This window comes from Marmota flaviventris, chromosome 17 (genome assembly GCF_047511675.1).
Source record: "Marmota flaviventris isolate mMarFla1 chromosome 17, mMarFla1.hap1, whole genome shotgun sequence".
In the NCBI taxonomy this organism is placed as follows: domain Eukaryota; kingdom Metazoa; phylum Chordata; class Mammalia; order Rodentia; family Sciuridae; genus Marmota; species Marmota flaviventris.
The window spans coordinates 56,746,364-57,034,721 of NC_092514.1; the positions used below are offsets into that span (position 1 = coordinate 56,746,364).

Consider the following 288,358-nt stretch of genomic DNA (forward strand, 5'->3'; position numbering starts at 1 on the left):
ACTCAAATGACACTCGGCTCTGTCCCCCGGCGCCGCCCGCAGCCAGACCTTCGAGCTTCCGCGGACTCTCCCGCGTGCCTCTCAGACACCCGGGAAGCGACCTCCTGCGGCCGGGTGGCGGGGCCGGCTGGCTGGCCCGCGGGCTGGGAAGGCTGGAGACTGGGAGGGGTTGCATTTCCCAATCTCCGGTCCTGACGGCCCGAGCTGGGGTTCTGGAAACATCCCTGTGCTTTCTACTGTCGATTCCTCGCGGGCCTAAGTCCCAAGGGATCAGGGTCTCCCCACTGAAAATGTGCCACTCAGTAATGCCCACACCAACCCGTCACCACGTGAACGCGGGGTCAAAACTCGAGCTCCCTAAACCTGACTTGCGGGGGATTGCGGCCGTCCTAGGCCAAGAGAAAGTCCGGTGTGCTGTGTCCCCTCAAGGCCCCACTGTGTCCGGGGCGCGGGCTTTGCCCAAGTTTGCTGGGCGATGCCCTTCCCGGAGCCGGAGTTGTGGGCCGGGCGGGAGGGGCGCGTGATTGACAGACTGAACTACAGACTCATCTCTTACCTTAGGCCGCGGGCGCTGATTGGCTGCTCGCTGACATCCTCAAACCCGGCTGCTCCGCGCTGGGCTCGGGAGGGGGGCGGCTGCGGGTGGAGGTGCGCTTCTGACAAGCCCGAAAGTCATTTCCAACCTCAAGTGGACTTTGTTCCAACTATTGGGGGCGTCGCTCCCCCTCTTCATGGTCGCGGGCAAACTTCCTCCTCGGCGCCGCTTCTAATGGAGCCCCACCTGCTCGGGCTGCTCCTCGGCCTCCTGCTCGGTGGCACCAGGGTCCTCGCCGGCTACCCAATTTGGTGGTAAGACTCGCCTCTTGTCTGCCCGCGGCCCGATCTCTCCGCCGCGCCCGGGGGAGGTGGGGGGCGCTGGTTCGGGGGTGGGCGGCGGCAGGGCTGGGGCTCCTTTCTCCTTGCCTCTCTCCAGTCCCCCAGCTGCCCACCCCTCCTGGATTTCTGCTGGTGTCGCCTTCAGAATCCAACTCCTGGTTTCTCCGATAATCACCATTTTCCCTGCTACCCGCCGCAGAGGCTGGAGGACTTTCCCCGTCTCTGAAGGTCTCTCATTTATGATTCCGACCCTCCACCCATCCCAATCTGAGGGTGGCTGAAGACCCTCCATTTGCTTGCAGTTGGGTTTCTGGAAATCCAGCGCTGTCCCTGGGGCCCAGCCACTCCTCTTCTCCATTTTGGGGTCTTCATGGGCAAAATCATCCTGTTTCTTCATTGCCACCCTACCTCCGCAGCTCCTTGGTCAAGAGATTTCCCCACAATAACCCCGTTTGCTTTCCTATTTCAGACCCCAAAAGCTGCCCAAAGGGGTCCCTGGGGCAGAGGAGTGGGGGGATTTCATCAGATCCTCCCCACTCTGCACCAGATTAATTTTGAGCTTCTGAAGTGAATATGGTATTTGCTGATCCGAGATGCCATTGAATTCGGTTGTATTCATTTCTTGCCTGACCATCCTAGCAAAAGGGGGGCTCCTTGAAAATGTAGTTGTCTGGGAGGGGTAGGCTTGTTGTTCTTTGACCAAAAACCAAATTCTCCATGTCACATTTGTTCCTTTTGGAAAACCGAGGACCGAGGAGAAAGGGAGAGGGAAAGGAGAAATCTGTCCCTGAGAAATGCGGATACAAAAGGCATTTTAGTAAATAAGACTAGGGAACCAGGCGCAGGCAGGGCTTGGGGGCTGTGTGTGTGTGCAAAGGGACTGACTAGGGAATAAACAGCCTTTTGGGAGCCCCAGCTCTAGGGAGTCCCCTTGTTTTCCAAGCCGCCCCATCTCCACTCCCCCCTTCCGCAGGTCCCAGGGGCCAGCGGGGAAGACACTGAAACCAGTTCTCTAAATTACACCCCGCCTCTCCCCAGTCTCCAGCCCCCTGCATTCCGGAAAACTTTAATTAAAGAATCTTCCCCTCCTGGACTAGGAGAGACTCGGCCTGGGGGTGGGAGGTGAGGAGGAGGAATTTGGGATCTGTGAGGAAGAAGGGGGCTGTGGCCCCTGAGGTGAAAGTCAGAGGGACGTGCCGCCAGGGTGCAGTGCTGCCCGCATGCCCCACTCTCCCTACCTGCCACCCTGAGCCAGGAGCAGAGCCAGGGAGATTTGGGGGCCACACCCTGAGTCTTTTCCCAGTTGTTTGGGGGTGGCAGCATTTGTGTCTGGGTGTTTGGGGCCCCCAGGAAGAAAGGAGGGACAGAAGCAGGAAAAGGGTATAGCCAAGGGACTCTATTTAGAGGGTCCCAGAAGTTGCCCAGCCTGTCCTTCCCTGTGGCCTTGGGCTGGCCTGAGGCCTCTTGTACAAAAAGAAGCCCACAGGGTGGCCAGGGCAGCCAGGGATTCCAGGGCGGGGGAGGCTGCTTCACTGGCCATTCCTGACCCTCTTTCCATGCCTGGGCCAAGGCCATGCTGTTCTTGGCCTTCTCAGAAGACCCTGGCAGGGGAAGGGAGGGAAGAGGCTTGGCGCCCCAGAGGTGGCAGGGACTGCAGGAGAGAGAGCAGGCTCCCTGCCCTGTGCACTGGAGGAAGGCACTTTCCGGGGCAGTGCTGAGGGGAGGTGGTGGTGGTGGGTGTCCTTGTGTGATGGTGTCTAGGGGACATCTGGATAGGGCCCACCCAACAGACAGAAGCTGTGGGAAAACATGGAAGGCCAAGACATGGGCCATAAGGTAATGCTAGACACAGGGGCAGACACGCTGCTTTGTCTGAGCCAAGGAGAGATTTTGTGTGTGTGTGTGTGTGTGAGAGAGAGAGAGAGAGAGGGTGGGCAAGTTCAAGTGGACCCATGTGCTTGTCAGTGCCTGCGGCACCTGTGTGTGTGTGTGCACGCACGTGTGTGTGCATGTGTTATGGATCTAGGACCCTATGAAGTGTGTGGTCACTAGTGTGTTTGTGTGTGTAGGAGTTTTTGTGCCAGAGACTGGAAGACTGTGCATGTGGAATCGCGCGGGGTGTGCCTGGGGGATCCGTGGCCCGGGACAGGTTATGCTTGTGTCTCTGCATACAAGTGTCAGCAAGGGGCCGATTCTGGGATCCATGTGTATATGTGTGTGACACACAGAGAGAAAAGTCTAGAAGTATCTTTGCCCATGTAAAGGTCAGTGCCTGTTTGTGCTTGTGACGCTGTGCATGACTGTGTTGGTGACTGGGTATGTGAGTATGGTTCTCGTGTGTGCACGCGCACATGCTTTCACAGCAGTGTAAAGGGGAAGCCCCACAAATGTCTTTGTGTGTGATATCAGTGCTCATGGCCATGACCTGATTGTGTTTGTAAGTAGGAGAGTGAGACCTGTGTCCGTAGCTGTGTGAGTGCTGTGGCTAGGTCAGCTTGTGATCCTGTCCCCAAGTGACAGTGATGTGGCTGGACTCGTGGACTGTGTGTCCGTGGATGAGTTTGCAGATGTCTGGCCTGTGGGTATGAGCGACACCTGAGCTGGTGTGCATGTTGGAGATCAGTTCTTCTAGAGGGAAGGTCCAGCAGGAAGCCAAGGTCTCAGAAGGTGGCTGTAGGGCACAGCTGACCTGGGATCCCATGCTGGGGTGGGGGGACAATGTTCTTTGACATCAGCTTCTCCTATCTGCTTGTGGACTGCTGTCACTGGCCCTGTTCTCTGAGGTAGTTTGATCTTGGGGTTGGGGTAAAGGATGAGTCCCCTTCTTAGGGCTGGGACTGGAGAGTGGATGAGCCTCAGATTCCTGATCCCACTCTGCCCCCAGGCAGTCAGATTCCAGACCTTTGAGGATGGAGGCTCCTTGTGGCCTGCCCTCTTTGGCTCACCTAGCACAACATTCCCCAAGAGGGATTTACAGGGAAGTCACTTAGCTGGGATTTCTGTCCTTGCAATCCTGGGGAGAGAACCCCATTCTCAGGAGCCTGCCTTATTCAGGCCCCAGCCTTGAGAGAGGGTAGACAGAAGGGCCCCGACAAATGCTTCTGAAAGGAAGTGGTATGCTCCAGGCCCTCCCAGCCAGGTAGTTGGGGGCACTGGGACAGGAAGCAGTGACAGCAGCTCTGATTTCTAGAATTCTCCTTGTCAGTTCCAGTTAGTGCCTAGTGGAGAAACTTGTCTTTCTTCTCCTTATTGGGGGAAAAGGAACCTACCTTCCCAGGGCCCAGCCCAGTCCCTGCTGCGTTCCAGAGCAGACACCCTGATGGAAGAGGCCTGGGCTGGGTGGGGTCAGCGGCTCACGGAGCTGTCACCGTCACTCAGGGCCATGACCCCTCACCCCACCTGGCTTGGAACTGTCTTCTCTTCTTTCACCCAGGACCACCAGCACACCCTGCCTGGAAGCTTGAGGGAGGGTGTTTTGCTCAGGACACGGAGTGAGCTGGATAATAGGCCACCCGGGTTTCATTCCACCACCCTGACACATGCCCCCACTCAAGCGCCTGCCCCATGCCCTGCCTCAGTTTCCCCATGTTTCAGATGTCCTGCTGCCTTCCCCATCCATTCCCACCCCCACCTGTCTCTCAGAGGCTTGTGAACATGTTCAGTCAAACCCCGTGGGGGTCAGTGGGCTGGGCCCAGGGAGGCACCTGGAGACTGCGGGGGAGGAAGGCCCCAGGCCAGGTGTTAACACTTGTAACAGGCAGGAATTACAGCTGGCTGGGGCTGGGGCTGGTGAGGAGGAGTGAGGCTGGCTGGAGGCTGTTGATCCCACAGACAGACAGACAGACAGATGGGCAGATACGAGATCGGATGACCAGGGTTGAGCAGGGTGGTCTCTCTTCCAGGACAGACTTTGCCCTGGAGGGATGTGACAGGTGGGTAGAAATGAATGAAGGTCTCCTGGAAGTGAATTCATGGCCCTCCTGCCCACCCTACCCCCTGTGGTGGGAGGGGCTTTGGGGTCCAAAGGGAACAAAACTGTGGTTAATCTGTTGGTATTCTTCCCATGGGATCACATTTTGCTTAGGAAAGAAAAAAAGGAGGGGGGAAGGAAGGAAAGAAGGAAGGAAGGAAACAGGTCAAACAGTAAGAATTCTGGGAATAACAGCCTTGGGAAAACTTCTTCAATATATGGGGGCAAGGATGGATGAAGGGGCAGTTGTCAGGGCAGATTCTCTTTAGAGGCCAGAGGTGAGCACTGGGTAGAGCCTGAGCCCTCTGTTCTTAGCATTACCCCATTTGCAAGTCGGGGATCCTGAGGGTCTGGGTCTGAAACTTCTGCCCTGCAATTAATCCTGCCTGTGGGAAGAACTTGGGGGGCCAGAAGAGGCAGGAGCTGGACCTGGGTGCCAATCCTTCAGCAGGTACTTGCCACAGCAGCAAACCCAGGCAGACCTTCCTATACCCACACTCTCTGGCATCTAGGTATCTGCTCAGCCACTGAGAAGTTGGAGACTCTGAGGCAGACAGCACCAGGTGGAAATCCCCAGAGAATAGACTCCGCCAGGCTCACGTGGCCCAGTCCACTTGCTGCAAGCTTCACACTAATAGATACTCATGGAACTTTGGGCAGATGTAGAACTAAGAAGGTGGCATGGCAATGGGGCGGCAGGGGGAGGAGCTGTGACACTGGGGTTTTCTCTAGACCTAGAAGATCACTCTTTGGTCTGGGTAGAGGACAAGGAGCCTGGGGACGGGGCAGGAAAGGTGGTTTTTCTTAGAGGTTGCAGCTAGCAAGCCCTTCCAGGGAAAGGGTGAATTTTTTCGCCTTGGAATGGAATGAGGTGAGCCAGGCACTGAGAAGGACCTTTTCCCACCACCCTACAGGAGCCTGGCTCCTTCCAAAGCCACGGAGGAGAGAAAGACACTGTCACCTCTCACTGGGTAGAAAGAGGAGGTTGCCTAACACCCTTCTCAGACTGGGCCATCCGGACGTCACATCACTCATGGCATCTGAATGACAGAAATGGTTGTTGCTAGGAGTAGAGAGACCCCTGAGTTTACCACCCACTGACTGTGTGACGTAGGATGAGTCCCTGTCCTTCATCCACTTTAAGCCCTGTCTCCCTTTGGGCTTCTTTTCCTTTGACCACAAGGAAAGAAAGAGGGGTCCCTGCAGCTTCTTAGCATTACAGGGCTATGATATGGACTAGACTCATTGCCGGGAAGCATGGGCTTCCACCACAGATGCCACGCACCTTCTATCTCTGCAGCTCCCTCTGATCTACACCCCAAAGCTGCCTGCTCCCCTGCTGCTATGCTAACTTGCCTGCACTACCAGACCTGCCCCAGACATGATTCTCTGCAGCCAGGCTGTTCCGTTCCCATCCAGCTTCTTCTTGTACTACCTGGATAACCTAGGGCGAGATAACCTCTCTGTACCTCGGTTTCCCAGTCTGTCAAATGATTCTAGTGATTGTCGCTACCTCACAGGGTTGTGAAAATCAAATGCAGGAAACCCATGTGAAGCTCTTAGAATGATGTCCACTGTACAGGAAGTACTATGTACGTGATAGCTATTTTCACCCCTGGGGTCCGCAAAATATCGGCTAATTTAATTCCTGGATCTAAACTTGCCTCTCCCAATCAGCCCTCCCAGACTGGCCCTACTTTGGTTATTTTCTGCTTAACTTCAGAGCCAGCTTGGCCACAATGCTTGGTACAGGTGACCACAAGCCTGTAGCTTTATTCTTAAGTTGAAGAAGCGTGGTCAGGCTGACTTAATCTCAGCTCTTTGACTGCCTAGGAAGGGTAGGGCAGGGTGGAGAGGGCACTGGATCCTCCCTGATCCTCCCCTGACCCCACAGTCTGCCAGATTCTTGTGGCCGCTGCTACTCCAGCTGAGACCTGGAGCCTCCTCGGGCTGGTCCTGGACCGGTGGGAGGCAGGCTCCCTGGGGAGTGGCACCCAGCTGCTGGAGCAGCCTGAATTGAAGTTGCTGCTCCAGGAGCTGAGGATGATTCAGAATGTGATTTATAGACGGAAGGCAGAAAGCTTGGCTCCTGGCAGAGGTCTGCTGCTTAATTACATTCTTGGGGGGGCAGGGGTGGAGGTATGCGTGGGGCTGTAGTAGGGGAAAGACTTCCACCTCCTCCCTGCCACCTCGTCCCTGTGCTGTCCCAGCTCCAAGCAGGGTCCTTTTTTATCCTGCTGCCAGAGAGGGAATTCCCCGTTCTCAATGAGAGGCCAGACAGAGCACAGGGAAGGTGGGAAAGAGGGGGGCACAGAGGCTCCTCTGGGACTCCCCTTAGCAGTCTGCATGGAGCTGGGCTGGAGAACAGGATGCTGGAAGAATCACTGGGTCTTCACCATGCTTCCGGGCAGGTGAATAGTTGACCACCTGGGCAAAGGGTTTCTAGAATCTTCCAAGTATGGCAACTCTCCATTTTCTGTTGCTACCTCTGAGGGCCTTCCTTCAAGTTTATACCTTTTCTGCTTCTTAATTCTCAGTGGACCAAGGGGGCTGGACATTAAATCCCCTGTGCGGGGGCTGAATCCCGAGTGTTGGTGGTAGGTGACTTGTCATATGTGAGCATAGTGGCTGACTTAGATTCACAGAGGTCCTCCAGGAAGGCTCAGCCTTGTACCAGAGAGGAGGAACTTTCCTGACCCATGTTAAACTATTATCTCAGGGAGCCATGACAATTCAACTGGCTCAGTCTACATCACCAGTGGGCACTGCTGACAGGCAGGCCCCACTCTGTGGAGTTACTTGCTGTTACCACTGACCCGGGTGGGGACACTCTAGTGGTTCTTCAATCCCATGCTCCTGTGCTACGCTTTGGAACCCAAATGCTTCACTTCTAGTTCCTGAGGCTGGAAGGTGTGGGGTGGGCAGGAAAGGGGTTGCTGAGGCCCATAGCATCTATTTATCTGTTTGCAGTTGGGTTAGTACAGCTGGGAGGGGTTGGCAGGGGTCAGGATGGGGACACTAGACAGCTCTCCGGTTCCCCCTGAGGCAGACCTGCTCAAAATGGCCTCATTATGTGTGTGGAGTAAATTCCAGAAATGTCAGGCACACCCATACGTCTAAGGGAAGGATGGAGACCCAGAAGTGTGCTCAAGACAAGGGCAGCCAGCCTTGAGGGGTGGAGGTTTCCCGGAAGGGAGTCAGGGGACCTGAAACCCGGCTCTGCCACCAGAGCAGATATGATGTCAGGTAACTCCCAGCTTCCCTGGGCCTCAGTATATAGGGGAGCTAGACAAACTGCTGGCCACGAACTTGTACCTCAGAGCTATGTTTTGTTGTCCAGTCATTTAGATTATCTCCTGGTGTGGGGGGGAGGCAGTCATTGAGGGCCCATGTCAGGGCAAGGTGGAGGGTGCGTGGATGAGTGAGTGCAAACCACTAAAGCTTCCCTGGGCCTTAGTTTTCTCATCTGTGAAGTAGACCGTAGCAACACATCCTCCCTGTCTGCAGGGTTGGTAAGAGTGTCAGATGGAATCATCTTCATACTTTGAGAAGGGTCAGTTCTTTCCAGAGAAGTCATCTGTCATTGATACTCCTAAAAACAGGAGTAAGATCGAGCCCCTACCTGGTGAGGGTGCTAAGAATAGACACAGCAGGACCCTTTGAGCTTCTGGGCTTGAGGAGCTGGTTTTTCCAGAAGAGGAGCAAGAAATGGGTCAAACTGGGGAGTTCTCTGCTCCTTCTTGTAGGGTTGTAGGGCTAAATGGGGAGCGCCCAGGAGAGGGAGCAGAGGCCTCAGGTTGGAGGCCAAGAGGTCTTGGGGCATGACTGGGTGTCCATCGGGGCATGGGGCTTGGTGAACCTCCTGGCCTGATGCAGAACCCACAGGCCTGTCCCCAGCTGAGCCAGATATGGAGTGGGAATTTCAACCAGGGATGAGAGTGAAGGGCTGGTAGCTGAAAGGGCTCTTCTGAGACCCGTGGTCATGGGGAAATCCAAAGGAGAGGATAAGGCCAGCCAACCCAGAGAGGGACCCAGGTCATTGCCTCAAGTTGGGCTGGAGAAATTGGGAGGTCTGAATGCACGTCTGTGTGGGGGGAGGGGGATGGGAGCAACAGGACCCAGTGCCCAGGTCTGAAGGAGGGCCTTTCTGCAAAACCTGCCCCTGGGCACAGAGTCCCACTTATCTGCCAGAGCCAGCTGGGCCAGCGAGGAAAACCAATCTCACGGGGCCTGTTAGGAATGCAAATAGGGGCTTGTGTCAGTGCAAGTGAACAAGCATCCCGCCTCCCGTCCAGCTCCTCATCACTTATCTTCATCACGGATTTCTGAGGGTGTCACTCCCCTGCTCTAAAATCTCCCATGGCTCCCCACTTCCTGTCTGGCACGGAGGCTCCCTGTGCTTTGGCCTATACCTACCTATGCAGTTGTGCTCTGTATTACCCCTCTGAAGTCTCCCAACATCTCACTTCAGTAGGAAATAACTGTCCTCGTGCTTATTCACTGAACTTCTTCCTCCTCTTGTCTCTGACTTTGAAAGGCTGTTGAACTTGGTCCCCAGGTTGACCAGGGATCCGGCTGCCCTGCTGAGCTCAGGCCCAGTTTGGCTCAGGTCATGTAGCTGCCAGCCCTGAACTATGGAGGGCACCTAGTAGAGTCACCCATGTCAAGGGGACCGTTGACCTGGGCAAGTTGCTGTCCCGGAAGCTGAGATATCTCTAAGATCTCAATTCCCCTGGGTTTCTTTCTTCCATTTGCAGATATTTTCTATTGGTGTATTATTATTATTTTACTGGCTCACACTATGCTTAAATGTCCAAGCCCTTAGTTTGAAGATTCCAGTTGGCAGGACTTGTTTCTCCTCCCAGGAATAGTCTGTTTTTCGACCATGTGCTATGTGCGGTTCCATCAAGCTCTGGAACCTAAGTCCCTCCACTTAGAGACGAGGAGTCACATCCCGTAGCCTGTACATGGTAAAGGAAAGTTCTGAGTCCTTGTCCTTTTGGCCCAGATCTTTTTCCTTCCACCACCATTCAGGTTGAGATGGACTTCTTACTTGGGGTAGGAATTTGCTTATTCATCTAGTACCCTGTTCCCCAAGGGATAGTTTTGAGGCAAGATTCTACTTGACCTTCAACTTCAAGGCTTCTACTTCAGGTTTATGGATACTGTTTATGAACCTCTGGCAGCTATCTTATTTGGGGCTATGCACTAGCCACAGGCAAACTTTCTGCATGTCATACGCTGTCCTCTAAGTGGGATTGTGAACTATGGCAGTAGCAGCCATGTGAGTATTTCATTGCCCTTGGAATGAAGATGGGGTGCCCTTGGTTAAATCACTGCTTCCTGGGCCTCTGTCTTCTTATCTGTGAAACAGGAGGGAGATAGAGCAAGGGACCTCCATGGGTAGCTCCAGCTAGAAGCTTCATTATTCTTCTTGGTTCTTTTGGCTTCTTGGCATCTGGTCTCTATCAAGATGAGATGCACATGCCAAGATGCACCTCGACAGAATCATCTTTCTCTCCCAAGTCCTATTCTCATCTTAGCATCTCTGATAAAGCTGATCTTCTCTTGACTTTTGCAATTTGAAATCTAGCTTGCTTTCTTCCCGAGGAACTCCTAGAAAGGAGATGAAGCATGTTTACATCCTGGCTGTTGGAAAGCCGCAGCCAAGTACACTGTTGGCTTCTCTGTGCCTGGTGTGTACATGGACATGGTGGATACTCCAAAAATATTTGCTGTCTATGAACTGAATGTTTCCTGCCAGTTGTGTCCAGTCTTTTCTGGAAAGAGGCAAGACACATGAGAATTTAAAAACAAAATAATGTTTTTTTTCCCTCTATCAAGGAATTGGCTCTGAAGGGATGGTTGGGGTTGGAGAATTCCAGCCAGTTATTTTATTGTCCATCATCTTTCCCCCAAATCACAGAAACCTCAACCTCAGGGGAATCACCATCTTTTCTTTCCTCCATGATCTGCTTCATTCTAACCCTAATCTTCCTCCCAGGGATCTCGTTTCTGGCCATGCTATGGTCTTCCTGTCCCCTGACTTCCACCACACCTGGCTCTTTCTACCTTCCTTTGCCTTGAAAGCTCTTGCTGGCATTTTGCAGGTGAGCCAGGAGTGCCCAGGTAGCATTCATGTCTCTCCAGGGGGACTGCTCTTGCTCCCAGCAGCCGTGGTGACAGTTGCTATCCTGTAAGGCTGAGGAGTGGGGAAGGAGGAGGAGGAGAGCAGAGGAGCTGAGCCCAAGATCACTGCCCCTGGTTACCTGGGCCTCTCTACCAGCCCAGACTCTTCCCATTAGCAAAGCCCTAGGTGGGGCCCGGGTTAGGTCTGGGAGTTCCATCGGCGGTTGGAGCCTCAACAAGGAGCAGAGGAGAGCATCCATAACCAGGGGACCAGGCCAGCTTCTGCCATCCACCCAGGAGAACATCTCACCTCCTCCGTTTCTCTCCTTGGGTAGCTCCCTGAAGACCACCCCACCAGGCCCCTTGACTTCAGCAAAGAGAATGTCTAATCTCAAAATGGGTGGTTCTCTATCTTAACTGAAGCTTCTGCAAGAGAGAGATTCTGGAGTTTTCCAAGGATGGAATCCATGACATCAACACCATCTTTGAAATAACTTTTTTTAAAAAAAAATATGTATATACTGGGGATTGAACCCAGGGCCTCCCATGCACTAGGCAAGTGCTCTCCCACTGGACTACACCTCCAGTCCTTTTCTTGTAATTTTATTTTGAGGCACAGTCTCATTAAGTGGCCCAGCCTGGCCTCAAACTTGCAATCCTCCTGCTTCTGCCTTCTGAGTAGCTGGGATTCCAGGCGTGAGCCATCACGCCTGGCTGAAATCAGCATTTTCCCTTCCAATTTACTTATGAGAGCATTGAGCTTGGAGGCTTGTCCAGGGTGGGATCGAGCAGGGGATGAACAAGCTGTAGGATCTCCCATGTTACCATTTTCTAACATGCACTCCACAGAGAACCTTCTAGGTGACAAGGTATTTCACCAAGACAGGAGGACAGAATGTTTTTTTAACTTTTTCTCCAAATATACATACATATAGGAAAGCACACAACTCATAAGGGTCCAGGTCAGTGAGTTTGACAGAATTTATTACCTTTGTTAACCTGATATGAAACTTAAATATTGGAGACTTGGTGAATAAGTCTTGGTTTAATAGCCCCACCCCAGGTCCTACACATGTTCCCAGGCCAGTCAGATGGGAAAGCAGGTTTGGCCAGCATCCGCCTAGCCCAGAATCCTAAAGGAGTCCTGCTCCCCCCATTGCTGTGGTGTGATCTGACGTCCCTGCCTTGGCAGGTGCCTCTCCTGCCCATCAGCAACACGGCCAGCTCCCTCTCAGCTTGTGGTCACTCTTACCTTCAGATCCCCTTCTTGTTAAACTTGAATCTTGTCTTATTCATTCTTAGCTGTAAAGGATCTTCCTCTTGTTTGGTCAGTTTTGTCATTTTTAAATAATCTAATCAGAAATGCATTCAGGTAGCAGATATGACCACGTCGTCCCTTGCTCCTCAGGCTGGACTCCAGGCCCTGCACCATCCTGCCCCTGCGTGACTCTCCGTCAAACTCTCCCCAGCCCCCAAGCCTGCCCTCCAATTCACTTTCATTTGCATGGGTAACAGGGTGGGCTCTGGGGACCGCAATCTTGAGTTCTGCTTCTGTTTTTATAGCTGGGTGACCTTAGCCTGTGTGAGGCTCAGTTTTTCTGTCTATAAATTGGGGATCACGAGGGCTACTGTGAGGATTAAAGGATACAACACACATGAGACAGACAGGGTCTGGCGTCTACATCGTGAGTAATCCGCCCATGTGCCATCATTAATCTGGTTGTACGGTTGGTACGACTCTTGTTCTAGAGCTCAGCTCCAGGCCTTTGCCCCTTCCCCTCTCTGGAAAGCCTCTCTGGACTCATGTCCATTCTTCAGAGCACAGTTAGGTACCACTTCCTCTCTGCAGCCTTCCTTCAGCACCCAGCCCCAGCTCAGCCTCTCTCAGAAGTCTCTGCTCCAATGACTGGACTTGAGTCACGTGCAGGCAGGACCAAGTTCTCAATCATCTCTGTATCCACACCATGAAGCAGAGCATGTGGCTCATGGCAGATGCTCAAGGACAGGTCCCAGGATGAAAGAACACTGCTGAGAGTCACCTGATGGGCCGAGGCGCTGTCTTTCTGCCTTGGCTGGATTTCCATTGCCTCTTTGAGGACTTGCTCCCCTGCAAGAGGGACTGGCCCTGGGCATGTTTTTTTTCTTGTGTCCCTAGTTACCTCCTCAAGGGCATCTCTCTTGACTTCGCAAGGAGAGGGTCAGCCCCTGGGGGCAGGGATTCCGCTTGTGTCTGTGTATTCCTCGGGAGCCTTGCAACTTCAACCCAAGTGTTGCAGGAACAGAGTCACCCAGTCTGTAGGTAGGTTGGCCCATGAGTCAGGCTCCTTCCCAGGAAAGTTCTGGGGCAGGCTCAGCTGGTTCTCACTGCCTGAACAGCATCTTCTCCCTCCACCATCTCCCAGTGGGTCCAGCCCTGAGCGCCCCAGCCTGTGTGCTTGGGAGATGGCATGGCCTTTCAGAGAGAGGGGTGCTCTGGGCCCCAGAGACTGGAACTTTGGGTGGTTACTTAAAAATATCTGAGGGAACAATTCTTCCTCTGCAAAATGGGGGTGAAAATTACACTCTCGGGGCAGTTGTGAGGATGACCGGAAGTCACTCACAGGGACTGAGTGGAACATGAGTAGTCAAGGGTAATCTGAAGATCATTCCAGTGTAGCGAGGATTGTGCCAAGTCTCTCCCGGGCCAGGTTTCTGTAGAGCAGGAAGATCTGAATTCCTTCAAAGCCATATGATTGATGTTGGTTTGTCTCAATAATTAACCTATCTGAAGACCAAAGTAGGGGAGGGGTGTGGGGCAGGAGTCTGGTGATTCAGTGGGAGCCACTGGCCTGACCTTGTGTCCTGTTGTCCTGTTTAGCCAAAATCCTCACAGGGGCCTCTGGTTCTTGGGAAGGGAAGGGTAAATCAGATGTGGTGGCTTCAGGGATTTTACTGGGGTTCTGAGGACTGGTCTGTGCAGGTTTAATATGGCTCTAGTTAATGGCTGAGACACTGGCCATTTCAGCCCTGCCGAGCAGAGTGAGTAAGACTGGCAGGGGTTTCTGGGAGGCCCAGGTCACTGTGTGCATCCATCTTTCAGGTGAGAAAGGCCTGCTGACCTTCAAGGAGGAATTTCATGGGAAGGGCCAAGGGCATGCAGGTGGATGGCTGATATGCACCTTCTGCAGACACCAGCTGCTCTCCTCCAAGATGGCTAAAAATATTTTTTTATTATATAATACTTGACACTCACAAGCGAGTAAACACACCATATATAGGATATAAAAACAAGATGAAAACTTGGACCTTCCCAGTCCTGAAGAACCAGAATACCTGTATGTGTCCATGGGCTCCTCCCTATCCCAGCCTCCACCTCCTCCCAGATGTGAGCACATCCTGAATTTTGCACATTTGCTCCTTTGCTTAATAGTCTGGAATAAATGTCCAAAAACTAATAATAGTTTTCCCAGATAAAAGAATGCCTAACTGTATTTTTTTATTTTGCTTACTTTTAGCATTGAAGAAATGGCGTTTTCCTGTATGTGGTGTTCTGTGATTAGCTTTTCTCTCTCTGCGTTAGAGTTCTAAAGTTTCGCACTGTTATTGCATCTTTCTATAGTTCCTTCGTTTTCTACGAATATATAATAGTCCATTACCAGAATATTCCACCGTCTGTCTGGTCCATGTCCTGTTCATGGACATGTGTCTCTCAGGGCACTTGAGGGAGAGCTGTTCCTGCCTAGAGCAGACCCGTGGGTCATGGGGTGTGTAAATGGTGGGTACCCCTCTTCACAAGTGGATGCCACACTGTTTTCTAAGTAGTGATTCCATCATTCCTCCACCTGACCATGACCTTCCCAGGATTTTTCCAAAATCCAGCTCAGAGCTGCCATCATCCTGGGTCTGTTCCCAGTCTTTCTTCTGCTCTCCTGGCTCTTTTGCATACCTTTTGGGTCAGAGTGTGACCTCACAAAGTGTGTGACTTGCAACATCGGTCTCATGTAATCCTGCTGAGAAAAAAAAAAGATCTGGGGTCAAATAAATTTAGAAATTGCCACCTGCTCTTGGGAGCTTCTTGCTGCTTACTGCGCTCATTGGAATCTTAGTGGCACAGAGGGGATTGTTGGGGTGACTGACCCCTGTTTTCATTTGGTTAACCTATTTTCCAAAAGTAGTGAACCCCAGAGCCTTTTCTTCCCCTTAGGTATGAATTCTCACCCATTTGGAAAATGTGGTCTAGAAGACGCTTCTGTGTCTTTCATGTTCTACTCTGTCCTTGGGGTCTTATTTTTCTCAGCAGCCAGGCTGTGATCATTTCAACTTTTTTTTTCTTAATTCCTCCTATGTGAACTAGCTCAGTCCAGAGCCCCCATCCTAGAGGGACTTGAGCTGAATTAACGAACTTAGGCCTGATGCTGTTGGCCAGTCTATCAGTTCTCTAGCTGAACCCCCTCTACCAGGAGGCAGTCAGAAACTGGGGACTGTTCAGGCCCCACTGAGTTTTGCACCCTGGTGACACCTGAGGCTGCCTGATCAGCATCAGACCCTCTGCACAGCATTTCTGCTCAGGAGGTGAGGTCAGTAGGCAAGATTCCCCACCAGGTAAAGATGCTCATGAGCCGAAAGAGCCAGAGAATCTAGGGGAAGGAGGCTGGTAAAGGGAAGGAGTTCCCAGGAATCTGTAGCCTGATTGGTCTTTCAAAAGTCTGACTATGTGAGAACCTGTTAAGGTATTGATGTCTTTATTTGTATGGTCTCCACAGTGGTGTAGATTCTGCTCACAAAGGAAAGTCTGAATTCCACAGAGATTTGGAAGAACTCTATATCACAGTTGGCGCCTCAGCCCCATAGGATGGCCTTAGTTTTGTGCCTTGAACAATACGTAAGCTGGGCCAGATGACCCTGAGGATGCCTTCCAGTCTGACAATCTCCTGTCTTGGGGACTTCCTTCAGGCCCACAGATGGTCCCCACTTCACTGCCTTGTCAGGGGACTCCTTCCTTCCGTGTCCCTTGTGTTTTGCATTGTGTCAATTCTCCAAAGTGCTTTTTTTTTTTTTTTTTTCTCTGAGGGCATGAAAATCTAGAACACATCTTTTGAAGGCTACCCATTCTCCATCCTGCTCTGTGTCCTCCTTCTCTTGGTCTCCCCTGCTCAACCAGCATGGTTGTAAGCTGTCTGGCCCCTTGCTAACCTCCTGCTGCCTAGTAGAGTACACCCTCCTCTAGGTTGAGGTCCATGAAAATGTCTTCGTTATCCCCATCATGCCCAGTTCAGTGCGGAGCACACAGTGGGTGCTAAATAAATGCATTCTGCTGGAATGAACTGGCTATTACCAGAGCATGGGATCTAGACCAAAAAGCAAAAGAGCAATGGTACAAAATATGAGCTCAAACTCTGCCTCCACTTCCTGACTTGAGTTCTCTTCTGAGCCTCAGTTTCCTCATTTATGAAGGGGAAACAGTATTTACCGTCTGGGCTTTTGAGAAGACAAAACAAGGTGCTGTGTGGGGAAAATCTGCAAAATGGAAGGTACCAGAACAGGACGTCAATCCCACTGACCTCTCTTAGGAGCTCAATGTGCACACTGATCAACATCTGCTGGGTTTGGCATCTTGGGAGAGGTCTTAAGAATCCCTGTCCCCTGGAATTCTCTGTGGTCACCTGAATTTACATACCCTAACTCAAACACAAATTCCTCCACCTATAGGAGAGGAGTCTCTTCTTCCTCTGAGGATGCTTTGGGTGTAGGTCTGGCTCTGTCTGAGACACAGAGAAATAAACACAAAGTGGGAAGAACTGTGCCCACATTGGAAAGTAGAAAGATCAATGGGCAGGGGTCCTGGGGTTGGGATTTACAGGGCTGTTAGCCCAGTGGGCAACTTGAGCATCTCAGCCCTCACCAACAGGCCCCAGGCAGATCTCTTCCCCACAGAAATCACCTCAGCACCACCATCTCCCAGCCGCATGGCCCCAGACACATTTCCTGTTCTCTCTAACCCATGTCATCTGTCAAATAGGGATAATAACATCACTGGGTTCTTTGGCTAATTAAAGGATATATTCTATGTAGAGGGCTTTACGTGGTACCTGGCACGTAGTCAGGCCTCAATAAATGTTAGTCATTATCAGGAATAATAACAGCCGTCCTGAATGCCCTGGAAAATAGGTTCCCTCACTCCTTATTTACAGCAGAGCTCAATAAATAATTTCTTCATGACCTTATTAACTACTGTGTACCCAAACAAACACACCCCATATTTTCTTATTCACCATTGAGTGTGTACCTGTAAAAGTATTCCCCTGGATTTCTGAGTGTCTCCATAAAGGTGCCCCCATTACCTCATCTCCCTCGGTTTTGTGGGCACCTCCTTCTGCCTGTGGTGACTCTGGCCTTCCCTGAAGCCAGAGAGAGTAATTGGCTAGTCTGTGCTGATATTCTGACCCTCATGTTGAAAGTAAGCCCATTTGTACAAAAATGGGAAATCAAAAACTTTGATTTTAAGTGTGTGTGTGTGTTTGTGTATGTGTGTGTGAGAGAGAGAGAAAGAGAGAGGTGTTGATTTGTCTTTCCTACCCAAAGTGTGTTTACCCCAGAAGAAAGGCCCCCCTACTTTTGTAATGAATATGAATAAAGATGAGACTGAAAACAGAAACTCTCTGGGGCACCAGCCCTCTGCTGGGATATGCTGGCTGTTTGGGATGACAGTGGGCAGAGGTGAGGGAGTAGGAGGTGAGAGAACCCACTGGGAGGAGGTGAGTGGACAGGAAGGGCTCAGCAAGAACAAGGGACCATTTTATGGTCAGCCAGAGGGAAGGAAAGGTCTTGTGGGGTTGGGGGAGTGGCTATGGGCAAGAGACTGAGAGAGATGTGGAACCTCAGTGGGAGGAAGCCCTGAGACCTTGAACCCTGAGAGCATCTGGTCATCTTGCAGATCTGCTCAGAGTTTCTTAGACTCACAAGCATATAGGTCCCATTGCAAGGCTAAGAAAAGGGGGTTGGAAAAATCAGGGAGAAGGGAAAAGAAGCCCAGAGAACCAGGAGGAAGGGAAGATTAAAGGCCTGAGCAGGGGGTCACCAGACAATGCCTTGGACTGGTGGAGGAAAGGATTTCTTTTGAAATGTATTTCTTATCTTGTCTTTCCAATGGATGGTAGTGTGCATTTTGTAATGCACATAAAATATGAGTACAGAGGCCTGTGTGTGATTTATACCTACGTGTATGTAAATGAGGGGCATGCCCAAACACTTTTTGCTCATGTGCTGCTGATCAAAAACATTTTGCTGCTGTGGCTGTAAAGATGGAGATGGAGAAGCCAGGAGAAAGAGAACTAGAAAACACCAGGGGTTGGAAAAGGAGGGAAGGGCTGACCTGGCTATTTAGAAAGGATGCAGTGGTGCTAGGAGCAGAGGAGGCAGCCAGGAGAGGCCAGGCTGAGGACCCAGGTGTGGGTGGGCAGGGCTCCAGCCTTGTCTGTGACCACGGGTGCTGCTTCTCAACCTCGCCTGATCCTTAAAATGGAGGGGCTACATATACCACCGGGCGCCTAGACCATTTAAATCCGTTTTCAGGGTGGGCATTACTTTTGAGCTCAGCCAAGACAGTTCCCATGCAGCCTGGGCTGAGAACCGGTGACTGGTCCCTCCGAGGGCTGGAATAATGAAGTCTTGCTTGGGTCTGCAGAGGCCGAATACGGGTCCTAAGAGCCTCTGAGTGGCTGCTTTCACAACCCAAGCACCGGTGACAGGGAGTCCCCTTGAGAAGAAAGGACAGAGGGTGTGAATGTAGGGACATTGCAGAGGAAACACTGCAGAGGAACTGGTGACAGGGCCTGGGGACTAATGAATTGGGGGTGAGGGTGGGGCGGGGGTGCGAAGGAAGATGTTGAGGCTCGCTCGGGAACGGGCTGGGAGGGAGGGCAGCCAGCGCTTTGAACTTGCGTGGAGCCTCCCTAAGGAGGGCGGGGGAAGTCCAGGTGCCGAGCAGGGCTGCCTTCACCTGCGTCCCAGCGCCGTGGGGGGACGAGGCGCAAGGAAGACCTCCTGGGAATGTGGTGGAAATACCCACCTTGAAAGGCAGGGAGCCGAATGTTGCCCTGAGCGCCGGGTGTGGCTCGGACCCCCACCGCTGCCGCCGCCAACTCCTGTCGTTCGCACCTGCCGCTGTGGGTGCTGGGGCCTCCCCGGGTCCCAGTGGTGGCCAGCAAGTCGGCCACCGCCCGAGGCCATGGGTTCGAGCCTGTGCGGGTGCCATTAGAAGTCCCTACAAGTTAGAGGTTTTGTGGATGTCCTCCAAAGTTTTATTCTGAAAAGCGTTAATCAAGGCTGGGATGTGGCTCAGTGGTAGAGCCTTTGCCCCACATGCCTGGAGGTCACATGTTCAGAGCCACAGCACTGTAATATTAACGACAACTAGAAAAAAATGGTACAGGAGGTATCAGACATTTCCTGGTGCAGTTTTGCAAACATTTTGGCAGAGATTTTTTTTTTTTTTTTTAATATTGCTGTAATCTCTTTCCTCTGAATACTTACATGTATTCAGTTTGTTTTGCCGAACAATTTGAAAGTAAATGATAGTGGTGATCCCCGAATTTCCAAAATGTAAGGATGATCCCTGACCACCTGTGATCACCAGGAAATTATTAACGATTCTTAATAATTCAGCTTTCCAGGCTGGGGTTGTGGCTCAGAGGTAGAGCGCTCACCCAGCATGCACCAGGCACTGGGTTCGATCCTCAGAACCACAAAAATGTAAAATAAAGATATCGCGTCCACCTAAAACTAAGAAATAAAATAAATATTAAAGAAGAAATTCAGATTTCCCCAGTTATCCCCCATATTTGGGGGATAACTGGTTCCAATTATTTGATTATTTGATTGTTATGTCTCAATTTCATTTTACTCCAAAACAGTTCTCCCTGTATCCCTACGCTTTAAAAATGATGCTGGTGGGGGCTGGGGATGTGGCTCAAGCGGTAGCGCGCTCACCTGGCATGCGTGCGGCCTGGGTTCGATCCTCAGCACCACATACAAACAAAGATGTTGTATCTGCCGAAAACTAAGAAATAAATATTTAAAAAAAAATGCTGGTGGTTTGAAGAGTTCCCGCCTGTAGTCTTTCAGAACGTCCGCCTTTCTGAAATGAGCCAACTGCTTCCCCACAGTGTATTTGATTTGTCCCTCTATTCTGTTACTTGTCCTGATAACTGAAGGTGACCTCTCCAAGTGGGTTGGAGTCAGACTAAACATCTTTGGCTAGTGAGCTTTATAGGGGCGTTGGGTACCTCATATTGCGTCACCTCCTATCCCCTTGTCACTCCTGGGGGAGGTTTTTAATGAGCCAGTTTCCTGGACTCCTCCCCAGATGGTCTGGTCCAGCAGGTCTGGCGTTGGAGCCCAGGTGTCTGGATTTTTCAAAACCACCCTGAGTGGTCTGGCTGCTGAAGCTCACCACCTGCCTCCCTGACCCTGGTCAATGAGAGTCCTTTATCCCTCAGAAGGCATAGTGTAAGGGAATGGGTGGGACAGTAGGGGTAGGTGAGGTCCTAGGGGCTCCAGCCCTGGTGGTCACTGCTATCTGAGTGTGAGGTAGGGCAAGCAGCATCTAGGTCTCCCTAGGGGAGGAGGATGGGCCACCTCAGAGAAGCTCGTAGGCTTCTCTTGAATCTGGGAGCTCCTGTGAGACCAGGAGTGTCCCCATACGCAATTCTGGCTCCCAGCATCCAGCGCAGGGCCTGGCCCAGTGTGAAGGAAGATACGCAGCAGTCTGGTGGCCTTCTGGGGAGTCTTGGGGAGCCAAGCAGCAGGGTTCTCTGTGCGCCCTACTGGGCTTCTCAGAAACAAAGGATTTCCAGATGGAAGAGCAGCTGTGTAAAAAGACCCAAAGAACCAGCAGGGACATTGCCTGCCCTCAGCTTGTTAGGGTGGCAGCCCACAGGTCTGGAAGATGAAGACAGGCCAGGGTGATTAGGTGGAGCCAGTTGGAGGCAGGGAGGCCCTCACAGGGTCCTGCACCCATTGGTGAACCAGGCACCCAGCTCAGTGTCTACACATGACTGAAGGAATTTCTCCTCTCAAAAGATTCATCCTTAGTGGAGAAAGAGTCAATGGACAATTCAATTGAGCATGTAAGTTTATCCTAGAGGTAGGCATAAAAGCTGGAGATGGGGCTTGGGGCTATAGCTCAGTGGTAAAGTGCTTGCCTCGCCTGTGTGAGGTACTGGGTTTGACCTGGGAACCTGTAGACTTGGGAACCATTAGACTTGGCTTCTTAGAACAAGCAACCTGACTCTGTAAGGCTCTCGTTTCCTCGTCTGTAAAATGGGAGACTAACTCCTGCCATATATAACTCAAGAACTGGAGGGCCAGGAAGTGGTATAAAGTTAAAATGAGCTAAATATGATGCAAATATGGGTTTAGGAAAATTTTAAATTAGACTTCAGTTGGTAGAGTGGGAAGCAAAGGAACAAAGATGTCTAAGGAGAAAAAAAAAGTCTAAGCTGAACTTGACTTCAAAGCCCAGATCAAATGTCAGTTCTCTGAAATCCCTTCTCCCAGCTCTTCTCCCCTCAGCACATAACATGCAAGTACTAAATGAAGCCCCAGTCCTCAGATGGCAGGTCTGGGAGGGCTCCAGAAGGATCTGTCCATGTGAAGGAGATAGAGCTCTGGCTGGGAGTCAGACACCTGAGCTGTTCCCATGCATTACCTCTAACCTGATGAAAAACACCTGGGTCTCAGTTCCCCACAAGAAACTGGACTAGATGGTGCCCAAGGTCCATCCATCTTTGCCATTTCAAAGCTGTGATGGAATAACTGGCATGTGTGGCCTTTACAAAAGCCTTCTGGTTCCTTTCCAGGCCACTTCTATGTCCTACCTAACCTCCTTCAGCTAGCCAGAGGCCAGCAAGAAAACCTGCTCAGGCAGAGACTTCTATTTAACAGGTCTTTTTTTGCCTACTTACTTGTACCCAATGAGACATGTAGTCCTACCAGGGTTTCTGGAATGCTCAGAATCTCTCTTAGAAAGACTGGACTCGATTGGAGGAAACTAGGAGAGAGTCATCAAAACTGATGGGCAGGAATGTTGTGACCCTGAACATGTCCTTGGTCCTCAGTGCCTCCTCTGTAAAGAGGCCTGACTGCTCACCTGTGGACTGCTTGGCAAAGTGGAGAAACCCACCAGCTCTTGGCCTGCACCCTTGGGAGCTGTGTCCCCAGTACATACTTGAACAGCTGTGGTCTTGGCATCTCCCAGGGAGACCCTCTGCCCGTCCAGGGTATGAGGCGTCTCCTGGCCCTGCCATTTCAATCCTCCAGACAGCCTGGGCTGGCCCTTTTCTCTGCTCCCAGTTGAGTCTGGGTGAATCCTCTGGAAGCTCTCTCTAGCTTGTGGTATAGGGGATCTTCAGGGGGTCCCTGTGGGGGACCAGGCAGAGCCCCTTCCTCCTCCTTTCCCTAGTCTTTCTCCTTCACTACTACTGCTCTGGGCCCCTTCCCCATTCTTCCCCCCAGGTCCCACCCTCCTTCCCTCCTCCCCAGAGCCCACCATCCTGCTCTTACCCCCACCCTCCAATTTGGCCAAAGGGGATAGTCCCTCTCTCCTCTCTCCCTCCCTGCTCCACTCTGATTAACTCCACTTTCCTGTGAGATGGGAGGGGGGCTTCATGCTCACAACACCACAAAAAAACAGGTTTAAACATTTCACAGGTTTCAACATTTTTCAGACCGCCTTGTCTCATCTTATCAGTTCAGGAGCCGCAGGCCAGGCCGGGAGCTGTTATGGAGATGTGGAGAGCAGAAGCCCAAGCATTCCAGCCTGGCTGCCGCCCCCCCAATCCACCCTCCCTTCCTTTTGCTTCCCAAAGAAAGGCCTACAGGACTCCCCGGGATAGAGGCAGGGCTGCGACCAGCGCCTCCTGCTGTGGGCGGGGGGTGGGAGGTTTCTGCCCATGCCCTTCTCTTCCTGCCAGGGGTTGAGACTCTTCTGGAACTGAGGGGTACATGGCTTCCTCTAAGGGCCCCATTGGCCCTGAAAAGGACTCTCTACAAGTTGAGGGACACAGGGAGTTAGCAAAGTCACTCATAGGACGTAGAAGTGTCCCTGGGCCAGCAGGGCCAGTGAGGTCCATGGGAAAGCCCAGGGAGGGCGGGAGGGCAAGCTGTCCCCTAACAGGCTCCCGTGGCCTGTCCTCACAGGCTGCTCCCCTACAGGAAGGAGTGGCTTTTTGTTTTGATTTTCTTCATGCTTGTGACCGCTGGTCTGGAATATTCTTCTTTCCCTCCATTTTTCCCTGAAGCCCCTGCCTTCCTGTTCCTGTCATGTTTATGGTGATCTTGGTGACACAGTGCAGGGTGAAACACCCGGGAATGGCTGGACAAAGCCCAAAGGCCCAGAGTTCAACCAAGTCAACCTAAGAGTCAGACCACAGCCTGGTCCCCAGGCCAGAGGGCACTGGGGCAGCTCATGGTCGGGGAGAAGTCAGGGCTGTAGTCAGAGAGGTGTCCCCACAGGAGGACTGGCTGAGGACTAACAGTTTAGGACATGCCCGAGCTCTCGCCCAGTGAGGATATAAAGTGGCAGAGGGACACAGCAGAGGAAGGGAAGGGCAGGGTGACTGCACACTGACTGTGTGTCCCCGGGAACCTGTCAGGAATACCAGGAAACCAGGGCTGGGTTACACTAACTGCGCCTCCTGTGGAGTTTCAAGGGCGCTCTCTCCACCTCTTAGCCCCAGGTTCTGGTCCGTGGTGTGAGGTTCAGGCCCCTGAGGCTGGGCCAGCCTGCCAGGGCCTCCCTGCCTTGGCATGTGGTATCTGCTGCCCCACCGACTTCCAGTTGGCACAGCGTCCCCGGGGACCCAAAGGGAGATCAGGCCTAGTATCATTTGGCTCTAGCTCCTGGTCAAAAATCCCCCAGTCTGAATGTCCAGCCTCTGACTTCCTCTTGGCTGTAGCTCTGCCCCTCCCCACTGTCTGGACACAGGTGCCTGCAGGTGTCTCTGCAGGTGACTCTGCAAACTTCCTTTCATCTTTGTTCTCAAACTGCTTTGTGGGCTGGGCTATAACTCAGTTGGTAGAGCTCTTGCCTTGCATGCTCAAGGCCCTGGGTTCAATCCCCAGCTCCAAAATAACCAAAAAACAAACAAACAAACAAACAACAACAAAAAACAAAACTGCTTTGCTTCTTATGTTCCCAGCCTTGGTTGACACCCCGTCCTCCTGGCTCAATGCCTTCATTACAGTTTCTTTTCCCTCTTGTGTCCCTGATCCTAATTGATGGCTTTCTCTCTGTTCCCAAAGCCACTGTTCTGAGAACCTAGTCCGCCCAGCTGCACAATTGGCTTACCCCAGACCAGTGACATCTGGGCCCCTGTGTGCTTGCAATGTGCTGCCAGGACCAGGACTCCCAGCTTTGCCAGCCTTTGGTCTCCAGTGCCAACCCTTTGTCCTTTTTCACAGGTGACTATCAGATCAATAGTCCAAAGTCCACCTCGGGAAGCTTCAAGGGCTGCCAGAAGGCCTGGTGTACCCCGCCTTGTGTAGCCATTTGTTCCCCCTCCTCTGCTTCTCTGTATGGCTGGAGCCGGTAGCTGGGGCAGTGGGGTGGGGGGCGGGGACCAACTGCTGCTCCCTTTTCTGCTTCCTGGCCTGAGGTTGTTCCCCTGTTGGGGATGCCTGAGGGACCCCTGACCACCTTCACCAGCTCTACAGCTGCTCCTGATCAGGAGATGGTGCCCTCTTATTGTGGCGGTTACTCAGCTTGTGACAAGAGCCTTGAGATTCTTTCTCACTCACTGATGGCACCCACAGTGCCTGGACCTACTAGGTGCTCCCCCAAAGTTGGTTGGTCTGTTCCTGACAGATGCCTCCAGATCTGGGCCTCCTGGGGCATGGCTTCACTCATCCCCATGTTCCTGGTACCTGGAGCTCTGCCAGATTCAGGGTCATCACTCAATAAGTGCCAGTCAAGTGAACAGACGGTGAGTGAATGTGTTCATCAAGAAAGACTAACCTGCTCTGTAAGGCCAGGCCCTTCCATTTATGGCACATGTCTGTGTCCTTGCTGGGCCCCAGTCTGATGGCTAGGACTCAATCAAGCTGGGACCCCAGCAGGAGACCTGGGGCCCTGTGGCTCAGCAGGCCTTGATGTTGCTCCTGCCTTAGCTCATCTCTCTTTCCTTCTTCCCTCCTGCCTCCTGCCAGAGACAGGGACAACCCGAGGGCCCCTCCGTGACTGTGGAATGAATAAACCAACAACGCACATAAGAGAGGTCCTGAGCTACCTCTACTTCTCTGATGACACCCTCTGTGGGCCACCAGACCAGAGAACCACATGAGCCCCTTTGGCTCAGAAGCGACTCCCTCCCTTAAGATCATTTTCAGATCCCTCCATCCTACTGAGACATCAGGAAGGGTGTAGACCTGTGCTTGACACACACAGGGCCCACCTGTGCTCCAGACAGGACCAGTGGAAGGCAGCCTGGGAGACTTGAGTGAGTTCCCTCTTCTCACTTTCTCACAAGTTTCTTGCCAAGGCACCAGAGTGAGTTGCCCAAGTACCAGGCCCGGGGCCTCTGGTGTCAGGGGCAGCTAGCCATGCTGCATTTCAGCTCCTTGGACGTCCAGAAGCTGGAGGCTGCAGGGTCCACCAGGCCCATCACCCTCCCTGCTCCACTGACATGGGTGTACCTGAATTTGTTGAGCTCGTCCATCTCTAAATGGCCTCTTGACCAAAGTGGAAAGGTAGTGTGGCCTTAGTTCCAAGGCTAACCCTTGGCTCTTTAGTTCCTGCTGATTCCTCAAGACTTTTCTTCCGTTTTTGGAAGTATCCATCTTGTCCCAGGTCAGGATGGAGTCCCTTTGGACCCAGGAGCAGGTTGGGCCTCTTCTCAGGATTGTCTAGGATCCAGTGGGTGGAGCACAGCACACTGGGTGGGCCACCGTGAGCCTAGGGAAACAGCATGGTTACTGCAGGAGAGACAAGTGACCGCAAAGGAGTGGTTTCCAGTTCCCTCCCCTTTAGCACCTAAGAAGTGATTTTAAGAGATACTAGGTCTTTGGATCAGAATCTATGGTGCCCTCTCTTTGGCGCTGGCAGAGATGTTAGGTCTCCCTATGGGAAAAGGAGAGGGCATGGTGCCCATGATTCCATGAAAAGCATCATGGGTGGCTGCTTGGCCATGGAGCTCACCCCAAGACTGGGGAAAGGAGAAGGGGAGCCCTGGAACCTTTCTGGGCTGCAGCCCTGGGGTCCACTTTCTAAACCCCTATCCATACGGGGACCACAGGTGGTACCTCCGTCTACTCTGTGCCAATCCTAGAGAAGCTTCTGAGAAGCATTTATCATCCCTTATGTTAGGGGCCTGGTGGGTCATAGAAGGGTGTCATCTGCCCCAAGGGAAGGAGAATGTTGTAGGAAGAAGAGCCCGGATATCAATTGAGAATCCTGACTTCTATTGTTGCTCTCTGCATAGCCAGGAAAATGACATGCCCTCTCTGGGCCTCGGGTTTTCCAGAGGAAACTAGAAAGGGATTAGACTAGCTCCTTGGCTTTCAAATTGTATCCTGCAGAGGGGCCCTAGGTTGGGGCCAAGAGGGAAATTGAGGGATCCAGGTAGACACCCCTCCTCTTTTTTTTTCCTTTTTAACTGTTTTTTAGGTATACACATCAGTGACATCAAGTACTTCCCCAGGTTATGTAACCATCACTCTATTTCCAGAATTTTGTCATCCTCCCAAACTGAAACTCTATTCTCCCTGCCTTCCCCCAGTCCCTGGGACCCTCTAATCTCCTCCTGTCTTATGAATTTGCCTGTTCTAAACATTTCATACAAATGGAGTCATGCAATCTTTGTCCTTTTGTGACTGGCTTACTTCACTCAACATTTTCAAGGTTCATCTGTGCTGTAACGTATTTTGGAACGTCATTCCTTTTTATGACTGAATACAATTCTGTCACCTGTATATATGGCAGTTCCATTCATCTGTTGATGGACACGGGTTATCTTCACCTTTTGGCTACAGTGAATAGCTTGAGTACTAGTGTGCAAGTATTTGTCAGGGCCTCCATCTTCAGGTCTTTGAAAAAAAATATGTAGCTATAGATATAGATATAGATATGGGATTGCTGGACTCTATGTTTGTGTGGGTATGTGGGATTGGGGATTGATCCCAGGGGCATTCTATCACTGAGCTATATCCCCAGCCCCCCCCCCCTTTTTTTAAGTTTTTTTGTTTTATTGAGACAGGGTCTTGCTAAGTTGCCTAGGCTGGCCTCAAATTTGTGATCCTCCTGCCTCAGCCTCCTGTTACTGGGATTAACGAATGCACAGCACCACACCTGGTGCTATGATGATTTCTTCTTCTTCCTCTTTTTCCATGCAGGGCTGGGAGTTGAATCTGGGTCTTGGCTCTCTCCCACTGAGCCACACCCCCAGCCCTATGATAATTCTGTTCAACTTTTTGAGAAAAGGGCTCCTCTTCATATCTGTTTTCCATACAGGGGCGAGGAGGGTGGTTGGGTATGAGCCCATTTGGAAACAAATGGCCAACAAACAAGAGAGAACCTGAACTGGATGACCCCCGGGGTCCCTCCAATCTCTAAAATTCTATACTGGAAGGTTCTAAGGTAAAACAAGCAAATAAAAAGTATTTTTTAAAAAACCGCCAACTTTGGGTGCAGGGGAGGCTGCCCAGGTGGGCAAAGGACTCCAGACCTTAACGGGTCATGGAGCGGAGTGTGGTGACAGCAGCACAGTGCATGGCCCATGCAACGCATGGCCAGCGTGCCCTCACTGCTCGAGGAGGCAGAATCTGTGTCAGCAACGCCAGCATCAGGCCAGGCAGCGTGGACACCATGGGGTTCTGCTCAGTGTCTCACTCGATGTTGTAAGTGCAAGTCAATCCCACGCCTGCGCCCACCTGACTTGTTTGGTTAAACGTTTTGTCTCTGCCTTGTGCTCACTGGGCAGACCTACCCTCCACCCTCTGGTCACAGAAGGTGTCCTCCATGTAGTGACAAAGAACTGGGGTGACAGGAGTCTGATAAGGCCAGGGGACATATTTTAAGTCTGGCCTATTTGACGGGGGCCATTTCACCGTGGAGGTCAGCATCGAGGTCTCCAGCAGCAGCCGATGGCTTGCTGGCACCTGCTGCCCATCTGCCTGGCTGCCTGTGTCCATCCTGGGTCCAGCTGGGCGGTGGGTGGTTGGGGTGGAGGATGAGCTGCCCCAAGGGAAAGGCCACAGGGCCCTTGGGCAGGGCAGGGCAGGGGCTGGGTATAAATAGCTCGTGGCCCAGCTGGGAAGGCCTGGCAGGGCCCTCTGCCTCCCCCTCACCAGCTGCTAGTGCCAGGCAGGTCCTCAGCTCCCTTGGGAGCCTGGCCATCATCTTAGATCCTAGCTTGGGACTTCCTTAACAGCACTGGGGAGTCTCGTCCTGTGTGTAGGTGGCACCTCCGGATGCCTGGAGCCTGGGGAGTGGGGGGCACGTTCCTCTCCTTCTGGAGTATCAGCAAGTGGGTATCACGTGCACAGCCCCGTGGAAGGCCAAGTGTGCTGGTGTGTGTGTGTGTGTGTGTGTGTGTGTGTGGCTTGGCCGAGGAGACACACCCCTCCCTATCCTTAGGGCAGTTCCACTAGCCCAGGCAGATGAAATTGGAAAGAAATCAGTGGAGCACTTTGTGATAAGGTTTGAACATGGAACAGAAAACCTACAGAACAAGGACAGGTTACTTCTGGCTGGGAGCCTGGCAGAGTCTTTAGAATGGAGGTGACCCAGGAATCTGGTTTTGAAGAATGGGGAAGATGTTTGCCCAAAGGGTGCAAAGGTTGAGGTGGTGAAGCCCTGGAGGTGGGAAGCAGCAGGTGAATCTGATCATAGCCCCTCACGGATGGGTAGGAAGCTTTGAGGGAAAAGAGTCTCATTGTGTTTCCTCTCCCAGGGGCACATGTACTTCAGTAATGGCAACCAGAGGTGGCCGAGGTAGAATGTCACACACAGCAGTGTGTGGGCAGGAGCTCAGGTCAGGGGTGGCGTGTGATCCTGCAGAAATCAGTCCCATGGGCCACAGCTAAATCTTCATCCCCAGAGGCCCTTGCTAATTACCGGCAGGATGTCCAGATCCGAGTTAGAACTTTTGAGTGGAGCATCCTGGAAATGTCCTCATGCCCTTGCCCTTTGGTTACCTTTAACACCCAGCCAGATCATGAAGGTCTTTGTCCAGCCAGCCCTGTCAGGACGGCGCTGCTGGGGCTGGGCCTTTGCTTTGATCCAGGGCGTCCTTCCGAGGGTAGATGGGAAGGGGATTTGGAAATTGTGATGTCAGAGATTCATTGATGGGAAGAATGTGGTTGGTGACAAGGCAGGGACACACGGTAACTGACCACCATTTCTGGAGGGCTTCCTATGTGCCAGGCACTGGATTATACCATTCACTCCTCCCCCATTAGGTCTATTTTGTAGATGAAGAAACTGAGGCATGGAGAGGGAATTGCTTGAGATGAGCAGGCTGGAAGTGGCAGGCTGGATGTGACTTGTGGCAGACTGTTTCTGGGCGCACAGTTGGTTGGAGCTGGGCAGTAGGAAGGAAGCAGGGTTTGGAGGGAAGAAGGAAAACAACTCGGGATGGTGAGTTATGGAACCGTGCTGTGCCAAGCCCACTACCCCGAGCCCTCATTCGGTTTTCTTTTCTAGTGATGGCCAGTTGCCCCTGCAGGGCAGGCTGGACACTGGACACGCTGGTCAGGAGCACCAGGATGGATTTGATCTGAAGCACTGGAGGGAGGCTCAGTTCTGGTGCTTTACAGTCCTGCAGACCCAGGCAGATTACTTAGCTCCCTGGCTTCCGTTTCCTCATCTATGAAATGGGATGATGGTGATGATGCTGACATTCCCACCTCACCAACTTGTGAGGATTAAATAAGGCAACAAACACAAGCACCCAAAACTGTCTGGCCCAAAGTGGGCACCCGACAAACCACAGATATTTGATTGCTCTGGTTATTAATATAAATGGGGCGGGGGAGGATGATCTGCAGCACCCTGTCAAGCGGTGCATGGGCCACATGCCCATCAGGGACCTGGGCTCCCCTACTCAGGTGTGGGCTCAGGGCTGAGGCCCATGGTGCAGACAGGTAGGCCCAAGGCCATCCAGAGCCCTCAGGACCCAAGAGGCAGGGTGGTAAGCGGTTTGCCCTCAGGACTTTGGAATCAGGCAGCTGGGTTCCAATGGGTGACTCTTTCCCCCGCCCCACATTTTTTATTGGTGCTTTAGTAGTATGTAAAGGTGGACTTTGATGTTCTTATGTGCACACAGTGTAATATAATTTGGTCAATATCATTCCCCAAGATTTCCCCTTTCCCTCCTCTCCTCCCTCCCCCTGGTCCCTTTCCTCAATTCTACTGATCTCTCTTCAATTTTTTTTTAGTTGTATATGGAAACAATACCTTTATTTATTTGTTTGTTTGTTTGTTTATTTATTTATGTGGTGCTGAGGATTGAACCTAGTGCCCCACGCATGCGAGGCAAGCGCTTTATCACTGAGCCACAACCCCAGCCTTCCCTTCCCTTTTAATAAGATCCCCCCACCTGTCTTTTCTTTCCTCCTCTTTAGCTTTCACATATGAGAAAAAAAAAATCTGACCCTTGACTTTCTGAGTTTGGCTTATTTCACTTTACATAATGTTCTCAGGTTCCATGACTCTCTAGTTGTTCTGTGGTCTGGGCTAAGCCGTCGGTGAAAACAGGGCTGCTTGTAATGACCCTACTCTGTCTTAGGTTGTTATAAGGATTAAATGAGGTTTACCCAAGGAAAGGGCTCAGCCTGGCACAGAGGAAGTCGGTAATTAGCCATTATCAATGACAAGCCACAACTTCTGGCTCCTCCTTCCTTCTCTTTGAAAGGGCTCAGTGGTTGAGACCACATCAGTGCCACCATCTGAACTCCCAGACTTCATTCCCTGGTTTCCTCCTCCAAGTTAAATCAGTGGAATAATTGAGGGCCCGCTTCTCCCAGAGGCAGCCCAGGGCGGATAGGCGCACACCTCTGGGGTCCTGGAGAGCCCCTTCCCTTAGAATCTCTGTCAACTGACTGAAACCAGGAGCTAGCCCAAGGTTAAGGGAAGGATTGGGGAAGGCAGCAAACAGCATAATCTGAGCTGCCACAGACTTGGCACCAAAATGCCTTGGGGGAGCTCGTTCCTCTGCGAAGCCCTGTTTCCGCACCTGGGAGAGGAAATGCTCCTCTCACTCAAGAACTGACCGCGTCTGTTGCATCCCGAGTGCCAGGCACATAGCAAGAGTCCATAGATGGCAGATGTTGGGTTCTTCCTGGTGCCACGCCCAGAAAGCTTTTGTGTGCTTTATCCTGACCCACCCCTGGGGTCTTCTCCTGGACCCCCTTTCTCAAGGCTTGGTAGGTGATGGACTCAAAAGAAGAGATGACCCCTGGCTGCTCCTTCTTCCTACTCACTCTGCCCCCATCACAAATGACTGATCACAATTGACCTTGAAACACACTGAGACCTACTGATCATTTTCTTTGCTTCTCCCTCAAAATGTTGTTTCTACTGTTCCTGTGCTGAGGGAGGGAATGGTGGAGATTCCCACAGTTCCTTGGCTTTCTAATATATTCTATTTGCCTATCCACCCCTTCCCTACAAGACTCTGAAATTCGAGAGATTGACAGGATACTGATTGAAAAATGAGGGGCAAAGACTGAGGTGGCTTGATTCATGTCATATAGTATGGGGGGAGAGCTGAGGTCTAAATAGCCCAGGTGAGAGGAGAGGTGGCACACTAACTTCCAGGGAACTGGAAAGATGGTCATGTATTCCCTGGGGAGTCACAGGCAGGAGTAAGACTGAGCATGCAGCCTCTAGGGAAGAGGCTGACGAGCACTGCAGCGGTGTGTGTGTGTGTGTGTGTGTGTGTGTGTACATGTATACTGACTCCCTGCTGGGACTGATGCTTCTTTGATTTTTCAGAGATAAATTGGGGTCAAATGAGCCTCTGTGGTTTCCTCTCTTTAGTTTTGGCTTCTTTTCCAGGAATCTCTGGAAGTTTCCATGTGGCCCTCAAATTCTGAATTCCCAGAAGAGCGCAGAGTCAGACCCCTTCAACACCTGTCAGGGAAAATGGGTCCAGATCTGGGTCCCAAATTCCATCTTTCCACTCCAGGGTCCTTTTTGTGGCTATGATATGTCTATGCTAGGAGCTGACATTGCTTGGATCAGAGCTCTGCCCTTTGAGGGGCAGTTTTGCTCCCAGGAAGCCAAAGGTGGCACACGCAGATGCCAGGTTTCTTAGGGCCTTAAGTTGAGGCCCACAGGCCCTCCATTCCTCCACCTACCCCAGAGGGTCATGAAGTGAAGCCCATGCTGGGCCATGTGCTTTGTGTCTACTGTGCTACCTCCCTCTGTCTGCCCACAGGTCGCTGGCCCTGGGCCAGCAGTACACATCTCTGGGCTCACAGCCTCTGCTCTGCGGCTCCATCCCAGGCCTGGTCCCCAAGCAACTGCGTTTCTGCCGCAATTACATCGAGATCATGCCCAGTGTGGCCGAAGGTGTGAAGCTGGGCATCCAGGAGTGCCAGCATCAGTTCCGGGGCCGCCGCTGGAACTGCACCACCATAGATGACAGCCTGGCCATCTTCGGGCCCGTCCTGGACAAAGGTACTGTCTCCAGGCCAGGTGGGAGGTGGGTGAGGCTCCGGGGAGGGGTGTGGAAAGCATCAGGACCCTCCTACCTCAGGGTGCTTCAGGTTTGAGTGCAGTGGAAGGCAATAAAACTGGTGATGATCAGTGGCCTCCATGGAAAGTGGGAGTGGGTTGGGTCCTCCTCTGGGCTGTCTCCAAGTCCCGCCACAACTTTCTCTAGTGTTGCTGGGGGCTGGGCAGCCCTCGGATGCTGCAGGATCCAGGAGATTTGAGGGCAGGCACTAGGAAACCCTGCAGCCTTCCTTCCTGTCTTGCACAGCAGGTACTCCAGGCTTTGATGTGGACATTTGGGACATTTCCTTAAGGCTGTGCTAAGTGCTATGCAAATGCCCCTTTGGGGAGGGGGTGGGGCTTTGCCACCCCACAGGGAAGTCCTCAGGAGCTGAGGAAGCTGCCTGGTGCTGAGAACATTTTATTGCCCCCAGGTATCCCCTGAGAGTTTCTGTTAGTCCCATGCCCTGCAAACTAGATGCGCCCACAAACCACGATGGGCACACTGGCTTTTAGGTAACTTTCCAGCAGTCTTGTAACCTGGGGTTCTAATCGGCTGTGCTTCAGGTGGTTAAGAGTAAGGTGATTTGAGATTGAACTTGGGGGTCCCAATTCAATGGAGGGAGGGCTGCATGGGACAACTACTCCCAATAAGGGGCCTTTGGGTCTCTCAGGCTCTGGGCAAAAGATGGGCAATTCTTGGAGGAATTGCAGAGTCCAGGAAATTAGTAACTAGCTGAGCCTTGCCCTTCAACTGGAGTTTTTCCACCCAAACTGTTCCTCTCCTTTTAGAAGAAGGCATTGAAAGCTGCATTTACACCAGAAAGAAAAGGTATCCCAGTGCCAGTCCTCAGGGTGCCCAGTGGCTGGATGGGGGTGGGGAGACTGACTACTCCCATTTTTTGAGTGTAATACCCCTTTACCTGTGCCTCAGGTGCACAGGGTCTATCAGACCTACAGGCAAAATGTTGGCTAATATCACAGGATAGGAGGGCAATTAGCAAATCAATGGATGATGATTCTGTTTACGCTTCTATGACCAAAGCTAATTATTCCTTGTTTAGATAAAAGGTTTGGTCTCTAATTGGGGCCAAGTGGCTGCTGCTTGCATTTCAATCCCGATCTCGCTGGCGTGTGGGTCTCACCGGCTTCCGCTGCCCCACCTTGGGCCAGGTAGCGCTTAATCAAACAGCCTGGCGTCGCGACGCGCTCCCCAACCTTCTGATTGCTCTTCCCGCTGCGGACATTAGCCGGTGAGAAGCGGGTCTTTGAGCTTTTGGCCCGCTCACATTGTTTGACGTTCTAAATCACCTTTGTGGGTCTGGCACATGCCTTCGTCCCTAAACTGCAAGAGGGCGGGTTTGTGTTGCGGGGGCAAAGAGTGTAGGTCAGAGATGCTGGGACTTTGATGAAAGCGGTGGGGTGAGTCTCCGGGAAGCGCCCACGCGCCCCAGTGCCTGGCGCGCGGGCGGTGAACCCGGGCTCCAACCTGCCTCCACCCCACGTTTGAACACCGCCCCCCCACCACAAAAAAGTTTGCACCCGTTGGCAAGCCCGCGGCCTCCGGCTATGTGGGCAGCCAAGGTTTAATCTCTGCCCACCGCCTTGAAATCCAGACGACCTAGAGTCCGGCTGCTCAGGGCGCGCGTCGTAGGTGCCAGCCGAGTGCAACCCCAGGGTCTGGGCCGGCCCGGAGGGGAGCCCTGGGGCTCCGGCTGAAGGCAGAGAGGAGCGGCCTGGAGGGTCTGGAGGGGTCGGCGGCGGGAAGGGACGAGGCCGCCGTGGTCGGGTGCCGGTGGCAGCGCGGGAGCCCGAGGCCTCTATCCCTGCGCAGCTCCCAAAGGGCGTGAGCGCCGCCCCCCGCCGCGCCCCGGCCGGGCCCGCCGCGGCCGCCGCGCCATTCACACGCCCTCTGGCCACTCGGCGCGGAGCGGGGGCGGGGGCCACCAGCTCAATGGGGATCGCGCGGCCCGCGCCAGGGCCGGGGGCGCGGCCCGGCCGCGGGAGCCGCCCGTTGCTACGCGGTGGCGGCCGGCCCGGCGGCCCGGGCCCGGCGGCCGCATTATGCGGGTAATGCGGTGTGACACCGCGCGAACAAAGGCGGATTGAGCGGCCCAGCGGGCCCCGCCGGACGGGGACCGGCACAGCGGGGCTGTCAGAGCCGCTCCCAGGCTAATCCCCGCCCCGCCCCCGCCGCCCCCGCCGCCCCCGCGTTCCCGGGGCTGGGAACCGAGCGCAGCCCCCGGGCCGGGCGCCGCCGCCGCCGCGAGAGGCCGAGGGTCGCCGGAAGCCAGGGGCACCCGCCCGCGAGCTCGTCCTCGGCCCCCTCCCAGCGGGCGCCGAGGCCCGGAGGGTCTGGGATGGGGCGGCGGGGAGCCAGAGACCGGGATGGACGCCGGGGCCCACAGTCCCATGCCGCGGCCGTCGGGTTCGCGGTCGCTGCGCGGGTTCAATGTGTGGACTCGGGCTCGCACTCCCCGCTAGTTGTTGGTGCCAGTGGGACTGTTCTGCAGGTGGCCCTGGAGGGTGTCGGGCCCCAGGGAGGCAGCAATGGCTTCAAGGGCTACTTTCTCATCTGTGGAGCTCCATCACTCCCAGCACTCTGGACCGTAGCCGCGGCCTAGGAAAGGAGGCAGGAGTTCTGGCTCCGAGGCCGGCCTCCTGTCTTGCCTCCTGTGCAAGGTTGCCCGTCCCCTTTCCCCTCTAGGGTCCTTATTTACAAGGAGAGAGATGTTAGACTGCAAGTCTAGCAGCCCTTTGCCTCCCTAACCATCAGCGTCCGAATCTATAAAGTAGCGTTAAGAACATTAAAATGGAAAACAAACACGAAGCGCAGCATTTGTGCATACCCAACACTTGAAAGGGCTAGCCTTGTAATAAGGTTCACCCCTGAGAAATACCCGTGGGGCAGAGCCAGAGTAACTGACCTGTGCCTAGTTATGGGAGGATCTTGACCTTCTCAGTTTAAAACCTTGGTTTTGGGGTGGGGGTAGGGAAGGGAGAGGGGAAGACGGAGGCACCAGCCCCTGCTGTCCTGGTGAGAAGGCAGGGAGAAGCTGTACCTATTTTACAAAGAGTGTAACGGAGGCTCAGCCAAAGTTTAAAACGTCTGCCAAGCACATGCAGGTGGGAAATGGGTGGCTTGGGTATGTTTAGGCTCAAACTGTCCTGGAGTGGAGGGCTCAGGACTGTGCTGGCTTGTCTGGAGTTTGGGAGGGTGAAAGGCAGGTGGCCAGGGGCAAGATAGCATGGCTACCTTACCCCCTCAGCGCCGGCCAGGAGCTCGGTTTGTACAGTCTGCTCTGCCTGGTAGCAGCATTTGGGACCCTGGGATTCAGGTTGCTCATTGGAAAGTTGGGGCTACCCACAGGGTCTGGACCAGACAAAGAGGAGGTTAGGAAGGGCACCGCGGTTCCTCATTCTTCCTTAGCGGCTGGTGAGCTCTTAAACGCTCCACCGCTCCACCTCCCCAGCCTCTTCCTCCTCTTGGCTGGGGAGGTGGAGGCAGGGCTGGTGCATCCCAGGCTCGGACCTGAGCGGTGCTTCCCTACGTCCTCCCCGCAGCCACCCGCGAGTCGGCTTTCGTGCATGCCATCGCCTCAGCCGGCGTGGCCTTCGCTGTCACGCGCTCCTGCGCCGAGGGCACCTCCACCATCTGCGGCTGCGATTCTCATCATAAGGGGCCACCTGGCGAAGGCTGGAAGTGGGGCGGCTGCAGCGAAGACGCCGATTTCGGGGTGCTAGTGTCCCGGGAGTTCGCAGACGCTCGTGAGAACAGGCCAGATGCGCGCTCGGCAATGAATAAACACAACAACGAGGCAGGCCGCACGGTGAGCCGCGGCTGCCCTCGCCCCAACCCTGCTGGGATCGCACCTGGGACCCCAGTCTTGCCCTTGGCCTGGCTTTGACCCGTTTAGAGGCCCTGTGCATCTGGCTCCCCTTTCCCTTTGGCCAGGCTTGGCTCCCAGCCACACCCCACAGCCACCCATTCTGTCCACCCTCCTTCCTCCTTGGGCTGTTCTTGATCTCTAGGGGATGAGTCGGCTGGGAGGTGTGGTCACCCTATAGGAGCAAGAACCCCAGCTTGGGTGTGTAGTTGTGGAGCTGTCTTGGAATTCTGCCTCCATCCTTTCCTGTGGGTGTATGACCCCAGGCTAGTAACCAAAGCTCCCAGCCTCAGTGTCCCCCTCTGTTAAATGGGGATAACAATGTCTATTTCCTACCACTTTGAGAAATGAACTGTCATGTCTGCTTGGGGTGTGATGAGGAAAAGTAGAACCTTTGGATCCATACCTCAGTCCCCATCCAGTCTCTTCCTGGCACAGAGTAGTAAAGGAGGCTGGGAGAATGTGGGTGGGTGGGGCAGAGTGGGAAGGTGCTCCTGGATGGGGTCAGTTTGGGAGCCAACTGCTACTCCTCTTCCCCAGACCATCCTGGACCACATGCACCTCAAGTGCAAGTGCCATGGGCTGTCGGGCAGCTGCGAGGTGAAGACCTGCTGGTGGGCCCAGCCTGACTTCCGTGCCATCGGGGATTTCCTCAAGGACAAGTATGACAGCGCCTCAGAGATGGTGGTGGAGAAGCACCGGGAGTCCCGAGGCTGGGTGGAGACTCTCCGGGCCAAGTACTCGCTCTTCAAGCCACCTACCGAGAGGGACCTGGTCTACTATGAGAACTCCCCCAACTTTTGTGAACCCAACCCAGAGACGGGCTCCTTTGGCACCAGGGACCGGACTTGCAATGTCACCTCCCATGGCATTGATGGTTGTGATCTGCTTTGCTGTGGCCGAGGCCATAACACGAGGACGGAGAAGCGGAAGGAGAAGTGCCACTGCATTTTCCACTGGTGCTGCTACGTCAGCTGCCAGGAGTGCATCCGCATCTACGATGTGCACACCTGCAAGTAGAGAGCCAGGTAGGGCTCAGAGGCGGGAAGGGGACACTTGAGCTGCCCTGTCTTTTTTTTTTGCTCCATCCCTAACCCTTTTTATTTTTTTGAGACAGGGTCTCTCTAAGTTGCTGAGGCTGACCTAGAACTTGCCATCCTCTTGCCTCAGCCTCCCGAGTCACTGGGATTTCAGGCATAGGCCGCCTCGCCCAGCAGCCCATCCCGTTTATGAGCTACCCAAGTCACAAAAGTTTCCACAGCCAAAATTAGGAGCCAGGACTTCCCAAGTTTCAGTAGAAATGGTTCTTGGGCAGCAACTTGGTGGATTATATAAAGCACAGATAACCAAGTAGGCCACAAGCAATTGATTAAAACTCTTATACAAATTAGTAAATTATGAGCCAGATGAGATTTTTGCTTGGCCACTGGCCATCGTTACTGAGCCCCTGTGGAGCTAGAAGAGAGGCACTATGGGCTTGGGAGCTGGGAGACCTGATGTCTGGCCCAACTTTGTTTCTAACTTCTGTTCTTTTACTTCTTGGGCCTCATTTTTCTTGCTATCAAATGAGGAGGTTAAAATACCTGAAATAGTGGGCCGAAATCTCTTCTAACTGAGGTAGAATCATTTTGTACCTACCTTGAACTTAGAGGGCAAGTTTTTGCACAAACATAAACCCTTCCAATGTCAGGGAGGTGGGTGGGGAGTGTCGGATAAGCCCGTATCCTGACAGATCTGAAGCTTGGGTGGAGCGGGGAGCACGCTGCTCATGGAGTTTATGGATGATGATGATGGGGAGGAGGAGGGATTCAAGTTCAGAGAGACTACGATGAGTAATCTAGGGATCAAAGGCTGGTGGACTGTGTTCCCAAGCTTCCCAGAGGTGGTCTGCGTAGGAGGCCTCATGCCCTGGCCCTCGGACCCATAGGACACCAGGATAGGTCACCACGAATGCAGAGTGGTCCTGGAGCCTTGGCCTGGCAGGTTTCTTAGGCCCGCGAGGCCTTTCTTCCTCTTCTCTCCTGAGAAGGGCTCTGGTACATAGAAGCGTGAGCATAGGCTTTGGAATTAGGCCCAGCCCTGGACAAGTCAACCATGTGACCCAGACAAGATCTTCCTCATTGACCTGTTTCCTTATCTGTCATCCTCCCCAGAGGTGCCATGAGCAGCAGGTAGAAGAACACCAGGGACAGTGATGGGTCAATTGAGAAGCACTTGCCTGCTTGGTCATGGCTTCCAGGGCAGGTTTGGGGGAGAGTAGCCCACTCGGTGCCAGGTGCCTTGGAGCTGGTGTGCTTGTCTGTGCTGTGTGGGGCTTGGAGGGGGATGGGAGGTACCTGACAGCATGGGGAATAGCTCGGTTGAGGGGTGACCCTCTTCTCAGGAAGTCCCTCTGGGAAGGTCAAGTTATGCCCTGACAGGGACAGAGCCCAGGAAGGCAGCCAAAGGCATGACCTTACTTGGCATCAGGATAAAAGCAGTGTGGGGAGGGGAAGAGGACAAAGGTGAGCTCTGGTGCCACCACTTGCCAGCTGTCCAACCGCAGATCCCCAGCTTCCTCATTCGTACGGTGCTGGTGATACTGGGGCCTAACCCAATTTATTGGAGGCTCAAATTAGCTAACAGATGGGAATGCTTCTCTGAACACAACACTAATGAAGGGTGGTAAACACTCTCAGAGCCTTGACACAGGGCAGGCATTGTGCAAAGGAATGGCAGCATTACTTTGGCAGCCTCATTTACTGCTTTGCAAAACGATAGAAGAAGAGTCAACGAGGAGGAGGACTCACCAGCCAGCTGTAGCCTGTCGAGGTGGAAGGAATGTTTGAAAACCACAGTGACCAGCTTCTGGTGCTCACCAGGACCAGAGGCAGCATGTGTCCCATCTATTAAGTGAGACATAGCTCTGGTGATCCTGAGAAGAGGCTGTGGGGACAACAGGGTTTCAGAACACTAGTACTGGATGGGGCCCAAGAGGGCCCTTGGTCAGCCTGCCTGTTTCCCCAATGGACACAGCGAGTTATGGCTGCAGCGAGGCCACAGCAGCAGTGCCCAGTCCCATTGGTGGCTCCAGGGGGGCAGGGCGCAGCTCTCTTCCTGCCCTTTGTGGCAGCCAAGATCTGCCAGGCGAGGAAGGAGGTGTTGGGTTGGCCCTCAGTGTCCAGAACATCCCCCAATTCCACGCTCTCTACTAATACTGACCCTAAGAAGAATAGAGTGTGGCTTGGTGAGGACACTTTCCTGGCATTCAGAGGCCCTGAGTTCATCCTCTGCACCCCACCCCCCCCACACACACACAGAAAAAAACAACAAATAAAGTAAAATAAAATCTGTGCTCTTCATCAGGCCTCTTTTCTCCGCACATTCTTAGGCCCCCCTACATGGGGACAAGTACATAACATTTCCCACTGTGGTGGCTTTTTCATAAACACTCAGCTTGTCAGGTGATCCAGGCAAGCTCTTTTGCTCTCTCAGTCCTGCTCTCCTCATTTGTGAACTGAGCCACGTCTCGCTGGACCGTCCCTTGCACTCAACCATGTACATGAAGAGTTTGGCCCATGGTCCTGTGTTCCTGAAGAGGCAGCTGAGATTCCCAGGCCAAGCAGGGTGACCAAGAGTGGCTTTTTGCTGCTTGGTTTGGAGCCACAGGCCAAAGATGAGCTGAGTCCTGGTTACTTCTTCCCATCCTTTCATCCATGTGGACGCTGCTGTGTGCCCAGGAGATAAACTGACAGGGACTGCAGGGGACAGAGCCTCCAGATTTCTCTTGGCTACCCTGTGAGTGTCGGCAGTGCAGGTAGAAAAGGTAATCATAGAGCCACACACCCTCTTCACACTTGGGGGAGAGCCCCAGTCACATTGGCTTGGTCCAGGAAGGGAAAAGTCCTGCCTGGGTCCTTCCTGTGAGGTGAACACCTTTCCTATCACTCCTAGTTATGTCCAGTGCCTCCAGTTAATCACTGGTTGGTACCTTAACACTGGTACCACAAGTACCAGATTTATTCCTTATAATTCCCATGTTGGGACCACAGAGAACTAGAAAGACTCTGGACATGTCAAGTGCCCTGATTGACCCTAGGCCCTGCTGTGGGACCTTGGGCGTATCTTTGTAATCCTGCTGAGCCTGTTTGACCTCTGTAGAGTCTGGTCCTGGCCCTGTCAGCTCCCGGAGGAGCTGAGGGTTGGCTGGGAATGCCTGTGAAGTGGCATTGTGCCTCCATGCTTTGTGAGATAGAACTCCACAGGTGAGTGAAGTGCACGTACCCCTTGGTGCACGCACGGGAAGGAAGTATGCATAGTTAGACTTTCTGCCATTTGGACAGCTCATCATCAGGCTACCCAGTGCCACACAGCACTTTGTGTGTGGCACTTGCACAGCCTGGGAGTGGACTCGAGGTTGGGGACCAGCACTCAGATGGGCGAGGTTTCTCCATCTCTGCACAAGGCGAGTTCCTGCACTAGGGTGGTCACCTGGCCTCCTGGTGCCCAAGGCCCTCAGCTGGCAGTGGGGACATAGGATTTCTGTGACCTCCCTCCCTCTGGCAGGCTGGAGGTCCGAGCATGGGGAAGCCAGGGCCCCTCCTCTCTAAGCATAAAAGAAGTGTCGAGATCTCCTGTTATTGCCTCTGATCTTTGCACCCCTAGGGGTGGTCCCTCTGGGAGAGGAATGAGGTTTCTGACTCTTCCCATTTGTTTTCCCAAAGGACACTGGCAAGGGGTAAAGTGTGCGGCTGGGCGGATTCACCGAAGTCCCACGGGAAGCAGGACCTAGAGCCGGCCAACCCTTGGCATCAGCCAGCAAGGAGCGTGGACTGTTGCCAACTGCACGTGGGAAGTGACCTGGACCCCGCCAGTCTGCCGATGGGAGGCGCTCCCCCCTCTCCCATCTTCACATTTCTCACCCTGCTCTGGACGGTGTGTGGTTTTTACAGAGGGGCTTTCTTTTTAGTTCTCCAGGGTCTGGTAGGAACAGACCCGAGGCTTACCTTTGCACATGTTAAAGAAAATAAAAATGAAAAAAAAAAAAATCTACTCCAACAGAACAGGCTGGGCTAATGTGAGCTCTCGGCCTGGTGGGAAGGACATGAGCGTGGGCAAGAATCTGTCTCCAAGCTGCTTCTGATGGTGACATTCCAAGATGCCTGTGAGGTGGGAGTTACAAAGTAGGACAAACCCCTGCAGTCTCCTTTTCTGTCGACTCCCATTCAAATCTGATAACACTTTCACATTCTGATAAAAGCCATAGGTTTAGCTAGGATGGAGTGGTGGGGAGGTCCCGGCGATCATTAGAGGAGGATTTTGAGTTTTGAAGAACTAGTTCTGGTGCCCTGGTAAGCTGTTTGAAGAGCAGCCGAGTTCTTCTCAGTCTCACTTTCTCTATAACCCTGTTCTGCACGAGAGGCCGTCAGATCTCAAAATCTTTTTCTACCATTCTGCACTTTCCATCGTTAATGCAGTAGATTTTTTTTTTTTTTTTGGGTAGTGGGCATTGTAAATAGGTCATGTAGGGGGGCAAGTCTTCTCCAGCTCAAATGGCTTCCTACAGCAACAAGCAGTGTCTTTGGAGGGGACTTTTCAATCCTAGTCCTGCTTACCTGCAGATTCTCCATAAAAAACAATTCCAGGTAGAGCAGTAGGACTTCAGGTCATCAGAGAGAGATAGATATCAGGGTTTCCTCTCTAATCAGACCAGGTTCTCCTGCCACCTTCTCTCTATGGTCTCTGTGAGTAAACAGAAATGCAGAGAGAGTTCTTTAACACGCTCTTCCCTGTTGCCTGCATGTGAGATAGTATCAACCCTTATGGTTTCAAGGATCTAGATTAGGTGTTCAAAGTGGGCAAGCAGTCACTTGCTCCCGGGGGGAGATCCCCCAGCAGAGTGCTCCTTGATGCACACCAGTCCTGGTGAGTGTCCTGGAGGCGGCGAACCAAATGGAGGCAGATGGCTTTGACAGTCCTGATCAATCTGGCGACTCTCTTAAGGAGAATCACAACAGGGAAACAGCAAAATAAAGATTTGTCTTTCCTTTCTCCCTCTCTCTTGGGTCTATCTAACCCTCACCTAAGGTACCTGGTCAGTGATTCCCAGTTTGTGCAGGCAGGCTTGCCAAACTGTCATCTTAAAGCCTGCCTGGCCTTTTGCACCTGCCGGCCATGAGGCCTGCTAAAGAACCACATCCCACCCCTCTAGAGTCCCAGACGCTCCTCCCCATCTCATCTTAGACTGAAAAGTTTTAAATCACATCAACCGGTTAATGCTTGCTTTATGTGCGAATATTTCAGCAGAATGGATACAAATTTTTAAAACAGTCTTTTCATATCTATGTATTCTATATTAAAAGTGATAAAGTCATGTTTTGGGGACGTATTCAAGTAGCTGACAAGTAATTATTTAATAATAGTTCATGAGTGCATTGTAATTATTCTCGCTGTAGTCAGGTCATAGTATCCAACGGAAATTTCCTACCAACCTGCTGTATCCAAAGTTTTGTAAAAAGTTGTAGAAGTTGTTGATCTTTTTGATTTTATATTCAAAAAGTCTCTTTTTATAAATATTATTTATTATACAATGTATATACCTTTGAGTTAACTAAGATTATATATTATATAAATATATATATATTTGGAGAAAATATATTTCATCATGCAGTTTTTTTCTGTTAAGCCATTAAAGAGAAGGTAAACAAACTTAAAATGGATACATTGTACCATGTGTGGAGTTTCCAGATTCATGCTCAGGTCAAGAATATGACATTCTGAATGTGGTAGCCTAAGCTAATTAAGTGACCAAATTAAGATCTTTTCCTCTATTCTCTAAGCAAGATCTTCTGCGATGTCATGGATAGTAGGTCTGATGTACTTCAGGACTCTCTTAAGGGCTTATTTTGTTGTAAGTCAACTTCTATCAAGGAATTTGGGCTGAAATTCATTTCACTGATTCAAATATTTAAAAAAATTTTTTTTGGTTGTAGATAATACTTTATTTTGTTTACATATATATTTTTTTTATGTGATGCTGAGGATGGAACCCAGTGTCTCACTCATGCTAGGCAAGCAATGTACCACTGAGCCACAACCCCAGCCCAGATTCAAGCATTTTTGATGTACACATTAATGTCCCAGATACTCCTAAAAGAAGTGGCCCAAGGCCAGCAGATCAGGGGGCTGGATACTGCCTTAATTCTTTCCTCACCATATTTTCAACTCCATTTGTTGGAGTTTGAGCAATTGAAAATGTAACTTGACTGGAGATGGCCCCATCCTGCTAGTTCTCCTGCAGAAGCCAAGCTGTAGAAGTAGGTTGGCCAGCAAGAAGAAATGGTGTGCCCTGGGCTCTGGGTGGTCGGGAACAAGTGTCATTTGAAGTTGTAGGCTAGTTTGGGCAGAAGGACGAACAGGTGGGTATGCTCCAGGGAAATGGTTTTCTCTCCTTGGACTGGGGCTTCCAAAGGACTCACTCGAAGCTCCCAAGTTCTGAGTTTTCGATGGCAGAATGCTTTCACTCAGTTTTACAACAATACACAGTCCTTTAGTTTCAGACCTGCCCATAAAATGCCACCTCTTCAGTTTGTTAGGCACATTGTTTGAGAATAGCTGAATTGTTTTTTCTCTCTCTTCATCTACCTCTATTAGGAACAAATGTTACCTCACTTCATAAAAACATAATACCAGGAAACCACTGTCTACTTTGGGCAGTGGAAATGGGTTGTCTGTGCCCCCCGCCTCCACACCTATTATTGCTATTTGTTGTTGTTATTATTTTGGAAGCCTGAGGATTGAGTTCAATGTGCACTCTACCACTGAGCCACATCCCCAGCTCGTTTTTAAATATTTTTGAGACAAGGTCTCACTAAATTGCTGAGGCTGGCCTCAAACTTGAGATCCTCCTGCCTCAGCTTACTGAGTCACTAGGATTACCGGTGTGCATCACTGTGCCAGGCCAAATCTCTTAACTTTAGGAACGGCCACTCAAAGTTCATGAACTTCATACACACACACACAAGCACTTAGTTGTAGATGGACATAATTTTCATTTACCTATTTTTATGTGGTACTGCAGATCGAACCCAGTGCCTCATGTTTACTAGACAAGTGCTCTACCGCTGAGCTATATCCCCAGCCCTCAAGCAATATTATTTTATGAAGAAAGAAGGGAAGAGTGCATGAGTTTAAGGAGGAGGTAGAAACATAGGCAAAAGGAGAGAAGGTAAGGAAGTAGAAAAAGCCGAGAAAAGCAAGGGGAACCCTGATTGTGGGATTATTCTAGATGCATCTCCTTCAGTCTCCATGTGGCCCTGGGTATGTGGACTTGTGCTGATGTGGCAGCTGCTTTATACACAAGGGAGGTCAGTTCAGCTAAGTATGGCTGCTCTGCTGTCCTCACTTCCAGCTTAATGGAGAACTTTCTAAGACCACTAATCACTCTCACAAAAGAGTGAGGCAGAGTCAGTCATGTGGAGACTGTGTGCTGGGAAAATCTCAAACCTGAGTCCTCCTTGCAAATTCCATCCTCGCCTACTTGGGATTCGAGCCGATCACAGGTGCTATCTCTGCATCTCAACACCATGGTGTCCGTGTGGCACACGCCCTTTGTGGGCTCATCCCTGGGACCCAGTCTCGGCACAGCCTGCCAGCTGATGAGAAACTTTAGATCGTTTTGCAATAACTTCTGAAATTTACATGCTTTTTTGAACTCTCAAACACACCTAGCCTAGTCACTTCTTTGAAGAGGCTGCAGACCACGTTGCCAGGCAAGGAAAACGAAAGCCTGCTTCTGCCGCTGCCCCGTTCAGGCTGGGCGGGTGATCAGAATGGACTCAGTGCTTCGGCAAGGCTTCTGACCGGGATCTGATTATTATACACACTTGAATTTATTCCACGATTTTGTGATACGTGGCCAAAACTTAGAGGGCTGGCTATTGAATAATTTTTAAGCTATAGAAAGACAGCCTTAAAGCAAAACTTACATTGGATATTAACTACAATTAGTGTTCTTATTAAATTTTTTTAAAAAAGTATCACCGTGAAGATGTCAAAATCTAATAAGGATAAAATACCCCTTTCCCCCTTTTAGTGACATCTTTTGGCAGCCCAGTGGCTGCTTAAGCCACCCACAGGCAATGGCCTCCAAGGCAGTGGCCGGGTGGAGTCTGCCTGTGCTCACCAGCCACGCTGCATACCCATGCACTTCCAGAACCCACCTTCTGAAGGCAAGGTGGGGACCAGCCGGCCTCAGGGTCCTCCCCTCTGAGGTCCTGGGGAGCCAACCCTGCTGCTGAAGTTCCTGCTGATTTTCTGAGCTACCCCTTGCCCTAATCTGGGCCAGTGTCAAGCATCAGGGATCAGCCTGGAACATAATAGCTCAGAAAAAAAATGTAAAAACCAAGAAGGACACCAAAATGACCCATGGAAGAAATCTCACTGAGGGTGCTGGGGTGCACATCTCACAGGAAGGAGCGGTTCTAACAGAAACAGCCTTCTCTGCTCTGGTTTCTTGCTAAAATTTGTTTACGGCTCTGTTTTCCAAGATAAAATAAGCATAAAGCACAAGTATATAGGTTCTTGCTGTTTTTCAGCATTTTGGTATGCTAGTGATCTGTTTTTCTTTTCAAATAACTGTACTAAATAAGAGATTTTTAAAACAAAAATCCTCCACCTCCTTTGGCTAGCTGTAAGAAAACAGAGAGGTTTCTTTTTGGACCTCCTTCCTCTTCATAAGCGTCTGTCGGTGATTGTTTTACATGAAATACTGTCTACGAACATTTTCAAGTATATTTACTCTTTATTGCATTCCTTCATTTGCATTAAACAATATAATATTCATCTTTTTCAATATAGTTTTGGACAGAACACAAAGACATTATCCTCATTTAACAAGAGACATAAGTTAATACAATGTGTGCTGCTTCTCGGGAGGAGGGAAGAGGCAAGATGGCAAACAGGTTGGGGATTCAGGACATGGGCCACCAGGGATCACAAAATTCCACAATAAATTCACTGTCATAAAAGCCACAAAATGAGCCAGGGATGAAGACTCAAAACAAAAGTATACAGAGAACAAGATTTGGAGATGATTGGCCTTCTACTTGCCACACCCAAGTGCCACTGTGGCAACAAACTGGTCAGAAGTGGTGGCTTCTGACCACCTGTCCTCGTGTTTTAAGCAGCAGTGGGGAGAGTCGTGCTCCATATGTCTCATCACCATATGTGATAACCTAATTAAATTCCTTCCAACTCAGTGATAAGACAAGTCACCCTCAAAAGGACTCAATGAGTTCTCCTTCCCTTTGGAAGAAGCATGTAGAGGATGAGGGAAAGGATCAGACGGGTGTTCAAGGGCTGAAGGGAGAGGGTGAGGACATGGCTTATTTCTCTGGATAATAGTGTTTTATTTGCATGCTAGATAGTACAGATAATTTAAAATAAAGGAAGGACAAATTCTAAGTAAGTCATTAGGCTAAGGAAAAGAAAAAAGTGGTGATACTAATAAGCCTTTTATATTATCCTAAGGAATTGACCCACTTAGAGTTGGACACTAATTAGTGCTGAGAGGTTTGTAAATTACTTTATTTTAATAATTCCTTTCTGTTTAGGGGTGTACATTTTTCCATACATATCTTTCATAAGTTTTTAACAACATCTTCTGAGTGGTAATAATTAGCATATATCTTACCACAGAGCAAATTAATTATATCAAGGGGATGTCACAGCCACCACAGTGACAACTGGACTTTCTAATAAGAAAGATCTCCTGATTGCAACTTGAAAATATCTCTGAAAATGATTAAGAACAGCATCTTAGATATTCAAAGCCCTGTTTCTTCAGGCAGTAATAACCAGTTCCATGGGAATACCTTTAACCAAATACCAATTACCGTTAGTGTAAGCGTAGGGGAGTTGTACAGAGTCCCAGAGAACCCACGCCTCTGCTCACTGCTCTTGTTTTGCATGCAGAAAGTCGACCTTCTAACAAGGTCAAGTGTTGTCCTGCAACATTTGTTACCTTTACTAATAGTTTTCAGGTGGTGCGGAGCTTCAAATGTGTAGTGTGCACAAATACAGTACGGCTCCCACACAGACTCTGAGTAAGAAGGAACCACCTCAGCTCGGGGGAAGGTAAGCACAGCATCTTAAGCAGATTTACACTTTCCACAAAAACACCAGAATATCTCAATAAGCATGAAGAGGGGAGTGTTTTTGCACTAATCATGCAGTGAGCGCAGGTTGAAGGTAGAGAATGTTTCACTTAGTCCAGTATCTCCAGCAAGATGAGTGAAGATCCCAGGCCATCTTCACCTTGGTCATGTCCCTTGGTCACCGTGTGTTGCAAAGAGTCCATTTTCAATCAAAGTCAAGGGGGCTACTGCAAAAGAAACACCAAACACATACACATAAAAACAGATGAGCACCTGCAAAAAGCCATTCATAATGGAATCACTAACAGCTTCTTAATGTTTTTGCTACATTTTCCACTATGCATTTGCTATAGAAGGACAACTGACAAAAGAAAATGGTCACAACTCCATGCATTTAAAAACAGGTTCCAATAAATATGTACCATCAAGTTTTTCCCTGCATTGTGACAAGGTAGTTTTGCGAAGCAGGACAGGGAGAGCAAACCAACAGAACAACCAACCTCCTTGCTTGGTCTCTCATACCTACAACACAGTGAAGAATTCTAATAAATGAAAACAAAGTTATGTTGGAAAGAAACTGTCAAATTCATATGTACTGTATGCAACTCTTAAGTAGTTACTGGGATTTGACAGAGTGAAGTTTAGTCTGTAGTCTTAAGTGCTGTGTGTACTTACGCTCCTTCTTCTCTTAAGAGGGCCAAGAATTTTCTCACGCGGTATTCAGGATCCATCTAAATACATCAGAACAAATAAAGAAGACAAGTTAATGGTGCCTTCTAACAACTATGCACTTACTTCATGCCAAGGAAATGCTTGGTTTCATACTTCCAGTAGCACTCTGCTGACTCACAGGAATGTGTCAACTGCTCCTTGACCACTGTTCTGATGCACAACAAAGCAGATTATATCATTTAGGAGAGTGGGATTTCCCAACATGGAGAATGGCTGATTGCTGGGTTCAAATGACCTGACCCAGGGTCATTCATGGTCACCTCAGCCAAGTGCTCTCTCAGCTGGCGCAGCATGGGGAGGCACAGCACACTTGTGAGGCATCATTGTGAACCAGACGGTGGTCAGTCCAGGCAGTTCAAATGACATCCAATTCCCAGGACTTCTCTAAGGCATAAAAGTCTCATTAGATAACCCAAATATGGCTTATTACCTCTATGTCAATCAACCATTGAGCTTTTCTTAGCCTCAGTGCCCTTGCACAGTTTCTTCTTTGCAATTAATGGAACAGTTGCACTACAACTAAAACAAGAATACCGCTGACTCTGATGCGCTCTCTGGGTAAGCTGTCTCTCAGGGACCTGGAATATGTCATGGGTCTAAGGAAAGATGGCGGGATTCTGATTCAGGTTGTTGCTATTAATTATCTCTCCTGGTTTATTCATATGTATAGTAATTTGTTAAAATATATTTTATTCTTATTGGTCTATCAGAGATGTGAAGTTATCTAGATAACGATCATTAAAAACATCCTTTAATTCTTTAAGATGAATTTTTTATTGTAAGAAACACACCTCACTTTTAAAACATGTTCTAGGACAGAAGTCTATTCCCAGAAGGGAACTCCCTACCCTCCAGGAACGGTTTTCAAATGCTCAGTGCAGCTGTGGGCAAGTGTGCAATTGGATTCCCCCCTCCAAACACTTAAAAAAAATTCTCTTCTATCCCAGAAAAACATTGAACAGAAGTTTCAAATGTATCAAAGTTAAGAGGTCAGACTACAAAGGACTAAGAAAAAGTGTGAATAGCTAACAAAAGAAACATTTTTCCTCTTTGGGAATAGAATTACATATGAATCAATTGTCAAGTTCTTAAAAAAAATGGAACTAGCTGGAGCTCAGTTGTAGTCAGTACTTGCAGGTCTTTGCCCATTAAATATATTTAATATGTGTGAGCAACGACTTACTGACTTGCCTGTAGCTATGGAATTAAAAGTCAAGAGAAAGGGAGGAAAAAAGTAATCTAGATAAATGACTTTATTCCCTCAGGTGACATCCAGTCAGAGCAGATCCTCAGCACTGTGCAAGTTTTAACAGAATCATGCTCGGGGAACAGAGAGGGAACATGACTTACATTCTGCTAAACTACATGCCTCTTCACTGGGGCTCAGTCTCTCTAGGCAGATCTAAAGAGAAGTCACTCAGCTGCACAGAATCCATTTGACATGAAGGGGCTCAAACTTGGAGGCCTATGAAGTGTCAGTCGCTGAAGATTAGGCCTGAGCGCCCCACTCTCACTTTCTACCCCACGTACATAAGAAGCATTAACTTGATCACTGACCTCAGGCATCAAAGGAAGAGGAAGGGAAGGGGGCTGGGGCGAAAAACCCACAGAGTTTCTTCTGTGCAATTATTGAAAAAAAAAATTGAGTTGAAACTAGAAGAAGAAGAGGAGGAAGAAGAAGAGCAGAGCTGGCTTTCCGACAGGTTTGTCTTTTTTCAAGGAAAGCGCCAGTACACCTGTATGGGAACCTTTACCAGGAATAAGCCTCAGCAAAGTGCTTGGTCTGTGACTCTAATTTATTGCTCATAATGGAAAATAAATTAAAGTTTCAGTAGGCTGAACTTTAGGTTTCTAAAAACCACAAAAATATTATTTTAAACTAAGCTTATCACAAAAGATTAAAAAGTACTCACTTCATGTTTCTGATTTGTTATTGCTCCAACGGCCCCCTCTGGATATAACTGAGAAGCTGAACTCCCGCTCTGCCACCCACTCTCACACTGGTGGATGGGTAATGCGCCATGCCTACAGCATTCCACCCAGGACCAGAGATGGAATCATTCATTCATTAAAAGTTCACTGAGCACCATACTCTGTGTTTAGCTCTGTTCTAGGGCTTTAGATAGTGCATCTGAACTCACTGAGCTTGGTAGGGAGAAACTGATCTAGTATGTCAGATGAGGGCCAGGAGACAGGATGGGCATGAAGCATGGAGTTCCAGAAAGAGTAAAGGTAAGTTGCCAATAGTTGTGAGAAAGTTCCAAAGAAGTTTCATCTGTTTCTGCCCAGGAAGCAGAATAGGGCTCAGTTTTCCATGAGATCCTAGATGCTTTAACCCTATAGTAGTTTGCATAAAATTTCTAGGAGTCCAGTCAGGGAAAATTATACACAGCCCAAGTCCACTCTATGCAATGTAACCCACCTGTTCTTTACAGAAGTCTCCCAGGCCTCCTCTCATATACATGTAGTAACTTACTGATTTCTGATGACAATACATTCTTCCTCCATCACTAATTAGCTATGTGATTTTGACTAATTTGCTGACAACCTGAGTGATACACAGCTTTCTTAAAACAAGGGGGCAGCAGAGCAATTGCTATTTTTTTGGTGGTGCTGGGTCTTGAACACAGGGCTTCATGCATGCCATGAAAATACTCTACCACTGATCCATATCCCCTGCCTAAAAATCACTCTTTGAAGTCCTTTCTAGTTCCAAGATCTAGTAATTCCTTAAATTAACAGCTTGAGTTCAGAAATAATATAAGAGAATTAGAACAAATGAATTAAAACCTTAGTGAAGGAAATATTAAAACCTCTTGGATCTGGTGCATGGTAATGCACGCCTGTAATCCCAGTGACTTGGGAAGTTGAGGAAGGAGGATCACAAGTTCGAAGTCAGCCTTGACAACCTAATGGTGCCCTAAGCAACTTAAGAGACCCTGTCTCAAAATAATAAATAAAAAGGGCTAGGGATTTATTTTAAAAATAAAAAATAAAAAGTGGCTCAGAGGTAAAGCTGCCCCAGGTTCAATCACAATCTCAGAAACAACAAACAAAAAACTCTAGGTGTATGGTGAACTTGCTTCTCTGGATCATGTGGAGGAAGCTCCTTACCTGCAAGGACATCTCGATCAACATCAGTAGCTTCTTGATTCCTATCCAGACTTTCTTCCCTTTGACTTGTTGTGCAATTGTGGTGCGTTCCTTATCCTTAAAATTGCCCAAAAGCTACAAAACAATAAACAACAATGAAGTCCCTCTAACATCAACAACATTAATTAATTCTCACATTCATCCTGAAAAGAACAGTGGTAGGAAACATCTGACTGAGTTAAGCTGATAGGATTCCCTCCTATTTTAAATCCAGTCTGACCTTCCTGAACCCATTAGGTACAAGCACAAAAGCAAAAGCTGGTATCTTAAACCCTGTTTGTCTTTGGATCTCCATTGTTACTCAGAGATATGTTTGCTGGGAAAAAATAGCTCCAATCCATAATAAATACAAGTTAAAATTTTTAGCATTCCTTTCTGGGAATAATCTGTATGTTGTCAAAGCAGACTAGATTTAATTCTCTTGCCCAGCCCTGCCACAAAAACTGCTCAAACAGACAACCTGGAAACATTTGTCGTAAGGATGATTTTGTTGGGAGCACTCACGCACCATGGATGGGGAAGGCTGTGAGAGCTTATGGCCTCCACCACTGCTCAGCAACTTGCTAAATCACCTTTTCCAACAGATCTTGTCAAGTCATCTGTGCACATTAATATTAACCAAAGGTTTACTGCAGCATGTATTTTTTTTAAAAAACTAAAGACTTTATCATCCTCAAAAAATTTCAGAAGATTTCCATATTATAAACTCATGAGGAAACTTCTTTTTATTTCTGTAGCTTTTTTGAAGTTTTGAAGGCTTTAATTACTGTTCCAATCTACTAAATGCAAGGAAATGTGCTGATGGCCACTCTAAATAACCAGGTTTTATCTGCAATGATTACCTTACTCCCCACCTTACAGCTTCACCCATCCAAGTCCCTGGTCATGGACTCTGTATGCATTCTATGCCTGTGGGGCGCAGACTAACTCATTCCTGCAGTGAGTGCTCTGCCTACCCTGAGGAATGGGGAATTAATGCCCTGATACTTGTGTTCCTCTTCTTCCTCTAATTTCTGAGAACAACTGAAGGTATTATCTCAGGGTTCCATGTTCTAGGTTAAGTTAGAAACTAGACACCAGGTATTCTAGCTGTGCACCCCTCAGCATGATCTCCAGCCTCAACTCCTTTCTTATAAACAGAGTGCAACCCATTGACTCATTTTCACCTCCAAAGCTTCCAGCAGCTGCTCTCCAGTAGCAATGTTGGGCACGTGGATGGTGGTGCTGAAGGCATTAAGCATTTCCATTTCCTGAAGGACATCTTTGCGGCTAGTGGTCCCAATGATAAGAAGCTTTCGGCCCTGAACACAGGAAGAAAATGTGTTGGAATGCACAGGTTAAGACTATTTAGGAAACTAGAGTACTAAAGACTGAACAAAATGTGCAAAATCTATTTATTTAGTTGTGCAAGTGTGAGTGCTTTGGCCGGAAAAGAAAAGATCAGGAGTTCCCTCATGAAAATCTGAAAAAAAGATGTCTACAACATGATTCAAAAACAGCATCTAAACATCTTGTCATTCACAACAGTAAAACAATGGATCGTTAAATCAGAGAGACATGCAAACTGAACAGAAAGACACTGAAGTGGGTGTCTGAAATGCCTTCCTCAGAGACAAGATGGCACTATATGGTGGGAACTGGGGGAGAAAATGAATGAATAGAAAGTCGGTATCTGCAGTTTAACAAGGCTCTATTAGGTTTTCTAGAAGAAGCAGGATATGACAGTTTACATGTGAGCAACACTTAACTGTGAAACGCAGAGACTAAGAGTTCTACATAACTGTCTCATTTAACATTTTTAAATCTCATTTTTATTTTACCAAGATTATGTGAAAAAAGTTTAAAAACCATGCCAGGCTTGTGCCACATTTCTGACTCCCCTTTCCAAGTCAATCATTTCCAGCTCCCCTAGCCTTTTTCTTGCATTTGCTCTCTTCTCTTTTGATAGCAAGGTCACAGTACTATTTTTAGATTTTTGTGAAATACCATTTCTTGATGTCTTACTATGGGAGACGGGGCTTTTCCGGTTACTTGTGCACACTCCTCCCACTGCTTAAAAATATTGGGTAATTTGAAATTTGGGGTTTTTTTTCCCCTCCTGGTGTCCATTGTCTTCATGGTTCAATCTGAAATGCTCACTCTGTACATGTGCTGTACATATGTAGTTCTAGAACTTTCCTCCTTCCTCTGTGAGATCTCTTGTGTCCTAGACTTCCTTCTCTTCATTTATTTCCCTTTTTCTGAGGTGCAGATACCCAGAAAATTCCAGAGGAAAGTTGCATAAAAGGTAAAAGTGTAGACATTGCATTTCTGGAAGTTCTTTATTCTGCCCTTTTCTTTTCTTTTTCTGTTTCTACTTGAAAATCATATACCTTGAAATGGGTCTTTCTTCACTCATTTTGCTGGCAACTAGATGAGCCCTTTCTCAAGTGGAAATTCTAATCATTCGGTTCGAGGAAATATCTTGGATGGTTTATTTTCTCTGTGACTCACCCTTCCCACTCTCCATTGGGAACTCCATGAGTTGGATACTGACCCTCTAAGAAAATCTTCTAATTTTTTTTCTTTTTGTTTGTTTTTTACCTCTGGTTTTCATTTCTCTAATATTTTGGGGGTTAACATTATCTTCTAATCTTTAAAATTCTTTCTTGTTTCCTGAAAGCTTTCCTTTTTAACTATACCCTATTATATTTCCTTCTTCTCTTTATTATTATTATTGTTTTGCAGTGCTGGGGATCTAAGCCAGGCCATCCTGCATACCAGACATGCGCTCTACCGCTGAGACACACCCCCAGCTATTCATCCTATCCTATTTCCCAGGTACAGTATCTTATTTTAGGTCTCTATGAATATTGTAGTTTTTTTTTTTTTAAATCTTCTTCTGTTCCCTGCTTTGTCTGTTTCCTCTGAGTTCCTGCTCCCCTACGTGTTTCCTGGAGGCTTTCCTCAAGCATCTGGTGATATCAGGCAACTGTTCAGTTAGGCTAATAACTGGAAGCTCTGTGTTTGAGGGCCTCACTCCAGGAAGGTCAGGAAGACTTGGTTGATTATTGTGGTTCTCTCAATGATCAGTATGTATACATTTTTCCCAGAGAAGAGTATTCCAGTCTCCTTCCTGAGGGCCACCAAGCCTAGATACCAGCATGCTGGAAGTCGATGGGGCCAGAGGTTTGAGAACCTCGCCATTTAATATGGAGACTGCCACTTAATCCTATTTGCTGTATACTGTCTCTTCAGATCCATTCTCATTTAGTCTTCCTGTAATCACACAAATTAAGTACCAGGACAATTCCCGTTTCACTGATGAAGCTATTAGTCTTGAAGATATAAGTGATTTGTTCAAGGTCATATAATTAATAAATGAAGGAGCCATAAATAGATACCAGATCAAATTGTATGCTTCTGCTCTTTATGAAGAAAAACACATTTTAAAAGGTTTGCTTAGAAAATGGAAGATAAGTATTAAACTTATATGAATTATACTGTTCTTTCTTCTTCTTTTTCTTCTTCTTCTTCTTTGAGTGGGGACTTGAACCCAGGGCCCCCTTCATGTGCGGCAAATGTTCTGCCATGGAGCTGTACATCCTATTTATTTCATGAGTACAATATCTCATTTTAGATTTCTGTTATTATTTTTCTTAAAAAAATTATAATATATGTGGATTTATGGTACATACTCAGTCCATATATTAAACCTATTTGTGGATCTTAGAAACTCAGGACGTTAATATTAATGTGCTAGTAGGGAAAGACCTTAAGAAACCAAAGAGCAGATGCCAAATAACTTGTTTGGGTTTGTTAACATTACCTCATTAGCTGTCAATAAGGCATGCTACCCTTTCTCAATGTATTTGCTTATCTGTGCAAGGACAGAACAGGATACCACCACGAACAAACCTATAAGAAACCCAGTCAGGGTTCTCTGGTACAATCAGCCATTGGTATAATAGATGACTGCAAAGATTCTGAGATGGAAGTGGTCTGTGAAATATACAGATTAAAGGCTAAGCATTAACAATATTCAACCAGCAAAAAATCAAATGCTTAAAAACAAACATTTACCAAGTTCCTAGATGAGAATGGAATGACTATATAGAGGGAGATAGATACAAAAGGAAACCACAATGCAGTACAGAAAGGCACAGTGTCATGCGCAGTGATGTCAGGCAGAGGGAAGAAACGTGTGGCAGAGAAAGCGGCTTTCTCTGGAGGAGCTAGGACCTGGATTAAAATGATGAGTGGGCTGATTAGGAAGAGGAAGGGGAAGGACATTCCAAGCCCAAAGTAGCAGAAATATAGACACTGGGGTGATTACAAACATGTAAAGACATGTACATTTCTACTGTAGCAACATAAAAATGGTGGCTATTTTTTTACTCAAAAGTTTTTTTTATTTTTTGTTTTGTTTTGTTATCAGGAATTGAATTCAAGGGCATTTGATCACTGAGCCACATCCCCACTCCTTTTTTGTATTTTATTTAGAGACAGGGTCTCACTGAGTTGCTTAGTGCGTGGCTTTGAAATCGCAATCCTCTTGCCGTAGCCTTCTGAGCCACTGGGATTATAGGTGTGCACCACCCTATCGAGCAAAAGTTTTGTTTTGTTTTTTTTTTTTTTAAATACTAAACTGTAATGGCAAGCTTGGGAACACATCCCTGAAGGCTAACAGGTAATAAATGTACCATGTGCTGGTATATTCTTATTTCAAAAATAGTAATAATAATAATAATTATTATTATTTGAGGTAAAGGGGATTGAACCCAGGGCTTTGCACATGCTAGGCAAGTGCCCTACCCGAGTTACATTCCCAGCCCTTTTTATTTTATTTGGTATTGAAGACTGAACCCAGGATACTTACTACTAGCTACATCCCCAGTACTTTTTCTTTCTTTCTTTTCTTTTTTGTTTTTTTGAGACAGGGCCTCCCTAAATTGCTGAGGCTGGCCTCAAACTTGCAATTCTCCTGCCTCAGCCTCCAGATTGCAGGCATGTACCACTGTGCCTGGCTTATTATTATTTTTTGAGATGGGGTCTCTCTGTGTTGCTGGGCTGTTCTCAAACTTCAGGGCTCAAGTGATCTTCTCACCTCAGCCTTATTACAATTAAAAATAGATGATACTTCTCTTTTCCCTTAGGTTTTTAACACCCCACAGTTCTAATTCAAACTCCCTCATCTTGTTCTCTCTGGCAGAGGACAATGTATGGCCCTGAGGAAGAATCTTCTTGCTCATTACAAAAGCTGAAACTTTCTCTCACAGTAGTAACAGTGACTACACTCTTTATAGTGTTGAAAGATTGGGAAATGCACAGCAACTTATAATGGAGACGCTAATTTATGTTTTGCTTTTCTTCTTGTTTAACAAGACTGCAAACACTGCAAAGAGGTCACGACCCAGGCAAGTTCAGGCCTTGACTTACAAAGCATCATCTTTAAGAAAACACCGAAAAACATTACTGAATAATTAAGTTGTGCTGGGTCATTTTGTATATTAATTAGTGGTAACGCTCAGATGGAAGCTTTCTCATGAAGAAGCTGCTCTGAATGCACTCACGCTAACAAATGCCACTGGATAATGTGACGGGAAAAGCCAGCAGTAGCACGCAATGGGGGTGCAGCTCTAAACGGGGCTCGACCTAAGATGGGAGATTCATCTTGTTCATGTGTGGCTACTGGTCTTAAGTCCACAGTGCCCAAACATGCCCCTGATGGAAAGAAGAACAGCAGTGATAACCCATTTTGGGGGGAAAAAAAAAAAGTCTCACCCAACATACTCATTATTGAGATTAGCTAGTCCCGATGCTGTAAAGAAAGGACCTCAGTAAAATGACTATCTGCCAATCGGATTATGATAAACATTGTTCCAAGGTTAAATAAGTATTAGTTAACTAATTCTCAGTTCCATATGAATTAACTCAGGTGAAAACATTACCATGAAAAAGGCAGGGCTCAGTTAGGTGTTGATCCTTCAAAAAAAAAACCCACTTCTTTACAGGATGAAGAATGAGCAACATCTAAGCCTTTTGCCACACAAAGGACTAACCAGATAATCCACACCCTTTCAGAGGTCTTGCCCATTGATTGGCCCCAATAAACTGATTTGTAACAAAAGTTCATGTGGAAGAAAGCTCCCCCCTCCAAATAAAAATACCACCAATATAATACCGCAGTGAAATGGAAGGGCTGATTTCAACCTATGAACAAAAGTAAAGTCAGTTATGCAGAAAAGAAAGGCCATTCTTTCCATATCATTCAATGCTGAGCAAATGTAATACACCCTTGGTAAGAAGAATTAGCTGAACAATTGGAAACCCTGAAGTGGATTAAGAAGCGAGTTTAAAAGTGCAACTCAAAACTGCTGTATGCCGTGGGCCTTAAACTTTGTGTTCTGATTATTAGAATCTGATGCTTTTGAAAACGAGAGTGAAAAATGACAGACTGCTAAGAATTTGTAAATGAGAGTGAAAAATGACAGAATGCTAAGAATTTGTAAATGAGAGTGAAAAATGACAGAATGCTAAGAATTTGTAAACTTAGTAAAAGATAGAATTGACATTAGTTGATCGAACCATTAGCAAAAGTTTCCTCTTTTTTAGGTACTTATGGAATTAAAAGATTTGGTGGGTACCTTCAAAGTGTTTATCATTTAGCTGGGAAAATGTGTAAGTATTCAGTAGCCACTACCAAGGAACATATCAGCAAAATGCAAAACCATAATGGCTGCGGGGACACAGCCACTGGGAGTTTCTTGGAGTAGGGTTATCTAGGAAGAGTCCTGTAGTGGTGCAGAGCCGCTGGCAAGGGGAGGAGCTGGCAAGGCCCTCTAGGAGAAGGCCAAGTCCCTAAAGCTACTAAATCCCAGGTGGGTGGTGCAAACAGCTGAGCTAGAGCACCAGGGGCGGAAAGCCAAGTCTTTTTGGAAAAATAAGAAGGGGGCAGCCAACAAAAGGAAGACCCAGAACACTTAACTAAGGAAGGAGATTTAATATAAAAACCAACAGGAAATCAAAGAAAGTCCTTGAGGAGGAAGAACTGTGATGGAGAGAGAAGCCTGGCAGCTGCCTGCAGGAGGGCCCCCTTTCTCCTGGCCTGGGAGGAAGCTACTGCCTGATGCCGCACCAGTTCTGAGTGAGCATCCCCAGGAAGGATGCTGCACCTTTAAAGCAACATCTTACACAAATGAAGTCCTTTTAATGCAAGCCTAGGGAGGAGAGAAAGCAATGGGGGAAAGACAAGTCCCCTGATAAACAGGGGGCTTGGTGCAGTGGAAGAAGTGCAGGCCCCATCATTCACAGTGTGTGATTGGGGTTAAGTTAACTTCTTATCCTCTGTTCTCTCCTCAGCCCCAAAAATGGAGTTTAACAACTCCTACTCGTGAGCTACAGCACGAGGTGAAGGATGTTGGGGAGGGGGCTCTTTGCCATAACTGTCAGAATAGGCAAGAATGAAAAGAAAGTTGACAGGGATGGTCTTGAAAGAATCCTGAAAAATCACCTTCTGTCTAGGGTATTAAGATCCAAAATGTGAGGTCAGGTGAGTGAGCAACAGGAGCCCTGAGAATTCTCTTCCTGAGAATGGAGCAAGTGATATGCAAAGCACTTCTGCCAGAGGGCAAAGGTTTGCCCTGTGCTGGAAGACAGACCTCCAACCTTCAGCCCATTAAGGGCGATGGTGAGACTCAGGAGAGACCTGCAGCCTCCGGTTAAATGCTGGGTAGGAAGGAGTCATGGCAGTGGGGGTCTGGGGGGCCTACCTAAGAGGCAGCAACTTCTTGGGAGAAATGAGTTCAGAGCAACAGCCAGGAGGAAGATCTTCTGGCAAAAGGTACTTCCACCCCACCATTTATTCTGGCTTTAGCCTTGCAATGGGAATTTCTTATATGCATTTTTTTTAGTTTGTATCATTCACTATGGAGACTTTTAGAAATACTCTGGCTGACCATAGTGCTTCACTGCATTTATTTACATGCCTGAATCTAGTTTCTAGTCTGTCTCCTTCCTGAGGGTGGGAGTCTCACCTCATTCCGTGGTGTCCTTGCTGTACTCAGCTCAGTGCGCTTGATGCAGAAGGTACGGCATGGTTCGTGTGCCTGGAATGCTCTTCGCATCCGTGTCCACATGGGCACTTCCCCCAGTCAAGGACCTGCTTAAGGTCAGCTTTTCTGAAGACCTACTCAACATTGTCCCCATTCAAAGCTGCAGCCCCTACCCTTCCTCTCCCTTTGTCCTGTTCTTTCCCCCAAGTTAAGAATCACCTTTTTGTATATTATGTACTTGACTCACTCCCTGTATTATTGTAATTTCCTGCAGGTCTTCCTTCAGGAGGCCGGGGCTTAGGTATGGTTTTACTGATATGTTCAGGGCGTGCACTGGGCCTTGTACAAAGTGCAAAGTTAATAAGTATGTGTTGAGTGAGTGATGATCCCAGTGTAGGTTTCGAGGTAGGAGATCACTCCTTCATTGTTACATTCTTTCTTCTGGCCCTAGAAAAATGTATATTATACCAAGTGTTCAAAAGGAAAACACTTACCATTTCAGAGAGCCTATATCTCTGAACTCCAAGCATCGAATGTTATGATAGCAATAAGTTTTAAAGAAACTACTCTAGAATGAATGGCATGTGTGCTTCATTTACCATATAAATTGATGCCGAAGGCTGTTATATCCCTTTCTTTTGACTAGCTATTGATTGCATAATACAGTCTTCTCTAACAGAGGGAAGGGAAGATTCATGGGAAACTATTAATTTAAGCTAATGAAATAAGTATTATTAAGTGTCTTCTACAATTCTCGTTTTCCCTAAACCAAGGGAAAAGATTGACTAATGTTAAGAACAACACAGAGGGGAGTGAGGTATAGCTCAGTGGTAGAGCACTAGCCTAGTGTGCATGAGGCCTTGGGTTGTTATTCCCAGCATCACAAAAAACCAGCCATGGGAACTATGAGGGAGAAATGAGGCTTCTCTGCATGTCTTGCCTGCATTTTTCATTTCTTGCTCAAATGTCTGTAGCTGCTGCTGCTGTTTCTTCTTTTTATGGAGTTAAATGTTTCAGTTGAATACCAAAGGAAGGATGTTTCAAATAAATCATGCTACAACTAGGCAGACAACTACACTTAAACTCTCCATTAGATTTTACCCTGAAGCAAATTCTTAGTCTAACTCTTTGCAACCATCCTCCTGGTGCTGCAAGGAGAGCAGAGGAGAAAAAGAAGGGGAATTTGTGGTGCAGATGGGATATGAAATGAGAAACTTAACCTCAAATAATCTTAAACAATTACTATAGGCAGAGTGGATTACTCTGTGATATTAAAGAACATTGAGTACCAATTTATGAAAAAGACTGAACCATCAGACTTTACACTTGGGACAGTTCTTAATGATTGCCTTATTTTTCCCTTTGTCCCTTTCCTCTCTCCCTCATCCTCTCATTTTGTAGTTGAGGAACCAGGGGTGAGAAGTGAAGGGATCTGAGGCTCTTACATCAGGTGAGGAGATGAAACTAGAGTTCAGGCCTTGCTAGTATTTTCACTGTTTCTGTGTCCATTGTTTTCATCTGCATAGCATAAGTTAGTTAATTTTTGCACTGCTGGGAATCAAATCTAGGGCCTCAGGCAAGCTAGGCAAGTGCTCTATCATGTGTAATTTTAGACTCATATAAGCAATGGCTGGTCTGTCTGCCCCTCTCTCTCTCTCTTTTTTTTTTTTTTTTCTGGTTCCAGAGATTGAACCTAGGTGCACTTAACCACTGAGCCTCATCCCCAACCCTTTTTTTATATTTTATTTTGAGTAGGTCTTGCTGAGTTGCTTAGGGCCTTTCTAAATTGCTGAGGCTGGCTTTGAACTTGCCATCCACCTGTCTCAGCCTCTCGAGCCACTGGGATTAAGGGCGTGTGCCACTGTGCCTGGCCTGATCTCTTAATTATGAGTTTGGGAGATGTATCACTGAAAATGATGACTTTTGAGCTCTAAGGAGAAAAGGCTAAATAGGTTAAAAAATTAAAATTGTATGACCACACCATAGTCTTCTTAATGCGGAAAGGACCAGTTTTGTTAAGTGCTTTTTCTCACTAGAAACTTAATTAAGATGACCACAGATTAGTCAGCCAGCCCAAACTCTCTAATCCACAGACTGTTCCTACCTATCTCAGCTTTTAGCTTGGTATTCCCTGAATTAGCCCTGATGCTCTAATCAGGTCACTATTCTTTCTAATTTATTATTTCTATCTCTGTGATTTTTATCCACAGCATTTCTCTTTATTACAAAATCTTCCAAGAGTTTTCTACCAATGTGCAATTATTTCATCAAAACGTGCCTTCTTTCCACACTCTGTCCTCATTTAACCCTATACAACCCACCGTACTCCTTTGGTCCCAACCTTTCAGAACATGGATTCAATGTGCCAGTGATAATACTGTTATCAGGGGATCAGCTTACTAAACAGTTTCAACTATCCAGAACACAGACAAAAAAAAACAAGAAAAAGTAAAGCCCTCTTAAGGCTGAAAGATCTAATGTGAGGTTCAGGTAGCTTTACTCAGTGACTTGTCCATTAGGCACAGTGTCTAGGCCCATAAGACTTCACAGGGCCCACAAAACACTTTAATTTCTCTTAAAATCAGAAGCGCAGAAAAAATCCAAAATCTTTAGGTTGAAGATGTTTTACTATAGTAATACATTAATATTCATATCAATAGAAAATGTCATTTAAAATATTTTTCATGGGGGCTGGGGATGTGGCTCAAGCGGTAACGCGCTTGCCTGGCATGCGGCACTGGGTTCGATCCTCAGCACCACATAAAATAAAAATAAAGATGTTGGGTCCACAGAAAACTGAAAAATAAATATTAAAAAATTCTGTCTCTGGGGCTGGGAATGTGGCTCAAGCGGTAGCGCGCTCGCCTGGCATGCGTGCGGCCCGGGTTCGATCCTCAGCACCACATACAAACAAAGATGTTGTGTCCGCCGAAAACTAAAAAATAAGTATTAAAATTCTCTCTCAAAAAAAAATATATATATATAAAAAAAAATTCTGTCTCTCTCTCTCTCTTAAAAAAAATAAATATCCTTTTCTTTGGAAAAAAAATATTTTTCATGGACAAAGGGGCCCACGAAAATCACAATGTAGCCTGTTCATACAGCAGCCCTTGGTTCTCATCACTGTAGAAATGGCACATGTGTTCTGGTGGCTGCCCTTCTTAGTTCATGCACATGGAAGCAGCAAATTAGAAGAGGGAATTGTCATGGGCAGGCAGACTGACACACTCACATGGATTCTGTAGTAAGAGCTGATAGCAAGATCATTAAAAAAGAAAAACGGGGGCTTGTGACTCAGTGGTAGAGCACTTGCCTAGCACATGTGAGGCACTGGGTTCAATCCTCAGCACCACATAAAAATAAATAAATAAATAACATACAAAAAAACTGAAACACAGTGTCTCCCTAACAACTGCCATGGCACAGTCTATCCATTCCAAGTCCTTACTGGGTGCCACTGACTAAAGGGACCCAAGGTTGGTAATGATGATCTTCATTCATTAACAAACTGTTTATTATACTTTGTTTTTGGCACCAAAAATGTATGCAGCAATTCTTTCCTTTTTAAAAGGACTAAATTTTAACAACATTTGATATTTAAGGTTATACTTTAGTTATTAGGAAAAAAAATGAAGCCTCTAATATCTTATAAATTCCTGTTTTTCCCTCAAATAAAACTGAGCATGTCATATGAAGACTAAGGTAGTAACTGTACATAAAAAGCATCCTCCAGCTCCCAAGTATCACTCTGAATGAAAAGAACAGAAATGTGCTAATCTGAGTACTGCCACATGTCCAGTATCCAGGGCTGCAGAGCCAGTATCTCAGCAGGGCACAGCTGCCCTGACAACATTTCCCTTTTATTAGGCTTTCAAGATCTGGATCAAGAACTACTTTTTGTGAAACATTCTCAGGTAATGTTCCACTGGAACTGTTTAACGTATGAAGCCTAACTACATCCATCATATTTTTACATCTTTTCTCCACGCTGGTGGTCACAGGGACACCAGTTACCCTCTGCATGAATCAGAAAACAAAACTCAACAAACCCCTAGGTGGATAAATTAGAGAACAGAAATCTAGGTGAATTCAGCCACCCTTGCCTCTGGTCCCCCAAATCTCAGCACCTTTGTAGGAGCAAAAAGGTACTTCCTTACCTCTTTCTCGGGACTAGGGTTGCCAGATAAATCCCTATGTATTAATATCTTTCAAATATTGCATGGGATATGCTGACACTAAAAAAATTTTGACATTTTTCTGAAATTCAAATTCTACTGGGCATTCTCTATTCTCATCCTGTAAATCTTGGTAACCCTGCTGGTGGCAGATCCAGTCCTGCACCAGGATGAACTGTTGGTATGAGCGAGATGTGGGCTGGATGTTGATCTCTACCTGCCACTTGACCTGTGTACATCTCGTGTACAAACTGCACCAAGTGAACAGGTGGCCTGGATTGCGAGCCCTGGTCCATCTTTTCATCTTTGTATTTCTATAGTGTAGAGTAAAGGCTTACTAAACATATGTTCTAAAAAGGCAGATGTTCCTTAAAGTAATAATTTAAAAGAAATATTCTGGATAAAAAAACTCCCCATTCTCCCTTCCCGGAAACTTATAATTGTCACCATTTATCCGGGTCAACATTTGTCACACTGGCACTCAACCACAATAGGTTGAGACCGGAAACATGGTACCCAGCTGAATTCCAGGTGGGTTTCCAAGGGCAGGTGTGATAGTCATGAGGCACTCTTGCCACCTTTACTTTCCGGATCACAGAGTGTCTTACAGGCATTACATTAAATTAGTTTTAGAAGAAAAACCAACTGTTAGAAATATATGTTACACATGGACGAAGTTTAGATACAAAGTGGACTCTAACTCCAGGGGGCAAACTAAAATTTAGTAGCAAAGCAATGGGATTAAAGAATTTTGACATGGGCTGGGGATGTGGCTCAAGCGGTAGCGCGCTCGCCTGGCATGCGTGCGGCCCGGGTTCGATCCTCAGCACCACATACCAACAAAGATGTTGTGTCTGCCAATAACTAAAAAATAAATATAAAAAAAAAAAAAAAGAATTTTGACAGTTGTGCTGTTGAGTTAAAAATAAACATAACTGGATACATATTAAGTTTTCATATTATTAAGGTAACATATGCTTATAGTAGAAAATTTGTAAAACATGGAAACAACAAAGCAGAAAAAAAATCACCTATAATGCTACCATCTAAAATAGAGCAGTTGTCTTCAAGATGAAGAAACAGAACTTCCTTTTACTTTCAATACCATTCTTTATAGCATTTATTTTTTGTATAAGTTTAAAAATGAACATCACATGTACACAATGTATGTGCAAAAATATTGTGATTGGCTCTTTTTTTTTAACTTGTTGGGGGTATGTATTCAGGAAGTTTGGAGGCCAGTTGATAAAAAGGCAGTTACAGGGCTGGGGTTGTAGCTTAGTGGTAGAGCGCTTGCCTTGCACATGTGAGGCCTGGGTTCGATCCTCAGCACACATTAAATAAATAAATAAACAAACAAATAAATAAATAAAGCTATTGGGTTCATCTACAATTAAAAAAAATTTAAAAATAAAAAGGCAATTACAATAAACCATCCTGGCATATATCCTCTAGTCCTTTAACTGAAATCACACTGTCAGAATAACTGGAAACTGAAGTGATAGGCGATTGGATAGTATACGTGCAGTTTCTGACACAGGTTCAGTTTATACAGACACAGGACTGTGAGCTGGGTGGCCACAGAGCTTCCCATAGCACCCCTGTCACTTAGCACTGCTCCTTCTCTTGCCTTTCCGCCATTACTGTTCTCATTCCAGGGTCTGGCTCCCTGCTCCAGGGCTGGCTAAGGGAGGGTCTGCAGGAGCTGGGGCAAAGGAAGTGGCTGTGCTCTTCCCTGTGACTTCTGGGGGCTGGCTTCATCAGCAGCACATCTCTTTTGATGGGCTGCTTACTTTGTTGCCTTTTTTTTGTACAAGGAGTCAGTTTTCTAAAATTAATAATAAACTAATCACTGAGTTGTGCTTTGCAGTATATGTAAAGAACCACAAAGAACATTTACTTAATTCTCACAACTAAAATAAACAATTTGGAAGATTGTTCCTACTTTACAAATGAGAAAATTGAGACTCAGAAGTTCAATGATTGGATTCAAATTCAAGTCTTCTGATTTTAACTCTCTCCTCTTATTTACATGCCAATGACAGTTCTATGTGCATGCAGTAGAGATCTACCATCTTCAAAACAGACGTTAACTAATATCATCTACATTGCTTAAATAGGTTAAAAATAGGTGGGGGTGAACTAGGAAGATTTTTTTTTCTGCTTTATTGTTTCCAGTGTTTTACACTTGTTAGAGGGCACTCTTTCTACTCCTTAGTGTAAGAAGTAGGGCTGCCACAGTGATGTGGTTACAGACCAAGTTGTGACTTTAAAACATTAAGTTCTAGTTCCACCTACATGCCAATACACACAGAAATAGTGAAGGATTGTTCTGGGCCTTTTATAAGTTTTCTCTCTTACCCCACTGCTATTATGCACATATTACATAGCATAAATCCTAGGGAATCTCCAAAGATCTGTGTTCTTACTTCAGGTATAGGAAGATGGAAAAGAAACTATAAAGTGACCATTTAGTTGCACTTGGAGTCAGGAGAAAAGAGCTGTGGTTATACTCTATAAGTCGTTGCAAGGGAAAGGAAGGAGGTGGGCCAGTCTCAAGGCTGAGGACAAGTGTGACTAGGGAGCATCCTCAGGGATCTCACAATGACCATCTGTCTATGCTATTGAGCTCTGAAATTCCTGGGTCTCCCCTTTATTCTTCCCTGTATAACAGAAATCCCCAATCCCGGTATCAGAGTATTTGTCTTAGGAAGCTTGTAAGTCTCACTGAATGTAAGATGAGGAGGCAGGGAGTCCCATGTTTCTTTCCCTGGTATTACACATAAAGGAAGTGGTATCTGGGCACTGGAAATTGAAAGTCTGAGTTCACTTTCTATGGAAACTTGCTTTGAATAGCAGTTATATTCTTCAGTCATCATATTTTACAAACTGAAAAGGTCCTATAGACCATCTACAGGCATCTCTTTTCTTTAATACCTTATACATGTGAAGTCCACAAGTTTACAAAGGCCTTCACTATATCATAGTTGACTCTCAATGGTAGGTAAGGCAAAGAAATTATTGACACTTTGTAGATGAAGAAACAGATGCAAATAAATTAAGGGACTAGTTCAAGGCAATAAAGCCAGGAGATAGGTGAGCTAAGACTTAAACTCAGGTTTCTTGACCCCCAATATAAAGAGTGGGATCTGCCACTTCATGACACCATAGAGTACTAGGAGAGTGTAACCAAAGCTTTCTAAAGCTGATATCATATCATGGTAATTACCTAGGGCAACAGAGGCAGAATATGACATTCTGGCTGTGAGAAAATATTTTGTCTTGACACTATCAACACTTCTCTGAGATTCAGATATTTTGAATTATCTGAAAATAGCATTTATATGCCATGTATATGTATCTTATAACTTATTTTGATATGCATTAGTGCCTATTGTAAATGTGCTCTTTCAAAACCAAAACAAGCCAAACCAAATTCTTTTTTTGAAATATTTGCTGATTTTACTTAGCAGATGTGCAGATGTTTGTAGCAATGTTTTATAAAAGGATTCTTTTTTTTTTTTTTTTTTTTGATGTATTAAAATTGGTCTAGGGCTCGGGATGTGGCTCAAGTGGTAGCACGCTGGCCTGGCATGCATGAGGCACTGGGTTCGATCCTCAGCCCCACATAAAAATAATAAAAAAATAAGGATATTGTGTCCACCTAAAAAAAAAAAAAAAAACAACTAAAAAATAAACGTTTAAAAAAATTGGTCTACATAAGTGTATTATAAAAATATGCATATATCCATATATATAGAACTTTCCAAGAAAATATGCTATACTAACCAAAGTAAACCTAAAGAAATTTTATAAAATATAGTAGCCATCTAACTTCATTGACTTAATAAGTGGGAAAACTGGGCCACTGTCAATCATCACATATTTTTTTTTAAATAAAAAATGAAGTTCAATGCAGAAGTCACCACATCAGTGATTACAATTAATGTGTCTGGCAAAATGACTAACCCTCTTTCCTAAAGTGGTTATATATCTTATTGAGTCATATTGTAGTCATTAGCCAGAGTTAATTTTAAACAGATAGATGCAGAGATACTCATGTTTAGGCCTGCACAATTTGGAGTCTCTTCATTATCTGCTTATTTCACTAAAGCAACCCAAAGCCTGAAGAGTTGCTTAATATTACCAAGTCTTCCTAATAACATATATGAAGTAAGACTGTACAAAGATGTCACAGATGTACAAAGATGTATCACACAGAAAGCAGCCTGTCTATACAGTGGTGATGTTGAAATAAAACTCATGGAGAAACAAATATGTCTGCCTAGTTGAGCCCCCCCCCCCCCCCCCAGTACTCTACAGTTTCCTACTGGCTCACACATTATACCTTCCCCAGCTCTAAACCTGTTTCTTTCTTACTTATTAGGCAATATTATTAGTAGGTGCCAGAGCAGTGAGGAAGTTTTTTTCAACAACTTTATAATTAAAACAACAAACAACTGTAAGTTCTGAGCTCTTCTTCAGTAATACTGCCAGGGATTTCAAGTAATATTCTTCTTTTATAGAAGTGTAAGTGTGTAAGTTTCCAGAGTATTCCACTGGTATGCTGCCAATGAGGGATATGTGGATTAAAATAGCCACTCCTACCAGCTGAGGGGAAAGCAGGAGGTCCTGGGGTGGCTGGGCCAGTTTTGGGTGTTCTTGTCCACTTACCCAAGTATATCATCAGATGTTATCTTTTTCTATGTATAAAGAAGTTGGAAAAATAATACAAGGGGGACAAACGAATGTCAGTAGAGGGGGCAGAGAGAGAAGAGGGGAGGGGAGGGGGGATAGTAGAGGATAGGAAAGGCAGCAGAATACAACAGACACTAGTATGGCAATATGTAAATCAATGGATGTGTAACTGATGTGATTCTGCAATCTGTATATGGGGTAAAAATGGGAGCTCATAACCCACTTGAATCAAATTGTGAAATATGATATATCAGGAACTATGTAATGTTTTGAACAGCCAACAATAAAAAATTAAAAAAAAAAAAAAAAGAAGTTGGAAAGCACTGAAAAAGGGTTGGTTCTCCATAAATTACCAGATTATTCTGTTATATTCAGATGAGGTCTTCCAATTTGATTTCTACCACTGCCAAGAATACCCAGAATTAAATAGTCAGGTTAAAGGGTTTTGACTATTCTTACACTTGTAGAAGAAACTGGGAAGTCACATAATTTTAAGTCTGAGGTGCCCCTTTTTGGGCAATTTATTTTGCCTCAAAAAAAAAAAAAAAGTGGCAGAAGAGACCCATGAGGGAAATAATAAAGCCCTGGTGCTGCTGGCTGCAGGATCTACCTGGCCTTCCCTTCTTTACTGCTGCTTCTTCCTTGACATTAAGACCGGAGGAGGCTTTCATCCTCCTGATCTGGAAAAGCACATCCCCCTCAACTTCCATAAATCTGCAAAACTTGAAAAGAGCCCCAGTGTCATCAAGTAAAAGAGAAGGCTTTAGGAATCTCATGGAAGGAGGGGTGTCTTCAAGCCTCTCACTCTAAGCCGGACATTTCCTAACACTGGACAAATTGTACGTCCAGCTCAGGGAGGGTGAACTGCAGTGGTCTTTTACCCTCCAAGCCAATTGTTAGCTTTTCACAGGAATCAGCAGGGAAGCACATGTGAAACCTCTGTGTGCCGGTGAGCGCCCCCATGCCTTGTGTGACTCTGCATGTAGATGAAGCAGGCCGGGAGCTTTCTGAGCTGCTGCTGCTGAGTTCTCAGAGAAGCCTTTTCTCCGGCTGGGCTCCCTGCTGGGACAGCCCTTTTCAATTTTTCTATCCCCCCTCGGTCTCTTCTCCTGCAGAACACAGGGAAACTTGATTGAAATAAAGACCTAGGGAACATGTTTTATTTTCTCCTGTTCAATCCATTTTAGAAAAGCTTTTAATTGGTTTTAAAAAGATGCTAAACAAAATGTGATGATGTTTTTCAGTCTTCATGAACTACGGATACCACTTTTTATACTTTCAAAGGGCTAATAAATCAATCATGAAATTAACTCTCCAGCTAAATTTAAAGCAAATCCACTGAATACCAGGTTCATTAAAAATCTATGCATTTACTTAGAAAAATTTAAAATTCAAAGAAAATTATCCTAGTAACTGAAATCTGACTTGAATTTTTAGTTCTACACTGAAAATCCAAGAGCAAGGCAATCACAAAGGGAAAAAAGGAGGGCTTGTGAACCAGTTTTAATAAGCCAATTTACAAGAAGGGAGGGGTGGGGGAGGGGTGGAAGTGGAAAAAGAGAATATCTTGATACATAACAACATAGTGCCCCTGGAGGGATTCTTTTATTTGAGCATGTGCACACATGCACACACAATTTTTCTGTGTGAAAGCTGGATTTACAACAAATGCAACATTAAGGATTCTGTGACTGATATGATTGCTGTATTGTAATCCATGTACAGTTCTCTTTTTAAAGAAAAATGCCCACATCTTTTGTTTTCTTGCCAGTGGTAAATAATAGTTTTCTACCTTTATGCACCTTACAACATTCAGATGCATATATATATTTTTTAAACTGAAAACATCTGAAAAACCTACGTGATAATGGACTGGTGAAGTGAATCCGCCCACTTTAGAGTTACAAACATTCTTGATATTAGATCAGCCTGAACATTTTTCCTTTATATTCTTGAGATAATAGAAACTAATTTTACAAAACAACGTGGTACGGAAAAGGCATTCTTCATTTTCTTAAATATGTGCCAATTAAAAATATTACAAATATTAATTTCTCCTGCTGCTTATACCACAGGTCATCTTAGGCAGACCAGGTCAGAGTGAACGCATTCTGGATTAATTCCTTTAAAAGAGAATCCCTGCCATTTCCCATCACTAAGGCAACCAGATCTCTTACTCCTATGTTTCCTATATCCTTTCTCTTCAGTCCTTAGAGAAGTTTGTTCCACATCCCTTTTTAATGATCTAATTGCTGTTTCTAACCAAGCTGAGCCATGTACCTTGGATGCTCACCCTTCACTTCTAACTCTCCATATAATTCTCCTTTCATCATTGAAGTAGCATCTGAAACCACATTTTAAAAACTGTGACCAATTTATTGAGATGTAATTCACATAGCACACAACAAACAGTTTTTAGTATATTCACAGATAAGTGCAACTATCACCACAATCAATTTTAGGATATTTTCATCAGTCCAAAAAAGAAACTCCATACCCATTAGCAGTCACCTCCTAGTCTCCCCATCCACCCCTCTCAGCCCCAGGCAACCACTAATCTACTTTCTGTCTCTATACATTTGCCAATTCTGAGCATTTTGTATAAATGGAATTGTATAGTGTGGCCTTTGGGACTGGTTTCTTTATGTGTTTTCAAGGTTTGTCCATGTTATGTTGTAGCACATTCAGTACTGCATTTTTTATTGGTAGATAGTATTCCACTGTAGGGATACATTAGATTTTATTTTATTTGATGAACATTTGTATTGTTTCTACTTCTTTTATGAATAATATTACCATGAACATCCATATACAATAATTTATATAGGCAAATATTTTCTTTTTGGGTACCTACCTGGGAGTGAATTGATGAGCCATCTGCTAACTTGATGATTAACCTTTTAAGGAATTACCAGATTATTTTCCAAAGACTGCACAATTTTTACATTCTCACCAGTAGTGTTAGATGGGTCAATTTTTTCACCGTATTATTATCTGACCTTTAGACTAGATCCAACCTAGTAGGTATGAAATGGTCCCTCACTGAATTGGTTTTGATTTGCATTACCCTGATGATGAATAATGTTAACTCTTTTTGTGTACTTATTGACCATTTGAACTTTACTTATTTTTTAATATTTCTACTTTAATCATACCCTGTCTAAATATAAACTCAAACAATACTAAAACACTTAAGCCCACCAAAATGAGAAGATACAAAAATTTATATTTAATAAGATATATTTTTGTTGAATAACTTACTCATGAAGCATATATGTGTAAGCCTCTATGCCAGATGTAAGATTTAAAAGCATTAGATAATGTTCCTTAAGAATCTTACAATTATTCTAATAAATATAAAGTTCTTAAGTTTTTAATCAAAATTTAAACATTTTCTGTTTATTTCTATATTAGAATCTATTTTGGATTACAAAAAACTTTTGGCCAGAAGATGTATCTTATTTAAATCAATGTATGTAGTATTTAACCATGTAAAGAACAAGTTGTTCAAAATAGCAATGAAAATTATTCTTCCTTCTCCCAAGTGACTCTTAGCATATTTTTTAAATAAAAAACCTGAATATTACAAGAAATAAGTTTAAATGCCCAGAAGACATTTTTTATTCTAATAATTTTAAATATGCTAACTTCATTAAAAAAGGGATTTTTGTGGTTGTGATACCTACATAGGTATTGGGTAGAAATTATAAATAAAAAATTTTTAAATTTATTCTAATTAGTTATACATGACAGCAGAATACATTTTAGAGATTATTTTTGTTTCAACAACCTTAGACATATTTACATATTTATAAGAATATTGAAGGAACCAGAAAAGGGAAAAATAGAGTCACTTCTCCAACTTAAGCCTTAGTATAAGCTCAAATTCCAGTCCTGGGAAAAATGATTTATGGAACGAGGGTTTAAAAATCCTCCCACAGTGCATATATGTAGCAAATTTTCAAGGGTATTGTAGGTTAGATTTCTTTCACTACTCTAGAAATTTTTAAAAATTCCCTCAATCTAGAAAATCAGGATAGTCCTTTATCCTTAAATGTAAAATATACATACACATTATTTTAACTGTTAAATTAAAAATTAGATTCATCAACTTAACATTAAATATTTTCGCTATAGATATATATATTCATGTATAAAATTCCCATATAGACACTAAGATGTTTTCCAAATTAATGCTTAAGCCCTTTGAATATGACTTGATTGGCATTTTGTCAAGGTTATAACACAGAGAATCAATCAAGAGAATTTATCTTGAGACATAACCAAACATGCTCTGGCAGCCCCTATATAATTACAATATTTAACCAACCTATAAAGGTTGGTTTAGGGGCTGGGGATGTGGCTCAAGCGGTAGCGCGCTCGCCTGGCATGCGTGCAGCCCGGGTTCGATCCTCAGCACCACATACAAACAGGGATGTTGTGTCTGCCGAAAAACTAAGAAATAAATATTAAAATTCTCTCTCTCACTCTCTCTCTCTCTTTAAAAAAAAAAAAAAGGTTGGTTTAAATTTGTTAAGTTAAGAAAATCACCAGTCTCTAGTAGCCACATCAGTAGAAATGCAATCACAAGAATCAAGAGCCTATCACTGTGTACCCCATAAATGTGTAGAGTCATTTGGAAATAAATAATAAAGAGAAAAAAAAAAAAAAAAGAATCAAGAGCCTGACTATAATATCATTCCTTAAAAGTACCATGTGACTACAGAAGTCATCATCTTACAATGATGACTCAACATCTGTAAAAGTTAAAAAACAAAACAAAACAAACAAAAAGCCTTGCCTATAGTAAATAAACTTAAAAGCCCTCAAATAAAAACTCTTAAATGCAACAAACAGGAACACATTTTGAATCCCTTCTACATTAATATCATCATCTCTCTTGGGAGGTAGAGTGGGGAAAGATGTAGAATATGTTGGAGAATTTATAAAGCAAGATACAATACTAACTGAAATTGTCAGATTTTGATATTTTAAGAATTGGAAAAGAAAAAAAATCAGTTAATAATATAATTTACCTTTAGACAGAATGCCTCTGGTATTCAGAGTAGGTTTTTTTTTTTTGTCCCCTCCTTCAAGGGGAAAGGTATCCAGATGTTTTTAACAAACATTTCTAAGAAATTGCTGCAAACCATGACAATACAGATGACCTTTCAAAATCCTTTCAACAACAGAATTTTATGTTTACGACAACCTGGCTTATTCAGAAACAGTACACCACTAAATGGAATTTACTGAAAGAGTCTGTGAAAATATTCCTTATTATTATTATTATTATTATTATTATTATTATTATTATTTCTTTTACCTGAGGAGGTGCCTTTTTCAGTAACACAAGAAGAGCCTGTAATACCAGATTAGAAAATCGGGGGCCAATGGGGACATAATCTGGAAGAGAATCATGGTTATGATTAGGCTTCTTATATACATTTACACACTTCAAAATGTTCTGATTTTTCTACATCAAGAGTAAACATCATCCTAAGTAACAGGCAACTATTTATAATAAGAAAAAAAAATCTCTAGTAACCTAAATGCTTAAAATGTCACATAAGAACACTTTTCTGTACATTTTTTCAAAACAAACAAACCAAAAACTTCTAAATATCCATTCTGAGTTCATGTAGACATTTTAGCTGATTTTCAGAATTTTTTTTTTAAAGGGGAAAGCATCCAAGTGTATTTATTGAGCATTTCTAAGAAATTGATGCAAACCATGGCAACAGAATAACTGAAATGATGGTGATGAAGACTGGCCTCAGATGGTAAAGAGTGGATGACTAAAGAACTTTCAGTTAGAAAGTAGTACTTCAATGGGCTGGGGTTTTAGCTCAGTGGTAGAGTGCTTGCCTCACATGCATGAGGCCCTGGGTTCAATCCTCAGCACCACATTTAAAAAAATAAATAAATAAATAAAAATAAAGATATTGTGTCCATCTACAACTAATTAAAAAAATTTTTTTTTTTTTTTTTTAAAGAAAACTAGTACATCAAGATCTGCATAGTGGCTGAGGTAGGAGGATCCCTCAGCAACTTATTGAGACCATCTCAAAGGAAAATAACAGGGCTGGGGTTGTAGCTCAGTGGTAGAGCACTTGTCTAGCATGTATGAGGCACTGTCTTCGATCCTTGGCACCACATACAAAAAAATAAAATAAAATAAAGGTATTGTGTTCATCTACAACTAAAACAAATATTTTTTAAAAAGGTAAAATAACAAAAAGGGCTGGGGATGTGGCTCAGTGGTTAAGCCCTGCTGGGTGCTATCCCCAGCACCCCCCCCCGCCCCCCCAAAAAAAGACTCAGTATAAATGGTACTTCTTTAGCTGTCTCTGAGTATTATATATTCAACCTAGACCTGGGCTTAGAGCTCCCAGTAGGCATCAGCCTCCTGATGTCAAAAGGGATCCCTTTGTTTTTAAAATATCCAGAACACATGAGCATTCCCTTTTGCATTAGTTTTTACCAATATATGTTATAACAGACAGGCAGAATCTTATTTATTTTTCTGAGACCCTAGTAATTCTAGCACAGTAGTAAGGGCTCAGCAAATGCTTGTTGAATAAATGAACAAACATGAACAGAAAATAACTATTCATACAAGTGAAAATATACTCAGAGGGCACACATTCCTGACATAGTGGTGTTGCTATGACCACACATCTCAATTGTGTTTAGATAAAGGAATTTACACAGAGCTATGAGTATGTGCCTAAAAGCTTTTAAAGAAATAATCCTATAAACTGGGCTGAGATGTATCAAACATTGCACACCAAAACCCAGGTCATCAGACAAAACTATCAATTTAAGGAGATTTCACGAATACCTGTTTTTGCTTTATGACAAACACTGCCAAAACTTAAAAAAGAAAAAACAGAATTTAATGACAAGTCTGAAAATCGTGGAGAAAACACAGTAAGAACGTGAATCTGAAATCATGACTATAAAATTATGGAAAGCTCATAGAAGGTTAATCAGATGTTGGGTAGTATTTTCAGATGTTTATTAAGTCACCAGGTGGGTTTTTTTTCCAATGGATTTTATTATTCTATCCTGATCCACTGTTATGATTTATGCTAGATTGATTTAATTTTACAATGAATAAAATGTAACAGTACAAGAATTTTCTGGCAATTACTATGTTGAGTGCAGAGACTCAGTCTTACTCATCTTTGTGTCCCATAGGACTGCACTTCAACATAAAAGATGTTTAATAAATATTTTTAAAAATTACTATAGAGCACTTGAAACTTTCAGAACGTTTTCAACCTTCATTTTCCCATTTTTGTTTTCACAGTTACTCTGTGGTATTAGCATAGAAAGGATTATAAATTGTATTGTAAGAATAGAAACAAATGTACAGAGAGCTTACAACTTCTGCCCAAGTATTCCAGCAAATTTGTGGGTTTCACTACAATCCTAAACTCTTCTTTCTTTCATTGTGTCAAAGTTTACAAGTGGACTTCTGAGCTATAGGCAGCTCAGAGATACTGAATAGCAAATATATCACCCTCCAAAATACTAATAATTTATTATGAAGGACACACTGTACAAGATAGAAAATAACATGAAACGTGGGTCCTTAAAAGAAAGCAGTTTATAACAGAGTCAAGGTCACAGGCATTTTACCATGAATGAATATTACGATTGACAGTAGACACAAGAAGTAGAGTTATATTTCCTTGTATGATGAAGAACAATATTTCTCTTGCCCTAAAGTATATAAATATCCATTATTTGACTCTTAATTTTTTGAGACATCAGCTATAAAGTGGCAAAGAGAGTACATGGCCAAAGTTATGACTCACCTAGCAATCTCTCAATATCATCCACAACCACACAACTGAGTTGGGATTTGTATGCATCATCAAAGATCTGGAAGAAAACAGAACCATTTATTATCTCACTGCCTTCCATAATTATGTCAATTTCCAACAACATTAAATATAGTCAATTCCTGAGCAAACCTAAACAAAGCACAGTAAAACACCAATACTTCAGACCACAATAAATTAGAATTTAGTAGATTATAGGATTTTAGACCTGGAAAAAGACTGAGGTCCAAAGCAATTAAATGACTTGTCTGAGATAACACAATTGGATCATGGCTACATAGAGATCAGGTTAAGGCTGTTTTCAGCACTCAGAGCTGCAGGTGTCACACCTGGGCATGCCAAAGGACAGCTGATCATTAATCAACTAACAGATCCCATCATGTTTATCAGTTGGTCTCTCATATCTGCCAGGAGCATGGCTTCAGTGTTGTAACTCAAGTGCTATATGGAGCTACAATGTGGCCCTGTTAGGCAGAAGTAACGTTGAAAGACCAGAATCACATCAACTCATGTCAGATCATAATGGTAAAAAAGTTTACAAGAGAATTAAAACTTGGTTATGAGTCAGGCACAATGGGGCATGTCTGTGGTGCCAACTTAGGGAGGATGAGGTGGGAGGATCAACTGAGTCCAGGAGCTCAAGACCAGCCTGGGCAACAATGAGATCCACCCCCCATCAAAAAAAAGTTGGGTACGAAGGATTAGATAGATATACCTATAAAACTAGACAAAAGACAAGAAGAGTACATTAAGACAGCCAAAGAAATGCAAATTAAAACAATTGTGAAGGAATTATATTCTGGCAAAGACACAGCAATTTCAAAGCAGTAAGATAAATTAGTTTTTGTATCAGTTGAATATATAAGTGCCCATGGCCGCAAGAACAGCCCTTTTGGTGGCTCCTAGTTCAGAAACTGTAAGTGGGACTTAGTGCATCCCGCTAGAGTCACGAGTTAGAATCAACTTTTGCATCCAGTCCAATCGTCCGGGGAGTGTTCCGGACTCAAACTGCCACTGGGCATAGGGAGCAAGAGCCTGTGAGACTGTGCCTCTGGGTCAGGTTTGGATTTGGGCTTGTGGCAGATGGTGGCCTGTAACAGGAGCACTGGGACACTCGGGGGTAAGTGATGAAAAAAAGCTGCCCGTCCCTAGATAGGACGGGAGCAAATCTGCTCTTCCCTAGATAGGGCGAGAGGAAAAATGGCCATTTCGAGAAAATGGAAAGGATTGATACAGCATGTTTGTGTCTTGTTTTGTCTTGGTGTATTGTATTGTCTTTGTGACGAAAATATGGAAGGGGTGAGAAGTAAATTACTAAGGGAAGGAGGCACCCCAGTGGAACCAAGAATAGTTAGGGCATGTGTTGATAAGAGCCCAGGAACTCTAGTCAGAAAGAAAAAGAAAGTTCAGAAGAAGAAGGATTATCCGGAAAAAAGTTGCAGCAAAAGGCTATTACTAAATACTTTTCGTTACCGGAGGGTGCGTGAATTGAATCGGTGCGGCGGCTGCCACGTGCGTGAGCCGGTCATGGTGCAGCAAGGACTTTCCAAGCAGCGGCAGCTGGCTCTTCCCCGCCCCCTGCCCAGGGAGCAGGACACCACTGCCGCAAGCCCAAATCCAAACCTGACCCGGAGGCACAGTCTCGAAGGCTCTTGCTCCCTGTGCCCAGTAGTAGTTTGAGTCCAGAACACTCCCCAGACTCTCTCCGGGGCCATCTGAGGCTGCCCGGGATGCTGCAGGCGGAAGACGGTCCTGTGTCCCTGAAGTTTGGTCATTTCCAATGTCAATAACTACAATGGTTCTCCCACACCTGGAAGCTAATGAGTAATGAGCACTATTAAGGCTTATTTCAAATGTAAAAAACCTTGAGATAATGTACTAAATTGTTCAGAAGGTTGTTTTCTTAGTGGAATGCTACAGGATTTTCTTTACCCAGCATTGTCGGAGTTCCTGCCTTCGTCCCAGTGCCAGTGAGGACGAGGGTGGAAGAATTTCCAGTGTTGCTGAGAACCGGACGAGACTTCGGATCAAGCTAGCTGCCTGCAGAACTTACCTGGTCTGTGATTTAAGCTAGCTGCCTGCAGAACTTACCTGTGCTGTGATTTACCTGGACTGTGAGTTAATCTATTGAGACACTGCTTTACCTGGACTGAGACAACAAACTGTAATCTACAACAAATTGTAACTTGGTATCTTTGCAAACGGTGTCATTGCTGGTATAATTTTTCCAAGGGCTTCTTGCATGGAGCCATCAATTGGCTTGATATTGTGGCATTTTGTATCCTCCCCTTCTGCTTGTAGCAGATTATTTATGGTGTTTGTGTAAAAACCACTATGGTTGTTATTTAAATTAAACAAAAGGGGGAAATGTTAGGGTCTGTAAACAAGTCAAGATGGCGCTTGGCATTTTGCCAGAGGGAGTGGTTTGTGAAGTAATGCCAGCGAGCCATTAAGTGTGGAGATTCCTTATTGGTTGACTGCTGTATCTAGTTTATGTTAATTAAGATAAGCTTTGTGTAATGTATATATACCCCTCTGGTCCTACAATAATTGGCTCCCACTTCTGCTGTATCAATGTACACAAGTTGCTCGTCACCCCCCGGTTATTTCGCTGCAGCCAGACTGCGGCACTCTCTGGCTGAAAACCTTTGTGCACAAGATGGCAAAGCCTGCTCTGGTTCCCACCTGCATCTTGCTTGAGGTATCATAATATTCCTTTATCCTTAGAAGATTTAGGTAGAGAAATAAAGTAAATTAAACACATAATACTAATATTTTTTATATTAAGTTGAAAAACAACCTGTGTTTATTTGGTCTTTAAAGTATTTGTGACAATTAAGAAAAGTCATCATAGTTGAGTCTTATTGTTGCCATCTGAACAAGTGCCTCATTACATCTTTCCTGGCATAAATACCAACAATAATTTCTGCTTCCAGATATTTAATCAAGTGGAACCCTCTGGTGGAAATGTTTTCCTTTGCTCCCTCCCCATTACATCTCAATCACTGTCCTGCTCTTCATCAAAACCTCATCTATGCTGTTTCCTTAGCTACCTGTCTCCCTACTGGATTGTGAGGTAGATAAAAACTTCACTTTGCTCATGCTATCTCTACTACCCAGCCCAGAACGCTTTTCAGCAATGATGTTGGCTCAACAGATTGGATAGTTGAACCAACACAAGTTCTAATTCCATCCTGCCCAAAGTCATTTGTCTCTCTTCTCTTTAGAATCAGTGTTTCGTACACTGTGAATGTATTACAGACTCACTGTATTATTCCTTGTATAATACTGAATTGTTAGCACTCAGAAGGTTAAGTACTGTTAATTATTTCTGTATCCTCATATCACTTATCATGATCCTTACCAGAAAATAATCTACAAGTATTTACTAAATGAATAAATTCAAACTTATGCATTATAAATTCAAGTAGAAATATCAAGTAAATAGTTGGAGATGTCTGATTGAAGTCAGGGTATGGAGATCACTCTCTGGGAAGTGATTGCTGAAATCAAGGCAAGGAATAAGATCTTCAAGGAGAAATAGTAAAGAATACAGGACCAAGAACTTACAAAATAAGAAGTTCTGCCATATTCATTCATTCATTCAACAAATATATTTGAATTCCTATTATGTGTCAAATATTAACTAAGACACCAGAGAGAATAGTAATTAAGACATGTAATCCTACCTTCACAAAAATTAGAGTGGGGGAAGCTGGTCACTCATAATTGTATGAGTGGAAATATATCACTTTCTAAAAGAAATTAAGAGTCACTGAGTGATTCACCATCTTTCTTTTCCTGTCTTGGCTCTCATGGAATCACAGGTGAGAAAGAACCTCTATTAGCTTGAGTCTCTAAGAAACGACAATGAGAAAAGCTCACCTTCTAAGCCATGACAGACATGTAGCATGAGTAAGAAATAGTCACTTCATTGTGTTAAACCACTGAGTTTTAGGGCTTGATCATTATGGTAGCATAACTCAGCCATCCTGACTCATAAAGAAACTCAGGGAGTCAAGGATGGTATCTTCAATTTAGAAAGTGACACATAAACTGAGATCTGAAGGATGAATATGAGTTAACTTGTAGGAAAGGGGGGAGAAATTACTCTAAAACAGGTGAACTTGGCAAATGAATGAGCATAATGGGGAGGGAAAAACAGAGGTCAAGGATCCTTCCTGTTTTGGCAAATGAAGTGAAAAATAATATGGAGAAGTTGATTTGGGAATGGATCATGAGCACATATGAAGAACAAGAAGAGAAAAGCCTTTAATCTTCTCCCCCCAAAAGGGAAGAATGGATGAGAATAGGATATTTCAGTCTCTTGATACAAAATGATGGCTCCTTTTGACTTTGAGCTGGGGAATTCAAGATACTGGGAGAGTCTGGCAGTAGCTCCATTGTAGTTACTTGCTAATTTTTGAAGATTAGGCCAATATGGCATCCAATGTGGTAACTTACAAACTCAGGGGATTTCAGGGAATCCCTTAAAATGATGCTTTGCTTTTCAAAACATTTTTCATAATTCTAGTATAAGTTCTGAGGCAAGCATATAGTTCTGTCATCAGACTGTGAGATTATGGATTACAGCCACAGGGGCCTGAGAGACCAGGGTCTGGCTTGTTGCAGTAATCCTACGTTTTTTCTTGAATCAGCTTTTTTTTTTCTCAAAACAATGTATAGCTTATATGGCTACAGAGACCTTATTCAGGACATTTCTGGGATCTATATTGATGATAAATTGCTATGTGGTATATAGTCTTACCAACTTATCTCAGATATTATAATTCACAAAGCTTTACAAATCGCTTCATAGTTGATTGCCTGGGCTACCTAAAACATTTTAGAAGAAAAACTCCTATGGGTGTCATTTAATGTAAAGTAGTGGGGGTTCTGTTGTTGTTGTTTTATAGACAGCAGTCAGTGCACTAATTACTACCCCAGAGAGAGGAGCACTCACAGCTAAGTCTTTTAATGTGCTAAGCATGACAAAGGCAGTGCAATTCTAGTTGTAACTTGACCAATCTCAATGACTGGAACTCTTCTGGGAAGTGACTCTGCTCTAATTTAAATATACATACCCACACCCCTTCCACGTATATTCTCTTCCTTATCTAGTCCCTAGTGGAATATGAGGTCATCACTCTTCCCTTGGGTCCATGATTTCTGTCTAGTCTCCTCAGAAACTCATGGATTCCTGGCCTGAGGCCCCAGCAGAATGATCACTGAGACTCAGATTTGATGGGCAAGCACAAGAAATTAGATGCCAGACTAAAGTCTAGTGATAATATATGCATATTGAGCTGAGAGACTTTACCACCGCTTTAGGTAGTAAACCACCAAAGGAGGAGGTACTGGAAAAAAAATGCAGAAAAAATAATATTGTGGACTGGCCCAGTCAGAATACCATGACTTACCACTGGTAATAACACAGAACAGACAGACATGTGGTGCCTGCACCAGATCAAAAGATGCTACCTAGAGTGCCAAGGAGGGCTAAGCTGGAGCTGGGCGCTGTATGTTACAGACGCTTTGAAAAATTCATCTATGTATGATCATATAAAATTAATCTATGTATGTTCATATAAAATTAATCTGTGTATGATCATATGTATGACCATCTTAGTTTTATCAGGGAGTTTCCTATAGAGCTAGTAAATTTAACACTATATATATGGTCTTAGAGTCAAGTACGAAATCTGAAAGAAAAGATTAAAGAAAGAAAATGGGAAGAGTTGAAGAAGGAATAGCGGGAAAAAGTGGCATCTGTCGGCATGGAAATGATGAGGTCTACTCAAAAGGATGAAGACAATCTTGAGAAAACAGAATCTCACGGTCTATTTCTCGCTGTGCGTGTGAGGAGATTGCCACTGTTAAAAACCCTCTGGTACTACTTCTCTTGCTTGTAAAGGCAGATAACACAAAACAGACTCCAGGGTCATAAGAGACAACCCAGAACATGGGGAGCATGAGCTCAAGGCAGGAGTGTGTTGGATGTGCTCTGTAAGCACTGTAGCAGAAGTGGGCTCCTGCCATGGAGGAATTGGGGACAGGTCTATAAATGGTGCAGGACACTCTTAAGACAGAGTCCACTCCAGGAATCTTCAAATGCACTACAGCCAGCCACCTGTGAGTAGGGGAGAAACGGCAGCTGCAGGCTCTGGAGTCTACATGAATGCACACCTGCATTCGTTCCATGTTAATCCCAGACTTTCAGAATCACAAGCCACAGAGCAAAGTGTGTACCAAGTAGATTCCAAAATCCGTTTTCTCTAACTTCTTTGTGCTCTTAGGTAAGTGAGGCCGAGTTCTCTGGTTCTTTTGGGGGCTGAAAGAGTTCATCTCAACTTTGGAGCAGTTGGCACAAAGTTAGCCAAACCTAGTTAGTAGCAATCTGATGATAGTAGGAATCTAATGGCTTAGAAAATCCCTAATGTAGTAAATCTGTCAGCAATTAGTTGAAAGCATACTCTAATCATATTTGGTAGCATATAAAAACGTAAATGAGCAAATTTAAATGGGTGCCATCAGTGATAATCTCTAGTTTCTAAAAATAACTTGGGAGTAAACCAAGCAAACATCAGCTGTCTTCTAATGAAACTGCCTCAGGAAGTGGACCTAAACTTTTGGCAAAGCACTAAAGCTTCTTGGATGACCTTAAAATCCCTTATTTGTTCTCCCTGCTTTTCAGGAAAAAAAATCTTACATTTTCATATAACATGAACCTCAGAGTGAGTATGCTTAATAAAATAAAAAGTTACAACAAAGTCTGAAAGTTTGGCACCATCCTCCTTTATATGCTAAACAGATACAAGTAAAAGAAGACACAGTTCATTAAACAAAAGGAACACACCCCCCCCCCCAACCCAGCCATACAAGGATCTGTAGTCACTTCCGGAGTATCCACTTCTCTCGGCTAAGACATGCAAAAACTTCAACAAATCAGCTACATGATATATTAGGATGTTAACCAAAAACATCCAAATTCTGTTGCTTAGTAACTGCTGTCAAAAGATCCAATTTCCAGCTCTGCTCTTTGTATAGACTAAACCATGAAAAGAGGAGGATTAGGCACCATGATTCTGTTCTGTGCAGACTACAATTTGCAGTGGGATTTACAGAAGGATATTCAAAGAAGATTATTTCTTTCTTGCAAAGCTAGTGGAAAGGAAAATTTCTTCCATTAATTTTCAATCCTTTGAAAATAAGACTATACCATGTTATTAATGGATGTAGTTTTATAAATCACTAATATTTTAACTTAATTTTGTTCAATTTAGTTGTATACAATTATTCTATTTCATCTTTGTACTCATTGCTTACTTAGAAAGCATCAAGATTAGATAACTGTTAAAATCAAATTCTGTTGCTTTGTTATTTTTTTCATTTAATGTTACTACTAGAACTGGCAAAAAAGATGTTTTCAGATATTATGCAAAAGTGGATAAGAGAGTTAAAATTTAAAAGCAGAATGAAGTTTAGGAAGCAAACATAAAATGGGAGAGAAAAGCAGTATCTGTGAGTTCTTCAAATCTCTTAATGGAACATATGGTATTTCCCCTCCCCCCACAAATATAAGGCTAATATCTCATATGTACTTTGTCAGTGATGAGGAGTTTATCTGTGGAGAAAGGATTTATTAAGCAAATTGAGAGAAACACATGGTCAATTCTAAACTAATTGAGAATAAACTACTTTCATGTATTTTTACACCATTTGTGAAAAAGAAGCAGTAGCATAATTACAATAGAATCTCACATTCTCATTAAAGCAAGCCTACTGGCCTTCTCCACTATCCCACACTCACCTCTTGGTTTGAGTAATAAATGCTCATAAAGATACTCTATGTCTTAACTAATTCAGACCACCCCTCTTCAACAAAAATTAACATGTTACATTATTTTTGAGTTGCACAAACTATTGTCATTATAAAACATTTGAAAAATCTTTAAAATTGAACAGTTAATCATTAAAATGTAGCTGAAGAAATACTTCAGGGCCAACTTTTTGTCTAACAAACTAGCAAAAAAATTTTAATACTATCAAGTGGGGGTACAAATCCTAAGAACTCATTCTCAAATGACACAGCTGCAAGTGCAAATTAGTACAACTTTCTGAAGAAGTGGACTTTATAAATCATTAGTATATTTACATAAGAATTGTAATAACAATATGCATAAAAATCCTTTAAATATTAATATTTTTGCCTTAGCAGTCCCAATTCTGAGAATTTACACTAAGAAAATAATCAGAAAGTATGTATAATAAGTAAAAACAGTTGCTGTACTTTATTGAGTACATATTATATGTTACAGGTACTCAGTGTTACTTTACATAAATTACCATATAATTTAATTCTCATAATAACCCTAAGAAGCAGCTATGAATATTACCTTCACTCATAGCTGAGAAAAACAAGCTTATAAGGTAAGGAACTTGTCCAAGGTCATAGAGTAAAACTCAGATCTATGTGAATCCTAAGTCCAAATTCTCACTTATAACATGCTAATATACCGAAGAAAAATCTAATAAGAAATAGTGGTTTCTCTAGGTTGGAAATTCTATAGAATATTATTTATAATTGTAAAAAACCAACCTGGGTCAACCTGGATACAACTTAAATGTGCAACAAAGTGGGACTATTTAAAGGGGTACTATACAGCTATTAATTTAACATAACATCGAGATACATATTAGTGATATTTTTAAAAGTTCTTAATATCTTGAGTGAAAAAAAATCAGGTTTAAAGCAGTATGTTTCCCCAGGTGTGGAGGTAATCCTAGCTATTCAGGAGGCTGAGGCAGGAGGATTACAAGTTTGAGGCCAGCCTCAGCAACTTAGTAAGACCCTGTCTCAAAATAAAAAATAAATCAATAGTAAGTGCCCTTGGGTTCAATCCTCAGTATGTATGTATGTATGTATGAACGTAATATGTATGTGTGTGTGTGTGTGTATATATATATGAATGAACAAACGAACGAATAATAGTATGTCACTGGATGTGGTGGCACAAATCTGTTAAATCCCTGCTACTTGGGAGGCTGAGGCAGGAGGATCATAAGTTTGAGCCAGCCTGAGGCAACTCAGGGAGACTCTATCTCAAAAGAAAATAAAAAGGAATAGGGATATAGTTCAGAGATAGAGCACTTGCCTATCATGTGCAAGCCCACGGGTTCAATACTGCAAAAAAATTAAAACCAACAAAAAATACTATGTTCAATGTGATCCCCAATACAGTGTGTGTGTAGAAAAAAGAATTGAAGAAGATAGGTATTTATGCTTTTCTGTATTTTCTAAATTATTTTTGTAATTAGGAAAAGCTATATTTTGGGGGGTAGCACTTAGAAGGAAAGAAATGTTTTCTCCAGGATGATAAAACATTATAAATCATTTGTGCTCTGAAAAAAAGTTAAAAACATTTTCTTCCCACTGAAAATGTAGAGAGGAGAACAGTGGTGGGAGGTAGACTACAATAACTAAAGAATGGCATTTATATTTCATTTTCAAAAACAACTTGGAAGACTGAGCATCTTTAGACTGGTTTGAGCCCTCGGGCTTTTGTCAACCTATCATTAGGTAACAATGTGAAAGCTATTTGCAGGGAAAGATTTTGTAATATTTCTAATATATTTCTAAGACACCTATGCTTCATTCTTTTCTCTGTTCTGAACTTTAGTTACAGGGAATCATATTTTTCCCCCTGAGGAAAACCAAAAAGTCTAATGTGAATTTATTATACTGCTGAAGCAGAAATAATTTTTGTAACTTGAAGAGTACATGGATGATCCAGACAGTGAATCATGAATTGAAATGATTTTGAATAAGCTTGTATAGACACTTATTTTTATATTCTTTAGCCTTCTACTCATCTAAAACTCCACCTTGAAATGCTTCAACAATTTAAAGATTAAATCATAAGTTATTAAGCCATTAATTTAACCATTTAAGCCTCTAAAATCAGCATATATTACCTCCCCCCCTCAAGTCAATTTGCAAGAGATTAAATTAATAAAAATGATAATATCTCACACTCACAAAGAAGCTTTGATCTGCAGAAGCCTAAAGTACTTTTTAAAAACTTTATAGAAAAACTAGGCCTATCCACCCACATCCCACAGTACATCTGAGGTAGAAGCTGGCATCTGGTGAAAAGCAATGGAGCGTCTGCAGGGAAGACTACCACTTTTGAACAAGCACAGGAACAGACAGTGTAGGGAAATGCAACAGAATTAGCTTCTCAATTAAATAGGGAAATTCAAAAGGCTATTATTTAAATTTTCACCAGGAGTGGCTTAAGGGAAAATAAAAACCAGAAAATAAGGACTGGAAAATACCTCAGTGGTAGACAGCTTGCCCACCATGCTTCAAGTCCAGGGTTTGATCCCCATCACTGAAAAATAACAAAGACAGACAGACCCCACCTACTCTCGGGAGTTACTAGTCTTGTTTATTCTCTGCAGATATTCCTGAGAAGGATAGATACTACTCAGAAATAGAGTGAACTATGATAGTCTGAGGTCTTTCCATGGCTGGCAACTTTCCTCTCTCATTCACACCCAATTTGAAAGATCTTTAAATAGAATATTAACTATTTTGGGGGGGAGCATTCTGGGGATTGAACCAAGGACCTCACACATGCTAGGCAAGCACTCTACCACTCAGCTATACCACCAGCCCTAGAGTATAAATCTTGCCATTTCAGGGCTCGTGGCTCAGAATCTGCTTCTTCCATCTACTGCAAGCACCCATCACCAACAATTTTCTGCAACCTACAAAAACAAGAGACTAACTTCTTAAACTTTGATTTGGGGGAGTCTGGGATTTTGGAATGGGTTTTTCCTTTTTAGTCCCTTTCCTAACGAAAAACTAAAGCACTTCTACCATCTGGGGTGGGTTAGAAGTGAGGGCCTATGAGTAAGACCAAAGAACACCCAGAATCATGTTTAGTAGGCAGCACTCAATTTTCAGGATTTTCTTCCCCAGTTATGACTTTCCCACGTCTTTTACTTTTATCAATTCATACGAGTAAAAGATCAAGCATAAAAAAAGGTTTAAATCAAAGAAATACTTTAGTTGGATATAAAATATAATTTCCTCACTATCTGTCTGGTAGGATGTCAAATTAGCCTACCAATGACAACATTGACTACCAAGTGAGACAAATAGGTAGAGTCTTCATAGTGAGACTTTCGAAAAGGTTTTTTTTTTTTTTTTTGAGCAGTCATCTATCTTAGATAACCTACTTGTCACTTTCTTGAATATAAGAGAGATGGACCAGATGATCTTAATGTCCTTTCAGCTCTAGGATCCTATTCTATGTTGTTTTAGCTTCACTGATGGTTCAAAGTAGCCATATTAAGAAAGTGTTAAATGGGGAAAAGAAGATTGAGGACTGAGTTAAGTTGTCAAGCAGACTCTATTACCTAACATACAATCATCCTTTTGTAGGGATTCTTGGGAATATCTTCCCAATGATCACCTCTTTTCTTTCCCAAACTATCCAATCAACTTAATTGGCCTTCAACAGTTCAACTTTATACATAAATAAAAGAACTTAAAAGAAATCCTATATAAGTTTGCTCTACTCCACCTGAATACTCTTAACAATTCTTCTTTTAATCAAGTTGATATAAAGTTAAGAAATGAAAATTAATCTTAAAATGTACTAAACAAAAAAGATAATTTAAAAGGTAAAGATACCCTTAATAAAAATGTATTACAGGGGCTAGGGTTGTGGCTCAGTGGTAGAGCACATGTCTCACACGTATGAGGCACTGGGTTCAATCCTCAGCACCACATAAAAATAAATAAATAAAGATATCATGTCCATCTACAACTGAAAAAAAATTTTAAAAAATGCATTACAAAGTTAAAAAAACAAAAACAAAAACAGTTAATGCCCCTCCCTTACAAGGTATGCTGATAATTTAGTTTCATTTGAGAAGAACAGTTACTACAGGGTTTATGTACATGTGTACAAAGGCAGATATATGCATGTATATACATGTATGTACAAGCACGCACGTGTGTGTGCACACACACATCTAAGGGACAGGAAATTAAAATAAAATTACAAATCTTGATACCTTCTTCATGGCCTGACACTTGGCTGTCTCAGAAAAGCCAATCATCTTATCAGGAGAACAGATCTTGATGAAGGGGAAGTTGGATTCCTCTGCGATCTTTGCAGCTAATGCAGTCTTCCCACTATGAGGAGGGCCTGCATAAAGATATGAACAAGTCAGGGGAAAAAAGCCAACCTAAGCAAAGGAGAATCAAACAAGTTTAAACTTTGATCCACAATGTACTGAGGTCTCAACTAGTTGCTCATTAACATTTCCTGACACAGTTTCATGGCAGACATGTTTCCTTTTATTTATTAGCAACTAAACTTAATGATCTGATTAGCATTTTTTAAAAGTATGGTGAAATAACATGCCTTCTTGCTGTTTCACATTGCCTTAATCTTTCAAAATTCTCACTGTGTTTATAAAGTGCCAGGGTTTTGTTTCTTAAAAGAGAGAAAGGGGGGAGGGAGAGAATGTAATGCCTATCAGCACTTGTGATATTAGTTCTATCAAACTGTTTAACAAAAAATACTATCGTGTTAGGAGATGATATTGTGACTAGGGAAAAACTGCCTCATTAGAAGTAAATGTTCTATAAAAAGATAGAATTCTAAAGACACAGGCCTTATCTAAAGGCAACCAAATCTACAAATTTACCTGCATTTAGACAACCTTTCCCTCCCCTCATGTGTATTGGAAGATACGTCCCTCTTCCAACCATAAACCAATAAATTTTTCCCTACCATCTTCTCAGGAACCTGACATTAGCGACCCTTCCTCGTTCTAATATGTTCAGCTGCTTCCTCTTCCCTGAAGCTTTTTCAATAGTGTTAAACATGATCTGATCTGACAGTTAAAAAAAAAACAAAAAAACACCCTTTCTGGACTTCATTCCACTCAACAATACCCTTCAAAATGGAACTTCCCTAAACAATCATCTCCATTTGTAGCTTCACTCTTCATCTCCCCTTCATCTGTCCATCGCCACCAACCATACAGCTTCCACTGCATGACATGATTAGGCTACCATCAATGATCTCCGTGCTACCAATCAAGAGAGATACTTCATCTTTGTTGACCTCTTAGAAAATTTGATACAACTTGTAACTTCCCTCTTTCTTGAAACACCTTTCCATTTCTGGCTTCTGAGACAGCATGCTCTCCCTTGGCCCCTTACTCCTCAACAAGACTCTTGCTCAGTCTCCTTTGTCAGCACTTCCCACTTTTTTTAGTCCTAAATTGTTAATGCACCTCAGAGATAAGTTCTAGGTCCTCTCTTCATCTCAACCCTCACTTCTTCTGTAAGTGACTTCATCCATTCCCATGGTTTCAAAGTCAGTCTCCAAACTGACAAATCATGAATCTATTGCCAGCCGGGCTACTCTTCTGAGTGCCAGGCCTACCTATGCAATAGGCTATTTGCCATTTCTAATTTAATTCTCCTACAGGAGCCTAGAATTTATTCAAAACCGAACTCATGATCTGTCTTCCTCAAACTGCTTCTTCACTAGTATTCCTAATCTTAGTAAACAGCACCATTTACCAGGCTCTATAATGCCAGAAATCTGGGAGTCATGTGTGATAACTGATATATGTATGATAACTAAACAATCAAACCAATATTTCCAAGCTTCAGCCCCCACAATTACAAGACAGGGATAACAAAAGCATCTATTCCCACAGAACTGACATTAGGCTTAAATGAGATAACTCATATAAAATACTAACAGAGTGATTGGCAAATGGGAAGGTCTTGAAGAATATTAACCCAATTATAGTTGAGAATTAATAATAATGATTTTTGTCACACTTTGTTCTACCTCCTAGATATTTCTCAGATTAGCCTACTGGGCTCCAGCTCCACTCAACCAGCACTCATTAAGACAAGATGCAACTGCTTCTTTTTGATTTTCCATCCATTCTCCATGATGAGGCAATTATGATGATGTTCTGAAAACACACATCTGCTCACATGACTTATTGCTTAAAACCCTACAAATGGCTTCCCATTGCCCCTAAGATGCAGTCTTTTTATTTTTTTAGCTGTAGATGGACACAATACCTTTATTTTGTTTATTTAGGTTTTTTTATTTTATTTTTTTAAATGTGGTGCTGGGGATCAAACCCAGGGCCTCATGCATGCTATGCAAGTACTCTACCAACTGAACCACAACTCCAGTCCCAAGATGCAGTCTTTAACATCGCCAGTGAGGCTTTGTAAGAAATGGCTCCTATCTACACTTCTTCAGTTTATGTGTAGTGAATTTTTCTGTTTTCAGATCTTCTCTGCTCAGGGCTTTTTCACATGCTAGTCACTCTGCCTAGAACACCAATTACATAGCCCAGCCAGCTTCTCTGCATCCTTTGGGTCTGGGCTTAACATGCTTCTCTCAAGGAGCCCTTGCCCCATGACTTTTGAGGGAGTTAGGTTCCTGTCATCTGGCCTCACTGAATTTTTCTGTCCTCATACTAATCATAATTGTACATTAATTATTTGTGAATGGAATGTCCTTCCCCTGTTGTCTACTTGATAAAATCCTAACTAATCCTTCAAGGCCTAAATGAACCATCACTTCTGGTTTACTCTGACAACCCTTGGGCAAAATTTCTTGCATTAGCACACATCCTTACACACAAATGCTGTAGTTAGGAATTTCTTTACAAGTCTTTTTCATGACTAGACTGAACGCTTGAGTGGAGATGCTTGAATGTCTCTATCTCCAGCAACTAAGTAGCCTAAAACACAGCAAGTATTCAGTAAATATTCTTGTAACTGAATGAGGTCTATTTAATATCAGAGAAATTTAGATACAATCCTACAAGAAAACTAATTGCTATCAGTAACACTCAATCCCAAGGAAATTTTAATTTGTGTATAATATTGGTACACAGACTGGGTAACTATTTTCAGATTATGAATAAGGTTTAGAACTGAAAATCAATTCTGGAATGTGCTAAATGGCTTTTTAAAAGTGCTGCTGTTCTTAAACGTTTAAGGCCATCTCATCATTCTTTCTCACCTTCTAAAAGGACGCTAACCAGTGGTGTGCGGTCACTGTTTTTAGTCTGCTGGACCAGCAGCTCCCCATCATCCAGAACGCGAGTAACTGGGTCACCCCATTTGATGATTCCATTCATAATGTAACTTGCATAATCCTCTTGATTTGTGCCAAATGCCTAATGAGGGAAAGGATAATTTAAAGCATTTTGAACATTAGTATTAAAAAGTAAAATATTTAATTTCTCCACCATTGTGTTATTTGTGCTTGGTTCTATTCCTCACCATATCTTCTCACAAGACTTTCAAGACAAGCAATACCTGACCAAGAAACAAAAGCAAAATTGTTCCATTCCCCAGGGGCTTGAATGAAAACTGGTAATTAAATGATGTGTAACTCTTTTTTGGGGGGAGAGGATACTGGGGAATTGAACTCAGGGTCACTCGACCATTGAGCCACATCCCCAGCCCTATATTGTATTTTATTTAGAGACAGGGTCTCATTTGAATTCACAATCCTCCTGCCTCAGCCTCTCAAACTGCTGGGATTACAGGCGTGTGCTACCACACCCAGAAAATCTTGTATAATTCTTAAGAGAACATATTAGAGAAGAACCAAACTGGGTCTACATAAAGAATTGTACGTGAGGGGCTGGGGTTGTGGTTCAGCGGTAAAGCACTCGCCTAGCATGTGCAAGACCCTGGGTTCAATCCTCAGCACTATAATAAAGGTATTGTGTCCAACTACAACTAAAAAAATATCAAAAAAAGAATTGCACATGAAATGATATACATATTTATACTGTGTCAAGGTCACTATCATCTTGCTGTAGTAAGCTGAAAATGTCACCATTGTCTGGACAGTTGGACATGTTTTATTTTATTTTATTTTACTTTTAAAGAGAGAGAGAGAGAGAGAGAGAGAGAGAGAGAGAGAGAGAGAGAATTTTTTAATATTTATTTTTTAGTTTTCAGCGGACACAACATCTTTGTTTGTATGTGGTGCTAAGGATTGAACCCGGGCCGCAGGCATGCCAGGCGAGCGCGCCACCACTTGAGCCACATCCCCAGCTCAGTTGGACATGTTTTATGGGTCCGATTTTTCTTTTTGTTTCTGTTTTGCACTAGGAGGTTGATTCAGTAATAAACGTAAAACCTTCTGAAAAAAATAAAGTAAAATACTGAAAGGCATAAAAGATGAGTAAAAATTCCTACACACCAAGACTATTAAACACTATCTTGTATTAACATTAAGTCTGAAAAGCCAAAACAATTAGGGGCATGAGTTGTAGCTCAATGGTAGAGCACTTGCCTGGCATGCGTGAGGCCCTGGGTTCAATCCTCAGCACTGCATATAAATAAATAAAGTGAAAGATCCATTTACAACTAAAACTAAAAATATTTAAAAAAAAAAAACAAAGAATAAAGCCATCTTATAATTTCTCATTTAATGTTTTTACCCAATCAAAACAACAGCAAAAAAGCTACTTTAGATAACTTAATGGAATAAAAACAATAGATTCTAGGCTCAGATTCTACCAGAACCCAAATCCTCATAATCCCTGAGCAAATGAGTACATTCCAACATGCTTGTATCTATAGAGTATATAGGTTGTGGTCATTCTGTCAAAAAAAAAAAATAAAGAGAGAAAGTAATTAAGGTCTTAGAAATTAGAAACAGCTCAGCAGATAGGAATATTATCTTAACACTGATTATGTTAGGTGCTGTTGATTAAAATGGGAATATGAAATAGAAATTATGTGTCCACATCAACTTTGTGATAGGGGAGATAAGTAAAATGGCACCAAGGTAAGGATATATATGTAAATATAAGGTTTAGAATGAGATAGAAATGAGAAGCTGTGGCTGGGGATATAGCTCAGTGGTAGAGTGCTTGCCTAGCACAAACAAGGCTCTGGGTTTAATCTCTAGCATCACACACACACATACACACACACACACACACACACACACAAAGGAAAAAATAAAAGACATGAGAAAGTATAGTGAAAAATTTAAAGGTTAGAAAAAGGAAATAACAGCAATAATTCTTTTTTTTTTAAGTTCATCACATATTGAAGCTTAAATCACATCCCTCTTCATTTTCAACTCCTAATTACAAAGATTATAATTCCCATCAAAATAGCTGCCCAAAGTTGTCAATAACTTTAGTACAAATAATTGAATTGGATTTTCATGATTAACAGGAGAATAAATGTGTTGAAAAAAACAAGCCCATGTTCATGTATAGGTCATATATTTTGAGAATTTCAACATTTCCTGCCCCTCCCCCCAACAGTACTAGGGATAGAATCCAGAGCCTTGCACACTGAGCTGTATCTCTCACCCTTTTTAAGAAAAATTTTTTGGAGAAAGGGTCTTGCTAAGTTGCCCAGACTGGCCTTGAACTTTGGATCCTCCTGCCTCAACCTCATGAGTAGCTGGAATTACAGGTGTGCTCTACCATGCCTGGCGGAGAATTTCAACTTTTTAAAGATTATCATATCCCTGAAAAAGTCATTTTTGATTACCTGATGTATGTGTTAATTTTAACAGTTCTTATAACTTCCATCTCGCAGAAAGTCATTTTGTAATATTGTCTCAAAAACAGTGCCACTTCTCCTGTTTCCATTACTTTACTACAAAATAATTTTTCAGATCACTCTCAGTACTGCCATTACCTACTCTGTACTTTCATTCCTGAGTACAGAGGAAAGTTCTCATTTTTTAGTCTGGATATGGAAATTCAGTGGTCCTGTAAGAAGTTATAAAGAAGAGCCTAATAAAGACCAGTTAAATGGCTTTTTGAGGATATATGTAGTAGGTTGGATAGCTTTTGTCTTTAATTGTTCGAAGTATATTTTCCAAGACTTTTAGAAGCTGCTTTAAAATGCCTAAATCATAAAAGAGTGTAGCCTCTAATCCCAGAGGCTCAGGAGGCTGAGGCAGGAGGATCAAAACCAGTCTCAGTGAGAAGATGCTAAGCAACTCAGTGAGACCCTGTCTCTAAATAAAATACAAAATACGGCTGGGGATGCAGCTCAGTGTTCGAGTGACTCTGAGTTCAATCCCTGGTACCTCCCCGGCCCTCCCAAAAAATTAAAAAGTGATTGTCTGAGGCTACATAGTAGTTATATCTTCATTATGCAGTCTATCATTTCATTTTTTTCTTTTATCCTCCAGACCCTTGGAATAAATAAAAGTAAATGTTTTGGTCTTATTTCCTCATAGCCAATTTATTCATTATTAAACAAATCTTGCAATAGATCAGTTGGCCAGGCTCTAACATTTTTGGTAACTATTACAAATGATAATGACAAAAGATTAAACCATTTCCCTTGTTCATTAACTTCTGAAAATAATTGTTTTGTTTTAAAAGTCATAAAAAGTACACAGGGCTAAAACAAATTGACTTACCTTTAAAGAAGGTACTTATAACAAATAATTATTTTTAAAGACTATATAACAAATGGCCAATAAACATATAAAAAGATGTTCAATATCACTAATCATTAAGGAAATGCAAATCAAAACTATAATAAGACCTCACACATATCCACTGAAATGGATACTACTACCAAAAAAAAAAAGGAAAGAAAGAAAATAATAAGTGTTAGCAAAGATATAGAGAAAATGGAAACTTTGTACATTATTAGTGGGAATGTAAAATGGTATAAATGGAAAACAGTATGGTGATACCCCCCCCAAAAAAAAAAAACCCAGAATTACCATATGATCTAGCAATTCTGCTTGTGGGCAAATATCCCAAAGGACCAAAAAGTGGGTCTTGAAGAGATATTTATATGTTCACAGCAGCATTATTCTTAATAGCTAAGATGTACAAGCAGCCCAAGTGTCCACTGGTGAATGAATGGATACGCAAAATGTGGTAAACACATACAATGGAATACTCCTCAGCCTTAAAAAAGAAAACTCTGATATATGTTGCAACATGGATGAACCTTGGGAATCTCAATCACCAAAAGACAAATACTGTATGCTTTCACCTATGTGAGGTACTGAGAGCAGTCAAAATTATGGAGACAGTAGAAAGATGTTTGCCAGGCTCTGGGAAGAGAGGGAAAAGGAAGTTATTGTTTAACAGATGTAGCGTTTCAGTTTCAGATATGAAATAGTTCTGAGATGGATGGTAATGATGGCCGCACAACATTATGAATTTAATACTATCAAATTGATGACCTCAAAAAATAATTAAGACAGTAAATTTTATGTTATGTGTATTTAGCACAATCAAAAAAGTGATGGGCTGAAGTTGTGGCTCAGAGGAGGAGCGCTCTTCTAGCAAGTGTGGGGCACTGGGTTCGATCCTCAGCACCACATAAAGTAAAATAAAGACATTGTGTCCACCTATAACTAAAAAATAAATATTTTTTTTTAAAGTGAGAAAAGAATACTATGGAAAGAACTGGTGCAGATCAAACAAAAATAAACAATACAACAGAAAGATAGGCAAAAGACATGAAAGGCATTTCACAGAAGACAGGCATGAAGTCAATAAGCATGAGAAATGCTTAACTTTGTAAGTAATGCGTGAAATGGAAAACAAGACCAAAATGAGCCCCCTTAGAATTTACGTTTAACTGGATGGCAAGACTCAAGTTTGAGAATACCAAGTGTTGGAGAGGATGTAGAGGAAGCGTCTTTCCTACATTATTGGAGACAGTGCTAATTGGTTCAACCTCTTGGAAAATGATTTGAAATTATATTTTAAAGTTGGAAATTCATATAACCAAAACCCCAGAAACTTTATTTATTGACAGGAAATGGATACATTGTGGTATTCAATACTACAGAATGCTATTTAGTAATGAAAATGAATGGTGTATAGTTATAGGAAATCATATGAATGATCTTGGTAATTGAAATATTTAATAAAATAGCAAGTCCCAGAAAGTAACAAACAAATAACACATTTTATTTTACATACACTATGTATATGGACAAATGACAAAAGTGTGTCATGAATTAAAAGAATAAGATTAATCTACTTCTGTGTAGATTTTCCATTTAAGAAAGAAAACAAATCTTTAAGAACTGGGCCTTTCTACAGTTTGTTTTTGTACTAACACACGGGCTCTAAACAATGGCTACTTGAAGTCGTTAGTGGTTGTTTTGTAGAAAAATGAGCTAATGACCTTATCCTATATTCTAAAGCTCCAACTCTGTTTTGAGTACATTTTCAGAAAACTCTATAGAGTACTTAGGATTGTTAAGAGTCTTAGAAGCTACAGTGGTCAGAGAACTAGAGGAATTGAAAAAAAAAAAGAAGAAACCCTTAGAGGAGGTGAGGAAAAGTAGAAAGGAAGAGGGGGGAGGGTATAAGAGCTAATAACTCACATATGAAGGATGAACTGAATTCAGGTTTCTATATCTTGAGATTATATGAAAACCAATAAGAAAACTAATTCTAGTTCAATATAAAATAAGAACTAATAAAGTCTCAAAATTGAATGGGCTGCCATATAAGGTGGTAAGCTTCTTATCATGAAAATATTTAGATAATGGTTAATCATCCAGCCACCAAGAGACATTGTACAGATGTTTACTTTTTTTTATGGTGCTGGTGATGGAACTCAGAGTGTCCAGTGAACTGGGTCAGCAGCCTCAGATATTTCATATATTGGACACTTCTAGTACTAAGATTTTTTTCATTTTATAAAACTATATATGATATCATCTTCTGTAATACTGGGAAAATGGCACTTATTTTTCCTGAATTATCATCACTATTATTATGGCTTATATATAACTCAATTATCTATACTCACTGGTTTGATATCATTCTCCAAAGAAGCAAGGAAGTCTCCTCTTGTCACCTGCAGGCTCTCTGCTTTCTCCATGTCCACTTCCACTTTAGTACTTGCCTAAGTCAAAATGGGAAAAAAAATACAGGAACTTTCAAGATTTAGAAATATTTTCAGCCTAAGAAAATAATATCTGAAGATTAAAAAGCATATTTTTACAGATAAAAGCTCAAATTTTTGCAAATCATATGTATTTAACAGGATTAATATGCAGAATTTATAAGAAAAACTATTAAAATTCAACCACAAAAAAATCTAGAATTTAAATAGACATTTTTCCAAAGAAGATGTACAAATGATTGAAAACACATGAAAAGGTGTTCGACATTATTAACCATTTAGGGAAATACAAATGAAAACTACAATGACATTTCACCTGATATACATTAGGATGGTTACTAACAAAACAAACAAACAAACAAAACAGAAAATAATATGTGCTGGCAAGGATGTTGAGAAAATAAACTCTTGTGCACTACTGGGGGAACATGAAATGGTGCAGACATTGTAGAAAACAATACAGTGGTTCCTCAAAAAATGAAAAATAGAATTAATGTATAATCTAGCAATTCCACTTCTGGGTGTCTACCCCAAAGGGTGGAAACGGGGTCTTGAAGAGATATTTGCCTACCCATGTTCATAGTAGCATTATTCATGATAGCTAAGATGTGGAAACAATCCAAGCATCTACTAATGAATGAATGGATAAGCAAAATGTGGTAACTACATACACTGGAATACTACTCAGTCTTAAAAAGGAAGGGGAGCTGGGGTTGTGGCTCAGTGGTACAGTGCTTGCTTAGCATATGTAAGGCACTGGGTTTGATTCTCAGCACCACACATAAATAAATAAAATAAAAGGTTCATTAAAATCTAAAAAAAATTTTTTTAAAAAGGAGGGAATTCTGACACGTACTATAACACAAATGAATCTTGAGACTATTATGTTAAATGAAATATATCCATTACAAAAATACAAATATTCTCTGATTCTTCCTATGTAAGCTATTTAGAGTAGTCAAAATCAGTCAGTCAGATGTTAAAACAGTGGTTGTCAGGCTAGGGAGAGGGTAGAATTAAGAGTTAGTGTTTAATGGATATAGAATTTCAGTTTTACAAGATGAAGAGTTCTAGAGATGGACAGTGGTGACAGTTCCACAAATGAACTATACATTTAAACTTACACTCACCTGTACACTTAAAAGTGGTTAAGTTGGTAAGTTTTATGTTACTCATGTTTTAATACAACCAAAAACTTAGAACAACAAATTTTTAAAAATCTCTTCAATTTATAAATATGTACATCCTTCGAACAATTCCACATCTAGGAATTTATTCCATAAATACATTCACAAATGTGTACAAAACTAAATGTACAAGGATATCTACTAGAGTGATTTGTAATAATAAAAGACTGGAAGCATACTGAATGTCCACCAACAGGGGTCAATGAAGAAAATGACAACATATCTATACCAAAGAACACTTTATAGTCCTTAAACAAAACAAAAACAACAGTAACAACAACAACAACAACAACAAAATGAGGCATAGCTGGGTGTGGTGGTACATGCTTGTAGGCCCAGGTACTTGGGAGGCTAAGGTAGAAAGATCGCTTGGGCCCAGCAGTTTGAGGCCAGCATGGCCAACACAATGAGACTTCAAAGACATAGATGCCCAGCCCACCCACCTCAGGATTTTGGTTTAACAGGTCCCATGGGGGGTCTACACCTTTATACGTTTATGAAGTGCCATGGAATGATTCTGATACTGAACCAGGTTTAAGAATCATTTGTTTGGAGACCAAGGACTTGAAACTGATTTATAATCATAGTGTGTGCTTGAGAACCTAAGTGCCAGCTCCAAATATTCTGCTTACTGCACCTGGAGCTAACACTTAGACATCTGGAGAAGCATCAAGGTCTTTATCAGCACTTGGAGCTGCCTGGACCTGATGAGTGATTAAGATACCAACACATTTTTTAATGTGACTGGGCTCACTACCAATAGCACAAAGCAAGAGTCAGTCTAATTTTTAAATTGGTATCATGTTTTTTTTTTTTAAAGGCATCTTCAAAAAAAGCTGACTATAAAACAAAAGTATGTTAAGCAAATATCAACCTTCCATCAATATATAAAATATGAGTCATATTCCTTTAGGAACCGACTCCTGAGACAAATAAAACGACAGACATTAAAAAAGGGGGGAGCAGCCTTAAGGGATAAAAAGAACTATGTCAAGAAACTGGATCAAGATGGCAAAGAGAACACATGTATTTGTTTCTTTTTCTGCCCCAAATTTTAAGAAATGAGAAAGATTAAAAAGCATGGAAGATATATGCAGAAATCTTAACACTGACCTAACAGGAGTCTGAGCAGCAGAGAACAGAAAGACTAATAAAGAAGAAACAAAAGACAGAAGAGAAAAAAATTCCACAGCTACAGAAAGGCGTGTCTTTGTAGTTTAAAGGGTTCAATGAGTGCTGATCAGTGTAAGTGAAAAGCAACCACAACTGTCTAGACACACTGTTGTAAACTTTCTGAGCACCAAAGATGGAAAAGTCTAAGAACCTTTCTATGAGACAAAAATGGGTGGCCTGTAAAAAATTGGAATAAGATTGGGATGACACCTTCGCTGGCACTCCTAGAAACTAGCAGACAATGAACATATGTCTTCAAAAATATGTCTGGATATCTGACCTGGAAATGACTCCCGTACGAACACAAGGAGGCACAAGAGAGCATTATCATATCAGTATTGTTTTTAATAGACACAACCAGAAATATCCTAGATGTTAAACCATTCATTCATTCTTTCATTCATATTTACTGAGTGTCCTAGGAACTAGAGACAACACTAAATAAAATAGACAAGTCTCGCCCTCACAGATCTTATATTTAAAATCATGTGGTAATATTCTAGAATACTGTGCCTTTGTCCAAAATAATAAAGGGAACTTATATGTACCAACATGGTAGGTTATCCAAGACATACTAGCAAGTAAAAAATGTAAACTATAGTCAAATTCCATTAATGTTCATTTTTTTGAAAGCACATATGTATGTATATGAATGTAAATATGAAGAAAGCAAATTACAAAGGTATATCCCAAATGTTGGCTACCTCTGAAGAGGAGAAGGAAGGGATGTTGGACATGGTCTTTCTCATTTCTCCCTATATACTTTGGCATCCTTGAATCTTCTAAAAATAGAGTGTATTCATTTATGACTTCTATGATAGTCTATTTCGTGTTAACTATAACTTAACACCTGAGGCAGGTTAACATTAAAAAAAAAAAAAAAGAGGTTTATTTAGCTTACAGCTTTGGATGCTGAAAACCTAAACACCATGGTGCACACTCTGGCAAAGGCCCCATGGCAGATGAGAAGAGTGTGTGCAGGATAAAGAATTCATCTCTCTAAATGGGAAGCCAGAGGGAGACTGGGTAGAGGGGGGCTTAGACTTATGGGAATACTCTCTCTAGAACTAATCAGGGTCTGAGAAGAAAGAAATACTTCAACTCCTTGGGAGGGTAGGGCTCAGTGTCCTAAGGACCTCCCACTAGGCTCCACCTCTTAAAGGTTTCATAGCCCCTCTCAATACTGTCACTGGGGCAACAAACTCACAACACCTGAACCTTTGGGGAGACAACATCACTGAAACTATATCAGGTTCCATATTTTTAAAAAGAAAGAAAGTGATAAGTAACATTTAAATAGATGAATATTCCACTTAAATAGAATAGTTGGCATTTAGATTATTAATAAGGATTTCATTGGTACATATTAGGCATTCAATAAGTATTAATCATATTTATTTAGCATTTCTAAGTTTAAAAATAGGGAAATGTATTATAGGAAATGGGCATCTCCATGAAAAAAGTATGTTAGCTCAGGCTAGGGATGTAGCTCAGTGGCAGAGTGCTAGGCCCTGCATTCAATACCCAATACCACCATCATCAAAAAAGAAAAAAAAAGAATTCTGATAACTCATAAAATATAAATCTCTACAGCCAACTTTGTGTGTGTGTGTGCGTGTGTGTGTGTGTGTGTGTGTGTGTGTGTACGTGCATGCGCGCATGTGCTGGGGACTAAACCCAGGGTCTTGCATGTGCTAAACACACACCCTTAACACTGAGTTACACCTCCAGCTCTAGAGTTCTTCATCAAGTATGTTCATATACATTATCTCATTTCATCAAATCACATTATCTCATTTGATATAAACCTGGAGGCTTTCATAAGTCAATAAGGGCAGACATAGGATTTCCTTCCTGAGCAGCTTTACACAAAAGCTTTAACTGATTAAAACTTTTGACACATCTAAAAGGATTCTACAAAATGCAAACTATCACATGAAGGTGAAGAAGCAAGCTCCGACAGAATCATATTAAAATCCCAGTGAAGCTACCAGCCTCTTTTAAATGGCCCCTCCTTGTGTAGTCTTAAATTTTTACTATGATATTTGATATTTTGATTTGCTCTTATAGTAAAACTGAATTCAAATGACAGAAACACACAGTAATGTGAAAGAAAAATCTTGTCCATCTTTCAGTGCTTGCAAAAAAAAAAAAATCAAAATTCCAGGAATGAAGGTGGTTCAAAACATCTTTTGACTAATTATTATTATTACTGTGAATATTATTTGGTACTGGAGATTGAACCCAGGAGTGCATTACTATTGAGCAACATCCCCAGCCCTTTTTGTTTTTATTTTAAGACAGGGTCTTGCTGAGTTGCCCAGGCTGGTCTTGAACTTGCAATCCTCCTGTTTCAGTCTCCTGAGTTGCTGGGATTATAGGTGAGCATCACTGTGCAGAGCTTTTTACTTATTATTAAGAAAGAATTCACTTCAATGAATTAAAAGTGAAATAAAACAGATACAGAAAAACAAATACCACATGTTTTCATTTATATGTGGAAGCTAAAAAAAGTTATCTCATAGAAGTAAAGATTAGATATAGCAGTTATGGGAGGCCAGGAAGGGCAGGGAGGGAACAGAGAGAAGATGGTTAATGGCACAAGGGTGCAGTTAGAAGAAATAACCTCAAATGTTACAAATCATGGAAGGGAACTATGGTTGACAACAATAATTGCATATTTCAAAACAGCCAGTAGAGAGGATTTTGAATGTTTCAAATATGAAGAAATGATAAATGTTTGAGGTAACAGATACGCCAATCATTCTGATCATCACATACTATACACATGTATCAAAATATCATATCTTACCTCATAAATATGTACAATTATTATGTGTCAATTAAAAATTAAATTTTAAGTGGATTAAGATGGTGGGAAGAAGAGTTATTTTAGAACAAGCTGTTTTCAATCATACCAGAAATTTTAAAAGTTACCTAATTGTAAATAATAAATATTCCAATTGTAAATTATTTCTATTTGTTTATTAAGTAAAATTTTTAAGGATTTCTCTTTTTTAAAGAGTTTCTTTTTTTGAAATATGTTTATTTTTATTTATTTATATGTGGTGCTGAGGATCGAACCCTGGGCCACACATGTGCTAGGTGAATGCTCTACCGCTGAGCCACAACCCCAGCCCTTAAGGATTTCTCTTAATCAACTTTTACTATTTTATAAAAATAGCAAAGTCTTATTTTAAAAGTCAATAATTCTGAATTTTTACTCATTCAGAAAATCTTTTCTCATTTGCTTGAGTTAGTAAGATATTTTCTGCAGTTTATTTATAACACCTAATCAATATAGAAGAGGCAGCATCTTTCAACTTATACCTGCAGAAACTCATTAGCTTGTATTTCAACACTAGCAAATATCAAGTGGTCACCATTAAATTTCATAACCTTTTAAATCTGACCTTTCAAAGTTCTTATCATTCTTCTCTTAAATTAAGGGTAGAATAACCATAATCAATCAAAAAGTCTACATAAAAGAATTAATTTTATTGAAATTCAGTAAATATAATTCAGAGCTTTGATTTAATTATAAAGTGTTTGTGTCCTCGATTTATTCCTTACAGCATATTAGAGAAGAAATTTGGATTATGAATCTTTTCTACCTGAAGCAGAAATTCCTTTCAAGACAAAAACAACCAAATGTCACATGAATTTTAGTTGACCGAAAACATGGGTTCAAGTATAAATGACATGAACCTCTGTGTTTATGGCTGGATTTTCCACTTGTTTCAGAAAACCTGAAAAAATAGTTTAACAGCAAAGACTTGTTTACTTAGTTGGCTAAATCTTTCTTTAGGTCTAATCTTTTGAAAGGGAAGCAAAATATCACTTAAAGTGCATTTTTTAAAATTATTTTTTATTTTATTAAAGTGCATTTTTTTATACTATGAAGAAAGAATGTCATAATAGTTGAATGTTGTGGATGTTTTAAAGTTCTACCCAACTTTAAATCCTAAGCTTCAAATTAAAAACTTATTTATCAAACATTACAAATAAAGCTATGAACATCTACAGCAGTGGAAAAACTGAAACTATGTCTTTTGTTCTGCTGAGGAGTCATTCAGTTGGGAAAACAGTGTTTAGAGACTCTTTAACAATGCAGACTGTTAGAAATAGAAATAAAGAAACACATGTTAGTAGTATGCCTTTTGGGGGGTGAGATTAGTGATGTAATCTTTCTCTTTCCTAAGAGCCCACATAGTGCTGCGCATTAGCTATTTTATTGATATTGGGAAAAATTGAAACCTATTTGATACAAAAAGCATTGATCACAAATTAATATGTATCCATGAAGCTTTTAAGAATATTCAACCACATGAAAAAAGTGAGGGAAATAACAGTCAACTGTTCACACTACTGACTTGCAAATCTGAAGAATAACATATTCTATACAGTGTAACAAACATTTTAGCTCTATAATTAGAAAAATTATAAATGCAATATTGAATAAGTATTGAGTGAAAATAATGAGTAAAAATCAGAGGGCTGAGGTTGTAGCTCAGTGGTAGAACACTTGCCTAGCTGTGTGAGGTACTAGACTATATTTTCAGTACCACATTAAATAAATAAAATAATGGTCCACTGACAACAATACATACACACACACACACACACACACACACACACACGAAACTCAGATATTGAAAAGGATGTATATGACATCCTCTAAAATCAGCCAATAATACAAAAAATGTATGTAACTAGCATTTATATAGTTTATAGTACTTCCCCTTGACAGGTCAGAAACAAACAGCAAAAGAACTGTGTAATATATGACCACACTTCTTGACTAAGAAATCTGTGACCTTCCTACCAATATTCTTGCCTCCAATATAGATAAACCCAACATGATTTGAAGAACACTTCTTTGTGAGACAATGGTTTAGAGTAACATTTTGGGAAAAGATTATTGTGGTAAAAATGACAAATGACTAAATAAGGGGAAAAAAATCTGTGGCCAATGCACATGAAAGTCCAATAACTAGCACATTAACTATGGTGGACTATACTAAGACACCCTCCTGTGGCCCAAGATGAAGGATCATTAAGGAGCAGTTTTCATATCACTTACATAATTTTTTTTAACTCACCACCACTTTTTACTAAGGCTTATCTACGGCCAGGAAGAAGAATGGATTTATTTCTGCAGGTATAAGCTGCATTAATGAACCTAATACTGTATTCCCACAATGATCAAACTTTTGGAAAAAATGAGCTAAAACAAAGTCACTTCTATTATTTACAGAAACTATGACTCATGTATAGAGTTTCAGACTACATGTTTAGTTTACTCATTGAAAAAATATTTTCTGAATATTATCATATGCTCAGTATTTAGATCTATATGGGATACTGCAGAAGATTCAGAGATGAATTAAAAAGTGGACTTGGGGCTAGAGTTGTGGCTCAGCAGTAGAGCGCTCACTTAGCACACGTGAGGCCCTGGGTTTGATCCTTAGCACACGTGAGGCCCTGGGTTTGATCCTTAGCACCACATAAAAATAAATAAATAAAGATATTTAATTAAAAAAAAAAAGAAATGGACTTAACATCTAAAGGGGTCAGCAAACTTTTTTTCTATAAAAAAAACAGATAGTAAATATTTTAGGCTTTGTAGGCCACGCAGTCTCTGTTGCAAACACTTAACTCTGCCATTATAGCATAAGAGCAACCATGGACATGAATAAGTGTGTGTAGTTGTGTTTCAAAAAAAGTTTAATCATAAACTCTGGTGGCTGACCAGATTGGGCCCACAGACCACGGTTTGCTGACTTCTGGTCTAGAATCATTGACAGGATGTACCCCAGTAGTTTCAACAGACTTGACCTCTCTCTTCAGGCTTTTATTATTTCCTGCCTGTTATAAAAGTTCCCTTCTCTTGTCTTATGTCATTGACTCTACTCCCCTAAATACTCCACTTGACACAGCTGCCAGACTGATACGGTTTTAACAATATTTCACTGCTATTCTTAAAACTCTTCAATGGCTTAGCACTACTGGCAGAAAAATAAAGTCCATATTTTTAGTAGAGTATATAAAAGACTCTTTGTGCTCCATCCCTTGCTTTAGTCATCTGACTTATACAACAATGTTTCTCTCCTAGTACCCCTTCCCTGACTTCTGTGCTGAAGCAGTACCAAATTACTCAACACATCATGCTGTTTTATGTCCCTGATCCTTGGCATATGATTTTCCTTCTACCCACTAAGAGACGTTCATATCCACATAGATAATTGCTCTGTGGTTTCTCTCACCCTATGTTGACCACACCTGATACTTTTTAACTTCCTTACCTTGCATATACTTTCAATGACTGGATAGGGAGGATCAGACTGGGAGCTACTCAATGGCAGGCAATTTACTTCTCTGCAATTATAGCATTAACTCCTAGCACAGTGCACAGTATACTGTAGACACTGAATAAATCTATTTGGACCAAAGTCAACTGGAGGCATTCTAATAATACATTACTATTTCAGGAAGAAAGAGAGCACATCATTCTTGAAAGGGAGAATCAGAAAAAGTTAGAGGACAGGGTAGCATATGAGACAGGTAAATATAAAGGGTAAAGATCCTCAAATAAGGGGAAAAAAAAGAGCAGAGAAGTTGAAAAATAAATTAATGTCTGATAACTAGTAACCATCAAGTATTTTGGTTGGCTGAAGTATATGGAGAATAATCAGGAAAACATCTGGAAGGGCTAATTATAGGCAGACCTAGAGAACTTTAAAGACCAGGCTAAGAAATATTTATTTTGCTCTGAAAATAACAAAGTCATGAAGGGTAGAATGATCATGATCTGAGATGGGAAAGTTAGTCAAAGAGAAGATGGGTGGTGGCAGTTGTTGAGAGCCATAGCCGAGTCGGGATGGTGCAGTGAAAACTGAAGGATACTGAATAATACCTGCAAATGACATGATATGGGACACAGAAGTAGCAGCAATTAAAGATAATCCTGAATTTTTAAGTCTGAGAATAAACAGTGAAATAGAAGCAGGAAGAAAAGTAGTAAAAAATGGTATTTGGTTTTGGAAAATTAAATATGAGACATGAGAAAACATGGGTGGGAGCATTTAAAATGAATCTGAAAGAAGGAAATAGATATATTCAAGAAATGAGATATAAATCTGGGAGTCATCTGTCTATAGTTGATAACTAAAAACTGAAGAAAGGAGCTAGGATCAAGAACACTTTATTTATCAAACCTATCAAAAGAAAAGCATAGAGGTATGTATTTCTGCCATAGTGTCTATAACATTATTGTAATAATTTGCAAACATGTTTGCTTCCCTGACTTTGAACCCTTTGAGAGAAGAGGTCATGATTTATTATCTTGCATCTCCAGCCTATTATTTCAAAATTGCAAGTATTTGGCATATTTGCTAAATGTAGCAATCTCTATAGTTCTAATATCCAACTTATGATATATTAAGGTACAAATGAATATGGTGCAAAGATTTTTTTATTTTTTATTTTATTTTTTTGGTACTGGGGATTGAATCCAGGGGCTCTTAACCACTGAGCCACATTCCCTGCACTGCCCCACCACCTTTTATTAAATTAGAGACAGGGTCTCAATGAGTTGCTTAGTGCCTTGCTAACTTGCTGAGGCTGGCTTTGAACTTGAGATCCTCCTGCTCAGCCTCCCGAGCCACGGAATTATAGGCATGTGACACTGCACCCAGTCCAGTGCAAAGATTTCTAAAAACTTCAAAATCTTTAATTCAAGGGCTAGGAGTGTGGCTTAGTGGCAGAATGCTTTCCTAGTGCACATGAGGCCCCTGGGTTTAATCCCCAATAACACATACACAAAAAAATAAGTAAATGAAACCTTTGCTGTATGCATCTGTGTAAGATGAAGGCAAAATAAGGTAGTGGTTACTACTGGTAGCATTGTCTTTCTTTCTGGTATTCTAAAGATTGAGCAGTGGACACTTAATTCTTACTTCTTTATCATCTCTTTTCTCTATCAGAAGTCAGTCTACCTGCCTTGGCATGCTTGATAGGAAAAAGAATGTGAGCATGGTACTAAGAGAACTGCAAACACCTAGTTGAGTTGGTTTTCCTGACCTTTATGTGTCTGTTCATAGCAGTGGATTGTGCTGCTCGCACCAGACCCTCCAATTCAGCACCACTGAAATTCTTGGTCTCCACAGCTAATTCTTTAATGTCTACATCAGCAGAGAGTAACTGATGTCCTCTCATTCTTGCTGTGTGGATGTGAAGGATCTGTAGTCGACCTTTCTCATCTGGCAAGCCTGAAAAAAATGAAAGAGACATACATTTGCTTACTCTCAAGAGCCCATAAGACATAATTATATGGGCTGGGGATGTGGCTCAAGCGGTAGCGCGCTCGCCTGGCACGCGTGCAGCCCGGGTTTGATCCTCAGCACCACATACAAACAAAGATGTTGTGTCCGCCAATAACTAAAAAATAAATATTAAAATTCTCTCTCTCTCTCTCTCTCTCTGAAAAAAAAAAAAGAAAGAAATTGTCTTTAAAAAAAAAAAGACATAATTATAATCCTAATGCTTTTCTTCTAGGTACTCAAGCATGCAAACACCTTCTTCTCGTGATATAGAATTTTTTTTCTCTTCTATAGAAATAAAATTTTCTAACAAAATTTAAATTAGGTGATATTGCTCCTCTTAATGAACTCTGAATGCTATAAGCATTTACATGTGCACACAGAACACATGTGTGCATGCACACAGCACAGCCATCAGTGACAGATCTACTTACCTATCTCCATTTTAACTTCCAGTCTTCCAGGTCGAAGGAGAGCCTCATCTATCAGATCTGGTCTATTGGTCATTCCTGAAAGCAGATGTGAAAACAAAGTGACAAACAAATGATCAGAGTTTGAAAATAATATAAAATGTCCCTTCAGTATATGTAATAGTAATTTCTCTAACAAGCTAAGAAGACATTTTATAAAAGTCAAATAGTAAACCAATTTATTCTCAAATAAAAACCAACATTCAGTCTTGATCTATTCTAATGAAAATATCAGGAGATTTTGCTTTAGTATTTCACCACTTTACAAGCAAACAGAATACAAAAGTAATGAAAACTTTCAATAATTAAAAAGAAAATTTCAGGTTCAGAGAAGGTAAATGACCTGTTAAGGTGATGGGGGCAATGTGAACATAAACTCTCTGATTTCAAAGTCCTTCCCATTTTTTAGGCCAGTCCTAAACCTTCATAAAACAGCTCTGCACACCCCATCCAAAATCATCAGGAAGTAGCCCAGGACATAAAACAGTTAAAAAAAATAGTGACAATAGTGATGTAGAATCTGAGGGCCTTGGGGGCCTGCTGTAATGCAGGTTGAAAACCACTGCATCACACAGCACTGCCTTTTTCATTAAACCTACAATTCACTAAAACCCAACTTTTATTTATCCTATTAAAACTCAACATGCAAATAGTCTTCAACATCACTTGATTCTAAGTTGGAGACAATGACACAATTACAACCTACACAGATCTCATGTTTTTGGAAGACTAGAACTTTTCTAAATGAAAATATACATACCAATGACAAGGATATTGTTCAGCTGTTCTACCCCGTCAATTTTGGACAGCAACTGGTTGACGACAGTGTCATGAACTCCAGTGCTACCAGCCATGCTCCCTCTCTGCTTGCAGATGGCATCAATTTCATCAAAGATGATGATGTGCAAACCACTGTTAGCACCAAGCTATTAAGGGAAGAAATTATGTTAAAGGTCACAATTTAAATGTATTATTAAACAAATTAATCAAAAAAGCAAAACAAAGCTTTCAACAGTTTGATTTCACTCTAGTATGACTAATAAATGTAGCAAATATAATTTAATCACAGTTGATACCCTCTCAAAGGTATTAGAACTCTATTTTCAGAATTCTACAAACTGAAAAGACATCCCTGAACCTCACATTTAACAGTCATAAAACAAAAATATACTGTTATATAGTATTTATATACATATATATAAAGTAAACAGTCCATCAAATAACTAAATGTGAATTTATATGTATGTCTTATCTTACTACTTGAAAGAAGAATTCTTACACCTCTCAGATGCATTTGTTAAGTCAGTGAGGAGCAACTTCCTCCCATTTTCCCTGGGTTTGGGTGAGAGGACTGTCCCAAAAGCAGTAAGTTTAATGTTTATTTTGCCATATTATATAGCTAACGATTAACTCCACCCAGGAGGTGGCTGGGAATTGGGCAAATGATGAAGAAACTGAACATGATTCAAATTTACTTACATCACATGAAAACAGATTATTTTTCTCTAAGAGTAAAGTAGGAACAGAGAAATGGTTTATAAGAACATGGTAAAGGGGTCCTATTTCTTCTGCATAGTGATTTCTGCTTTGGTACTATAAACAGCCATCATTAAAAGACATTAATTTATGTTTATCAATTTCTGACCTTTAATAGATACAAATACTTTTTTGGGGTGTGGTGCTGGGGATTGAACGCAGGTCCTTGTGCATTCAAGGCAAGCACTCTACCAACTGAGCTGTATTCCTAGCATGAAACAAATACTTTTGAATGTTAATTTATTAGACTAAATTAACACACACCTTCTAACAATTTATATTCAATTAAGCCACCTATTAGGGACCAAAGGAAGAAGAACATGCTAGAAATGTTTTCTTTTTCTTAAAAATTTTAATTGACACGTAATAACTGCACATGTTTATGGGGTACAGTGTGATACTGCAATATATACATATTGCACTCTAATGTAGAGTGATCATACCAGGGTAACTGGCAAATCTAACACTTCAAACACTTATCATTTCTTTGTGTTGGAAATATTCAAAATCCTCTCTACCAGCTATTTTGAAATATACAGCTAATTCTTGTCAGCCATAGTTCTTTTTCTTTCTTTTTTATTTTTAACACAAAAAAGAACCTTAGGAGCTGGGCACAGTGGCACATACCTGTAATCCAGCCACTCTGGGAGGCTGAGACAGAGAATTGCAAGTTTGAGGTTGGTCTTACCAACTTAGTGAGATCCTGTCTCAAAATAAAATAAAAAGGGGTGGGGATACAGCTCAATGGTACAGTGGTAGAGCACCCCTGGGTTCAATATCCCAACCCCCCCCACATATTGGGGATTAAAATAAAGCAAAACAGAAAAAAATAAACATAACCTAAATATAACAGTACATGAATAATATAAATTAAACGATGAGCATAGTGAGATTGAGGATTATGAGGCTAAAATTGTTTTATTATAAAAGTAATAAGTGTATTAACTGAGAAAAAGTTGTAAAATACAAATAAAGTTTAAAAATAACTACATTGGATCACCTAAAGATAACTGCTATTAACATTCTACAGATTTAATTCTACATTTTAAATTTAATTTAAAAATTGAAAATTCACTGTACCTTGTATTCTCTTGAATGTTAACTATTCTTTAAGAACAATTCCAAATAGCTATTTTTATTTCTAATTGCAAAATATATGACTATAGAAAATTTAGAAAAATATAAAAAAAATCGAGATCACAATCACCTCAAAGTCAATCAGCCAAGATGCTGCTATATAATATTTTATATTCTGCTCTATTAAGTCCAGTCTTTATCTTAAATCCTTTTCCATAACTACCCAATGATTTTTAATAGCTTTATACTAGTTCATTATGACTATTTCCACGGTTTAACTCCCGTACTCTGCATTAATTCCTTATTATATATATATAATGATTCACAATATATATATGATTATTTTCTAAAGGCAATTGTTAGGTCAAAGGTTTGTTGAGTATTTTAAGGAACCTGAGAAGGGTGTCAAACACTTTTCCAGAAAGGTTTTCTCAATTTATAATCCCACCACGGACTATGACAGTGCCTGTTTTGGCAGAGATTCACAAATAATGAATATTAGAAACATTTAAAAAGTAATTCTCCAGCTGGTGTTGTGGCTCAGTGGTAGAGTATTTGTCTTGCATGTGTGAGGAACTGGGTTTGATCCTCAGCATCAAATAAAAATAAATAAGTAAAATAAATATATTGTGTCAATCTATAACTAAAAATATTTTTTTAAAAGTAATTCTCAATCTGACAGATAAACAGTGGCATCCTTTTGTGAGTTTTTTTTTTTTTAATTTTTATTTTTCAGTGCTAGGGATTGATCTTTCTATAAACCTTTAAATCACATTTGTCTAAATACAGGCTGAAGAGGCTAGAAGTTTTGCATCCCCCACCACCACCAAGCCAGGGCCTCACACCTGCTGGGCAAGTGCTCTACCACTCAGCTATACCCAGCCCTGTAAATTACATTTTTCATCATTGTGAGTTCTCTTATTTGATGTCTTCTGTACATTTTTCTACTAGAATTTAAAGTTTTTATTATTGCTTTATAAAAAGTGTTTTATGAAGGAAATTATTATATTTGTTGCAAATATTTTATCCCAGTTTGCCATTTGACTTGATAAGTGAAGGTTTGTTTGTTTGGTACCAGGGATTTAACCTAGGAGCACTTAACCTCTGAGCCATAACCCCAGCCCTTTTTTATATTTTATTAGAGACAGGGTCTTGCTGAGTTGCTTATTCCTCACTATTTGCTGAGGCTGACCTTGAATTTGTGATCCTCTAGCCTCAGCCTCCTGAGCCACTGAGATCACAGGTGTGCACCATTGTGCCTGGCAAGTGAAGATTTTCATACTATTTAAACAGTCAACATTATTAGTTTTTATTTTTTCTATGTTTTCTATTACATTAAGCCTTAAAATTCTTCCCCATTACAAACACTAATGGTCACCTACCTTTACTGCTCTTTAAATTAATTATACTACATACAATCATACAATTCTTTTTTTTTTTTTTTTTTTTTTTGGCACCAGAGATTGAACCCAGGGATGTTTAACCACTGAGCCACATCCCCAGCCCTTTTTTGTATTTTATTTAGAGACAGGGTCTTGCTGAGCTGCTAAGTCCCTCACTAAGTTTCTGAGGTCAGCTTTGAACTCGTGATTCTCCTGCTTCAGCCTCCCGAGTTGCTGGGATTTCAGGCATGCACCACTGCACCCGGCCATTACATTACAATTCTTTATCTGGGATATTTTATTTTTGAGCCACATCTCCAGCTTACCCCAAGTGAGGTAAGAATTCAAATAATTCTTCAAATAGTTAACTAACTGACCCAATACTATTGACTAAGTAACCTTTTCTTTCTCCACTGGTTGAGATGCCATCTTTACCAGGCTTTGGATTTTATGCATTCTAGATATTACCAGTTCATCTGTTCTGTCCTGGGATTCACAGATGTTAATATCTCTGTAACTATAGTAGTAGGTTAGGCAGGTTTTTCAAGACTTTTTCAAGACTATCTTGGCTCTTTCCAACCATATTACTCTATCAGATAAAAAACAGCCTCCACCAATTATAAACAAGAGAGTAAGAAAAAAAAAAGAGGAATTCAAGCTTTGATTAGAATTAGACTAAATCCTGAAAATAGTTTAGGAAACACTAATATTATATTCTTATTTGGGTGGTAGGTCTATTAATCTATACACATGTTAAAATTCATAAAACCATACACCAGAAGAGAAAAAAAACAATTTTACTGTATTACAATAATACCAAAACAGGTAAATATCTTATTGTAACATTCATATTTGGAGTACTATTCATTTTTTAATGCACTTCTATGTGAGATGATAGTCATACAATAATAAACATTTCCAAAATTTAACTAGGTTTTATTATTTTTTTCCCTGAACATTACTTATAAATTGTTCACCTTTCATAAATATTTTAAAAATTAAGTTCAAATCTGAAAAAAAATACAACTTAGTTTCTCAATATCATTATATTTATAGTGTAGATGTCTAGTGATAAATGAGAGCTTGCTTCCTTAAAAATTCAACACCAAAAATATTCATCTTTCCATCTGTAGAAAAGATTGGGAATGAAAAATCAGAACTATAAGCTTAGACTTGCCAAAGAAATTCTATGTAGAAGGGTATTAACTCTTGCCATCTTTAGTGTAAAAGAAGGATGTTCTTGTTTGTGACTGAAAATTGTGAGATTTTACTTAATTTTTTAAAAATATTTTTAGGTGCAGATGGACACAATACCTTTATTTTATTTATTTGTACGTGATGTTGAGGATTGAACCCAGTGCCTCACATGTGCTACTACTGAGCTACCAAACCCAGCCCTTCACGTGATTTTTAAAAGATATTTTTATTCATGTTTATCTGCTCAATATAGCAAGAAACAAAAAAGTGGTATAATGTATGAATTTTACTGTCAGTGTGCCTTGTGTTGCAGCTGGAATCACAACTTCCTTTTCAGTCCAACCCCCAAAATCACCTATGTGGACAGGGAAGCTAAAGACAATAAGAACACTGTGTGTGATTAAATGATCACAGGAGTAATCTGTCCTAAACATAATTCAGTACAATTCTGACCTTTTCAAAACCTTACTAATCTTTTGACCTGTCATCAGGTCCCTTCCCCAACCAGACTGCACAATAACATCAATTTTTACAGGTGTGTTACTTAAATAAAGGCAAATTCTTATTACAATAAATTAAAAATCAGGTAAGGAAGGATATCAAGATTAATGTTCACAGATTAATATAGCTGAATCATCAATAAAGCCTTTACCAAAGGATCTGAATTTCCACAATGCAATCTACTTTAGTTCATTGGCTTCTAGCTCTGTTTTTAACCATCTGCAGTCTTTCCCCATAGAAACAGAGCCGATGCTGTTGAGCCCCTGGCAACAGCCTTTGAAAGTGGCTGTTCTATATTTAACTAGTTTGACCTATATGCAAGTGTTCATCTTCATCAGCCTGGACTGTCCAGAATCACTGAGGGGATGCTTTTTATTATGTAACACATTTATCCTCTGTGGGATTACTTGGGTATAGCAAGCCTTTTCTGGACATAAAGATTTGAGAAAGATATCACTAAAAAGGCTGGCTCTGATTAAAATCTGTCTAGAAAGTCTTTGCCAATCTACTCCCCCCCCCCACCCCAGTTACGGGGATCAAACCCAAGGGAGCTTTACCACTGAGCTTCATCCCCAGCTCATCACCCTTTTTTAAAAATTTTGTGACAGGGTCTCACTAAGTTGTTGAGGCTGGCCTTAAGCTTGTGATCCTATGCTTCAGCCTCCCAAGTTGCTGGGATTACAGGCATGGGCCAGTGCATCTGGCTGTCAAACTGCCTGCAAGTTTAAAAACAACACCCAAGTTACCTATGTAGCCATGTGGAAACTATCATAACTAAGGTATTACAAAATTCTTCTTTACATGGCATTTTAACTTACCTGTGCCTATAATCATCAGGGTCCATTAGACTCATTTCAGGTTTTTTTCTTTTTTGAACAGTTCAAACTATTTATAAAGACTGATATTTTGTATCTTTTCCTTTTTACAAAACTTCCAAAGAATAAAAAGGAAAATATATTTTTAAAAATAGAATAATGCTCATTCTATCTTTCAATAACCATTGAATCTTCTTATAAATCTAAAATACATTATGCTGTTGCATCATTCCTAAAAATTATGTCACTGTCATTAATTATTTTCAACTATACTAAAATAAAAAGAAAATGGTGCACTCCTATAATCCCAACAGCCCAGGAGGCTGAGGCAGGAGGATTGGAAGTTTGTAGCCAGCGTTAGACCCTTTCTCAAAAAAAAAAAAAGTGCTGGTGATGTAACTTAGTGGTAAACCACAAAGTGCCTCTAGGTTCAATCCCCAGTATCTCCTCTCACCCATCAAAAAAAGGAAGAAGAAAGAAGGAGAAGGAGAAGAAGAAATAGTAATGAAATTATTTAGAAAAATCTTCTAAATAATAAGTGACAGTGAAATATGTCACTATGACATCACCCTTGGCCAGAATGTGGTAAAGAAAAATCAACAAAGAAGCATCTTGACTGCTCCTCAGTAGGAAATGGAATATCATACAAATATTAAAATGACTTATATGAGGCTGGGGATGTAGTTCGGCTAATACAGTGCTTGCCTTGCATGCACAAGGCCCTGGGTTCAATTCCCAGTGCCAGGGAGGGGAAAAAGACTTATATTTACCAATACAAATAGAATCCAGAAACATAATATCTCATATTTTAAAAAAATCTAGTTATTTCCTCTCAGCCCCTTAAAAATGATATTCAATGGGTGTCTTGTTTCCATTATTTCTGTTGAGGAGACAGCTGTTAGCCTCACACTGATTGGATGGGGCCTGTCATCAGGAGGGCAATCTGCTTTACTCAGCCTACCGATTCAAAAGTTAATTTAATCCAGAAACACCCACACAGACATACCCAGAATAAGGTTTGACCAAATACCTGGTCACCCTGTGGCCTAGTCAAGTTGACACATAAAATCAAACATCACAGTTAGTAAACTCTGATCCGATTTTTTTTTTTTTTTTTTTTTGTACTGGGAATCCAACCCAGAGATGCTTACACTGAGTTACATATCCAGCCTTTTTTATTTTTTAATTTGAGACAGGGTCTCACTAAGTTGCTTAGGGACTCACTAAGTTGCTGAGGCTATCTTTGTACTTGTGATCCTCCCCTCCCAAGTCTCTGGGATTTTAGGTGAGCACCATCACACCCAGCCTCTGGTCTGATTTTTAAGTTAATTTTATTTTTTTCTAAGACTCAAATCCTTTGAGCTCTGACAACGCAATCCTGCCATTCTACTACTCTACTACTGAGCTGACTGAGTGTAAGTAAGCTAGCTTTCTGATCATGGACCTTGTGTGTGTGAATAAAATTCTGTAAGTCTATACATGGATTTACCAACCACCATCACCACCACCACCACCACCACCACCACCACACCCCCGTCCCCCTGCTTCAAAAAGATAAATGAGTTCAAGACTTTGAAAGTAATGCGGTACAAAAGTGTCACTTGAAAATATATTCATGATCTGTTTTTGCAAAACCTTTGGCTTATACAATCATCTCCCTTTACGTTATGAACAGGTGGATAATGACATCTGCTCACATCATGTAAATCCCACATAATCTCTGGGGTAGTGTAAAATATAAACTAAGTACTAAGTAAACTTAACCTATAAGCTGTTTGAAAATATAGAACACAATAACAAATTTGCCTCCATAACTCTGATTTTATTCATCATATAAGTGGGAACACATTTTTACTAAGTTATAGTTACATTACCCTCCTTTGCTCCTCTTCAGCATCAGCAAAAAGTTTGCGAATGTTAGCCTCTGATTCTCCCACATATTTGTTGAGGATTTCTGGCCCATTGACCACTTTGGGCTCTCTTGCATTCAACATCTTGCCAATCTGTCGAGCCAAGAGAGTCTTACCACAACCTGGGGGCCCGTATAACAGAATGCCTTTAACATGTTTACAACCTGAAAAAGAAAAGAAAACAGTCTTACACCATCTAAAATACAAGTAAGACATTTAAGGGAAGGTTTTCTTTCTTCTTCATACGTACTTAAAGTAAAACACAGTAGTACTATTTACATATATTAACATCCAGGTGCCATGAACAGAACAAGAATGAACAGTGTCTCTTTCTCTCTTTAAAATAAAATTCAGAAACCATTCCTAATACCAGCATTAATGTTTGAGGGGAAAAAGCTGCCAGCTAAAGGTCTTTGGAAAAATATATTAGAACTAACACTTAGAACAAACACTCCTAACTTGGAAAATGTCTCTTTGATCTAGATATGTAATTATAAGATATTAATTATTTTCATTACCTTTTAAGGTTGGGGGTGGTTAACCCAAAACAAATCTGTCATGATGTAGGCTATGGAGAGTATAATGCATAGAATTTTGGGTCCACCTGTCAAGACAAGCAGTTGAACAAAGGGGCAAGCATGCTGAATTGGATGAACATTAGAGGAATTCAAGGGTCCAGATGGATGTCACCAACTCTGTGAACAAAGCTGAATTTCTTTGTGTGACTAATGTCAAATGAGGAGCATGCTTCTTTAGAGCAACCCAGGTGAAAATACAGTTTCAGAAGCAGCATTCAATTATTTTCTAGGCAGGAATTGCTAAATGCCTTAAAGATTCCATTAACAATCCAAAACAGCACAACTGAGGATAGAGACTCCCCAGGTGTCTCTAGCCAGCTCATCTATTTCATTTCTTAAAATGAAGATCTATAACCTCTGCCTGTTCCTCTGGATACCCTCCCACTTCTAACAGCTGCACAGTTAAGGTGCATGGTCTCTTTCTGATGAGTTTTTTCTTTCTACTACATATACCCAAAAAAGCACTCTGAAATAATGTGACTTCGGTGTCACAGTTATAATTACGGGTGAAAAAAGTCCTCTGGAAATGCTATGTACATATGTGTATTTCCACAGAAAATGGTTTGTCTTTATTTGAAATGTCAGTCTGAAAAAGTACATCTTTAAGAAAAGAGTACAACAATGTATTACTTATGCAAAATAAGTTACAACTTACAACCAACTCTATTAGCAACTTTAGATTCTGAGGAGGAAGACCTTTGGTTTGCCAGTATGGTCTTTACATCTATCCTTACTTCAAGGAAAGATTTTCTTTTAAATCCTCAAAAGAACTAAGATCTGTGCTTAGAGTTTAGCTTGTAGAGAGAAGGGGGCTTAGTGAAAACCCTTGAAGACTCAGAGATATAACTCTTCTCATCACAGATTAATCCCTGACCCAAGAACCATGGCCCGATATAATGTATTCATCCTTTGACCCACCCTTCAAGCAGGAGTGGTGGGGAAATGAGGGGACAAGCCTTGAGCTTCTCCTAGGGGCCAGCACCATCAAACACTGTCAGCATCCAAGTCACTGCGACCCATGGGCTGAGGACTTTAGAACCTGGCTCCTGATCTTCTCCTCTAAGCCAACTGCAAACTATTCATATGTCTGAACCACAGCAGAGGCAGATGGGGGGAGAGGAGGAATAGGTACAAAGAAAGGACAGTCAGAAAGCAGAAAGGGAAGATTTGCTGAGTACCTGCAAAGTCCCAGGCTTTATCCTCATGCCTAGTTTCTTGACGTTTTACTTTCTCCAAGTTTATTGCCTCTCTCTTCACCCTGCTTCCATATTAAGCCATACTTTCTTGGAAGGACTCTTAATTCCCTGGCCTTTTTATATTTTGTCATGCCCATCCTGTGAGCCCTGAATACAACATGGCTTTACTGCATCCACACACTGGCCACAGAGCACCGCCAGAGAAAATTACACCACCATGCTGACTGACATCCCCTCGGTGTTATGCTAGCCAATTTCAGTTCCATACTCGCTGCTTTCTAGATTCTGCATGCCACTCTTTACTTGTCTTTGTTAGCTCCTCTCTAATTCTCCTTATTAAATCTTCCCTGTTCCTTTCTTCTCAAGAGCTACTCCATGCCATTAATTCTTAGAGATGACCTAGATTCCTGATTCCTACTTCACATATTAGAAGGAGGAGGAGGAGGAGAAGGAGGGTGGGGGGAATGGGAGGAGGAAGAAGAAAAAAGATCATCAAGCACAAACTCCCTTCATCTTTCTGCTTCTCTATCTACCAACTGGTCAGCAGATGTATCCATTTTCAACTTCAACTTCAGTTCTTAAAAGAGTTTCCTTTCTCTTCTCCAAGTCTCATATTGTAATTATTCGTTTATTCGCCTTCTTCTCTATTACCTGATGCTCTACTATTCAAGGGCAAGTACTATCTTGAATTGAAAATGTCCAACATAATGCCTAACACATAATGTATACCTAATAAAGGACTGAATAACTAAATGGTGGAAAACACTCAAAGAATATGATGGAAAGGTCATTTTTCAAAATTATCTGATGCTCTTAATTTATGGAGCAATGATGTCTTTCATTGCTGAACTAATTAAAATACTGAAAGAAAAAAGACATTTTTTAATAATTGAGACTTCATTAATTTAGCAAAACAAACTTTATAACGTATAAATAACAGAATCCTAACTTTGCAATTCTTTTTAAAAAAAATTTTTTTAGTTGTTAATAGACCTTTATTTATATGAGTGCTAAGAATTGAACCCAGGCCTCACACATGCCAGGCAAATGTACTACCACTGAGCCACAGTCCCAGCCCCAGCCCCTGCAATTCTTTTTGTACATGGAAAATGCTCAGTTTACTGCATTTCGAATTCAACCGAATCAGATCTTATAAAATAAGTAATTCACAAAGCATTACCCTGAAGGTAAAGAGAAAAACAGACAAGATGCATACATGTAGATCTTATTTTATATATATATATATATATATATATGTGTGTGTGTGTGTGTGTGTGTGTGTGTATAGATAGATATGTATATAAGTGACAGAACATATTCAATATAACATCAATAGGGATGTCTTAGAAGTTCTAGTCTGCGTTAGTACTATAATTCTTTTAGGATCTCAAGTAAGCACTTCAAAAATATACAATGACATGTGAAGATTTTCAAAATCCACTTCCACAAAGGAACTGGTTACTTGAATAAGCAGTGGAAATGGGACTTTGTTATGACTATTATTATTATGGTCTATTCTGACTTATTAAATAAGCATTGGTCTCTAATTTTAAATGAGTCATAAAAACTAATTCCATTCAACAAAAGTGTATTAAGCTCCTGTTTAGACTAGGTACTAAGGTAGGTGTTAGGGATACAAACATGAAAAAGACAGTCCCTACCTGCAGGGCATTTATGGCTTAGCAGGAAAGACAGAAATAAAAATAAGTTATCTATAATTTAATATGACATATCAGAGATATGTATGAAATTGTTTTGGAATCTAGCCAGGAGAGACTGATTCTGCCAGGGTGATGGCAGAAAATTAGGAATGGACACAGGGGAAGAGGTAACATAAAATCTGGGCCTAAAAGGATGAGTAGGTTTGTGGCTGGACAGCAGAGAGGAAATGGCATCAAAAAGGGAAAGACTCACACGGTCAAAGGCATAGAACTATGGATATGGAAGCTGTTCTCTCAAAACAGCCAGTGGCAACTAGAGCTTTTGAGGGGAAGACAGTCCTAAGGAGACGGGGCTGTGGCAGGTCTTAACACCATGAGTTTTTAACTTGTTTTGTAGGCAATGAGATGTGATAAAAGCTAACTCTGCTGGCAGGATAGAGGAAGGACTGGGAAACAAAGGTGCAGAGGGTGGAAGGCTGGTTGGAGGAATGTTTTTAACCTTTTTCTAGAGACACTGACTCTCCATTATTTTTGCTAGTTGAGTTTTTATACCACTCCTAGTCCTCTGGAAGCACTTGAGCAAATGGGTCCAGAGGTCTCAGAAGGACACCTTCCACTGTTGCTGACACCCCAGCTTTCTCCTGAGCTTCTCCAGGACATCAAAGCCTGGTTCTGATTCTGGGCAGCCTCTGATCTTTAGCTGCTGGACTGTCTGACTGCTGAGCTGTGCTGACTGCTGCTCCCTTTTTTTTTTTTTTTTGCCTTTGCTTTATCTTAATATCATGCAAGTCCCTCATAACACAGAAATCAGTACCTGGGTTAGTGAATTAAATTTAAATAGCAAAGGGAGGGTATAAAAGTAAAAAATCAGTGGAACTGATTTAAACTGTCTCATTCTCTCATTCTATTTCTCACTTCCTTTCCCATGGAATAGTCTAATGGAGCCCTCCACCCTCTGAAAAATGCACATGTACAAAATTTGCATATAATTTTGAGGGGATTCTTAAAGTCTTTGAGGTCAGTCTACGGAATTCAAATTAAAAACCATGAAAGTACTATAATCAAGACAAGAGAGAGACTAGGAGTAGAAAGTCAATAGTCATAAAAAAGAGTAGGAAAAGAAAGAAAAGGAAGACACGGAAGCTATTCATTACAGCACAGAGACAAAGGAGAAATCAGAGAAGGAGAAGTCAATGTTGGCCGTATGGTTTCTAGCCGGGGCACAAGGGTAAAATGATGACAACCTCAGAGACACCAAAAAGATGGCAAGAGGAGGAGTCAGTTTGAGGAAAGTATCACTTTGTTTTTGGCTATAAGGCATTTGAGATTTGGGCAGTAATGCCCATTAAAAATATAGGCTGAAAACTCAGAAAAGATATCAGAGCTACTGGTTCTGACATCTTAAGATATTTTTGGATGCTTGCTCTGGGCACATAAAAAGCCACAAAATGTTTTAGGCAGAGAAATGTGATGAAAGGGACACATGCTGCAGTGATAGGTGATGAGGCATGGGACAAAGCCACTGGATATAAAAATCCAGAAGTTAATACTGACTGAGGCCACAGGATCTTAGATCAGGTCAGAGCATTTTGGGTTGAGGTACCCTTCTTTTTACATAGAAGGAAGCTGAGGAGTCTAAGCAGGCATGGAGTTCACATTTTCAGGAACTCCAGCAACACAGAGGGATTCGGGGGGTGGGTGGGGGGACCAGCTTGCCAGGATGCCTCTCCTTCTGAGACTAGTTAAATTCAGGAAGAATAGGAAGCAAGGTGAGGTTCACTATATGAAGCAGGGGCCAGCTAGATCATCTACAAAATAAGGCATGAGAAGAGGATATTGGGTGATGTGGTAAAGAACACAGGGAATTAGGAAATACATGGGAAAATGTGCCTGAGCAGATGGATGCCATTATGTAAGTGAATTCAGCATATGAGATTCAGGTCATTGAGGGACTATCCTCTTGTAATTATATAAGCAAGTCAGTGTTAGGTAAGGTGTAGATTCTTATTCAACTCTATAAATGTAAGTTTCACGTAAGCATGCATAAAAATCTTGACTTTTTTGGTTTTAGCCCTCCCCCATACTTTTCCAAAACTAAGTCCTAAAGATTTGCTACAGGAGCTAGGTGCAGTGGCACATGCCTGTAATCCCAGCAACTCAGGATGCTGAGACAGGATCATTCAGAGTTCGAAGCCATCCTCAGGAGCTTAGCAAGACCTTGTCTGAAAATAAAAAATAAAGAAAAAGGCCTGGGATGTGGCTCAGTGGTTATGTGTCCCTGAGCTCAATCCCTGGTACCCATCTCCCCGCCACCCCCCCCCCAAAAAAAATTAGCTCTATGAGGTAAATAACAGGATTAAATTAACTTAATTTGAACTTAACATATTTACAACTCAATTTTATGGCCTGATTTTCCCACCACAAGTATAAGGTAAGGTAAAAACTATTATATGCCTGTCCTAAACATTTTTATCTTTTCCACAAAAATGAGGCTTTAATCTTCATTTCCAAGTTATTCCCATCTTTTCTCCTTCCTCTATAACTTATGTAAATAAGAACTATTGTGGACTATTAGTATAATCAAACAGCTCCAAAGAATCTCTTTTAATTTCCTGTGTCCAAGTACTTAACTGCTTATTTTACTAACTGTTCCTATAACTTGGAGGAGGTGCAGACACATTGTCAATTCTTTTTTTCATTTTTTTTTATTATTGGTTGTTCAAAACATTACAAAGCTCTTGACATATCATATTTCATACATTTGATTCAAGTGGGTTATAGGAACAGAAAGGCAGGTAGAAGCGAAAAGCACAATTTAAAATGGTCAAAAATAGATTTATATATGTGTTTTTGGAATTCGAGTTGCTAATTTTACACATATGTAGATAAGATAATAGGTAGTCACTATCTGCTGGTGAAATGGAAGATGGGAAAAGGCAGTGCTGGGGGTTTGAGAGAGTACAAGAGGAACTGGTCCTCTCAGAGAATAGGAGAGTAAATGGGTTGGAACAGGAAAGTACAGAAGGAATATCAGGAAATGCCTATACCAAGAAATACTGAGGGCTCACTTGACATATGGCTCATAAACTTAAAATAAGGTCAGACACTATAGTTTTGCATTTTTCTAAAACCACATTTTAAAGGCAGAGAGTACTGGCATAGAGTAGGCAGGCAGCTGAGAAACACTTGCAGCTCTGACCCACAGACAATGCAAAGCAAAGCCATAAGGGGAGAGATACGATAGACCCATAGACTGTGGAATCTAACCTGAGTAAAGAGGGAAGAGAGGACAAAAGATCTGGGAAGTAAGTGGTAAACAAACTGGAGTGAGTGAGAAGTAAGTGAGGAAAATGGGAGGAAGCTAGTGAGCAGGAAGCTCACATCTGAACTATCAAGAGCTGCACAGCTATTGGTACTGGCAAAGTGCTGGGTACAACAGAAGTGGGTGGCTGAGATGGACTGAAAGAAAAGTTCAATACACAAGAGGAGGTAAAAAATTGAGGATAGACTGTTGGACAAATCAACAGGATGCAAAAATCACCAATAATACTCCAAAGATAAAACACACAGTGTAGACTACACTTAAGAGGAATAAGTAAGGCCTACAGCTGTTGTCTGGCTCTGCCACTCATTCTTTTCTAGAAAGGTTACCTATCCTCACTCTTTCATTTTGTTCTCCAAATGTTCATGACAATGAAAAGCACTGATGTTGATTACTATATCATTAAGTAATAGTTATTATTGAAGGTATGAATAATATTAAATGCTATAAAAATAAAAGAGCAAAGGATGATACCACTATTTACTAAGGATCTAAGTTAATGAGACATTGGAACCTCACTGTAAGATTGTATTTTGTAAAGAATTTAGTACAAGATTAATAGGTTTTTTAAATCTCATTCTAGACCCCTTGTCATAAAGTATTTTAATAATTTCCTAGAATTTGAATCACAAAGCTGCATTTTAATTATATTTCACAACAGACTCCTGTCAAAAAAAGGCTGAAAATATGATTTGTGGTCAGGTGCAGGATAGGTGAGGATTGACTGGATTAAATAGGAAATAAATCAGATGAAAATCTCCAGAGAACATTAAAAATTACTAGAAGCCTCAATTTCCTGACAAGTGATTCTCAGACCTGAATTTCACAAATTAGCAAAACCCCATTTTTTTTTAAACAGGGAGAAGTGCTGTCATTGAGCTGCTTAGTTTTTATTTCATAAGGTAATTTTTTAAAAAAATCAAATCTGACACTATCAGTCACCACCATTTCATATAAGAAAATATAGTTTAATATAAAAAAGTAGAACAGTAATAATCTCAGAATAAAGGACAGTCTTTCGTATTAAATAAACACAGTTTTATGTGCATTGCTAAAAGTGGGGACTCTAGAGTCAAAGATAGTCTAAGATAGAGTCAACTTGCCTGGATTAAAACCCCCTTTTTTTTTCAGGAAATAACAACAGCAACTACTTTTGAAGGTTGTTACGAAGATTAAGTATAATGTCCACAAAACACTTAGCAAACTTCTTGGTATATAGTAAAAGCTCATAAATAGTGGATATTAATATTAGCCCTTTTGGGGGGCGGGTACTAGGGACTGACTCCAGAGGTACCTTACCATTGAGCTACATCCTCCACCCTTTTTAAACTTTGAGTCAAAGGTCTCACGAAATTGCCCAGGCTGGCCTTGAACTTGTGATTTCCTGCCCTAGCCTCCTAAGAAGCTGAGATTACAGGTTTGTGCCACTGTGCCTGACTAATATTAGTTTATTTTTATCATTTCCTGTAGATGAATGATGAAATCAAACCAGAATTCTAACTGATACATGAGAATTAGATCACTGTTAGGTGACCATAAATTTTTTAAAATATGACTATTTCGCTTTCCAAATTCCAAGATTGACTATTGTGACTATCTGGCCCCTTAAAACTTTATTTAACACTATTGTCACTGAACTTTGCAAATAACAGTACCCATTCTACTGACGAACATCAAGTTCCAAATTTAACACAGTAGTAAATGAGTTAGAATATAACATTTTCATAAATATTTTACTAGTATTTCAGTAAGTCAGAGTTCTTGGTAACTTTGGTTGTTCTTCCTCTGGACTACCATCAGAGTTGATCCTATCTGCTTCTTATGCATCACGCAGAGTCAATTCAACAGATTTCTCAAGCCTTCCACACTCTTGTAGAGTGAACAGGTAGCCCCTTCCTAAAAGCCAAGCTAGCACGACCATCAGTTCTATATGTACAGCATCCCTCTATCTTTTCTCCCCTCTGTTGTATCATGTTTATTCTCCAAAATTTCCCTCATTTCCCCAACTGCCTCAGTCTCATAGTCCCTAATTACTAGACACTAGAAAGCTGCCACTGTCCCTTTCTTAGGGAGCATCACACTGCTCTGCTGGCATTCATCATTGGTATATAGTAAAATTACCTAATTCTACTGGGAGCAACTGGGATTATTTCTGGGTACTTCACCTGAAAATGTATTTACAACACACTGGATCAACACAGCCTGTCCTTTGCCTCTCAGTTTGAGATAGATTAGCATTATATTCTTTATCAGCTTCCAGTTACCACTTTCTTAGTTGAATCACAGTTAACATTTAAACAACATATGTATTTTGGACACTGAGCCATGGGTGTTGCTGTCCAGTGATTATAATCATGCACACTTTGGTGGGGACAACTTCAAGAGGCTTCTGGGTATGTGCTATGGACAGCTTGAATGATTTATGTTCTAAGATTCTATAAAGAATAGGGTATATACATGACCACGAAAGGCATATCCAGCCCCACTGATGAAAATGAAATGTGAATTTATAAGATAGCCAATAAACTAATTATGATCTCTTTCTTTAAAATTTCCCCAGAATTACATAGCCCCACTTCTTCAACATTAGGAACAAATAGTAATGTTTACTGTTTGCAATCTTTTAAAATATTAGACAAAATGTGACAAATTTGTATTTGCTAAACTTTTTTATTTTATAAAGTAGTAAATTTTCTTGTTCTTCCTAGATGTCATCAGAGGCCAGCTGTATTAAAGAAAAATTGCCAGTCAATTTTTGGTATTCAAAAGGGGAAAAGACTATAGCAAACGCTAACTTTACATCAAGGTAAATGGAATGACAAAAAATTGTAAGTGATCTCTGCTAAATTAGCATCAGGACAGAAGTATTTAATCCATTTAATGGGAAACATGATATATAAGGACAGACTGGGAAGTGGGTTTTTAATAAGTAGTGAAGTTTAAAGGGGAATCCCAATTGGTTTCCAATTCAAATGCAGGCAGATCCACCATTTGCCAAAATAAGAGGCTATCAAAAGACTAGTGACAAGTCAGGACAGTCATGAGCCTTGCAGGCTTCTCCATGCAGTTGTGCAAACCGGGTTTGAATGCTTAATTTTAAATAGTACATGCACTTGTAGAAAATACAATCATAATTAATATTTGATCTTTTGATTTAAATTTTTCATAATTTCAATTTCTCTTCTGGTTCTTTTAAAAATTGTTAATTAGAATTACAGTTATGGGTATTTTCTTAGTTCTCTTTGACTTACCATTTTAGCAGTACAGTATGAATATTAACTAAGAAACAGTTGTCTTTTCTAGTCAGGCAATGAAGACTTGGCACATAGTTTCCCTCCACTCATAATATAGGAAAGAGGGCCTTTCATTTATTTCAAAAATTGTCAGTCAGCATCTAAAATAGGTCATCATCTAGATTTACTTATCTGTGCACTCATCAAATCTTCAAAAAAATTTTCATTGGTGAATATTAATTATAGAGAAGAGTGGGTTTCATGGTGGCACATTCATGACACATATAACAAAACTCGGTCAGTAACACCCCAATAGTTCCTCTTCCCCTCCCCGCCCCCCATGCCCCCCTTGACCCTAATAGTTGTCATGACATTCTTGGTTTTTTTCTTTTCTTTCTAGCTTCCACATATGAGAGAAAACAACTACTAAATATTTAAGATTAAGACAATTACTCCTGACCCCATTTGGACAGAAAATGGATCATCCATTCTCTGGGTATCATTCTGGCTAGTACAGACTTGCTGCTGCCCTACCGCCTTGAAGATGCCAAGAGCACTGTGAGTTCTGCTATGATAAAGGCCTATGAATAAGGCCTATGCCCTAAGCACCAAGCAGCTGTGCAAGATGTCTACCCCTGACTAGTTCTATATCCAAATTAGTCAACTGAGGTTTAATAAAGATCTTCTCATTAGATAGCCCAGAACTATAGAAGGGTTGTGTGGAACAACTCTCCAAACTAATCTTTGCTGACACCCCCACCCTTTTACACTCCCTCTTAGGGTGTTGCCTGGTATTTCATGAATTCTTGATGACAAAGATCATGCTTCTTCTGTAGCAGGTCCTGCCTTGCTGACATCTGGCAGCATGTATCATATTGGTTTCAAAAGTTTACAGTTTTTTCTTTCTTTGTTCCCTCTATCCCTTGGTTTCAAATTTCTTTTGCTTACTGCTCTACCAGGACCACTGTTTGAGTTGAGCTTGTATCTTGTTTTCTCTAGCAACTTGTGCCTTCTTTTTCAAACCTGGAACTTCAGCTCAGTCTAATGGTTCAGAGTCTTCTGTTCCTCAGAGCATCACCTCGTTATTCAATACTACCTAAGCAGAATCAGATCTTTGGGTTTAATTCTTCAATACTTACAGTAGCAGTTGTCGAACTTTAGTGTGCAGCAATATCCAACAGAGCTTGTAAAAATGTATATTTCCAGGCATCACTCCTAGAAATTTGAATTCAAGTCTGGAATGAAGCTGACGATGCTTACTATTAATAAGCATTCCCTGGTGTTTCTAAATGCAGGTCAGAGGACACTCTGAGGGCAGTTACAACTGACTATCTTCAGTTGCCTTCTAAGAGTTCTGGTTTAGATTTTATTTAGTGTATATGCTTTATACCTCAATTAAATCATAAGTGGATATGGATAGATTTTCTAATTCCTTGACAAGTTGTAGCTGTAAAAAAGCAAAGAGCTTCTCTAACAAGATAAAACTTATCAAGAATAAATGTAATTTTCCTGTACTTGAGTGCAGCTGGGAGAGATAAGGTTTTGTGAGAGATGACATGAGTTTTACTCAATGGTAAATTCATTATGAGTCGAGATAGAATGAGGATGTCAAAAATGTTAATACAATTACAGCCTGCACTAAAAGAAGACAGTGTTTTGAACAAACAATGGTTAGTCCTGGTCTTTTGTACAACAGGGAGCACACTTGCGGTATTCTACTAAGTCCCAGGTTTCACAACTTAAGATGAATACAAACAAATATTAAGGTTCAGAAAAGTGAATAGGATGGTAAAGGACTAAAGAACAGGGACTCAAAAGGAATGGTTGGAGGAACCAACCAAGCTGAGAGATTTAACTTAGAGCAAAGATAAATCTGAGGAGAGCTGAGGTCTGGACAGAATAACCTTGTGCATACACTAGAGGGCTTTCACAAGGAAGGAGGATTGTTCTTGTTCTGTTAGTCTCCAGGGAAAGCTAGAACTGTAGTAGAAACTACAAGGACATACATCCTACCTAAGCAAAGGAAGACTCAACTTGAACCTACAGTTGTCCAAAAAGGAAATACAGCCTTAGGAGAACGAATTTCCTGTCATTGGAAGATTCAAACTTAGCCTAAGGAATTTGGCAGAAATTACTAAGCAGAAATGTAGATAAGATTCAAACAAAAGACAGGTATATGACTAGATGACTCTTAAGATCCCTTCCAATGCTAAGATTCTACAATTTCTCTGGCATTGTCTGATAGAACCCGCTGGTTTTGCACAGAAAGATGTGAAATAAACATTCAAGGGTGGGAAGGAAGAAGGAGACTGAAGGCTAGGAAGATTATAATAAAGAGGCTACTGCTCTTTACTGAAGTGATGGAAAAGGAAAGAGAGGGGCTAGGGTGGGGCTTAGTGGTAGAGTACCTGCTGTGCATGAGTGAGGCACTGGGTTTGATCCTCAGCACCACATAAAAATAAATAAATAAATATAAAGGAAAAAGAAAAGATCCAAAACACAAATCAGAAAAAAAAAAAAAAAAGAAGTATTCAGTAATGGATCTGAAAATGCATGCAAACTAAAGAAAAAAGGGGAGAAAACACAATTCCAATAGAAAATAAAGATAATTTGGAAGAGATACCTATATAGAAGATGGGGAAAATGTTTAATAAATGTAATAAAAGTTTTGAACATTAAGAATTCATTTCAGTAAGAATTCTTATGAGGTATGGTGAGAGCATCTAGAGATGTAAAGTAAAAGGTAAAATTATCAGTAATTGCTTAGATAAAAGGAATTAATAAATTTATATGAAACACTGTCTTTTGGAAATGGAATTATAATTATTTTGTGGTACTGGGGATTGAACTCAGGGGTGCTCTACCACTGAGCTACAATCCCAGCCCTTCTAATTTTAAGAGAGCCTCTCACTAAATTGTGGGGCCTGGCCTTGAACTTGCAATTCTCCTGCCTCAGCCTCCTGAGTTGCTGGAACTACAATCATGTGCCATGGTGTCCAACTTGGAAATGGAATCATTAAGCCTTCTCTTTTTAGTGGTACAGACCTGTGCTTGAGGACAGAGGGAAAAGAAAGAAGTGTAAGAAGGAAGAAAGTTTATGTCAGAGTGTTTGTAATAAGACAAAACTGTCTTGTTCAGAATGCTCTGGGCACTTTATTCTACTTTGCTGTGTTTATAGTGTACACAATAGACAAATGGGTCCTGATTTTATACCTTGTTGTCTAGATAATAAAGAGGTTGCTAGTATTTGTGAAAAAGAAGAGTCAGTAAACTAAAACATCTTATATAAGTATCTTGAGGCTTAAAAATTTCATGGGGAAGACTGTCTTCTGAAAACAACTTGTGATGCTGACATTTGCCCATAGTCTGAAAACGATTAGAAGGAAGTGGGAAGGGGAAAGGTTCCTGACCATAAGTTCGTTTTTACAAAATATTTTCATACGATTTATTCAATGCTATTGTTATGCAGTAGTCTTTTGAAACATTGAGTCTGTAAAATAACATATTTTAAATACTTTTATGTCAACTCACAGGACTATCTTCAGAATGACTATTAAAGTTTAGCTCTTTGTTTGGTACTGGGTGGCGAAGGAGGCAGGGAGAGAAAGGAAATGAACGTAAGAGTTGTTAATGAGATAAATTCAGATGATTTATTTACTCATTGCTGTATAAGTGCATTTACTTACTATTGCTGTCTATGTAAAGGGCAAACAAGGCTTTGGTACTGGGAAGTGCCCAAAATATGCTGAAAGTACAAATAGTAAAATGACCCCTTTATAAATGTCCTTTTGTTAGAGTTTCTAGGAAAAGAAAGCTTGTCTTCTGGAAGTGACCTTTATTAACCCACCTCATGGAGTTATGCACATTTCTGTACTTATTCACTGAGTGGACAGAAAAGGGAAAAGGCAAAGGGAAAGTTCTTTGCTAGTATTTTCATATCTAGAAATAATTTCAAATTGTATCCACAGTTCTATAGGAGCAATTTTTTTTTGGTAATGTGCCTGAGTTTATCAACCCTTATTTTATAATGCTAAGCTTCTAGATATTTTGAGAGGACAACATATGATAAAAGGAGAGCTAGTGAATTAAACAATTAGTAAATTCTTTTGTTAAAATTAAAAGAAAAGAAGCACCTTAGAAATGGCATTGTTAAACTACCTCTGAGCAACTGGGTTGTTACAGAAGGGGTAGAAAAAGGGGTAAAGGAAGAGACAGATTCAGATATGCCCATATTTACAATCTGATTATAACCACTGATAGGGTACATTCTCTCTCCTATACTATATGAATGTATAGAGGTGGTTAACATATTGTTAAACAATTAAATAGAAACATCACTTATGCTAATTTTTAATAGCATAGATCTGATACTAAACTGTCTAAAAAAAGCATTATATTTATTTTACTCTACTGCTTTGTGTTCATTTTAAATTGGGCATTAAGTGAATACAATATTTTTTTATTCATTTTTGTTGTTCTTGTAGATGGACACAATATCTTTATTTATTTATTTTTTAAAATGTCGTGTTGAGGATAGAACCCAGTGCCTCAAGTGTGCCAGGCAAGCGCTCAACCACTGAGCTACAACCTCAACCCCATGAATACAGTATTTAATTACAAATTTGCCAATATATATCTCTTGAGGTCTGCTGCCATTTTGACTTTAAGATATTTTTGTTCCGATGAAAGATAAAGAAATATATCTTAAATCTCATTAGTATTATATGCTTGGTTTTCAAAATGCTCAGGGCTTTGGGACTTGAACACTGATAAATATGTAAAAAAAAAAACATAATAGATACTATATGAGCTCAGTCATGTAAAAAAAAAAAAAGTGCATACTCGGGGTTGGGGATGTAGCTCAGTGGGTAAGTGCTTACCTGGTATATACTAGGCCCTGGGCTCAATCTCTGTTAACATCTCAAACAAACAAACAAACAACACCCCCCCACACACAAACACAAATACTCTCAGTTATGTATATGTGTTTAAACATATAAGGACTATATTGTACATTAAAATGTATATTGCCTATAAATATAAATGATTTTTTTAGTGGTTTGCTTTTTATGTTTTTCAGTTTTCTGTGAACATATTAATCTCTAAGAGCTGAAAAATATAATGTTATTTTAAAAATGAATGCATTCAGGACTCAAGAAGTTACAGATCAAGGTCAGAACTGCAGATATGGGAAGGACTACACTAAGTCCTTTAATAGGTTCTCTTATGCAATCACTTAAAAAGCTCTGAGTCAGGTATTATTTTTACCTTCTTTTTTAGAAAAGAGGCACACAGGCTTACAGTGGCACAGTGACTTTCTCATGGAGATGTCGGGTAAGTGGCAGACTTGGAACTTGAATGCCAATCTGCTGACAAAGCTAAAACTCCAATAACAGTTCAGCTACTGTTGGTGCAGGGTCTCAGCTTTAGCCGATTCTCAGATTCAGTGTACTTGAGGCAGAGCCTAGAAATCTGTATTTCAAAGAGTCAAAAATTTCTTACACACAACTAAGACTAAGAACCACTATGTTACTGAACAGAAAAGGCATGAGATGGGAGAGACCTTGGGATAACTCCCAAACTGAAGAAACATGGTTAGTGCTATGGCTTGAATATACTGTGTCTCCTCTGAAACTCATGTGGAAATTTGGTCCCCAGTATAACAGAGTTGAGAGGTGGTAGAGTCTTCAGAGGTCAATAGGTTGTTAAAAGGGATTAATGCCTCTCTGGAGGAACTGGATTAATTCTCTGGTAGTGGGTAAGCTCTCCCTCTTGCAGGACTGGTTTATTTACCACAAGCGTTCTTTTATGGCGGCCGCCCCTCATGTTTTGTCTCTTCTGCATGTGTCTGCTTGCCCTTCTGCTTTTGTTCCATTAGGATGGAGCATGAAGCCCTTGGTAGACGTGGCTGCCTCATCTTGGACTTTCAGCTTACACAATCATGAGCTAAATAAATGTCTTTCCTTTATAAATTACCCAGTCTCAGGTATTCTTGTTATAGCAAGATAAAATGGATTAAAACAGTGAGCTCTTTTTTAAAATTTATTCATTCTTTTTAGTGTACATGACAGCAGAATCCATTCTGATATAATCATACAAGCATGGAATATATTTATTCAAGTGAGGATCCTATTCTTATGGATGTACATGATGGTGGGATTCACTGTGTTGTTTTCATATATGTACAGGGGAAAATTATGTCAGATTCATTCCACTGTCTTTCCTTTTCCTATCCCCCTCCCTTCCCTCCATTCCCTGTTGTCTAATCTACTACACTTCTATTCTTCCCCCTCAACTCCTCCCTTTATTGTGGGTTAGCTTCCACTTATCAGAGAAAACGTTCAACCTTTGGCGATTTGGGACTGGCTTATTTCACTTAACATGACAGTGCCAGTAGCTCTTAAAGTGGGAAAAGACAATGCTCAAAAGGAGAAAGTTGGCTGTCTACTTTTACACACTAGGGACATGTGGTCTCGATTTCCATAGATAATTACTGAGTCTCCATTTTATATCCAAGAACTATACTAAGCAAAGTTCTTTCAGGAGATGAATAAGATAGACTCTGATACAAGTAGTTTAATATTAAAAATCAAAGATAGCTGGGCGTGGTGGCACATGCCTATAATCCCAGGGTTTGGGAGGCTAAGGCAGGAGGATGGGGAGTTCAAAGCCAGCCTCAGCAACTTAGCAAGGCCCTGTCTCTAAAGAAATATAAAAAAAAAAAAAGCTGGGGGTGTGGCTCAGTGGTTAAGTGCCCCTGGGTTCAATCCCTGGTACCACTCCCCGCCAAAAAAAAAATCAAAGGTAACTAGAGAGAAACAAAATTTAAAAGGGCTATGAGAAGCCAAAAAGGAAAGCAATTACTCCTATTGGGAGGATATACAATGTGATTAATCTTCCAAAGATAATCAAGTTGAAACTTGAAGGATGAGCACACACAGGGCATCTCCCCTGCCAGAGCCTCACACAGACCTTCACATTTCACCAAAACAATGCATTCATATGAAGACTGCTTTGGAAAAGTTCCTATCTCTGGTCTATCTTCCCATTTTTACTAATGGGGAAACTGAGACCTCAAAGTCATAGTAAGTCAATGACAAATCTAAAACTAGACTCTAAGTCCCTGGACCCTGTATCAGTTTCCCATGAAACTATTATATTCCTGTTTCTTTTTCAGAGTTCCTCCTTAGAGGTTTCTTTTCTCTATTTTCTATGGGAAAATAAAAGTATTGTGTCTATAAATGCAGATTTCAATGAATTAAGATAGCTATATATCTGAAACAATTCTTAAAACATTTAACATCTTCACTTTCAGAAAAAGAAAGAAAATTTGGCAGTGCATAACAAAAATGTTTACTTGCTCTTTGATTCAGCAAGTCTACTTCTAGGAATTTATCTTAAAGAACTATGGATGTGCAGAAATATTTAGCTCCATGGATGTCCATCATACATAATGTTTAATAGTGAAAAGCTCAATGCAATTTACATGTTTTATAGGGAACTGATTAAAAAACCACAGCATAATCATTCTATGAAATAAGTCAGAAGAATATTTAAAAAAAAAACTGTTCAACTTACTAAGTGGGAAGAAAGGTTAAAAAACAGAAAATACTTTATTAGACATGTGTGTATACATACACATGTACACACAGCAAAAACTGGCAGATTGATATGCTCCAGAACATAAATGGTACTTTTTCATTTTTTTATGATGAATTATTATCTTCTTATTTTTAGACATTGGTATTTTTGAAATTTCTACAAGGAATATGTAGTACTATAATCAAAAGAACAAAAGTATTTTCAAAAACAGAGATTTGTGTTTTACCCCTAAAAGCTGGGACAATGACTAGGTAAAAATAAATGTTCTCAGACCCCCTGGACCCACAAGGGAGCCTGTAGTGATGCAAGGCAGTTGGGGATTTCTGAATTAGAGAAGTTTATTCTGGAAAATGGGAAGCAAGGTTTCACATTCAAGTTGTAATTCTGGAATTAAAAACAAACAAACAAACCAAGAGCTCAGTGTAGCTCAGTGGTAGAGTGTTTGCCTAGCATGTGTGAGGCACTAGGTTTGATTCTCAGCACCACATAAAAATAAATAAATAATAAAGGTATTATGTCCATCTATAACTAAAAAGTTTTTTTTTAAAAAAAAACCAACAATAAATAAATCATTTTAAGTGGCTGAGTCACAAAGTCTAAAAGGCACCACCAGACTGTGAGTAAGGCAACACAGATTCTAGCTCACACTGTGACTATAGCCTAAATAGAGTTACTTACTTTTCTGGGACCTCAGTATCCTCATCTATAAAATAAAAATAACATAGATAAGATAAGCATTTCTCAAACTGATGTTCCTTGGAATATTAATAGGTATGTCATTCATTTTGTAGGTATGCTTGTTAAGTAAGTTTAAGTAAATTTGGGAAATGCTAGACTAGATCACTCCCACTCTAACATAATATGCAATTTTGATTCAAATATATAGCTACCTTAATGCATTGAAATCTGGTTATCTACAGATACACCATCTACTCTTGATTTTCTCATGAGGGAGGAATATTAGATAAGCAAAATGGATGGCAATCTCTTGAGAAAACTCATATTTTTATAGCAGCAAGTGAAAGTAGAAGATAAAGGGTTTAATAGCAAGAAGGGTAAAAAAACAGTGTTTGAGAAAGATAATGAAAGCATAATGGGGAACAATGTCTTTCATTATGTTCTGTCTATCCTTCCAATTGATCTTTCTCTTCAAGTTCTTTTATTTATGAGTTGCTAAAAATAAAATTATTCAAATATAAGCTCAGCCCATTCAATTTTTTAAAAAAGATATTCAATTTTAGATAATATGGGAAAAGGGGACAGTCTTTTGACCATGGCAGTAAACTATCATCTTTCTCTCCTCATGCTGAATAATATCCTAAAGCTATTATTACTTACAAGATATATCTACATCGTGAACAACTGAGTTCCATGTCACTTAGTGTTACCCACGATCAGCCTGCTGGCACATAAGGAAGACCAGACTGTAGAGAATTTATAACTCACGAATTTGAGTTTTCACTATCTATCTTTCTTTTGTTTCTTTCCTCTCTTTCCTCTTCTGAGTTTCGCTATATTGCCCAGGATGGTCTCAAACTCATGGACTTAAACAATCCTCAGCCTCCCAAGTAGATAGGACTAGGGCACATGCCACTATGTCTGGCTTCCTGTCTCCCTTTCTCTAAGTACATCACAGTCACCATTGGCTACCTAAATAAAGAACGACAGAGGAAGCCAAAGTAATTTGGTAGAAAATCAAGTGCCAATGAAGACAAGTTTTACAGAAGAGAAGTCCAGTAACATCGAAGAATTGTCAAGCAAGAGTACTTATAGATCAAGAAGGAAATGACCCTGGAATGCACTAGTAATTTGCAATGTGAATAATTCTCCTATGTATAGTTGAGAATTGACTGAATATATTTAGTGTGTGGATTAGCAGCATACTAATTATAGGTTTATCCTATAGTAACCATTCATTATCAAAAGGCTCTTAAGTCTTGCTAAGATCCCCATGACACAATTCTAGATAGACTTTAAAATCAAAGCACTTTTTAAAAAATCATATAACTGTGGACAAATTCAAGTAAATACATGTGTAAACAGTATAGAAGTTCAAGCTACAGATGTTTACATCTTTATATATCAGTTTTCAATTACTTTGGAATAGGAATAGGACTCAAAGTTGTACTCGCTCATTGGAAAAATACTATATTAAAGCCAGAAGCGTTGCTGCAGAACTCAGTCACAAATAAAACTTTAGAGTAGTTGGTACATTATCTACAACAACTTCCAATATCAAATTCTGCAGTATTAATAAAATGGTACATGGAGGGGATTTACTCCTGTCTACTCTAACTTAAAAAACCTAAAAGAACAATGTGTTAACTCTTTAGAAAGCAAAAAACCAAAACCCAAGATTTTATGGGTATTTTTCTAAAAGTATGAAGATATTAAATATGCTAAACATATTAAAGGTGAATCACTCTAAGTAACACATCATATGGAACTCTAAGGAAAGTCTTATTTGAATCATGGTAGAAATTCTCTCCTAATGAGAGAGAATAATAATGTCTACGTTTCAGGCCACTTTTTGTGGGCATTACATTACTGATTTTTTCTTCCACTTCACTTCCCCCAACATTCATTCTGTTGTATCTACCAAGATGGTGGTTGTTTTTCCAAGTCAGTATATCACATATAAGAAACTGACAAGATTTATAGAAGCAGCAGAGCATTTATCAGCTCTTCTCTGATGGAATGTGATAAAAAGTAAGTATAAATCAGCCAAAGTATGAGTTCACAAATAAAGAAAAAATATTCCTAAGTGTCCCCTTGACTACCTACCTATCAACAAACACTGCTCAAAACGGGTAATTACAAAACAGCTTAAGAAGATAATCTCAGGTGTTAACTTTTTTCAACAGCAAAATTAAATTAAAAGGAAACATATCTTAATATTTGATTAAAGAGGTCAGGTTATAGAATTTTACCTTTTACAGAGCTATAAAAGCACCTTTTGGCAATACAGCAATACCAGCTATCTTCTATGAAATGTTTTACAGTCATCCAGGTACTATTTTAGAAAATATTTTTCTTCACATTAGACTGTCAATAAAAAGATCTGCAGGTAAGGGTACCAATGCTCAGAGAGTATAGGGCTTAGTGATCTGCATTTCTAAGTGCAGGGAATGGAAGCAATGAGTAGTAAAGGGAGACTCTAAGCCAACTATGTTCTAATGTGTCCAAAAGCCTTCTTACCGCTGAGGAACAGATGCTAATTTACCACTATAGGGCTAAGGAAGACACAATTTTGCCAATATTATTAATTCCTAAAAATAAAATGGTATCTACATTTTTTATACCTTTATTTTATTTTTTATATTTTTATTTTCATGTGATGCCAGGGATTGAACCCAGTGCCTCATGCATGCCAGGCAAGCGCTCTACTACTGAGCCACAACCCTGGCCACAGTATCTAATGTTTTATCATGGAAAAAAAGCTCAGGATACACTATTAGTGTTTAAAAAAAAAACCAAAAACACAGAACAGTGACTGATATGATCCTATATAATTAAAAAATAAATCTATACATGGGTAGTTACAACAAATATACATAAATGTATAAAATGCTTAGGAAAAGGTCTGAAAAGATTCATGCCAATATCATTACAGTGACCACATCTTAGAAAGACTGGAGTGGGTAAAATGAGGAAAGATATCACTTTTTACTCTGCATTATCTATAATATTTTAGGAAGATGCATTATTTTTACAGTTGTGAAATAGAAAATGCATGTGTTCATGCAGGCACGTGCCCACCACACACACACATGCATGTGTGCACACACACTAAGGTCCCAATGTCCTTGTATTTCAACACTGTCACAGCATCCTTACATAAGAATGGCAGTTCCCAGTGAAACGAGGGGTAGCTGACAAGTACAAAGTATTTTTGCCCTTATTTCTGGAGTCAAGTTCCATTTGGGACTAATCCAAGAGGTCTTTGCCAATACTATCTATCCTTTAGTAAAAGGATTTAAGTAGACTTAATAATGACCTATAACCATCATATCTGCTTTCATTTTTTTTTTTTTTTTTGTGGTGCTGGGGATTGAACTCAGGGCCTTACATATGCTAGGCAAGCGCCTTACCACTGAACCACAACCCTGGCCCTATGCTTTGACTTTTAAATGACATGGCTCAGTGCTTACTCCTTTGATACCTCTGCTGTTTCCCTACATGGTCATGATGTATACTATGTATACTATGCTGTACATAATACTGCTCTCCGACGTACAAACAGTGTTACTGTTAATCACAAAGAGACTGTAAGCATCTTGAGGGCAGGGCTTAGGCCTAACTGTCCAAGTGTTCTACTTAATCAAGTTCTTGGTACTTATGCATTTCTATAAATTTTATACTTTTAGCCAGGCACCATGCCAGAAGTAGTAGTAGCAGTGACCAAAATGAAGAAGGACTCTTACTGAATTTACATTGTGTTCACAAAGGTAGAAATATGGGGGTATACGTTGAGAGTCTGGAACATATTCATGTAATAAGTAACTGTAATACAATGTAATAATGCATAAAAGAATTTATGGAATTGTTGGGATATATAGGAAGAGTATTAAAGTCCAAGCATTCTGGAAAAAGTAAGATCAAATCTAAGGCCTGAAGGATGAACAGAAATCGAGTAAAGACATGGTGAAAACATACCCTAGAAATCAGAGGTAAGAGACAGTAGCATGGCAAATTAGAGGAACTGAAAATAGCACAGGTTGGCTGGAACCCAGAATACAGGGGAGGGGCATAGGCTGAGATGAGGCGGGGAAGTTTGGCAGATGCCAGATCACACAGGGCTTGTAAAGTGTGGAAGGAGTTAAGGGCATCTGCTAAAGAGTTGAGCCAGTGGAGTGACAGGATCAGACTTGCCTTTTTTATAAAATCACTTCAGTTACAGTGTGGAGAATGGATTAGAGAAGGGCAAGGCTGAAGGCTTATGGAGCATTTCAGGCAAGAGATAATGGTGTCCTAAAGGAAGAATGGCAGGGTGAGATGGAGAGAACTGGGTGGATTTGAGATACAGTGAGATTACAGAATTGACTGTCTATTCTGTGACTTACTAAAAATGAGGACTGAGGGAAAGAGAGGAGAAGTTATAAAAGCCCAAATCTTTAGCTAGCATATTACCAGAGACCAAAACACAGAAGTGAAAGCATGCCTAGAGAGAAATAGGAGGCAACTGAATGAGATTAATTTTGAACTTACTGCATGCTCATGAGATAGACAACAAGTTATGCTGGTGAAAATCCAACCTCTACACTTGTGACAGAGTAAGAATATGCATATTTGGGAGTTAATGGCAAAAAGATATTATGGAAGTACATATGATCAATTTGGGGAAGAATAATTAGAGTGAGGAAAAAAGTAGGTCTAAGACTCTTGAGGAACCCCAAGATCTAAAGGGACAGAAAAAAGGCAGCAGAGAGGTAAAGGGAAAACCAGAAAACGTTGAAGCAAAGGAAGTCAAGTAAAGAGGATATTCAGGCTGGGCGTGATGGCGCGCACCTGTAATCCCAACAACTGGGAAAGCTGAGGCAGGAGGATCATGAGTTCAAAGCCAGCCTCAGCAACTTAGCAAGGCCCTAAGCAACTCAGTGAGACCCATCTCAAAATAGAAAAAGGGCTAGGGATATGGCTCAGTGGTTGAGACCCCTGGGTTCAATCCCTAATGTGTACATACACACACACACACACACACACACACACACAGGCTATTTCAAGAAATAATGGTCAACTGTATGCTTCTTAAACATGTAGACTGATTGAAGCTAGCCTCCAGGAAATTGTCAACAATTGTTCCTTGCTATCTTCAAGTCAGCTTCTACTTCCTATGGGACTGAAAATATGTGTAGGGACATTCTTCAATCCTCCATAATTGGGTCCTTGTGATTTTCTTATTTCTAACATTTTCTCGCAAGACCTGAGTTTTGCCTCCAAATCGGTCACCCACAATAATTCATCAGCAAATTTGGCCAATTTTGTTTTATAATATTTCTCATATCAGTTCTTCCCATTCCATTCTCAATACCATCACCCTAATCCAGGTTCTATGTCCACACTACCAGACTACTAAAGTCCACTGGTCTCCCAAACTATTCAGTTCTTTACCTCTTCCAGGGCAATCTTTGCCAGACAGAATAATCATCTCAATTACCCTACAATATTAATTTTAATTGCATTATTCCACTGCTGAAAATTCTCAAATAGCTTCCCATTAAAATCAATTGATCAAAAAATTCATTCTCTTTTTTAATCAGTGCTGGATATTGAACCCAAGACCTCACATGGGCTCTAGTTAAGTGCTCTACCACTGAGCCACCCTTAGACCCTAAATTTTCATTTTTAAATAAATATTTATATATGGCAGTATTTCTTGAACTAAGATCCAGACATTGTTTTTGTTTCCTTTAAAATTTTCAACAAATTATAACATTTTTGTAAAATACCATTTTAAAACATTATAGTAATGTGAAATTGCTATGAAAGTTTATAACTGCTCATTCTTGATCTCCAATATTTACCTTATCATGCACTGGTAACAGTGGTTCTTAGTCCAACAACAACCTGTAGATCACAAACAACCCTGAAGTTGCAAAGAAGACATTATGATTGTACCTCCAAAGGCCTTTGAACAGTGTCTCTCAGTGCAGGATGATTCTGCTACCCATAATTTTTTTTTTTAATTGCTACATGGTATAGGATACTGGGGAACAACTCCTGGTACTGAGTGGATAGAAGACAGATATACTGTGAAACATCCTACAATGCACAAGGCAGGCCCCCACAACAGAATTATCCAGCTAGCCAGATAAAGTGGTGCACTTCTGTAATCCCAGCAGCTTGGGAGGAGGATGACAAGTTCAAGGCCAGTCTTAGCAACTTAATGAGGCCATAAGCAATTTAGTGAGAACCTGTCTCAAAATAAAAAAATAAGGGGGGTGGGGAATTGGAGATGTAGCTCAGTGGTAATTGTCCCTGGGATAAATCCTCAGTACCCACAAAAAGGTTGGGAAACCTTGCCTTAGGAGTATAATGCAAATGAATAATTACAATACATTAAGAATTACAGAATGACTAGATTTTATGAATATAGATGTGCAGAAGAAGCACAGAGAAGCCTAGAGCCTGACTACAAGCTTTAACAGGGATAGTATTTAGGAAAAAATGTCATCTTCTGATTCATCAATTTCCACAACACAACTCCAACTTGACTTTCAGCCTTACTTTCTGTTTCTTTCCAACAATAGGGCTGTAAAACTGGTTTAAGTTGTAAAGTCTATACCTTGCTTAGTGTGTCCCTCTTCCCAGAATATAGAAAGCAGTCTCTTTCTTCCTCCTATTCAAAACTACTCAGCATTTAAGACCTCATTCAAGCTCTCTCTCCTCCAGGAAGTCTTCACTAATTCTCTTTAAACTCCTAAATAACTTATCATCTGTATCGCTTAGTTGGTATTTAATCATGTTCTGGCTTTTGATATCATTTGTTAGGTTATGTTGCTTAACTTTTAAATAATTATTTAATATTTATATTTCATCTTTAGATTGGAAGCTCACTTAAGACAGAACTTAGCTGGCGTACCTGTAGCAACCACTGCCTTTGTGTATTATGCGATAATAAGTACTTTAAAAAACATGAAAAAGGTGGTACTATGTGTTGGGGATTACCTACCATAGATTCTTGGTGTCTCTTGAGCTCTTAAGCTCATAACAATTTGAATATATCAGATTACTAGAAAAGTAGTTTATTTACAATGTACAGGCAGTCAACCTCTACAAATAACCATCTGACCCAACATGTCCATGGTGCCATGATTAAAAACCCTTGGCTGGATTGAAAACCTCACAGAGTGCCTCCAAGTTCCCCCAAAATGGGGTTAGTAAGACCCACTGTAATGGTTTCACATGATGGGCTTCACAAGAGTACAGTATAAGGGTTAAGGGCATGGACTGGAGTCCAGAGCACCTGGGTTCAAATCTGATACTACCACTTACTAAGTATAAACCTTGGACCAGTTACTCCACCTTTCTGAGATTCAGTTTCCTGCTCCACAAAATGGGAGCAATATAGCATCTACCTCATAAGGTTTTTGTGAGGATTAAATAAATTAATACACAAAATAATAAGTAAAGCACTTAGAACAGTGTCTCCCACTAAACATCATCATTATCATCACTGCCCTAAACATAAGACAGGAGAAAATACCATTTTACTGAGGAGTCACAGAGTGAAATTTGTCGATAGAATGATTTTTTTTTTAAATTTTTTATTGTTGGTTGTTAGAATGATTTTTTTTTAAGATTGAAAAGAAATTTGTGAACAGTTCCCAATATGTCAAAATTTTTACTTTCCCACAAGATACCTTCTCCCTTCTCCTCTCCACTGCTTCCTCAGCCACCTAAAGACCTGGATACAAAGGTTCCCTTGTTTGGAGGGAAGACAAACTATCACTATAACACAGACAGTACTGGGAGGAAGCTGTTTGTTATGAATGGAGAAACTGCTTTTCTCTTTTTAGTAAAGTAGGATAGGTGTCCTTTCTATCCTCTGTCATCAAAGTCCTTAGAATCCAGGTCCATAACCCTTGGCTCTTCTCTTCCACTGAAAGTTTTGTGAAGGTCACAGGACATACCTGTGCCCTGCCTGCTCTGTGCCAATGGCCGCTACAAAAGAGAAATAGCCTGTGACATTATCTTTTTGTTTGTTTGCTTTTTAAGTTATACACTAGAGATATAAGACCACAGTAAAACACAAAGAGGGGGATAATATAGTAAAAGAACAAAAGTCTCCCTTCATTCCTCTAACTTCCTTTCACAGAAGTAAACAACTTTTTCAATTTAACATGTCCTGAGTTTATGATGCATTTACTTTCAGTTTTATGTATTTATTAACACAATTATGTCTGTTTATTTGGAGCTATTTCATTTTAAGGTAGGTTCTGTTATATTCTATAATGTAAATATATCATAGTTTATTTAATCATTTCCCTACCAATGGACATTCAGGTTAAGACTTAGACTTCAACTTGGTAGTGACCCAACTGCTCATCTGTAAGTAACTAAACTGTAGTTGCCAGGAAATCTAATCCACTGGTGACTCTGTAAACAACTCTACCCCTCCAAAAGATTTATTTCTTAAAGTCTGTCTTTAAGTCTGTCTTTAACTAAAAAAAGGCCAAATGAATTTACATAGTTTGACTTTGAGATACAGGCATAACTACATATTTCTATTAAAGTATAAATTCAAAGTAAAATTTTCGATTTATAAAAAGTTACCTATAATATTTTTAGGCTATATGCTTTGTCTCTAAACCCTGCTGGAGAGATTTTAGAAATCACATGGTCAGAAGCCATTTTCTTCTAATTAAAAAATTATATAAATTTCTTGATCTAAAGTAAGAATTAGTAAATTAGTACATTCTTCATATTCAGGTATCATCTATAAGCAGTTAATGAAAAATTAGAAGGGAAAAGTTTTGTATATCTTACTACTAAGCAACTGCTTTCTTTTTCTCTGCTAATAAATTGCAGGCAGACTTGAACAGATGTCAGGCTGGCATTCAAAACCTAAAATATAGCTGAAAAGCAAGTTATGACTAATACAAGGAAAAAAGATGAATGTCAGAAAGCTTCATTTTTTTTCTCTTTTTTTTCAAATTTCAGATAAGCTCTTTAGCCTTAGGGTTCCTTTTACAGAGCCCTGGAGTTCGGCTAGATGTCTTAACCCCCATTTAAATTGCAATCTCTCCTCATGAGTGGGGGTGTGAAAATGCATTTTAAGAGTGTCAGTGTTTATGTTAATCTTAGCCAGAACTCCCTTTCTCCCAAATATGGCTCACACAAAACCTTGGTACCCTTTCTTCCACTACGTTTTATTTGCACTGTTCTTAGCATGTGAAAGATGTCTGGGTGTGATTGAAAGGCTCCTTATCTTCTCCACAGCTCTACTTCATAGAGGAACTAGTTTTACTTATGATATCAGAAAAAAGAGTTGCTTTCCTCTTGAATTTCAAAAGAAACCTTAAAAATACAGATTGAAAATGGGCTTAGAGAGGAAAGCACAGGGAAAAGACAACCAAAAAGAACACAGCTTCAGTTTCAAAGAATGGGGGCACAAGACCACAACAAGGGGCATTCTTCCCCGCTAGGTGGCCTGCACGTCCAGAGCCTGAAGATTCTAGAAAGACAGGGAGGCAGAGACCTACAGTCTCTATACCCTTTCTCTTCTAGCTCCTCTGCCAAAGCTCCTTTCTTTGGGTAGCTACAGACCTACTCCCCAGATTACATTTAGCAGTTATTCCAGTATTCATTGAAAAGGATTTAGTTTTTTGTTTTGACAGTTACTGTTCAGAGATTGTTGCCAGGGATGCTGAAAAATGAAGTTTCTCTGCAGAAATTCTCTTTGCCAACAAAAGAGCTACAATGAGAATTCAGTAATTAATCAGTCAGTTATTTATCATGAGCATTCTCTACAAATTGCACGTGGGGAACAAGTGTGGTAATATCTGAACAGAAGAATATATTCAATTGCATCTGAAAATGCTCAAGGGCAGCAATCCGCTTGCTGCTCTTATTTACCTGAACTTTCAGACGCCAACTTCTGATGCTCACACTTCTGCCCTAGGATTCATGGCACTGAATGTTATCCCACAAAGTAATAATTTAAGGTCATTTCTAATTAAACATCTATTGTTGGGGGGTTGGAGGACATTTTAACTAAATACCTATTTGGTACTCACTAACATCAAGGTACAGGTCTTGTTTTCTTTGCTAATATTTCCACATACTTCCAAAGAACAGCTGTTACACTTGGGCTACAGACAAGAAAAAAGTAGCTATCCTGATTAAAACAACAGCAAATGCCTCAGGTGATAGTTCCCCAAAGTCATTCCTTTCCTATTCTTACAGATAGCCTCTATCCCTCTGTCTGTCTGGCTTTATGTGATTTCCTTTTCTCTTTAAGGACTTCCTTGGTTTTAATTCTTCAAAGATATAACAAAAGCAAGAAGGTGTACACTATGTATCTGAAAGTACTTCAAGAGATTGGAAATTCTATGACAGTTATTTTTACATGTGTCACATCATTTGATCCCTAATTTTCCCGCATAATTGTGTGCCTCTGGTTAAGTCATTTAGTCTTCTTTACCCCCACAGCAATATTCTGTGTGTATCTAACCTACATTTTTAATTTTGAAAAGGAAACATGAAGTTTTACAAGCAAAAGGAAAGAACTATACTACCCAGAAGCATTGTGATCAATCTCATAAACACAATGACAGAAGAAAATTCTAAATTTATCACTTTGTAAATTTGAAAAACTGATATATATAGGCAAAAAATCCATTTGGTTAAAATTCCCATTTACAAAGTAGAAGTTCTCCAGATTCCATGTAAGATAATGATTTGTTCTTAGTCAAAAGTAAAGTTATCTGCTTAAAGCAAAAAGCCTTATAACCTACATAAATTATTCCTTTCTAATATTTTTATTTTAATTGATTTAACCGACCATACCTAGTGTCTAATTGAATCCAAAACCATAGTTTTGCCTATTTAGTTAACAAAGAGTGAAGAAAAAACAATCAGCCAATTTTGTTCCTACTTGGCAGAGTGAAAGAATGCAGGGTACGCATAAGAGACACTTGTATAATTTTATTTATATTCTATCCAAATGCAGCAATTTTCATTTTTACATATCTTTACCAACTTAATGAGAACTTTATGACCACAGTGTATCTGGAGTGCAAGGAAGAATTTTACTGTCTAATTCCCCCAGAATTCAAAGGAGGGGGGAAGAAGCTTCTATTGGATAATGAGGAATGACACATGCATAGCAAGAGAATTATTTCTCAGTCATTTAGCCATAAAAAAGTAGCTTAATTTTTTTTAGATTTTTTCAGAAACTTCATTTAGAATAAAGAAACAATGATTATTCTATTCAGCTAAAAAGCCAAGGTAGCTTTACATTAACTGACTTTTAAATCAAATTGATAATGCATGCTTCTTAAAAGCAAAAAGCCATAAAGAGAAAATATATGACTTTTGTTTAAAAACAACAAAACTTATATTTTGTATAACTGAATTAATGTAAACATCTTAGAAAAAACAAATCCAAAAGAAAGGTTCTGGACAGTAGCACTCAAAAATTCAAATCTACTGTCCTTAGTTAAAAAACACATGAATAATAAAAGGCATACAACCATAATTTAACTCATTTAGATACAAATACCAGAAACAGGTTAAATTCACTAATAAATTCTAAACCTATTTTTATTGAATTTCAAACTCTTGTACAGTCGACAAAGTCACAGACTGGTAGGAGTTTTACTTTTATGTATTAACTATGTATGTTACCCCAGACAGATCCTCAGGAGCAGGATCTGGATAACATACCAACAAGAAACTAACGTCTAATAACGAAATCCTCAAGAGCTTCCAAACAGAAAATATTTATAATCAAAGACACAGCTTACTACAGATGTAGTTATTTTTTTATTTGTTGGCTGGATAGTATAAATGTTCAGAGATTGAATCACTAGGTCTCAGTCCTGAAAACCAATAAAAATATTTCATATGAAAAGTTTAAAACATTTGGAATCATCCCTTCAACTCTGCTTTTACCCAAATACACTTAAACAATATTTCCATGTCTAGATCAAAAACTTTTCTGGATTTATTGTGCCTTAAAATACACTACCATGATAGTGAGTTATCCCACTTTTTACTATTTTCCAAATTAGAATTCTGTTTTTTATTGACTTGGCCTTTGTAACTTTCAGATAAAGAGTATGCTATTGTCATTTCAAGGTGTATAAAACTCAGGTGATGAGGGTCTCTGTCATTTTCTCTTAATCCAATTCCAAACTCGACCTTTACCCAGTGAACAGGTGTGTGCCGTGCCTGTAATTTCTTCGAGTGAGTGACCAGGCAGAAAAGCTATCAACAATAGGGGGCTAATACAATCCAAGTACTTAGTGCCTAAAAAGCAGTTCTTATCCCCACCATGATGAATATACTTTTATCTCCCAGTAGCAATTTAAAGAGAAAGAATGGTGAGAGAAGGGGAGTAACATATTTGTATTCCCTCTGTTTTTCTAGATCCTGTTTTTACACTAATAGACTGCCAGAAGCTATTATGTTATAAATTCCTTTCTCAGATATTCTGTTGCTCACATTCCAATCCAGCGGATGATATGGATATGAAAGCAGTCATGACAGCATTTCCACTGGGCAAATAAAGTCACTTCACACAGATAAATTAAATAAACCTTCAAGAGGAAAATGATAAATGCATAGAGCATTTCTTTATATGCAATATGGAAACCCCTGTGTATATCCTGAATTTGTCTTTTTGGATCAAGCTTATCTAATTTAAAAACATGCCATGTATCCATCTACCAGGTATGAAGATATACTAATGAGATAATGCTATAGTACAAAAAAAGAAGAAGCAGCATAGATAATGATTAATAATAACAATAATAATCATATATAATGATTATTCAGCAGGGTAAACATGACCCACAATGAATCTTTAGAATCAGGTAAAATTTCTAAATATGCCCTATGAAAAAAAAAAATTCTAAACTAACTAAATAAGTTGAACAACCCAAATATTATTTCTATGATTTGACCATAAAATTAAAGATTTTGAAAAATTTTCAGAAAACTTATTTTTTTAAAAAAGTTAAAACTGAAAAAAAATATTTTGGCAGATTTGAATAATTTCAAAATCACTGAAAAGAGATTATCTCTTAATTTTTTTAAAATATAAACTTTTATGAAATTTTCCCTTTTGAACTCACCCATCTGCTCCACAATCTCTGGAGGAAATACGCGCGAAGCAAATGCTCGTCGAAAAATGTCTGAAAATTCTTTGTCCAGACCTCCTATTCCCATTTTCTCAAAGTTCCAGTCAGGATTGATGATAGATTGGCGATTTTCCTTGGTTTTAGCTTTGCCTGTGTCAAATAAATATAATCAAATGTGAAACAACAACTTCACCTCCAAGTGTAAAAACACAGATAGATACTCTCTGGTCATCTCAAGTGAACAGACAAGCTACCCTTATTCAAAGAAGAACATACCCTTGGAGGATTTTCTAATAAAAAGAGTGAGTTTGCTTTATCTACTTTGGTTCCCATTTATGGTCAGTAATAAATTTTCAAAACGACTAGCTAAACTTATGCTGTAGTCTACTTGTCATCAATTCATAGAACTTGTTTTCACTAGCCTTTAATCTAACCAAATTAATTAACTTGGTTGATTAGAAGAAACACCACATGCATATCAAATGAAGACAACACTAGTTGCCAGAAAGGCAACTGAAATCTAGCAATCTCTCAAAGCTCTTAAAAAGTTAAGTTATATTTAAAAATACATGTACTTGTCTAGATTAAGCTTATAATCAGTACGTAACCCCCCCTTAGCCTAGAAGATACACTAGTGAGTTTGATGTCTTATTTGCTTTTTTTCAAATGTCCACAAAAGTCTAAAATCACTCTAAAGACCATTGACTACAAAATTCACGTTTACAGATTCTCTTACAAGGGTAAAAAATATTTAATTTAAATGTCAGAGTGCCACCTAAAGTAACTTAACAGAATCACATTTACTATTTCACATACAAAGAACAAGTTACCTTAGTACCTCTACTATTAACAACAACAAAAGGTAAGAACATAGTTTTTATACAGTCAGGGAAGAAAATATCATATTTTAAAAAGTTTAAAATATCACATTAAAGAAATTTTATGGTTAAGAGTTTTGAGATTTCTTTTAGGCTATCAAAAATATTTGCTTACATTCTACTGCCCTCTTGTGGTCAAATTCACTGCAAGCCTATCACACCTTTGCTTGGATTACTTGGAAATACTTGCATTGTGTGAAAGTTATGCAATGCCCTTAAGATAAAATATCTTAACAAAAGGTGTAAAAATAAATAAATAAATATGTGTGTTGGATCAAAAATATATTGGAACATACCCAGCATTTATAAAATGACATTATATAGTCATAAAAAATTATATGTAGAGGTATACTTAAGATGCTTGAAAAATGTTAAACCAAAAAAAAAAAAAAAAAAAACACTCAAAAAATTATAAAACACAGTATAAAAATAAAAATTTAGAATATGAGTTGTTTTCAAGGGAATGTCTATCTATATTTTATAATTAATATAAACAATAAGATAAAATAGTAATTGATGGACCAAGAAAGTAGGCCACACATGTAGAGAAAGTTACATAAACTTGAAAATGATAGTGTGCAGTAGTATGCAATCAGTGAAAACCCTCTACTTTCTAATGTAGTAGATATGAACATAGTTAAATTGATCAAAAGTAAGAATTATTATTCAGTTAATAGCACTGCTATTTTGATGAGCTACTGTTCTTCAATACTAAATTGCATTATTTTAATATAATAAAAGTAGGGCTGGGCTGGGATTGTGGCTCAGTGGCAGAGTGCTTGCCACACATGTATGAGGCACTAGGTTCAATCCTCAGCACGACATAAAAATAAATAAAGGTATTATGTCTAGCTACAACTAAAAAAATATTTTTAAAAAAGCAGGGCTAAAGAACAAGAATGGGACTGGATGGACTATGAACATAGTCCAAAGCATTCATCCTTTGATCACTAATAAAAGTGATGACAGTATCTCATTTAATACAACCACCAGATGACCAATTATAACTGACCAGTTTTCAAGGTCATGAAAGATAATGAAATTCTGAGAAACTACACTAAATGCAATATCAGATGATCCTGAATGAGATCCTGGACCAGAAAAAGAACGTAATGGGAAAAACTGGTGAAATCCAAATAAAGTCTATAGTTTAGTTAGTAGCATTGAAACTGCTATTTTAACGAGCTACTGTTCTTAATTTCTTAATTTTGTTAACTATACAGGGTTATTTAAGATGTTCACATCAGAGGAAGTTTGTGAAAGGTAGATAGTAGTTCTCTGAGCTATTTCTGCAAATCTCCTATAAGCCTAAAATTATCAGAAAATTTAAAGTTAAAAATTAATTTCATTGTTTCTTTTTACTTATTTTTAGTATAGCTATTAGGAAATTTAAAATTGCATGTTTCATATTGTATTTGGATATTCTATTTGGATAACACTGATCCAGATGAAGATTTTAAACTTTTTCATCAGAATAACTGACAAATATGAAATATGCCAAGAATTTGGGATAATCCATCTCACAGGAAGGACATTCCTCTCTTTTCCTTCCCTGCTTGAAAATCACTTTAGTTGAATCACATTTAATAATAGTTCCATTTCACTTGGAATTTTTTAAAACTGTACCTCTTACCAATAAGATTGAGTGATGAATTTTCTGCTTTTTCAAATGCGACTTGACTATTTCCAACAACCAGTCCTACTTCAATCTACACAGAAAGATAATAATTAATAGGCTAATATCAGACTTTTGGACTTCTCAATGCAAGGCAAAAAATGAAGAGAAAATGAACTCTCTGTGCAAAGCAAATCTCCCCCATTATTATTTGAGTCACTTTTACTTTTTTATATACATCCTATAATTGCTACATGCTTTATTTCAATAATGCTCTTCTTCTTTATTTATAATAAATATCTTTAATTAATATTATTTGTGTACATATATTATAATAAATATCTTTAATTAATATTATTTGTGTGCATATACAAATATGTAACAAATCTCACCATTGTGTACAGTTCTAATGCAACAATTAAAAAATGTGAAAACAAAAATAATATCTTCATTCAGCTAGGATTATGAATACTTATACAAACCTCAAATTACTATTAGGTCTGCAAATAAGTATATTTTAATTTGTATATTAGTAACAATGCTTTATGAAAGCATTTTTCTCCCTACCAAAAAGAAAATTCACCATATGAAAAAATGCAAAGCAAGTAAATAGTTAGGAAAATTATATTAATCTGCACAATTCATATCACAAAGGTTATTTAATATATTAGAAACAAAGCACACCTTCTGTTTTTTACCAGTTGCAGGCTCTCCCTTCAAGATGCTAGGATCCATGGCTTCAATATCCTTCACCAGTAAACCAAAAAGCTTTTCATTGAAGCTAAACACAAGCTATGTAGAAAAGAGGAAAGGGGAGAAATTTTATTTCATGATATAATGGCCTGATCCTCACATTATCACCAATGTTTTCCAAATGCAGAAAACCAGTTTTTACCTCTCTCAAATATAGGGGAACTACAATTTATTATTATCTGCTAGGGATCAAACACTTTAGGAGGTTACATAATGAATTCTGCCAAACATTCTCGGGAATAGAAATTCTAATCAATGGGGCTCAGAGTCACAGTAAACAATGCCTGGGTGTATGACTCTAAAATTCATGCTTTAGATTGTACAAAATGCCTGCCACACAATTGCAGAAATAGCTCTGAATGCTTAATCATTAATTCACCAAGTACTTGTTGAGTGCCTTCTACAATCTAGACCCTCTTCCATGAGTTGGAGTACAAAAGTACTACTACTAACCACTACAAATGAGAGTAAATACTAGGAATAGTGATTTGGGCTAAGATATTTACTTTTGTTTATTCTGGAGTGTTTTCTTTCATGTATTTATTGACACATACATGTTATTGAGTTTAAAATGAAAACAAACACCAAAGCATTTTCTATTAAACATTCTTCTAAGCATTTTTTTACTAAGATACTAAAGCTAAAGGCAAAGGTAAAAACAATAAAGTTTAGGTAGGTAATCTGCATACAATTATTAGCCAAAATATGCAGGAATCCGTAAGGGATAAAGCATAGCCCCCAAACTAATGGACAGGTAGTCAACAATTATCAGCTAAATGGCATCTGGGGGAGCCTTCCAGACCATTCAAAACAAAACTGCACCAGTGGAGCACTGGGTTCACTTACGTCAGAGTACTTCCCACATGGCATTTCTAAGCCATTAGGGATCAGAATGCTAGGGAGCAGCAAATCTCAAGCATTTTAATCTCAGAATGCCATTATATACTGCTAAAAATTTTGAGGACTCCAAAGAGCTTTTGTTTATGTGGATTAGACCCACTGACATTCATCATATTAGAGATTATTAGAACAAAAAACTTTATCATTAATTTAAAATTAATAATGATAAATCTATTATGTGTTAACATAAATAACATTTTTAATTTTTAAAAAAACCCTATTTTCTGAAACAAAAATAAGAGGAGCTTTGCATAGAACAGATATATCCAAGATATGTGATTAAAAAGTAAGGGAGTTATTCTTACTAAGCCTGCACAATTCTAGTCAGAAAAATTCTAAAGTAGCTTTCAGCTTAAGATGTCATATGTAGTTACAGTGAGAAGAGTGGTGCTGTCACATTTTTCTAAATTTCTTTGATGTCTGGTTTATGGCAAACACCTCACATCTGCTTCAACAGTCAGTGCACTGTGCTAGCACAAACCACGTAGTCAGCCACCCTCCACCACACACTTGTGGAATACAAGGAACATGACAAAAACATCTTGGCACTATTATGAAAGTAGTTTTGACTTTGTAGATCCCTGAAAAGGTCTCAGGGAACCCCAGGGTCTCTGGACTACACCTTAGAACTGCTGCTGTGGAGCTAAGGTATGAGGAAGGAGTCTGAAATGACTAAGAAAGTCACTAAGAAGGAGACAAATGTGATGGGAAGGTCAAAAGAAAATGCTCAAACAATAATATGAACTCACATTTAAGTAAAATTTTGAAAAAAAGAAGAATCTTTCTTAGGAGGTTAATTATGTGATATTAACTGAAGTCCAAATAAAGGACAATACTGACAAATGTCTTCTTTTTTTTCTTTGTTTGGCAGTGCTTGGAATTGAACCCTGGGCTTCGCACAACTTGGTGAGGTATACCCACAGTCCTTGGCAAATGTTTTTTAATGAAGGTTTTGGCTTTAAATTTTCTACAAAAAAAAAAAAATTGAATATATACACAATTTTTTTTAGATTCTCAAATCCATAACCAAAAGATGTCATGAACTACTTTTTATACAGAAATACATTAGGAAAAGAGAAAGATATCCCAGAAATAAAACAAATGTCCTGCAATTAAAAAAAAAGAAAGAAAGAAACTCAGATTTATATCTGCAATGTTCCTAAATTTGCAGAGGGAAAAGCAACTGTAACTATATATGACATCTTAAGCTGAAAGCTACTTTAGAATTTTTCTGACTAGAACTGTGCAGGCTTAGTAAGTATAACTCCCTTACTTTTTAATCACATATCTTGGATATATCTGTTCTATGCACCTCTCAGTTGTTAAAAAGTAGAAGTAATTTGGATAACAACAGGGACTAGAATACCTATTAAGTGAAAAGAAATAAAGAAAACTTAGACCTACCTGCTGCCCCACTGAGAAGGCCTGGTTGTTGAACTGTTGAATAAATTCTGCTGCCATCTTGTCGGTGTCATAAGGGTTGGAGTCGATGTTTTTTTTCTGCAGGAAATCAATCTCGATGGTCATTGTGCCAATACACTGTTTAGCTTTGTCAAATGTATACAAGGAGACTAAGGGGGAAAAAAGAAGCATTTTTTTTTTTTTAATTATAAGGACACAAAATTCTAAGTTTCTAGTAACTTAATTTTCAAATAAATGAATCATAACAGCACTTGATCAAAAGGGGCTTAATACAGCCTTCATTAGAGGGACACACAGGCACAGATTTAAAAAATAATGGCCACTAGAGATTTTCTTCCTCATCTGAATTCATTAGAAAATACTGAACAGCCAGGTGCGGTGGCACACACCTTTTCCTCCTTCTCCTTTAAACAGAGGACAACGTGACAATATTAGAAGTCCCAGTAGAGTTGGCATAGCAAGTGCTTTTCAAAGAAGATTTTTATTTGACACAAGAAAGAACCACAGTTAGAGGTAGGTAGATTCTTTTGCCCAGGAAAGTAAGATGGAGGGGGTTAAAAAGAAGCCTTGGGAAACATGTTTAATAGGGAGATTCACTCTAAAGCAAGTTACAATGTGACATTTCTAATGCTATGATAACATTTACTGAGCACCTAACTCTATCAAGGAAATATAGTAAGTTTTACATGTAAATTTAGAAAAGAAAAAAATACTAAATAAATAAGATGTTCTAGACCCTTAAAATAGAGGGAGTTGTGAGAATGTAGTTCTAAATACATATATCTTCTTTATTAGTAATTATATATTTGTCACATAAAAATAGTACTCTTGATATATTCAGTTTTGTGATTAAAATAAATTAACTATGTCTTTTTAAATTGTATTCATTAAAATAGTTAAAAACTAAAAAAATAAATAAATAAATTTAGAAAAGGACAAGAGCCATGTTTTTAAATCATTTTTATATTAACAGTGTCTAACAGTATTTTTCATGTGCTTAATACATTCATGAACTGCATAAATGAAACAACAACAAAAATTCCCATGATCTCCATGCTAATAACAAAGGAAGCAAGACAAGCATATATAAAAATCTTTAGATAAGAAAATTCCTATTCAAGCCAAGTAAAAAGTTCTAAAATGGCTTTTAGGTTACACTGTCATCAATTTAAATATTAAAGCATACATGCAATTTTATATCATATAATAACTATTCAACAAAAATCTTTAATTACATAACACACAGTTCAAATAACATAGCTTTAGAAAAATAGGTAAAAAGAAATGTTCCTAAATGACATACAATTACAAAGAAGCATTTCTATAGGACAAAGTCTGATTCTTGTATTTTTGTTGTTGTTGTTATTGTTGTACTGGAGATTGAACCCAGGAGCGGTTAATCACTGAGTCACATCCCCAGCCCTTTTTTTATATTTTACTTAGAAAGAGGGTCTTGCTGAGTTACTTAGGGCTTTGCTAAATTGCTGAGGCTGGCTTTAAACTTGAAATCCTCCTGCCTCAAGCTTGGGAGCTGCTGGGATTACAGCCTTTGTCAAATGTATGTAAGGAGTATAGGGGGAAAAAAGGAGGTGGCATGTACCTCCCCCAGATTTTTAAGTCAGATTGAAAAGTGTATTTAAAAAAAAAAAAGTATCACATTACATCATAATGTATTGGGATCATTAAGAAAGAATAGAATAAGCTACCAAGAAATCTTCAAGGGAATTTTTGCATTTTGAGTTTCCCCAAAAAGAAAATTTGTTTATGTCCAGTAAAATTTTTTTTAAAAGTTTATCACTGGGCTGGGGTTGTGGCTCAGCAGTAGAGCGCTCGCCTTGCACGTGAAAGACCCTGGGTTCTATCCTCAGCACCACATAAAAATAAATGAATAAAATAAAGGTATTGTGTCCAACTACAACTAAAAAATAATTTTAAAAAAGTTTATCACTGCTTTTTGATAGGGCTTAATGCATATAAACTTTACATTCCTCCTGTGTTCCCTATAGATCACTGTCCTAAAATTTGCCAATGGTCTCTTTAGAATACAGTAGAAGTTCTTCTAAGCAACCTCCCCTGAGCTGACTCACAAAAATTTTTTACTCCTCCCATATATACCACTCTGCAGGTGGCTTGCCTAATGCTCAGTTTGCAACTTCCTCATGTGCCACTGGAGTGCTACACAGCATGGATTAACTATGTTCATTTTCTAATCTGTTTATGCTAGTTTTCTTATTACAGGAACTATGCCATACAATTAAGTAGTATACTAACTTGACATCTGGGCATTCTAGAATTGGTATTATAAAACTAAGTGGAAAGTTTTAAAGAAAACCTTAAAAAAGTTTTTTTTTTCCTAAAAAGCATCATTAATATGAACAAGAAAATCAGAAAATATTAGAGGAGAAATCCACAAAAATCCAAAAGGATTCTGCACTCCTAAATGATTCAAAAGGTCTAAGCTCTACTTCGATCTCAAAAAAATCTATATAGAAATTATAGTTGAAGTTTTTATGTACAAAAGACAACACAAAAGTTGTACTCCAATTGTGTATAATGAATCAAAATGCATTCTGCTGCCATACATACCAAATTAAGATAGATAAATACAATTTTTTAAAAACCACAGGCTTTACAAATATTTTAAAAACACATCAACAACAATAACAACAACAAAAACAAAAAGACAACACAGAACTCTGATCTATAGACCAAAACTACAGGAAAAGGCTTTTAACCAAGTTTACAATTAACTTCTAGTCCCAGACACATCTGATAAGTTTCTACAGTTCTCAAAAAAAAGATTGTATTTTTATATTTTCTTTGGACAAGAGGTATGGGACTTTTGTGAGTTAGCATGGTAAAACAGCAAGAAGCTAAACAGAAAAGTCACTGTAGTGTAGCTTTCAGTTGATCTATCATTATTACGAAACAAGTGTTGCAAAGATTCTAGTGGTTTGCAAACCTAAATATTCTCTTCAAAGGGGATTTTTGAGTCTCTGAGTTTCCATGGATCCAGCAGGAATCCACATGAATCATTTAAGCTCTCTGTGCCTTCATTCATCATATTTGTAAATCAAGAGGACTGAACTAGGTGAGTCTTCGTGGTCACTCATACTCCAAATTCTATTCTAAGCTTATTTCTTATATTCTAACCACTTGAGTTATGTATAAGAATTTCCTGTAAATTCTTTGAATTAAATTACTTGTGTAATCATATTTTTATATTTGGCTTACTATCTTAAAGGGGGCAAACACATTTAAATATTTCAAAAGCAAAGTAACAAAGCCTGATTAAAATGGAAAAAGTATCAAAGATCAAAGAATAAGTTTGAGTCATGTCTGAAAATTTCAGAATACTCTCCTGCTCCAATTCTGGAAGTTTTGTTTCTTCTTAATATTTCCTAGAAAGTTCAGGTTATTTGCTAAGTAACTTTTACAGGCCAGAGAGATCGTTTCCTCTATATCATGAAAAAATACTTAAATATTAATGTAAAATATTAATGAGTTACTTAGGAATTCCATTTTCAGGTGTCTGTCCTAGAAATGCCCTTGACCTTTGCCTAAAAAGGGATCTACAGAAAGGCTCATTGCAATACTTTTGTCAAACACTGAAAAACATCAGTAGGGAAACAATGAATAAAATGCAGTAGATTCAGAATGTGGAACACTGAATAGCAATTTTTATTAAAATAAAAACTTTATATTTAATAAAGATGGATGGCCTATGACACAAATTATTGAGTGAAAAAACATATTTTAGAAATATTTGCATAGCAAGAATTAATTTCAAAAATCAATAAATGGGATGGATTCAAACTAAAAAGCTTCTCTCAGCAAAAGAAATAATCAGTGAGGTGAATAGTGAGCCTACTAATTGGGAACAAAGTCTTATCACACGCCCATCAGCTAGAGCACTAATGTCTAGAACATATAAAGAACTCAAAATCTTAACACCAAAAAAACAACCCAATCAATAAATGGGCCAAGGAACTGAACAGACACTTCTCAGAAGATGATATACATACATAAAAATACCACATAAAAATCAACAAATATATGAAAAAAATGTTCAACATCTCTAGCAATTAGAGAAATGCAAATCAAAACTACTCTAAGATTTCATCTGACTCCAGTCAGAATGGCAGCTATTAAGAATACAAACAACAATAAGTTTTGGTGAGGATGTAGGGAAAAAGGTGGGACTGCAAATTGGTGCAGCCAACATGGAAAGCAGTATGAAGAATCCTTGGAAAATTGGGAATGGAATCACCATTTGACCCAGCTATCCCATTCCTCAGTCTATACCAAAAGGACTTAAAAACAGCATATTACAGGGACATAGCCACATCAATGTCTATAGTAGCACAATTCACAATACTAAACTGTGGAACCAACCTAGATGCCCTTTAGTAGATAAATGGATAAAGAAAATGTGGTATATATACACAACAGAATATTATTCAGCATTAAAAGAGAATAAAATCATGACATTTGAAGGTAAATGGATGAAGCTGTAGAATATAATGCTAAATGAAATTAACCAATCCCCCAAAAAATCAAATGCCAAATGATTTCTCTGATTTAAGGATGCTGATCCATAATATACTGTTGGTGGGTGGGATGGGAAGATTAAATGAACTCTAGATAGGGCAAAGGGGAAAAGGGGAGGGAGGAGGCACAGGGGTAGGGAAGATGGTGTAATGTGATGGTCATCATTACCCTAAATACATGTAAGAAGATACGAAGGATGTAAATCTATTTTGTGTACAACCAGAGATATGAAAATTTGTGTTCTATGTGTGTAATATGAATTGTAATGCATTTTGTTGTCATATATAACAAATCAAAAATTTTTTAAAAATGGTTAAAAAATAAAAAGAAAGGGCTGGGGTTGTGGCTCAGTGGTAGAGCGCTCGCCTAGCATGGGTCAGGCCCTGGGTTCAATCCTCAGTACCACATAAAAGTAAATAAATGAAACAAAGGTATTGTGTCCAACTACAACTAAAAAATAAATATTTTCTTAATATTTATTTTTTAGTTCTCGGCGGACACAACATCTTTATTTTATTTTTATGTGGTGCTGAGGATCGAACCCAGCGCCCCACACATGCCAGGCGAGCGCACTACCACTTGAGCCACAAACCCAGCCCCTAAAAAATAAATATTAAAAAATAAATAAGTAAAAAAGAAATATCTGCATACTTATGCCACCATTTTGTACATTAAAGACTCCATAAAAATGCCAAAATGTCATAATGCATATATATGTGTGTGTAAATACACATACGGGTACATGTATGTATGTCATCTTCATACTGAGAAATTTGAGTAAGTATACTAAAGTACCATCATCACTGACTCTAGTTTTCAAGTATATTTTACTTTAAGGTTGGTGTTCCTAAATAGAAAAAGGAGAAAAAGAAAAAAAAAAAACTAAGCTGCTAACAATTTCAAACGCTATCTATGGGCAATACTATGGGCAGTACCATGGACAGTAACATAGGCAGCACCATGGTCAGCACCATGGTCGGTCCCAAAGAGACCACAATCCTGAAGGGATTTCATCCAGGACCAAAGGGGGACACGACGGAGAATGTTTTCTTATTTTATGACTAACAGCAATTTAATATCAAAGACTAGTTTAAAATGTTTTTATAAGCAAAAATGTCATAGCAAATGCTTAGGATAAATATTACAATGACAGGTAGAGTAGAATGGCCAAAAAATGTGTGAACATCAGTCTACAATACTTAAGACAGACATACTAGATGATTCTTCCAGGAGATTCTCTCACATTAAAATCACTGACTCAGGGCTAGGGATGTGGCTCAAGTGGTGGTGTGCTGGCCTGGCATGCGCAGGGTGCTGGGTTCGATCCTCAGCACCACATAAAAATAAAAATGTTGTGTCCACCAGAAAAAAAAATATTAAAAAATTCTCTCTCAAAAAAAAAAAAAATCACTGACTCAACTAAAAAGTCTCACTTTATAGCCAAAACTCACATTCCAGAATCCTTCAACAGTCCTCCTTCAACCACATCTCCTATCCTGTCTTTACTTAGGTTGAACCAGTTTTCTCCCTTTATGGCTACATCATCTATATCAGACCTCAAATCCTGCCTAACCTCAAGCCTCCTCCATCTATCTTAGTCCGCACTCATAACTTGGTTTTACAATTTTACCCCTAAGTCTGTTCGTGTCACCTCTTTAAAGATCTGATGGATGGATGGAAGGAAGGAAGGAAGGAAGGATTTCTTATAGAAAGAGAACACCTATATAACATAATTTAAGCACAAAACACATTTCTCAACTCATCAAAATTTATAACCTTGAATTCTCACAGACCATAAAATATCTGTGTTAAAAGTTAAATTTAAGCACACTTTTACCCTTATATTTAGGCAAATAAATTTAAGGAAATTAGAAACCTAAGCTACATGCAACCCCATCTTCTCATCAGATTTTTAAATAAGTGTTCATTTTTACCAGCACCAATGTCCACACATTAGGGAACCCTGATTTCATGCCCTGACCTACTTTTTTTTTGCTGCTAAACTTCTCTGCTTTATCAGCTTCTCACTATGCTTCAGGTGAGGAAGTGATAGTTAAGGGAATCACTTATGTCAGTGTTTCCCAAAATGTAGCTGATAAGAACCACTCAAGGGTGACTGTTAAAAACACAGATATATGAATCAGATTCCCCAAGGAGCCTGTGAATCTGCTTTTAAAAAACAAACTCCCCAGATAATTCTTTCAGGCAGTGTGGAAAGCACTAATTATGCGACCTTCTCCATCAACAACCTATATCGAAGGTAATCTTTATTTTTACCTTCAATCAAAAATTTTCATACTGGGCTGCGTTGTGGTAGAGTGCTTGCTTGCCAGGCATGTGTGAGGCACTGGGTTCAATTCTCAGTACCGCATATAAATAAATGATAAAATAAAGGCCCATTAATAACTAAAAAAAAATTTTAAAAATTCATACTTCTTCCTACTTCCACAAAGAAAATGAAGAGCCAACTAAAGATTACCTCAATGTTTAAGCTCCCTCTAACTCAGAAAAAAATAATAAATGTCATGTTCCTAAATGAGAAGTAAGATATTCTCTTCTCACTTTACCAACTTTTCTTAGGCATTTGTCTTCTTTTAACCAGTTCAAAGCTACAATACTTTTGAATATCTTCAAAAGCAACAGGTCTAGAGGATAATGGTGTTCCATGAATTTGGATATCTCCTAAAACTCCATAGGTGTAACAAGGAGGATAAACAATACCACATATAACCTATAACTTTGGCACTACCACAAGACAAAGAATACTATGAAATTTAACTTACTTAAAAATAGAAAAATAAGCTCCAAAAAATACACAGAACTTCCATTGTGGGGGAGGAGAAGCTTGGTTATAAACAAAATATAGACAAAACCACCTCCAAAAAGAGAAATTCCAGCACCAAACGCTACAATGCTAATCACTGATGTGGGACCTGGCTGTCTACAGCTCCAAGTGCTAGGAAATGTATAGAGGACTAGAGTTAGAATTATCAAAGAATCATTGTTAAGAATCAGACAAACAGAGAACCAATCGTGCTCTTAAAGATATAGCAATGAGGGGTCTGGGGTTGTAGCTCAGTAGTAGCACACTTGCCTTGCATGCGTGAGGCACTGGGTTTGAGCCTCAGCACCATATAAAAATAAATAAATAAAATAAAGATATTGTGTCCATCTACAACTAAAAAACTTTTTTAAAAAAGATATGGAAATGATGAAAAGAAGTCCATTAGAAAAAAAATTAAGAATCATACAGAAACAAAAGAGAAATAAGCTATGTCAACCAAACTCTCTCTCTCTCTCCATCTACTTCATCAGTATTATTCATGAAAGAAATTGTACTTTCCTATACTGACAGAAAGTAATACTCTTCAACTAGTGATCTTGTCTACAAATTCATGAAAAGTACAAAAAGACCAGTTTCATCCAAGGTTATTTTTTTTAAAAATAACTTAAAACAAAATATTGCAGCACTTCAGCTGATGAAATGTCTTCCCACAAAAGATCAACATGAAATAAAGAAATCTATTATGTGATAATTTAAACTAAATTACCTATTTGCAAACAAGCACTTAGACATAACAAAACTATCATGAGAAGATGAAATACTAAAAACAGAAACAATAAAACAAATGCAATGAGAATTTATTGAATTCAGAAAAACACTGAAGAAAACAAAAAAAAATTTCAGGAGTAAAGAATAAATTATTAGATATCCAAGGGAGAATAAATTTCAATGAATTTAATAAGAGGAAAGCAAGAAAGAAAACAACCAACATTTTAAAAAATATTTTTTTAGAAAATATTTTTTTGTGGTAGATGAACACAATAGCTTTATTTTATTTTATTTTTATGTGGTGCTGAGGATTGAACCCAGTGCCTCCTGTGCTAGGCAAGTACTCTACCAACTGAGCCACAGGCCCAGCCCTTAGAAAAGATTTTTTAAAACTTAAGTATCACTGAGAAAGCAGTTAAAAATGGAAGATAGGCAAAGAAGGTCCAACATACATACATAATTAGGACCCCTGTAAAGCAAAACAACTAGACCAGAACTAATATCTTAAACCATAAAATAAGAAAAAGTATGAAAATAAGAATTTAAATGGACACATTGAAAGGACTCATCATATACATCTACATGAGAAAATGAACCCAGAATCACCAATTCCAAGATATAGTCTAATAAAGACATTAAACTTCAAAGACTGAAAAATCCTCAGGGCTTCCAAGCAGAAAATCAAATTCCTCCTAAAGGTAAGACAATTATACTAACATCAGACTTCCCAAAAGCACATAAAAGACAACACAACTGTGATGCAGCATTTTTGATAAATTCAAGGAAAGAAAACAGGTCAAGAATTTTATATTTGTTCAGCTTGTCCTTCAAATTTCACAGAAAACTAGTTGACTACATAAGAACCCAAGGAACAGTGTATTTGCATGTATGTCTTAGAGGAATGTACTAGAGGGCAGCTTTCATTCAACCAAGAGAAAATGGCAAAAGAACTGATTGTGGTTGTTTGAGAGACTTAACTGTAGAGTTAAGACAAGTATGGGGTCATGTAGAGAAGAATGACATGCGGATATCATATGTTCTGACAGAATGGGAAAAAAAGGGAGAGGTACAATATGATTACTGACTGTTGTGCTGATAACAGATGAGAGTTAAAGGTTTTCATTTAGAATTGACAAAGCACAGCACATTTTTAAGAAGATTAAGTAAGGGGTGGGAGTTGTGGCTCAGTGGTAGAGCACTTGCCTGGCACACCTGAAGCACTGGGTTCAATCTTCAGCACCACATAAAGATAAATAAATAAAATAAAGGTATTGTGTCCACTTACAACTAAAAATATATACATAAAAGATAAGTAAGGAAAAAAGGGGAGACAGGGCTTTCTGAGAGGTATAAATACAAAGTAATCACTGGCAAAAATATAAACATTCTTAAATCATTTTTTAAGAATAGCAGGCATTGGGCTGGGGTTGTGGCTCAGTGGTAGCGTGCCTGTCTGGCATGTGTGACGCACTGGGTTCGATTCTCAGCACCACATACAAATAAATAAAGGTCCATCAACAACTAAAAAATATTTAAAAAAAAGAATAGCAGGCACACCACATACAGAAACATAATTAAAACAAAATGATAGAATTGAGATCAAACATATCAGTCAAATCAATAACTATGAGTGACTTAACTACTTCATTAAAAGAAAAAGATTTTCAAATTAGCTCATAAAACCCAATTCTATGTGTAATATAACAGATGTATCTAAAAGTGATTCAAATGGCTAAAAATAAAGAAATGGGCAAAGTACGTTGAACAAATAAAAATTAAAAAAACAGAGACTGTAATTCTGATATCAGAGTACAATTTGAAACACTTTAAATAAAGGACACTTTATAATGCTAAAAGCCACAATGCACAACAAAGATATAATTACCTGTGCATCAAATAACAGCTATGAAGTAAAAACTACAGGACATACAAGGAAAAGTGGTCAGAAAGACATTACTAATAGGCAATTTTAATGTACCGCTGTGTGAAACAGGTCAAACGGACAATATTCAGTAAGAGAGAAGACCTAAAACAATGTAATCAGTAAAGATCTTATGGGCACATAGCATAACAGAGAACAGACCTTGTTTTCAGTATACATGAATCATTTACAAAAGCTTCTCACACATTAGGTTCCAAAATTTCAGTTAGCTTCATAAAACAAACAACTTTTATCACAGTGCAATATATACTGGCATTAAAAAACGAAACTAAAAAAAAAAAAAAATGAAACTAAAATGGGCTGGGGTTGTGGATCAGAGGTAGAGTGCTTGCCTAGCATGAGTGAAGCACTGGGTTTGATCCTCAGCACCACATAAAAATAAAATAAAGGTATTGTGTCCACCTACAACTAAAAATAAATAAATAATTTTTTTAAAAAAATGAAACTAAAAGAAAGAAAGAAAGAAAGCGTCTTCCAACTAGAAAATTTTAAAAGTTCCTAAACAACACCTGGATGAAAGGAGGCACAAAGAGAAAACAAAAAATTTCTGAAAAATAAAGATAATGAAAATACTGTTATCAGAATCTATTACATTTAATGCAATGATCAGAGAAAAGATCAGAGTCTTAAATCAGAATCTTAAGACTTTTAAATAAAAGCCAAAATAAAATTTCCTTTATTTTGAGGCAAAGAACCTCAATGTACAGCAAAAATAGACAAAAAGGAGAAATTCTGAAATATAAATATTAATGAAGTAGAAAAAAAGACCAAATCAATAAATCAAATTCTAATTCTTTGAAAAAAACATCATTAGCTAATTTAATTTAAAAAAAGGAACAAAAGAAATGGCAAATAACACAAAGCAAAAAAATTTTTTTTATCATAAAACATCAGTTTCTGTACTTCCATGCAAATAAATCTGAAAACCTGGATGAAACAGATAACCTCTTAGGAAAGCAGAGTATGTCCAAACTCACCCCAAAAGCAATATAAAATTAAAACACACCAATTTCCATATAAGACAGACTAATATCAAGGAACCAGCACAGGCACAAGACACACATAGTGTGCCTTGGTGATTTCACTAGATAATTGTACCAAATCTTTAGAGACCAGAGAGTCTCAAAGTTATATGAATTGTTTTATGATCTAGAAAATCAAGGAAGACTTACAAATCCTTTTTATGAAGTATGATATCATTAATACCAAAACTTGATTAAAATAGTACATAAAAATAAAATCATTTAAATATTGTTGCAAAGATCCTAAGTAAAATATTAGCAGACAGACTCCAACACCACATTAATGATATGATATGCCAAGAGCAAGTAGGGTTCAAACTAGTAATGCAAGGATAATTCAGTAATAGGAAACTTATTAATAAAATCTACCATGCTAATAGAACTAAGAAGAAAAATTATGATTATTTCCATATAACAAAAAAGACTTTGATAAAATTTAAACCCATTCCCAGCCCAATCCCATTTTGGTCTTGTAAAATCCTTGACCCCAAATTTTTACTCCAAAATCTCATTTCTATTAATTCACCTTGAAGATACACTTCTAACAATACTAAAATAAATATGCTTAAAAGTTATAAAGTAAATTATACTCTATAATTACAAAGTAGCCTAAATGAGCCAAAATAAGAGACCAGTTGAATAAACAAGGGTACAGGTATATAATGGTGTGCTATATAACTGTAAGAATGAGGACGATCTCTTTGAGTTATATGAATAGATGCCTAGAAAAGAGTATCTTTGGTATATTACCATTGAATAAGAAAGAAGGGAAATATAAAGTAACATAGAGATGGTAACTTGTTAAAAAATAGCCCCCCAAAGGATCAAAAAGAAAATAATAGTTTACCCAAAATAGGTTGGTAGGAAAAAGATAAAGGGAAAGAGGAGGAAGTGACACTTCTGAGTACTGTTGTCCCTTGGTATCTATGAGGCACTGGTTCCAGGGCTCCCCACCTCAGCAGATACCAAAATCCAGGAAGGCCTCTATTCATATAACTCAAAGAGATCTTCCCTTATGTGAAATAGCATAGAATTTGTATATGACCTACCCATACCCTCCTATACACTTTAAATCATCTTTAGATTATTTATAGTACCTAATACAATACAAATGTGTAATTGTTGCACCATATTTTTCAGAGAATGATAAGAGCAGAGTCTGTACAATTTCAGAAAACAATTTTTGTTTTCTGAAATATTTCAATCTGCAATTGGTTGAATCCACAGATTCAGAAGGCTGACTATATAGGTGCCTCTGAACAGTTTAGATGTTTGCATGTTAATGTTTTATATTAAATCAGAAAAGATAAGGATGGGGGACCTAAAACTGAATGCAAAATAGCCAAACAACTAAACCCAGCTATATATTAAATGAACATGACAACCACTCCAAAGCAAGGGTGAAAGGATAACTAATCCAAGTAACTTTTAAACACAGTACCCTAGCTGTATATCCAGGGTAAAAAAAGGGAACTACAAACCAATCTAGAAGTTTTTAGTAGATTTATTTTTATAGTCATGGCAATTCCAAAACTATTTAATGTATTGTAAGATAGAGGCAAAAATATTAATTTGTTGAGATTCAGGATTCTCCAGGGCAAAAAGGAAAATACAGATGTAGAATGGGGAAAGCAAAGAAGAACTCTATGGGGCTGGACTAAAACTGGAGGTATCAGTATAAATTCATGACAATATTTGTGTATGTACCTGTATCCTTTATCTAACATGTAGATGATATTCCAATTCTGCTAATTGTTCCAGCTATCTCCTCTACAGCATCTTTTCCCTTCAGTTTAGATCTGAGTCAGCATTACATAATTGCAGTTAACTGTAATTTCTGGAATAGGAACTCTTTGTTTATTACTGAAAAAGCCTAGAAATAATAATTCCCTAGTCGTGGCCTAACAGCTAGAACTTGGTTTCTAAATGCCATCTCCTATTAAAAGAAACTAGACTTCTTTGGGGAAATGGCTAACTTAAAGCCTGGGGCAGGAAAGGTACGTGATGAGCTAGGAACATCTTGTGACAGAAAGAAAGTGTTCAAAACAACAACAACAACAAAAAGAACATGAGGGCAGCAAGCCAATAAGCCAAAGGAGCCAGGGCCCAGGTTGTGTACAGCGCTTGCTTAGCATGCGTGAGGCACTGGGTTCGATCCCTGGCACCACATAAAATAAATAAATAAATAAATAAAAATAAAGGTAGTGTCCAACTTAAAAAAAAAGACAAAGGAGCCAGCTTGTAGGATCTTGTACTGACCAAGTATGGAAAAATTTGAACACCAAATTGAATATGTACAGTGATAAATTACAAACTCATGAATAAAACAGGAATCTATGAATTCTTACTGATAATAGATAGGTAGATAAATAAGTACATAAATGGGAAAAAAGGGCTTTTTTTCATAGTACACAGACTGATAAATGTGGAAGACACCTGCAGCTGCAAAAGAATTTTGTATTCATATTAAAAATGGGGTTGCAGGGCTGGGGCTGTGGCTCAGTGGTAAAGCACTCGCCTAGCATGTGTGGGGCACTGGGTTCGATCCTCAGCACCACATAAATATAAAATAAAGATATTGTATCCACCTATAACTAAAAAATAAATATAAAAAACATATAAAAACAAATCATTAAAAAATGGGGTTGCAAAAATTCATCAATGAATGCTAAGACAGAAAGTTTGATCTGGAACCAGATAAGAATATGGTCTTAAACAGTTTCTCCAGAAATAGCTTATTAGTTGCAAGGGCAAAAATAACTATACAGTGGAGAAATCAAACATCTTGACCATACAACAAATTTAATAAAAAAAAAAAATGTAGGATACCTTAGGATGGGATAACCTGCAAAAGACATAACAATCACTTCTGTGGTATTCTGAATGGGGATGAATAACCTCTATTAATCATCAGAAAAATCATACTAACTTAAGTTGGAGAATAGTCTATAAATGTATTTTCCAAAAATGTTACCAACATGAAAGCGGAGGGGAAAAAAAAACCTAAAGAACTATCCCCCAACGAAGAGCATGAGAAGAAGATTAACATTAAACAGAGATGAGAGGTGGGAGGGAAAGGGAGAGAAAAGGGAAATTGCATGGAAATGGAAGGAGACCCTCAGGGTTATACAAAAGAACATACAAGAGGAAATGAGGGGAAAGGGAAAAATAATACAAGGGGGAGAAATGAAGGTCAGTAGAGGGGGTAGAGAGAGAAGAGGGGAGGGGAGGGGAGGGGAGGGGAGGGGAGGGGAGGGGGGATAGTAGAGGATAGGAAAGGTAGCAGAACACGACAGTCACTAGTATGGCAATATGTAAATCAATGGATGTGTAATTGATGTGATTCTGCAATCTGTATATGGGCTAAAAATGGGAGTTCATAACCCACTTGAAGCAAAGTGTGAAAGATGATATATCAAGAACTATGTAATGTTTTGAACAACCAACAATAAAAAAAAAAAGAAGAATATAAAAAAAAAAAAAAGAACTATCCCCCAATAATAATTAAGTGCAATGTATAATCCTGAATCAGATCTAAACTGAAGGGAAAGGATGCCATACTGGAGACAGCCAGAACAATTAGCAGAATTGGACAATCTGCAAGATTAAATAAAATGTCTCAATTGAATTTAATTGTATAAATATTTAATTAACTAAATTTGATTACCATAAGAACATAACATTTTTATTCATAGGAAATACACACCAAAGTATTAAAGATAAAAAGGAAAGAGTTCTGCAACTAAAACTCAAATGGTTTAGAAAAGGAATGTGTGTGTGCCTGTGTGTGCTCATACATGTAAAAAAGGAGGAAGAAGGAAAGTCAATAATAAAAAAATGACAACTGGTGAATCTTTTTTTTTTTTTAAGAAGAAGGAATATTTTTTTTAACTTTATTTTATTTATTTATATGTGGTGCTGAGGATCGAACTCAGGGCCTTGCATGTGCAAGGCCAACGCTTACCGCTGAGCCATAACCCCAGCCCCAACTGGTGAATCTTAATAGAGGTAGTATGATAGGAATTTTCTGCATCATGTTTGCAACCTTTCTATTAATGTGATTTTTTTAACTTGTAAAAGCAAGCAGAAAAAAACTGTCTTAATTATACTTGCATTTCCTTTCCTTCCCCTACTGTATCCATGAAGTTGACACAAAATCATTTGACTACATATTCATACTCCTGAAAGACAAGGCCAGTTTTTGTTTATTAGCTCTTTGGCTTATTTTCCATAAGGAGCTTAATCTTTTTTTTCCCCCTGAAGTCACCAATTGCTTTCTTTGCCCTTCTCTTAATGAACTATGATGATCATATCATTGTCAATTTTCAATGATACACTTCACTGAGAAAAGAAGATAAGGACATAGGTCCCATAACTATTTCCTTCCAGTTCTCAGAGTTTTAACCCATACTCTGAATAGAATGAATGTTTAAGGCCCAATAACAATAGAAAAGTATATAGATCTTGATAACCGATAAAACCATATAGAACATCCATCTCAGTGGCTAAAAAATCATATACTTACCTTCTATTTCTTGTCCAATAGAAAGTCCAGCCCATTTTCGCTAAAAAATAAATGAGAAAAAGCACTTGAAATAAAATCAATCAAAATTAAAGAAATAATGAAAAGAAGAACACATTCTAAGACAAAAATATTGTATGCTGTCATGTATTGAATTCTGCATCCTCTCCAATATAGTGAAGTCTTAGTCCCTGGTACCTGTAAACATGACTGTATTTAGAAATAGGGTCATTGCAGATGTAATCATGTTAAGATGAGATCCTACTGAATTATAGTGGGCCCTAAGTCAATAAAACTGGTGTTCTTTTAAGAAAAGAAGAGACACACAGACACAGAGAGAATGCCATGTGATGAAAGAGCAGAGACTTCAGTGATGTATACAAGCCAAGGAGCATCAAGGATTGCCAGCAACACTGGAAGTTAGTATGGAACAGACTCTTCCTTAGAACCTTCAAAGAGAGCATGGTGCTGTCGACTTGATTTCAGACTTTTAGCTTCAAAAACTATGAGAGTTTTTGTCTTCTGAACTTTCTTTTTTTTATTATTGATATTTTTTATGTTGTTTTAAGAAATACAATTTGTGGTTCTTTGTAACAAAGCTCTGGGAAATTAATACATAGATTAGAGATAACTTCTGAACATCTGCATAAAACACATGAAGCTGGCCTTTTTACAGTGAAGTTAGCCCACTGAGTAGGATGCTTCTCTATACAATACTATGCTCTTGAAGTCTTTACTATATCAGATATTTCAGTGTTCTGAATATACTGCTGCAGTTAGTTTTACTATTTGTACAGTATCATAAAAAGAAATTTAATGCATGAAAACTAAATTACAACTGGTCAGATAATCTATATGGAAACCCAAGAAGGGACTCAAATCATTACATAGTCATGACTATTCTTTGTGTATTGGATAAAGAATTTTCAGGTATTTACAGTCATACTTCAGCCTCTCCCTGATCCTGTCTAAAATGGCAAGACTGTATAAAGGGAAGACAGACTATATGCAGGCAGGAATTTGGGGCTGGCTTGTTATAAATTCAAAATTAGTAATTACTGATAATATGCCAAAGAACAGTGAGAAAAATAGTTTTTGGCTGGAAATCCATAGTTTGCCTATTCATATGAACACTGGATTTTACAGTGTGAAGCTTAGAAGATGGTGTATCATGTGTAACAACAAACACTCTCCTTCCAGCTTTCTCACCATAGGTCACATTCCCCCTCTCTGCTCTTCATCTCCCCTAAAAAAACCTCTTCTATAAAATCCCAACTCACATCTAGCCAATGTGAAATACAGGAGCATGCTGGTTAGAGTCACATTTAGGTTCTGTACTTTAATCCCAAAAACAGCATTAAGGGATGATACTGATAGTAACTCTTGTATGGGGTTGTTCCAAGAATTAAATGAGTTAACACATTCAAAAGTACTTGAATAGTGCCTGATCTAAAGTAAATCTTGGGGGAAAATTTTTACAAAGCAGAGACAAAGAGAAATGGCTACCTCAAGCTACTTCTGACTACTGGAATCCCAAAAAGTTCTCTAAAAGCTGGAAAACCATGGGATATCCCAAATTGTTAATCTGCAGAAACAAATGTGAAAAGTAGTCCTAATAATGGAGAGGCATCCAAACAGAAAAAAGGAGAACAGTAAGTAAAGATTTCCCAAAATTTTTGAGTGTTTCAGGAGATCTTTAATAGTTCCCAAGTTAAGTGTTTGATCTCTTTCCCTAACTTTAAATAAATAAATAATGCTTAATTTCTTATAAAGAAATAAATCAATGTTTACTAACACACTAGAAAGAGGTAAGATAGCATTCACATTGCTTAGGAATGTGGGGTGACTAGCCTGAGTAAAATGACAAGTGGGAAATGATACATGCTTGTACCTGTGGTGCTCCATTATCATGTACTATGAGCACTGGGACCCAAATAGACTCCACAGAACCCACCCCCAGTCATAACTGGAATCACAACCCTTCCAGTTGTTGGGGGAGCCTAGCAAGTTAAATTATAGTTTGAGGTAACTACTTTTTTCGTGTTCTTTAGTCTGACACCATTATATTATAAAACTTCTACTATTAGATGTCAATTTTACAAATAAGATTATTTTTATATCATTTCTGTTACCCTGAGAGTTAGCATTAAAATCATTTGACACTATATCTGATGGCTGACTGGTATTACTGCTGAATTTTTAAAAATTATAAAAAAAAAAATCAAGGCAATAAAATGTAGCCATAGTAAAAAAATGATAAGAATATATCTTTAAATTACTTACATAATACCTATGTATTTTTCTTAAATATGAATAAATAATTTAGAGAGTGATGCTTGCTTAAAATGAATGGACTCTTGTATGACTTTCAAGAATAGGAAAGAATAAATGAACATCTGAATTACCTGAGGTAAGCTGAATGCAATGCTCCCTGGCACCACTGATGGATGGGTCCTCAGTGTAAATGTGTACCTGTGATTGGGAGAGGTCCTCACAATCACATGCCTAAAAGAAAACCAAAAACATAGTCAGTACTTCATATCAAAGAAAAAGAAAACATAATTTCTAAATATATTTTTTCCCAAACTGATGTCTAATGAGTACCAGATAGAAGCATCGCACCATATGACAGTCCTGAAGGAACAGAATCACAGATTTAGTTTCCAAAAACTATCAGCAATTCAAAATGTTTTCCGGACATAAAGAGCACTCTGGGCCGCCAGGCATGGTGGAGCACACCTGTAATCCCAACAGCTGGGGAAGCTAAGGCAGGAAAATCGCAAGTTTGATGCCAGGCTCAGCAATTTAGAGAAACCCTCAGCAATTTAGCAAGGCTATGTTTCAAAATAAAAAGTCCGGGGAATATTTCAGCAGTAAAGTACCCTAGGGTTCAATCCCCAGTACATACATACATGTTTATACACACAGACAGACAGACACACACACACATAATAAAGACCACCTTGGGCCATGGACATATCAAATGGAATCCAGCCAAGTTCAATAGAGTACATCTAATCCAAAAAAATCAACTTCATCACTTTCCACTTTATATAAATCAGAAAACAGTGATTTAGAGTCCTTGATATTAAGTAAAAAATAGATTTCCTCTCCTGAGAATTATTTCACACATCCTAACAAAATAAAGGCAGGAGAACAAGAGATAAAAGAGCTAGAACATAGCAGTAAAAAACAAAGTTAGTGGGCTGGGGATGTGGCTCAAGCAGTAGTGCGCTCGCCTAGCATGCGTGCGGCCCGGGTTCGATCCTCAGCACCACATACAAAACAAAGATGTTGTGTCCACCGATAACTAAAAAATAAATATTAAAATTCTCTCTCTCTCTCACTCTCTCTTTAAAAAAAAAAAAAACAAAGTTAGATTTTAGAAATATTCATTAAAAAAATTTAACAGACTCTCAAAAGCTAAAACAATAACACTATAAAATAAAAATATGAAAAAATTTCCCCAAAGACATCAGCTTTCATGTACATATTAATATTTACAATTTCAAAGAATTTTGTGCTAATACCCTGCTCAAACACTACTCATAAATACATATATTTATTTTGTAATAATCTTCTACATTAAGAGACTAACAAGGACTGTTTATAAAATAGAAGTTCTAAATTCTGTTATCCAACAGCACCATATTTTCTTTTCCTTTGTGGTGCTGGGAATCGAACCCAGGGCCTCATGGATGCTGGGCAAGTACTTTACTACTGTGGTACACTGCTAGCTCAATTATCATTTTTAAAATTATATTTTACAGCCAGGCTCACGGCGCACACCCTGTAATCCCAGCAACTTGGAAGGCTGAGGCATGAGAATCAAGTCCAGCCTCAGCAACTTAGTGAAAAAAGGAAAAAGGACTGGGGGTGTAGGTTGGTGGTAAAGTCCCTCTATGTTCAATCCTGAGTACCAAAAAAAATAAAATAATGACAATAATATTAGATAATCTTTTATGATACTATAATTTTAATGCTAAAGGTTAGCATTTCTATACATATTGCTTTGCCACTAGTATACAAGTTATTTATAATTACTATATTTTAAGTAACCCAAAATTCAACATATATGAAAACATTTCATAAACAAATTCTCACATTGATTACCTATATTTCAGTTTATTTGTTGAAAGTCCTGTGTTCAATTTAGCATCAAAGAATGTCTAGCACTGGAAATAATGTTAATATAATCAAGTATATAATCAATGCCTCTTAACTCTAAAGCTCAATTAAAATCCTGCTCCTTTGTTCTTTATGTCCCTAGACTGACTTTTGGTACAGCCCCTTCAACTCCTTATCTCTATCAATCTCAGAAGCGTGTGTATGGCACAGAACTTGGAAGCAGGGTCCTTGGAAGATTAGTGGGTGATGTGAATTAATTGAAACAAATTATGATGAAAATGCTTTCAAAGATTCCACATTTCTCATGCATCTACCAACTTTAGTATGTCAGATTATCATAGTAATAATGTTCTAAATAGCTAAACTTTATTGACAGCTTACTTATTTACATGCTAGGGACTATTCTAAGTGTTTTATCTGTGTAACTTAATCTTCACAACTACCCTGAGGAAGATATTAGCATCATGCCCATTTTAAAGATCAGGACACAGAGACACAGAGATGGTGAGCCTGGACCCCAACTCAGACAATCTGACTCCAGAGTCAAACACCTAATAACTATGCTAGCCATGAATCAGATAACCAGTATGTTTAACTCTGTGAAGAAAATTAATAAAAAATTAAGAGTGATATATAAAAGCTATATACGTCTTTTAAAAGTTTGATACAGTAATAATTAAAATGCCTAACTCTCATTTCCTTCATTTTCCAATTCAGTGAGAACAATACAAAAATAATTCTGAAGTTTCCTAAAAATTACTCTTTGGAGTTTCTTAAATATAACTTGCAGGTTAAAAGAAAACAGATACTCACTGGCCAGACTGGAAATCCTTCTCATTCACAACTGCACAGTTGGTTAATGACAATTCATCTGTAGGACATCTTGCAGCTTGCATACTCTATAAAAATCAATGGTTAAGAAGATAAAATGAAGTTAGGATTTATTTCCTTAAAGATTATGTCTTCCTGAACTGTATTCTTCATCACTTGTAAAAAACCTCTACTGTTTTTCACTCCTAGAATCCCTTCTGTGGTAGACGCAAACCCTTCCTTTGGGAAACAAATCCTCCCTCATTTCATGTGGGTTTATGGGACTGCCAATCACAGAACGCACACATATACACTTCTAACTCACCCACAGGATTTTATATGTACAGGCACTAAAAGAAAAGCACTCTTTTTGCTGCATTACCATACGGAGGAAGATTTTTCTACTCAAAAAAGACAGTAAAATGGTCACAAAGAAAGCAGTCAGCAGAGACATAGACAAATAGCTATATGGAAACTCAGACTGGACAAAGTTTAAGTCCTTGAAACCAGTCCTAAACAGGTTATAAGACAATAAATAATTTTTTTGCTCAGCTTATTGGACTCCAATCCAATAAGGGGCTTTCCATTCCATCATTTCATTCACAGAAAAGAATGGTTTTTTTTTTTTTTTTTTTCCTTTTTGGTATTAAGAATTGAACCCAGGGGCACTTTACCACTGAGCTACATCTCCATTATTATTTTTCATTTTGAGAAAGGGTCTCGATAAGTTGCTCAGGACCTCAATAAATTACTGAGGCTGGCTTTGAACTCTCGATCCTCCTACATCAGCCTCTCAAGCCACTGGGATTATAGGCATGCACTACTGTGCCTGGCTAGAAAAGAATCTTGGCTGATGAAAGTGTTGTGAAGTTAATTCAACAAATTATAAAAAGCATCTTGTTATAAGAGATCCTAAGTGGCTATGAATCATGTCTCCTACAGATTAAGAAAACCTATCTTTTAAACCTCTTTCAACAAAAAATAATTACAAGGAATACTTTAAAAGAAAAACAATTAGTGGCCCTTTTGGTTAGCAGTTACTAGCAAAATGTTCAAATGATGTTTTTAACCAATAACCCCTCCATTGTTCTCTAAGTTTCCGGTGAGCTATGACACTAGGACACATTCCTTTTATAAGTGTTCATCCCTCAAATCTCAAACCAAAGCAGATTATTCTTAAATTTGTCTCCCAAACACAAATTTATAGAATAAGATGAATCATTTTTTGCTATGCTTTTAACTAAAAATTTCAAAATCATCATCCCAGTTGTTTTGGGCTAAAGTGGGACACGTTTACAAGACAATCCTTTGGGATATAAGAAGAAAATACTAGTACTTTATTTATATTTATTTTATATCAATTTTCTCATTTATATATGACAGCGGAATGCATTGCATTTCTTATTACACATATAGAGCACAATTTTCCATATCTCTGGTTGTATATACAGTATATTCACACCAATTCGTGTCTTCATACCTGTACTTTGTTTGGATAATAATGATCATCACATTCCACCATCATTAATAATCCCATGCCCCTCTCTCTTCCCCTCCAACCCCTCTGCCCTATCTAGAGTTCCATCTATTAAGTTCAAGAAAAAAAAAAATGATTTCAAAAGTGCAGCCAAATTCCCCCATTTTGATCCAGACATTGACATGCAATTAAAATCAAGTATCAAGATAAACCAAACTTAGGGCTGGGGTTGTAACTCAGTGGTAGAGCTCTTGCCTTGCATGCGTGAGGTACTGGGTTTAGTCCTCAGCACCACATAAAAATAAGTAAATAAATATATTTTTTAAAAAGTTATCACTTGTTAAAAAAAGATAAACTGAATTTAGAAATAGCCCTCTGAATACATACAGCACAAAATATTAAACCAACGTCTTAAAGAATGATGTATCACTTTGCTGTATGTATTAATAAAATAAAAATCATGAGATTATTGTACATTTAGTTTTAGCACATCTTCTTTATATGTTAAGTATGGATATATACTGGGGGTACATAAGACATTTTTTAATTTGGGGATTCCTGATCAAATGTTTGGAAGTCACTAATTTAGCATATGAAATGAACAGCCAAGATCACAAGTCTGCTTGCTGAATGAGAAAGCATTTTGCCAAGGTCACACCTTGACCAGGTATCTAACACCCTCCCAGGGTCTCTTTAGCCTGTGAGTTTCTTCCTTTTGTATTCCTTCCCCAAACCTCTGCCCCTTGCCTGGGCAATTCCTACTCATTCTACCATTTTCAGCTTAAACATTACATTTTCTAAGAGGGCTTCCTAAACACCTGCCCTATCAACTAAAGAGATAAAATAAACTTCAGATGGAAGCACCTGACTATATTTTTGCTATCTGCCTACATGTTTGCACTGCATATAAGAAAATAAGTTTCTGAAAGACTGAGACTATATTTTGCTCATATCTATAGTTCCTGGGACTAATACCTGGTCTGACATACAGTCAGTACTCATTAAACACCCATTAAATATATAAATTTATTGGTCAATACCTATCTGTCTCAACTGAAGAATAAACAATCCAAGGAACATGTATGCAAAGTACTGATCATTTCATGGTTATTTAGGAAGTAATACAATTGTTCAAAGTTACTTAGAACTGATTTTGCTAACTGTGGGCAGTGGCACACACTGGTAATCCCAGCTACTCAGGAGGCAGATGCAAGAGGATCCCAAGTTCAAGGGCAGCTTCAGCAACTTAGTGAGACCATGTGTCAATAAAGAGGGGTGGCTAAGGATGTAGCTCAGCAGGAGAGGGCCCCTGGGTTTAATCACCAGTACTGCAAAACAAGTAAAAAAAAAAAAAAAAAAAAAAACCAACCAGATATTCCAAAGTAATAAAAAAAAATTTACAAAATGCCAAGTTAACATTTTCATTTGTAAACTTGTTTGCTTGTCAGTGTCCTTTAACAAAGAAAGAATAAAAATCTATAGAAGTCATCTGGCTAACCAACTAAAACAGATGCTGCGAGCAAAAGGCCTCCCTACTGGAATCTAGAAGCATCTGTGTTTTTATGGTAAGCCAAGCAGGATATCTCATTTTTTTCAACAAAGTGTAAATCCCTATAAATAGTAGCTGCCTACTTACCACAGTAATGCCAAGGGAAAATTCCACAATTTTTCTAACATTGACCCTGCCTCTAGGAAACAGTAATAAAAAACAACCACTGTAGCTGTACAAAATTGTTACTCAGTTTTATGTAAGTTTAGTTATCTGAGTTACTGCAATACTGAACTGCCTAAACAATGAAGAAATGTTTTCATTATAACAATCTGAATTATCAAAAATTATAAACTACTTGCTCTCTAAAGAATGAAAATTCCACCAGGCGCAATGGCCCATTTCTGTAATCCCAGCAACTTGGGATTCAGCAAGAGGATCACAAATTTAAGGCCAGACTCAGCAACTTAGCGAGGCCCTAAGCAACTTACTGAAAACCTGTCTCAAAATAAAAAGGGATGGGGATGTGACTCAGTGGTAAAGTGCCTCTGGGTTCAATCCTGAGTACCAAAAAAAAAAAAAAAGAATGAAAATTTCAACAAGCCTTTAATAGAAACTTTAGTGAAAATAATTATATCATTATTTATTGAAAGCCTTGAAAATACAGAAAGGCAATTTGCTTCTGTTCATCAAACAAAAATTGAGGGAATTTAGCCAGGATTCCTTTGGGCAACATTACACTGCTTGAGCATTTAAATAACACACCCTTTACCTAAAGGACCACTTTAAAAATTGAATGATTTAATATTTAATGCTTTATTGTTTACCAAATAATGCAGGAGGACAAATTCAACAGAAAGAAAAACAGAATGTGGTTCCTGACTATATTACTAAAGGCTTATTTTGAGTTTGAAATCACTAAGTTAGCACAATTAGCTGCCCCTACCCCAACTGTAACCTTGGTGCATCTGCCAGTCCTTCCTCTGTGGTGTTTAAGATACTGGTTAAGAGACATCTCTTGAGAGACACACATCCCCACAGGAAAGAGAAGGACAAACTACATGAATTTGTCCCAGGGCCAGCTCAGCTGACAATCTCACATCTCCTCTAAAAGGATCTTTCCTAAAAAATAAATAAATAAATAACATTTTAGAACTGCACTTTCTGATAAAGGAACCACCAGACATATAAGACTGAAAATAAATTAAAATTAGAGCTGGGGGAGCAGGGGATCATAGTTCAGTGGGTAGAGTGCTTGCCTCACATGCACAAGGCTCTGGGTTCAATCCCCAGCACCACCAAAAAAAAAAAAAAAAAAAAATTAGGGCTGGGGATGTAGCTCAGTGATAAGTGTACTTACAGGCATGTGGGAGGCTCTGGGTTTAGTTTCCAGTACCACAAGAAAAAAAATTAACAAATAATTCAGTTCTTAGTTAGATTAGCCATATTTCAAGTGCTGCTAGTGGCTATAAAGTTTCATGGGTAGTGCTGGTTTAGAACAAACAAAAAAGACCACATGTAATACCCACCTTCAGCCTATAGAGTCCCTCTGCTATACATTCTTATAATACTTTCTCTTAAAATTCTGAAGCCACGTAGGACTAGGAGTGAATGGCATACAAAAAGTTGAACCTGTGTGTCCTACAATTGTCTCTCCAAGAGTCTCTAGGGATACCCTTAACACACCCCATCTTAGACCGATAACTATTCATACAATGAATGAACCTTCTGATATCATTTAAGTCTTTTAAATTCCTTTAATTTATATTGAAAAAGGAAAAAAGTCTTTGAGTAGAAACATACAAAAAAAATGTAAAAGACTGACGTCAAATATTAGCAAAAATGTGATGAAGTTTCCTATAGTTAATGTCACCCAGCAAGTATACCCCTAAATTTTTCACCTAGGAAATGAAGACATGTCCACACAAAGACTTGTAGATAAACGCTCATAGCAGCTGTATTCATAATAGACTCAAAATGGAAATGACACAAATATCCTTCAAAAGATAAATGCATAAACAAATTGTGATACAGTCATAAAATGGAAGAGTACTCAGCAATTAAAAAGAAAATAGCAGCTGGGAGTAGAGGCACATGCCTATAATCCCAGCAGCTCTGGAGGCTGAGGCAGGAGGATTTCGAGTTTAAAGCCAGCCTCAGCAAAAGCAAGGTGCTGAGCAACTCAGTGAGACCTTGTCTCTAAATAAAATACAAAACAGGACTGGGGATGTGGCTCAGTGGTTGAGTGACCAAGTTCAATCCCCAGTACCAAAAAGAAGAAAATAGCTATTGATATATATAACATGAGTAAACCTCAAAAACATAATGCTGAGTCCAAGAAGCCATATGCAAAAATGCCTCATATAATAGAATTATGGGGTAAGAAAAAGAGCTGGGATAGGCAGATAGGAAACTTGAGCCCCGCCAAATTCATAATACATTTATGCATGGATGTTCATGAAATTAGTAAATCTCACTTCTGGGTGTATCTGTGAGTGTGTTTTCAGAGATGATTAGCATATGGGTCAGTAAACTGAGGGGAGAAAACGTGCCTTCTGTATGGGTGGCACTGTTTTCTGTGTAACAGTGCTAAGAGACCATAAACACAAGCCAGGTCTCAAGCTCAGGATGATTCCTGTATAAGCAAAAAAAACCCTGATATCTGTTGACTAATGCCCAAACCTCCTCCAAAAAAGGCATGGTAACCTGAAAAAAGGGTACCTGAAGAACTCGTGGACACAAGTGCCTTACCCAGGATTGGATCAGAGACTAACTTCCTTAACCCTGTAGATTCGTATAAACCCCTAGATAACAGCTACTCACTGGCAACTGTCTTCACCCTGCAGGAGCTCTGCTCTGCTCTCTATTACTTTAATAAATCCTGCTTCTTTGCTCTCACCCTTTGTGTCCATGGATCTCATTCCTTGAATTCATGAGACAGAACCCATTCAACCTCATGCTGTGTGCTACAGTTAACAATATTTGTCCTTTTGTCTGGCCTATTCACTTAGCATAATGTTTTCTAGGTTCATCCAGATTGTATCATTTATACAAACTTCATTCTTTTCTATGGCTGAATAATGTTCCACTGTAAGGATATACCACATTTAATCATTTCCTCAGCTGATGGACACTTGAGTTGTTTCCACTTTGGGGCTATTATGAATAATGCTGCTATGAACATCCATGCATAAATGTATTATGAACATGTTTTCAATTCTCTTAGATATATACCTACAAGTAATATGATGGTTAATCTTCAATGTCAACTCAATCAGATTGAGAGACACCTAGGAAATTAGTAAATCTCACTTCTGGGTGTATCCGTGTGTTTTCAGAGATGATTAGCATATGGGTCAGAAAACTGAGGGGAGAAGACCTGCCTTCTGTATGGGTGGCACCAAGCAATAGACTAGGGGCTGTGGAACAAAAGCAGAAGCAACACATGTAAGCTCAATTCCTCTTGAGCAGGTTCATTTTTTGCTGCTGCTATGGAGAATATAAGACTCCAACTTCTTCAGCTCTTCAATGTTAACTCACACAGTGACTCTCCAGGGAGCTTCCAAGCCTTCAGCTTCAGGTTAGGGCTAATCATTGGTCCCTCTTGTTCTGGGGCTCCCAGCTTTTGGAGCTGAGCAGCTACTGGTTCCTTTGGCTCTCCAGGGCACAGACAGCCACTGTGACCTCTGACCATATAAGCCAAACTAAAAAATTCCCTTTTAGAATTATGCATATATTTTATTGATTCTATTCCTCTAAATAACCCTAATACAAGTACATAGATATGAATGCTTATCAGATATATAATTTGCAAATATTTTCTCCCATTCTGTGAGTTGTCTTCACTTTCTTGATAGGGTCGACCCATCAAAGTTTTTAATTCTGATGAGATCCAATTTACATATTTTTCCTGATTGCTTATGCTTTTATATCACATCTTAAAAAAAACACTGCTTAATCCAAGGTCATGCAGATTTTAACGTTCCCTTCTAAGAATTTTAAATCTATTCTGAATTAAGTCTCTTAATTTCATTTTTTAGATTGCTCGTTACTAGTATATACAAATGTAACTGATTTTTTGGATATTGATCTTATATTCTACAACTTTGCTAAACTTGGTTATTACCTCAAACAAATTTTTGTTTTGGTAAAATTTCTTTGGGATTTTCTATATATATAAGATTATGCAATCCATAAATAGAGTTTTCTTTCTTTCTTTCTGTCACAGATGTCTTTTATTTCTATTTCTTACATAACTGCCCTACCTAGAACTTCCATATAGTATTGAATAGAAGTGGCAAGAGTAGACATCCTTGCTCTTAAGACACCTTTCCTGATCTTAAGGGGGTAAGATTTCAGTCTTTAGCATTAAGTATAATTAATGTTAGCTGTGGGTTTTTCTGTCAGTTGAATTTTGTTTGTGAACTGAATTTTGAGAATGCCAACTCATATGGTTGCTCTGAGAATCTAACAAGAAAAGATCGGTGAAGGTGTTTTCAAAACTGTAAAATACCATTTAATTTTAAGATCTTATTCAGTAACTTAGTGTTTTTACTCTGAAAAGTTGGCCCCCAAAGTTGTAAAGAAATCAAAACAATACTGACTCCAGTTCAAAAACAAATTTAAAAAGTGATACACAGAGGGGCTGGGGTTGTGGCTCAGTGGTTGAGTGCTCGCCTAGCATGTGCAAGGCCCTGGGTTCTATCCTCAGCACCACGTAAAAATAAATAAAATAAAGGTATTATGTCCAACTACAACTAAAAAATATTTTTTTAAAAAAAAAGTGATACACAGAGAATATCAGAAGGTCTAAGGTCTAACAAACTTCAAGGTCTTCAAAGCTGCATGATCTATTGACTTACACCCAAAAGTCTCCACTATAATTATCTAAATTGCTGATTTTGATCTGAATCCCTATTATTAAACATAACTAAAATTTCATGTTATAAAATTTCACACTAAAAATTGTAATACTGTAATATTGAGAAGTTTCTCATTTAATAAATGGAGCTTAATAAATATAAGTAAAATATAATATTATTATTTTCCTATTTTATTCTTTAGAAATAATTCAGTAGAAATAATTATTTACAAATAATTGAGTAAAAAATGGCTGACAGAAGGCAAAAAGGAACTACTAGCCTACTACTCCTTTTTGGAAAGAATATTTTAAAAATATCTAAAATGTACCAGGCACTGTGATAGGTGCAGCAGATACTTAAATTAAAAACAAAGTAGTGATTACTTTTTACATCATTTTTAATATTGAATAGGAATAGTTATAAAATACTAGTAAGATCTAAAACACCATCATACAAGTTTCATGTACCTATCATCCAGTTTAAGAAAAAGAACATTACCATTTCTTTTAAATCAAGTTTTTATTGAAGAAAACATGCATATAGAAAAGTACTTTGTGCTTGGTTCCTTTTATACAAAGTGAACATACCCAGGGACAAAACACCCAATTGGAGAAAGAGGACATTACCAGCATCCCTTACTGTTCCCACTGTCCCTCCTCCCCCAACCATAGATAGCCACAATCTTGATTTCCATCAGAGAGAGAAATCATAGCTTTACCTGTTTTTGAAAATGTCATATAAACAGAATCATACAGCATTTGTTCTTTTGTCTCTGACTTCTACCCTTCATTATGACTGTGATTCATCCATGTCATTGCATACAGCAATATTTTATTCATTTTCATTGCTTTTTATAGCATATACTTTCATATATATCCATTTGTTTCCAGCTTTGAATTACTATGATACTGTTGTTATAAACATGTTTGTATATGTCTTTTGAGTAATATTTGTATACATTTCTTTTGGATATAATCCTTTCCCCTCTCCCAATGAGCAGAGTGGCCAGATAATGGACATACTTGCATATGCTCAGTTTTAGCTAATTTTGCCAAAGAGTTTTCCAAAGACATTGTGCTCATTCATTTTCATCCTTATCAACAGTGTATGAGAGTTCCAGTTGCTCCACATCATCACCAATACTTGGACTCTGTTCTTGATCTAACTTTTGGGTGAATGTGAAGTGATATCTCTTTCAGGCTTAAAATTTTTATTTCGCTGATGAGTAATGAGTTAATTAAGCACTTAACAAATGCTTCAGACATGGTCATTATAAAATGCTTCTTTGAATCTTTTGTCCATTTTTATGCTGGCTTTCTGTCATTTTTTAATTACTGATTTGTAGTTCTTTATAAAGTCTAGGTACAAGTCCTGTCAAATATAAGTATTTCAAATTTCTTGTACTCTATGGCCTATCTTATGTCTGTCTTTAAGTGGTATGTGCTATGGACCGAATTTTGCCTCCTACTCATGACACAACACATAGAAGATTCACATCTACCCATCCCATCCCTTGGACTATTCTGGAGATAGAGCCTTAAGGTGGTAATTAAGGTTAAATGAGAGCAAAAGGATTGGACCCTAATCTGACAGGACTCTGGCCTGATAAGAGGAGAGAGAGAAAAAAATATATATAAGGACTTGGAAAATATTATTTCTTGTCTTCTGGCTTTCATTATTATAGTCAAGAAATCACCAGATCACCTAGTTATCTGCTGAAGATATTATCTTTTTTTTTTCTCTGATGGCTTTTAAGACTTCTCTTTCTTTGACATTATGCAGCTTCTTTAAAAGATGTCTCAGGGTGAATTTGTTTTATTTTAACCCTACTCAAGATTCTTTAGGCTTTTCTGAACTTGTGGGCTGGTGTTCTACACCAGTTCCCTGTCATTCTCTCTTCACATACTGCCTTTGCCTCAGTATTTTCCAGGCTTTTCTCCCTAGAATTCTTCCTACTAGACTTGACCTTCTTATTCCCCCTTCTGTGTTCTCTAAACTCTTACATTACTTTTCTTTTGTTTGTTTGTTTCTGTACTTCATTCTGAATGATTTTTTCAGATCTTCCAATTTCCTAACTCTATCTTTAGCTCTAATCTTTTATTAAACTTACACATTGTGTTCTCAATTTCAATTATAACTTTTTTTTTAAGCCACTGAGTTCTCAATCTCAATTACAGAATAATAGTTTTTCACTTTCAGCTATTTTGCTTGATCTTTTTTTTTTTGCGGGGGGGGGGGGGGGGGGGCGGGCGGTGCAGTGCTGGAATCCAACTGAGGGCCTAGCACAGGCTAGGCAAGTGCTGGAGCACCAAGATACACCCCAGCCATCATGTTTGATTCTTTTTCAAATCTACCTGGTCATTTTCAAATACTTGCTCTTCACTTCTATTTTAAATTCTCACTTTCATTCCTGTAAGCATATTAAATGTATGCATTTACGTATATTTGTATCTGCTAATTCCAATATTTGAAGTCTTTGCAATCTGACTGCCCTTCGGTCTTTCTGTTGGCTCTCATTGACTGTGTCTTGTTTCTTTGTGTGTTTTGTGACTCTGAGTTCATATTTCTTACAACTTTATATTTAGGAATTCTTTAAGTCCCAGGAAGATGAGTTCTCTCATAAGCTTTGTGCTTGCAGCTGCTTAAGCATTCTTGGCACTTTGAGACACTGTCACTTTGTATCACTTTACACTTAATTAATTCCTTAAGACTTCATAACAAGGGGCATAAAGTTGGGATTCAAATCTGCATGGAGGTCAACCTAGGGGTGAAAATTCTCAGGGTAATTTTTTTTTTTAACCCTACCTAGCAACATCAAAGTTGGAGATAGAAGATTTCCCTGAATGGTGACAGTAGAATGAATCAGACATAACTTTCCTATGTTCATATATGGATACATGACCAATGTAACTCCACATCATGTACTCCACATCAAGATTGGGATCCCAATTAGAATAAGTTATACTCCATATGTGTATAATATATAAAACTACATTCTACTGTCATGTATATCTAAAAAGGACAAATTTTTAAAATATTTTTTTAAAAAAAGAGAAAATTGTCCCTGGATGGGAAAAGTTTATTCTTTGTCCACATTTGTTACAAGAGATAGCCCCTTGAGATACCATCTTTACTGAGGGGTTTCTATCATAAAACTTACTAACTTTTATCTCTGTTCTCTTGAGTTTCTTGAGAAGGAAGCACAACCAAATTTATAAATATCTTCAAAGCAAAAGTACTTGGCTTACATCTCTGAGTTTCCACTTTCACCTTGTTTTGATTATTCTTTACTTTCTGACCAGTAAGCTCTATGAACTCAATTTTTAATTTTTTTTAATCTAGCATTTTAAATTTTTCAGTCAGGGAACCTAATCTAGTATATTACAATAAATAACTAGGCTTTCTTAAATATTAGAAAATTAGTTATAGGTGAAAGTATTAAAAGGCAGAAAAAACAATAACATTGAAACCTAAAAATAAAAAGTTTGCACATATATTTGGAAGAAATTTGGAAAAAAAATCTACAACTAACTTGTAGAGCTTGATATACAAAGTCAATGGTTCTCAACTTTACCTTGTAGCAGAATCACCTGGAGAACTTGTTAAGAGACTGCTAGGCAGGGTGCAGTAAGGACATGCCTATTATCCCAGCTACTACTGTCTCAAAAATAAAACAAAAAGGGGGTCTGGGGTCGTGGCTCAGTGGTACAGTGCTTGACTGCACCACATTGCAGACATGGTAATAAAAAATCATTTATTGAGGTATTCAGAAATAAATGTCATGTTCATTCATTGAACAATCATTTACTGAATAATAACTCCATGCCAGGCTCCTTTCTAAACAAGGGGAACCAAATCTGTTATCATCTCACAAAATTTTGTCATTATTATTCTCTAAGAGGAAAGTAGCTAGGATAATTAATTTTTTTTAAATTCCCAATACAGAGGTGTTTTTTTTTGAAGACCCACAGTTAGTGATAATTCCTATTTTCATTGCTTGTCAAATCAACCACAAAGTGTTATTTATCCATAAACACATAACATTAAAAATACTTTGCAATAAAAAAATGAAGCCCCAAAATGCTCTTTTCTAGTGATTTTTAAAATAAAGGTTAGATTTCAAAAGTTACTAATTTATTTCTTACCTGAAATTAATAACTTTCCTATCCATCAGCACATTCACGCCTCATTCTGAATATAGGAAAGGACCAAAATACCCTGCATTACTCATAAACAGCTGATGTTAATTCATATGGTTTCAAATTTATAGCTCATAATTTTGAAAAATTTTTAGCACTTTTTGGCTAACAATAAATCAAAATATAAAGTTAAGGGAAAAAAAAAAGCTTCCTAAAGTTATTCTGCTGAATTTTATTGAAGTACTCTTTGTGTCAGCCCTTGTAAAATATGAGGAAAAAAGGTCAAAATCAAAAGCAATAAATAGTGTACATTTTCTTTAAAAGGAAGAGAGATTAGGTTGCTTCTAAAATTTACATGGAAAATGGCCAAAAAATACAAAATTAAGAAAAACGTGGGTTAGCAAGAAAAATTTTAAAGCTGTGGCCACTAAGACAGTGCTACCTATACATATTTTAACAAATAAAATAATGTAACAGGGTAAGTAGAGTCCAGAGTCAGACCCACACATATTGGAACTGGATTTAAAATAGAGATAGCATTACAAACCAGTGGGGGGAAAGAATGGACTCAATAAGTGATAGTGGGACAATTGATTATACATGTGGAAAAGATAAAATTAGCTTTATAATTCACACTGAACACAAAATCGAGTTCCAGTTGAATTAATCAACAAAATGTGGAAAATAGAATTTTAAACTTTTTTTAAAAATATTTTTATTAGTTATTGATGGGCCTTTATTTATTTATATGTGATGCTGAGACTTGAACCCAGTGCCCTGCACATGCTCAGCAAGCGCTCTGCCACTGAGCCACAACCCCAGCCCTAAAATTTTAAACTTTAAAAAAAAAAACTTTTATAGTCTCAGGATGAGGTAAGATTTCCTGAAAAACACACAAAAGCATCAATCTTATGTTTTAAAAAAAAGTTAATTATAACTATAATAAAACTTATATCTAAAACTATGAACAATATGAATAAAATCACCTGGAAGAAGCTATTTGCAACTAACAAAGGACTAGAATCCAAAACATGCCCTACTCCAGCCACCAAGAAAAAGGAAAAACTACAAATCAGTAAACAAACAAACAAAACCCAACCAAAAAAATGGGCAAAAACTATACAATAATTTATAGAAAAGAAAACTGTCAATGACCAATAGAAAAAATGCTCAATCTCACTAATAATCAGGAAAAAATGCAAAATTTAAACAAGATAAATATTGAAAAAGTTAAAATGTCTGTAATATTAAATATTGAAGAGAGTATGAGTAACAGGCACTCATATACTGCTAACGAGAGTGTAAACTAGAATAACTAAGTAAAAATGAATATAACTTTTCCCCAGTAATTCTACCTCTAGACATATACTCAAAAGAAACTCTTGCTGTGCATGGAGCATGCATATGCAAGGAGACAGATACAAGATACAAGAATGTAGACTCCAGGAAACACAAAATTGGAAATCATCCAAGTTGTTCTCTAACAGACGTATAGATAATTATGGTATACTCAACTACTACCCAGTAGTTAATCATAATCAACTAGTACACACTCTCTCAATATGTGTACACACACACACACACACACACACACACACATATCAACAGAGCCAAATCTCAAAGCCATTTTAGATGAACAATGCAGGTTGTAGAAGGAAACACAACATGACACACTATATATATTTTTAAGACACACAAACTATTATATTGTTTTACTAGAACAAACACATAAATATAGAAAGAATCTATACCTATGTTAGACTAATGGTTAGTTCTGGGAAAGTTCAGTGGAATCAAAAGGGGATACAAAAAGGACACAAGTAGATCTGTAATATTTCTAAAAAGAAAAAAATCAGGTGTGTGTGGAAGGGGCGCAGGTATGTGTACACAGCTGTAATTCCAGCTACTTGGGAGACAGAGGCAAGATTGTAAATTCAAGGTCACCTGGGCAATTTAGCAAAACCCTGTCTCAAAAAATAAAAAGGGCTGGGGATGCAGCTCAGTGGTAGTGTCTCTGGGGTCAATCCCCAGTATCAAAAAAAAAAAAAAAAAAACAAGAAGAAGAAGAAAAGATCTAAAGCAAATATCACAGTTGATAATTCTTAAGTGTGAGTGATCACATGAATATGTTATATTATTTGTTGTACTTTTCATCATGTTGGTATCTCTTAAACTGTATATGAATTATACTTGTTTAAAATGCTTAGAGCTTCTGAAAATAGTTAAAGCCACAGAAGGAATATTCAGCTCAGCTTTCATCATAAAAGCTAAGTTGGAAATTATGAGGTTAAACTACTAGGAAACTGAAGTCAGTGTAAGGTAGGTCTCGGAGTCCTATCAAGAATATAATACTAAAAGATGAAAAGGATCTAAGAGATTTTTACTTAAAATACCATACCATACATGCATTTAGGTTCAATAAAACAATTGCCCAGGGTAGGGATGTTCAACAACAGCACTATAGCAAGTGTTCAGTGTACTGTTCACTGGCCAATTTAAGAATTTTCAATAGTAAAATAATATACTTTCACCTTACACCTTTGCACCTTAACTTAAATACTTGAAAAAAAGAATAATTCTGTGGAGTGTGGTTGTGCATGCCTATAATCTCAGCAATTAGGGAGGCTGAGGTAGGAAGAATAAGTTTGAGGTCAGCATCAGCAACTTAGCAAGGCCTTTTTTTTTTTTTTTTTTTTTTCAAAAATTAAAAGAGCAAGGGATGTGGCTCAGTAGTAAAGTGTTCCTGGGGTTGGTTCAATCCTTAGACTGCAAAAAATAATTTTTTAATTAAAAAAAAAAAAAGAAGGAAGAAAAGGAAAAAGAATAAATCCACTCCATTCTAAGCATGAATTCCTCTGGGTTTCAGATAAAAGCTATCTAATGGTGTTTTAAAGAATTAATTTTTGTGTGTGTGAGTGTGCTAGGGATTGAACCCAGGGCATTTTACCACTGAGCTACATCCCCAGCCATTCTTTATAATGATGATGATGATGATGATGATGATGATGATGATGATGATGATGATAATATAATTTTTGCAATAGGGTCTCACTAAGTTGCTGAGTCTGGCCTCAAACTTGCAATTCTCCTGCCTTAGCCTTCTGAGCCACTGCACCCAGCAAGAATTCAACTTTATTTTCTAAAATTTATTGCATTTGAAGACTTTAAAAAAAATTTTTTTAGTTGCAGATGGACACAATACCTTTATTTTATTTATTTATTTTTATGTGGTGCTGAGGATCAAACCCAGTGCCTAACACATGCTAGGCAAGTGCTTTACCATGAGCTACAGCCCCAGCCTGCATCTGACTTTTTAAATCTCAATTAAATTAGTAAACAAAAACAATAACTAATGCATATAAACTGCATAAAGTTGATATGCTTTGGATAGCAAAACTTTTATTTAGGAAATAAGACTATCAAACATTTTATAGTATTTGTTTTGATTTGTGTCACTGCACATGAGTTATTACCAATTTACAGCTTAGAGTTCCAAAAATTCATCTGGAGATTGGTTAGTTGGTAATGATATAATTTACCCATAAAGTGTTATAAATGACTAAATTTTACACAAATCTACAAAAGCTTCTTCAGTATCCCAATAATGAACACTGGCCCATCCTAGTCAAAGCATTGGATTAGGTAAAATTTTTCCTATAACAACTGTCAACTCCTAAGAGAGTTCACTCCCTTAGGTTCCTATGTAATATAATCTCTCTCACATTTCTTCTCAACAGATTATCTCAATGAGATTTAAGGACTTAGGAAGAGATCCACTGGTTTTATTTGCATTCATGTGTATATATTTTTACAAAGGCTTGTTGTTGTTGTTTATAAAAACATTTCTTCTTTTCTTCTCTATTTCAGTAGTAGGTAGGTGGTACTGTATAAAGTATGAGAAAGCAACTGTCAAGGAGAGCAGTTTTATTAGGGAACCTCCTCCTACCCAGAATCAGCTCTTTCCTAAACTATGACTGCTGCACTTTGGATTCTATCTTCCTCTACTTTTGATTCCACAGTTCCAGAGCAGCTGAAGCCTGAGACTTCTGAAAGAGGATGTATGTGTAGGCCTGGAGCAGTGGCAGCCATCTGTCTACGCTACTCTTTCATGAAAAAGAGTCAATATTTAAATGTAAGCAATGAAAAATATAAGTTTAGAATCTGCTTTATTACTAACAATTTTTTTTAATTTAAATGGGTACGAAAACTTATCACCTAATTGAATCTTTTTGAGATGCCAAATCAATTGTTTTATTATAAAATGTGAACAACTTACCATTTTATATTTTTATCATACAATAAATTCACAAATGACAAAATTCTTGTTTTTTAGGTTCTTTACTTCTCAGATTAGGGACTTTAATATATTTAGGAATTAATCAAATTCTGATGACACAGATGGTAATAATGCTGAATAATATAACACTTCATTCCTCAGCACTTTCTCAAATGAACTATGGTGTTGTTGGCCAGAAAGTCAAGGACAAGATAAACAAGTTACTAATACTATCAATGGCAATAATCAGCAATAGAAAAAAAATCCTCAGTTATACAAAAAATATAAATACTATTTACAAGACAATGTCAGAATGCCAAAATTAACCAAATATAACTCAAAATATCTTTTCTCCCACAAAAGGGAAATACAGAAGCCATTTTAAGAGTATTGCAGATGAAAAGACAATATTTAAAAAGTATTGTAGCAAGATGAACTCTTAAGCACCAATAAGTAGTTTAGCCTAAAAAATTAAGGCTCTCAGAAGAATTGATAGACAGAGATAGGCCAAAATTATTCAAATTTTCCAAAAGATAGAAGGTAAATTCTACAAATTAAATTTTGATATCAAAATCCAAAAAGTTCTAGGTAAAGTAAATCTAGTCTTAATTATGTCCTTGAAACTAATTTGGTGAACAAGGAAACAGTGTCAAATTGACCTGAGTTCAAATCCTGATCCTGCTTCTTGAGAATTACATGAACTTGACAAATTACTTAGCGCACGCACCTGCCTCTCCCTCCTTCCTCCGCCTCAGTATAACAAAGATAATATTACCTACCTTACAGGATTGATTTCTCAGGCAAATGAGGAGAGATCACTAAGAGCAAGCTCAAGGTCAAACTCTGACCCTGTCTTATTCTACAGTTTATAAATTACTTGAATGTAGACACAGAAATTAAGATTATTAAACCTACAGATGAAACAAAACTGGAAGAGAAAATTATTTTGTTCCTAACATGAAGAAATTAAGACCTTCAACAAGTAGCAGACATGCCCTGACCTAAAAAGAATTAACTGTAAAGGGGTAGGTCATGCATTTAGGTTCAAAAAAACAATTGCCCAATACTCAGAATGGGGGTGGAAGAGCTTATTTTAAACGTGAGAGCTGGGCACAGTGGCGCATGCCTGTAATCCCAGCAATTTAGTAAGACACCTTTTCAAAATAGAAAATAAAAAGGGGTGGGGATATAGCTCAGTGGGTTCAATCCCCAGTACCCCCCCACACACACACACACACATGCACACACACACAAGAATGTTAGAGTTTTGTTTGCAAACAACATATGAGCCAAGAGTGTGATTTATTGCAGGAAAAAAAGCTAAAACAATTTTAACCTATATTAATAATGGTAGTGTCCAGATCAAGGAAATAATAGTTCAAGTACATTCTTTTCTGATCATCATGTTCCACCACTGTAGACACCTTTTAGAAGAAAGGCTGACAAAAGTATTTCCAAAGGAAATTAACCTAAATGATTAAGGGTCTGAAATACTGGATATGTGATGAATTGGGGATGTTTACTTGCATATTTGAAAATCTGAAGGGATTTGGAACCTGTCTTCAAATATTGGAGAAGCTATCATATAGAAAAGAAATTCGGGCTGGGGATGTAGCTCAAGCGGTAGCGCGCTCGCCTGGCATGCGAGCGGCCCGGGTTCGATCCCCAGCACCACATACAAAGATGTTGTGTCCACCGATAACTAAAAAATAATAAATTTAAAAAAAAAGAAATTCTATGCAGTTCTATGCAGCTTTAAACAGCAGAAATAATACCTATGTGTAAAAGTTACATGGAAACCTCCATGTAAAAAAGACCTTTTGTACACAGCTATGTGACACTAAAATGGGCTAGCTGTAGGGTGACGCACCATTGCAATAATTTGGATGCTGAATGTCCCCCAAAGGTACACATGTTCAAAGGCTTGGTCCCCAGGATGGCTCTATTGGGAGATGTTGTGGACCTGGAGTAGGTGTGATCACATTAGGTCATTGGGGATGCGCCCTTAAAGGGAACTGTGGGAGCCAAATGACTTCCTCTCTCTTTGCTTCCTGGCTGGTGAAGTGAGCAGTTTTGCTCTGTCCAACATTCTTGCCATGATGTGCTGCCTCACCACAGGCCAAAACAGTGGGGTCAGTGGATCGTGGACTGGAATTGCCGAAACTGAGAGCCAAAAATGAGTCTTTTCTCTTGTTAAGTTAATTATTTCAGGCATTTTTTATAGTGATGGAAAGCTGACTAACACAACCCCCTATTACCTGAGCATTCAAATAGACAGTAGGCTCATGGTCAACAAAATGTGTTGAGCAGATGATCATGATGAAGTGTACCTACAGTCCCAGCCACTCATGAAGCTGAGCTGAGAGGGTGGCTTAAGCCCCGGAGTTCAAGACCAGCCTAGGCAACATAGTGAAAATCGATCTCTCTCTCTCTCTCTCTCTCTCTCATACCAGGAATTGAACAGGGCACTTAACAACTGAGCCACATATCCAGCCCTTTTAATTTTTTATTTTGAGACATGTTCTCAGTAGGGTGCTTACAACCTCGCTAAATTGCTGAGGCTGGCTTTGAACCTGCAATCCTTCTGCCTCAGCCTCCCAAATAGCTGGGATTACAAGTGTGTGCTACCACACCCAGTGTGAGAACTCATCTTAAAAAAAAAGCTTCCTGATGCACAGATGATGATGAGTAAATGACCAGCACAATCTCTTCTACTCTCATGGAAGGTAAAGTCTACTGCGCAAGGCAAATAATAACACTAATACATTTTCAGTGAGAAAGATAAATCCCTAAGGAAGGAACACAGTTTTTCAAGCGTATGTAACAAAAGATCCTAACTTACAGTGTGAGGTCAGGTTTCCCCTGCGTGATCTCTGAATGAGAGGCAAATGGTTAAGGGCAGAACATTACAGTGAAAGGAAAAAGCACAAGCAAAGACCTGTGGAAAGAGAAACTACTGTAGGTTCAAGGAATTGAAAGGTTTATATAACCTGAGCACAGACAGTAAAGGAGTGAATGAAAAGAAGCAGGGGAAAACCACAAAGAGCCTTGAAGGCCTTGTTAAGTATTTGATCTTCTCCCAAAAGTAATGGGATGCTACTGAGGAGGAATTTAAGTACCAATTGGCACAGAAAGGAACCATCAATGTGGAGAATGAATTGGAAATGAGCCAGAATGTCAAAAGGAGACCACTCAGGAGCTTCCTGCAGTAGTCCATACCAGAAAGGAGAGGAGTTTGGGAAAAGAAGGTAGTAATTAAAATGTAGAAAGGTGCACTTATTGGAGAGAGTTTGGGGAAGTTAAATGATAGAAAATGGGTGACCAGGCCAGGGGATGATTTCAGTAGTTGGATATGGTTTAAAGCAAAAATGCTCCTGATTCTTTGGCCCTAATTAAATACCTTTTTTGTTGGGGAGGCATAATTAATTCAGTAATTATTTTACTGGGAATGCAGAGGAGGATATAGATAAGAGGTATAAAAGGTGGACCACACTCCCCACCCCCATTTTGCAGATTACATAACTGGATGGATGGCAGTACCATTCAATGAAGTAGGAAATAGGAAGATAAAAAGTTAGGTGGGCTAAGACCTTGGATTCAGATTTGAGCAAGCTGAATTTCAGTGGCCTTGGTTTTAAATAGGCAATCTAACATAATTAATTTAGAACTTAAAGGACAGGTCTAGACTAGGAATAAAATATTGAGAATCACTGACATGTAGATAGTTGTAGCTATGGGTCTAGAAGGGATTATCTAAGGAGAAAACAGAGTGAGGAGAGGGCCTTTGAGGAATAATAGCATTGAATAACTGGGTAGAGGAGGGTGAGTCTGCAAGAGAGAGTATGAGTCAAAACAGAAACAAAGCATCAGAGAAGCCATGGAAAGAGTGTCTTCCATTAAAGAGGCAATGGTCAACAATCCCAAGTACATATAGGAGGATTGAAAAGTATCAATTAAGTTTAGGGACACGTTTCAGTGGAATGACAGAGCCAGAAATCAGACTGCAGTGTTTTGAGAAGTGAGCTGGTAGTAAGTAAATGGGAGACAATAAATACAGAGTCTATCCAAATTTCTAGCTGTAAAATAGGAAGAAAAGGTGACTGGTGTGCAGGTGGAAGGAGAAGCCTGAGTAGGTTAAGAAGAAGTGATTATTCAGGAGAAAGGTTCGGGAGGAGGGAAAAAATGGAATCTGAAATACAGGTCCAGGGACCAGCCTTAGAAAAAACGAGAGGTAATGAAGAAAAGGAAGTGAAAGAGGCTGAATTAGATGACCTTTAAGATCTCTTCTGACTCTAGAATCTCATGACCTACAATTCCCTTTAGGCAGGACATTTGCATATATGCATAAATTTATGCAAACTTATTTAAATATTCTGGTATAAATGAATCAGTCAAGCACATCCTTAGCCCCTAATGACGCAGTTAATGTCCCCAGGTTTATGACCAGTGTAATCTCTGGGCAGGATCCATCCCTCAGAGAGCTTTTAGCTCTCTGCACACTGCAATACAGCACTGGACGGGGGCCCTATCTTTCCTAGCCAAACCCATCCTACACCGCGATTCTGGACGCTAAAGGAGGAAGTAAAATTTAAAACCCTCAAACTATAACATATCTTGCAGTGTTCGAACCGGCTGTCATTTATAAAAACAAAACGCGACACCCCAAATCCATCTCCTCTCCAAGCTAATGCCATTCCTGCCTGACTCCACAGTTGACAGGTCCCCCAGATGGCCGGGGGTTAACCCGAAAACTCATTCGCACCCCGTCGTTCGTACGATCTTTTATTCGTGAAGAACCAGAATGGGGTTCCTGAGGGATCCTTCCCACATCCCTGGCCCCACTGCAGCAGACGGACTCCCCGCAGTCATTCTGGCGGCGCCACCTAATAAGCCCTCCACAGGAGTGCGGAGGAACCCCCAGAGCCCGGAGTCGGAGGGGCTTGGGAGACAAGAGCCAGAGGCTACCTGGACGACCAGGGAACCGAGCCCCAGGGGAGGAAGAGGGAAGATTAAGGAAGGCGCAGGAGACGAGGAAACGAGGGTCACCCTCCAGGAGATGGAGTTTCTGAGGAGGGCTAATCCCCTGCCACCGGCCCCCCTCTCGCCTCAAGCGCTGCTCCGTACCCACGATCCTCCAGCGCCCCATGGCTCAGTTTCATTCCCCCTCCCCGGGCCGCCCGGACCTCGGAGTGCCCGCGAGCCCGGCGCCCCCGACTCGAGCCGGGGCTTCCCAGCCGGCACTCACCCGGCCCGCCATCTTCGCGGACACGTCCGGCTCCGCGGCTGCAGCTGGGTGCTCGACAGAACCCGCCCCCGCCGCGCGCGCGTCCCCGCCGCCCGCCCTCACGCAAGCGCGCAGCCGCCGTGAGCCCGCGCGCGCCCCCGGCCTAGTCCCCGACGCCCCTCCCCGCTGGGCGCGCGCCGGCTCGACGACGCCATCTTGAAAGCGAGCAGGCTCTGGGCTGCGCTCTCCCGGGTTGATTTTGCAAAGCTCCTCAGTGCTGGCTGTGTTTTCTTGAACTTGTCGCAAGGCCTCTGATGCAGTTAATCGCTTACCTGTTTGCCAACTACAGTTCTCCTTTTAGTGACCTTTTCACTTTAGGCTTCCAGGCCCACTTAAATGTCAGTGTCCCGAGAGACCCCAGCGAGGTTACTGGTCTTCCGCGAGATCAGCAGCGAGAAGTTGGGTCTGAATTCTAATTCCGAAGAGTCCTGGTTTTTCTTTATAGACGCACTGGTCGTCCTAATTCCTGGAAATTGTCAACGTTGACATTTTTATTTAGCTTAGGAAAGCCTGGAAAACTCGTACTTTCTTCAAATTTGAAAGTAAATCGATATTATTTTTATGAATTTGTTAACTTTATGATTAAATCTTTTTATTTATAAAGGCATTTATTTCCCAGTGTTATTTTATTGTAGGCTACGTGATGAATAAAATATGCCCTAAATTCACTTTTTTCTTTTTTTTTTTTTAACCTCAAGGTTGTCTTCCTATCATAATGTTTCTTCACTGGAATCTCAGAAGAGCACGCTACGAGAGGATGATACTGAGTGAATTCTCTGATGCCTGTACTGCACCAGCTAGCTTATATTTCTCTTCATATTTGCACAGGACAATAAGATTTATTTTTTATTTCTCACAGTTAATTAAGGGGGAAAGGGGGAAATTTGTTTTTCCCAAAACAAGGAAGGGAAGGAAAAAATTAAGAGAGCTAAGCACATTTAGTGATTTAAAATTGAGGCGCTGAAGATGGACTAGGGACGGAAGAATTCATTCCAGTTTCATAAACTTTCACACTGAATGGGAGAATCATGGTACTTTGTTGGACAGATCAGATATTAACTAAATAATGAGTGAATCAGAGGGGTTATCAGGAAGAATGGGAAACCAGTCCAATTCTCATCTATTAACTTACAAAACTATAAAAACAACTGGAGTGGGTTGGTGATGTGGCTCAATGGTGAAGTGTTTGCCTAGGATGCTTGAAGCCCTGGGTTCAATCCCCACATAACAACAACAAAAAGAACTAGAAGGCAATGGAAATAATCATGAGGCTTAGATCTTTGTCCTTTCTGGAACTCACCTACTATGTCCCTTCCCAATTCCAAGTCCTAGTTTCCCTATTTGTAAAGTGAGAGGAATAATTAGATAAGCTTGATGGTTGCATCTTAAATTTTTGGTACTTTGAATTTGAACCGTTAAGTCTAAGAGATTTTTGCCCAAAGAATTACCAGATCCAGAAAAGACACTGGCTCTCAGTTCAATTGGCTCTCAGGTCAGAGAATAATGCAAACATATTTACCTATACTACTGGTTTGTTTGTCTGACTTTAGTAGGTAAGTAGATTGCAAGCAGGAATGTCCTCAATCTCTCCAACAAGGAGGAATGTTTATCATCCTGTAAAGATAGGCCTGCTGAAGAGGTTCCAGTGTGACAGCTTATGCTCTTATCTATCCATGGTAAGAAGCCCTTTGTATCTTCCCCCAAATGGTAAAAATTAAATAGAATCACATTAACAGTCTTGCAGGATCTACCAAACAAATTGCAAGCAGGTATAGCACTTGTCCTTAAGGTGCTTAGCCTTCAGCAGGAGGCGAAGGACTCGGAGACCTTGTTCCAGATTGTCCATGTGTCTCTGCAGCCCATCTGTGCCTTGCTCTGACATTCAAGGTCTTATTAGAAACAGAGTGGAGCTAATTCTGCATCACCTTCTGAACAGTCCTTGCAGTGATAGTTGATAGGTAACAAATATTTTTGTTCCCTCCTTTTCGGGTAACAACTCCCCCAATTCATTCACTCTTGTCAGACTAGAAACCCTTTTCTTCCCTGGCTAGGAGTGAGGACAGAACCAGGACTCATCAGTCAGATGCTCTCTCCCCCAAACTGTAGTCTCAACTCTCCTTGAGGAAGATAGAAATATCCAGAGCATATATACGCCACGGTGACACCCCAAAGAGATACCCTCTGGTTTTCTAGATCCCTGGAGCTCATTTCTTCTTCTGCAAAATCTGGTTGTTCCCCTTTGTTTTGATTTCTGTAAGTTACTCACTTTCCTTCCCTTCCCCAAAAAACAAAAACACAGGGTCAGGGTTGTGGCTCAGTGGCACATGAGGCACTGGGTTTGAAAAAACCACAAAGGTACTTTCCTTACAGTGAAAAGATAGGTAAGCCTCCTAACAGAATGATTTTCAATTTAACCTAAAGTATAAATGACTAACATTTTCTAGAGGCTGGAGGGCTTTTGGAGGGGACAAAAGATAGACTAGAGATAGGAAAGTACCTGAAAGGTGGGAAGAGAAGATGATATAATAATGAAATATAAACAGGACCCAGGATAAAGAAGAGTGAAGTGTCAGGGCAGGAGCAGCCTTTTGTGACCCAGTATGATGGTAAAATTTATATGTCAACTTGGTTGGGCCCATGGTGTCCAAATACTTGATTAAATGTTTTTCTGGCCATTTCCATAAGGGTGTTTTGAAATGAGGTTTATATTTAAATCTGTGGACTTTGAGTAAAGAAGATTGCTTTCCATATGTTGTTGAGCCTCATCTAATCAGCAGAAGGCCTGAATAGAACAAAAGGCTAATCTCATCCAGACCAAGAGAGAATTCTCTAGCAGATTACCCTTGGACTAGATCTGCAACTTTTCCCTCCGTTTTCAGCTTGCCAATCTCCTCTATCAGGTTTTGGACTCACCAAGCCTTCACAATCACAAATCAATTCCTTAAAACAAATCGCTTCCTATATATTTACACATCCTACTGGTTCTCTTCCTTTGGAGAACCCTGACAAATATTCTCAGTCTCCTGTCAGTGAGTGACATGGAGTGAATCCAGGCTTTTACACAGTGAAACTTAATATTCCCTTGTTACTATTTGACAGATAACCAGCATTTAAAGATTTGATGACGGTGCATGGATAGAATTTTATGTTCAAATTATGTCCCAACACATTGCCTAATAAGTGCTCCATTGGACTACGGCTGAGTAACATTTTGATTACATAGAAATTTTGGTTGTAACAACTGTGGTACAGAATTTAACTGAGAGGAAATAAATTTTGCCTGTGTAAATTGAGGAGTGAGAACAATATTAACATAAAAATGAGCTGATTCACTGTAATGCACTTTATTTAACAAAGCAGTGCTTTGTTTTTGGTGCTTTCCATATTAACTGAAAGAGAACTACCTGAGGTCTGTGAGAACTATAGGGTTAAATAAATGGTTTGGGGACAGATAGTTTTCAGTCACTGCAGGACATGCATTTCAAAGGTAGTTCAGCAGGATGGTATGCAGATGTTTCAGGGAACAGTCCTATTCACCACTGCATTGTAACTGTCAGAAGGCATCTGCAGTGTGTGGGGGGGGGGGAAGGGAGGGAGGAAAAGGGAGGAGGATCTGCACTGACTCTTTACAGAAGATGTCATTGTGAGACAAAAATGGTTTTCATGCTGGGCATGATGGTGCACGCCCTAATCCTAGCAGCTCAGGAGGCTGAGACAGGAGGATTGTGAGTTCAAAGCCAGTCTCAGCAAGGGCAAGGCAAAACAAATCTATGAGACCCTATCTCTAAATAAAATACAAAATAGGGCTGGGGATGTTGGCTCAGTGGTTAAGTGCTCCTGAGTTCAATCCCCAGTACAAAAAAAAAGGTCTTCATGTTTTCTTGTATTAGTAACTTAATGAAGTAGTCCTCCCAGGAGTAATTGCAATTTAAGAGAATATTACTGGGAAAACAACGGCTACCCTAAGGAATCAAAGCTATAATGGCAAAATTTCAGAGACTGATATTGCATAGGAAGCCATCTGTAGATAGTCTTATTCTTTTTTTTTTTTTTCTCCCCTTGTATCAGGGATTGAACATTGAACCTAGGGACTTTCTACCAAGGAGCTTCATCCCCAGTCTTCTTATTTCTTATCTTGAGATATGGTTTCACTAAAATTGCCCAGGCTGGCCTCGAACTTGCGATCCTCCTGTCTCAGACTTCCCAGTCACTGGTGTTGTAGGTGCATGTCACCATGCCCAGCAAGAGCCTTATTCCACCTCCAAAGCTAGCCTTCAGGGTCAGCCACCATGCCAGGGCAGCATGCCTTATGATCTCTTAATTTTATAGCCTCACACAGTCAGGTTTAGGATGATAGTGTTGCCATATGTTTGTTTTCTGTCAGAAAAACCTATTCCCCAAAATGATGGGTAAGTCAGAGAAGAGAACAAAATGGAGAAAGGATATGGAATTTTGAAAGAAGCAGGATCAGCTGATGCAGTGCAGCATCTAGCTGCAGTCGGGTTTTTGTTTGTTTTAATGTAGGTGTTTTTATTTTTTTCCCCCTTTGCAGGATCAAAGACAAACACCTATAGTCACGAAAATCAATTCATTCTGGAAAGCCTGAGTGGGAAGGAGAAATGATAGGATCCTCTGTGGAAGGGAAGGAATGTTGCTATGGAAACCAGATGATCCTTTAGTGCCAGCCCTAATGTAATGCATTTGCCAGGCTGACTAACCCCGCATGTTCACATCGTGGGGCCAGAAAGCTGCCAGCTGCCTGAATCCCTTCGGAAAGGGAGTTTTCCCATATTGGTCTGATGAGCTTTTCTGCATCTTGAGAAAATGAAGTCAGAGTCTCCTGGGAGGGCTGAGTTGCCTAGAACCTAAAGATGCTAGAAGCCTTCAAGTCATTGCTGATTGGGGTGATGACACTGACTGCTAGGTGTATCTTTCGGTTTCTCCTAAAGGTAGATGAGTTTCTTAGAGGGCTGTTTCTTAGGTAAAGGATATGTACAGAATGGCTTCCCAAAAGAGAGGGATATGGCAGTCCCTGAGTGGAAGTTGACCAGACTAGAGGAATAAGCTTACTGATATCTGGGGGTAGGTAGTCTGGGTATAATCTTGTTTTCTGGTGCTGGGGGTTGAACCCAGGACCTCATGCATACTAGGCACATGCTGTACCACCAAACTACACCCCTACCTGACTTTTAAAGCCCCTAAACTTCAGTGTTTTATATGAGAATTGGTTATCACAGAGTACCTACACATTCTACAGCTGATCCAGCAGATACACAGTAAATACTTATTACCACACCATTGCTACTATTACTACAATTAATCCCAATAACACTATTAACCAATTTTAAAGCTTGACACAGGGCTAGGGCTGGGGCTGAGGCTCAACAGTAGAGTGCTCACCTAACACATGTGAGGCGCTGGGTTCGATCCACCACATAAAAACAAATAACTTAAAAAAAAAAAAAAAGGTATTGTGTCCAACTACAACTAAAAAAAAAAAAAAAAGTGACATAGAGTGGGGAGCTTCCTCCAAATAAAAGATTCTTAGCATGAAATTCTCCCCCTGCTTTTCCCAAGAGCACTTGGGTGATATGTTAAAGGCTTGGTCCCCATTGTGTGGTGCCATTGGGAGATGGTGGACTCTTTAAGAGGTGGGGCCTATGGGAACTTCAAGATCATTGTGGGTATGCTCTTCAAAGGGCTAGCAGGACCCCAGTTTCTTCCTTTCTTGCTCATTCTCTTTCTCTTTGCTCCTGGCCAAGAAGTGAACTGGCTTCTTTGGTCACATACTCCTGCCATGATATATTGTGCTGCCACAGGCCCAAAGCAGCAGAGCCAATCTGCCATTGACTGAAAGCTCCAAAACCATGAGCCAAAGTAAACCATTCCTCTTTTTAAGTTAATCATTGCAGATATTTTGTTATAGTAATGCAAAAGTGACCAACACAAATATACATGTATAAAAGTTATACATTATTGTGTGTATGTTCATCTGATTGTAATTATTCCACAACCAAATGTGACATAGTCAGGGACTTTGTTTTATTCAGGCTTACTGCAGACCTTGGGAAAATAATGAGTATTCTCAGGTTGTCAGAAGTGGAGGGATAAATTTCCATCATTATCCACTCCAAAATTCTTTCTGTAGATACAAACAATGGTAGGTAAAAATCTTCCCTTTGCTATTTCAGCTTTTTTTCAGGTTATGATGACCCCATTCAAACAAACAACCTTCAGAGTTGCTAACAAAACAATTTTACATCTTTGCCTTGGAAATCAATAGATTTTCAAGTTAGCAAAAAATAAATAAATAGATAGATTAATAAATAAACAAAACCTTTCCATTTATGTATAATATGTCAAAATACATTCTACTGTCATGTATCTCCAAAAAGAACAATGACAACAAAAGACCTAAGTCCGGTGATTGGACAAAAAACAAAACAAAATTCACGTGTGTGTGTGTGTGTGTGTGTGTGTGTGTTTTTCTGGGAATTGAACCCAGAGGTGCTCTACCTCTGAGCTAAATAAAGGCAATGGAATTTTATTGAGTTCTAAAAGAAAATGAGCTATCAAGCCATAAAGAGACAAGGAGGAAACTTAAATACATATTACTAGGTGAAAGAAGCCAATCTGAAAAAGCTACATATTACATTGTTTCAACAATATGACATTCTGGAAAAGGCAGAACTATGCAGACAGTAAGTAAAAAGATTAGCAGTTTTCAGGGATTAATGGAGAGGGAAGAAGTATGAACAGGTGGAACACAGAGGATTTTTAGGGAAGTGAAACTATTTCTTTCAGTACTGGGGATTAAATCCAGGGACACTCTTCCCACTGAGCAATATCCTGAGCCCTTTTTACTTTTTTTAAATTGCTGAGGCTGCCTTGAATTTATGATCCTCTTGCCTCAACCTCCCAAATTGCTGGGAGTATAGGCAGTGAAATTATTTCTGCATGGTAAATAATAGTAATTATGTAATATGTATTCAGAACCTTAAACTTCATGTTTTGACTAAGTGATTGCAATTTTGGAATTCTTTTTTTTTTAATATTGATTTTTTAGTTGTAGATGGACACAATACCTTTATTTTATTTATTTATTTTTATGTGTTGCTGAGGATTGAACCCAGGGCCTCACATGTGCTTGGGCAAGTGCTCTACCACTAAGCCATAACCCCAGCCCTTGGAATTCTTTTCTACAAAAAGTAGTGAGGAATACAGGAAGAAAAAAATTATGTTTACTGCAACATTATTCATAATAGAAAAACTTAGAAACCAGCTAAATGTTGAACTGCATGAAAATTATTACATAATTAGGATACATTCATATGATGGAATATCATGCATCTATCAAAAATGATGTCCAAGGAAATGTTAAATAGTGTGGAAATGCTCAAATTAAAATAAATGGGAAAATACAAGAAAAATTTAAAAACACACAAAAAATACAAATTGTATATATCTGAACTATGTGAAACTTGCATAGAAAAACGATGATAAAGAGATAAACCAAAATGATAGAATTGTTTTTGGAAGGTAGGATGATAGGTAATTATTTATTTCCTTCTTTCCCTCCTCCTTCTCTTCACAGTGCTCACCTCCGCCCCTCAGAGATGTCTTTTTCCCTATGTACTTTAACCAATGTTTGTCTCTTTTTATATACATAAATATATACACTTAAAATTTTAAGAAATCATGTAGAAAAACTCATATATATTTATATTTACCTTTATATATTTCATTGTAACAAGAAGAGAAAGAACTTGATTAAAAGATTGAAGTGGGCTGGGATTGTGGCTCCGTCGTAAAAGCACGCTTGTCTGCACGTGTAACACACTGGGTTAAAACCTCAGCACCACATAAAAATAAAAATAAAAAATAAAATAAAGGTATTGTATTCATCTACAACTTTAAAAATTTTTTTTTTTTAAAAAAAGATCTAAGTGCCAAACAGACCCAGGCTTGAATATCTTCCAGGCTACTTAACTTTCATCTTTGTAAAACGGCAGTGATTGTTTGTAACTCGTTGGAACGTTATGGTCAGGCAGGTAAAGTCCTTGACATAGTTCTTAGTGCATATTATACGTTTAATAGCTGTTATTTTGATTGTTTCAGTTATATACTATTTACAGGCGTTTACCTTTCTAGCTAAACAAGCTGACAGGAGACTGAGTTACTGAAAGCATTTCTCAAGGAAAGGTTGGGGACCTCTGGACGGCTATATTTCCTCACACCTGTTGAAAACCCGTTTGCAAGCAGAGCGGCAGTCAGCCTTCAGACTGAAGAGGAAATCTTCTTTAGGACTACTTTCGGTGCTGGTGTCTGAGTATTTCCTGTAAGGAACACCGCCCAACTAGTTTCTACTTTTAGCTCAACCCGGCAAATTTCCTTAAATATCACAATGAATCTGGCCCCGCCCACACACCTGCACCGGGTTGGTCTACACGTTCCCGGGGTTAGTTCAACCCTTGAGAGTTTTCCGAGTTCATTAGCGGGGCAAATCGGAAATCCTTTGACTTTTCTGATTGGTCGCGCTTGCCACCGAGGTGGGGCACATGGGCGTGATTTGCCGGGACGCGGGGAGCTGTCATTGGACTATGAACCGGCATTTCTAGAGCTTCGTGCCGTCGCCTAGGTCGCGGGGGTCGGGCCTCCTCCCGCCCAAGCCCTTATTGTCCTTTGCATTGGTCAGACGTGTCGTCACTCACGGAACTTGGAGATCATTGGCGCAAGGGCTCCAAAAAGCGGTGGGTGATTGGTTGATTACTATTCCCGCCCCCAGCTAGTCGCCATTTTGCTGAGGGGAGCCGAAATCCTAAAGGTAACGGGAGTCAGTAGGTGTTCCTGTATCGGTGCTGACTGAGGCGACCGGTGAGTCGTGGGATGGAGGGGGACAGCCACTCTCAATACCTGGCTAGGTTTCCGACCCACGGCGGCCGAGAAACTGGACAACAGCGGTGGCCTGCCTGAAGGGGTTGGAGTCTGCTGTTCCTTCCCCGCCCTCTGTAGGGCCAGGCAGCCGGAACCCAGAGACACCGGGCAGGCTTCATCGCGTAGCCCTCTTGCTTTCCCGAGGGCCCATAGATTGAGAGGCAGCGGCCTGGCGGCCGGCAGGAAGGGCACTCGGCTGCCTTACCCAGCCCCACGCGCCCGGCCGCTGTTCATTCTCACCTTGGCCAAGGCTCTCGTTGATGCCCTTGAGGTCTTGCTGTCGTTTCTCCCCCGTGATCATTTGCTGCTCGTGGCGAGGGAGGGTGAGCATGCCTAAGAGGCTCTGTGGTTGACCATGTCTTATTTTAGAGGGTCTCCAGCGGAGCCTGGATGTCTGGGACCTCGCGCATAGGAGTAGCAGAACAGCCTCAATGCTATACAATTGTGATAACCTTTAGTTGTCTTAAGTTTGAAAGCAATGTCACATCATACACAAACTTAAGACAACTAAAGGTTATCACAATTGTATAGCATTGAGGCTGTGTTTCTTCCTATCCCACTTGGAAGCTGCTGTGGAAAATAGAATTTTCTGGCAAGGCATCAAAAGGCTTAGTTGAGTTTCTCTTTGAAAATGAGATACACTATTCCTTATTGGCCAAACTGTATTTAACATTCTTTAAGTTTACTAGGAGCTGCCTCTAAATGCAACCTCAAGTTTATGTATTTTGCTTTTATATCTCAGCAAAGAATAATTATTTGACTTGTTTTTCTTTTCTTTCAGTTACAGAATTAAATTACAATGGGGAATGTTTTTGAAAAGCTGTTTAAAAGTCTATTTGGGAAAAAAGAGATGCGGATTCTTATGGTGGGTTTGGATGCAGCCGGAAAAACCACCATCTTGTATAAATTGAAGTTGGGAGAGATTGTGACTACCATCCCTACAATAGGTATGTGAACAAATGTGGGGAATTCCAATTTACAAGTTTACAATATCGTATATAATACTTTAACATGCTTCTTATATTATTGAATATTTTGTTTTGGAAATCTTTTCTGCTCCAAGAGCATAAACTTCTTCTTCTTCTTTGCTGGGAGCCATTAGCCAAGTAGGTATGACAATTTCCTTGCCAGCGTACCCCATGTTGCTGACATGTTGCAGCGACATTGAATGTAGGTGACCTTGCTCAAGGACCAAGGCAGATTAGGGTGTTCCCGGTTTTAAGATAATCGTGTTTAGGGCGTTCCCAGTTTAGGTTCCAGGTTTAAGGTTTAAGATTATTCCTGCTGGGAATAGGGCGTATCCTGCTGCCTGAGTTCCCCTTGAGTTCTCACGGGATTCAGACAGTATATTTTGGAGATAGAAGCCCAGCAGAGGATGGGGATTTGGGCAGAGAACGTGGATTTGGGCAGAGAACGTGGATTTCCCCAGAACGTGTTTGTAGAGTGCCGGTGTGAGTTCGGGAATAAAGAGTTGCTGTTTGAATCTACAAGCTGTGTGGTGGCTCGTGATTGTGTGCCCAGCCAGACTGCGGCATTTGTGCCCAGCCAGACTGTGGCACTTCTTTTTTTTTTTTTTTGGTACTGAGAATTGAATCTGGGAGCACTCTACCACTGAGCTATATCCCCAGTCCTTTTTATTTTTATTTTTATTTTGAGACAAGATCTTGCTAAGTTGATGAGGCTGGCCTTGAACTTTCGATCCTCCTATCTTAGTGTGCAGAGTTGCTGGGTTCTTGGGATTATAGGCATGGATCACTGCACCTAGCCAAGAGCATAAACTTTTTGAGGCCCCAAACCAGGTTATATATACTTTTCCCAGTCGCTCTTCAGAGTCTTTAGAACATTCCTAGGTTTATAGGAGAATCATATGAACATATTTAGGCTAAGCAAATCTAGCCCTATCTGCTTGGCAAAGAAGAAAAGGATAGTAATAATTAAAACAGCGAGGAGAGTTCTGCCGTTTCTATCAGTGTGGGTCCCAGCATAAACCTGAGGTGAGAGCTGGGCATCTGCTGCTGCCTCCTCAGTCAGCCTCCATTCCAGCTGGCCTCTCTCAGTGCAAGCGTCTCTTCCCACTAAGTGCCTCCTAGTGTTTAAATGGGGTGTGATTTCTTCTCTTCACTCTGGCTCAAGCCAACTACTTGAGATAGTGTCCAAGTAAGACAGTTGACAATCTGGTGCGTTGGTCTTACTGTGGATGAGCACTGTTTTTATGAGCTCTTTAAGGGATTTGCTAAGGCAGTTTTGACAGAACTTAAACTTTGTCTTGTGAACTGCCTGGAGAACCAGACTCCTGAGTAAGGATACACTCCACAGGACAACATGTGAATGTTAGCACTGGACTGGGCCAGGACCCAAATGATGCACTTTTCCATTGGGCAGTAGCTTCAGAGATTGCAACATTGGAAGAAGACAATTCTGATGAGAATGTTCATATACACAATTTGAAAAATACATTAATCTTAAATGAAAATAGCATGATTACTTAACTTTCTCTAATTATAAAAAAATAGTCTCATACGTACAAGAAATATAGACAGATTTTGAAAAATGTTCAATTAAGATTTTTGTAAAATCATATGCATGCTGTTTTCCCCACTTACTTTGCATTAGATAATACATTTGATCCACTTTTTGTTATTTCCTCCCTAAAGGACTTCTTTCTTCCCCTTTCCTCCCTTTACATGGTAAGCATCATTTACCACTGGTGAATGAGTTCAATACTGATTTGTGGTAAATTGTTAAACTAATGGCCCCAGTGAGTCATGACCCTCAGCATCTGAGCCCTTGAGCAGTCTCCTTCCTCAGTGATACTGAGCTTGGTCACATGACTTGCTTTAGTCAGTGAGACATTGGCAAATATAATTAAAGCAGAGACTTGACAAGTGCTTATGTAGTGGAACTTGCCTTCACTGAAAACTACCACCGTCATCAGTTGAAGAAAGCTGCTTGCTCTTTGAGGATGAACTGGGTGTGGTGGCGCACGCCTGTAATCCCAGCGGTTCCTGAGGCTGAGGTGGGAGGATTGTGAGTTCAAAGCCAGTCAGCAGTTTAACAAGGCCCTAAGCAATTTTTTGAGATCTTATCTTTAAATAAAATAGAAAAATGGTTTGGGGATATGACTCGGTGGTTAAGTGTCCCTGGATTCAATCCCTGGTATTAAAAAAAAAAAAAAAAAAAAAAAGACCACTGTGAAACAGACCCAGCACCCTTCTGGCTTATTAGCTAAATGTGGCTTGGAAAAAGGCTAAGTAACCCAGAGAAGTGTCTCTGATAAATAATGCTTACATTGAGACCAAAAGAATGAGCTGGTGTTCACTAGATAAAGCAAGCAGGGACTAAGGAAGATGTTGATACAGATCAATGTCAAGTTTTAATAACTGGTTAGTATTTCATTATATGGCTATATTTTTAACTAATTTCCATTGATGGCTAGTTGGGTTATTTGCCATTTTTATTTTGTAAGGATGCCAAAGTAACATATTTCAAATTTTTGCAAAGGTGTTCTTTATTTCCATGCAGTGATTTCTGGAGGTGGATTTGCTAATATAACAATGTCTATTTTAAATGTGTACACAGATTGCCAGACTATTCTCTAAAAAAATTGCATGTCCTTTTTAGTGCTAATTTCTCCTGGAAATTTGCCAATCTCATAAAGGATAAAACCACTTATATTAGGATGTCTTTTTTGAGGGGGACGGTTTACTATGGATTGAACCCAAGGAGGCTTTACCACTGAGCTACATCCCCAGCTATTTTTATTTTTTGTTAAGACAGACAGGGTCTTGCTACATTGCTTAGGTCTGTGCTGAGTTGCTGAGGCTGGCCTCAAACTTGAGATTCCCCTTCCTCAGCCTCCTGAGCATCTGGGATTACAGGTTTGTGCCACCACACCTGGCTAGGATATCTTTTATGATAAGTGAATATATTCAAATATACATTGGTTTTCTGTAACTTGTTTTTGATACTGTTCAATTATTTTTCTGTTGGGATGTTTGTCTTTTAATGATTTGAAAAGACAAACTGACTCATGAACTCTTGTCATATGTTCATTTTCCAGTTAGTGATTTGTCTTTCAACTTTGATTTTTTTCTATATTTTGCTATAGGTAAATTTAAATTATTAGATAACCAAATTTACTAATTTTTCCTTATTCAGTTTTGATAATTTTCTTAATTTTTTTGGTTTTAGGCATTGAACCCAGGAGCATTTTATCACTGACCCAGCCCTTTATTTTATTTTGAGACAGGTCTCACTAAATTACTGGGGCTGCCCTTGAACTTTCTATCCTCCTGCCTCAGTCTTCTGAATGGCTGAAATAAGAGGTGTGTGCCACTGTGCTGGCTAGTTTTGATCATATTTTTAGAAAGGTCTTACCCACTTGGAGATCATAAAAGTATTCACCAATATTTTCTTCTGCATTTATGTTGTTATTATAAGTAAAGTGGGTATTTGATTATAATTTTCAAGTGGGTAGACTAGTGCTGCCCAGTTGCTCTTTCTGTAATGATAGAAATGTTCTGTGTGTGCTGTCCATTGTGGTGATTAGTAGCCACAAGTGGCTGTTGGGTACTTGAAATGTGGCTCATGCAATTGAGAAGCTGTGCTTTTAATTGTATTTAAATAAATGAATTAGCCACACATGACTGGTGGCTATGGATTAGACTTTGCAGAGGTAGACAGTTACCCAGTGCCATTTATTGAATAAGTTTTCCATGCTGATTTTAATGTCCTATCACATACTAAATTCTCACTGGTATGTGTGTCTTTTTCTCGACCACTTCCTGTTGTGGTCATTGAATTCTATTCAGGTATTACTAGGATTTGGTAATATCTTTAAGAATAATTCATTATTTTCAGAAATTTCCTGACCAGGTTCACTTGCTTATTTATTCAGGTTGCCAGGTAATTTTGGCAAGTTTTCTGCAAATTTACCTACTTGCCCTCTGTAGGATTGGAATGGCATTAAACATATATTTATTGGGGCTAGGGATGTGGCTCAAGCGGTAATGAGCTTGCCTGGCATGCGCGGGGTGCTGGGTTCAATCCTCAGCACTACATACAAATAAAATAAAGATGTGTGTCCACTGAAAGCTGAAAAATAAATATTAAAAAATTCTCTCTCTCTCTCTCTCCCTCCCTCCCTCCCTCTTCCTCCTCCTCCTTCTCTCTCTCTCTCTCTCTCTAAAAAAAACCAAACAAACATATTTATTCAGCAAGAATTTAGCTTGTTGCAGTGTAATGAGTGTATCTCACTAAAATAAGGCATGACCAAGATGAGACTGGAATGTGAGCAGGTCCATTGTGTCCACTGTCGCTGTGGGCCTTGGCAGTCAAGTTTGGGGTTCAGGATATGAGAAGCCAAGGAGAGATTATTATTGTTATTATTATTATTATTTCTGGTACCAGTGATTGAATCCAGGCCTTCATACATGCTAGGCAAGTGCTCTGCCACTGAGCTACATCCCCAGCCCTTTATTTTGAGACAGGGTCTCATTAAGTTGCCCAGCTAGGCTTGAACTTGTATTCCTCCTGTCATAGCCTCTCAAGTAGCTGGAATTATAGGTAGGTACCACTTTGCCTGCAGAGATATCCTTTCTTTCTTTTTTTTTAATTTAAAATATTTCAGTCAAACAAATGTGTAGAAAATAATGCACATTATGTCCACATTATGTGTTTTTCTTTCTCTTCCCTCTCCCCTTGGTACTGGGGATTGAACCCAGTGGTACTTTACCACTGAGTTAAGTCCCTATCCCTTTTTGACTTTTTATTTTAAGACAGGGACTTGATAAATTCCTGAGGCTGACTTCAAACTTGTGATCCTCCTACTGCAGCCTCCTGAGTCACTGGAATTACTGGTGTGCGCCACCATGCCTGGCTCTACATTGTATTTTTTTTTTTTTAAATTTTTACTTTTTAGAAGTGGATGGACCTTTATTTTATTTATTTATATGCCGTGCTGAGAATCGAACCCAGTGCCTCATACCTGTTAGGCAAGTGCTCTACCTCTGAGCTACAACCCCAGCCCCTACATTGTATGTTCTTAACAGGTTGCTCTGATTGGGAAAATGGTGAGTGGCTGGAGAGAAGAGTGTCTACAGGGAGATTAGTTAGATTGTTTCAGCAATTGAGGCTAGAAATGATGATTTCTTGGGTTAAGGTAACTATCAGATATTTAGGAAGTTGAATGGTAAGGTTTGGTATTGGGATTTTGAGGGTGAGAGAGGGTTGGAAGTGTATGGGATGCCTCCCAGGTTTTCAGCTTGTGGAGCACAGTCAATGAGGAAATAACTATAGAGAGGAGTAGGTTGAAGGAGTAGGGATCTTAAGTTTGTTTTTGACAGATTGCTTTATTTTGGGACCTTGCAGACATCTAATTGAAAATGCTGATTATGAGCTTAGGACAGAGGTCTGGGCTGGAGGACATACAGTTGAGAATTGTTAGTACAACTGTTAGATTGCCTAGGGAGGGGTGTGGAAAGAGGAGAATAGATGTGGCAGGATGGACTTATGGGAATCCATCATAAGAATCATTTGATGTGGATTTACTTACAAAAGAGGCTGAGAAGGTACAACTGTGGAAATAGAAAATGGGAAGCCACAGTAGAGTTTCAAGGAAAAGTAAACAGTAGGGTCAGATATAAAATCAAATTACCTAAGAACTGAAAAGCATGTGTTTGATTTATTGAAATTGAGATTGTTGCGGACCCCCAGTGAGACTCAACATGGTGGAGCAGGTGCTCTTGGGATAGAAGTGACAAAGTAGGCTCGATGAATATATTTAGCTGAACTTCGGGATGTAGCAAAGCATCCTGAATCATAGAGATACTTGACTTTAAAAGTGCAAAGAGAAGCTGGGAGCAAGCCTGTAATTCCAGCAACTTGGGAGGCTGAGGCAGAAGGATCATTAGTTCAAAGCCAGCCTCAGCAATTTAGTGAGGGCTTAAGCAACTTAGTGAGACCCTATCTCAAAATAGGAGAATAAAAAGGGCTGGGGATGTGGCTCAGTTGTTAAGTGTCTCTTGGTTCAATCCCCAGTACCAAAAAGAAAAAATAAAGTGCAAAGAGAAGATGATAACAGGTGAATATGTAGAATGAAGGAAGGGATTTTAAAATTTATTTATTTATTTATTTATTTATTTATTTATTGTGGTACACAGGATCTAAACATGGTGTGCTCCACCGCTGAGCTATGTCTATCCTGACCTTTTCCTTTTTTGAAACAGAGTCTCACTAAGTTGCCAAGGTTGTCCTCAAACTTGCAGTCCTGCCTCAGCCTCCTGAGTCACTGGGATTCTAGTTGTGGGACACCATGCCTATCAGATTTTTTTTTTTTTTCGGTGAGGGGAGATATAAAAGACTTAGGCATCCTGAGAACAAATAGGAGATATTTGGATAGGGGAAGAGAATAGCAATAGCAAAAGATCCTTGTCCGTTTGGGTGGATTGCATCTAGCACATAAGTAGAGGAATTTGCAATTAGATAGTTGCTTCTTTCCATTCTTCAAAGATGGAGGAAGAAAAGTGTTGCTGTAGGTGTAAGTTTTTACACTGTGTGGTGAGAAGTGGAAGTCAGTTCCACAGGTGACATCTCTTTGCTCTGAAATACACTGAAAAGTGTTCTGCTGGAGTTTGGAAAGTTAAGAAGGTTTGAGACACAGGCATGATGAATGGCAGAGTGAACCAGCACATTCTCTTTTGTAAGCTATGGTCTTCACAAAGCAAGCTGCTTTGTAAATTGAAAGTACTATCCAGGGCTGGAGTTGTGGCTCAGCAGTGAAGCGCTCGCCTAGCACATGCGAGGCACTATTTGACCCTCAGCACCACATAAAAATTAATAAGTAAAATAAAAGTATTGTGTCCATCTACAAATAAAATATATAAATGTATTTTTTAAAAAGTACTATCTAAATGTTAGTTGATATTTTGAATTGGTCAATTAGCAGAAAATCATAACAGTTTTTCTATCTTCCCAATTTAGGTTTCAATGTGGAGACAGTAGAATATAAAAATATCAGCTTCACAGTCTGGGATGTTGGTGGCCAGGACAAAATCAGACCTTTGTGGCGACATTATTTCCAGAACACTCAAGGTAAAGTTTGGTATTGTATATATTCAATGTATCTAAGATGCTGGAAAAGATACCTGGTGGTGCTCAGCTTTATTTGGACTCTTAACTCATTTCCTCTTTTCTGCTAGCAGTACTTTCTAGATTTTTTTTTTTGAGATGTGGTCCCTGTGTTCCTAGAGAAAGAACTTGAGCTTTAACTCCTCTTAATTTGGAATGGCTAGAAAATAGTAATCCTGATGAATTTCATCTTTCAGTTCATTGAGAGTTATTTGTACCTTAAATGAATTTCCAGTCTCTGAACAGTTTAAATTCAATTAACTCTTTTAAATCTGTTGAGATTATCTGAAAATCATCCCTCTAGAGAAAACGAGATGAACAAGGATGGCTGGAACCCAGAATCCTAAATCCTGGCCACAGTTCTTCCCTGCTGCCTTCCTGCTCTACACATACCTGAACAGGCATGAATATCCCAGATCGTCACCTTATTGGAGTCTTAAAAGTAGAGATCTTAATGTACTCATCCATCAATCTAAGTATACTACCTATATTTTGGATGAACAGTGACTTACTGCATATTGCTTATTAAGTCGTAACTGTTCACATCGTTTTTACACCCTGATTCTCATGTAGAGTCTTCACCATATGTCATCTGCAGATTACTCATTTTAGAATTTACTTGGAGTATATTACTTTTGAAGATTCTGCTGCTGATGGGGTTTTCATTGCATGTGTTTGATTGACTTGAACTTGCCAATCTTTCCAGTCCAAGCACCCAAGTTCACCTATCTCTTTATATTTTTCATCATTGTGTTAGAAGTTACCTTTGGACTTGCTCTATTTGCAGTTATCTTCTCAGCCTATAGATTTTAGAATGTCTTAGAGGATGATGTAATGGACCCCATATACCCATGACTCAGCCTCTGCAGTTACCAACACTTTGCCCATCGTTGATGCCTTTTACTCACATATTCTGCAAGATTCATTTCTAACTGATGAAGTCTTTTATTGTTTTGTTTTTAAACATAATCTGTATTCAATTATTACACTTCCAAAATTAATGATGCCTTTATCTCTAATACCAGTCTTTATTCAAATTTCCCTATTATCAAATGTAGCCTGTTTTATTTGTTTGCATTTCATTGTTCTGTCACTTCAGTATCTTATTCTACAACAATTCCCTCTCTCTTTCTTTTTCCTATGCCGGGAGTTTTGGTTTAATGCTTATTCCACATTGTGGATCTGTCTAATTTGTTGTGGTACCATTTGGCTTGTTTTTCTCTCTGTAGATCTGGTATAAACTGGTAGCATGTTATAGAGGCTTGATCTAATGTCCAGTTCATTTTTGGGGGCAAGAATACTTAAGTATTTATCCTGTTATATCACACAGAATGTATATATTACAAGAAGTTTGATTATTGAACTTAAAAAAGTATTTTTTTTTTTCCATTTTAAAAAATGTTTTTGTAGCTAGGCACAGGGGCACACCTGTAAACCCAACTACTCAGGAGGTGAGGCAGGAGAGTCACAAGTAATACTGCTTTGATTCAGGTACAAGTATCTGTTTGATCCTTGTTTTCACTTCAATACCCGCCCCCCCCCCCCGCCCCCGCCCCCGCCCCCGGTACTGAAGATTGAACCCAGGAGCACTTTACCACTGACTAATATCTCTAGTCCTTTATATTTTTATTTTGAGACAGGGTCTCTCTAAATTTCTGGGAGGCTAGCTTTAAACTTGCCATCCTTCTCCCTCAGCCTCCTAAGTAACTGGGATTATACCAGCTTGTTTCATTTCTTTTAGGTATATGCTTAGGAGTGAAATTGCCAGGTAACTGTTTTTGTTTTGTTTTTTGTTGTGGTGGTGATGGTAGTGGTAGTAAAACACATAAACTTTACCATCTTGATCACTTTTTTGGGGGGACTAGAGATTGAACCCAGAGGTGCTTTATCATGAGCCATATCGCCAGGGGGCCACATCCCCTTTAAAAAATTTTTTTTTTTTGTAACAGTCTCAATAAGTGTCTGAGGTTGGCTTTGAACTCGCCATCCTCCTGCCTCAGTCTCCAGAGCCATTGGGATTACAGGTGTGTGCCACCATGCTTGGCTTAATCACTTTTAAGTGTATAGTTCTGTGGAATTAAATATACTTCATAATATTGTATAATCATGACAATCATCTATCTTTATTACTCTTTTCATCTTGTAAAACTGGAATTCTGTATCCATTAAACATAACTCCCTATCCTCCCTTCTACCTAGCCCCTGGGGACTACCAAGTTTTCACACTTTCAGAAATGCCAGATGGGTTCATATGACTTCAGCCTACTTCCCTCAAAATAAATTTCCCATCAACCTTTCGCCTCATGATTTTAGCTTCAATTGAAGGCTGTTGTGTAGATCTTTAATTCATTAGGAGTTACAAAATGGCAATTTCTCTAAATCCTATTATTCCTTCTTGCATTTATTAGCCCTAATCTTTCTAAACAAAGAATTCCCTCATTGAAGATTTGGTTTCCCTGAAAATAGTTTGTTCAAGGAAGGCAGGATATATGCTTCATTCTTTTATTGATTCTTTTTTCTTTTTAGAGAAACCACTTGATAACCCCAGTGACTTCCCTGGTGAGGCTTAGATTTTTTATATTTTGTGTTTCAATCTGTTGTAGATTTTTTTTTGGATAACTCAAGAGTATCCGTTTATCTTGGACTGACACTTCCCAGTTTGGCTAAACCTTTGCAGTTTCTCATCTGAATTAAAACCAGAATACTTGGGTTTGAACCACAGACAGCTCTATGAACCTTGATAAACTTAGCTGATCTCTTCTCTCTCCTTTTCCTCATCTTCAAATGGAGACACCTGCATCACTGGGCTGAAAGGAAATTAATTTTATAAAATGCTTAGTTCTGTGGCTGAGGTAGTAGGCACTCACATTGAAAGCCCAAATTGTTTGAGGCTTTACTTTGTCGTTCTCTGGCAAGATTCTTTTTTTTCCTATCCTGCTCAGGTTTTCACATTCAAACACCACATTGAAGTTCCTTTTTTTCTTCAGTCTTCTGTTTATAACAAGCCTAATTTTACTGAATTTCAGTCACTATTGCTTTGATGGCAGAGGGCTGGCTTTTTTCTAGGTTCTTGGGGTGGGTAATTTAGACTCTTCATGAAATAGCAAATGGGACCAGTTTGAAGAATGGCTTTGTTGTCTCTGACTGGGCCACATGTCTCAACCATGAGCAGTTTTGGATGCTGCCCTTGTTCTTTCTGCCAACTTTCTAAAGGTCAGGCTGTCTTTTAAATTTTCTGTATCAGTGTGTCAAGTGTGACAGAATTCAATGCATGCTTTTAGCACTCTATTAAGACATTTTATTGTGTGTTTATTACCTGTATAGATTGGAATTTGAACTGTTTATGCAGTTTCTTAATGGATATGTTTTATTTTTGTTAGGAATGGCAAAGGGATAACATGTCAGCTTTTGCTCTGTCAATGTGGTATAGAATGCATAAAGTGGTCCATTCACGTGTGGAAAGTTTTTTTTTTTAATCCTTGATTATAGGTCCAGTTATTTTAATTTGTTGAACAACAATATATTTATATGGTTTAAAATTCAAAAATAAGGAAAAGGGTATACAGAGAAAAATCACCATTTTATTTCTCAGTTTCTCTCCATATATAACCACTGTATATTTGTCTAGACATATTTAATGTTTTTACAAGTGTGTGTGTACACGCACGTATGTATGTATACACTCATGCTTTTAAAAACAGTATGCTATTCATGTACAAATGTATTTTTTCTAGATTCTCTTAGATCAGAAGGGTAGTCAGATAATGCTAGATGCTAGATTCTTAGGTAAGGGCCTATGTTAAAACAGTATAAAATAGGATCTAGTATTAGGAAGTTTTATTTTTGATAGGAATGGCAAAGGGATAACATGTCAGCTTCTGCTCTATCAGTTTTGCATTAAAGACTAAGAATCTTCTTGGCTTGTTATGATTAAGAGTCCAGAATTGCTGGTAGCATATCAAACATTTGGGGGAGTTTTGAATGTTTTGCTTTCTCATTGTTAGCCTGATGTGACGTAACTGGTGTGAATTTAACTCACATGCAGAGGTGTGGGCACTCGTACCTGCCTGCACTGGCTCCCCCAGGTGAGTCAGGCAGCTGTCGGGTGGGTGTGGGACGCACAGGCCGGGGTGGAGGGGCAGCCCTGGTTTCTCTCCTGACAATTGTGAAATCTCACTGACAGGGGGAACCAAGAAGTCAACTTGTCCCACTCCCCTTTAGCAGTGTCCCCAGGAGTTGGGCCTTAAGCTGGGTATAAATATCCCTGTGGCAGGAGAGCCTTCTGACACAGCCTGTGACATCTGCAGCGCTGCTGATCCTGTAATGCTAACTTGCTGTAGGTTTTACTACCGGTCTTCAATTTCCTTATAGAGCAACATGAAATACCTTGAACCTTTTTATGCCACAGCCCTTCAGATGCTCAAAGACCACTCTCAACCCCTTATTGAGTCTTTTTCTCTGGTTGATATCTCCCCTGCTATCAGTTATTCTTTATATGACCTGGTATCTGAATGTCTTGACTGTCCTGGTCGTTCTTCGAGCTCCTCCAGCTTGCTGGTATCTTAGAATACAGGGTCCAACGCTGCCCTTGTAGTGTTCCCAGGACAGTCCGGCTAATGAAAGTCTGCTCATTATCACCAGTGCCCCAGAACCTGAATTTGGGACAAGTTAGTGCTTTGAAATGGCTCATTTCAAATGGCTCACTGTCAGCCAAACACCAAGTTTTTGTTACTTTCACATGGACGACTGCCAAGTCTTTTCTCTTGTACCTGGATGGTGTGTCACATGCCTCCTGTGCACCTCCTCTGCAGATTCTTTTGGCCCTGCTTATTCCTGTCTCTGGTGTAGCAGAAACTGGGTTTGTGCAGGTTTCAGCCACCTTTATGCAGGTGTGATATGGTGGTACCTTCATTTAGCCTGCTCCAGGTATTTCACTTCCTGGGATTTCTCTTAATGTTATGGTATGAGCTGCAAAGACTTCTCACTATCCATCATCCAGAGTTGGGCCACATTTCTTATGTTAATGTCATAGTCTTACATAAGATTTCCTCACCAGCTATAGCAGGTTCAGGGTTCCCAAACCACCCTCACTTCTAACTAGATGGCTGCAAATTTTGCTGTTTCCTACCATCTCTACGGATTTGATCATTTGTTAGAATGACTTACAGAACTCCTGAAAACACTGTACTTAAATTGACTTGATTATGGCAAAGGGTACAGATGAACCAATTAAAAGGAGAGACACAGACCTGGGAGGGTACCAGACACAAAGCTGCCATTGTCCAGTCCCTATGGTTCAGGATATGTTACCTTTCAGCACATTGATGTGTGACAGTATATAGATGGCCAACCAGGGAAGGTTACCTGAGCTTTCATGTACAGTTTTTTGTTTTTTTTAATTAAAGCTTCATTGCAGAGGCAGGATTGATTGAATCATTGGCCAGGTGAGTCCAACCCTGTGCACCCTTCCCCAGGTGATCTTTTTTTTTTTTTTAACTACCTCAGGCCTACCATGAATCACCTCATTAGCATAGCTCATCAGGTGTGGGCCCACCATGATGACAGATACTTCTCTCACTCTGAAAATTCTGGAGACAAAGATCAGCCAATTTTTTTTTTATACAGATGCCCATGGAAATCTCTTGACTTGGGAGCGTGACCCAGAAATATGAATGGCTTAACACCCTGTGGAGTTCCTCTTGACCACTGGGGGATGAGTAGAGAAGAAGGGTAAATGTTTTGTCCCTGGGTGGACAGTTCTGAGAGTCTTTTCATAAGACTTCTTACAATGTCCAACAGTATCAAGCACTGGTCACATAGAAGAAGCCAAAGGGATGACTCGTCCTTTATCTATCTATCTATCTATCTATCTATTTATAGTTGTAGATGGACAAATACCTTTACTTTGTTTATTTATTTTTATGTGGTGCTGAGGATTGAACCCAGTGACTCACACACTCGAGACAAGTACACTACCGCTGAGCCACAACCTAGCCCTGTTACGGTGACTCCTCTGTATAGCGGCTGTTGCCCCTTCTCTGGTTTGCTTCCTGCATCCCCCACTCTTGCTCCCTGGGATCATGTCCCAGAGAAAACACCTGTACCTGGGCCCTGGCCTCAAGCTTTGCTTTTTGAGAATCAGCCGTAGAATACTATTTTATTAAACTTTAAATATTTTTCAAAATCCTTTTTTTCTCTGATATAGAAATTAAGTTACTAAGAAATAAGCCTAATCTTTTCTCTGTGTCGTCTTGTTATCGTTTGTCTGGTGAAGAGCTGTAATACTTCTGGAAAAGATACGTGAGGTGAGTGTGTGGCAGCTTCCTAACTCTGGAGATCACCTGTCCCTTCGTAGTGATTGCTTTTGGTGAAACTGCACACACAGGCAGAGAGAAGCTCTAAGGATATAAAAACAGCTTCTCTCTCAGGTTCATGTTACTAACATGCTTGTAATTTCTTTTCAGGTCTGATTTTTGTGGTTGACAGTAATGACAGAGAGAGGGTCAATGAGGCCCGGGAAGAACTAACCAGAATGTTAGCGGAAGATGAACTCAGAGATGCAGTTTTATTGGTGTTTGTAAATAAACAGGTATCTTGTTGGTTTTCTGAATACTGAATTCAGAAAATTTACTGTCATTTACTGAAATTTACTTTCAGAGGTCTCACCTAAATATCTAGATATTTAAATTAGAGATCTGCCTCCCTCTCTCCAGTCCTAACCATAACCTTTTCCACCATCTCTTTTTTTGTAATGCCTTGTATTCATTCATTCATTCTGTAAATAGCGGATTGAGCATCTACTAAGTTCCCCATTTTATTTTAGGTATTAGGTAAATATGTGGCAGTGAGCCACACAGACAAAAATTCTCTGTCATGGAGTTTACATTCTATGGGAAGAGATGCAGTCAGTAAATGATCTGTGATGCCTTGGGGGGAATTGTGGAAGCATTCTAAGCCAGGAGGAAGGGAGCCACGTGGTTCTAGGAGCAGATGAGTGGGGGAAACAGAACAGAGATTGGACCCTATAGGGCCTGAGCTTGAGGAGGAAAGCGCTGGTACATAAATGTAAAGCAGTAAAAGAAGAGCACTGGGCTGAACCCAGCATGAAGGGCCAGTCCCATGGAACTGTGCCAGCCTGAGGTGACCACTGTTAAACAGGCGGTGTTGGTAATGTAATTGGGATCATGCTGTTCTGACGATGTTGTTGCCTATTTTGTCCCTTTTTTGGGGGATCCTGTGACGGCTCCTCTGACCTAAGGGTCTGCAGAAAGAGAGCGAGCATGTCCTGAACCATTTTATTGCAGAGAAAAAACATTCAAATGAGGCAAGGGGTCAGTTTCAGGGGGTTGAGTCTAGCTTCTTGATGTCTGCTGTCAGCAGGTTGACTGGCATCTAGGAAGGCCACACACAAAGACAGAGCAAGAGAAGGGGACATGCAAAGGGTGTTTCCATGGAACATTCTATCCCAAACAGGGCAAAGGGGTAATATCACAAAGGAACAGGTGAGTGTAGCTCAATCCATGGGACGACACACATCCTCAAACTTCCAGGACCAGGGCAATGTCCAGATCACTACAAGATGTAGTGAGGGTCAAAACCTCACTGGGACGGAGAGTGGCCTCCCACATATACCTTTGAGGTCCTTCCATTGCCAGTTTGTGTAGATAATCTTTGTTCTTCAATGCTAATATAGTCAAATTTAATTTGAGCTTACTGTGTGTCAGGCATGGTTTTAGGCTCTTGGAATACACCAGGGAACAAGACAGAGTTTTCTGCCCTTGTAATACTTTAATTAGGGGAGACAGATAATGCATAGTAAACATGAAATAAGTAACTTTTATAATATGGTCATGGAACGCACCAATTAGAGGTCACAGGGTCTTGGGTCCCACAGGTCTTGGGGCCCATCCTAAGAACTCTGGCTCTTTCTTTGAGAGAGAGTTAGTAAGAGTTTTGATCGGATGATGCTATCTGGCTTTCACTAGCTAGGTTGAGAACAGGCTTTACAGAGCAAAAGCAGAAGCAGGGAGACCAGTTGGAAAGTCATTTCAATAGCCAGTGAGAAACTGGTGGGATCAGACTAGGAAGTAGTGAGAAGTAGTCAGATTATGCAGATATTTGGTGTGGACTCAAGAGGGAAAAAAAGTTAAAGATGATTTTTAAGGTTTTTGGCCTGAGAAACTAAGATAGAGAAGACTGGTTTGGGGAACATTTCAGGAAGAAGAGCACATTTTGTTGTATGGATACAAAATAATAAACGGACTTTTGCATTTTCTTTTTCTAGGACCTTCCCAATGCTATGAATGCAGCAGAGATAACGGACAAGCTCGGCTTACATTCCCTCCGCCAGAGAAACTGGTACATTCAGGCTACTTGTGCTACCAGTGGAGATGGGCTTTATGAAGGCCTGGACTGGCTCTCCAACCAGCTCAAAAACCAGAAGTGACCCGAAGCAGTCCATCCCCTGTGCATTGTGGCAAAGCCAGCTGGTCTCCTCTGGGTGCATGTGCACTGTGAGGAGCCTTGGTGGCTGTGTGGCTGGGAGTGGGGGCAGCTTTCTCACACCGTGCCTTATACACGCTATAAGAAAATCAGTATTATGTTTTAAGAAAACCAGTGTTACGTTTTAAACACTACTTTCCATTTCAATAGCTTCGATGACCATTTTTGCAGTTGATGGAGGAGTCCTGAGGGCTCCCTGGTGCACAATAGACAGAGTGATCTTGAGGGTGGAAAGGGGAGCTGGAGAGGAGTAGAGACAGGTCCAGTTACAGCCCTGGGTCTGGCATCTCTGCATCCCTGGAGTCCTGTTAGACTTGGGTGTCATTTTGTAAGAAGGAAGGAAGGAAATGCCATTTTTTCCCATTCCTGCCAAAATTTGAGTGCTTTAAAGCAAATGATCCTCAAAAAGAAAAGGTACTTACCATAGTGTGAAGAGGCTCTGATTGGAACATTGCTCCTAAGTTCTACTTTAGCCCAGACTTTCTGATTTTTAACATGCTTTAGTTAAAGAAATCAGTGGTTTCTTTTAGTGCCAAGATTCTGTAACTCTAGAAAATTCTCCAGTCCTTCCCTTAGGCTAGTCCTCCCATTACTTGCCAAATGGAGACCATTGGGGGTTAGCCCGGTGTGAGGCCAAGGCTCTTTCCTGGAGCCTCACCGTCCCTGCTGGAGCAAGGGCTCCGCAGGGGAGGGAGGGTGAGGGTCAGGTGGCATAAGTGAGGAGGTTGGTTTGTGTTCTGGTGTCACTGCCTCAGGTTGTAGGCCCCGAGGCTGCTGCTCCCACTTCTCTACTGTGTGCTGAATGTTCTACACAAAGCAGGGGGTTCACTCCTGTGTGGAGCCATCCATGTCCCACTGTCTTAGTCCACCTTTAGGATGTTGGTTAGTTCCTCTTCCCAGAATCTCACACCTGTGAGTTGTGAGAAAGTCAAAAGGTTAATCTTGGGGAGGAAGTTCCCTCACTGCTGCCCCTGGTATTGCCCTGGAGCTGGTGCTAAATCTTCTTTAAAAAACATCTCTTGTCTAGATGGCTCTCCCTGCTCTGACTCCTGCTCTGGATGGAGTAACATCTTAGGAACTGTTGGGAGGCAGCTTTATGCTTTATGTTGCCTCCAAATATCAATAAGAATGAGACAAGCTAGTTTCACTCAGTCTTGAGGTCTTTTGCCCAAATAACTAACTGTTGGCCAGATTTGTATATGAGCACTTCGACCATTTAAGGTTTTAAAATTCCTTTTTCAAAAAAATCTTGATTGACATTATAGAGATGGGAGCATAAAGTGAATCTTAACAAGAGTAAACCTTGTTTATTGATAACAATGAAGTTATAATAGGAAAAAATTCCTGCCATGGTAAATGTGGGGCATAATGGTTTTTCTTTAAAGAATGAATGCTCATTGCAATACTGGCAAGGCCAGATTTGATGTTTAACAGTAATTCCTGAGAAATATTTAGATTGTAGGCCTGAAATGGCAGGGACTGTATCTCATACTTTTGTATTTATGCTTAGTCCAGTGTACTTGGTATGGTGCTAGGCCTCATTGAATACCTGTGGATTGGTTGGACAATAAAGAACTTGCTTTGGAAGGAGGAGAGGATGGATACAGACTTCTTGAATATAAAATCTCTTCCCCTGCCAATTTGGACTCTTGAACATGGGTAGGCACATGTACCACGGATCCCTGTGGAAGTACTGCCCCCACCCCAGGACTTAGTGGTCATTGGGCCTCACACACTTTTCATTGCAGTCTCTCACCCCTGTGGCTTTGGAGCTGGGGAGTCAGGATAAAGGTAAGTGGAAGGGGGCATTTGAGTGTAGTGGTTTCACGCAAAGACCCAGGTCCCTGAAAGCCATGTTCCTATCCTGCAATGTTGCTCACGAGTGTTCTTAGCCTCCATATTTTTGAGCCTCAGTTTATTTAACTGTGAACTGGGGATACTAATCCCTACCGCATGGGGTTGTGAGGACTGGCTGTTGCATGCCTTGGAATGCCTTGCTTTGCTCTTTTCCTGGAATATCTTGATGTTCAGTGCTGGTGCAAACTTATATATACAAGTGGCAGGAGTCTTACTTCATCTCTTTCCTGCTTTATCCATCTGCTTGATGGCACTGAAAGTTCTGTCCATTCTAACCATGCTAATTGCTTAAAGATCAGTTGGGATGCTCATGTAAAAAGCACACAATTGGTTCCCACCCTGTTTTCTTCCCTTTTTTTTATACTAAAGATTAAACCCAGAAGCATTCTATCCCTAAGCTACATCCCCAGCCCAGTCCTTTGTATTTTGAGACAGGGTCTTGCCAAGTTGTTGAGGCTGATCTTGAACTGGAGATCATCCTACCTCAGCCTCCTGAGTCACTGGGATTACAGGTGTGCCACCTTTTTTCCTTTTTGTATAATTCTGTGGGTTTGAGTATCTTCACAGAGTACACAGTCATCACCACTAACAGACTATTTCCATCACCACAGAAAGAATCCTTGTAACCACTGGTCTCAGCTCCCCCACCCTGAACTGCTAACTCCGAATCTGTTTCTCTAGATTTTATTTATCTGCACAGGTGAGGGGTCTGGGGAGCTGGTGGGTGCTATAAAAGTCCTGAAGTGCTATAAGCCTAATCACAGCATCAGTCCTATGGCTACAGAGTAGCTGGTGACGCAGAGCCCCAGAGAGGAGCCCAATAGTTCTGGCCATGGACTTGAGCCTGGAGAGGGGAAGGGGTACGTTACTAATTACAGTGTGAAGAGGGATGTGTGGTCACTATGAGAATGGAAGAGTTCTGAAACTGGAATCAGGCCCATAGAGCTCCCACCCTCCACCCTCCACCTGCTGGATTCAGCTGACCATTCAACCTCTGACCCTCGATTCTTCACCCAGAAGCAGAAGTTACCTGGCTTCTGGGGGTACAGCTCTGAATACCCAGAAGATGAGATTGTGTCCAGTGAGGGCTCTGAGTCAATTCTATGTCACAGAGCATGTAGTTTGATCTGTTGTAAATAATGCCATAAAAGTGCTATGGATATTTATACCTGGTATTGGGACAGAAAAGGTTTGTTGTCTAAGCTTTGAAGTTGGTTTCCTGTGTGGCACTTTAAAGTGACCTAGGGTCTTTCACATGTCTCAGGTAGAAGTAACTGAGTGGTACGTAGAAAATCTAATAATATGCTACATTGAAGGGTTGTTTTTTCCTTAGACATTTTTTTTTCTTTCTTTCCTGGGGATTGAACCCAGGGCCTTGTGCATGTGAGGCAAGCACCAACTGAGCTATATCCCCAGCTCCAAATTTTTGATATTTAAAAACAAAACAACAACAACAAAAAACGGACGCTTGGTGGTACATGCCTATAATCCCAGATATTCAGGAGGCCGAGGCAAGAGGACTGAAAGTATGAGCCCAACCTAGGCAATTTATTGAGACCCTGTCTCAAATGATAAAAAGGGCTGAGTGTAGGGGCTGGTGTTGTGGCTCAGCGGTAGAGCACTTGCCTAGCACATGTGGGGTGCTGGGTTTGATCCTCAGCACTACGTAAAAATAAAGGTATTGTGTTCAACTACAACTAAAAATATTTTTTAAAAGTGGGGTGCTGGGGTTGTGGCTCAGTGGTAGAGCATTTGTCTAGTGTGTCCGAGGCCTGGCTTCAATTCCCAATACTGCAAGCAAAAAATTGGTAGCAGCTTTATTGAGATGTAATTCCCGTACTTTACATCTCACAAGTTTAAAAGTATACTCTTCAGTAGTTTTCAGTATGCTTACAAGTGTGTGCACCCAGCACTGCAGTCAACTTGAGAATATTTTCTAAAGACAAGACACCTGTGCTCTTTAGTATTTGCCCTACATTTTCCCCATACCCAGCCCCAACAACTGCTAACCACTGATCTACTTTCTGTAGGGGATCCTTTTTTTTCTTGGGGATATACTAGGAATTGAACCCAGGGGTACTCTACCACTGAACTACATCCCAGCCCCTCTTTTTAAAAAATTACTTTTTATTTGAGTCAAGTTCCCCCTAAGTTGCCCAGGCTGACTTTGAACTTGTGATTCTTCTGCCTCAGCCTCCCAAAGTAGCTGGGATTACAGGTGTGCACCCCTGCAGTGACTGGGAATGTTTTTAAATTTTTTTTTTCACCACCCAAGAAGCATCATGTTGAGAACTTTTCTTTTTAATGCATGGCACAGAAGTCCTCTCTAGGAGGATGCTGTGGCCACACAAGCATTGGCTAGGTGACTTTCAAAGATGTCCAACTATTAGAACAGCTACTGTATTTGGCCAGGGCTTGCTTGCTGTGGCTTATTGCCACTAGGTGGTGCTGCTGCTCCACCCCAGTGGCCCCACAGTCCTGGCTGGGGTGGGCTATGAGGTTTCCAAGTGTGGGGGATTCCATCTCCCTGCCTGTGGTAGGTGTCAGACACCTGGAGTAACCCAGAAAACGGATTCAGCCAGGGATGTGTCTGCAAGAGAGAAGTGAAATAGGCACCCAAAGCAGGGACATTTGAGTGCCAGTAACAACAGTAATAAGTCCGGGGTTGGGGGCGGGGCACAGCTGTAATCCCAGCAGCTCAAAAGGCTGAGGCAGGAGGATCTGGAGTTCAAGGCCAGCCTCAGCAAAAGTGAAGTGCTAAACAACTCATACCCTGTCTCTAAATAAAATACAAAATAGGGCTGGTGATGTGGTTGAGTGCCCCTAAATTCAATCCCTGGTACCTTCCCCCCCCAAAAAATAAGGTGGAGGTGGCAGCAGGAGCCCCAGCAGCCATGCTACCATCTTAGGCTCAGAGGATATCATATTAGACATTTTACACCCATCTTCTCCCAGGCATTTATTACGTTTATGTTACAAAAAAAAAAAAAGTAACCTTAACTTGCTGGAGGCCATGTGGGCATGATTTGAATACAAGCCTGGAGCACCTGCTTGAATACCCACCCTGCCACCATGCCAGGGAGCTTCCAAGCCAACTATTCCAGCTGACTCAAATCCTTAGAATGGCAAAATCGATCACTTATCCTCTGTGTCAGATGAACCTCTTTGCCATGGAACATGTCCTTGAGAGCTTGAGGATAGTCGCTGCATCTTATCAAGTCGTTTTTTCTCTTAGATAAATCCTCAGTGGTTTTCCTTCAACACGGTTTCGAGACTTCCATTGTCCACTCGCTTTGAGTTGTCAGCATTCTTCAAATGCAGGGGCTTGAAAATCTGCAGGTGCCAGCCCGGTGCTTGTGGCTAACAGTTTAGACCCAGAGTAAAGATTTTTGGGTTTAAATCCTTGCTGCACCACAGGCCAGCAGTGTGACCATGTTAATCCCTATCTCTCCGAGCCCTTATGTCTTCTCCCGAGTCATGAGGATTGTGCGAACCCTCATTTTCTGCCATACAACCCTTTCAGGTGGGCTCAGCCTGGCTTGGTGACAGACAGGCAAGGGAGAACAAACAGCAAGCTGTCACAGTGCTAACAAGCTGGACAGATGACCAGAACCATTAGGAGAAGGGGTTCCTCTCCCAGGGACTTTGGGTCCTTGGTAGAGAGGGTCAGGCTATTGGGAGACATAAACACCCACTGAGATGCCTGACTCAGATGATCAGAAAGTAATTGGCTTATAACTTAGTCTTTCCTTTCTCTTTCTTCCCCCAAGCTTATTTTTTCTCTGCCCACCGCCCCCATACTGAGGGTTGAACTCAGGGGCCCTCTACCACTGAGCTGCATCACCAGCCTGGTGTTAAGTAACTGCAAGAACAACGCAGAGGAGGAAAAGTTTATTTTGACTCATGGTTTTAGAGGCCCAGTGTATAGTCAGCTGACTTGGGTCTGGACCCAATGTGAGGCAGAACCTCATGGCAGAAGGTTATGGCAGAGAGAGAGAGAGAGAGGTTGGTTATGGCAGAGGAAAGCTGCTCAGTCATGGCAGCCGGGAAGCAGAGAAAGAGCAAGGAGCTGGGTGCAGTGAATTCTCAAACGCCTGGAATCTCAGCAGTTCTGGAGGCTGAGGCAGGAGGATCACAAGTTCAAGGCCAGCCTCAGCAATATAGTCAGCCCCTAAGCAACTTAGCAAGATCCTGTCTCAAAATTTAGAGAAAAAGCTGGGGATGAGGCTCAGTGGTAAAAGGCCCCTGAGTTCAATCCTCAGTACCAAACCCAATCAATCAAGCAATCAAAAAGAAAAGAAAGCCAAGGAGTCCAAGGACAGAATATAATCCCCAAGGGCTGCCTCCAGTGACCTTATTCCTCCAGCCATGCCCTTCCCGCCTACCCCAGTAATTCATTCAAATTATTAATCTATCAAATGGATTAATCCACTGATTGAGTTCTAACTCTCCTAATCTAATCATTTCACCTATGAGCATTGCTACATTGGATAACCCATGAGCTTTTCAGGGAATGCCTCATATCCAAACCACAACAAGCCCTTTTTATTTTTATTTTATTTTATATATATTTATATATTTTTATGTGGTGCTGAGAATCGAACCCAGTGCCTTACATGTGCTAGGCAAGTGCTCTACCCCTGAGACACAACCTCAGCCCCCCTTTTTATTTTTTGAAACAGGGTCTCACTAATTTGTTCAGGGCTAGCCTTGAACTGGTGATCCTCCTGCCTCAGCTTCCCAAATCCCTGGGATTATAGGCATGCACACAATACCCAGCTTTTCCAATACTTATATTAGAAAAATTTCCAACAGGGCTGGGGATGTGGCTCAAGCAGTAGCGCGCTCGCCTGGCATGCGCTGGGGCCCTGGGTTCGATCCTCAGCACCACATACAAATAAAATAAAGATATTGTGTCCACCGAAAACTAAAAAATAAAAATATTTTTAAAAATTCTCTCTCTCTCTCTAAAAAAAGAAAAAAGAAAAATTTCCAACATAAGTTAGGTAGTATTCAGAAAACCTAGACACAATTGTTCACGTTTACCACTTAAGCTCTGTAGATCTCCATTTACGTATATTTATTTTGCTACTTCATTTGATAATGACAGTCACCATAACCCTTCTTCTCTAAGGACCTCCTAAGCAAAAAAACATTCTCCAAAAGAAACAAGATTGAGCTCACATAAGGAAATCTGTCATATTTTCCTAATATCTAATTTTTATTTCCTGTTCATACTCAAATGTCCTCAATCATCTCCTATTGTCCTCCCCAAAAGTAGGATCCGATCAAGTTTCAACCATTGCATGGGTTATTTATTTATTTAGGAGTGTCTACCAGGGGTTGAACTCAGGGGTACTCAACCACTGAGCCACACCCCCAGCCCTACTTTGTATTTTATTTAGAGACAGGGTCTCACTGAGTTGCTTGGTGCCTCACTTTTGCTGAGGCTGGCTTGGAATTCAAATCCTCCTGCCCCAGCCTCCTGAGCTGCTGGGATTACAGGTGGGTGCCATGGTGCCTGGCTTGGTTATGTTTTTGTTAATCTCTTTCCTTCTAGAACAGTTTCTTCTCAATGATTTTTTTTTCCATTACATTTTTCCCAGAGAGTCTCAGCTTGATCCTCCCCTTTTGCCCCCCCCCCCCCAAAGCAGAGCCACGTATTGTTTCTTCAATTACTATTACCAAGGCTTCTCCATAATGACCCATTCACTTGCAGAAGGGGCTCCTGAATTGGGACGACCTTGGTGGGGCTACTCAATTAGGTCTTGGCCCCGCCTATGGCTCCATTTGATTGCAATCTGACTTGATTTTTCTGCTCTCTCCCCCAGAAATTCCCAGGAATGGAAACACCCAGCAGCCCCTTCCACCAACATTGTTTGTCTCTTCTGATGTTGCCCTCAATGCTCTGACTCTGCACATTGTATTTCTGCTAACTTCATCTTACCTACAAAACAGACATTTCCCGCCTTCCACTGCAATAGATACCCCTTTCCATCGAAACTACACCAGAGGTGTAATGAGATCATTGATGTGAACGAAACACAGTACCAGCATACAGTAAGTGCTCAATAAGTACAAGCTATTATTGCCAGGGCAGTGCAAATTGGGGCTCTCCTCTCCTTCCTCCATCCTTCTGTGAGGCCTAAGTTCCTGGTTGCGCTTTGGCCACCCTTTCATGCTAATGAAGTGCTTTGAATTTGTCATTATTTCAAACCTGTAGATCTGTGTGTGACATGCTGTGAGGCTGGCCTTCCTCTTCTGCCTGTGCACGATTGCCTTTAGGGACCCCATGAAGGACTTGCATTTGTCCCTTCATTTCCTTTAGGCTTTGGCCCATAGTCCTAACCTTTTGACTTCATTTCAAGTCTTGGATTTCCTTATTGAACATATTGGTTCTCCCTCCGAATTTTGCTTTCTGCAAATGTGATACCGTGACTCATAAGTCATCATCTGAACCAGCGATAAGAAATATTGAAGGAGACTGGGGCATGCCATCAGAAACCTTCCCCCAGCTCAGTTTCTCAGTGGAAAAAATATTTATCGAGCACCTGTAATGTGCTCTTCCATTGCTTACACATACACGGATGGCCACCATGGATCAGCTAGTCATGTTTAAATCTAACCCTTATTCCTTCATCTTGCCCACCAAGAATCCTGAAAAATTCTGTCAGGTGCTTTGCTAAAATTAAGCCTATGGTATGTATAACAGTGCCTCCTGGTACCAATCTACCAACAATGGAAATGAGGCTGATTTGACAAATTATCCTTCCTGAGCCACACTGGCCATCAGTAATGCTGCCATCTTTTTAGAGGACTCAAAACCTCTCTGCCAACAGAGCTTCGTCAGACATCTGTGATTTCTAGAATCCTTCCTGCAGTCTTTCTCAAACCTGGGCAACATGGGCCTGCTCCAGTTTCCCCCCACCCCTCTCAGCTTCCTGATTTCTTGGTATTTACCGGTAGGGGTTCTACACTCTTGACTGAATTTGTACAGTTCTTGATTGCATTTGGTTGGAATCAAGAGTTGAGCCCAGGCATAGCAGAAGGGCCCTCCCTGAGTGCTACATCAGCCATCTTAGGTCCTAATTTCTCTATGATCTTTCTTACAATCCTTTCCAGGTTGCCGATTATTCTCTTTAGTAAAAGAAAACAGAAGGCTGGGTATGGTAGCACACACCTGTAATCAGTGGCTTGGGAGGCTGAGGCAGGGAGATTGCAAGTTCAAGGCCAGCCTCAGCAACAAAGAGAGAGCCTGTCACAAAATTAAATAAATAAATAAATAAATAAATAAAAGGGCTGGAGATGCAGCTCAGTGGTGAGGCACCCCTGGGTTTGCTCTCCTGTACTGTAAAAATAAACAAAAAGAAAATGAAAGAACATTGGGAGAAAAGAGACTTTAGATTTTTTTTCAGACTTTTATTACCATCACATCATCTGTTTTGAACAATGGGGTCTATCTCTTCCCTGTTATTCTTGCCTCTGGAGAAAAAAAAAAATCAGCTTTTAAAGGCCTCTTTTGTTACATTTGCATTTTATTACTGCTTCCATCATTCTGGCTTTCAATAATAATAGTATTAATACCACCTAACATTTACTGGGTACTTGCATTTTATGCACTGTGATAAATGTCTTACATATTCATCTCATTAGTAAACACTTCTGAAACTATTCATTCTGATAATTTGTCCTTTAGTTTCTCTCATTCATGTCCTCTTAAAATCTGTGGCAGCCACTCGTGTTTCTTTAAAAGCTGCTCTTCTACTTCCTTCTAGATAGTGGGTCCTACCTCTGAGGTCAAGACACTCACCTGGGCACCTGACAGTCCAGCCTTCCACCATCTGCAGGAGTGGGGTTCCCTGGGACTAGTTGAGGGTACAAAGTCCAGACTCAGGGTGACCGGTGGCTATGTGAGGGGAGGGAGATGCCAAAACGTCACATTGGAGGTCTGCAGAGGGTGGATATTTGGGCTGAGCACTGGGTACATAGGAAGGAATCTGTCAATCAGCTTTTCATTACTGTGACCAAAATATCCGACAAGGAGGAAAAGTTTATTTTGGCTTTCAGAGGCTCAGTCCGTGGTCAGTTGACTCCATTTCTCTGGACCCAAGGTGCGGCAGAACATCATGGTGAAAGGGCATGATGGGGAAAACTGTTCAGTTCACGGCGACCAGTAAGCAGAGAGCCGGGAAGGGGAAGATGAATCCTTCCAGGGCACCCCCCCCACCCCCCCCGCAATGACCCACCTCCTCCAGCCCTCAGTCACCAGCTGCCTACAGTGAACCACCCATTTAGTCCTTTCAAATTATGAATCCGTCAAATGGATTAATCCACTGATGAGGTCACAGCCCTCATTATCTAATTATCTCACCTGGTCACACAGGAGCTTTTCCCTGGGAACACCTCATATTCAAACCTAACAGAACCCAAAGGTTGAAGTCTGGGGAGCCTGGGCAGGTCTGGAAGTGGAGAGGAGGAGGCTGTGGATGGGGCTGTGGGCTGTGTGAACCCCTCATTCCTTTTTTCATCAGTGAGGGTCAGAATTGGGTCCAGAGGAGTGGGCCCGTCCTCTGCCTCCTCAGCTGTCAAGAGGCTGAAAACAAGCAGGTAAGATGCTCCACCTTTAGCAAAATGAATCTTTGTGACAATTTCCCAAGAGCCAAACTTCCTTATCACTCCTGGATCTTGCTTCTGTTCTGCTCTGTGATTTGCATATTAAAAAAAAAACAACAGACACAGCCTCCCCACCGTGCTGTCAAATCTTTGCACTAAGAGACTGTTTTTGCAAAATCCTCTCCTGGGGCCAAACACAGGGGAGGTGTTCAACATATATTTAGTGAGTTAATTAATGGAATTGTAGGGGCAAAGGGAACCTTTGTCTTCTGATGTTTCAAGGAAAGGAATCGACAGATTAATCCAGAGGAAAAAAATATACACATTTATTTAAGGTGCACAAGGGAAATCAGAGCAGAGTGATCACATTGTTACTAGGGACATTTAAATGTTTATATACTTTCTTCATTTGACAGAGGGAGGTAAGGGAACGTAGGTAATTTTGAGGGATAGTAAATAATTTTTAGAGGCAGCGAATGTGCCAAGAAGAAGAAAATAGTTTGTGGATTATTCTCTTTGGAAGAATGGATGGATCTAGGAGGAAAAGTCCATCCAGGTGTGGTGATGGCTCTGTTTCCCTTCCTACCACATGAATTTAGTTAAAACAAAACAAAACAAAACCTTAGAGACAGGACCCAAGGCAATTGTTTTCCTCTTTGGCAGGTCTTTAGGCAGGAAAGGGAATCTCAGATTAAAGCATTTTCCAGTGCCTCTGGTCTCCAAGGGCCTTTAATTTAAAATAATCAGCTTAGCGGAGTGTCACATTTTGGGGTAAAATTTCTTGAGCTCCTTCAAAATCAGAGTACTCTCCTTATGGTCCCCTGGTGGAGTGATGTAGAGAAGAGGCCCAGAGCAATAGAATTAGTGTTTCTTTCTTCTTTTAACTGACCCTAGAAATTCTTCACCAGGCATCTCTTCTCAAAAGTGTGTACGTTTCCAGGCAGGTGTTTTTGTGCACAAAGACTGTTCAATATCTATTACTGATCGGTTCACTGAAGGCCCCCATAGAGACCAGCACCCCAAAGGAGCACGTATTTCTATTTGCAAATCACAGTAAATATCTTAGGGATGTGTATGCAGTAGGCAGTTACTAAAAACTAATTAGGGAACACAAATATGTAAAGGTGGTAAATTGGCAAGAAAAAAACCGCAGCAGAGATAATCAAATGACCAAATCATATGGTGGAATCCACTTCCCAGGGTCCTGCATACAGGAAGAGGTAAGATCTGTCTTCTAATCAGGTTTCAGTTTGGATAACCCTGGAATTAGCAGGAGGAATGGTAGCTGTTCGCTTCTATTTTTGGAACAAACTCCTCCGATACGTGAGTTGGGTGTTAGACGTTGTCCCAGGATCCATTTACCATGGGCCATGGCTGAGTGGATACTTCACAGGTGGCTAATTGAATGTCAGCTTGGCTGGGTTGTGACAGTTTGTGTCAACAACATTTAAAGCGCAGAAATTTGGATGGCCAAGTAACAGAACACAACTTAAGAAATTACAGGTTTCAAATTTCAGAAAAATTGGTGAATTCAGACAATTTGAGTATCTCCCTCCCGTCAGGGGAGACAGACTTGGGCCTCTAAGTTCTGGCCTCCAGGGGCTTGCTGCAGAGACAGGCTCTGAAGAGAATAAAAATAAAAAATAATAATGTCCTCAATTATCTTGCCAGCTAGAGAGACGTTTAAAAAATCCACCCTTCAAACCTCCACAATCTTCTTTAAGTAGCTCAATTTTCTGTGTTTTGGCGACAGAGTCGGGAGGCTCTTCTGTCTGGGGATGTTTGCTCTCCCAGGCTGCAGTGGGTGGCGCTCACAGGGAGAGGCTGTATGACAGACCCAAGCAACAAATTCTGGCTCTCAGCACCCTCCGACCCGCAAATCTTTGCTTCATCTTCTGCCTTATACCTTTCTCCACACCAGGAACGACAGCTGTAGAGTGCAGAGATTTTGGGCAAAGGGCTTGTGCGGGAATTAGGGCCAGCACTTCGGCCAGCTAGTTGGGTGACTCTAGTTTTCTGGGGCTTAGTTTTCCATCTTATAAAATGGGTATGATAATACTTGCCCGAATCATTTCAGGCGGCTGTGGAAAGCAGACAATGCCTATCTGACTCAGCTGTAAAGGACTGTATCGGATGCTGGCTGTTGCCCACAACCATCACATAAAGCTGATGATCACCTTGGACCTGCCTCAGTAGCCCTCAAATTGGTGCGGGGCTGTCCTGCAGATGGCGCTGTGGCACGAATAATCGTGCTCTCCATAAAGCTGGGCAGCTGCCCTTAGATCCCAGGGTTTTGGCTATATAGGTAGGTCCACCCTGGATTTCTTCTACCTGTATGTCCTGCGTGTGTGGCCCTCACAAAATGTCCCCAATGGTCATTTGGTACCTGTGACCCTTTTTTAAAAATAGTTTTTAAAAAATTGTATATGGACACAATGCCTTTATTTATTTTTATGTGGTGCTGAGGAGAAAACCTAGTGCCTCACACATGCTAGGCAAGTTCTCTACTAAAACTTGACCTAAAACTCCAGCCCTCAAGTGACCCTTTATTTTATTTTTTTAGGCTCTCCAGTGCACAGAGCCCTGGGTCCTTCCTTCCCCTACCCATCTGCGGACAGGTTGAGCCCATCTCCCTAAACTAAGACGCTCCTTTGGCCCCTGGGGACTGCATAGCATTGGTCTGCTGCCCCTTTGACCTCTGGGGAGCATCCTCTCATTTGGATGACTCCCTTGCCTCCATCCACCTGAGACAAGGCTCCACTCTGGGAAACACCAGGGCTGTGACTTAGTTTTCCCAGCCATGCTGGGGAAATTGACAATCTAAGACCTCAGGCAATGCAAAAAAGAAGTTCCCAAACCCCGTCCCCCCCCCCATCCCCCCCCCATCCCCCCCCCCCCCCCTCGTGGGGCTCAGAAGACAAAGGCTGACCTTTAGAACCTTTCAGACTTTATGGCCCAGACTGGAGAGCTGGGCTTTTGGAGAGCTGGGCTTTTGGAACCTGAGCTCCATTTGGTATTTGTGTGACCAGGGGCCTCTCAAGGAATGCCCAAAGTCTCCCTCCCTGTCTACAGAACAGTGAGAAGATCCCTGCCTCCGAGGATGCAGACATGAAGATTGGCTGGAGGAGGCCCAAGTGTTGGTAATTATTATTCCATGAGAAAAGTAATGGGTAGGTGGTGTCAGACCAGGGAAGAGAAAAGAGAGCTAGTGAGGGGGAATTCTGGGGAGGAGGGCTTCTTGGGTGACCCTCACAAACTGCTGTGGGTGTCCACCCTTACGCTGCTGACCCCCCAGGGGCAGCCACACTGTCAGGGATCTGGCTAATGAGCTGACCATCTGGATGGCTGTTTCTGAGGCTTTGAGAGCTGGGCTCCTTTGACCACAGTTGACAGTGGAGACCACCGCCCTCCCCATCAGCAATATTGCAGCCAGAACTGCAGGGCCAGTGGGCACAGGGTCCCATCTCTAGGACACCAATGCAGAGGCCAGCGGTCACAGCCTGTGCTGAGCAGATCAGGAGGGATCTGGGACTGCCACTGCCTCCTGGTCAGATTTTGTGCCCTTGAGGCACTGTCTCCTCCCTGTCCCATTAACACAGTTCCTTATCACAACTACTATATTTGTCACACAGCTGGGGTAGAAATGCAGGTTCTGAGGCCACCATCTGGGTTCACACCCAGCTCCCACATGCGTTAGTTGTGGGACTTAGACGAGTTCCTTAGCCCCAGTGTGGCTCCAGCTCCCCGAATGCAGAGCCGAGTAGTGAGGGTTCTTCAGATTCATGCTGGTAAAGGGCGTTTAGTCCTCTGGCCCACTGTGCATGGGGTCTGGGAGTGGGGTCATCTCTGTTGTCCTGGTGCCCTGTGAGCCCCAACCTCTTATCTCTTTCTTTTCTTTCTCATTTATCTTTTTTCGGTGCTGGAGATTGCATCCAAGGCCTCGTTTGGGCCAGGTGAGCTGTCTGCCACTCAGCCGCAGCAGCCCTTCTCCCTTTCTCAAATCAATCTAGGTCCCTGTCCACCTCTGCACAGGTCTGCACACTGAACAACATCCAGACCATGCTCCAAGCCTGGCTTAGAACAACAGACACAATTGGAGGGGTTAAAGCTTAGAAGTCCAGCTAGATAGAAGGATCCAGAATAGGAGATCAAAAGATTGAAGCTCTTTTTTTTTTTTTTTCCTAATGAGTAGGAAAACTGTTTTAGGAAACTGTCTCTAAATATATAGAATTGAACCCCCTGTTTCCATCTGAGGCCACCCACAAACCTTGAACTGCCCCACACTGGATGGGAAGTGAGATAGGTCTTCCCAGGCAGAAAGCCAGGGGACACCTTGGAGGCTACCGAGGAAAACCAAAAAGCCATTTAGTTCCAATTTTCTAATGCAGAATCATTAAGGGTTCCACTAGTTTGCTTTTAAAATGGAGAACAGAGAACATAGAGTGATTTAATAAATTAAGGAAATAGAAAAAAAATTCTTTTGGTTCTATCATCCTGTTAAGACAACAGGGAAGAGGGAATGCAGAGGGCCAGGGAAGGAATGGGAGCAGCCTGGGGGTGGGGGGGCGAAGGAGGGAGGGGAAGAGGGAGGGAGATGAAGGTAGAAACTCCGGCACCCACACACTGGCTCCCGTTTTGATCTCATCAAAGCCTTGTTTTTCAAAATTAATGTTCGGTTTTGTTTGTATTTTGTGGTTTTGGTCAGAGTAGGAGAGCAATTTTGAACACATTTCTCGGTTGCTTTCTGAATTCTAGAGTTAGAAATCGCCCATGAGAAGTTCCATGCCTTATTGATCTCTTTTTTTTTTTTCCCTTAATTTTTTTCCCTCTCTCAAAACTTTCAAGATCTTCTTTCATCTTCATATACATTACCAAGAAGTTAGTGTGGGCCTTTCTTCATTCCTTGTGTTAAGGGCTCATGGGCTTCCCACCCCCCCAACTGTTGGGAGAGACCCCAGGGTCTTGGAAATGCTAAGCACCTGCCCATGGAGCTGCACCCTCAGCCTCCACAGGCTTTTAAACTCCGTCAATGCAGGCTGTTTAGTCCTTGGAAACATCTTTAATATTATTCTGTTGATAATGGACTCCCTTTCATTTTCTCTATTTCTTTTGTTGGGTGTCCTAAGTAGATTTTCTATTTTTCCTATTTTTTTTCTTTTTTATCTTTCATACTTTACTTGTTTCCACTTTGAATAATTTCCTCGATAATATTTTCCAAAGCTCTCTATGGAAGTTTTTATTTCTGTTATCATGTTTATAATGTTTCTTTTCTCTGCTAATTTTTAAAAACATCTTTTTGGGGGTTTGCACACTCCACATAACATAAAATTCACCCATTTTAAGTGTAAAATTCAATGATTTTTAATACATTTCTAGAGGTGTATAACTGCAACCACGATCCAATTTTTTTTTGGAGTGGGGAGGGATACCAGGGATTGAATTCAGGGGCACTCGACCACTGAGCCACATCCCCAGCCCTATTTTGTATTTTATTTAGAGAAAGGGTCTCACTGAGTTGCTTAGGGCCTCGCTAAGTTGCTGAGGCTGGCTTTGAACTCTCGATCCTCCTGCCTCAGCCTCCCGAGTCGCTGGGATTAAAGGCGTGTGTCAAGACATCCAGCTCCAATTTGAATTATTCCTTTGCACATGGTCTTTTGTCCTAGTTTCATGTGTGAAATATCTTCTTTTACTTTCTGTATTTCTGTAGCTATTAATGACCGATTCTTTGACATTTTCTTTTCTCCAAGTTTCTCTCGGTTCTTGTTAGTCTGCCGGATTTAGTTTCTTTTATGTTGGAGACATTTCTCAAATTCTTATCCTTTTTGGTTCATTACTATTTAAGAATCACATATTTAAAAGCCAGCTAATGCTGCCTAGGGGGATGTCACTTGTCAATTGATGAGTTTCGCCGTAGGACTATAGGTACTGGCCATTTCCTTGGGGATCCCCAAATATCAGTAGCAGTGAGTCTTTTCTAAGGGCCATCAATTTCTTTAGTTGTTTTGGGGTATAAAATACAGTTAGATAAAAAGAATCAGTTCTAGAAGGGTAACTATAGTTTACAATAATTTATTATGTATTTCAAAATAGCTAGAAGAAAAGATTTTGAATGGTAAATGTTAGAGCTGATGAATATGCTAATCACCTCGATTGGACCATTACACGGTGTATTGACATATCACATTGTTCCCTATAAATAGGTACAACTTCTTTTTTCTTTGCTACACTGGGCATCAAACTTGGGGCCTCACATGTTCTAGGCAAGCACTCTTATCACTGAGCTATATCCCCAGCAGAAATGGGTACAATTATTATGTGTCAATCAAAAAAAAAATTAAGTACTTAGTATAATGCCTACCACCAATAAAGAAAAGAATCCATGAATCCACCAACCTCCTATCTGAGGGGCTGGTGCACTCTGGTTGCTGATATCTTTGGAGATATATGGTGGAGGAGGCTGGGTATGACTTTTGGATAGATTGTCATTTAATCCTTTTTTTTTTTTTTTGTACTGGGGATTGAACCCAGAGGCACTTAACCGCATGCCCAGCTCTTTTTTGTATTTTATTTAGAGACAGGATCTCGTTGAGTTGCTTAGGGCCTCGCTAAATTGCTGAGGCTGGCTTTGAACTCATGATCCTTCGACCTTCATTGGGATTACAGGCTGTGCCACCAGCCACCTTCATTTAATCTTGTTGGGGCTCTGGCGCCTTTCCCTCCTGCCCTTCCTGTTCCCGTGGGCTTTGGACCCTCAATTTATCCACAAAACAATTCTCCTGTTGGCTTGGGGGAAGGTGGTCCCCTAGCTGTGCTGGACAGCAGAGGAGCCTTGGGATGTCCAGCTGCTTCTTGCACCAACTTTCAGCCTGTCATCCGCTCTCCCACCCCACAAGTCCTCCCTACTCCTCCAGTCCCCGGTGCCTGCAATCCTGTGCCTTGCCAAGACTTCGCAGCTTGAGTTGGCTCTCTTCTCGCTGGCTTCCCCCTGTGTGGGCACATGGCCTTCAGATGCCTCCGTGCCCGTGCCGCCCCCCCCTCCCCAGCTTTCCAGCTTCCAAAAATCTGTTAACAGCTTTTATCTTCTGCTGAGTTTTCCCCTCTTATTCTTTGTGTTCTGGTGGGCGTGTCTCTTTCTATTCCTTAACTGAGTACTTGAAGTACTTGAAGTCAGGTTGCAGAAAGAACCGACAGAGAAATCCATGGGCTCCATTTGCCAGGTTTACGATGTGATGTTAGAGACTTTTTAAAAATCTGAATTTCAATGAAGCTTATGGTTTTTAACTTACGCAAGCATAAAAATAGTACTTATTTACAGGGTGCCCAGGGACGTTTGGGTACATGTATACACTGTGTAATGTTTGAATCAGGGAAGACAGGTCCATCTCCTTGACCCTTTATGATTTCTTTATGGTGAAAACGCTCAAAATCTTTTCTTCTGCTTTTTGAAATATACAGTGCAGTCGCTGGCAGCCGCCATTCGCTCTCAACCTCCAGAAGAGCAGCATTTTTAGATTCCACATACGAGCGAGATCACGTGGGACTCGTCTTTCGGTGTCTGGCGTAATGTAACCATCTCCTGTTCCATCCACGTTGGATGACAGAATTTCATTCTGTTTTTAGGAACACCTCGTCTTCCATGATATGTATGTGCCACGTTTTCTTTACCCACTTGATGGACACGTAGCTGTTTCCATTTCTTGGCTGCTATGAATGGCACCGCAATAAAAACGGGAGTGCGGATCCTCTCCAACCTACTGATTTCATTCTTTTGGCTATCTGTGCAGGAGGATTGGTAGATGGTGTGGTAATTTCTATTTTTAATTTTTTTTGAGGAACTTTCATACTATTTTCCATAATGGCTGTCCTCATTTATATTCTCACCAACAGTGTGCAAGGATTCCTTTTTCTCCCATCCTCTGCAACACTCGTTATCTTTTTGATCATAGCCTTTCTTACTGCAGTGAGGCCACATCTGTGGTGTGGTTTTGAAAGAGGAGAGTCTTTCAAAGCTACATTGTGTTTTTGCCACCATGGACATAAGGGGACACAGGGGAGGCCTATATATAGTCTGTGCTGGATATGTTGTAGACAGTCTGGTGACCAGAGTGATCTTTCTAATCTGGGTCACTGATTCTTAAAAATGATGTGAGAAACTGAAGGAAATCCTGAGAAAGGAAACCGATGTGATCAAAGGGATGGTTCTTTGATCCAGGGGTAGTTGGAATGTGTTGGTGGGGATGGGGAAGATCAGGGGTGTTTGATTATTTGTTGAGTTCAGATTCTTTAAAGGGGCTCTGTCCTGGTACATCCTCCATGGTCCTGTTTCGTGTTAGTGTAAACTTCTAAGCTCCCACAGAACAGGAAAACTTGAGGGTGGAGTAGAGGTGGGCGGAGAGAGACTAAGGCTACATCAGTCAGGATGGGTTGGGCTATGCTGCAGTAACAAATGAACACTGGAATTTCACTCAGTTAATACAACAAAGGTTTATTCCTTCCTAATTTTACCATCCTATTGCTGCTTGGTAGTTCCCTCCAAGGGATGAACCAGGGACCCAGGCTTTATTTGCCTATAGATCTGGACTCTCTGGTACACATGCCTTTCCAAAATTCTGCAGAAAAGCTCAGAGAACTGAAAAGTCATGCACTTACTTTAAAGGGCCAAGACAGAAGTGCTTTATATCACTTCCACCACATCCCATTGGCCAGGACTGTCACATGATCTTAAATTTCCTGCAAGGGAGAATGGAAATGTGCTTCTTTATGTGCTCTGGAGAACAGTGTGGTAAACACGTTACACTGACTCTGTTGTCTGTCTGCCAGGTCTTTGGAAGGACACATCAACATCTTAGGGGAAGGGGAGATAGAATCTCTAAGCCCACACACAAAGCCTGAACAAAAGGAAAGGATGTTCAATTGGAGTCAGAGACAGCAGGCAGAATAAAGAGAGGTTTCTGGACTTTAGGGATTCAATTGTTAGAATGGGCAATTGATGAGAGGTGACATCTATCTTGGCAGGTCGCTGAGAACTGTTTCTGGGATTGGATGGCTCTATCTGCTTGAGGGGCTCCGAGGTTGCAAAGCTGGAGTGTTGGGACCAGGGGTGGATCTGGGTTTTGTGAAGCCTGCTGTGGACACTATTTTGAGTGTCTGCCATAAGAAGAGTAACACAAAATTATGGACACAGGGAGGGGCCCTGGCAAGCAGAGGACATCAAGCACAAACTTACCAGCTTCCCAATAAATTCTCCTCGGCCCATGACTCGTCGGGAGCCAGTAGACTCTCAGGCATCTTCCCCTGACAGACTTGTTCTTCCAGCTTCTAGATCACCCTCTTAAGTAAGTTTCCACCCCCACCCCCCATCTTTAAAAGCAATTTGATGAATGTCCACCATGTGCAAGGTACTGGGCTGGGCCCCTCCCTTACCTGCTTCTGTTGCAGGACTGCATTGGGCACAGGCATGGGAACATCCGGTCCTGACTCAGGGAGCTTCAAGTCTATGCAAGCACTCTTATCATTTGAGCTATATCCCCAGCAGAAATGGGTACAAGGTGGCAGAGGAGGGACATGGGTGCAGAAAGCCAGATGGGCGAGCAGGACCACGTGCAATCTGAGGACTCAGGTGGTCCTCTGTGGACGTCAGACCCCTGGGTGCAGAGCAGAGATCCATGCTGCTCCTTCTGGCTTCTAAAAGGAGATATCCCCGCAGAGAGCCCAGACACCTCGGCAGCCTGCATTGGAAGAGCGGGCTCAGCTGTTTCCTGCGTTCCTCTGTCAGACACATCATCCCTCTTGCGGGGCTGGAGTCAAATGTCACCACGCAGAGTTGGCAGCTTTGCTCTTGGATTCCTGGTCTGGAGCCCAGCTGCCAACCCTGTGCCCACAGTTGTCCCCGACACTGGCCCTTTTAAAGCTGATGGAACTCCAATGTCTGGAGAACTCCAGATCAATCCTAGGTTCCACACACAGCTTCCAAGTGTTTTCCCTTCTCTTAGGATTATTAAGCAGCAGAAATTGACAGGCTTGATAATTCTCTGCCTTCCTGGTCTGCTTATGTGACCAGGTCTGTTGTGGACTTGCAGGGTGACCTTGTGGGTAGGAGCCCTTCATCTGTCTGAACCTCTTTTCCTCATCTGTAAAACTGAGAAAATTGCCCCTTGTGAAGGGCTATTTCTGTTTCTGAGGGCAGAGGCAGCCTGGGCCTGGGGACAGGGAAGGGAACCGGACATCTCACAGCTGTCTTCTGTCCAGCTGCACGGGCGCTGGCCGGGGCTCCCCAGCTGGGACATGAGGTGGAGATAATTAGGCAGGTCGGGGCTCTTGGAAGCCCTGGATTTGCTCTGTGGTTCATGAGGTTCTCCCATCGTTTGCACTGGGCAAGGGCCTGAGAAGGCCGAGGGCCAAAAATAGAAACAGCCAACCTTAAGGTGACGGACGTGCCTGAAAATTTTCACATGGAGACGCATGGTACTGAACACAGACCTGAAAACGCACTTTCAAAAGCTGAAGCAAATGCAAAACAACTGGCACCAGACAGACTCCGTGGCAGAGCAGTGTTGGGGTGAGGGTGGGGGTGGGCAGAGGCTAGCTCAGCCAGAGAAGGGGGCCGAGGAGGAGGTGGGGAGACACAGGGATGGCCCGGCAAGGTTTGGGAAGGGGTGTTTGGGCCCCCCTCCAGGGCCCACCGTGACCCCCTTTTCCACCCAGAAAACCTAAATATCTCCACTATTTATGTACATGGTTTCCTAAACTTCCTAGGCTTTCCTCTAACTGGGGGTCCAATGTCTTTAGGGGCTTCATTCATGAACTCGGAAACCCATTGGTATTGTATGCAGAATTTTTGGGGTGTAAAAAAATTCCATGTGGCTGGGCTTCAAATTTTTTTTCTGAAAAGAGAGGCCTGACCTTTCACCTGCTTCTCCAGTGGGTTCAGGACCCAGAACTGCAACCCTCAGTCTAGACCTTGCTGGAGGTAGGAAGAGGCTGGGCCACATGTGATCCCCGCAGGGCCTCAGGGAGGGTGGGGGCACAGGACACTCCCAACTTTAGAGTGGACGAGGCGGGGTGCCCAAAGGAGGGTAGGCACTGGAATCTCGGGATGCACCTTCCTTCAGGGTGTTTGCCCCCGTGGAAGCCACACTCCCTGGCAAGGCCTTGTATGAGAGCCGCAGTCGGCACCCACAGTGAGTCGGGCGCTGTGCTGGGTGTGGGAATGAGAGGAAGATCACATGGTTCCTGTCTGCCTGTGTCACCGTCTAGGGGCCTGGTGGAGCAGACCAATGACAATATGTAACGATACGTGCTATAAATGTAGATGGACGAAAGAGAAGAGAAAATATCGGCTGGCTTAGCTCAGTCTGGAAGCTGGATGCCACCCAGGAGGTGGGTGGCATGGGCCTTTAGTCCAGACCCTAAGTTGGGTCCAGGCTGTGTGACTCCTGAGAACCTCAGTTTCCTGTTAGTGCAATATGATATTAAATGATTATCATTATCGAGCCAGAGGAAGTCATGTCCACACAGTGCATCTGTGAATTGGATCTTAAAGTGGGATTTGACTTCTAGAAAGATCTAGAAGGTCACGGAAAGCAGTCAGGACAGCATAGGTGGAGGCATGGCTCGGGTGTGGCCCCTTGTGCCAGCTCAGCAAGACTTTGGGCTTGGAGGGATTCGCTTTAGATGGTCCAGCGGCCTTCAGCTTCAATGACTCTGCAGTTCCAGAGTTGACGACCCGGCGCTTTGAAGATCTGTGGTTACTGGTGATTAAGTAAGCAGAGTGTGTGTAAATCCAGGCTGCCAATCACGATACCAACCATTGCTAAAACGTTCGCGAGTCCCGGTTCCCACGCAGCTGTCTGGTCCCTTATGGAATCCTTGAATTGTGCTCATGGAAGAGACCTGCACAATCCATGGGTCCCCTGGTTTCCTTCAGTTCCAGTTAATTCTTCCCCTCCCCACTTCATACTCAAGACTCTCTGTGTCCCGCCCCCCTCAACCACCATCCCTCCTAAACATTTTAGAACATAGAGCTGGAGGGGATCTTGGAGACCCTCATTTTCTAGAGGAGTAGAACCTAAAACCCTTAGTGGGGAGGGACTTATTTTTCTAGACTATAGAAAAGGGCCCTGAGCATTCCACTGGGTCCAGCTATTACCCACGTGACATTGGGTGGAGTCGGGCAGCTGATCAACTGGGTGGATCCACACATTCCCCAGGACTCACATCCACTCTGTTCTGTGTCTAGGCTGTCATTTACCCCATTAACCCAGGCCACCTGGTGTTCCCTTGGGTCAAGAGGCTAAGGCAAATTCATAGGCATCAATAACATTTGTGTGTGTGTGTGTGTGTGTGTGTGTGTGTGTGTGGTGCTGGGGACTGAATCCAGGGCCTCGTGCATGCGAGGCAAGCACTCTACCAACTGAGCTATAGCCCCAGCCCTATAGTCCCATTCTTGTCACTATAGAAATCATCACTATTTCTAAACTATCTTCATTACTCCAACTGGAACTACCCACTACTTAAAATGTCCTCATTCCCCTCATCTCTTAGCCCCTGGAAATCATCAATCTACTTTGTTACTTCGTGCCTACAAATTTGCCTGCCTTGTCATGTGGATGGAATCACACAATGCTTGTCTTTTTGCTCCTGATCTTATTTACTTGACCTATGTTGCAGCAAATCATTCAGCAGACCTTTCCTTTTTGTGGTTGCATACTATTCCACTATATGGTTTTGTATATCCAGTATTTTGCCCCCAGAGGCCGCCCCTGCTTTTCTCTTTCCTTCCTCACTTCTACTCCTTGGGTCTTGGATCTCATTAGGCTGGGAAGGATGTGGAGGGCAAAGGGCAGGGATTCCTTTCCTGCCTGGGTTCTCAGACCCTCAGCGCATCTGTCCTGCTCCATCCAGAAAGTGAGTGTCCACCATCTGTTTGGCCTCTGCAAACAAGTCAGGGCTTTTGCTGGGGCCAACAGTGTCACAAGAAATAAGGCCCCTTTTTAGCCTTGCATCAGCTTTAATCGACTTTCTGCTTGGAGCTGCTCTCAGTGGGGGATTGATATTTTATTCAGTGTGTTAAATGGCTGACAGGAGTTGACCGAGGTAAAGGATTGCCCTGGAAATCCCTCCCCGGGGCCCAGTGTAGGAGCAAAACAAGAAGCTGGGTCTCTCCTGGGGCGGAGGGCCTTTCATCTGGCCCCAGGTCTTCCACTGAGCTCTGTCCAAGGTTGCAGTCTCTGCTTCAGGGTTGGCACCTCCGTCCCGCTCCCTCCCGACTCCTTCCCTCCAAACTCTAGCTTTGGAGACCTTTGCCAACTCTTGGCTTCTGGTTTTGGCAAAGTTTCCAGCGTCTCAGCTTGGCTGCTTTTTGCACAATAAATCACTTGGTTTATATCCGGACCTCCATTTCTCCAACGGTCAGACGAAAGACCCCTGACAGCGGTGCTTTTTAAGCTGCTCCACAGAACCCTGGGACTCTGCAGAAGGCCAAGGTCACCTGGAGCCCACCACCCCTGCTTAGAGTGCCCTCACTTGTATTTGTATTTTATCTTGGGATTCTACGCAGATAGCTCATTTGGAAGTCAAATTCTGCTGCTTAAAAGGAGTTGGAGGGATGAGGGCATGGCCCCGTGGTAGAGTGCTTGCTTGGCAAGGTCAAGGCCCTGGTCATCCCCAGCACTGCCAAGGAAAAAAGAAAAAGAGGGGCGTGGTGGTCACACCTGCAATCCCAAGGGCTCAGGAGGCTGAGGCAGGAGGATCACAAGTTCAAAGCCAGCCTCAGCAACTTAGCGAGGCCCTAAGCAACTCAGTGAGACCCTGTCTCTAAATAAAACATACAAAGAGCTGGGGGTGTGGCTCAGTGGTTAAGCGCCCCTGAGTTCAATCCCTGAGAATAACCACCTAGATGGTTTTTTATCCCCTGGTTTTCTCTTATATTCCGTGTATTCTATATTCTTTGGCCTTTGCATCTTCTCCGTGTCCAGCCTGCATGACCTCAGCCTTGAGTTTTCCCCTGAGCTTCTGAATCTCAGGGCTCAGGACACTGTGCTTCCTTGGGGACAGGTGTGGGGCAGGTTGGCTGCTGTTTCGGTGGACTGTCCTGTCTAGAAGGGGTTTCTCCAGCCCGGGGAGGGGGCCCAGGCAGGTGCAGAAGGTTCAGGTGGCTACCAAAAACCTCTGGGGAGTGTGTTCCACTAGAGGAAGCATCCATGAAGGAGTAGACGCTGTTCACCAACCTGTGACAGTTCCGTGTGACACTTCAGTGGACGCTCAGGCCCAGCAGGGGGTGGGGAGAATGGAGGTCCAGTGGGAGCCACCTGTGCGTGGCTGTCCTCACCTGCCTGAAGTTGGTAGAGGGCCGCCAGCAGCACCATGAATGAGCCAGATCCCCAGGACAGAAAGCCTCCCCAGGACGCTCCAGGAGCCAGAAAGGGGCTGTTTCTCCTGGAGAGGAGCCGGGGTGGGGGCGGGTCAGGTCCCAGCATTCGCAGCAGCATCTGGAAACCGCTCCTGTGGGCTCCTGGGTTCAGGGTGAGAGGGCAGCGCTCCAGTCACTGCACACACCCTGAGGCCCTGACTGCAGGCTTCTCGGGGGGAGCAGCGTGGGGTGCGTGGGGAGCTCCCCACGCACATAAATGGTGCCATAAATGGTGGCACCACGGTCACCCCAGAGACATTGGAAATATCCAAAGGGAAGAAGGGGACAGGAGATGGGTGACAGCACTTTCTGTGTAAAGGGAGTGCCTGGTGGCATGGGGTAAGGACAGAGCTCCCAGAGGAGACCCAGGGAGAGCCCTGCCCTGGCACTTGGGGTTGTAAACTTGGCCAAAGAACCTGCAAAGGCTTAGCAGTCTGCTAAGTCTGCTGACTGCTAAGCGCTGGGGTTGAATCCGACCTCTGCCCAGCTCTTCATAGGAGGATGGCCCCAGGCTATTTGAGAACTTCTCAGCCTCAGTTTTCTTATCTGTGAAGTGGGGATAATAACAAATGCAGATGTCACTTCCATCCACAAGCCAATGGTCCTTCCTCCTTCAGTTTTATTTGGGTGGAACATGCTCAGTGTAGGAGGGCCCTTCCTGCAACTCCAAGTATGTTCATGCCATTTTCTCTTGTTATTGATGGTTTAGAGGTGGGCATGTGATCCAATCTTAGCCAGTGAGATATAAGGGGAGGACATCTGGAAAGGATTTTTCTTTCTAATATGTCAAGAAGTCCTGTTCCCGCCTTCCTATCCTGAATGAGGCTGGGTGAGAGTGTGATGATCAGAGCTGTGGCAGCCATCCTGCAACCATGAGGGAATAAGCACAAGAAAGAAAAGACAACATGCCACAGATAATGGAGAAGAGAGATAGAGAGACTGGGTCCTTGATTTTGCTGAGCTCCTGCATCAACGCTGGGTTTGCTTATCCTTCCAGACCTCTTATCTGAGACAGAAGAATTTTGTACTTAGAAACAAAAAAGATAATTGTTATTTATTGCCACAATAATGCTGGGTAACAAATAGCCAGGAAACCTCAGCGGCATAACAAGGAACACCTTAGCTCACAAACGGGAGGCGCCTTCCACCTGCATAAGAAAGAGACCCAAGTCTATACTCAAAGCTACTGAATGACACAGTTTAAATGGGCGATTTTGTGGTATGTGAATGAGGTGCTGCTGAAGGTCTGGGTATGTGCTGCTGCTGGAGCCTTAGCCCAATCCTCTCCTTCAACCCGGAAGGATGGAGCCACACCAGCTGGTCAAGGGCACGGGCAGGGCCAGGACGGGCACCAGGCAGTTCCCCTCCAACCCCACCCCCACGAGGGGTAGTGACCACAGGGAAGCCCTTTGCCCTTTTCTGCCTGTTTCTCACTGTCCCCAGTGTGATGGGCAGGGGAGCCCTCCTCTCCCAGCCCACGCCAGGCACCTCTCCTCCCAGAGGAGACAGCCTTCGGGGTGTAGCTGCAGGCTCCCAGGTGCCTGGGAGGTTCTGCTCTCAAGGCCCAGCCTGGCCTCCCTTGGTCCACTTCCCCTGCCCTAATTATCACAGGTCTTCAAGAGGAAAGGGACAACCTCTCCTGGGCACAGTTCCTTTTCCAAAAGCAATTCTGTCCACTGAGCTGGACCTCTAGACATGCACACAGTGAAGAAATAATCCCACGGTGCATTTCCAAAGATCTCCAGGGGGCCGAGGGCAATTGCTTTACATTTTCTGCTTTTGCAGAAAGGGCTGTGGAGGTGGGGGATGCTGGGAGCCAGAGGCCAAGCCCTTGCTTCGTCTTGGGCCTCACAAAGGGAGTGAGCCAGGACTGCTCCAGTTCAGCATTCTGACTGCTCCGTGGCAGGTGAATGACTGGGATGGTTCTAGGTGTGATGTCCTAGCTAAGGTCAGTCTGTGTTCATTTTGGTCTGTCTGTCTGTCTCTCCATCCATCCACCTGCCCATCCAACCACCCATTCCATCATCCACCCAGTGGTAGAAGGTCAGAGGGTAAATAGTGTACGCTTGCAGGCCTGGTGGTCTGTCTAGTAACCACTCTGCCTCGGGGACCTGAAAGCAGTCACAGACACTATGTACCTTACTACACAGGCATGGCTGAGTTCTAATAAAACCTTATTTGTAGAAACCTGCCAGGTGGGGTAGATGCTGAGAAGCACAGCTATGGACAGGGCCCCAGAGACCAGGGTTTGTCAATCCTGGCTGCAGATTAAAATCACCTGGGAAGCTTTCAAACAACACCCAAGTCTGAGCCCCACCCAGACCATTTGCATCAGACTTTCTGGGGGGTGGGATCTGAGCATGGGGTGGTTGAAATGTTCACTGTGGGCTGGGAACCTGTGCTCCAACCCAACATCCACATTTCCCCCCATGTTGTTAGTTTATTCACAAATATATCTAGTATGCTATGTGGGCTCAAAAATTGGATTTTTGAACTCAGGTGCTGAGGCTGGCCTCAAACTTGCAATCCTCCTGCCTCTGCCTCCTGTGTCCAACTATAACTACCTTATCTCTTAAGTCTTTCTAGAATGAAAAGAGCAGCACATCCAGACCTAAAGTACAAAGTCATCATAACTAGCAACTGCCACCTGTTTTCCACCAAAAATTGAGAATTCTTCCCTGGGCCTGCCTCACTGTGACATCCAGTGACCACTGACCACTGAGGCTGGGAACCTCAGTCCCAGCCCAGCACTGCAGGAAGCTCGGTGGAGGAAATGGCTGCACCACTCCAAGTCTTCCTTTTCCCACAACCTTTTTCCCTTTGCATCGTTTTACATTCCAGGAAACCAAAGCCCAGGGACAGTGAGCAAGTTATCCAAGTTCAAGGGCAGGCTAACATGAGGAACCAGGCAGCCCCTCCGGGCTCTCATCTCTGTGGAGCTGCACTCTCCTGGCAGGTGGATTTCCCCACTTATAACTGAGGCTGATCTCTGGGCCAGTTGTGGGTGTGGTGCTGAGGGCACCCCGAAGTGAGGGCTCTCTGGGGACCTGAGGTTTTCTGAGCTGGGTCTCACCCAGTTTGGGAGGCAGCATGGAGGGCAGCCGTAAATGCAGGCATTAGAGAGAAGCACAGCTCCTCTCTACTAGCTGTGTGACTGAGGGCACTTACCTAACCCCTCTCGGATTCTGTCTCTCTGTAGATGATAAAAATCCTGCCTTACAAGAATGTTGTAGGATTGGAAAGAGTTTCCGCACATAAAATGTTTAGCGTCACTCCTGGCACAGATCTGGGGCTAATAAACAGTAGCTATTGTCGGTACAGCATCTTTTATTTCATCTTGGTATCAGCTCCATTTCTTGCCTCTAGAATGTTCTGGGTGGTGTGTTTGGCAACACGAGGGGCCGGAAGCCAGCTGGAAGACAGAGGAGATTCCAGGCATAGGGGATGGGGAACGGAAGGTCCCTCCAAGGGACTGGTTGAGCTATGACCCGGCACTGACCCACACACACACCACCAGCCCTGCCCACTTCCCGACTCTGCCCTGGGACCCCTCTCTCCCACCTTCTGAGCTGAGCTGGGTGTCACCAGGTCCTGCAGGCTTGGCCCAGTGGCCTCAGTGGAAGGGCAGGCCCTTCACGTTGGTAGCCTCTGGGGTTCCTAGCAACCTGCAGGGACACAGCCAGTCAGGATGAAAAGGGAGGGATTTTTTTTTCTTTTGGTTCTGCGGATTGAGTCCAGGGGTGCTTGACCACTGAGCCACATCCCCAGTGCTTTTTAGTTTTTATTTTGAGACAGGGTCTCCCTAAGTTGCTGAGGCTGCCTTTGAACTTGCAATCCTCCTGCCTCAGCCTCCTGAGCCACCAGGATTAAAGGTGTGAGCCACTGTGCCCAGCACCTGAAAAAGAGGGATTTCTGTTTTCTTTTCTTTTTTTTTTTTTAATTTATATTTTAGTTGTAGTTAATACCTTTATTTTATTTCTTTATTTTCATGGGGTGCTGAGGATGGGCCTCGCACGTGCTAGGCAAGTGCTCTACCACTGAGCCACAACCCCAGCCCCAAAGAGGGATTTCTAATAAGCGTCAAAACAAGAGATGGGGGGCTGGGGCTGGGGCTCAGTGATAGAGCATTTGCCTAGCATGTGTGAGGCACTGGGTTTTATCCTCAGCACTGCATATAAATAAATTAATAAAATAAAAGTCCATCAACAACTAAAAATAGGTATGAAAAAAAATTAAACTAAACTAAAACACAAAAGCGGTGAGGCAGGTAAGACCCATGGCAGGAAGGTCAAGGGCGTCCATGTGCTGCCATGGGAAATGAGAAGTCAGGCCAGGCTGGGCCTTGAGAGCAGAACCTCCCAGGGACCTGGGAGCCTGCAGCTACACCCCGAAGGCTGTCTCCTCTGGGAGGAGAGGTGCCTGGCTCTGGGCTGAGAGAGGAGGGCTCCCCTGTCCATCACTGTCACATCCTTCCACATCTGATCCCTGTCCCTTGCTCACTGCCCAAGCTGGGCCCAAGATGTCCAAGCCCCGAGCCACCCACCCACAGCCAAGAATATGGGTGAGGAGGAGGGGACAAGCTAGCGGGCGTGGATGGAGCCTGGATGTGCTTGGTTTGGCGTGCACCCCACTAGGCTCCAGGAGACTGGGTGACCCAGCACCCTCATGGTCACATTGTGCCCCCCAAGAGACTCGCCTCACGTGGGCCCCTCAACCTGTGCTCCTAACCTATTTCCTATCTCAGGGTTTGGAGAACTTTTCCTGGGGACTCCCCTGGGGAAGAATTGGCTCTCAGCTGGTGCCCGTGTGTCCCCCCTGCCCAGGCCTGCCTGACACCTTCGAGATGAGTGGAACAGAACAGCATCCATCCTGGGGTCTGGGTGTCACAGGGATGGCCCAGAGAGCTGCTGTGTGTCTTTCCTCCAGTCTGTAACCCAGCCTGGGCATGCCACCCCAGCTTCTGAGCTTCAGGGTTGGTGCTCCTCTAAGGGTCCTGTCCCCACTGTAGTGTCCCATCCACCCTGAGGCCCCCTTGGGGTGGAGAGGCTGCAGCTCCATCTGGATACAGAGTGCGTGGGATTGACGGGCTGTTTTTAGTTGCGTGGGAGAACTCACAACAAGCGGTTGTAATTTCTCTCCTCCACCAGGCATCTGTTGGCCCGCTGCGCGGAGATTCTCATCTCTCAGACGGGGCCCGTCTCTGGAGCCAGCGTCCTAGGTGTGACAGGGCCTCCTCACCATGTCCACCTCCCAGAGGCACATGACTTTGCTCTGAACCGGGGGCCTGTCCTTCGTCTCCCCCTCTCTCCCTGGCTGACTCACGCAGGGCCTCTGGTCCTCTCTTCCCTGAGTGGCACCTGCTCACATCTTGGTCACCTCTTGTTCCGAGCTCTGTGAGCCCCCTCTGACCCCCAACACAACCTGATAGCTCAGCCACTGATACGACTCTGTGCCTCAACATGTCCCAGAACTCCGGAGATGCACAGGGACACCCCTGTCTGTGTGATGTTGGCTGCCTGGGTGGGAGGGGAGGGAGGCTCGGACTACCATGAGGTGCTTATGCCAACAGCGGCACACACAGGGGACTTCAGGAGCACACAGAGGGGACTTTTGTCTCCTGGGGGCAGGAACTCAGACAACTGGGGTTTTGCTCCAGACCAGCCAAATATAAAAGGTTCTGACATTTGAAAAGATGCTTTCGGACCATGTCATGAAAAATGTCCCCTTCACAGGACAACAGGACACGGCCTTCAGTGCAGCAGACATCTGATAGGAGCAACGCTGATATAAAATAGGACGCCCCAGGTGACAGACTGAATAATACCCCGCTGTTCTCCCTCCCCTCACAGCCACAACAGGCACCTCTGAGGCGTTTTGAGGACACCTTTATTGTCCTTGTCCTGGGCATCAAGGCTGCCAGTTCTAGTTCTGGTGGTGGAGGGTGCAGAGAGCAGGGGTGCTTCTGTGTGTGGAGGGGTGGGCAGGAGTGTGCCCAGCGGGTGGAGGGGTGTGTGGAGCAGGGGGTTCCAGGGGGGAGGATGGAGGCACGGAGGTCGCACCACATTCTGAAGAATATGCATCGTGGAGCCTGGCAGAGGCTCGAGACCAACCGCCCTGTGTCTTCCCACCTTCAGGCCTTGGCTCCACTCTGTCATCCCCTCAGGAGCAGGGGGCGGGCATGGAGGGGCGAGCAGGGTGCCTCAGGGTGCAGCATGGGGCTCTCACCCTGGAGTCAGAGTGTGGGGGCGGCTCCTGCGGTGGCCGCCTGGCTCTGATCCCTGCCTCACCCTGCACCCAGCCTCCTTCAGGAGGGAGGTCACTTTCTGCTCATCCTTGTGTCCCAGGGCTCGCAGCAGTGCCTGACCCTAGTAGGAGACCAAGAAATACTTCTTGAGTGAGTAAATGGGTGAATGAACCCCTGTTTTCTCCTCTGCCCAGGGCATGCTCGCCTTCCTCTTGGCCCCAGAGATGCCATTTTTTGTTTGCAACTCAACCTCTTCCTGCAGCGTCCCCCCATATGACTGCCCTGCGACCTCGGCACATCCTGACTCCCAGCCAGGTTGCTCTTCTCTCCTGGAAGAGGATGCAGACAGAGTAGGTGCTCTGGGACAGTTGGGGGCACGATCAGACCAATCCAGGCACCCGGGGTGGAAGACACTGCCTGCTGCTGCTGCGACTGCTGAGATTTGGGGGCTCCCTCCCTCCACCCTCCACCCTCCACCTTCCACCCTCCTTTCCCACTCTTCAAGGACCAGACTCAGAGGAGGTTCTTGGGAGTACTCCATAGGTCCTCCCCTCTTGTCCTGCCTGCTTTCTTTCTTGCTTGCTGCTTTTTTTTTTTGGTTCTGGGAATTGAACCCAGAGGCAATTACTACTGAGCTACATCCCCAGCCCTTTTTATTTTTTGATTTTTGAGACGAGGTTTCACTAAGTATCTGAGTGTACTGCTAAATAGCTGAGGCTGGCCTTGAACTTGGCGATCCTCCGGCCTCAGCCTCCTGAACCACTGGGATTATAGGCCTGTTTCACTGCCCTCAGCTCCAGTGCGCTTTCTTTGCTTTGCCTCTTGGGGCGGCTCCCAGCTGGTTGATGCTCAGGCAATTACAAAGGCTCCAGAGGACTTCTGAGTCACCAGCCCCTCCCCACCTCCTCCCCAGGTATGGCACCCACAGGGTCGTGGCTAAGAAGCAAGGTTAAACATGAACACTCCTGGCTGTTGAAGCCAGGGCATGATTAATGAGACTACTCAGGAAGGGTTGAGACATTCGCATTCTTGTTCAGTGGAGGATCTATTTCAATCAGGAAGCTGTTCTCACTGTCCAAAGAAGCAGATCAGCGCCCTCCCAAGATCACCCCATGAGAACACAGAAGATGGGCACAGGGCATTGTGGGGGTAGTGCCATCACAGAATGCCCAGGTAGGAGCTGAGCTGGCAAACTGAGAAGGAGCTACTGGGATTCATCAGACACTGGTGTCCTGCAGACTCTCAGGGAACACCCGCCTCCTTAGATCGTGGTTGCTGAAGAGCCGGTGCTCAGGTGAACGTTAGGCAACTGCGAGGATGAGATAATCTGCAAAGAGCAATAAAGGGCCGAGACAATGACAGATCCCAAATCCTGTGCAGTGAAGACCTCTTTGAACCCTGGAGGAGGTCCAAGGTCTGCAAAATAAAGAATGGATTCTAATTCAATCAGGGAAAGAACCAGGGTATGTCTTAGTCATCCCTAACTGCAGGTTTCTTACTAGCTGCATGGATAATTACACCTCAGTTTCAAGGCAGTGTAGAGTGTTGGAAACGAGGTCTGCAATTTACTAGCTGTGTGTCATCAGGTAAGTTACCTAACCTTGCTGGACCTTAGTTTACTCATTTGTAAAATACCCCATAAATGGTGATGATTAAATAAGACCTCAGTAGAGTGTTCAGCATACAGTGGATGCTATGTAGCTATTAACCAATAAAAATGATCAGCCTATTTCCCACACAGTTTCATCTCAGAGCTCTTATTCTGAGCCTAGAAGGATTCAGTTATTTGAAATATCAATTCTTGTCCTCTTCATAAAGTTCAAGTTCAAGGTGATGGAAACATGGGCCAGACAGGATGTACTTGACTTTGAGAACCCATATTCTGGGGCCCAGGAGGGTCCCTGGCTTCCCTGAGCCTTTAGACTAGTTGCTTTTTTTTTAGCTAGGTCCTGCAAGGTGCTGCTGGAAGGGGCATTTCTGGTCTGTTTCCCACATGGCCCTTCCTCCCCAGCTCCTTATCATGGTATTTGACATTCAGCAAATGAGGAAGACATACTTATGAACCAAGTGACCCACTCTCCACCAGCAGGGGGGAGAGGCAGCCCCGTTCCACAGCTGGCACTAAGTGGAGCCCGGGAGAGGCGGCATAATGACTGACTTCGGAATGAAGTGCTCTCCAGCAGCACCCCCAGCTGTGGGCGGCACTTAGGCTGGTTTCCCCACCCTCCAGCCCAGTCAGAGGGTTCCCCACCTGGAGAGGTTTATTTTAAAGCAGCTCCAAGATTGGCTCATTGAAACCAGGATGCTTCTGCCAGTGAACAGCTGTGCAGAATCCAAGCAAACCAAAAGATGCATTTGCAGCAGGGGTGGGGGTGGCGAGGGAGTGTGTTTTGGTTTAAGCATGGAGAGGTTTTAGCAACTTTCTCTGCTGTGTCTGATTGTGACCTGCTTTCTCCAAGTGATGGGGTGGGGTGATTTTCTTCCTTAAGCCATGGGCACACAAAGAGGCAATGGTAAGGGATCTAAGATCTGTCAAGCCAGGGCTTTATACAGCATTCTATTTAATCCTTTTAATAACTCAAAAGGTTGATATTCTTCTTCTTCTAATCCTCCTCCTCCTTCTTCTTCTTTTAGATTGGAACCAGAGGTGCTTAACCATTGAGACACACCCCCAACCCTATTTTAATTTTATTTAGAGACAGGGTCTCACTGAGTTGCTTAGGGCCTCGCTGAGTTGCTGAGGCTGGCTTTGAACTTGCAATCCTCCTGCTTCAGCCTCCAGCTGGGATTATAGGCATAGACCACCGTGCCTAGCAATATTATTCATATTTTACAGATGAGGACACTAAGGCTCAAGAAGTTATGAGGACAGCTAGGCTGTGCAGGAATAAGAATTTGGAATGTAGCAGAACTGAGCTATTGTAGTAAAGAGGCCTTAAAAATACAGCGATTTAAAGATGATGATGGGTACCTCTTTCTTGATCACATCCAAGGTCAGTAGTAAAACTCTGCCCCAGGCAGCCACTCAGGGACCGAGGCTCCTGCTATCTGTATCTTCACAGTCCCTAGAGCTGGGGCCAGCAATTTTTTTTTCTATGAAGATCCAGGTAGTGAGAATTTTAGGGTATGTAAGGCATGGGGTCTCTTGTCCTTCCTTCTCGACTCTTGCTCTATGATGACAGCAGTCTTAGACATTATGCAATAAGTGGGTGTGGCTGGGTGGCAATTGAACTCTATTTACAAACCCAGGCTGGATTGGGCCCAAGGGCTGGTAATTTTGTCCACCCCTACCCTGCAGAGGTGGTTCTCCGAGTGTGGTCCTGGAGTTCCAGCAGCATCCTGTGGAAACGTGTTAGAAAGGTAACTTTTGTGCAGTCCCCAGACCTACTGAGTTAGAGGATGTGGGAGGGACCCAGTAATCTGGGCTTTGACCAGCCCTCTAGTTGGTTCTTATGCATACAGAAGTTCAAGAGCTACTGTTCCAGAGGCCCTGTCTCTCAGCCATGGCTGCACATAAGCATCACTGGGAAGCTTGAAAAGCTCTGGGTACCTGACTGCATCCCAGGGCAGTTGCCTGGACCCCGGGGTAGAACCCACGAATGGGCACTTCTAGAGCTCCCCGTGACTCCGAGGTACAGCCAGCACTGAGAAGAAGTGCTCTGGGCGCTGTGGCCACTGGCAGGATAGAACCAGCTTATCACCTGGCTTGCTACCACACCTGCTTCTCCAGGGGGGCAAGTCCTGTGCCCTGAGCCCTGGGCTTCGGCCTTTTTGTCCTATCTCCTGATCCCCTGGTGCTTTCCTGGAACTTGATGGAGCTTCCCAATGAGGGAGGACCTCAGTTAAGTCCCACCATTTGATCTCTGGTAGGAATAGGGCAATAGACGAGATGACCTCGTGGAAGTGATGGGGCATGGAGAGGACACAAAGCAGGAGCAGGAGGAGGACTTGGCACACAAGAGCCTAGCACAGTGGTTGTCCCTGAGGTTTGGTGGGGGCCGGTGCTCTCCCACCTTCCGCCCAGTTCCACACAGCACCAGGTGCGCTGACTCCCAGGGGCCAGTGGAATGCCCTAGGGTGACAAAGAGCAGTCCCCAGGGACCCCTGGGCTGTCCTTCATAAAGGGAGCCCTTGGGTAAACGTTTACCGTGAGCCTGGCAGAGTTCAAGGGCTTCCTATGGATCATCCTCTGGAATCCTCCCAGCAAGCCTCTGGTCTGGAGCTCTCATTACCCCCATTGTGCAAGTGGGGGGACTGAGACTTTAGGGTGTCAGTGACCTACATGAGGTTACACAGTAGTAAATAGCCAGGATTCAACTCAGGAAATCTGGCTCCAGAGCTGAGCTGTTGGCCACTGGGCCCTGCCACCTCTCTTCCTAACAGCCTCAGAGGTGGACCTGTTTGACCGGAGGCCCAAGGTCGCGGAGCCAGGAGCTGGTGGAGGCGGGGTTTGAGCCTAAGTCTCTCTGCGCACAAAATCCTTGGATTTGCAGGTTTGCCCCCAGCCTGGTTTGAGGTCCCCTCCCCCGTCCCCTCCATCTGTCCGCCCAGCATATTCTGGGTCTGCACGTGTGGGGCTGACTCACAGGGGGGCAGGAGAGCCCATCCTGTGGAGAGGGAAGACAGATTTTATTTCTGTTCAGAGCTGTCTTGGGTTGGTGCTGGGGGAGCTGCCAAGCCCAGCTGACACCACCCCCTGCCGAAGCTGCCGAGTGCGTGGGCAGCCCCTGGGGCTCCAAGGGCCCCACGATACTGACTCCTCAGACGTGTCTCAGCACTCAAGGGAAAGATGCGCCTGCCTGCTTCATCTGCCTGCACTACAGTCTCTTTCCCCAAGGGACTTCACTGGGCCTACAATCCAGTACAGTTCCCCTGTGGGATTGTACCGGGATTAAAATTCCAGTTGTTAAATTCTCTCTGATTTTGCTTCTCTAGTCCAGGAACTCCAAGAGGCCCTTGTTCCAGGCTTGACTTCAGGCAGCCCAGGGGATCCTGGCTCTCCCCATCTTACAGACTCAGTGCCTGGCGCAGCTCGGGCTGCTAACTGGCTTGTCCTTTTCTCCCTAGAACATTTCCCAAATGTCCCTGGCAATGATTCACCTGGGGCACTTGTTAATTGTGGAAATCACTTGTCTTCTACCCTGAAAATTTCTAAGCAGTATGTTAGAGCCGGGTCCCAGGAATCTGCCCTCTGATGAGTGCTGCAGGCGGATCACAAAAGAAGAAGGGACATGGGAAATGGTGACTAGGATGGGCTGTGATTAGCCAGACTCAGCATTGTAACAGTGGTCCCTGAAACTTGGATCAGTCTGAAGGGCTTGGCTGCTCAGATAACCCCATTTCCCCAGCCCCCGTGGCTCAACTTGGGGAATCAGAACAGGTTTGGTAGAATGATGTGCGGGAGCCTCCAGCTCTGGCCATTTCTCTTCTGTCCTCCAGGGGATATTTGCTGATGATCATCAGAGTCCTTGAAAGTCTTCTCAGATATATGACAATTTTTCTCCATGTTAGTCAGATACTCCAAATGTTGAGGGACTCCCCACTTTCTGAAGGTCCCTAACCCATTTGTTTCTGGTCTATGTAGGAAAATCAAAAGGCTTGGGGTAAAGGCAGTTGGTATCATGTAGTGGTGGTTTTGAAACATGTACCAAAAGTCTTTGATACTCCTTCCTGGAGAGGTGGAACCCAATTCCCCTCCCCTTGAATGTGGGTGGACTTAATGTTTCCCTTCTAATGTGCAGAATGAGTGGAAACCACTGTGGATGACTTTTTTTTTTTTTGGTCCCAGGGATTTCACCCAAGGGCCCTTAACCACTGAGCCACTTCCGCAACACTTTTCATTTTTAATTTTGAGACAGGGTCTCATTAGGTTGCTTACAGTCTTGCTAAGTTGCTGAGGCTGGCTTCAAACCTGCAATCCTCCTGCCTCAGCTTCCTGAGCTGCTGGGATTACAGGCATGTACCACCACTCCTGGCTACCATAGTTGACTTCTAAGGCCAGGTCATAGAAGGCACTGTGGCTTCTTTCTCTCACCTGGATTACTGACTGTGACGCAAGCCAGCTGCCATGTTGGGAGGACACTCAAGTAACCCAATGGTGAGAAACTTCCACATGCCAACAAACTGAAGCCTCCTGCCAATAGCTCTTCAGGAACCGAGGCCTTTTCCAAGAACTATCTGAGAGCGCCATCTTGGAAGCAGATCCACCAGCCCCAGCCAAGCCTCCAGACGACCGGAGCCCAGGCCAATATTTTGTCCGCAACCTCACTGGAGACCCTGAGCCAGAACCACCCAGCCAAGCTGCTTTTGAGTTTCTGATTCATGAAGCTGTGATATAATAAAGATTGGTTGTTTTACTAAGTTGTGGGTCATTTTTAAAATGCAGCAACAGATAATTAACACACAAGGCAAGAGCAGCAACCTTCATCTATAAGCTGAGAGGAGATGAGAGAACCGAGGCGGGGTGAGACCCAAGACCTCCCTTCCAGTGGACAGGGAACTGACACTTGTCAGGACCAAGGTCAGCGCTTTTTATGAATGCCGGTCATTTGCCATGAGTGCTGTCATTAGCCTGTGACATACTGCGTTCAGTGAGGTCAAGTCACAAACATGGTGGAGCGAGTTGGTAGCACAGCAAGGATATGAACCCAGACTGTCTGCCCTGTTTCTGACTTTCCCGCTCTTCCTTGTGCCTTGATGATCTTGGTGACCTTGAGCAAGTTCCTCCCCTTCTAAGGGCTTCTCGTGGAACTTGAGCAGGCTCCAGGCATATCAATGAGAAGGCTGAACCTGGTAGACACCTGCTCTGGGTTGTCTAATGCAAGGTATGTGAACATTGTCCTCATAGCTTTGTCCTGGAGGGTACCTTCAAGAAGGGCAGCCCTGTCTGCTAAAGATCTAGTGACCAAGGAAGCAGATGTGACAGCTTTGCCTTGGCAGCCCCTGAGGAGACTCACAGCAGCTTCTGACACCACCACCTTCTCATTCCCTCAAAGACACATGGCCCTGGACAGTTTGTGAATCATCATCCTCTGCCCTTGGCCTCAGCCTCCCTTCACCTCCACTGGTTCTCTATGGCTCCTACTGGTCCCCTCGGGTCAATGGCAACAGCTGGCACTTGTTTAAGACACATGTGCTTGGGGGAGTGTACCTTGTCATGGTCCTGTCGCCCGGAGGCTCAACTGTGAGGCCACTTCCAGGGAAAGCAGCCACTATGGGGGCAACACTGCCTGCAGGGACGATAATACCTGGGAGCATCAGCTGAGGAGGGAAGGGGGAAACCAGGACCTGGAACCATCTCGGGAAGGTGACTACAAGCTGCCTGCAGTCCCTGTCCCTCTCTTGGGGCCTGGGAGGGACATCCCTTCTTCCACATCTTCTGCAGGCCAGGCCAGAGCCCATCCAGGGACCATTCTTCTCTGCTGCTCTATTCCGGCCTTCAGGATCCCCAGTCTCTGTCACAGCCAGGACCCCAGCCCCCTCCCCAAGCCCTCCCCACCGCTGCCCTAAGCTCCTCGCTGGAGGATCCTTGAGCTGCCAGCAGGGAGGAGAGCTTCCTGCAGCTCCACCCTCACCCTGTTCCGCTTCTTCCCAAGACCAGGCCATTGTTGCCAGGAGCCTGGCCTCTTGCCTTAGCCGAGGCCTCCCACATTCCCTGGGCTGCCTCTCTAAGGGCTTGAGCTGGGGGGCCCGGGCCTCCTCTAGCTGAGCTCCTTCTGTGGACACCCCCACTCCCCTCCACACACCTCCCACACCAGAAGTAGAGGAAAGGCGGAAGGGAGGGTGCACAGCCCGAGGCAAGGTGCAGGGCAGGCAGCTGGAGCAGCCCTGGGAGGGACAGATGGACAAGGCCTCCAGCTCCCCTTTTCCTGAATGGCCATGGGAGGGAAGAGGTCGCCGCCCCACGCTTCTCACCGAGCTGCTGGGAGTGTGAATGAGAACAGCTTGCAAGCAAGGGGCGCTGACGGCAAGGCCTGGTGTGGAAGACCTTTGGACCCTTCCGGACCTGGCCTTGATCCAGAGGACAAGTCATGTGACCCATGGCACTCTACTCCTTCAGCCCTCCCCACTCAGGGCTCTTGTCCCCCAAATCCTGCAGGGGCTCTTAACCAGGGGAGGGCATGGATTTTTCTGGTAGGCGGGTTCTGGGACACACAGTTTGGGTTAAGTCTGTGGCTCTTGCAAAAGATTTAACTAGGTACCAGCCGCCCAGGCTGGGCAGTCTTCACTCTGAAATTCTAACACAACGGGCTCCAGGGAGGGGGAGATCGGCCTGCCTGCCTCGTACATCCTCCTCTTGCTCACTGTGAACTCCAGGCCACTGGTAACATTTCTATATTTCTGGAAACCTGAAGTCATTGATCCCATGCAGACATCTTGCATCTGAGCAGCCTCTGCCCAGAGGTATCTTGATCTTTTTTTGTTTGTTTATTTTCTTACAGGCATGGGCTTTTGCCTTGTGTAGGAATTTTGGTGTGCTTCTCAGAACTGAACTTGGCTTCCCAACATGGAGCATAAGCTGGTCCCAATCACGGCAAAACGACTGTTCTTGATCTCACCTAAATTCTCTTTTAACTCGGGGTCCGGAAGCTGACCACAACACAATTCATGAAAGCCATACAGCAGAGACGGCAGCTTCAAGGACGGTCCAGTCCCAATAGAATCTTGTTTATTTGTTTTTATTTTACACATAATAAGTTCCTGGAAATGTCTAAGAACATTGAATGTTATCAAAGTTGGATGATGGATGATGCTCTTTGGATTGACAAGAAGCCATGTGGCCTGTGGTTAAGGACATTGATTATGATCCTAAAGTGCAGGGGCATAATTCTGCCTCTTCCTAGGTATGTAACTAGAGACCTCTCCATGCCTCTGTTTTGCCAAAAAGGGGAATGAATGATTTTAGTAACTATTAGGTAAGATTTGTGTGCAATCATTAACATGTACAGTGCTTTAAATATATGATATCTTGATACACTTAAAGAACTATCAGTTATTATTGCATTTAGTAAGGTGGCTTCTGAATTCAGAGAGCTAAGAATAATGATGGACTCCCTCAATACATTTTGCCTTTAAGAACAAATCATTGATGGTCTCTTTCTAAAAATTTGTTTTCTTTCCCTAGCAAAGAGATCCAGTCCACCAACTTGTTTGTCAAATACTCAGCAAAAACTAGAGTTTTACCCCCTTTCAGCATCCTACCAATTTTCATTTCATTTTGATTATATTTAGTTTATGAGAACATTTGTTTCTTATTACTAGTACCTACACTTTCATTTCCACACTTTTCTCATTTTTTTTAGAGTCAGTAAACTCAACAACACAGACAAACAATTATACCAATGTGTCATGTGGTGCAGGCCAAATGGAATGGCAGTGTTTCAGAAATGGGACTGCTACGTGGTGGCTCGTCACCTTGTGATATCCCAACATGGTTGCCAGAGGATGTGGAAAAGTCCAAATATTGTAAAGAGAAATCAATTTAGGACCATCAAAACACAACCCGTGACAGCAGCGTTGGCTCAAAAGCCAAAGACCATGGAAGCTGGGACATATTTCTGGGTTCAGGTCAATGCTCTACTTGTTGAAAGAACAATTTGTTACCATGAAGAAGGAGACAGACATCCTTCACTTTAATAACTGACCAGTTTCGAGAGAGCTGGCTCATAAAGCAACTATTCAATACGTGAGCTCTGTGTGTGTGTGTGTTTATCCATTTTAAAAAATTAAATGGTCTTCCAGAGGAAAACAGATCATTTTGAAAAGTTTGTGTGTATAGGGCCAGGTTCTGCTGGGATTGTGGTGGGAGAGATTTGAAAACACTTTCAGTAATTGCTGTTCCTTCTTGGAGCAGACTAAAAGTGGAGCTGCTTAAACGGAGTTCTGGTGAGTTCTATAGGGTGGCCTGCTCAAGAAGTTTCTGGCAGGTACTCAAAGATGCTCCTCAGCTGGCCTGAACTTCCTCCCTTTATTCTCCTGGAGAATGATGTGCTCTATAGCTGATAACTCTCACTGTATCGCCACGTTTTTTGGGGGGGCGGGAGTGGTACCAGGGATTGAACTCAGGGGCACGTAGCCACTGAGCCACATCCCCAGCCCTATTTTGTATTTATTTAGAGACAGGGTCTCTAACCATCAGTTAGCAAGAACTGGAGGGACTTATTATCTTTCCACTTGAGGTTTATGTGGTCTTGGTGTTCTCCCAACTTTGATGGCGACCTTCTAGAAGCTGGGGAGGAAGTATGTGAGTCTGAGCTGTCCGTCTGGCACGGACAGACCAAGAGAGTCCTGACTCTGCCAGAAGCGTTCACCCGTTGACAATACAGGGCCCCCTCCACAGGGTGTTAGCTCCAGGTGGGACTCCCTAAGGCCAAGCACAAGATGCCCTCCTTCCCCTTTCTTAATGACGGCTCCCACCTCTTGATCTGGAACGTGAGTCTTTTGGGTGGTGGAGGTTTGCCAGCCTGACAAGGAACGGTGACTGTGATAATGTCCACCTGACATCTGGATTGCGTCAACATTTATGAACGTTTCTATTTCCATCTCCTCCTCTTGTCTTGCCAGTGGGCATTCGAGGTCGACAATGCCATCTTCAGGTCAGCCTGGTGGCCCCTGTGCCTACATGACACTGGAGACTAAGGAAGGTCCAGAGACCACAAAGAGTTCAGCAACGTGGTCTCAACCAGCTCTGGGACTCCACCATGGACTTTGTGTGCCTTATGCTTCTCCAAACCACCAGGGTTTCTCCTATCCCTGGGGGACTTCGGCTCTGTCCTTGTAGCAATCCTAAGCCTGAAGGTCCCATCTAGTTCTCAGATTAGGTGGTTCCAGAACTCATGGCACCTTCTCTCTCCCCAGCTCCTGTGCAATTTTCAGATGGGACAGAACCTGTCACTTATCACCGTGGGAATGGGCACTTGCTGGGCTCAATGCTTCCCTTTTGAAGGCACCTTATGTGAAGAGTTCTGGAAAATCCAAAATTGTCTATCCTCATCCATCCTAGAAGTCAAGTTCGTCTACTTCCAAGAGCATGTGATAAAATTTTTCAGACCCACTTAGAAATCCATTATAAGGAGCTTTCGCATTTTAAAAGATTTATCATTTTGCTGATGATGAGAGTAATATATGTTCACTTCAAAGAATTAAGAAAATACAAAAAGGTACATAGAAAGGAGAAAAAAAATCTCCTAGGATCTTCTCTCAAAAATAACTATTATTAGCATTTAATGTGTCACCTCTTTTCTGTGCACAACCATTTATAAAATTACTTGGTACTTTATCTACAATTTTGTATCTTCCTTTCTCCACTTTACACAGCAGGAGCATTCCCCCCCTGACATCCCCTGGTTTTCAAAGACAGCATTTTAATGACTACCTAATATTTCATTGTCTGGTGGTACCAGGATTTATTTAGCCAGATCTCTGTTTGCAGGCGTCTGGGCCATTCCCTATTTTTCACGATTAAAAATGATGTAGTGGCAAATACTCTTGTCCAGGAAACATTTATCGGAGTTTCTGATAATTTTCTCAGAAGAGATTCTAAAAGGAGACATTGTGGCATCTCAGTTGTGCTGTGCATCTCCTGACAGAGGCTCAGAGAGGTGGAGTGGGTGGTGTTGGCCGGGTGGAGGCCTCTGGAAGGCCAGGCTGCTGAGAGAGATGCAAATGGGGCCCCTGAGCCTCCGCAGCTCCCAAGCAGTCACCTGAACCCGCTCCACACAAAGCAGAGCTTCCCCCCTGCAGGAATCATTTCATAATTAACTTAGAGACTAAAGCATATTTAATTAACCATGGAAACCTTTCCAACCATCTGCCTCTGTTTTTATTTTGAGGAAGATGGCAGATCTTTTTTCTTTTCCTTACCTCCCTCTTTTTAGGGCTGGAGCTCATTTCCAGCATCTTGCTTCTCCTCTGGATGGAGCACATCACCCTGCCTTTCTGGGTGGTAACTCCGGAGAGGCAGAGTCAGGGATTTGCTGGGGTCCGCCCGACCCTTGGTGGGGTCCGATTCACACCAGCCTGAGTCTTGTAGAGCCAGCCAGAGCTCCTGCTTGGGGTCTCGCCCAGCAGGGCAAAGGCACTGTCACCCCCATGGCATGGGCCATCAATGACACAGCCCCTGTCTCTTGGCTGCTATCCTAAAGTCACAGGATGGAGTGTTAGTGTGGGAAGGGACTGTGGAAAGAAAAGTCAATACTCTCACTTCACAGAAACTGAGGACCAGAGAGGCTCCAAGGGGTTTGGCTTTGATTTCAGTGGGATCTCAGATGACCCTGAGGGAAGGAGGAGGGAAAGCTGCTGAGGGGATAGGAGCTATGATGTCCTGCGACATTAGGTTGTCGTGGAAGATGCTCCCCCAATCACATCTCACCCATGCTCAACCTAAGCTGAAGAGTCCATGATGGGCCCGTGGTCACATAGCTGATGGGGGAGTGCCCAGGTTGAGATGGCAATGCTAAAGGTCTTGGTCTGAATTCCTAATACATCCAAATTCCTATTTCCATGGTATTCCTCATAGGACTGATCAATAAAAGGTCCAGTGGTATATCACCTCCTCCAAGAAGCCCTCCTGAGCCCTCCTCCAGGCTGAGCAGGGAGGGAGGACTTATTCTCTGCCTTCTTATGTCCCCACTCATACTTCGTTCTGATTCCCTAAGGCTTTAAACTTATCAAGGCCCCCCCAAGGCCTAGTCAAATTCTGGCTTATACCAGTCATCAATAAGGGATATTGAATGGAATGAGACCGATATGGACACAGGTGTCTTCACTCCAGCAGCCTCCCTCCTCCTTCCCTCAAGGGTCATCTGAGATCCCTCTGGGGGTGGGAGCCACAGGTGCTTTGGGATGGCCCCTGAGGGCTGCCATATGCAGTGTTCATGCTGCCTGGCTGGCCGCGCATCCCTGAGGCGGGGCTGTCATCAGGGAAGAGGAACTGGCCCCTGGACCCCAGCCAGGCACCATTACCCTTAAGATGTGCATACAGGCCTGGCAGGGGCTGGGGACTTTAGCCACCACACAGTTTATGCTTCTGGCAAGTCATTTTCACCCCCTGGAACTCATTTTCTTCTCTCTCAGATGAGGCAATTGGACTGGACCTTTCCAGCCCTGGTGTTGATAATGACCCCCGGCAGGGGCCAGGAGTGGCTGAATAGGGACCAGGACAAAGAGATTGAGAGTCAGCTGCACAGGTCAGGAAACTGGACCTGCTTACAGGCTACAGTGCTCCCTACATATCAAAAACGGAAAATGACAATACTTCCAAAGGCCCCTGCATCTACTTTAATGTTCCTGCCAGGCTGAAAATTTCTCTCCTTTTAAGCTGTAACAGATTTGCTCCCTGAGACTCATCTTCAATCATTTTCCATTCCTCTCCAGCCACGACAGGCTGGACTAAAGACAAGGAAATCTGAAGGGATGCATTAGGAATCCATAGATCCTCCTCCAGAGCCGCGTTTGTGAAAACCCAGAGCGGGGCTTGGCTTCTCCGAGGCAGATTAACCAAGTCAAGCCCTGGAAGGTGACGGCTGAGCCTGGGGTCCTCCCAACCCAGAGCCTCTCGGCAGGCAGGCTCTCTGGCACCCTGTGCCTGCTGCAGTGCCCAGCCCAGAGCCTGGTCGAGCTAGTCTCTGAATTATGGTAAAATGGAGTTGGAGAACTGATTTTTTTTTTTCTATCAAAGGCATGACCCACAGAATGAAAAAAATAAATCAGTGGAGAAAGATGAAAGTCAAACGCAGCTTCATTCAGGGAGCTTTTGGGAAGCAAGAAATAGAAAATGTCTCGGTCATTTGCTTTTAAAGATCAAGACAGAGGAAGCCTGGAACTCTGGGTAAATAAACCAAAAATGAAAATGCCCTTGGGGGCTGGGGTTGTGGCTCAGCGGTGGCGCGCTGGCCTCGCACATGGGAGGCACTGGGTTCGATCCTCAGCACCACATAGAAATAAACAGGAGGTATTGTGTCCAGCTACAACTAAAAAAAAATACTTTAAAAAATGCCCTTGGGGGGCTGGGGATGTGGCTCAAGCGGTAGCGCGCTCGCCTGGCATGCATGCGGCCCGGGTTCGATCCTCAGCACCACATACAAACGAAGATGTTGTGTCCGCCGAGAACTTAAATAAATAAATATTTTTAAAAAATGCCCTTGGGTTATATACAGTGGCCAGTTCCTGGAGAGAGGTTTGAGAAGGAGAGAAAAGGGGTTCAAAGAGCCAGGAGGAGAGGGTGGCAGCATCAGAAACAGGTGACTGGAAATAAGGGAAAAATCAAAACTCAGAAACGGAGATAGCACAGGAGTGACAGGTTTGCATGCAAAGAAACAGAAATTACAGGAGAAAGGGGAGGGGAATCAGCACACAGCCACAGAAGCTGGTCACAAGAGAGCTGGAGGTGCGGAGGCCAGAGTCAGAGAAAGAGCTGAGGGAGGACGGGAGAGGGAGACGGGGAGGCTGGGCCCGGCTGGCAACTGGGCTCCTGGAGAGAACGCGACAATCTAGGGTTGATTTTTTTTTTAAGAGACAAACATTACCAGAATTACTTCTTATTTTTTTTTTTAAGAATTAGTTTTCAATGTGTTTTTATTCCTGTCCAACTTTGAGAAGCAAAGGTCTCCTTAAAAATCCATTTTCCTCATCTGCCACCCCGAGGATGCCTCATTTACAGTCTGGGCAGGGTGGTATCACACCTCAGGGCTGGGGCCTTTCAGAAGGAGGCCTCTGAAGACCTTTAAGTTTCACTGTGTTGTCACAGCTGCAGATCTAAGAGGTGTCGCCTGTCCATGCAGCGGAACTGGCCACAATCAGATCGACCCCATCCCCACTTCCAATGAAACCCTCTGTGTGTTCAGAGACCACCAGTTTTGGAATCGGGGATGAGTCAACCAGGGCTGGAGGTGACATTTCACTCTGCTTGGTGGCAGGGTTTGCAGGACAAATGAGTCAGGAAAGTAAGATGGCAGCGGATGTGCCGAAGGAAGGAAAAGAACAAGCGCCAGGCACTCCAGCCGCCTCTCACCCGGGCGCTCGCAGCTTCTCAGCCCTGCCCAGCACGCATCAAACAGGGGGGGGGGCGGGGGGGGGGCTCCTCTCTCCTCCCTGACTCTGCCATGGGAAACCCTTGCCCTCCACCTCCCACGACCAGCTGATTGCTCTAAGCCCTTCCTCTGTCCTACCAACAGCCCCTAAAGCCTGGGCAGTCGGTCCTTCCTTTGGACTCCAGACACTGTTTTGCTATTCCACTATCTGTCTGAGCATGGTTCCCGAGACCAAAACTTTCTCAAACTCGCACTATTATTTTTGGATGGGCCCTGCTTTGTCGTTCGGGGGTGGGGGGTTGTCTTCTGCATGGTAGCATCTCTCACCTGCACCCACTAGATGCCAACAGCCTCACTGCTCCAGTCCTTGCCAAATGTCCCCTGGGAGGCAAAACTCACACCCAGGGACATTGTTAGAGTGAGTTGTTTGAACGTGTCAGCCCTCAGAGAGGTGTGTCCTCTGAGTCCTCACGGCTGGAATGGCACCTGGCATAGAGAAAGCACCTGGATTCTGTGCAGGAAGCATCCAGACACTTGGACTGTGCCCATGGACCAGCAGTCAATGAATTAGGCAGCTGCATGAGAGCTGTGCTGGTAACTGAAATAGAAGCGCATTGGCATGTTAGGTCCATACCAAATCCAAAAGCCCCTCCTGAAGGAGCTGTGGGAGACATGCACAAGGAGCAGACAAGACAGCTTCGACAGTCAAGGCTCCTGCCATCAGTTCCCCAGAGGAGGCCTGCGGCCACAGGACGCTGACATGGGAACACCAGGCATTATATAGGGAGGCAGCAAGGCCGTGTGGTTCCTCGACCTGTGTTTAGGTGTTTCCAGAGGGGAGGTCAGTGGGGGCAGGGGGCTGCTATGCCTGTGGACATGTTAGGGGACTTCATGGGACTTGGCCTGGACTTTCAGATGGGTTGAACTTGGATGAGGACGGTGGAGTTGGGGTGGGGGAGGGGGAGGGAGTGTGTGTCGTGGCTGGGAGCAGGGTGAGTCCACCTGGTCCAACTGGGCCCGAAATTGGGTCTTGACTCAGGGAGACCAAGTATCTCCTAGTGTGTCCAGAACAGCTTGCATCAGGGTCATGTGGGAAACCCATCACAAATGCAGATTCCAGGGCCATCCAGACTTGGTGAATCAGCATTACTGGGGTGTGCCCTGAACCCTGTTTGATGCCCCAGGTGATTCTGAGGCTCTGAAGTTTGTGACCTCCTTCCCTATGGTTGGGCAGGGTGAGGGCAGGTCACAGAGCTTAGTAATGACCTTGGCTTCCACTGTGTGCAGCCTGCAGGGCTCACAGAGACTGGGGCAGCACCCAGTGCTGGCTATTGTGGATCATCTTGTGGTTCTGTGATATCTAGCTGCACAGACTTGGCCACATGCCTGCAATCTCTGTGCCTTGGTCTTCTCAGCTGTGACATGGGGTTAACAATGTCCCCACCTCGTAGGATGCTTTTGAAGATTAAGTCAGTTGGTTCATATAGCTGCTTCACCTGGATCTTGGCAAGAGGAAATGCTCATGCAGTGAAGATTAGTGACTGTCGTCATCATCATCAACATTTCAGTTTTCAGTGCTTGCTGAAGGTTTGAAAAGGCCAGAGTCTCTTTTCTTTAAAACACAGTCTGGCCCCCATAGGCCTCTGCTCCCCTCCCCTTGCATCCAGTTACTTCAAAGCATGAGGTTTAACTGGCCTCCACCCTCTTCCAGGACCAGCAGGGACCCTGAGGCTCTCCGAGAGTGTGGAGGGGCAGCACTGGGACAAGGCAGTGCTCCTGGCAGGGTCAGGTCCCTCTGGGTCTTTGGCTCAGAGGAGACACTTCTCACCTCCCAGCCCCAGGGTGACATATTGAGGCCCGCACCACCACTTGCTAGTGCCAGATGGCCGTGTCCCTCCTTAGCAACTCTCTCCAGGAGGGAGGCCCAGGCTGGGGCAGGAGAGAGGAGAGAGCAGAAAGGAGCTCCATCCACATCCAGTACAGCGACCTGTTTGCAATAGTGACGCTGTGTCCCCAACCCTGGCACACATGCCTCCTCTGAGTCTTCCAAGGACCCTACAGAGAGGGTAGGGAGGCCTTGCCCACCTCATTTTGTAAAACAATATCTTATTGAGGTAAAATTTTCATACCATACAGTTCACCTTTCTTTTTCTTTTTCTCTTTTTGCACAGCTGGGGTTGAATCCAGGGATCCATGCATGCTAGGCAGGCACTCTACCACTAAGCTACACCCCAGCCCAATTTACCCATTTGAAGTGTACAATTCATGGTTTACAGTGTATTCACAGAGTTATGCAACCATCACTACTACCCAATCTTAGAATATTCCATCACCCCAAAAGAGAACATTTTAATCATTCCCATTTCCCCTTCCTCCTACGGATTTGCCTGTTCTGGACATTTCACATAAATGGATTTATACAATTCTGGTCTTTTGTGTCTAGATTCTTCCACAGAGCATAATGTTTTCCAGGTTCATCTGTGTGGTAGCATGTATCAGGATTTTGTCGTCCCCCTTCCTTTTGTACTTCATTTATTTTATTTTTAATTTTTCTGGGGGGAGGGTGCCAGGAGTTGAACTCAAGGACACTCGACCATTGAACCACATCCTCAGCCCTATTTTGTTTTTTGTTTAGAAATAGGGTCTTGCTGAGTTGCTTAGTGCCTCACTTTTGCTGAGGCTGGCTTTGAACTCATGATCCTCCTGCCTCAGCCTCCCAAACCTCTGAGATTACAGGAACGGGCCACCACACCCAACTGTACTTCATTTACTTTTATGGACAAGTAAAATTTTATTTTATGTATATACAATTTTTTGTTTATCCAATGGATATTTGAGTTGTTTCTACTCAAATTACAAGCAACGCTGCTATGATCTCTCATGTTCGATATCATAGGACATAGGTTTTTTTTTTTTAATTTTTTCTTTATTTGTTGATGGACACAGTACTTTTATTTATTCATATGTGGTGCTGAGGATGGAACCAGTGCCTCACACCTGCAAGGCAAGCACTGTACCATTGAGCCACAACCCAGCCCCAAGGAACATAGGTTTTTAAAACTCTTGGTAGAGACTTTGGAGTGGATTTACCGGCTCATGCAGAACTACGTGTTTAAATTTTTGAGGAGCCTCCAAATTGCCATCCCCAGTGTCTGCACCCTTTAGATCTCACTAGAAGGGTAGAAACGCTCCAGTTTTTCCATATCCTTGGCAATGTTTGCGATTATCTGTCTTCTGGCTTGCAGCCACCCGGTGGGCGTGCATTGGTATCTTAGTGTGGTTGACCCCAAGAAGAGACGAAGGCTCCAAGCGGTGAAAGCAACTTGCCCACATACACTCACAGCCACAGGCGAAGAAGCCAAAACGCCAACCAGACAAGTCTCAACTGCGGGTCCCTGCTTTTTCTTCACTGCAGGCAGCCCCCCCACTGAGCCATTTCCTCCATGCCTGGCACAGTCCCCGTGTCCAAGTGGTTACAGACCCTGTGTCCAAGTGGTTCAGGGGTCAGGCGACAGTGATGCTGTGTCTGTGGTCTGCCCACTGAAAGCTGACCAGCTGGTCGCTGCTCACTCTCCCGGCCAGTCTGTGGTCAATGCTCATTGAACACCTACTGTGTGCCGGGCTCGGAGATGTAAGTAGATTAAAGAAAGCCTGGAGCTGCCCTCAAAGCTGGACAAATGGCTCATGGTGGCCCATCTGATGGATTTTCAGCCTTTAGATTTACAGTGTGACAGAAGGGGCAGAAAGCTGACCCTGGAGGTGCCAGGAAAGAAGAGTGGAAGCTGAGCGCCGTGGCACACACCTGCATCCCAGCAGCTTGGGAGGCTGAGGCAGGAGGGTCCAGAGTTCAAGGCCAGCCTCAAGAACTTAGCGAGACTCTGTCTCTAAATACAAATAGAAAGCAAGGGCTGGGGATATAGCTCAGCTGGTAGAGTGCTCACTTAGCATGCACAAGTCCCTGGGTTCAATCCTCAGCACCACCAAAAACATAAATAAAAAAATAAAAAGTGCTGGGGATGTGGCTCAGTGGTTAAGCACCCCTGGCACTAATAATAATACTAATTTTTTATAAAGAAAGAAGAATGGAAAGGGACTCCCATCAGGAGGCTGGGCAGGTGATGGCATGGAGCCAGTTTAAGATTTGGTGCCAACACTGAGGGGCATGACCAGGAAGGAGAGGGCTACGTTGCAGAGGCTGCTTGGATTATTTTCAAGGATGGAGCAATTAAGAGGCAGAAGTCAAGAAAGGAGTTAGAAGGAGGGAGGAGAAAGAACAGGAGCTGGTCAGTGCAGCCCTCCAGAGCACAAGCCTCCCGTGTAGGGAGCATTCCACAGGGACAGTGCTGTGCCGGGCACTCTGCTGACCCTACAAGGTCAGTGTTAATGTTCTCATTTTACAGACAAGAAAGCTGAGGCCCAGAGAGGTTAATTGCCTCTTTGGCCAAAGACATTCAGTTGGTGGAAAACTCTGCCTCACTTTAAACCTGTTCTCTGAGCTCCCCCATTTTGACCTGATGAATGACGAAGGGATGTTTATGAGGAAATGTGCCACCGGAGGTGCTGGAAAGGGGACCCAGGCTCAGCTCTAGAAGGCTAGTATCTTTGGAAATAGAAATGCTTTGGGGCTGGTGGCTTCTTACCACTGGGCCACTTCCCCAGCACCCCCCCCCCCTTTTTTTTGTATTTTATTTAGAGACAGGGTCTCGCTGAGTTGCTTAGCACCTTGCTAAGTTGCTGAGGCTGGCTTGGAACTCATGATCCTCCTGCCCCATCCTCTCAAACTGCTGAGGCTTGCACCTCTGTGCCTGGGTACTTATTTATTCTTTTTTACAGGAAAAACAAAAACCACTAATGAATTTTCCATCAGATTGAGCTTGAGCATTTGACCAGGGAGGCAGAAATCCTCTGAGTCTTATGGGGCAGGTGGTAGGGGAGAGACAGTTCATTCCCACCTGCCCTTGAAGAGGTCGGGCTATGGTGAGCGAGGCCCCTCCCTAGGGTCTGGCACCACAGGGCTGAAAATCAGTCCCCAGGGAATCGAGGCTCTTGGAGAGATGGTGTCCCCCAGGGGCAGCAGCTGCTAGTGGATGAAACAAGATATATCTAGAGGGGGGTGCAGCAAACTCTTCCTGTAAAGGGCCTGGTATTTGCAGGCTTGGCAGGACACTGATGGTCCCTATTACACATTCCTCTTTCTCTTCTTCCTGTTCCCTTTCTCCTTCCCTTTCCTCTTCTCCTCCCAGAAACCATCTTTAAAATGTAAAAACCATTCTTAGCTCATGGGCTTCACAAAACACACTGCAGGTCGGATTGGCCAGCAGGCTGTCGTTTGCCCTCCCTGGGGTCTAGATACAGCTTGGAAACCAGTGTGGACAAAGTGCTTCACTTCTTAGAGCTTCTTATGATGTATTTATTGAACACCTACTGTGTGCACTGTGCCTAGCTAGTTGCCTATCCTGGAGCTCATTGTCTTCTTCTTCAAAACAGACTCTCTAAGTTTTAGTTGAATACATGGCCACCAAGAATAAAGACTGATTTTCTTTTTTTTTTTTAAAGAGAGAGAGAGAATTTTTTTAAATATTTATTTTTAAGTTTTTTTGGCGAACACAACATCTTTGTTTGTATGTGGTGCTGAGGATCGAACCCGGGCCGCGCGCATGCCAGGCGAGCGCGCTACCACTTGAGCCACATCCCCAGCCCTAAAGACTGATTTTCACATCCTGTTGTTGCTAGGACTGGCTTATTAGATACAAAGAGCAGTATTTACAAAGAGCCAGCTTCCAGTAAATTTCATTGAAAGCCCCTTACATATGTCCTTTAGCTATCTTAGCAAGTGTGTCTTAGCAAGTTGCAAGGGAGAGGACCAGAGATAAATCAAGTTTAGATCCAGTTGCTGGGGGTGTGACAGAGGGGGAACACTGGTGGACCTGGAGTTAGAAGATCTAGGTAGCAAGTCCACTTCAGTCCCCAAGGGCCCTGCAGGGCCACAGCTGTCCAATGGGGCCAATGGTGCATTCTTTGTAGGATTAAATAAGTCCAGGAGTAAAAGAATTTTGGAAAACATCATATCGGAGCTATGTTTAGAGAGTTGAGGTTGCGCACAACTATGAAGAGCTGACTGACAGTATAAAGAATATATAAAGCCATGACACCAGAGGTGCCACAGGTTAGGAGAGAAAAGAAGTTGATAGGATGCTGTCATATGAGACTCACCATGTCAGGCATTTTCACTTGTATTAGCTTGTGGGTGATACAGGTAGTGTATCAATTAAGACTAGGTTTGACAGCTTCCTATAGGAAAGTCATAATGACAAAACCAAAATTTAGATCTCTCTCTCTCTCTCTCTCTCTCTCTCTCTCACACACACACACACACACACACACACACACACACACACACACATAAAGTAAAGGTAGGCAGTCTATAACTCATACAGAAACCTCATAGTGTCAAAACCCAAGATATTTCCTTTTTTATTCCATTATTCTTGCATGTAGCTCCAATCCCACAAACTCATCTCCCGGTACAAAATGACTGCCAGACCTTCAGCCATTATGTCTGCATTCCAGGCACGTGAAAGGAGAAAGGAGCAAAGAAGAAGAGGGCTAAAGGACAGATGCTAGGGGGCTTTCATCGAAGTTTCCTGGAAGCCGGCTCTTTCTATCTAATATACCAGTTCTAGCAACAAGAGGATGTGAAAATCAATCTTGGTGGCCACGTACCCAACTAAAACCAAGAGATTCTGTTTTGAAGAAGAAGAAGAAAATGAACTCTGGGGTAGGCAATAGCGAGGCAACCAGGGGGAGAAAATTCAAAGAAAGGACAAATGTCTGCCTGGCAGGGAGACCCAGCCTGGCCCTGGAGAAATGAACTGCATTGTATGTGGTGGAGATGGGTGGAGAGCGCCTTCCAGGCAGAGGAGAGAGTGTGAGCGGAGGGGAGCACAGCCAGCATGGAGGATGGGAACAGTGAGCAAGGCCAGCCTGGAGCTCTCCACAGAGGAGACTGGGAACTGAATCTCTTCTGGGAGAGACGGTAAAAATAATACTGTCACCAGCTGGGTCCCATCACTCTGGGTGACGCACCATCCCTGGGCCACTTGGCCACTCCCTAGAAGTTCTTCCCTCCCTCTCCCCTTCCTTCAGTGTGTCCTCTGCATGGTCCTCATTGGCAGGGGTGGTCCTCAGCTCCTGGGTGGACTGATCGTGCCCGTTCACCTCGCCCTGGTATCCTTGGCATCCCTGTCCCTGAACTCTGCTGGACAGTTCCCTGCTGATGTTCTCTCCCCAACTGACTGCTGAGGGGGAGGAGGGGGAGCGGGACGGTGGAGAGGAAGAGACAGGTTGGAAGGAGAGGGGCCAAGAAGGAGAAGTAGAGGGGCGGGAGGTGTCTAGCTCCTGGGCACTCTCTGCAGTGGGAGGGGCTTGGGTAACAAGGGCAGCCCACCCAAGGTCCTTGCAGCACTCACAGGGAGGTAGGAGGGAGGAAGATGGCACCTGATGTATGCAGAGCACTTTGGCGTTTACAAAGGGCTTTCACAGATATTATCTCACCTGATCCCTGCACCTGTTCTGTGAACAGCACCCAGCAGGTGTTCTTCTGCCCATTTTATAAATGAGAGACTGGTGACACAAGCAAGCAAACTCATTCAGGTTTATTCAGCCAGGATGGAACAGGATTCGATTCCAGTGTTCTCTGTGCTACATCCAGCACATACAGGAAAGGTTACCCAGAGCTCTGGGGGACTCAGAATTGGGCAGAATGCATAAGGGCTGTGTTCTGGGGTCCGACTGCCTGGCTCCAAAGCCTGGCGGCATCTTGAGCTTGCTCTGTGGGCCTTGGGGGCGTTTCTTACAGTCTCTGCACTTTGGCTCCTTCATTTCTAAAGATGTGATGAAGAGTACCTGCATCCTAGGGTTGCATGAGGCTCAGGGGACATACTGCACAGGCCTGACCCCAAGTGAGCACCCGGCAAGTGACTCTGCCATTCCTATTCCTATCGAGCTGGGTGGGACAAGGAAGATGCTCTAGGCAGGAGTGATGAGCCATCTCAGGGGGAAATGGCAGGGACCCAGGCCCCTGTTAAAAACATCCTTTATTTTTTAGTGCCCCGATCCCCTAAATCCCCAGTTCTGATCTTTTGCTTTCTTTCAGCATCTTCTTCTATTGCCCTCTTGCTCCTTTTTTTTAATCTTTTTTTTTTTTTTTTTTTTAATTCTCCTGCTGCTCCTTGAGAGCCCTGGGGACTGGAGATTTTGCTGACAACTCCTCATCTCTTTCAAGTGGGACTGTGGGTCAAGAACCAGCCTTCCAAAGTGCTCTGACATCCACCCAGAAGCATGGTTCTGAAATATTAGCCATCCCCCGGGTCTGTCAAAGGCTCTGAGTATCCCGCTTTCCTGGGGAGGCGAGGTTTCTGCAGGTCAAACCCGCCCCCCCAGTGCTGCTTCTCCTGAGCCTCAGTCCACATGGCCTCCTTTTTATTAAAAGCAAAGAGGGAGAGAGGCAGAGAGAGATATTAGAAATATGATTACAACTCGCCCCCAGGTTTCACGGAAGGTAATCAGGAAATGGCCGAGGGAAAACTGGGCTCTGTGGTTATTATAGCTATTAGTGGGAGATTATTTGTTTATCAGCTTGGGAAAGGTTCCCAGCCTTGGTTCAGGTAATTGCCGGGCTAGGTGGCTGGCCAGGTTGGAGCACAGGGGAGGGGAGGCTGTCGTTTCCGATTCATTGGTCTCCATTTGCTGCTTGGTCAAGGGTTCAAAAGAAAAGGTTAATTAAGAATCAGGGGATTTGCTCATCAGGTTGTCTTGTAGCACAAAGGTCACCACTATGTGACAACTGCTTTAAAAACCAACTCAGTTCTACCTGCATTTACGGACACCCTGGACCAGGTGTGTGCTGGGTTTGTTCCAGGGAGGTGAGAGCAGGTGAAGTATGGGGGTGCAGCTCTTTGATGATCACCTGGGAAAGAAAACTTACTCCATCGTGGACGTGGCAATAGACAGTGCTACTGGACTCCTGTAGAATTGGTTTCTTATCTGTTCTGTGTCCCCAGAATGGTCACCTCTTCTGTCCCTAGGCAGGCTAGCATAGGTCACCGATTCCTGATCATGTTGTTCTAAGGATGGGGAGGAAGTTGTAACAGAATCATCTTGGACAACTTTTAAAACTGTGCACCATCAAGGGTTCTGACATTTGCCATCTACCCAGTTGTGTCCACGTCTTTCAGTGCATGGGGTTGATTCTGTGGAAGGTCACCCCGGTCCCTCTTTTAGGACTGAGGTCCTTGCTTTGCTAGCTGATGCTAGGAGCATTGGCTGATGATGTCTCTCAGCTGTATCCTGGTTTCAAGAATTGCCTATGCCAAAATGAGCCTTCTCACTTGTGGCCCCGCCACCTTCTTGGGGGCAACCTTGATCCTCCTATAGACAGAACAGTCTGGAGGGTCATCCTGGATCTGGAGCTCCCTTGGCAGAGACCCTTCCTGAAACTTCATCCAGTTCAATTCCTCTCTGTCTCATCCCACTTTATTTCTATTTATTTATTTGGGTTTTTTTAGGTGGACACAATTCATTTATTTTTTATTTTTATGTGGTGCTGAGGATCGAACTCAGTTCCTCATACATGCTAGGAGCACTCTACCACTGAGCCACAACCCCAGCCCCTCATCCTACTTTCTTCAATCTCCTCTCTGTGTTCCACCTGCCAGTAACCACTGATGTCAAAAGCATCCTAATAAATCTCCTGTATGCAAATCTCCATTTCAGAGTTTGTTTCCCAGGCAACACAACCTAAGGCAGGATCAAAATTTTAAAAATGAGAATCACTGGATCTAACAATCACCGGGCCTCATCCACCCATGCAGCCAGGAAGTGTTTTTCAGTATAATAAGGTCGGCACTAGAAGGCTTCTCTGACAAGGAAGGATTCCAAGTGGACCTGGAAGAGTGGGCAGAATAGAAAGCAGGAGAGAGGCTGAAAGCAGGACGAGAGAGGCTGTGAATTTCAGGGGGGTTGTGGTGTGTGTCGTCACTGTTCTTTCTCAGCATGTGGGTAACCGCCATGCTGGAGATGTAGCAACCAGATGGATATTTGACGCTACCGTGGAGTACCAAATTTACTAGTTTTGGCTTTGGAATGGCACTATCTGACCTTTATGGGTGTTGGATTATTGCTTTTTGGAAATTCTACCTTGCTCTACCACAAGACATGTCCCAGTGTCACTCCGCCACACATATCCCGCTAAAGTTGTGCCCCACCCTTGCCCTTTGGTCCATGGTATTGTTTGCAGTTTTGTCATGAGTCGATCCCCTCATCCCACTTTAAATCTTCTCTGAATTATCTGCAGAGGCTTCAGTTCCTCCCACTAACCCAGGGCTTTGCCTACTGTCCTGGACCCTTACGGCTGATGTCGCCCTCCCAGCCCTCAGCCTTTGATGCCCTCCTCACTTAAAACTCAGACATGGTCTTCATCTGGTCTGTGTCTTGTCACTGCAGGAGTGTGCCCAGCCCAACCCAGGCCCAGGCTCTATCCCGGCACCACCCCAGATGGCCAGTGTTCGGCTGGCCTATAAACCCCATGGCCACAGACCAAATTTAGTTTTTATGGAGAGGAGGATCTGAAGATCTTGGAGGGAGCTGGGAAATGTGACTCTGGCTGGGTCACATGACTGGGATGGTTCGTCATATGGAGCACAGCAGGATGGTGATTCACAGCCCCTTCCTTTCCAGGGTTCTTGGTCTCTATTCCAACCTGGCACAATTTGGCTACTGGTTCCCTGCCCAGTCTTCCCAGGAAAAAAAAAAGCAGGTTTAAGTGGAGCAGAGTCCTAAGTGAGGCAGCCACAGAAATCAGGAAGGAGAGAATAGAGAATACAAAACACGCGGGGAGGAGCAGGAGAGAGGCGAGGCTCTGTCCGTGGTGCTGAACAACAATCCGGGGAAGAATGCGTCTTCCGGAGGCTCAGGGTCAGCAGGGCGCTGTGACGGCATGGGAACCCAGACTCTGCTATGAAGGGTATTTTAGGCAAGTTGGGTACAACAAAACACCTCCAGGAGAACTCAAAGAGATAATCCTGAATGGTCCAAATAATGATGGGTCTAAGAAAATCACACTGGGGAGAGTTCTGGAGGTCTTGAAAAAGAAGTTCCTGAAGTGAGCCCCATATCAGGGTCTAAGACCCTTGAAGAGAAAAAGGCTACTTTACATTGAAATGCAATTTCTTTACTTGTCAGCCCCTTCCCTACAGGATTGGAAGCCTAAAGGTCTTGGATATAAAACTAGTTGATCTAAATTCAGCAGAGAAGCAGTTTAAATTTAGGTGCCAATGCTATGTTTAAAATGTAAGCATGTGGTTGGCTCTGAGTTATGTCTTTAAAAGGATTAGTGAGTAATTTTTTCTGGGTGTCTCAGTCCCAGACAGTATGACTGTGGTCTTGCAAAACTGGGTGCTTGTCATAGTCACACCCAGCTGATCCTGTAAGCAGGAATCCAAGACCCCAGGACTCAGCAGTGTCCCCATCCCCACCCACTGCTGATGGGAGGGCAGCCTGTCCTCTGCCCTCAGTATTCTGGGGACCTGGGCATGTAGGGTCAGTGTCTGTCATCCCTTCTCTGCTCCCCACATGTGTCCCTCATTACCTTGGGACACACTAACCTTCCCCACTGGGTCTCAGGAGGAAGATATTTGTGATTGGAAAAATTTACATTCAACTAATACACGGATCCCTAACCAACTTGTGTATGGGGGGCAGGTCACATGTCTGTTGGTCTCAATTTTTCCTTTAAACAAGAGGTTCTGGCTGGATGATCAAGCATGGTTCCTGTGGATCCTAACAAGTATTGGCTGGGTCCTTACTTACCTTGGACAAATAGGCACCTATACATACTCCCTGAGAGCTAATATGCAGGAACTCTCCATCCATGAACATATCCTTATTTCTCAATTATATTTGATTTCTTATCCATGAAGATGAACTAGACAACATGGACCCATGAGGAACTGTTTTAGTCAGCTGTTTTTTTTTTCCTGCTATGACTAAAGAATCATACCAGAACAATTGTAGAGGAGGAAAAGTTTATTTAGGTGCTAATGGTATCAGAGGTCTCAGTCCATAGATGGCCAGCTCCATTCCTCAGGGATTGAAGTGAGGCAGAACATCATGGCAGAAGAGTGTGGCAGAGAAAAGTGGCTCACATGATGATCAGAAAGAGAGAGACTAAGCTCAGCTCACCAAATATATATACCCCAAAGGCATACCCTCTCAAAGACCCACCTCCTCCAGCCCACGCACCTTCAGTTACTACTCAGTGAATCCCTATCAAGGGATTAATTCACTGATTAAGTTAAGACTCCCATAACCCAATAATTTCTCCTCTAAACCTTGCATTGTCTCACACATGAGGTTTCAGGGGACACCCCACATCCAAACCCATAACAGGAACCTTTCAACCTCTACCCTGAGACTTAAGTCACAGTCAAACTCATCCATGAGCGCCTCCTTCCATTTCTATTAACTCTGGAGAGAAAAGGCAGGGAGGGCTTGGCTTGTCCCGAAGCCTCACCACCTTCGAGAAAAGAATAGATTCTCCCCTTTTCCAGACAAAGTCTTCACCCCCAAGGCTTCAGGAAGGGGTTGAGTGAGCTGGTGTAGAGGGAAAGGCGTGGGGATGAGAAGTTAATCCCAATTCACTGGGTGATAAAGATTGCTCGAGAAGGTTTCCCAGAGAAACTTACAGAAGATGCGTTGAATGAGGATTTGCCAAGATCTGGAGAGAACTCTATGTTGCAGGCCAGAGGCATAATTGGGAAATTGACTGTGCTTAGGGAGCAGGAGGAGGGATCTGGAGACGTGTTTGGTGACGCAGGACTGTGGGAGTTTGATTGCTGGAGTGGATCTGCTGCTGTGGGAACAAGAGGGATGTCAGTCCTGATGTGGGACCTCTGTGGGTTTGTCCTGGGACTCCCAAACGTGGGGAGAATTTAAGGTGCTGACAAAAATTGGTGTGCGTGTATGAATATGGGTGGGGATGGGGACACGATGACCTGGAGTTTCGTTGGAGTCATTCTTGTTTGATCTGAATTAATTTTAATTTGGTCAAGAGTATTAAATTGATGTTTATTAGTAATTGGTAATTAGTTCCAACTCAAGTCAAGGCTCCTGGGACTGGTTGTCAGGCTTTGTAATTGCTTCCCCACCAGGAGAAAGGAGAACAGAGTTTAAATGTTTGGTAAATGCTGGGTTGGGGAAGAGAGATGGATTTTTTTTTCCTCTTCAGTCTATCAATTTTGTTATCCTCAATTACTGTCTCAGTGGACCCGTATGCCCCACAGAGCCCTGAGAAAGTTCTGTTACATCTGGTGTGACGGGGACAGGGGAGAAAATGCTGGGAGGGGCACTGAGAAAAGAGTCTGAGGCTCCTCAGGGGAGGCTCAGCCTCACTGGAATGGGCGGTGAGGTTGCCACCCACAAGCCCCCTCTGCACCAGGAGCCCATCTTGGGCTCTTCAGGAAGGATTGGGAAAGCATGTTGGGCCTGTTGGCCTGATTGAGTCACCCTGAGTGGGAGCAAACGACAGAGAAGATGACTCGGTGAATGGAACAGAATGTGGGTGAAGATGGGGCTGGCATAGCTTCACCTGCCTAAGGAAGTGTGTAAATGCAGGGGACTTTAAATGGGCCCAGCTGGTGCCCACTGATGCCATATTGGCCCGGTGGCCCTGTCAGTCTCAGGTCCTTCTCTGGGTCTTGCATAAGGTGTATGGTCTTCCTGGTCTTGTCCCAGAGCTTCCTTGTGTGTTTTATCTTGGTCCCTTTAACTCTTCTTTGCAATGAGGTTGGTAAGCAGAAGCTGAGAGAATCCAGCTAGTGGCCTCCCCCCACTGCTACGTCCACACCGATTAGAGGGGCATGGAGTTGGGGTCTGGTGTCCTGGTCTGAAAATTTGGGAACACAGTCTGCCATGGGGGGGGTCTGTCTTAGTTCCTGGATATGGTGATGCCCTATGGGAGCTTCTTTTTGTGGAAGTTGAGGAGAGGGATATTAGCCTGTCTGCTTTGGGCTGTTGCCTTCCTTCTGTGACCTGCACCTTGCTGGGAGCAGGAGGCACCATGCTCTGGAGAGGCCAATGTATGTAGAGACAAAGAGTCAGGGAGGGTGATCACCTGCCTCAGGGCCACCCAGATACTTGAAGAGGATGGCCAATGCCCTCATTTGTTTCAGGCTATTGTGTCACATACCTCATTCTCAGTGATGCTTCCCTGGCTGTACCATTTACATGTCACTGTACCCCCAGCATATCCCATCCCCCTTTCCTGCCCTATGCTCCTCCATATTAGTAACCACCCTCTAACACACTGTATCTTTTACTTGTTTGCTTTTTATTTTATGCCTCCTTCCATTAAAATTCAGGCTCTATGAACACAGGGATTCAGTCTGTTTTGTTTACCGAATATCTAGAAAAGATCCAGGTGTAAAGAAGGTACTTGATACATCTTAGATGAGTTAGTGAATTAACAAAGACAATTTTGAGCTCTGTTTGGACAGGTTATATGCCCAGCAATGGGTCACCCACTGCAAGAGGCCAAGTGACAAAGGCTTAGACTGGGATGTAGGAGTGTCTGGGCTGCTGGCCTGGTCTGAGCTGTGCTCTACTCCCGATGTGCTTATTCCAGAAGCCACGAGATGCACTCTGTATGGTTGATTGGCAAAGGTCACAGGCAGAGATGGGCCTTAGTGCTCTTCTTCTGGGCCCATGGCTACTCAACTTTGCTGGTCCCACTTTTCAGTCTCAGCCCTGATTCTTGTCTACAGTTTGATGAAGTCACTTGCCCACCCCTCATCCAGGTGCCTGTGGCCTGCAGGAAACAGAGTCACAGGGTGTGTGGGAGGAGGACTTCACCCTTAGGCTCTTGGGGTTGGGGCAAGGAGAGTTGATCCAGAAAGGCAGCAAAGGCCAAGTAGCCAAGGGTTGCGGACAGGTCTTCAGTACCATCCTGCAGGCCAGGGCTCCAGGGTGGATTCTAGGAGAAAGGAATTGGGCTGTCGCCAATGACCCTGGTTGAACTTTGAACTTTAAACTTTATCTTCACTGTCCCTTCACTCCCAGCCTGTCCACTCACAGTCCCTAGGCCCACCTCCACCCTGCTGTCTCCCTGCCTGGCTCTTCTCATTCAGTCAAGGGCCACCCATCCTCCAGAATGCTGCTGCCCTACCACTTCCCTAGCCCCTCAGCCCCCCATCACCCCTCCCCCACTCTGATGGCCCTTCATGTAAGCTATCTCATGTAAAGATGGTTCTTTTAGGGCCATTCTGTACTGCTGTTCAATTCTGGTAACCCCGAGGCCACTGCTGGGCACATAAAGATGTTTGTGAAATGGCGTGATCATTTGCCTTTAGGACTGAAAGGGGTTTTAACCACTGTCTGGTCAGATCAGTGAGGAAAATGGAGATCCTGAGAAGAACATTTTGCCCAATATCACCTGGTCAAGGCCAGTCTAATTCAGATTAGAATCCAAGTCTCTTGGCTTTTTGTTCAGACAGAAAGGAAAAGAAGAAGAGGCTTTGGCTGAGAAGTTGGTGCCACAGTGCTACAAGTTAATGAGTGGCCAGGGAGGCTTCATATCATGGCTCCCTGGGTCGATGCAGAGATATCCAGAATTCCCCACCTCCCCGCAGGGACCCAGAGCCAGACATCCCACCAGAGGCCATTTGTTTCTTTGGAGATAGGCATTTCCCCTCTCAATTTCCTCTTCAAAAATGCAAATCCCCGAGAGATGGGCTCCAGGGTACAGGCTGGCAGAAAGCTCTGGTCAGGTCTTCCTTGCAGAGAAAGGGAGGGATGGTGGAGAGGAGCCTGATGACCCTGCCTGCCGCCCAGCCTGGCTCTGGCCATGCACACGAGGTGTGTGCTTCCTGATTGACAAGTGGATCAAATAAAAACCAGGGGATGTGGGGAGATTAAGTTCCACTTTATTATCAGGGTTCTGCTATTTTGCGAGGGGGAGAGGCAGGTTAAGCTGCACAAACAACAGGATGAGCAGGGCCGGGCTTTCCCAGCCCAGGGCCTGGTGGTGGTCCCAGCTCCGAGTGGAGGGTTCAGCTGTTGGATCTCACCCTGCTTCATCTGAGGACCTTGGAGAGCTCCCTGAAAGACCTTGAGGGTTGGGAAGACCTTGCAGGTGGGAAGAGTGAGGCCCACAGCAGCTGAGTAGGTGCAGACAGAGTGAGGAAGCAGAGAAAGAATCAGATTGGGTTTAGGCTCTGGCCCAGACGTCACCCTAACCAGCTGTGTGACTTGGTCCAAACTTTCTGTACTTCTGGATTTTTTTTTTCCACTCAGGTGTGGAGGTTGGACAAGATTAGTGATTTCCAGAATTTGTTTTGTTTTGTTTTGCTCCTAGTCATGGTGGGCACATGCTCACCCCTTTCATGGGTCTGGCCACTGCCAGGACCACTCCAGGGGCTATAATACAAGCCCCATCTCCTCCCCCAAAAGCTCATCAGAATAATGGCACCGAGATGGGCATAGAGGGAGGCCTTTGCCTGTGTTCTAGTTTATATAACAGAATCCAAAGGGTGTGCACTGACTTCTCCACAGCGCAGCTGCCTCTGGTCTTTAGAACTTCAGCCTTCCCAGGCCCCTAGGCCCAGGAGCTCTGAGGCCTGATTCTGGGTTCCTGGGGTACCCCAAGGTGTCATCCCCTGAGTGGAGGCCAGGCTGGGCAGGTCTTGGGTGTGCAGCCTTGATGTCCCTACTGACCTTGTGGCCCCACACTGTAGCTCCCCCCACAACGGAGCAAAGGCCCACATTCCTCTACCTCTACCCGGGCTCAGCTCAGGCGAATCCAGCTCCAAGTCCCACTCCCTGGGGATCTGAGCTGGCTTTCTCCAAGTCTCAGCATCCCTTCCTCTGCCTCTCCAGTGAATAATGCCACACAGGGAGCCTGATTTGCCAAGTCTTGTGTGAGTCTTGAGATGCTAATGGGCCCCCTGGGGATGGCGGGCTGGGACGGAAGCTGGCGCAGGAGAGGCAGACTGTCAGGCCGTCCCCACCCTAACACAGAACATAGAACAGAAAAACCCGGTCAAGGTCGTTCACACCTTCAGGTGGACACGCAGGGCTCAAGGGCACTGCTGCATTGCCCTTCAAGCCCTGGCAGCATTCCAGAGACAGCCCAGGCCTACCCAGGCTGGGAATTCTTCTGTCCTGGGCCTAATCTAGTGCTGGTTTCAGTGAGAATGTGGCGGCTGGGAGCGCACTGTTCCATGGAACTTGAAGCCAGAGGAAGAAGAAAGAAAATCACCATTTATTAGGACCTGATGGAGGGTGGTGACTTCTTCAGGGACCCTCTAAGGGGTTCCTCCCATCAGCCCTGCGCAGCAGGCATGACTGCTGCATTTAAAGGCTCATCGACTGCAATTCAGAGAGGCCAAGTAGCTGACTCAAGATCACACAGCTGGGGGCAAAGGGAGAATTTCAGCACGCCTATAAAGGCTTTCCACTTCACAGCATCAGGGAAAGGAAAGCCAAGAGGCAGAACCCATCTTCTAGTGGTCAAGAGGAGGCCATGTTTCCTCCTGCCCTGCCCAAAGTTGGTGAAGACCCTCTTTCAGCATCGCCTCCCCCGACCTGCGGCTCCTTCTGAGATCTCAGCATGGCAATTTCTTCTGTTCAAGAAAGAAGAGAATCCTCATCTCCTGCCAGCAGAGATCAATAATTCATGAACTACTGCTCTAGCCGGAGCCGAGCTCGATATTTTTTAATGCTTCTTAAAATCCAATATTAACAAGTCTTCTAAAGGGTGAAAATATTTGAATTAGGAGAAATGAATGTTTTACGAGCCGGAAGGGGAGCAGTCCCTGAGGTAGCTGAGGGATGTCTGGGGAGGCAGCAGAGTCTTGCACTGAGGCTGGCTCAAGGGTCCTGAGGGTCCAAGCCTGAAGCCATCGCCACTTGAAGGGAATGTACCTGGGTAGAGCGAGTGACTTGACCGCAGGCCCTGAAGGGCCTCCATCCCCAAAGCCTGAGAGGTGTTGGCCATGTGCGTCCAGGTCTGAGACTACTGTGGATTTAAATTCTGGTCGTGGGACCTGCTCATGTGAAATGGCTGGCCCTCCAGCCCTTCCTGCCCAGGAGGTTGCTGGCAGTCACCTTCTGTGGCCGACTGTGTCATTGTGCAACAGCTACCTACTGTCTGTTCCTCAGGATGCAGCCCAGTATACCACCCAGCCCTGTGGACTCTGGCTTTGGCCGATGGAATGTGGGCGACCCTGGCTTACAGCTCATCCAAGCAGAGGCTGAAGGGTGTAGGGACAGCTTGAGCCCCCAGGCCCCAGCCCTGCTACCTGAAGAGGGCCTGTCTCACGTGGCCACTCCTCCTCCAACCTGGATCCAGGATGAGAAAGGAAAGCCAGACGCATGGAGCAGACACCACTGCCAACCTGCAGACTCAGGAGCTCACAAGGAGAGGACATTGAGAATTGTGTGTGTGTGTGTGTGTGTGTGTGTGTGTTGGGGGGGTGTTTGTTACACAGCATTGTCATGGAAAAGTGAGCACAGCACACTCTTGTCCCCCCACCACGCCTTGTCAAACCACATCTCCTTGCCCCTTATCCAGGCTCCCCGTGGTCAAGTTCATTCATTTTGAAGTGTGCCTACTTTCCTTTCAGATATGCTTCCCCGGCCTTTTCCAATTTGAAAGCCCTTTCATAGCATCCAACCTTGTCCCAACAGCCCCACCCCCGCCCCCAGGTTCAGCAGTAATATTTTGGTAGACACTGATTGGGAGCCAGTGTGGAGGGACCCAGCGAGGAAAAGCAACTATGAATTAGTTACCCTTTAAAATGGGTTATATTTTAATGTTTATTTTATCCAATAGAACAGCATTTTTCAACACCTGTAAAGCCATCCACAAACCTAAAAGGTGTGGTATTTATTCCATTGTTGCTGGGCACACTGCAGATTCATAGAGTCCTTGTCATCTGAGGCTCACAGGTACTGGGAAAAGAGCGTGAATTTTTTCAGAAGACAAACCACTCATCAGCAAGCCACCTCAACCCCTCGAACCCCAGTTTGCTCTGGAACACCTATGGAACACCTATGCCACAGGGTTTCAGTAAGTATTAAGCAGAGAGCCTGGGGCTGGGGTTGTGGCTCAGTGGTAGAGCACTTACCTAGCACGCGTGAGTCACTGGGTTCGATTCTCAGCACCACATATAAATAAATGAATAAAATGAAGACCCATCAACATCTAAACAAGTTTTTTTTTTTTAAAAAGCAGAGAGCTTGAATGGTCAAGCAGATGTGGGGACACTCTGTTAATTTATCTTTTTTCCCATTCTGACTCAGTTGCTTTTTCAGCCCTGTGACCTCAGTTTTCTCATCTGCAGAATGGGCAGCACAGTTCTTATCTCAGCATATGGTGCAGGAATCATCCAGAGTTCTAATTGTGTATACCTGGCACACAGTGGGACCTGAAATAATTTCCTTCTTTCTTTCTTCTCTGCCAGGTTTAGAGCTGACTCAGCCTCAGCTATGAGGAGGCACACCTTCCACAAACAACGTCCCCAAGTCCCTCAGTCCACGCAGTAGCCTCCTTGAGGACAAAGTCCCTCTCCAGAAATGCACTCATCACAAGCTAAAGACCTGACAGTTTATGTCGGTCACAGACAACTTAATCTCAAGTTAATTTAAAATGCTGTTTACACTCCTCGACCCTGATCACGCCTCGACCCTGATCACGTGCTCCTGTGACCCACAGTCCTGTGCCTTAATTAAAGCAATTAGTGCGGCATTGAGTGACAGGCTGGATTTCTCAGGCCTCTGCCAGTTTCACACTTGCCTGCCTTACCCCAGGACAGGCCAGTGAGCCTGTCCGCACCTGGTGCTCACAGGGCCACCAGGCTCTCACCTAAGTGCTTTGATGATTCTTCCTAATGGAACTGGAAATAGAATCCCGCCAGCCGAGGGCAAAGCCGGGCAGGAGGAGCATTTGGCTGAAGCAGGTACCACACCACTATTTTAGCAGTGACGCCCGATTTTTCACCCCAGCTGACCGGACCACAGGGACCTCCTGCCTCAGCCTCCTGGGGCCAAGCTGTGTGCTCCCCACCCACCAATCCCTGCCTGAACCCTCTCACTCTGCTTTGAGGACAGTGCCAGATATCCATATTACTAAGAGCTACCAGAGACTGAGCATTCTGCAGAGCCCCGAAAGGTCATTCTAACGTGGTGGAGAGTGCCAGTTCTGAAAAGGTGCACACAAATGGCCAACGGGCACATGCAAAAATGCCCGACATCAGCATTTGTTAGATAAATGCAAATTAAAACCATAGTGAGCTCCACCTCACACCTGTCAGAGTGACTGTCATCAAAAAGGACAAAGCTTAGCAAGTGGCCCAGGGTGTGGAGAAAGGGGAATCCTTACACAGTGTTGGGGGAAATGTAAATTTGCACAGTCATTATGGAAGACAGTGTGGCAGTTCCTCAAAAAATTAAAAATAAACCGGGCATGGTGGTGCACGCCTGTAATCCCAGTGGCTCGGGAGGTTGAGGCAGGAGGATCAGAAGTTCAAAACCAGCCTCAGCAAAAGTGAGGCACTATGCAACTCAGTGAGACCCTGTCTCTAAATAAAGTACAAAATAGAGCTGGGGGTGTGGCTCAGTGGTTGAGGGTCGCTGAGTTCAATCCCCAGTGCCAAAAATAAATAAAAAAGTCCCTCTCCAGAAATGCACTCATCACAAGCTAAAGACCT

At 42.1% G+C, this 288,358-nt stretch overlaps 3 protein-coding genes and 1 long non-coding RNA gene across 5 annotated transcripts; 3 read left to right on the top strand and 1 right to left on the bottom strand.

Annotated features, from left to right (window-relative positions):
* The first annotated feature begins 769 nt into the window (after positions 1-769).
* Wnt3 (Wnt family member 3) lies at positions 770-43,022 on the top strand. Its single transcript, XM_027921781.3, has 5 exons — positions 770-849; positions 32,389-32,630; positions 36,231-36,496; positions 37,094-37,581; positions 41,257-43,022. The coding sequence occupies exons 1-4, from the start codon at positions 770-772 to the stop codon at positions 37,571-37,573; spliced, it is 1,068 nt and encodes a 355-aa protein (XP_027777582.1). The 3' UTR covers positions 37,574-37,581; positions 41,257-43,022.
* Positions 43,023-46,314: 3,292 nt separating this feature from the next.
* Positions 46,315-196,193, bottom strand: Nsf (N-ethylmaleimide sensitive factor, vesicle fusing ATPase). Of its 2 annotated transcripts, none has more exons than XM_071602924.1 (21): positions 196,153-196,193; positions 174,357-174,442; positions 171,821-171,920; positions 169,419-169,458; positions 153,808-153,974; positions 151,435-151,542; positions 150,769-150,844; positions 148,252-148,407; positions 116,822-117,021; positions 109,200-109,365; positions 108,404-108,478; positions 107,731-107,918; positions 97,193-97,288; positions 91,425-91,581; positions 88,423-88,556; positions 76,306-76,372; positions 73,806-73,885; positions 52,740-52,874; positions 51,535-51,648; positions 48,364-48,419; positions 46,315-47,915 (listed from the first exon to the last, which is right to left on the bottom strand). In XM_071602924.1, exons 2-21 carry the CDS (start codon positions 174,437-174,439, stop codon positions 47,894-47,896), a joined length of 2,220 nt encoding a protein of 739 aa, XP_071459025.1. In that variant the 5' UTR covers positions 174,440-174,442; positions 196,153-196,193; the 3' UTR covers positions 46,315-47,893. The 2 variants fall into 2 exon arrangements, with proteins under 2 accessions (XP_071459025.1, XP_027777572.1); XM_027921771.2 differs by lacking the exon at positions 196,153-196,193 and adding an exon at positions 195,842-195,924.
* An 8,454-nt stretch (positions 196,194-204,647) lies between these two features.
* LOC114080191 (ADP-ribosylation factor 2) lies at positions 204,648-223,036 on the top strand. The gene is made up of 5 exons (XM_027921777.2): positions 204,648-204,754; positions 205,596-205,761; positions 212,795-212,905; positions 219,406-219,530; positions 221,226-223,036. Exons 2-5 carry the CDS (start codon positions 205,614-205,616, stop codon positions 221,385-221,387), a joined length of 546 nt encoding a protein of 181 aa, XP_027777578.1. The 5' UTR covers positions 204,648-204,754; positions 205,596-205,613; the 3' UTR covers positions 221,388-223,036.
* A 5,500-nt stretch (positions 223,037-228,536) lies between these two features.
* Positions 228,537-239,663, top strand: LOC114080192 (uncharacterized). Its single transcript, XR_003580583.3, has 4 exons — positions 228,537-229,360; positions 233,991-234,218; positions 234,986-235,053; positions 239,369-239,663. It is a non-coding gene; the product is annotated as an uncharacterized lncRNA (long non-coding RNA).
* Positions 239,664-288,358: the final 48,695 nt, after the last annotated feature.

Coding starts and splice junctions, on each gene's coding strand:
- LOC114080191 (XM_027921777.2), top strand. CDS start 205,614: ATGGGGAATGTTTTTGAAAAGCTGTTTAAAAGTCTATTTGGGAAAAAA. Junction 205,762..212,794: donor GACTACCATCCCTACAATAG/GTATGTGAACAA, acceptor TTCCCAATTTAG/GTTTCAATGTGGAGACAGTA. Junction 212,906..219,405: donor TTATTTCCAGAACACTCAAG/GTAAAGTTTGGT, acceptor ATTTCTTTTCAG/GTCTGATTTTTGTGGTTGAC.
- Wnt3 (XM_027921781.3), top strand. CDS start 770: ATGGAGCCCCACCTGCTCGGGCTGCTCCTCGGCCTCCTGCTCGGTGGC. Junction 850..32,388: donor GCCGGCTACCCAATTTGGTG/GTAAGACTCGCC, acceptor GTCTGCCCACAG/GTCGCTGGCCCTGGGCCAGC. Junction 36,497..37,093: donor ACAACGAGGCAGGCCGCACG/GTGAGCCGCGGC, acceptor CCTCTTCCCCAG/ACCATCCTGGACCACATGCA.
- Nsf (XM_027921771.2), bottom strand. Junction 107,919..108,403: donor GGAAGTTAAAATGGAGATAG/GTAAGTAGATCT, acceptor CATTTTTTTCAG/GCTTGCCAGATGAGAAAGGT. Junction 97,289..107,730: donor CTATGAACAGACACATAAAG/GTCAGGAAAACC, acceptor ATTTTGACTTAG/GCAAGTACTAAAGTGGAAGT.